General features: G+C 49.6%; 9 protein-coding genes across 29 annotated transcripts; 5 read left to right on the forward strand and 4 right to left on the reverse strand.

Annotated features, from left to right (window-relative positions):
* The first annotated feature begins 2,071 nt into the window (after window positions 1-2,071).
* Window positions 2,072-10,180, forward strand: NFKB2 (nuclear factor kappa B subunit 2). Of its 3 annotated transcripts, none has more exons than XM_072739869.1 (23): window positions 2,072-2,501; window positions 3,790-3,884; window positions 4,161-4,242; window positions 4,357-4,397; window positions 4,663-4,761; window positions 4,841-4,992; window positions 5,226-5,332; window positions 5,409-5,567; window positions 5,859-5,963; window positions 6,080-6,165; window positions 6,272-6,410; window positions 6,662-6,790; window positions 6,907-7,113; window positions 7,192-7,333; window positions 7,741-7,855; window positions 7,948-8,161; window positions 8,312-8,481; window positions 8,609-8,711; window positions 8,843-8,994; window positions 9,122-9,191; window positions 9,392-9,564; window positions 9,685-9,796; window positions 9,898-10,180. In XM_072739869.1, the coding sequence occupies exons 2-23, from the start codon at window positions 3,864-3,866 to the stop codon at window positions 10,017-10,019; spliced, it is 2,700 nt and encodes an 899-aa protein (XP_072595970.1). In that variant the 5' UTR covers window positions 2,072-2,501; window positions 3,790-3,863; the 3' UTR covers window positions 10,020-10,180. The 3 variants fall into 3 exon arrangements, with proteins under 3 accessions (XP_072595970.1, XP_025848571.2, XP_072595971.1); XM_025992786.2 differs by having other exon boundaries at window positions 2,389-2,501; window positions 9,895-10,180; XM_072739870.1 differs by lacking the exons at window positions 2,072-2,501; window positions 3,790-3,884; window positions 4,841-4,992 and having other exon boundaries at window positions 9,895-10,180.
* Window positions 5,914-27,573, reverse strand: PSD (pleckstrin and Sec7 domain containing). 14 transcript variants are annotated; one of them, XR_011997559.1, is made up of 18 exons: window positions 26,056-26,114; window positions 25,108-25,166; window positions 23,132-23,868; window positions 22,748-22,850; window positions 21,887-22,253; window positions 20,708-21,148; window positions 19,318-19,512; window positions 19,084-19,164; window positions 18,781-18,893; window positions 18,192-18,250; window positions 17,987-18,076; window positions 14,316-14,749; window positions 12,689-12,879; window positions 12,534-12,604; window positions 12,267-12,424; window positions 11,952-12,096; window positions 11,536-11,679; window positions 10,267-11,077 (listed from the first exon to the last, which is right to left on the reverse strand). XR_011997559.1 is itself a non-coding variant. In XM_072739863.1 (18 exons), the coding sequence occupies exons 3-18, from the start codon at window positions 23,783-23,785 to the stop codon at window positions 10,847-10,849; spliced, it is 3,087 nt and encodes a 1,028-aa protein (XP_072595964.1). In that variant the 5' UTR covers window positions 23,786-23,868; window positions 25,108-25,166; window positions 26,478-27,524; the 3' UTR covers window positions 10,267-10,846. The 14 variants fall into 14 exon arrangements, 9 of the variants coding, with proteins under 9 accessions (XP_072595968.1, XP_072595969.1, XP_025848569.1 ...); XM_072739863.1 differs by lacking the exon at window positions 26,056-26,114 and adding an exon at window positions 26,478-27,524 and having other exon boundaries at window positions 14,316-14,359; XM_072739866.1 differs by lacking the exon at window positions 26,056-26,114 and adding an exon at window positions 26,275-26,331 and having other exon boundaries at window positions 14,316-14,359.
* FBXL15 (F-box and leucine rich repeat protein 15) lies at window positions 27,472-29,617 on the forward strand. Its single transcript, XM_072739871.1, has 4 exons — window positions 27,472-27,602; window positions 27,774-27,927; window positions 28,258-28,763; window positions 29,289-29,617. Exons 1-4 carry the CDS (start codon window positions 27,550-27,552, stop codon window positions 29,476-29,478), a joined length of 903 nt encoding a protein of 300 aa, XP_072595972.1. The 5' UTR covers window positions 27,472-27,549; the 3' UTR covers window positions 29,479-29,617.
* A 120-nt stretch (window positions 29,618-29,737) lies between these two features.
* CUEDC2 (CUE domain containing 2) lies at window positions 29,738-37,283 on the reverse strand. The gene is made up of 9 exons (XM_025992788.2): window positions 37,229-37,283; window positions 31,629-31,715; window positions 31,131-31,274; window positions 30,972-31,033; window positions 30,756-30,883; window positions 30,492-30,674; window positions 30,298-30,359; window positions 30,156-30,216; window positions 29,738-30,072 (listed from the first exon to the last, which is right to left on the reverse strand). Exons 2-9 carry the CDS (start codon window positions 31,700-31,702, stop codon window positions 29,926-29,928), a joined length of 861 nt encoding a protein of 286 aa, XP_025848573.1. The 5' UTR covers window positions 31,703-31,715; window positions 37,229-37,283; the 3' UTR covers window positions 29,738-29,925.
* C15H10orf95 (chromosome 15 C10orf95 homolog) lies at window positions 29,738-45,268 on the reverse strand. Of its 2 annotated transcripts, XM_072739873.1 has the most exons (11): window positions 45,055-45,193; window positions 44,193-44,900; window positions 41,927-42,089; window positions 31,629-31,715; window positions 31,131-31,274; window positions 30,972-31,033; window positions 30,756-30,883; window positions 30,492-30,674; window positions 30,298-30,359; window positions 30,156-30,216; window positions 29,738-30,072 (listed from the first exon to the last, which is right to left on the reverse strand). In XM_072739873.1, the coding sequence occupies exon 2, from the start codon at window positions 44,879-44,881 to the stop codon at window positions 44,222-44,224; it is 660 nt and encodes a 219-aa protein (XP_072595974.1). In that variant the 5' UTR covers window positions 44,882-44,900; window positions 45,055-45,193; the 3' UTR covers window positions 29,738-30,072; window positions 30,156-30,216; window positions 30,298-30,359; window positions 30,492-30,674; window positions 30,756-30,883; window positions 30,972-31,033; window positions 31,131-31,274; window positions 31,629-31,715; window positions 41,927-42,089; window positions 44,193-44,221. The 2 variants fall into 2 exon arrangements, with proteins under 2 accessions (XP_072595974.1, XP_072595973.1); XM_072739872.1 differs by having other exon boundaries at window positions 44,193-45,268.
* A 7,757-nt stretch (window positions 45,269-53,025) lies between these two features.
* On the forward strand, window positions 53,026-66,491 carry MFSD13A (major facilitator superfamily domain containing 13A). Of its 4 annotated transcripts, none has more exons than XM_072739874.1 (10): window positions 53,051-53,156; window positions 53,492-53,600; window positions 60,465-60,707; window positions 61,330-61,412; window positions 61,936-62,388; window positions 62,542-62,665; window positions 63,284-63,380; window positions 63,940-64,111; window positions 64,190-64,383; window positions 65,641-66,491. In XM_072739874.1, exons 3-10 carry the CDS (start codon window positions 60,540-60,542, stop codon window positions 65,901-65,903), a joined length of 1,554 nt encoding a protein of 517 aa, XP_072595975.1. In that variant the 5' UTR covers window positions 53,051-53,156; window positions 53,492-53,600; window positions 60,465-60,539; the 3' UTR covers window positions 65,904-66,491. The 4 variants fall into 4 exon arrangements, with proteins under 4 accessions (XP_025848617.1, XP_072595975.1, XP_025848627.1 ...); XM_025992842.2 differs by having other exon boundaries at window positions 53,094-53,156; window positions 53,489-56,658; XM_025992857.2 differs by having other exon boundaries at window positions 53,094-53,156; window positions 53,489-53,600.
* Window positions 66,492-68,000: 1,509 nt separating this feature from the next.
* Window positions 68,001-86,114, reverse strand: ACTR1A (actin related protein 1A). Its single transcript, XM_025992872.2, has 11 exons — window positions 85,875-86,114; window positions 76,430-76,494; window positions 75,657-75,732; window positions 74,775-74,900; window positions 73,906-74,030; window positions 72,392-72,608; window positions 71,577-71,669; window positions 70,786-70,960; window positions 70,620-70,681; window positions 69,962-70,002; window positions 68,001-69,810 (listed from the first exon to the last, which is right to left on the reverse strand). The coding sequence occupies exons 1-11, from the start codon at window positions 85,920-85,922 to the stop codon at window positions 69,708-69,710; spliced, it is 1,131 nt and encodes a 376-aa protein (XP_025848657.1). The 5' UTR covers window positions 85,923-86,114; the 3' UTR covers window positions 68,001-69,707.
* A 2,162-nt stretch (window positions 86,115-88,276) lies between these two features.
* Window positions 88,277-209,016, forward strand: SUFU (SUFU negative regulator of hedgehog signaling). 2 transcript variants are annotated; one of them, XM_025992884.2, is made up of 12 exons: window positions 88,277-88,697; window positions 92,824-92,958; window positions 128,937-129,073; window positions 171,105-171,247; window positions 172,169-172,254; window positions 172,525-172,597; window positions 176,381-176,537; window positions 178,791-178,902; window positions 192,714-192,848; window positions 194,385-194,523; window positions 203,127-203,195; window positions 205,620-209,016. In XM_025992884.2, the coding sequence occupies exons 1-12, from the start codon at window positions 88,516-88,518 to the stop codon at window positions 205,707-205,709; spliced, it is 1,458 nt and encodes a 485-aa protein (XP_025848669.1). In that variant the 5' UTR covers window positions 88,277-88,515; the 3' UTR covers window positions 205,710-209,016. The 2 variants fall into 2 exon arrangements, with proteins under 2 accessions (XP_025848669.1, XP_025848675.1); XM_025992890.2 differs by having other exon boundaries at window positions 176,384-176,537.
* An 8,593-nt stretch (window positions 209,017-217,609) lies between these two features.
* On the forward strand, window positions 217,610-231,362 carry TRIM8 (tripartite motif containing 8). The gene is made up of 6 exons (XM_025992903.2): window positions 217,610-218,599; window positions 228,562-228,657; window positions 228,962-229,195; window positions 229,992-230,023; window positions 230,156-230,271; window positions 230,622-231,362. Exons 1-6 carry the CDS (start codon window positions 218,030-218,032, stop codon window positions 231,227-231,229), a joined length of 1,656 nt encoding a protein of 551 aa, XP_025848688.1. The 5' UTR covers window positions 217,610-218,029; the 3' UTR covers window positions 231,230-231,362.
* Window positions 231,363-244,158: the final 12,796 nt, after the last annotated feature.

Raw genomic sequence — 244,158 nt, forward strand, 5'->3', positions numbered from 1 at the left:
AGAATCTTATAACTAAAAATAGTTCAACCTTTAAGGGCTCTTTTAGAGGCAGTTGTGGAGATTGGAAGATTCATGCCAATTCCAGCTGGTAATTTATGAGTACTTTAAAAGGATGGTTGTGATCATTGGTAACCAGCACAGGCTCATGAAGTTGGGGTATACCAAACTAACCTCAATTGTTTTGTTTTTTTTTTTTTTTTTTTTTTGATTATTATTATTTATGATAGTCACAGAGAGAGAGAGAGAGAGAGGCAGAGACACAGGCAGAAGCAGGCTCCATGCACTGGGAGCCCGACGTGGGACTCGATCCCGGGTCTCCAGGATTGTGCCCTGGGCCAAAGGCAGGCGCTAAACCGCTGCGCCACCCAGGGATCCCCACCTCAATTGTTTTAATTCAAGGATTAAGGATCTGATTTACCAAGAAAATGTAGTAGAGAATATCCCCGGATTTCAGCAAAAATTTTGGTGGTATCTTATGATATTCACTTGAGAGGCTCACAGTGGGATGGAAAGGCCTACCTTGTTTTATATCAGTTTAAGGAAGAGCTTCATCCTAGAATTAATGGACTGCGTATTTTGAATTCTGATTCTATCCCTTTCTAGCTTTGTATTGGGTCACTACCTCACCTCTCTGAGCCTTAATTTCTTCATCAGTAAAGATATTTACCTCCAAGCATTGTTGGGAGGAAAAATAAGAACTTATACTGATAGAACCTTAACACAGTACCTGCCACATTCCATTTGCCAGCAAGAGGAAGAGGAAGGGGAAGTAACAGGAAATAGCTTATATCAAGGGCCATAACAATCTACCTCTCATGCTGACCTATGCAGGCCCGTAATTCCATTATTAAGGTCAAGGGCAGATGCCCCTGGGTAGTGCAGTCCTTGATCTTCTGCCTTCAGCTCAGGTTATGATCTCTGCATTCTGAGATAGAGCCTGGCATAGAGCTCCCTGCTCAGCCGGGAGCCTGCTTCTCCCTCTCCTTCTGCTCCCCTCCTGCCAGTGGTCTCACTCTCTCTCTCTCAAATGAATTAAAAAAAAAAATCTTGGGGATCCCTGAGTGGCTCAGCGGTTTGGCGCCTGCCTTTGGCCCAGGGCGTGATCCTGGAGCCCTGGAACCCCGGGATCGAGTCCCACATCCGGCTCCCGGCATGGAGCCTGCTTCTCCCTCCCTCTGCCTGTCTCTCTCTCTCTCTATGTCTATCATAAATAAATAAATAAATCCTTTTTAAAAAAAATCTTAAAAAAAAAAAAAAAAAGGTCACGGGCAAATTGCTTGAAAAATCTGAAACAGGGCAGCCCAGGTGGCTCAACGGTTTAGCGCCAACTTCGGCCCATGGCCTGATCTTGGAGACTCGGGATCCAGTGCCATGTCGGGCTCCCTGCATGGAGCCTGCTTCTCCCGCTGTCTGTGTCTCTGCCTCTCTCTCTCTCTCTCTTCTCTCTCATAAATAAATTAAAAATCTTAAAAAAAAAAAAAAACTGAAACAAAACCTGTGTTCTACCAGGACTCCACCTATCACAGATATTCAGCCTCAGAGTCAGTATTTTATGAAGTCCAGTGCTGATCTTGTTGCCACTGAAAGTGTTCAAGCGGGGTTGGAAGCTCTATAAAAGGTAATTTCCTACATTGGAGGAAGTTGGAACTGTTTAAGATTTTGGATGCCTTTTCAATTCTAATATTCCAAATCTCCGTGATGGATGAGGAAGATCTGAGTCTCCCAGATGAACACCTCATTCACCTTCCCTGGCGCAGAGATCCGGAGCTCAGATCTAGAAGTCTCCCTCTGTGACCTTGCCATTTATACGATAAGTTTCAGGTTCAGATGGTCTCTTCGAAGGGAGACTGAGTTGAGACACCAGGAGAGGATTACCGAGTCTCCGTGCGCCTCCACCAGAGGCCGCCAGATGGCGCCCCGGGACCAACTGCAAGATCAACTTCCTTCCTCTTCCCCCAACTCTTCCCGGCAGCGGGGGCCCCGCTCCGGGCTGGGGACCCGAGGCCTGGGGCCCACCAGCTTCCCCCTGGGGTTCCCCGGCTTCAGAAGTGGGCAAGAGTTAGGCGCAGCACGAGCCGAGTAGCAGCAGGGACTGCCAGCTGTCTGGGGGCTGGCGGGGCGGGTAAAGAGACCGGAGCCGGGGCCCTTGGCCGGGAGATGGCGCCCGGTCAGCGAATCCAGCCTGCGACAGGTCCCCCCGCCAGAGCCCTAGCAGTAGCGGACCGTCACCCTACCTCCCGACCCCTCCGCCTGAGCTAGTATCTCCCCTCTAAGGGGCGTGCGTGAGTCGCTCCGGATTGGCTGCACGAGTCCGGAGTTAAACTTTCAGCCAATGAAAAAGGGCACGGGGCGTGACGCACGGAAACGTCACGGGAATTCCCCCCTCCCGGGGGTGGAAAAGGGGCTTTCCCGGCTGGAGCCTGGGTGGCTGTGGAGAAGTGTCGCGACCGGTCCGAGGTGGGTCGGGCCGGAGAGAAGCCGGAACCGGAGCCGCCGCCGCGGTGAGTGGCCGGGACGCGGGGAAGGGCGGAAGGAGGGCCCTTAACTAAGCGAGGCTCAGGGCTGGAGAGCGGTATATGCAAGCACACACAGGACGCACACGAACAAGACGTACGGATACTCATCGACATCCTTGTACAAAAAAACAAAACAAAACACGCGGACCCATACGTGCACCTACGCGCATGCGAACGAGTGCACAGCACTGTCCATGCCTTCAGACTCGCACACACGCACACGCAAACATGCTCACCCGTGCACAGGTGCCTGGACCCAGATCCTTCACGCACGAACTCCTATGTTCACCTGTGCCCTGGCATATCAAAACACGCTCAGACGCGTCCACACTGAGAAGTTCACAGACGCTCACCTGCACACAGCCCTGCTCACCGGTACGTGCACACTGACACCACGCACACACGACTTTCACGCACGCACATGGGACGACGCACACTATGCCTGTGATAGACACACACGGCTGTGGGCCTGGGGCCGGGGGCGTGGGCACCCGGAGCAGGTGCGGTGTGCGGATCCAACGACTGCTAAGATGTTTCGGGGAGAGGCAACAGAAGAGCCCGTCCCAAGAAGGAGACCCTGTTCCTCCCCGCCGCCCCACGGCCCCAGAGTCCGTTCTCGGGGCAGAACCCCGGGGGCCCCCGCCGGGAAGAGCCCCCGCCTACAGGCCGTCGGAAAGGAGGCCTTCCTACAGCAGGAATGTCCCCCCAAAAGCCCCCGGGTGAATCAGCCGTGGCCTCCCTCAGGGTAGAAAATCCCAAGGTTGCTCCAGGACAGGGGAGGGGGAGGGGGCGGGAGGCGGGCCTCGCCCGACCTGAGAGCGTCCCCCATCTTTGAAAGGCCCTCCAGTCCCCCGCACCTGCCCTGGGACGAGGAAGGGGGCCCAATCACCAGGGGCGCTTCCCTGGGCCTGGCTGCCCCTCTGCCCTCAGAGCCGCTACGGGGAGCTCGGAGGCCGCCGCCGACCTCGCGCCCCTCCCGCCGCGGGGGCGGGGCCAGTGGCGTCATTTCCAGGCCCGCCCCCTCCGGCCCCGCCTCCCCCTGGTATTTTCGGGACTTTCCTAAGCTGTTCTAACTTTCCTGCCGCTTCCCCGGCCCTGCCCAGCCCAGCTCCGGATCTCGCTCTCTGCCGGATCTCGCCCGCCACACCCGGACGGGTGGCTGGAAGAGATCAGACCCTCCCCCAAATCTGGGTCCCACTCGCCCCCCCCCTCGTGTCCTGATCTGTCTCTCCCCCCCCCCCGCCCCCGTCACTGCCCCCCGCCCCCACCTAAGGCGGGAGCCTGAAACACTCTGGGAAACAGAACCTGGCCGGAGCCACCAGACAGAGCCGGGCCTAGCCCAGAGACATGGAAAGTTGCTACGACCCAGTGAGTCACGCCTCCTGGCCCTAAAACCGGCCGGCTGCCCCCCATGTCTGTCTGTCTGTCTGCCTGTCTGTCGGAGGCCCCTCTGCCCCCCTACACCTGTAATGCCCTCTGATTATCTCAACCTGCTTGTCAGTCTGCCTGCCTGTCTGCAAACTTTTTCCAAGAGGAGCTTTTTATGGGTCTGGGGAGGAAAGGGAGTGGCTACCCAGGGCTGGGAAGTGGAAGGCTCTGGGGTGCCTCAGAATCAGTTGCCACCCTAATCTGTTTCCAAACCAGGGTCTGGATGGCATGATTGAATATGATGATTTCAAATTCGACCCGTGCATTGCAGAGCCCAAGGAGCCAGCCCCAGAGACAGGTTAGTGAGTTCCTTAGCTCCCCTTGTCCTAGAGAGGGGGGAGGGAGGAGCATGTGCCCTCTGACTGGGGGATGGCCCTGAAATCCTGGCTCAGCAAGGCCCCTTTGTCCCCAGCTGATGGTCCCTACTTGGTGATAGTCGAACAGCCTAAGCAGGTGAGTGAATGGAAGGGATGGTGTGGGAGGACTTCGGCTGTAGGGACCAGTGGGGTAGTTGTAGTTGGGTGGCCATGGGGAGGGTCACTGATCACGGAGGCCACTTCGGGTTGAAATGGTGGACTGCTACTGATCACAATGGAGGTGTTGTGGTTCAGGAGAGACACTGCCAATTGTGGTCACTGATGGCTGGGAGTGTGACTGGCTTGGGGGGAAAAGAGGGGTCCCTCCTGTTCACATTGTCAATCTGCCCTGGGACGTTCAGCGAGGCTTCCGATTTCGATATGGCTGTGAAGGCCCCTCCCATGGAGGATTGCCAGGGGCTTCCAGTGAGAAGGGTCGGAAGACTTATCCCACAGTCAAGGTGAGTCAGGATGGTGCTGGATGGAGGGTGGGCTAAGAGTGTGTTCAGGGGCATTACTGACAACCCTCACCCCTCCCAGATCTGTAACTACGAGGGACCAGCCAAGATTGAGGTGGACCTGGTAACGCACAGTGACCCACCTCGCGCTCATGCCCACAGCCTGGTGGGCAAGCAATGCTCGGAGCTGGGGGTCTGCGCCGTGTCTGTGGGGCCCAAGGACATGACTGCCCAGTAGGTGCCCCCTCATTGCCTCCCAGTCCTAGGCCCCAGCCTGCCTCTGTGAGTTTAGCATCTGACCAAGGAGAGAGACAGGTTGGCCTCAGAACCCCAGGCCCCAAGTGAAAACCAGGAAGGCTTCCTGGAAGAATGAGGGCTGAGCTGAGGCCTGGCAGTAGAGAGGGTGCCTCAGGAGGAAAGAACTGCCTACAAAGCTTCTGACTCCTCCGCCCCCTCCCCCCACCCAGATTTAACAACTTGGGCGTCCTGCATGTGACCAAGAAGAACATGATGGAGATTATGATACAAAAACTTCAGAGGCAGCGACTCCGCTCCAGGCCCCAGGGCCTTACTGGTATGGGGGGGAGGAGGGGTCGTGGGAGGTGAGGAGGGGGAGGAGTGCAGGGGTCACATATATGTCCACTACCCAGAGGCTGAGCGGCGGGAGCTGGAGCAAGAGGCCAAGGAGCTGAAGAAGGTGATGGACCTGAGCATCGTGAGGCTGCGCTTTTCTGCCTTCCTTCGAGCCAGCGATGGCTCCTTCTCCCTGCCCCTGAAGCCAGTTATTTCTCAGCCCATCCATGACAGCAGTGAGTATCCTGATCATCTGGGGTGCCAGGTCTAGGTGCCAGAGGGAGCATGGGGGGCAACCTCAAGCTGTAGAGTCAGACAGGCCTGGGTTTGAACTTGACCTGCCACATATGAGCCAAGTGATCTTGAGCAAGTCATTTCCCCAGTATGGCTTCCATCTTGGGGAAATGAAGATACTAGTAGTTCTTGTACATCTTGGGGTTGTTCAAATAATAATACAAAGCACCTGATTCCATAAATGGGGCCATGGCTGTTATTTTGCCTCAAGTAATTGCTATCCCACCCCACAGAGTCTCCTGGGGCCTCGAACCTGAAGATTTCTCGAATGGACAAGACAGCTGGGTCTGTGCGGGGTGGAGATGAGGTTTATCTGCTTTGTGACAAGGTGCAGAAAGGTGAGGCTGGGAGCCTGGGATGCTGGGTATCAAGATGGGGAGCCAGGGCAGCTCTAGGACAAAAGGCCCTGCAGATTCTATTAGGAGCCATGGCCATGCTTCACTCTTCCCTATAGATGACATTGAGGTTCGGTTCTACGAAGATGATGAGAATGGATGGCAGGCCTTTGGGGATTTCTCTCCCACAGATGTTCATAAACAGGTACCCCAGGGCCAGGGCTAGGGCCAGGGCCAGGGCTGGAGGCTGAACTGGGCCAAGGCCTCAATAACACCTTCTGTCTTCCTCTGCCCCCCCCCCCACCCCCCAGTATGCCATTGTGTTCCGGACACCTCCCTATCACAAGATGAAGATTGAGCGTCCTGTAACCGTGTTCCTGCAACTGAAACGCAAGCGTGGGGGGGATGTCTCGGACTCCAAACAGTTCACCTATTACCCTCTGGTGGAAGGTGGAGCTGGGCTGAAGGGGGTGGAAGGCAGGGGTGCGGGGGGGGGGGGGGTGTAGCCTGGGCTGGAGTGTCCCAAAGCTAGATCAGGGGACCCATGAGTCAAGTCAGGAGTGGGGAAGGTCCCAGGAAGAGGTGGTCCTAGGAGGCAGCCTGAGGGCTTTTGAGGGAGGGCCATGACCAAACTCAGGACAGAGCTCTTGAGGCTGGTGCATGAATTGGGGTTTTGACATCTCGTTTCCCTCTGGCCGCAGACAAGGAGGAGGTGCAACGGAAACGGAGGAAAGCCTTGCCCACCTTCTCCCAGCACTTCGGGGGTGGCTCCCACATGGGTGGAGGCTCTGGGGGTTCGGCTGGAGGTTATGGAGGAGCTGGAGGAGGAGGTGAGGGGCTGCTGGTGGCGGGAAGGGGGATGGAGGAGGGAGGAGTGACGGGGAGAGAGGTTGTGGGGAGAGCCCTGGCTGGTGCCTCCTACCCACAGCCCGGCCTGTATCCGCAGGTGGCAGCCTCGGCTTTTTCCCCTCCTTGGCCTACAGCCCCTACCCGACCGGCTCGGCCCCTTTGGGCTGCTACCCCGGAGGCGGGGGCGGGGCGCAGATGGCCGCCGGGGCGCCTGGCGTGGATGCCGGGGAGGAAGCCGCAGAGCCGAGCGCGTCCCCCCTCACCCCCCAGCGCGAACCGCAGGCCCCGGAGCTGCTGCAGCGAGGTACAGCCTCTTGAATCCGGGCGGTCGGGGCGCTGCGGGTGGGGACCGAGCCCGCGCCCACGCCCCTGTCGCCCCCAGCCCGGGAGTACAACGCGCGCCTATTCGGCCTGGCGCAGCGCAGCGCCCGAGCCCTGCTGGACTACGGCGTCACGGCGGACGCGCGCGCGCTGCTGGCGGGACAGCGCCACCTGCTGACGGCTCAGGACGAGAACGGAGACACGTAGGTGGGCCAGCGGGAGGAAGGGACACCCGGGCTCCCACGGCCAGGCCGGACTTGGAGGGCGATGGAAGGTCGTGGGGTGCGGGCGGGGAAGGAGCCTGAGCCAGGGCTGTGGAGTCGGAGAGACCCGGTTCCAAGTCCGGCTTCACTACGTACTAGTTGTGCTCAAGGTACTTGATCGCTCCCCGCTTCAGTTTTGTAGGCTGTTAAAAGAGCACAATGATAGTACTTATATACTGCACTGGGTGTTCAGAAGGATTCAGTTCAGGTGCAGCGATGCCTCCGGAGACGTCTGGGTTCCACAAGCCCCAGGGACAGAGATCGTGGAAGCGGCGGGCGTTTTGAGGGCAGTGGATGCTCTGAGTGGCCTGGCTTGCTTGGCTACATTCTTGCTCCCCACCCCTCAGGCCGCTGCACCTGGCCATCATCCATGGGCAGACCAGTGTCATCGAGCAAATAGCCCACGTCATCTACCATGCCCGGCACCTGGGTGTTGTCAACCTCACCAATCACTTGCACCAGGTGAGGGGCACCAATTGGTGAGGGGGCAGGAGTGGGAAGGCAGGTGGGCCTAGGTCAGGGGCGGACCTGGCTCATTCTGCCTGCGTCCCCAGACACCACTGCACCTGGCGGTGATCACCGGGCAGACGAGCATGGTGAGCTTCCTGCTGCAGGTGGGCGCAGACCCGGCACTGCTGGATCGGCACGGAGACTCCGCAGTGCATCTAGCTCTCCGGGCCGGCACCAGTGCCCCCGACCTGCTGCGCGCCCTGTTGCGCAGTGGGGTTCCCACCATGCCCCAACTGTTGCACATGCCGGACTTCGAGGGTGAGTTTTTCACCCCCTGCAGACTGGGGGCAAAGGTGGAGCCCAGGGAGGACACCTGGCAAGTGCCTGGTGTGAACATGAGGCGTTGAGGCCAGCTGGTCAGGGGCCATGTTGGGGATGGCTGCTATAGGCTGAGTATCTGTGTCCTAGGCCTGTATCCAGTACACCTGGCAGTCCGTGCCCGAAGCCCCGAGTGCCTGGATCTGTTGGTGGACAGCGGGGCTGAAGTAGAGGCTGCAGAGAGGCAGGGGGGCCGAACAGCTCTGCATCTAGCCACAGAGATGGAGGAGCTGGGATTGGTCACACATCTGGTCACCAAGGTGGGACCGAGGACTGCTGAGGGTGTGGGGCTGAGGGTTGTAGAAACAAGGACGGTGAAGATGCATGGGTAGGGGCGGCCAGCCAGTCAGTAGGTGCTGTGATCAACCACTCCCTTGCACCCCACAGCTCCGTGCCAACGTGAATGCCCGCACCTTTGCGGGAAACACACCCCTACACCTGGCAGCGGGACTGGGATCCCCCACTCTCACCCGCCTCCTTCTAAAGGCTGGTGAGCCTCATCCTTGGGGCATATGAATGGGATGCCCCAAGGTTGGGGGGAGGAAGAGGGGTGCCTCCCAACCCCCACTTTGCAGTTCTTAATGTGGGCTCCCATCTTCTCATGACTACCTCCCTCCCCAGGTGCTGATATCCATGCAGAGAATGAGGAGCCCCTGCGCCCACTGCCTTCGCCCCCTACCTCTGGTAGTGACTCAGATTCTGAGGGACCTGAGAGGGACGCCCGAGGCAGCTCCCGGGGCCATACACCTCTTGACCTCACTCGCAGCACCAAGGTGAGGCTAGTGAGAACTAGAAGCACCAGGGAATGGGGTACCTGGGCTTATGGATGGGGCCCCGAGAAGCTGCACCTGGGCTTGGGGACTGGGATGGGACGTCATGAAACTGAGGCTGTCTCCCCAGGTGAAGACCTTGCTGCTAAATGCTGCTCAGGACACCATGGCACCTCCCCTGACCCCACCCAGTCCTGCAGGTGAGATCTCTTCACCCACTGCCAGGCCCCAATCCCTACTCACAGAGGTCTCTTCTTTAGAGCCTCTGAAGGAGGGCTCCCTTGCTCCCTCCCTGTTGCCACCCGCTGCCCCAGGACTGTGAGAGTCCCATGAGAGAAAGGTGCCTGCCTGTGTCCATCTCTGGGGCTAACAGACACATCTGTGTGTGTGTCCCTGCCAGGGCCAGAGCTGCCACTTGAGGATGCAGTCCTACAGAATCTAGAGCATCTGCTAGATGGGCCAGGAGCCCAGGGCAGCTGGGCAGAACTAGCAGAACGGCTGGGGCTGCGCAGTCTGGTGGACACATACCGGAAGACTGCCTCACCCAGCGGCAGCCTCCTGCGCAGTTACAAGGTCAGCTGGCGCCCGCCCCTGCTCCATGCCTGGCTTCTTTCCTGTCTCAGCTCTCAGGTGCTCCCTTGGCCCCAGGGCTCCCGACCCAACTCTGATCTCACTCGTCTTCCTTCTCTCCAGCTGGCTGGTGGGGACTTGGCAGGCCTGCTGGGCGCCCTGTCTGACATGGGCCTGGAGGAAGGAGTGAGGCTGCTGAGGGGCCCTGAGGCCCGAGACAAGCTGCCCAGCACAGGTAAAGGGGTCCTACTGGGAAGGCAGATCCGGGCCTTGAGGGTGGGAGGCCTAAGACCTTGACTGTTCCCTTCGCCCTCCCTGTGCCCACTCTCCTAGCAGAGGTGAAGGAGGACAGTGCATACGGGAGCCAGTCGGTGGAACAGGAGGCAGAGAAGCTGGGCTCACCCCCTGAGCCACCAGGAGGGCTCTGCCATGGGCACCCCCAGCCTCAGGTGCACTGAACTGCTGCCCACCAACCAGCCCCCTCCCTGGCCCCCTCTGTACAGCACCCCTGCCTATTCCAGTTCTTATTTAACACCCCATGCCCACCCCTCAGTTGGGGCAAATAAAGGATTCTCATGGGAAAGGGAGGGGATACAGCACCCTTCCTAACTTATGGCAACCCCTGATGTGACTCTTGTCCCTGGAACCATCTGCCTAACCTGGCCCCAAGCCAGGTACTGGAGAGAGGAGAAGGAGGCACAGCCAGCAAGTCCAGAGCAGTTTTAATGGGAGTGGAGGCTGTACAAAGGGCAGGACCCACTGAAGGAGGGAAAGCAAGGCCGTGCTGTCCCCCGACTGTGTAGGGGGCCTAGGCATGGATACCCTTCCTCCACCTCTGGAAAGAGAGAGGGTGAGTCTCAGGAAGGAAGGAGGGAAAACCAGCTTAGCCCCAACTCCTGGCCTCTATCTGAGCCAGGCCCCAGGATGGAGGGGGATTGCTGGTGTCGGGTGGGGGTGGTCTCAGCAGAAAGCAGAAACGTCAGGCCTCCCCCCCAAAAAAAGCATCAAAAGTCCAAAGGGCCCTGGCCCCTCCCCCCCCAGCCTCCCACCCCTCGTACGAAAAAGTGCAAAACATTATCACAAAATGGGGGTCTCAGAGGGGCCCCTAACCTAGGCTCCAGAGGCCCATGGCCTAGCCCTGCCCTGCCCCGGACACCGCGTCCGGCGCGGTCAGGCTCTGGGCCAAGGGGCCCTCATGGGTGACCCGAGGCCGGCCCGGGCTCAGGCAGGGCTATGTCATGCAGGTGCCCAGCAGGTGCCAACCCCCCACGCTCCTACCCTCAACTCAGAGCTTCCACCGCCCACTGCTTGCCCCTGTGCGAGGCTCTGAGCCAGGACACTGAGCCCGGGGCTGGCTGGAGGGGTTGGCCTGTAGGGAGGGACTGGAGTGAGGTGGGGGGAGTCCATCCTCCGTGCTCCCGGCCTGGGCCAGTGCTGCCTCTACTGCATCCAGCTCTTCACTGCCTGCCTTCAGCTTGACCCGAAGCAGCGCTGCATATGTGCCATAGCGGGATTTCTGAGGTAGAGGGGCAGTGGCTGTGAGCCTGCTCTCCACCCTCTGCCCATCTCACCCCCATCTGGACCAAGGAGGGATGCCAAAAAAGGCTAGGAGACGGCAGGTTCTCGCCCACCTCTGAGGCCCCCAAAGCCTCCAGGGACTGTGACATGATCCCCTGGTAAGTTGGTTACCCTCTCTGGGCTCTCTTGAGGCTGCATATTATAACAGGTAACACTTCTGGAGCCTGGACTAGTTGGGAAAAGTGAGCACTTCAGCACCTGACAGACCTCATCTCACTTCATTACCCTAGTGGGTATGGAATGTCATCCCTGGCCCATAGAAAAGGAAACAGGCTCAGAGGGGTAAGCAGTCTGTCCAAGGTCACCCAGCTGGTCCCATCCTCCTAGAGCCTGTGCCCTTAACCACTAGCCTGAGCCTCCCTGATGGAGAAAGGAGCCATAGGGCGGGAGGTTCACCTCGAACTCCAGGTAGGCCTCCTTCTGCCGCTGCTCGTCAGCCTCCTTGCCCCGGGCCTTCCGGCCCAGTTGCGCAGCCCGGTGCTCTCGCAACTCGCTTGCCATGGCCTTCAGCTTGGCCTCGTGGGTCCGCACCTGCTCCTCCTAGAGGCCAGGGGGAGTGCAGTCAGGGTCACTAGTATATGTAGTGCCTTTGTGCAAAGTTTTTTAAAAAGGTGCCCCATCCTTTGGACAGGCAAAGCACCACGTCTAGGTTAACACCTTCATAAGTGGAGTGGAAATGATTCAGCCTTCATTCACCCCCGCCCCAGGCCAATGTCCTGGTGTGGTGGACATCTACATAATCCCACACCGCAGTCGGGCTGGGCCTGCCCCACTCCATCCCACTGGCACCAAGTGGATGGAGCTGGCGGTACCTGGGAGAGGCGGGTGGCAGCACTGGGCAACAGAGGGCGGCTGAACTTCCTCTGGGAGCTAACAGCAGCTGGGAAGGGGGGTGCAGAGAACATGGCAGCCACCACATTGATGCGAGTAATCCAGGACTGCATCTGCTCCAGGTTCCTAGGGAGACCACACTGCCGCTTAGGGCCTGGGCCCAGGATTCCTGTCCAGGGATGCCTGGCCTGGCTCAGGGTGTGGCCTGGGAAGAAATGAGGCAATCCAGGGACAAGGGAGGGGAGCACGGTGGGAGAGGGGCAAAGCGGTCCAGATGGCAGGAGGAGGGCACTCACGGGGCCTGGAAGAGGAAGACCCGCCAGTCAGCTGTGCGCAGGTAGAAGACATGGGGCCTCTTGCTGTAGTCGCTGGCACGTGTGGCCAGTGCGTGGTGGATGCTGATGGCATTCTTTAGCTCCGCCTCTGATAGGGCCTTCCCGGGCTGATACTCCTCCTGCAAGGGTGCCCATCTTGTCCTGGCCATGGTCCCTGCCCCGCCTAGCCCAGCCCACCCACACTCCCCTGAGCCAGCTCAACCCCAACCCCTTGGGCTGGCCCCGCACCTTCTGCAGGTAGAGGATCATGCCCTTGAGGATCCCGTGGAAGCTCTTCCAGCCCCGCTTGCCCCGAGGTGCTGGGGGGAAGGAAGACAGGTCAGGGGGCCTGAGACAGGCCCCCTCCCCTCCATCCCCCAGACCCTCCCCACCCAGCCACGTACTCTTCCTGCAGTCAGGGTCTGCGTGCACCTTTCGCACCAGTGCCCCATGCTTGTAGACTGCAGCCCCAGGCTCAGGAGTCAGGTCCAGGAAAGGGCTGGAGCCGCTGCCACTGCCCCCGCTGACCCTCTTGATGACCTTGGGGTTGGGGTCGGCCAACTCAGACAGAGAGCGTCTCAGCTCCTCCTCGTCTCTGCAGGTGTGATCACCTCAGAGGGGGCTGGCCTTGCAGCCATGACCCCCCCTCAGCCCTAGCCTCTGCCCACCCAGGAAAGCACCCCCTTGTCTGCCCCTCACAGGGTGGGCTCCCCTCAACCCGAGGCTGCTGGAGCCTTATCTCCCACCTCACACCACATCTCCCTGGGGGTACTGGAGCCTGGACTAGTTGGGAAAAGTGAGCACTTCAGCACCTGACAGACCTCATCTCACCTGTGCCCCCTGCTCAGGTGAGATTCCTCTAGGTAGCACATCTCCTCACATGTTAGAGCTTGGCACGGGAGGGCCATGACTGTCCCTTCGTCCCCATCCTCTCTGTTTCTGCACACACACACCAACCCCCCACCCTACTCCACAAGGGCAGATGCACATCTGACTCAGCGGTCTCAACCACACCCAGCAACACCCTTTGCTCATAGTTTGTTGGCTAAATGGTGGCAGAAGTAGCTTCCTAGTGATCGCTGAGTAGCTCTTGGTCAGCAGGCTCTGTTATCCTCTAAAGAGTCAGGTTCTGTCCTGTCACTTTGTTGATCAAAAACCTGCAGTGGCTCCCTATCACCTCCCACGTAGAGTCTATGCTCTGCCAACACTGTCTCTTTCTCCTTCCAACCTCCAGCCAGCCAGGCCTGCCTCCTCTTGGTCTCCTCACCCCACACTCATTTCAGCCACCACATAGTTATTTGCCTCCCAGATATTAACTCCCCTCTCGCCAAATGCTTCCCTTCTTTCAAGGCCTGCCCCAAGTCCCAGTGTGCACGCCAGTCTGGAGCTCTGCCTCCTCTGAGGTCTTGTCTCCTGCAGGTTGGGAGCCCCCAACCCAAGTGACTCATGCCTGGACTACCAGCAGATACCAGCAAATATGAGTGATCGTAGTGACTGTTTAGATGAGGCTTTGCCCTTCAGACAGGGGGCCCCAGGCTGAAACTGGACCTCCTCCCTTAATTGGGACTCCTCTAAGATTCAACTCTGAGTCTGTTTCCACTGAGACTGCCAAGAGTAGACAACGTTGTCCCTTGTTCTGTGATACTCTGGATTCCCTAGGACCCGAGAGGGGCCTCTCGTGCTACTGGTCAGGGCTCTACTTCCAGAGACTTCTGCTTTCCCACTTGAGTTGCCAGGGGACCTTCCCTTTATAGTTTCAGCACTCCTCTCCCAGGCCTGCTGACAGTGGCCACCCACCCCAACCTAGCTTGTCATAACAACCCAGCTAGAGAAGAGACACAGAACCCCAAGCCCAGGCAGCCATCTCCAAAGAAGGAAGTGAGGCAGCCTCAGTGCTTCTCATGGCCTCACCCGCCTACCCTGCCCCACAACCTAGCCTGGACTGACAGGCGCTGCCTGAGCACTCTCAGCCTCTCGGGGCAGCCCCTTCCCCACACCCCAGCTCCCTCACCACACAGCCCCAGGACTCACATGGCCCACTGCAGCTTTTCATTCTTGATGGAGCTGTACAAGGCCTGGTGTGGAGGAACAAATCAGGCAGGTATGGGTCATTCCTGGGGGAGGCAAACCATGTACCCCAATGCCAGAGCTCAGAGCCCTCCCTCCCAACTCAGGAGAGGAAACAATGAGGAGTGTGGGGCAGCAGGGGGTGTAATGAGCAAGAACACAGGCTCTGAAACAGAACTGGGACACGGAAGACACAATACTGTGTCACTTCTGCTGCAGAACTTTGGGCAAGTATCCATGGGGAGAACAAACGTAGTAACGGTGTGTAACGTAGGGCAGGCAATCAGCATAGGGCACCCAGGCATACGATCGATGCACAATAAATGGCAGCTGCTATTATCTTTGCTGTTGTTTTGAGGGGTCATCCAACCCAGATCCTGGGTGGGAGAAGCACAGCCCTGGAAGGAATAGAAAAGAGCATCCCACGAAGCTCTCCTTTCCCCAATCGTGTGTGTTGGCCCTGTTTCCATAGGATAAACCCCACACAACATATGGGGAAACTGAGGCCCAGCAACAGGTATTCACTCTGTCACCTCCCTCTCTGGCTAACAAAGAACATACTCTCATGGCTCCTAACCCCTGGGCAAACTGAGCACTTAACCCAGCCCAGACAGCCACAGCAAGTCTAACGCCAGGATTGCGGAGTGAACACTAGTCTAAAAGGCAGAAGTCTTAGCTTCCAAATCCTGCCCACCCCAAGCTCCCTGTGACCTCCTGAAGCAGTCAGTGCCCCTCTGTACATCTGTCATGGGGGACCTGTGGGGGCAGCAGGGTGGTCAGAGTACAGCATGGGCTCCAGGAGTTGCAGAGGGGACCCTTCTTGGGAGTGGCCTGCAGTGTGAGTCCACAGCTGCACCTCCCACTGTGGGGGCGATTACACCAGCCTGTCTGTGAGTGGGTGTGTCCCCAGCATGTGCGTGTTGGGCTAAGCGTGTGGCGTGTGATGCTGCCTGCGTGAGCTGGGTGCAGTGGTGACGTCGGTGCCTTCTCCGCGATGGGACACAGCCCCCCACCCCACCACCAACATACCACAGTCACAGCCACAAGGTTAGCCCAGCATTCCACACATGCACACCCTATCCAGGGGTGGGTACATCTCACAGCCTCCACCCCCTACACAGCACATCCCAGCCTTATGCACACACAGCCCTCCCAGCACACCCTCACTCTCCAACTCTGGCCAGGAGGTTGAAGTGGCCACCCAGATCCCGCCCGTCTGCGGCCTTCCAGTTCAGCCCCCGCCCCTCGGAGGACCCTCTTTGGCCCACAACCACGTCTTCTTTCCAAAGTCCTAAGCCCTATCGGTGAGCCCCGTCACGCTCCCAGCCGGAAGACCCAAAGGCCCTTTGCTTTGAGATGCCCACCTAATGCGACGGTCTGTGCCCTTCCCCCTCCAGTCCATGCCCACTCCTGGCTACCCATGGCCGCTGTCCCTGCTGGGCTTCCCCGCTCAGTCCGGCCGGTGCCTCCGTCAAGCCGCCCCCTCAGCCCCGCCGCCCTCCCCAACCCCCTCGGCCCCCTCGGCCCCCTCGGCCCCCTCGCCCCCAGCCTGGCGTGGGCCGCGGCCCCCACGCCCTCACCGCCTTCTTCTTCTTGCGGCTCTGCAGGCGGCTGACCACCAGGTCGGTGTAGAGCACCGGCTTGAGACTGCGCGAGCGCTGCGGCCAGCCGTAGCACAGGGTCTCGGCGCCGCGGTGGGTGCGCCCGTAGCGCACGGAGCACAGCGAGCGCGAGCGCAGCCGCCCGGCGCTGCTGTGGATGCTGTTGACGCCGATCATGCTGGCCCGGCCGGCGCGCCGCGGCCCCCGGCCATGCCCCCGCCCGCCCTCGGCCCGGCGGCCCGGCGGCCCGGCGGCCCGGCGGCCCGGACGGCCCGCGGACGGCCCCCTCGACAGCCGGCGCGAGCGGCCCGGCCCGGCCCGAGCCCGGCCCGGCTCCCACCGACGCACGGAGCGCGCGGCGGCGGCGGCGGCGGCGGCGGCGGCGCTGTCGGCTCTGCGGCTGGGCGCGAGCGGGAGGGGGCGCCGACGGGGAGGGAGGGCGAGCGCGGGGGGCGGGGACGGCGCAAAATGGAGGCGCCCGACCGCGCGGGGCCCGCGGCGCGCCGCCACGGGGCGGAGCCTCAGGGGCCGGAGCCTCAGGGGCCGGCCCGGGAGCGGCGCCGGGAGCCCCTCGGCCCGCGGCTGCCAAGGTGGGCGGACCCTGAAGGGTCTGCAGCCCCCTCCCCCTCCCGGCTCGTCCGGGCTGGGGCACCAGCGGCAGAGGAGGTCGGAACGCGTCCCCTCGGCCGCTTGCCCCCACCCCCGAGGCAGGACAGGACACGCGGGACGGTGGCAAAGGATGGCGGCGGCCGTGGAATCGCACCAGCCTCATAACTCACCCAGCCGAAGGCAGCTCGAACGCCCCTCGAACGCCCCTCGAACGCCCGAGGCTGTACGTCCCAACTCACGTAGGCACGCCCCAGCTTACATAAACCCACTACCACTACCGAGATCACCAATCCACTCACCCCGACTCGCAGACACTACGAATTCTGATGCACACCTCAGAACGTAGTCTTTCACTCATGCAACCCCTATTCACGATGCATGCCATAAATCAGCCAATTTTTAGATATACACCCTGATACACAGAAACACCCAACGTACACCCCAACTCAGACACACTATATCGTAACCCCTTAAAGCACAAACAGACCCCAAGCCGAAGCCCCTGATTTACCAACTCCGTAAAGCATATATATGCAACTCAACTCAAACTTATACCTCAACTCTTTGACACCCCATACTCACAATGGACACCTCCCACTCTGATATATTCCCAAACTCGGAAGCCTAACACATCCGAAGCTCACAGTCGCACCCAAAGACACTCCTGTGCAGTCACACGTATGCGACGGCCCAGAGACCCCTTTGCCAACCCTAGAGGTTTCAAGAGTCCAAGCTTCCTTGCATAAAACCAACGGATCAGAGAAAAGAGTGAACCTACAGGACAGGGACACCCTCTCCTCCCACGCATACCAGTCCCAGTGTAGCTCCCTGTGTAGCTAAACCCCTCAAGTGTTGGCGTCTGAGAGCAGGGCTGGGCAACAAGGGAGTCAGAAGAGCAGTGTCTAGTCCCAGGTTGAATGTAACTGGCTTTGAGACCTTGGAAAAGCTTTTGTCCCATTTGGACCCCTCTACCTCTGGGTCCCTCCTGGGCATTGGTACCAGAAGGGCCTTTGTGGCCATCTGTCCTGGGGTAAGGGGCGGAGCAGGAGGAGGGAAGCAGTGCACCTGTGTGTCCCCGCCCTACGCTGGGGCCCCTCCCACCCTCAGTGAATACTGGAGGAGAGGCACTGAAGAAGGCCAATGCAGGGTTCAAGGCCGCCTGATCGCTGGTTTTTGAGAGCCGCCTCCCCTCCCCCCACTGCGCGCGGCCCCAACTGCACGCCAGTGCGCATGTTCCGGGGGAGCCGGCGTGTGGGGGTTGGGGGAGGGGGAGGTACCCGAGCTGAGTCACTAGAGGATCCAGCGCTAAAGCTGGGGGGCCTCCAAGCCCCTCACCTCCTCCACCTCCACGCTGCCGACAGGCCCCCATCCCTCCACTCCAGCAAGCTCTACCCTACCCCTCCTCCCCTCACCCCCCCTCCCCACCTTGAGCAGCTCCCTGGGGAAGTCTCCGCCTTCATTGAGGCCCTCCAGGTTTCCGATGAAGTCTCCACAGGTCATGCGCTTCCCAATGTTCTAAGTGAGGGCACAGAGGCCTGTGAGGGGGGCCTTGGGCCCCAGGCCTTGAAGTCTCTGGACGAAGTCTGTTTTCTGGGTTCCCTCCCGCCAGCACCCCCCCACCCCCACTCACATGGCCGTGGAGATCGGTGTTGAGTAGCATGAGAGCGCAGGTCAGCGTGTGCGCACCGTCTAGGGGAGAGTTGACATTCAGCCTCGGCCATCTCCCAGGGCCACCTCCCAGGGACTCGTTCCCACAGCTATCCTCCAGAGCCTTCCAGTTCATCTCCTGTCCCTTTTGGCCCATAGTCACACTTTTGTACATAGTCATACTTTTTCACATCCCCATAGTGAACCCTACCTCCTCATGCCAAAGATCTCTCTTTTCCAGCAGATCCCTAAAAGGGACCTCATCCCCAACACCTGCATGCCTCTGTGAGTATGCACTACTCACAAGCCAGTTATGCTGACCAGTGCAGCCAAATCACATTGTATGTGAACAATGGCATGCAAACACACCTGCTCTTCACAACACACCATAGACCCCAGCAAAGCCTGCCCACACCCACAGTTCTACACTCATGCAGCCACGTCAGCACTGCACACATGCATGCTCACATGCCTGCAAGCTTGTGCATGCATTCACTACTCCACACACACTCCTGCTCCTACGCACGTGCCCATCTGCCTCAGTGACCACCCCTGCCCCCTGGCTTCCTCACCCTCTGAGGACAGGGCTCCGGGATTGCACTGGAAGTATCTCTGGGAGAAGTGGGCCAGCACGCGCTCCCGTTCCTGGGTCTCACCCATTAAGGCCAGCTCCTTCAGAAACACCCTGGGGATAAGGGAAGAGGGAGCACATCACCCCTACACGAGGTCCCCTAACCAGGCAGCCCCAACTTCTGGCCATGCCCAGCCAGCCTGGGAAGGATGACATCAGGGCAGCTTAGGAGAGGCACACGGGCTCGGAGGAGGCACACCAGGTCCAGAGAGTGGGGGCCACCCTCCAAAGGCTCACCACCCACCTGAGAGCTTGGTCCAGAGTCATGCCAGTGAAGACAAAGAACTTGAGGTACTCGCCAGCCACAAGTTTGCTGAAGTCATTGCTGTGGGCAGGACAGACAGATAGGTGGAGTCTCAGGAGAAAGGGTCAAGGGGCCAGATGGGGGCAGTTAGCTAGAGGGGATGTGGAGGTGTGACCGTCTGGGATGCATTCTCCCCCCTACCCCTCCCTTCGAAGTCCCAACCAGCGGCTTTACTTCTTGCCCAGGTGCCGCGCCACGTCAGCCTTCCTGAAGCCGTCTAGTCGGTAGAGCCTCTTAGCTAGGCGCTGTGCAGCCTCCAGGTCTGCTTTCTGCCCATTGGACAAGGTGTCTGTGCTTCCCAGGGCCAGCCGCTCTGTGCTGTCCAGCTCTGAGTCTGAGTCGGACACCAGCTGGCTCAGTGGTGGTTCGCTGCCAGGGTAGAACACCAGCTCAGAGGTGAGGCAGTCCCTCTGGGGCCATTTGGATCCTTCCTGGGCCTCCAAACCCAGAAGGCAGAGAGGGCGAGACTGGGGCATGGGGAAAGCCTTTTTCTTTTCTCCAGAGGACACTGTACAGGTCCTATCAGCTGATTCCATACTTACTATCTCTCTGTGGTAGTCCTACATCAAATTTAACCCACATCCCTCATTCTGCTGTGGGAATTTTGACTGCTTCTCCAAAGCTCCCTATGGAGTTCGCTATTAGGCACAGGTTTCCCGTCTCCACGCTGGCCCTACTGAGAACATAGTCCTCTATCTCTGAGAATATGGGCAAAGGTGGGCTATAGATAGGCTGCCAGAGAGGAACAGTGTAGGGTCAAACAATGATTTGAGGGCAGCAGGGACACCATCCCACCCTATGTCTTTCTCCTTCTGGCCTTTTAGGGAGGGGAGCCTCCTCCTTGGTCCTTCTCTTCCACCCACAAAGAAGCAGGCTCTGGGGTAGAGGGGACTGGGGGTCAGCATGCACCCCATTCATCCCCTGTCTCCTCCTCCCCTTCCCTTCCCGCCCAGCTGCTCTACTCGCAAAGCCACCTGTCACCCCAGAGACAGAGGCCGGAAACTCCTGGTTGCTAGGCAACTGTCTCCCCGGCCACCCCCTCCTGTTGCCATGGCTTCATGACTGAGAGGGTAGCTGGCAGAGGGAGAGCAGAAAGGTTAGACTGGTGACAGGACTTCCTGGAGAAGGGTGAGAGGCTCCTGCCTGAAAAGGGGAGGTGACAGGGGAGGGAGGCAATGGGAGAGGCTGGTGGCTGCACCTTTGAAAGAAGCCTCCAGGTGGGGTAGGGAAAGGTCACAAGACTTCTAACCAGATGAGAGGCTCTGCCTGGGGAAGGAAGGGCCTTCCTGAGAAGAAAAGAGGGCATTCTCTGGGAACTCTTCAATCTAGAATCATGGTTTTACTAGTCACTGGATGTGAGACCAAGGGAGGAGGCTGTGAGGGACTCCCCATCACCGCCAGTAGTAGCCCTCCACATGGAAAAACTGACATCCGCATCCCCTAGCCATTCTTTCAGGGGTCAGGAATATAAACTACATCTTTGCACTGAGGCCCTTTCCCTTGGAGCAGCTGTACCTGGGGCCCCGGGGGACCTCAGTTCTGAGGAACCAAAGGAATCACTCACCTGCCCAGGGGTGCCGCCCCCAGCCCAAAGCTGTCCTCTGAGTGGCAGGGACTAGGGGGCTCCCTCCCTGGGGCCTGCTTGGCTCCAGTCTCTGCCTCCTCTTCTTCCCTTCTCTGTGTCCAAGGCCCATCAGCAGCGGAGCTGGTACCAGAATCTGGCTCAAGAGGTGCAAGTGGGGCAGGAGCAGGCGGGTCAGGCCGGGGAGCAGGGGGTTGGGGAGGCAGCTCAAAGGTGAAGAAGGGGCTCTGGGTTGGGCCAGGTGAGGCCAGGGCCTCCAGCGAGGCGAGGCTGGTGTAGGAGGTGCCCTTGGCTCGGTGTGACTCCAAGATGGCTTCAAACACACAACTGAAAGAGTCAGGCCCATCAGCTGAGGGGCTGGTCCCAGGTAGAAAGGGCACAGGCGACTTCAGAGGCCCAGGGTGGGGCATCCGGGTGCCTGGCCTGCAGGGGCAGAAGAGTCTCGGATCAGGGGCCAAAGGACAGTTCTTGGGTAACATTTTACTGAATTCTCATATGACTCTGTGAAGGGGATTATCACCTCCTTCTCACAGGCCACTAGTCTTCTAAAAAAGCCACCTAGGTAGGGAGTCCCCACTACAGGCTGACCAAGCTATTCAGTCCCCCTGAGGCACCCCAGCCTTACCCATCCCTAGCACCCAATCATTTCCTCTCTTCCTTCCTGCTAATCTCCCTTTCTCCTCCTCCCTGATCCTCTCCCCTCCTGCCATCCCATTTCTATTTCTGGCAACATCTTAGGAGAAGAAGATGAGGCTCCAAGCTGCAGTGGGGTGTGAGACGGAGAGGAAAGCCCCCACACTCCCCACTCTCCTGCCAGGATCCAGGATCCAGGATCCGGGTTGATGCTCCCATGCCCCCAGGCTTGATTCTAACCCCTCACTCTGCCTCCTGTTCTTTACTGGAACCCCTTTCCTGCTCTGTCCTGGCTACTCCCTACCCCATGGGCTCTTTCTGACAGCCCCCCACCCACACCCCCAGCATTCTGCTAGGCCTGGGGCCTCTGTCCTGAATCTCCAGCTGCATCGCCCTGTTACACCACTAGCTTGGTCCTGACCCTCCCAGGCCCACCCTCATCTTCCCCTCCTGTCCCTCTGACCCCAGCTCTGCCTTTGGGCCAGCTCCAAGGAGCAGGCCACGTTCTTGTCCCACTCCCCCACTCACCGGGCCCCCTCTGAGGCCTCAAACACCTCGTCGTCCACATCCTCTTCCCCACCTGCCTCGTCCTCGTCCTCATCCTCATTGTCACTGCCCAGGCTGGGATAAGGGCCAAGGCGTGGACTGGGACGTGGGGCAGGTGGGCGGGCAGTGCCAGGTGGGCCTTCAGAGCTGGGCTGACTCTCGATGGCCGAGTCAGCCTCCTCTCGCTCAGCCAGCACCTCATCGATGTCGGTCTCGCGGTAGCACCTCAGGGGCACCGTGTCCAGGTCCGTCTCGGAGTACTTGGCTGCTCGCCCCACAGCCACCCCAGAGCCCTGCCCTGAGCCCACCCCAGGTGGAGATGGGGGGGCCTGCTCTGGGGGCTTAGCACCTGCAGTGTGCATAGGCATCCTGGTCAGGAGGTTATCCTGCTCAGCTCCCTGTCTGGATTCTGTTCTAGGAAGGAGCTCTTTCCTGCTGCCTCTTATTGGCAGGAAGTTCTTTCACTGTCTAGCCACCATTCTTCCTGCTACAAACTCAGCTTGTTCTTGGTGCCAGTGAAGCTCGTTTCAAGTCAAATTGTTGTCAAATAACTTCAAGGGGCCTGAGGGAGACCAGCTTCTTTTGTCCTTTATAGAATGACTCTTGATATCCTGCCATCCCCTCTCTCCACAATCTAGCATCCTCCAGGTGCCCAACCCAGCCATGATCCCCCTGACCCTCCATCCTAACACAGATGGGAAATTTGAGGCTTGGAGAGGCATTAGTCAACTTATGAGCCCAGGAAAGGATTGGGGGGAGATTTAAAGGAAGGCTCCCTACCGTGCCTCAGCTGCTGTGGAGAAGGCCCTGCCCTGTTCCCTTCGCCTCAGTCCAGGATCTTACCTGAGCTTGGGGGGTCCAGGGAGCCATAGAAGAATTCCCATTTGGCTCGAGCAATTCTCTGGGCATGAGAGGAGACTTCCCGGGGGGAGGACCAGGTGTCCCCCTAAGCCAGGGAGGGAGAGAAAGACACAAGCACCCAGAGATAAAACCATACATACAAAGACACAAGAACACAGGACCGAAACACAGAAAGAAAACCACACAGGGACAGATATAGAGGTACCAAGGTGCAGGGACAAACACGGAGGGCAAGAAAGAGACAGATTTAGGAGAGGTAGACGAATTTGGCATGAACAGCAGACAGGCCCAAAACTGCCAAGGGGCCAAGCCTTGCCCCTTTGCTGGGACTCTGGGGTTCCAGGGGGCCCAAGGGAGGTCACTTACCTGGTTCAGGAGTCCACTGTCAGCAGGTCCTGGGAATAGCTTGGCCAGGTGCTCAGAGGGTCCCCCCAGCCCATTGGGGAGAGAGGAGTAAAGGCCATCTGCCCCAACCTGAGGTTGGGCTGGTGGCCCATGTATAAGGCCCTGTCTGTCAGGCAGAGCTGAGCCTCCACCAGCTGGGAGTGGGTCTGATGTGGATGCCTCTAGCCGTAACTTCCTGTTGGAGCCAGGCCCCAGGGCTGGGGTGGGCCTGGGAGGAGAGACCCCACCCAGGTCCCAGCTCCGACTCAAACCTCCAGGAGCAGGTAGCCCATTTAGTGGCCTCACACTGGCCTTCTCCACAAAGCGGAATATGACCACAGAGCTCTGTGCCCCCGGTGGGGGCTGCCCAGTAGGTGAAGAGGGTGCCCAGGGTGAGGGAGCAACACGGGGTGAGGGGGGGCCACGCAGGGGTGTACAGGGTGCTGTCACACGTCCCAGTTCCCGGCCTCGGGGACCAGGACCTGCCACCCGCCGTAGCAGGGAGCCTGTGCTGCCATACATGCTGGCTGGGGGACTTTGTGGCACTGGGCCTTCGGGGAGCCAGCGGCGTGGGCATCGTGGTGGGGAGATGGCACAGTCGCCCTCCGAGCAGAAGCGCATGGCACCCTGGGCCATGCTGGGGCCTGGGGTCAGGCTGGGGGGGCAGGGATGGCGAGGCCAGGCGGGGAGTGAGGGGGCAGCATGCTCTTCGGACAGGCCTGCAAGAGAGGAAGGGGAGCAGAGGGTAAGCTGCAGGGGAGGTGGATGGGCAGGAGAGCAGAGACAGAGAGGGGAAAGCTGAATGGGCCATCTAAGTGCCAGAGGCTTAGCCCATCCTAGGAATGTGGCATCATTAACCCCACCCCTAGCTAGAAGTGATCAGGCCTCCTACTTGGGCTACTTCCATGAAGGCCTGAGGAGAAAAGAATTGTATCCCTAATGGGCCCCAGGCTCTCTTCCTTCTGTCTGGGGGCCGTGAGCATCACCTTGGGAGGAAAAAGGAAGCTATTTCAGAAGTTGAGTGAGTTCAGAGTCCCTGTGGCATTTTGGAGGTACTTCTGGTGGAGGAGGGGGAAGGCTGGTAGCCCACACTCTGGATCAGGAGTATCAGTCAGTCTTAACCATCATACAGCCATGCCCCCTCCCCAGAGTCTCTCTTAAGGAGGCCCCTTACTCAGTGAGAGAGAACTCAGGCTTCCTAGAAGGAAAGGCAAGACGATGGAGGGGGATGTTATAGAGGGATCATGAGGGGCTGAGAGGCACATGGTGAAGGGGAGAACTGAGGCCTCTACTCCTAATGTATACATGCTGAATGGGAAAGGGACATTCTTGTTCTCTATACAGGTACACACACTCATACACACACACAGACAAATAATATCAGTACACAGTTGAACATATTCCTAGGCAACACCTCCAGCACACATGGACCCAGGCACACACACATACACACACATACACATTGCCCAAAGACACACCCTCATACACTCTCACAGTCATAACAAATATGTGTGTAATGGAAAGGCACATGCTTATTTTATACACATACTGTCATCAAACAAGAACACACAAAGAGACACCCAAATATACACACAGGCCCTCATTCTCCAATGCACACAAACACAGGCGTATTCAGACACAGAGACCTACTAGTCACACACAAAAATACAGATGTACCTCACACACATACTTAAGCAGGAACATACACACCCTCTCCCCCAACCCCCACCAGTCACCTGTCTCTGGGTGGGAAGGCTGCACCAGACCCTGTCTCTCCTTCCCTCTTAAAAGAATGACAGATCTTATCCAACCCTTAAAGGGGTAAAGGGGCCTCTGGTGGCAATGCAGGGTAGGGGCAGAGGTCAGGAGCAGCAACCCTGCCGGGCAGGTTTCTGAAGCTCAATGGGGGCCCAGGGCATCCCCACTGCAGCTCCGACAGGAGCTGCCTCAGTACTCACCGCTGCTCGCCTGGAGCTGGGGCCGAGGAGAGGCGGGGAAGAGGCTGGGCCCAGCTCAGCTGTGAAGGCAGCGCGGCTCCCGCTTGCTCCCGCTTGCTCCAGGCCCGCCTGCCTCTCAGTCCCTCCCCCTCCCCCCTACGCGCGGCTCAGGCAGAGCTAATCCCCCCCACCCACCCCCCGCCCTTTTCCGGCCCTGAGCCCGGGAGGCTGGCCCCCCTTCCCGACGCTAGGTCCCTCCTGGGCTCTCCCGCCAACCTGAGACCCGCCCCTGACGAGGAGGAGGATGTATGGAACCCCCGGTTCTGTTCCCAAGACCCTCACGTGCCCCACCCCAGTCGTCCCTTGCCTCCACCGCCCCCCGAGCCACACGCCGGACCCAGCTGCACTCGCGTGTCCCGCTCCAGACCCCACGCGTGTCCCTAGGAGGTTGCCACATGACCTGTTACATGCCACACGCGCTCCCGCCCCCACGAGCACGCGTCCGCGCCAAGCACACCGTATGGGTGTAGACCGGACCCGCCCCCTAAATCCAGGAGACCATCAACTTATGGGAGAGAGATATGGGGAGAGACCAAACCCTAAGAGGTTCTGCGTTTAGGATCCAGGAGACCCAACCCTGACCACTCGCCCAGGATGCAGCAGGAGGGATGTTAGTCAGACGTCAGAAAGAACTTCCTTGCTGTCTGAGTTAGGTGTCCTGCCTATCTGAGGGTAAAATGTTAGACGGGATGACGCCAGGAGTGGAGGAAGTGGGGAGCAGGCAACCCTTGTGCCCTTGGCCAAGGTAGAAGGGGGCCCAGCTATTTTAGGAAAGCACTGCCAGAGTTACTATGGCAACTGCTCTCCTTGGGTACGCCAGGGCATGCAGGTGGTGACCTCGGAAGAAGGGGTCCGTTCGGGCAGTCAGGGGGCGCGAGGACGTGCGCGGCGGGGGCGCGCGGGGCTCACCGCGGGGAGGGGCGGCGCGGGCTCCGCGTGGTGCTGAAGGGGACAGCGCCAGATTTGTCGCACTGCGCAGGCGCAGAGGCGCGAACAAAACGAGGAGGAGGAGGAGGAGGCGCGCGTCCCGAGGTGGTGCGCGCCTACAAGGCTCTATCTTAGCGGAGGTCGGTTCTCCCACCTACCCCCTCCCCAAGCAGGCTAAGGAAGAGGAAGCAAGTCCCTCACCCAAATTAACTCTCTTTGGTCCTTCCCTGCTGCTGGCTTCTCCCTTCTTGCTGCATTGGGGGGTGGGGGAGGGTGGAAGGGATTCTGGGAAAACTAGGATGCCTGAGTTTTCTATCGCGACTCGCTTGGCCCTGGACAAGACGCGTCCTCTCCAGGGCCTCGGTTCCATCTTTAAAATGGAGCAACAGCACAGAGCTGCTCACCTTGCAGAAGTGCCCGAAGCCCTGATGAAATAATGGATGGGAAGCAGTTTTCGTGATGCAGAGGGAGATGAAGAAGCGGCTGCACGAAGGGAGAGCGCAGCCCTGCTAGGGGGCAGCTCTCGGCGACAGTAGTAACCCTCAGCGTCCTTCACACCCTCCCCACCAATGGATGATGGGGAAAGTACTGCTCCGGGGGTTCCCCAGAGCGGACCCCGGAACCAGGAACTGCGGACGCGGTGAGAGGGCCGCCCAGAGTCTGAGCTTAGAGTTGTGGCACATCACTGCCCCCAGAGCGGGCCCAGCCCCAAATCCCACAACTAAATCCCCAGGTCAACCGAGAAGTGGTAGTCCTGGTGGGCTGGGTTGAGCACTCATTCTTCTCAGGACTCTAGACCTCCTGGGGAGAAGATAAGGACCCAGCTGGAGAGACAGTCCTTCTTAGCTCCTTCTAGGTCTCTCCCCTCGAGGTGCAAACCCATTCCAAATCTTCTGGGAGTGGACGGGGCTGGACAGCTCCGTACTTCACAACTAACCAGGAATGAGAGGTTTGGGCAAGTTTGCTTGATGAAGGAAGAATACTTCTAGCTTCGCCCATTCGATTCATTCAACAATTATTGGGCACCTACTACGTGCCAGAGAGTAAAAGCCTGGATAGTTTCTCCCCATTTTTCAAAGTCGCTAAGCGCGATCAGAGGGCAGAGGGTAGGCCCAGAACCTTGGAGTCTTGGCTCCGCCCCTTCTGCGTTTGGCTTTGCCTGCTCCTCCCATCACCACTTCACTCAGAGGCGGCCACTGGCCCAAGACGAAAAAACAGCCAGTCTCTTCTGCACCATCGCGTTCTCCAGCTTCAGTTCTCAAGCCCTGTAGCCGAGAAAGCGAGATCTGATGTTACGCCATCGGTCTGTTCCGCTCTCAGTTTCGAGATCCATCCGGAACGCTTTCAGATAGGATCCTCAGTGAGACCGCACTCGATTGAATCGGTCTGTCTCTGCAGCCCAAGGAGGCGGATTCGCTGAGGCCGCTCCACGGCCAAAGCGAGAAGACCTTACTGCGCACGCGCAATAGGCAGCCGATGGAGCCACCGATGGAGCCGTCCGGAGGGGAGCAAGAGCCGGGAGCCGTCAGGTACCGAGCACCGGAGGGGCCGAGAAAGGGAAGAAGGACCTAGGGGAGGGGAGCTGAATTGGGCCGTGTCTGGGGGCCGTTCTTAGGAGCCCGGGCGCAGAAACATAACCGAGGCGGACTCGCAGGTGACAGCGGCCCGGGACGCCACCGCCACCGCCCCTTTACCCGCAGGCTCCTGGACCTGCCTTGGGAAGACGTGCTGCTCCCACACATCCTGAGCCGGGTGCCGCTGCGCCAGCTGCTCCGGCTGCAGCGCGTCAGCCGGGCCTTCCGGGCGCTAGTGCAGCTGCACCTGGCGGGGCTGCGCCGCTTCGACGCCGCTCAGGTGAGCCGGGGGCCAGAGCCCCGCCTCGTCTGGGTACCGCCCCCGCCCCGCCTCCAGCCCAGCCCCCAGCCCAGCCCCCAACCCAGCTGTCTACCCTTACCCGTCCTCCCGGGCCTACAGGAATGCCCGGGAAGCGAGCCCCCCTGCGGGAAGTACTCTCAAAGGGCAGTACCGGGTTTCAACTCTGTAGGCACTTGGGATCTCTCCTGGGAGAGCAGATGGCAAGCCCCGAGGGCGGGTTGCCCCCGGGAAAGAACTTCGGGTGCGGAGAGGCGGCACCCGTCCCGCCCCCGGGACCCGCTGAGAGTCGAGGTGCCTCCCTGCCCGCAGGTGGGACCGCAGATCCCGCGGGCCGCATTGGCCTGGCTGCTGCGGGACGCTGAGGGGCTGCAGGAGCTGGCGCTGGCGCCGTGTCACGAATGGCTGTCGGACGAGGATCTGGTGCCGGTGCTGACGCGGAATCCACAGCTGCGGAGCGTGGCGCTGGCCGGCTGCGGGCAACTGAGCCGCCGCGCGCTGGGGGCGCTGGCGGAGGGCTGCCCCCGCCTGCAGCGCCTTTCGCTCGCGCACTGTGACTGGGTAGATGGCCTGGCGCTGCGCGGCCTCGCCGACCGCTGTCCGGCGCTTGAGGAGCTGGACCTCACCGCCTGCCGTCAGCTCAAGGATGAGGCCATCGTATACCTGGCGCAGAGGCGCGGCGCGGGCCTCCGCAGCCTCTCGCTGGCAGTCAACGCCAATGTGGGGGACGCCGCCGTCCAGGAGTTGGCTCGGAACTGCCCGGAACTCGAGCACCTCGACCTAACCGGCTGCCTCCGCGTCGGGAGCGACGGCGTCAGGTGCCTGGGCATGGCATGGGATCGGTGGGTTGGGAAGAAAACAATCACTTACTTAACTTCTGGGTTAGGGGCGGGCTGTAGCTGCCGAAAGGCAAAACTGTGGTGTCTGGATTTCTCTGCTACCACGGCACCCCCATTCAGACCAGGAAAGGCCTCTAAGATTGCCTAGTCCATAGAGCCCATAGTAAAACAAAAACAAAACAAAACAAAACAAAAAAACCCAAAAAACACTTTTGAACCAGTATTTACACATTGGCAGATTTCACAGTCAGATTTCTGGCTTTTCTTCAACAAGGGGAAAACCTTGAAATCCTGGGCGGAGCTGAGGAGCAATTCTCCCCTTTAAGAGGCAGGAGGAAGTCTCGGTTTCACGGGAGACATTGAATGTATGACTCCATTTGGCCCCCTCCCTCGTTTATGGAGGGAAAAAGTATGCTGAGTTTGAGGGAGGCAGGGGCTTGGCTGGCTCCCCCACCGCGGGCGAGGCGGCTCCTGGCCCCTAGGCTCACCCGGCTCCTCCCCCAGGACATTGGCCGAGTACTGCCCGGCCCTGCGCTCGCTGCGGGTGCGGCACTGCCACCATGTGGCCGAGCCCAGCCTGAGCCGCTTGCGGAAGCGCGGCGTGGACATCGACGTGGAGCCGCCGCTGCATCAGGCCCTGGTGCTGCTGCAGGACATGGCAGGCTTTGCACCCTTTGTCAACCTGCAGGTCTGACTTGCCTGCGAATGGGGCACAGCTGGACTGTGTGGCGGGGCCTGACTGAACTGTAGGGAAACTGGACCGTGGGAGCCTCTGGATAGAGGCGGATGCCCTGCCCCACCCTGGAGCTTCAAATAAAGAGCTTTTTACCCCCTCTTGCCTGGCGCTGCTGCCCTGTTGGAGATAAAGGATATGAAACTGGGAGACAAGTCAGACAGACACAGTACCCCAGCACCCCAGTTCTGAGCAGAAATGACCAGAATGCACTCACACCTTCCTGGGGCCACCTTTACTGTGCCCGTGGGCAGCTCCAAGAGGAGGTCAACACTGTGGGGCAAGAAATTGGAAAGCAGAGTGGAGAAGGGGGACAGGAGTTAGGGCGGGCCCTGTGTGGGGGTGTAGGGCTCCTGCATCCCTCTGGGATCTGAGCCTAGAAGGCTCCGGCAGAGTCTGGTGAATGCCTTAGTGGAAGCGGTACTTTCTGGCTGGCTTGAGGTTGATGTATGTGGCCTTCATCTCCTCGGCCTCAGGATTCCGCACATCTTTGAATCGCTCCCCTTTGGTGCTTACTACTTGGTTGTCGATGTACCGGATCAGCTTCTTGGGGGCCTGTCAGGCAATTGGGTAGTGAGCAGCAGAAACCAGGTAACAGTCCACCCACTCCACACCTCTAGCAGCCATAACCCTCTCACCTCCCTGGGAGCCATGGGCCGATGAATCTTCTGATCCTCTGCGCTATCCACCATCATGTACCTGCCAAAAACTGGCTGGGTGAAGCTCCTGCCACCCTGGGAAGACCCTCTAAGGGTCTAGCCCAGCCCAGCCCAGACTCACTTCTGCAGGATGAAGGACTTCAGTTCATCCTTTTGGGGGCCTCTGAGTCGCCTGGGCAGGTCCTGCAGAGAAGGGAAGCCTAGTCTAAACCCTAGGGCACCAGCAGAAGCAGACAGGGATAGGCTAGGGGCAGAGGCTTAACACTAAGGTGGAAAAGGCTATTTGGGTTGAGGGGGATGTCTCGCAGAGGATACCTGGTTGGGGCCATCCCAGGCTGGAGGCCCCTCCTCCTTCCCCTCTACAAGCATCTGCACGGCTTCTTCCAAATCTCCTCGGGCTTTGGCCAGCACCCACTGGGCCTGCTCCACTGAACAGGTAGGGAACACCTCCAGGAGTACATCCACCCCCGGCAGCAGCTCCTCCTGAGCACCAGCTGCCTGTGGGCATAGATGTTGACAAGAAGCAGTACTTCTTTCCTGGCCCCTAACTCTCTCACCAGTACCCTCCTCTACCAGTACCTCATCCTGGGTGTCTCCAGCAGCAGTAGAAGCCCTAGTCTCTTCTTTGAGCTTTTCAGGCCGTTGCAGGGGCTCTGGGGAGATGGGTACCTGACCTTGGACCTCAGAGCCCTGTGGTTGCAGGTTCTCTTAAGGAAGCAGATTGAGTATCAGGTTTGCCAGGGCTTTGGGGGGTAGGTGTTATGAATCATCCAAGTGCCCAGTCCCCAAACTCACCTTTGTTCCTGGCACCACTCAACTGCCCTGAGAGCTTCTGCATCATGTCCCCTACTGTACCCCTGAAAAGACAAGGAAAGTGATTAAGAAGACAACTTTGCCCACCTTCCACAATCAGCCAGTCCTCCACCCCCTCTTTGCCCCCCAGCCAGCTCCCACCTTGGGATGTGAGCAAAGCCAGGCACATAGGCCTCCATCATCTCAGTGAAAGCCTCCATATCGAAGTTCTCTTCTGATGGTCCAGAGGGGCCCAGATCCTCCAGGACCCCGAGCACATAGGAGAAGATGACCTCATCCAAGCCGCTGCAGGAAGGGGACAAAACAAGCCCTGGGTAGGACACCGGTACTTCCAGCACCCCCACTTAGCCTGAGACTCAAGCTCTCAGCTTCACTGGGTCCATGAGCCAGACTTCAAGCCTTGAAGCCAGAAAGTAACCCACCCTGCCACAGAGCTTTGGTTTCTCATCTGTCCAGCAAGGTGACAGAGACAGGTTAAGATGTAAGGCCATACCAGCAAATCAGAATCAGCTCTTTTCCACCTTAGGATTAGAACTGAGGGCTTCCCACATTAGTCTGCCCAGGGCCCAGGGCCCCATATGCTGCCCATCAGCTCCAACCCTGACACTAGCATGATCTTTTTAGGAGAGCTGCTTCTACCTGAGGTCAGCCTCTGGGAGGTGCGTCTGGACGAAGGCAAGGAGGGCTGCACTGACAATCCTCTCCAGCTCCATGCTCTCTCCTCTTCTGGAAGGAGAGAAGATGTAGGTTTGTCAGGCCCTCTTCTGTCTGCCCCTACCCACTAAGGCCCAGAGGCAGCCAGCTCCTCCCTCGTGCCCTGCTGTGGAAAACACTTGTTGATGTTGTCCATAGCTTTCAGCTCTGCAGCCTTCCCCTGCTCCCTCAAGCAGAGCTACAGCCCCCTCCCTGCCCATCTTTCCACCTCCTTTAGCCTGAGAGAGGGCTCTGTCCTGTCTCAGGAGAAGGCCTCCACAGTGGTCCCCTCTCCCTTCCCCCAACCTCTCCCCATCTCGCTACCCCATTCCCCAGCAGCAGGCCCAGACCCTCTGGCAAGAAGCCAAGGTCTTGGGGTCACATGCCTCCTGGCTGAGGAATCCCATCATTGAGAGGGTCACTTGGCCCTCAAGTTCAACCACAAGGGGCCCATTGTCCAGCCACCCCAAGGAGCAGGCCTCAGGACCAAGCACAGCCTTCCCTCGGCCAGAATGGGCCGCCCACCCACTGCACAAAGGGGCTTTTCTGGATATGGGGCTCTGATGGAAGGGGAAGTCTTTAAGAAATTCTCTCTTCCTGCCCAATCCAGCAGCTTGGAGCTATCTACAAAGCACTTTCCATCCTTCTTCCCAAAGCCAATGGAGTCCTACAAGATCTGGCCTTTGCCTGCCTCTCCACCCTCATCACTCATTCCACTCTTGCCTCACCAGCCTCTTTGCTAGTCCTCAAACTTCCCCAGCTTCTTCCTATCTCCTCCAATATCCACATGGTTCATCTCCTCACCTCCTCTTATGCTCTGCTCAAATGTTGCCTTCTGAGAGAGACCTTCCCTGACTAACCTACCAAAAATAGGTATTTCTTATACTCCTAATCTCTTACCCTGCTTTATTTTCTATATAGTACTTACTACAGCTTAATGTTATTTTATGTTTGCCTATTGTCTGACCTCCCTCATAGACTGTAAGCTCTAAAGTGCAGGGGGACTTTATCTTATTCATTGGTGTAACCCCAGCACCAAAATGCTTGTACTTAGTAGATGTTCAATAAATACTCGTTGGCCTATCTCATTCCTATCTACATGCTTTTGACTCTCAACAGTCTATATGTGGGAGTCAGGAACACAAAGATGGTAATGAATGGCTCCACTCCCACAGGTCCAAATGTCAGCTCATCATCCCACTCAGAAGTCTCAGAGGTATCTCAAATTCCACCTACCCCACAGTCATAATATTTTCATGATCGGTGTACATGCCCCCTCCTATTTCACCCGACCACTCACTCAGCAGCCAAACCTGAAACCTGGGAATTACCCTTGATTTCACCCTCTTTCAACCCCATCTCTGCACTCAGCCAATCCAATCCTGTCGATTCTATTCCCTTATTAGTCTCCTTTCTATCCATTCTCCCCAGCTCATCTGGCTTCTGCTCCAATATCTCTACCAAAATTTCTCAGTCCAAGGTCATGAGTTACTTTTTCAGGTTTTGGTCTAATTAGGTTGAACCATATAAGCTTGCCAATACAGCCTGGTTTTGATCTACAGGAAGGAAGGAAGGGACAGAGGGAAGGAGGAAAAGAAGGAAAGAAGAAAAAGAGAGAAAAGGCTATTTCTTATGGTTTCACCTAATATTTGCCTTTTCAAGCAGTATCAGTGTTGGCTTCTGAGGCATCACACTCTCCTTCTTCTCCAACCATCTCTTCCTGGGCTCCCTTCCCTGTCCCCCTCTCTTCTGCCAGTAGGAAAGCTCAGGCTCAAAGCTGTACTTCCTTTCTCCTTGCTCTGCACCCCATCTCTAATCTGGGCCCACATCTTTATGAACCAACTCTATGTCACCAATCCCCAAATCCTCTAGCACAGTACCCTCTTCTGAGCTACACATTTGCATATCTTCCTCACTGACACCTCCATGTGGGTGACTTAATATGTCCCAAACTGACATTCTTCCAACTTCTTTGCTCCTCCAAGGCTGTCATCAGTAAATGCACGTGCACCTACCCAGCTGTTCTCCCTGCAAGTCTGAGAATTATCCTGACAGCATCCTATCCCTTCCAGGCCTTCCCACATCCAGTCACCAAACCCTGACCATCACCTTTCAACCCCTGTGCTTCTCTCCATCTCTCCTCCCATTCTGCTCCACTTCTTGCCTTCACTGCCAGAGCCTCCTAACCCTTCCCCTTACTACCATCTTTCCCCCAAGAAACTATTCGTTATAAAGATCATGATTACATTATCTGTGCAAAAATCATGTTTTTCCTGCTTAAAATCTATCACTGACTTCCCCCTTCCCTTCTGATTAGCCCAGATTATTTTTGTGCCCTTCAGTTCCTTACCCCTGCATCTCTCCAGCCTCACCGTGTACCACATCCTCCCTGGATCACTCCCCTCCACCCGGGCTTTCTTTCAGTTTGCCAACATTCAAGCTCTTTCATGGCAAGGGCCCTTGAACCAAACAAATTGTTTCCTCTGCCTGGACAATCTTCCACCTCCACCCCTTCACTTGTCTAACACCTTCTCACTTGTAGGGTCTCAGTTTACAATTTTCTTCCCCAAGGGACACTGACCTTGACCCTTGAGAATTGCTTTGGTCCCCTCCATCTTACACCCTCCTTGCAGACTGTGCTTTCACTTATTTCGCAGTACCTTTCATAGCTATAATTAAGCAATTATTTGGGCAATGTTTAATGTTTCTTCTAGTTGTTTCATGAGGACAGGGACTACACTCCTGGCTTGTTCACTCGGTATCACGTGAAGTAGGATACTCAGCAAATAGTTACTCCTTGCTTTACAAATGAACTGAAGCTCTGTGAGTATAATGATTTGTCCAACATCACTTGGCTGGGCTGTGGTAGTTAAGATTTAAATCCAGGTCACCTAGCTGAGTGTATATTCCAAGGGATGGGGGGGCTCTCAAGACTCAAGCGGGTTGAGACAGAGCTACAATCTATGATCATAGTTCCTCAGTCCCCTGAGTAGCAATATAGTGTTGCTATGACAGCACAGGGGTCACTTTGAACCACAAGACTAAGAAGCCCTAGCCTATTGTGTGTGTGTGGGGAGATGGCTGCCTCTTGCTCCAGACCCTAGCATGGGCCCTGGAGAGGAGCAGAACTGCTCAGGGCAGCCTGGGTGGCTCAGCGGTTTAGTGCCGCCTTCAGCCCGGGGCCTGATTCTGGAGACCCGGGATCAAGTCTCACAACAGGCTCAAGTCCCACATTAGGCTCCCTGCATGGAGCCTGCTTCTCCCTCTGCCTGTGTCTCTGTCTCTCATGAATAAATAAAATGAGTAACATCTTAAAAAAAAAAAAAAAAGAACTGCTCAGATCAGGCATGCCAGATACTATTATGCAGTTCCCCCAAGAGGTCAGCCCTCTACAGAGACCTACACCCAGCCTGGGTTTTTTTTTTTTTTTTTTTTTTTTTTATTTATTTATTTATGAGAGTCACACAGAGAGAGAGAGGCAGAGACACAGGCAGAGGGAGAACCAGGCTCCATGCAGGGAGCTGGACATCGGACTCGATCCTGGGTCTCCAGGATCGCGCCCTGGGCCAAAGATAGGCGCTAAACCGCTGTGCCACCCAGGGATCCCATAGCAGGGGTTATACCAAATCCTGGCTGCTGTCAGTTGCCTGGAAACCTCTGCTGGAACAAACGTTGCTGCAAGAAAGTCTAGTTTCTAGGGAGGAAGTGTTCAGGGATGTGTTTGATGCCTCTTGGTTTCTAATCAAGGTCTGAGGGCCAGGGAGTTATTGGGAAACTCCTTAGTTTCTCCTTCTTTGTTCCCCCAAAGAAAGTCTTCCTCCCCTAAGCTTTTGCTTTAGCTTGTCTCCTAAGGCAACACCCCCCCCTTCTATTCTGGGGCTGCCCAAATTTTACCCAGCCTTTAAAGCTTGCTGTGCACTTCTTTCTTTCTTTTACCCTTCTCCATCCCTCTAGCCTTCCTCAGCATTGCTTTCCTGCCCAGAGGCTTCTTATTACTAATATTTCTCCTCCACAGTCCCCGAGTTAGGGAAGCTGGAGCCTAAGCAGCCAGCCTTCTCCAGGGTAAGAACATGGTTTTCATGAGACTTTCCAAATTCTGGACGTAGTCTACAAAGCTCCATTACTTCCTTGAGGCTCAAATCAGGGCTTACTGGTTAGTGGTGTCCATGGAATGTGATTGTCATCCTGTCATGAGTCCTGTTTAAATACCTCTGATAGGGACACCTGGGTGGCTCAGAGGTTGAGCATCTGCCTTTGGCTCAGGGCATGATCCCAGAATCCCAGGATGGAGTCCCACATCGGGCTCCCTGCATGGAGTCTACTTCTCCCTCTGCCTGTGTCTCTGCCTCTCACTGTGTGTCTCTCGTGAAATAAATAAAATCTTTAAAAATAAATAAATACCTCTGATAATGGTAATAATAGTTCTATGTATTTTATACCTATTAACTCACCCAATCCTCACAATAACCCTAAAATATAGATACTAATATTATACTAACCCATTTTACCCAAAAAGAAATGGAGACACCGAAAGGTTAAGTAACTTGCCCAAGGTCACACAGTAAGTTAATGGCACATTTACATCTAAGCAGTCTGGCTTCAGGACCCTTACTGGTAACCACTAGGCTACACCACCTCTCATGAAGTAAACGATATAGTTCAGGCCCATGTGCCGATCCTCCTATCTTGCCTGGCTGGCCCTCCTGCCTACCTCAGGATCCTTGCTTACACACTTCTCCCCCACTCAGAAAGTCTTTCCCTCTGCCTCTCATTCTGCAGGACTCACTTTCTCCCTGTAGCCAACCCTGGCTACCCCACCCTCACTGCCCCCAGGTGGCCTGAGAGCTCTCCAGGACCAGGCACAACCTTGGACTCTCCTATGCCCAAAACAGACCCTCTGGAAAAATTTAAGTGAGACTCGGGGAAGGAGCACCGTGTTGTTCCCTTGGGGGTGGGGAGGTGCTCAAGGTGGAGAGAAAGCAGAAGGCCATGTGGAAGGAGTCCTGGGAAGCAGTGTGGGCATTCAGAGGGTCTAGCACGGAGGGTCTTCACTGCTTTCTCAGCCGCTATGAAGCCCAGCTCCTGGGGCCCTCTAGTCCCATAACACGGGTTCCAGAGGACATCATTGCCCCTGTTCTCCAAGTCAAGTCTTAGAGGCGCCAAGGACACTGAGGGCTACAAGGGATTCTGGCATCCAAAGTCAGGCGGGAGCACAAACGGGGATAGTGGGGTGCACAGGAAGTGGGACCGCGGTCTTGGTCCACCCCTGAAGCGGAGCTCCCACAACAAGCTAGCGGGGTATCCATAAGGGTCCGGAAGAGTGGGCCCGGGGGAACCGGGATGCGGCTGCAGCCCTGGGGAAACAGAACTAAAGAGGCCTGAGGAAGCTGGGATGTGCCTTGATACAGGCCACGGCGAGAATCAGAGATGGGGGGCCGAGGGGCCCCAGGGAGTGCCATGGGGGGACACACAGGACCGGTACCCTGGGTTAGCAGCGTTCTCTGCGACTCTCCTAGCCCTGGGCCGGGGGCCGGAGGGGAAATCACCTGCTCCGACGGGCGCCGCCGGCGACTTGTCCCGCGCGGTGCAGCTCTCATCCCCCAGCCCCACCAACGAGATCAAAGGCGAGGCCCAGAGCGGTTCTCTTTCAGAAGCGCTGCGGTAGCCATTTTTAAGAAGGGCAAGTGCCCACAACCGGGCGGGGCTTCTGGGCTCGTCCTCGTTTGTCTCGGGGTTTTGGACAGGCTCCCGCAGCGGCCATGTTTGTTGCGGGTTGGGAGGAATTCGGCGTGGGTCCCGCCAGTGGGTGGAGTCTCAACGGCTGACCGTAACCCCGCCTGGTTCCTTATCAGCTGCGAAAGACCGAGAACCTTTCGACCCCACCCATTGTCTTCCCGTCCGCCTTCCCTGCCCCCAAATCTCCGCCCTCAAGTCCTGTAGCTTCCTCCTCGCTCCCTGTCTCTGCGGTCTTCCCACAGACCTGGCTCCCTGATTGGATCTGGTGGCCCCTACACCCAGAATCCGGTGCTCTTCCCAAATCCCAGTGTCTTTCCCCCTTTAAGTCCAGTCTAGGCTCGAGGTCCATCATCCAGTCAACTTTTTAGGTGATGACTTCCCCACCATACCTGTCCCCTTTGCCTTCCCTTAACAGCGATGTCTCCCCCCAAGATTAGTGTGGGTTATGCCGTCTGGGTCTTGGGACTGAGGAGCCTCTTTTGGGTAGGGGTAGAGGGGAGCAGATGCTGGGGCGGGGAGGGGGCGGTCGACCTGAACCCAAATCCAGGACAGTCTAAAGGCCATGCCTACACCCAAGACCTTAATGCCCGTGTTGGCAGGACCTCTCATTTAGGACAAGACCATTGAATTCCAGGACCCAGCAAGGCCTCATCTGCTTCTTTCTGTTCCTGCTGCCTCAGCTTCCAGGTGCCATCCTCTGAGGAGACCCACAGCCATTCCTTCCCAGGACTCCCGCTGGGGTCAGAAAGGAAAGAGTTCTCTTCCAGGGTGAGCTAGCCCATCCCCAATCAGCAGGGATGAGCCTCTCATAAGGTGCTGGGTACTCAGGGATAGTCCTCTCATAAGGTGCTGGATACTCAGCGACTGTCCTTGCCCTCAGGAGCTCATGGTCCAAGGTAGAAAGTCCCATCTTCTCTTATTCTCTAAGGGCTGAGGTAGTGCCAAAATATGGAGAAAGCGGGGTTCACTGCTCCCTCTTCCCTTGCTGCAGGCTTCTACCTCCCCCCACCAGGGTCCTCTGGCCTCAAAGAGCAGAACATTCACGGCTGGAGGGAAGAGGGCAGGAAAGGGGAGGAAGGAAGGTGGGAGCGCGTTTGGCGTCGCGTCTCCCATAAAAACACTGCGGCTGCCAGCCTGGCGCTGCTAGGGTTAATGAGAGGTGGAGAGACAGCAACTTTGAACTCTGGCTAGGCTGGCCCCTGGGAAGGGGGGTGATGGGCAGTTCCATCAGCCCCAGCCTCTACCAGCCTTTTAAAGGCTTGGCCATCCCTCCCTCCACCCCCTCCCTGCCACCCCATCTCCTCCTGCTTCATTGCACAATGCTGATGACTCTTCTCTCCCTACCACCCCCATTACGGGAACTTTCAGGTTTCCTCAGTAGAGCTGTCCCTAATTCTGGCCCGAGAATCCTGCAGCCATCCCTGTGTGCCTTTCCCCCCACCCCTCTGGCCTGTTTCTTGGCTGGCAGTGGACGTAGCTAGATATCATCAGAAAGAACTTCCAGAGCTTTGGGAGAAGGATGATGGGAAAGACCTCTTAGGGGGAGCCCCTTGATTCCTAGCTCAAATCCGGAAGGGTCCCAATTCTGTGCTGCTGGGGGTTTGGTTCTGGTGTCAGAGGACAGAAGGCAGGCAGAGGAAAGGGACTGCCACCGACACGAGGACACACACAAACTGTAAGGAAGGGGCTCAAGGACACTTGTCCTGCTAGGCATTCCACAGCTGGCTGGACCTCAAGCCCCTGATTTTCTGTCCCCTCAGGTCTCAGTCTCTCCATCCCCAAGATGGGAACAGACTCCACCTGCCCTTCGGGTGCTGCTAGAAGCTACATGGGGTGAAGGAAGGTAACATAATGACCCCTCTTTTCCCATCCCCTCAAGTGGGTTTTGCAGCCTAGGCCACCTCCTGAAGGGAAAAGCTAGAAGCCTATGCTGAAGCTTCGCCTAGCACATCAATTCCCCATCTTCCAACCCCAGAATGAGGAATTGGGCTTGAATTAGGCATAAAGGGCTGATTTCCCAGACCTTAAGGGCAGTTATAAAGCCCAGCTGGCTGGTCTCAACAGGTGGGAGGGACTCAAAGACTGAGGTGAGGAAGGGGACACTTCAAAAGGATGGGGAGAAGGGAGGGGGTCCCCGCTCTTGCTTGAGGTCAGAAAGGGCTCTCTGGGCAAGGTGCCCAGCCCTCCCACACCTTCCTCCTTTCTCAGAAGAGCCAGGATGGGGCGGGGGTGGGAGTTGGCTGGGGCAGGGAGGGGGCCCTATTTAAGGAGCATTCTCTAAGAGCATCACTGCAGATCCAGCCTTAGGAGCAAGAGAGGAGGCTTCATGGGTAAGTGTGGGCCCTTGCTCACAACTCAAGCAGGGTGGGGGTAGGGTGGCTCCTGAGCTTGCAGGCTTGCCTTTCCCTCTCCAGGGATAGGCTGCAGCTCTGCCTGGTGAAGGGGAAGAGCACCCATTCCTCAGTTTAACTCTCCAGAAGTGAAAGTGTGTTTCAGGGAATTTGGGGGATTCATATTTTAGGGGTCCCCTTTGGCTCAGGAAGCCTCCCAGTTTCCCGAGAGATGCCCTCCTTGGTGTACATATTCTGGCTCTCTCCCAGCCCCCAAATCCCCCTGGAATACCTCTCCACATCTGGCCCTGCCACGAGCACATCTGGGCAAGAAGTGATTCCACAGTATTCATGGAATCCCTGCCATGGCCCTGAGACCTTCTCATATCCTGTATCAATCTTATTGGAATTTAGAAAGCCCTTGCCCCTTCCCTGGGGATGAGTCCTGTTTTTCAGCTGTAAGCTCAGACCCTCTCTGGGATAGGAGGAATCTTGAGATCACAGGTTCCTCCTCTGACCCACCATGAGAATGGGAGGAATTCACAGAAGAGAACACAGGAGGGGAAGTATCAAGGCTGAGAGAACGCTGGCCACCTGGCTCTGAGAACTGAATTCCATAGGCTGTGAGCTTGAGCAAACAGCCTAGGGAATCAGTTCTGGTGCCCGGCTGTGCTCTACCGTCAATATGGAGGCCATGGGGAAGCTGCTGGCTTGGGCTCACAGCATTCCAACTTTTGCCATTTTGCTTTCCTCCAGGCACCAGCCAGATCTTTTAATAACTTCAACTTGGGCTACCCTTCTGCTCAAAGACCTCAATGGCTCCCCCAAGCCCCTTTGTCATTAAAGTCTTTCACAGTATGGCTTCCACTTAGCTTTCAAGCCGGAGATTCCCTTGCTCCTGGTCATAACCTGCCCTCTAATGAAACCCCCGTTGCTCCCTGCTCCTGCTGCTTTTACTCATGCTGAACCCTCCTCAGTTCTTCTTGGGACACCTCTTTCCCATCACTGTCTGTTGGGATCCTATACATCCTTCAAAGTCTCTCTCAGATGCCTCTTCAAAGAAGCCTGCCTCAACTTCCCAACAGTGCAGATGATCTCCTGCAAATCTTCTATACTCCTCTCTAGAGGGGCGTGCTCATTCATGAGCTCCATAACATCTAGTCCAGTCCAGCACCTCATAGCTATTCAGTAAATATTGCTTGCATTTTGCTAAGTGTGGCTAGTGTATGAAGAGGCAGTTTGGCCTAAAAATTAAGGTACAGATTTCCCAGATGCATTATCCATGTGTGACCTTGGTAAGCTGTCGTCCCTATAGGCCTCAGTTTCCTACTCAGTAAATGGCAAAAATAATTATATGGACATCAAAGTTTTGTGAGGCTTAAATGATTTGATAGTTTCTGTTCAGGGCTTTAACATAATACCTACACACAGTAAGTTCTCAGTTAAGTGTGTGAGTTTATTATGATTCTTATTATATTCCCTTAAATAGAATGTGAGCTACCCCACTGGGAGGTAGGATAAGGCTTAAAATTAGTCAGCCAGAGTTTATTGAGTGAATGGCTCCAGACCAGATGTCAGGGTCAGGTAAGGGTGGGGTAAAACCAGGAGGAGGCCAGAGTTTGGTGGCCCAAGCCCTGCTGAGATCCAGGAGTTCTGGATAACCTTGGATGAGTCACACTTTCTCTCTGGCCTTGGATTCCCAGCATAATGTAAATTGAGGGGACTGGACCAGGTGAACAGCAAAGTCCCTGGCAGCGGAGATGTTTTATGAGTTCTAAGCTTCTAAGGGTTAAGTTTAAATAAAAGATCAAAGAAGGAGGCACCTAGGCTCCCTGCAGGGCTCCCTTACATCCACAGGGCCTGGAGCAAGCACTGGGATTTGGAAAGATGTGTATGGCAGCATGCTGGACTGAGATGAGTGGCTGTACTTCCTTCAAAAAGCCTGTAATCAGGGGCCCTCTTCCCTTAGTGGGGCTGGGGGTAAATTGATGTGCAACCTATGGGCATTTCTAGGGCAGAAGTGGAAGCCCTGGGGAGAAATGTCTGTGAGCAATGCAGATTGTCAGAGATGGAGGAAGTTAAGAAACTTCAAGGTCTGAACCCAAGAGGAGAGAGAAGGAAGGACATAACAAAACACACTTTATGTCACATGAAACTCAGGATTTAGGTGAAACTTGCCTTGTTTCAAAAAAGGATTTGAGGGGGCAGCCCAGTGGCGCAGTGGTTTGGCGCCGCCTGCAGTCCGGGGTGTAATCCTGGAGACCCAGGATCAAGTCCCACGTCGGGCTCCCTGCATGGAGCCTGCTTCTCCCTCTGCCTGTGTCTCTGCTTCTCTCTCTCTCTATGAATAAATAAATAAAATCTTAAAAATAAAAAAAAGGATTTGAGGAGACTTACTGGCATGCAGATAGTTCTCCAAGATTAAAATTTAACACATAGACATAGCTATGTAATACATTTACTACTTTTTGACCCAGAGAGTCAATTTACTTTTTTTTTTTTTTTTTTTTAAGATTTTATATACTTGAGAGAGAGAGAGCAGGAGCAGTGGGGAGGGGCAGAAGGAGAGAGAATCTCAGGCAGATTCTCCACTGAGCAGGGAGCTGGATGCGGGCCGGGGGCATGATCCCAGGACCCCAGGATCATGACCTGAGCTGAAGGCAGATGCCCTCTTAGTATTTTTATTTTTAGTTAGAAATTATTTTAAACTTACAAAAATTTTGCAAATACTACAAAGAAATCTTGCTTATCCTTCTTCCAGACTCACCGTTAACCTTTTGCCATTTTGCTTTCTCTAATCTACAGTCCTTATTCAAATCTTGCTACTTGTCCCATTAATGTCCTTCCTAACAGCTTTCAAATAAGAATCCAACACAGGATTATGGGTTGCATTTAGTTTTCATGTCTCTTAGTCTCCTTTGACCTGAAAGAGCTTTTCAGCCTTCCTTTGTCTTTCATGACATTGACATTTTTGAACAATAAAGACCACTGTGGTTGTCTGTTTACATTTATCTGAAATTTCCTCATGATTATGTATTGCTGCTGAATTGATGTTGTGTTTTCTCAGTTTAATATATCATAAAGCACATGATGTCAACCTGTCTTTATGTTAAAGGAAAAAATTTTCAAGACACTCATTAGATGGTGAGAAAGACTTTATTCAAGAGGAACCACTGCAGTGCACTTCAAGTGTTGTCTATCAGTTTTCCCTACAATTCTACTAGGTTACTACTTTTTTTCTTTGTAATTAACAAATATCTTCTTAGAACATACTTCAAAACTATATAAACAGACTGTTTCTCATCAAACTTTTACCCGTTCATTTTAGTATCCATGAATGATTCTCACCAGGATCAATTATTATTGATTGGAGACAGATTTTCTGACCTCATTATTCCTCCTGCTGTGAGCAAGAGCTTTCCTTTCATATTTGTTTAATGTTAGGATGTACATAATAGCTATTATTTTAATCAGTAGGTAATAATCTGTTACTGTGATTTTTTCTCTTTTTTTAAAGATTTTATTTATTTGAGACAGGGAGAGCGCACTGTAGGGGTAGGGGCAGAGGGAGAGGGAGAAGCAGGCTCCCCACTCGCTGAGCAGGGAGCATGATGCTGACTAGGGATCATGACCTGAGCCCAAGGCTCAGAAAGCCTAGTTACAAGACTAGAAAATGTCAGTTAAAGCCCTAAATCTATGTCTTAGGCATTCCTTCCTCAGCCACGCCTACCACCCATGCTACAACAGGAGCTTATGTCCTCAAGACTCTCTCCGTGGGTGGCAGGCCGCGGGACCTGGTGCACTGCCGGGCCTAGGTGCATGTCGTCCGGCACCCTGAAAAATAGCTGCTGGAGCAGGGAGCTCGGCCCAGCCCGGCGCAGCCCGTGCGGAGACAGGGAAGTAAGGCTCACATTATAGAGATGAGGAACATCCCATCCCCACCCCTCAAACAGAAAAGCGATCTCGAAGCATACACTTGACTTCATTTATTTACTGTTCACTACAATCTGCCGAGAGGTGGGCCCTCAGCTTGGGGAGGAGCTTGGGCAATTCGGGGAGCTCTGTGAGACGCAGGAGAGGGGAAGGGAAAGTGGGGGCTTGGTGCCGGGCAGGCTTCTAAGACCCGGAGGAGGAGGGACGGGCGAAACAAAGGGGCCACGCCCCTCTTCCAGCTCACACCCACGTTTCCCAAGTCCGGGTGGAAGAGAAACAGGACACCCGCCCCGAGATGTTCTGGATCTCTTCGGCCCCTTCCCCCGCTATCCAGCAAAGACGCGAGGGAAATTAGGGAAGTGCAGCAGGTGGGCGGCGTGTCGGCTCGGTAAAAAACGAAAGCAAAAAGCGAGGTGACAGACAGGTGCACCGGCGCCGGCGCGCCGCGGAGGTCTCCCCAGTAGCGGGCCGGGCGGCGGGCGCAGGGGAGGAGAGGCGCGCGCGTGCTCACCGGGCCGGCCGCCGGGCCCTGCGGCGTCCTCAGCTCGGGCCTTTCCTCTTCCTCCGGCGGCCACACTCCGCCGCTTCCGCGGCCGGGCTGCTGTCGCCGCTGTCGCTGCTGGCGGGCGGCCGCAGCACGCGCCTCTGCACGCGGTACTCGTGCTCGCGGACGCGCGGCGCGGCCTGAAGCAGGAACTGCCCGCCGCGGTAGGTGACGCGCACGTCGGTGCGTGGGTACGTGCCGTACACGCGCCGCAGCTCCCGGCGCACTAGGTCCGGCAGCTCGAGGCGCGGGTCCAGCGTGCGCTCCACGCGGCCCCAGCGCAGCTCGGCCTGCTGGCTGGCGCCCTCTGGCCACGGGGCCTCGCGCCGGGCAGCCGCGCTCCCCTCCGCCGCGGTCCCTCGTAGCGAGGGCCCCAGGCAGCCTGGAGCGGGGAAATGCGGGCGCAGGGCCGCGGCGTAGGCCTGCGGGAAGGCCCACGAGGGCGGCGCGGCCGCCAGGGGCGCGCCTGGGCCGTGGAAGCAGTGGTATTCCCGCGGAGCCGGCCACTCACCTGCGATCAGGCGGGGGGGCCGGCTGCAGAAGCTGTGAGCGTGGATGGGGGGCAGCAGCAGAGGGCCAGTCAGGTAGGCATACGGGAGGGGCTGCAGGGGAGGCCAGATGCCTTCCCCGGGCGCCAGGCTGCTGTAGAAGTACATGCTGGGAGCTGGTCCACACCTGCAGTGGGAGTGTGTGGGGATACCCTTTGTTCTACCTCCACTACCCATCCCTGGGGCCTTGTAACCCACAGTTCTGGTTCACAGCAGGAGCCCATGCACAGCGCCTGGTGGTTTTGGGGGACTCTTCCTAAGGCATTCACTTTCCATCTCACCTCTTGTCCCAGGGCTGGGCCGAACCCCAGGCTCTCAGTCGGCAGTAAGGACCCAAGGCCTTTTCAAGCCCTTAGCGGTGAAGTGTTCTTCCCAGGTGGTTCCCCAGTCGTCTCCTTCAGCCCAGGGGAGCTGGTCCCCAGCATTTGGGGGAGCCAGAGAGGTCCAGAGCAGACTCCTCAGCACTTTTTAGTGGCACGGCTCTCCTCCATGCCGTACCTCAGCCACTCCTCCCGGTTTCCAGGCAAAGGGAAACACATTTTGCTGGCCAGAAGCCAGCTAGTCTGTGTCTACGCTTGGTGACACTCTGGTCATACCCACCTGCCCCAAATAGTGAGGCCTGTGCTTAGGGATTCCCTCACCACTACATTACTGAGGATATCTTGGTGCCCTTTCCAATTAGCCACCTGTTCCCGGCACCCCATCCTCCCAGCCCTTCCAAATGTTCTAATATTTGAGTGAAGCTCCTACATTAGGCACTGAATCAAGTTACTTATGAGCACCTAACTTTAAGTTTGTATAAACCCTAGAAAGCAGGTACTAGTATTTTTTCCACTTTACTTAGGAGGAAGCTGTTTGCCTCGGATTTGGTACATGCTAAGTGTATTCTATGACTAGGAAACACTCCCAGTATTGTAGGCTTATGTAGGTTAAGTATTTTGCCCAAACATACACACCTAGTTATGGTAAGAGCAAAATTCAGCCCTGTGTCTGTCTCAAGACTCATGATTGGTAATTAGCCTTATAGCCAATCCATGCTGGGACTTCTTTCACACTGTCTCCCAATCCTCTCTAGAGTGTTACATAAGAACTAATTCTTAATAGCCATATGAAGAACATGATAATATTTTCATTTAATCAGTAAGGAACCAGAGGCTCAGAGAAGTTAGGCCACTTTCCTAGGTTTACACAGTCTAGGTAGCACAGTGGGATTTGTTTTTGTTTTTGGTTTTTTTTGGTTTTTTTTTTTTTTTTAGCACAGTGGGATTTGAACTCAGTCCAACTAAGGTGAAAGCCCAGAAGCTACTTGGGTGAAGCCAGATAGATTGCTTCATCCAGGTGTGAAGCCCTGGCTAAGCTCCAGTCCCCTCTGGCTGCAAGCTACAATCTTCCACCTCTCTCCTTCCCATTGGGGTGAGTAATAGTTGCTGGATGCTTAAAACTGATACCCTCTCAGGACACCTGGGTTGCTCAGTGGTTTAGCACCTGCCTTCAGCCCAGGGCATGATCCTGGAGTCCCAGGATCGAGTCCTGCATCAGGCTCCCTGCATGGAGCCTGCTTCTCCCTCTGCCTATGTCTCTGTGTGTGTCTCATGAATAAATAAATAAATCTTTAGAAAAGAATAAATAAATAAATAAAATCTTAAAAAAAAAAACAAACCTGATACTCTCTCCTAACTGCTGGGCTTCCAGGCCATCATACATTCCTTCCTTTTCTCTTGATTCAAGCTGCATCACTAGTAACTCCCACAGGTTCTCCTTTCAGCATCCCTCAAAGTCCGGCTACCCTCTGGGAAGTTCCACACTCACCTTGATGATGTCACACTTTTATATTCCTGACTGAGCTCCTCTCCAAGTCTTAACCTGATCATTGGCCTGGTGGAGATGGCTACTGGAACTGGTCTAGGGTATCTACTTAACACTCTACTCCCAGCCCCAGAGCTCCAAGAAGGAAGCCCCATCCTTTGTGCACTTTAGAAATTTGGGATGCCGGGTGGCTCAGGGGTTGAACATCTGCCTTTGGCCCAGGGCGTGATCCTGGAGTCCCCAGATCGAATCCCACATCAGGCTCCCTTCGTGGAGCCTGCTATTCTCTCTGCTTGTGTATCTCCCTCTCTCTCTGTCTCTCATGGATAAATAAAGAAATAATTAAAAAAAAAAAAAAAACTGGTCCCAGGACACAGTGGCCTTTGTTGGGACAGGTCTCCACCACTAAGATGTCTACAACCTAATCCCTGCAAACCTATGAATACCTTATGTTACTTGGCAAGGGGGAATTAAGGTTGTGAATTAGCTATCCTTAAAATGAACTTATCCTGGGGGGTCCCTGGGTGGCTTAGCGGTTGAGTGGCCTGCTTTGGCCCAGGGTGTAATCCTGGAGTCCTGGGATCAAGTCCCACATCGGGCTCCCTGCATGGAGCCTGCTTCTCCCTCTGCCTGTGTCTCTGCCTCTCTCTCTCTCTCTCTCTGTGTCTCATGAAAAATGAATAAAATATTTTATATATTTTTTAAAATAAAATATTTAAAAATTAAAATGAAATTATCCCGGATTATCCAGCTAGACCCATTGTAATCACAGGGGTCCTTAAATGTGGGGAAGAAGGCAGGAGAGTCAGCGATGTTATGTGAGAGTGAACCAGATGATGCTAGTTTTAAAGACGGAAGGGAGTCATGAGCTAAGGAATGCAGGCAGCCTTTGGAAACTGAAAAAGGCAAGGAAATGGATTCTTCCCTAGAGCCTCCAGAAAGGAACACAATTCTTGTCAATATCTTGATTTTCATTAATGAGGCAGACTTCTAACCTCCAGAACTGTGAGATAATAACTTTGTATTGTTTTAAGCCACTAAGTTTTTGGTAATTTGTTACAGTGCCGATAGGAAATTAATTTACCTCCCCAATCCTATTTTTTAAAGATTTTATTTATTCATGAGAAACACAGAGAGGCAGAGACATAGGCAGAGGGAGAAGCAGGCTCCATGCAGGGAGTCCAATGTAGGACTCAATCCCAGTACCGCGGGATCATGCCCCTAGCCAAAGGCAGATGCCCAACTGCTGAGCCACCCAGGCATCCCCTCATTCCTATTTATAACTTTGCCCTCTCCAAATCCCAGCACTTGAGGAATGTCCAAGACTCCCTATAAACTGACCTCACCCTAGCCTGGAGCTCAATCTGGGCCCCATGGGACTGGCCCTTTCCTCCACCTGCTACCACATGAGCATCTAGTCTCACCTGGGTGGGAGGTGGGGAGCATGTGAGACCAAGCTGAAGTTGGAGGCTGGGAGAGTGAGAAACCTGTATTTTAATTATCGGTCCCTGTATGCTTGCTGAAGACCTCTGCTAGTCTGGGGGTGGTTCAGGTAAATTGGAAAAATAAAGACCAAACTATGAGTTTCTCAACATTCATCTTGACTCTAGTAACAGCTTCTAGAATTTTGGGGTCCCATACCTTATCTACTCAATAAAGTTATTCTGGGGGAGTTGGCTCTAGTCTATCCTTAAAGTTAGGGGTGATTTAATGGCTAGATCAATTGCACTGGCATTCCTCTGACAGGTGACTCAGTTGGTCAGTGGGAGCTAGGTCCAGGACTTTGTCCTTTTGGGATAGAAGGAATTGCTTGCTTTCTTATTTATTTATTTATTTATTTATTTATTTATTTATTATTTGTTTATTTTATTTATGATAGTCACACAGAGAGAGAGAGAGGCAGAGACACAGGTAGAGGGAGAACCAGGCTCCTTGCAGGGAGCCGGACGTGGGACTCGATTCCGGGTCTCCAGGATCGCGCCCTGGGCCAAAGGCAGGCGCTAAACCGCTGCGCCACCCAGGAATCCCAGGAATTGCTTTCTTTCCCCTGGACAGAAATCTGAAAAAATGCAGTCTGGGCGGAGAGGTGAAGGCGAAGGCCTGTTTGAACGTGGAGCCACAAAAGAAGTGGAACCAAGGGACAGAAAGAGAAGTCCCAATGACCTCATTTGAACTTTGGACTTCAAAGTGACATAAGCCAATAAATTCTTTTTTTCCCCTCCAGTTTTATTGAGATATAATTGACATACCACACTATAGGTTTATGGTATACAGCAAATGATTTGACTTATGAATATTGTGAAGTGATTACCATATTTAGTTAATTTCCATAATCTTATAGATAAAAAAAATTTTCCCATATAACTCTTAGGATCTACTTTCCTAACAGCTTTCAGATATACCATGCAGCATACAGCAGTGTTAACTATAATCATCAAGTTGTACATTATGTACTTAGTATTCCTAGGACTTTACCTTTCGACTACCTTCATCCAATGCCACCTCCTCCCACCCATTCCCCCAATAAATTCCTTTTTTGCTTAATCTGGTTTGAATGGGTCTTTTTTTTTTTTTTTCATTTCACACATCAGTTGTGTTTACTTTATATAAATTTAACTACAGAAGATATAAGGAAATAGACTTTTATTTTTTTTAAGATTTTATTTATTCATGAGAGACACACACACACACACAGAGGCAGAGATACAGGCAGAGGGAGAAGCAGGCTCCATGCAAGGAGCCCGATGCAGGACTCAATCCCGGGACTCTGGGATCACACCTTGAGCCAAAGGCAGACGCTCAACCACTGAGCCACCCAGGTGTCTCTAGACTTTTATTTTTAATTACAAAGCACCATCACCTGAGTCTTTAGAAAATTGAAAGTTTGGGTTATTACACTGTGGAGTGGAGTCTTCTGTTGTTTGTATCACCAATACACCTTGAGTGTTTTCCCTAGCATTTTAGGAAAATTTTCCAAAATGCAGCAACCTGTGAAGTTTTTGATCAGTGAACTCCATGATTAGAGGTTCTCTTATTGGCAAAATAGAGGATAGATTGGTGAGAGGCTGGAAGCTAATCTTGGAAGATGTTCTCACACTAACCCAGGAAAATTGACAACCAAAACAGGAGCAAGGGACGGAAAAGAGATGGGAGCAGATTCATCTAGATTTGACCCCGTATAACTGCCTGGGTGGAGAGGGTTGAATAGAGGTGGAGGCACATGTTTTTGGCTTTGTTGCCTGAGTGGTAGTCAAAGCAAGCCTGGAGAATAAAAACCCCTCATGGGCAATTGGAAGTTGAGGAAATGGTGAAGTCAGATGGTTCATTTGGGGAGCTGTTGGGCAGGCAATTTTATATTCAGGCTGGAGATGGGAAGTGGGGTAGTCATGAAGGGAAAAGTAGTAGGTGAAGGACTGGAACAGCTGCTACCTGGATCACACCTCACTGTGTCATCATGGCTGCCAATTTGTTGGGTTCCACTTACAGCTTTTTTTTTTTTTAAGATTTTATTTATTTATTTATTCATGAGAGAGAGAGAGAGAGAGAGAGAGAGAGAGAGAGAGAGGCAGAGGGAGAAGCAGGCTCCATGCCGGGAGTCTGACACGGGACTCAATCCCTGGACTCCAGGATCACGCCCTGGGCGGAAGGCTGGGCTGAAGGTGGCACTAAACCTTTGAGCCACCTGGGCTGCCCTCCACTTACACCTTGTGAGGGCAGGGAATCTTGTTTTTGAAGTCCCTTTTACCCCAGATAGCCTATGGCCTGGTAAGTCTGAGTGAATAATTGAAAAGAATTTTGGGGTGCCTGGGTGGCTCAGTTTGTTAAGCGTCTGCCTTTGGTTCAGGTCATGATCTTGGAGTCCTGGGATCAAGTCCTGCATTGTGCTCCCTGCTCAGCAGAGAGTCTCCTTCTTCCTCTGCAGCTCCCCTCAACCTCTGCTTGTGTTCTCTCACTCTCTCTCCGTCAAATAAATAAATACAATCTTAAAAAAAAAAAAGTTTTGAAAATGGAAACTTGGGGGACTTGCCCTCCACGTTTAGAAAGCCCTGGGGAAAAAAGCGTCCCAGTGAGGGGACTGAGGAGGAGTTGTTAGATAAGAGGAGAATATGATGGAACCCAGATCAGAGAGGTCAGATGCCAAAGGAGGAGAGAATTTCAAAGAGAGAAATTATTTATGTATCTATTTGTCTCACAATCCAAGGACTCTGATATGACTCAAGAAGTTAGGCAGATGATAGGATCCCCTAGTTGAATCCTATATCCCTTCCCAGTTAGCTCTGTTGTTGGCAACCAGGAAGGGAAATTGGAGATAATCACAAGGCCCAGCCCTGGTGCTGACACAAGAGGGTAACTGGTTACGTCACATTGTCTATAAAATCAGAGGGATGAGTGGGCACCTGGGTGGCTTAGTGGTTCAGCATCCACCTTTGGCTCAGGTGGTGATCCCGGGGTCCTGGGATCCAGTTTTGTATCAGGTTCCCCGCAGGGAGCCTGCTTGTCCTTCTGCCTGTGTCTCTGTCTCTCATGAATAAATAAATAAAATCTTTAAAAAAAATCAAAGAGATGAGGGGGATGCTGGGTGGCTTAGTTGGTTGAGAGTCTGCCTTTGGCTCAGGTCATGATCCTGGAGTCCTGGGATTGAGCCCCGGTTAGACTCCCTGCTCAGTGTGGAGCCTGCTTTTCCCTCTCCCTCTGCCACTCCCGGTGTTTTTGTTTTCTTGTACTATCTCCCTCTCTGTCAAATAAATAAATAAAATCTTTTAAAAAAGAAAAAAATCAGAAGGATGAGGAGCTTCAGTGTAACCATGGGACATAAAATGTAACACAGAGGCTAAAGTTTTTCCAGTGGGTCACATTCAGTTCTGGCCCTTTGACAGCCCTTTCCGTCCCCCTGATCTCCCACAAGACTGGAGGCCAAAGTAGAGTTAGGGTTGCTTTGCAACAAAGGCACATGCTGGTCAGAGATAGAAAGGCAGGGAAACTCCTTTAGTCAATTTATGGAGGCCCTAGTGTGCCAGACACCATGCTGAATGCTGGTTTTCCAGCCCTGTATTCTCAGCCAGGAAAACATAGATGGGAGCAAGGGGTTGGGATGGGGGGCGATTTCCAGAAATGCTTGAAGTTTAGAAGAGAGATGATATATGTGGCTTAGAGGGTACATAGGATAAGAAGAGGGTCTGAAGAGGCAGGATTGTGGAGGAGAGAAATGAGATTGGTGAGAGGTGGATGCTGGGAGCAAAGATCACGGGATTGCTGGGGCTCCACAGGAACTGGCTGGACAGACTCTAACCCCTAACCCCTGCATACCGGGGCTCTAGTGTTGGACCATTTGCTGTGAGTGGGCCCTTTTCCAGGTTGTCAGGCAGGAGGAAGAGGATGATTTTCCTGTTGACAACCATCAACAAAAGCATAATAGCCAAAAACTTGCAAAATTCTTACACTCTCATTTTTCAGTTAACACCTACAAAATCCCTCTAAGGCATAAAACAGAGGTTCACAAAAGGAGAGTCCTTTAACAAAGAAGTGAAGTTAGGGGATTGGGCCCCATGTTCCCCTAAAACCTAAAACCCACGCTCACTGCCTCATATCCCAGGGCAGGAAAACAGTAGGTCTGAAGTGTCTGCTCTTTGATTGCCTGGAAACCTAACCAGGTTTACAGGCCTATTGGGAAAAGACATGGGACATCCTCACCAGACTGAACTGAGCAAAAGAAAACTTGACTTTGAGGGCCTGGGCAGGGGTAGGAAAAGGAAAGACTGCTGTTCTGAGAGTCAAGAGAGCTGGGTCCAGCTGGTCTGGGCCTCTTGCTTGTAGGAAAGTCTCTGAATCTCTCTGAGCCTATTGGCTCATCTGTAAAATGGCACCTACCTCCCAGGATGATGTGAAGACTCAACAAGACAGTGCATGCAGAGTGCTTAACACGTTACGGGGCACATAGTGACAGCTCAATACTCCTTAGATTTTATTATTACTTTTTTTAATTCGAGGAGGTTGGGCTTCATGGTTGCTCTCTGGAGGCCTGGTGCCTGAGCACTGGTGCCCACAATTAAGCTGGGGATGTCCACTCTGCAGGGGCTCACCATTCAGCCTCAGGGAGTCTCACGTTGTGCCACTGTCATCTCCTCATCTGCCTAGTTGTGCATCTAGTGAGACCACAAGACTCTTAAGAAGGTGCTGTGCTCTGTTCATCCTGGGAATTAAGGAAGGACGCGGGGGGGGGGGGGGGGGAAGCGCTCAGAAAACCCTTATTGATTTGAACTGAAATTGTCTTTAAGCAACTATAGAGGTGAAAGAGAGGGGGTGAACCGTCAGGAATCCAGGCCACTGCTCTCTTCTTGCCAGTGTCCACGTTTTCTTTTCCGTCCTTAAGGGCATGGGCCCGTGACAAACATGGCGGCGGCAGCCTCGGGCGCGGGCACCTGCCGGGGCGCGGTCCCGGGAGCCGCGCGGAGCCAATCGCCGGCTGGGGGAGGAGGGAGCGGCCCGGGAAGCCGCTGGCGGGACGCGCGCAGGCGCACTGCCTCGCACCTGGTTCCAGGCGGCCGCAGGATTAGGCTTCTCTCCTGCCACGATTGCGGTGAGGGGCTGGCCGGCGGCCCGGGCGCGGGGGCAGGAGCGGGCCGGACTGGGGGCCAATCCGACACAAAGGACGGACCCGCGGGGGACAGGAACGCTGTCTGCTCTGCGAGTCCTGGAGGCTGTCTGCGCGGGGGGCTGGGGGGGGTGGTGTCCCAGAGATGATCAGGTTGTGGGATGGGAGAGTCCTTGGGTCAGGGTGGGAGCAGTTTGGGCTCAAGGGGTGAGGGTGGAATCCTTGGCCGAAGGGCTCCTTGGGGGCTTGGGGTCGCGGGATGCATCAGGCCGGGATCCATTTAATTAATATAATGGCCCTTAACCCTGGTGGCACAGTAGAACCGCTTGGGGAGCTTTAAAAGAACACGACGTCGGGACCCATCCTTGACAATTCCGATTAAATTGGTCAGGAGTGAGGCCTGGGCCTCGGTACGGAGCAGCCCCTCAGGTGATTTTAATGTGCAGACTGGCCGAAGAGCCACATGTTTCAGCGCCAGCTATTGAGTAAAGAGCTCGTGGTTTAGCCCCAGACTCCTCAGTGGCTTGGGAGAGGCGGTGGGTGGTGCTAAGGTGAGGTCGCTGATCCTCCAGTGCTTCTGTAGTAGTGACCTGTGGGGGAGGGAGAGGGGGAAGGTCCCTCCCCCAGGAAGGTGAAAGTTCATTTCCAGCGTGAGGAGTAGGATAAGCCTATTACTATTTGGAGTGGAGGGTGTCCCACTGCCCCCAAGCCAGGGAAGGCCTCCTGCCAGGGCTGGACCCTGCAATGGGGCAGGGAGACAAAGCAAGTGTGAAACAGGAAAGGCAGCGGACAATTCAGAGGTCCTCTGCTTGTTGAGAAGAGGACACACCTAATAATTCGTGCAGGGTGTTACACCTCTTCATTTCATTGGATGCTCCTGAGGACAGGTAGAGACTGGAATTTTTTTCTCCTGCTTCACAGATACAGGAACAAACTCAGGTAGCTAGTTAGTAGTGATAAAGTTCAGATTGACTCAGGGTTCCCAACTCCAAATTATGCTTATTAGCAGCCTTTTCCCTCTGCATTAAACTGCTTCATACAGTCACTAATCCTTTTGGAGGGAATCGGCACCCACCCTCCTGATGTCCCTCATTCTAGGAGCCCCATCCCGCGTTCTTGGTTTCCTCCACCAAACCCACCAGCCCCCTACCACTATAGGTTGGTTCACAAATCAGGGAGATGCTACTGTTTCCATCCATTCTAGTTCTTTATCTTCCAGAAGCCCGATGGGTCGGGAGGAGTGAGTTTTCATGTGGGGGGATTCCTTCCAAACTGATGTGGCTCTGTCACCTCACCAGCCCGCAGTGCCCCCCCCCATCCCACTGTCCTCAGGATAGACTCTTGTGTGTGATTTACGGAGCCCCCTGATCTGCTGTCTTTCTACCTCCTTGCCCTGAGCTCTCTTTCCATAGCTCTCTTGTATTCGCTTTCCTTGGCACATGGTACAAGCTTAATAAATGTTGCTTTTTTTTTTTTTAAAATGTTGCTTTTTGTTATCACTCTTCCCCTTTGTGCACCTGTTGCCTTGCGGTACATGTTTTATTCAGGGCACATCAAGGCTCTCCTGGTTGCCTCTTTCTGACACCCACAGCGAAGCTGAACAGAGGTGCATAGTGGGATTTGGGGGTGGCGGCAGGATTTAGGGCTGCTGCTCTTCCCTAGTTCTGTGGATGCCAAATTGGCCTTTTAGGGGCAAATTGACTCAGCAGGCATTCACTGAGCACCTACTGTGTGAAGGAGCCTGGTGGAAGCACGGAGTAGAAAACTGGGGTCTGACCTGGCTTTGCTCTTAAGGAGCTTGGGTGCTGGTGGAGGGTATGGGAGGCATCTGGGTCCTGATAAAGGAGGAAGGGGAAAGAATACCTGACTAGGTTTACTTGGGAAGGCTTGTGCCACTGAACTGGGCCTTGAATCAGCAGGATTTGATTAGATGGTGGTGGGGTTGAGCATAGTGACATGAGAAATGCTGGGATTTTTTTTAGTCAAAGACGCTGGTTTTGAATCTTTGCTCCAGTACCTAATAGCTTTTTGATTTATTTAACCTCCAGAGCAGAGCATTAGTTTCTTCGTTTATAAAATTAGATGGAAATAGTAACAAGGGTTGTAAGAATTCTTAATGATAGATGTGAAAGCCAGACATACCCAGATGCCTGAGAAATGATATGTAGTTACATCTAGGGTATTTTAAGTGGAAGGAACAGCATGAACAAAGGTGTGGAGGTGGCATTTAAAAGAGAATTTGAGGGATGGCAGGATATACCAGGCAGCAAGAGGCATCAGTGTTGGGTGCTGGAGAGACTACTTAAGTCATGGATTGGACAGAAGGGGACACTGAGTGAATGAAACCTTTTAAAGATCATGAAACCACGCTTCAGAGACATGAAAAAGAATAACAGTAGCTACTGTTTGTTGAAGATCTCCTATGTGCCAGGCACTGTGCTTGGTGCTTTATATTCCTTTTGTGTTCCAGCCCTGCAGCAATTCAAGAGGTTGGCATCATCCCCAGTGCTCGCTTCGGCAGCACATATACTAAAATTGGCATCATCCCCACTTTATAGATGAGACCAAGGCCCAGGGAGAGAGAAATGCTGGCTCAAAGCCACATAACTGGGACCATCCCAGCACGAGGGTGGAGTGGGCTCTGGGGACCTCCAACAGATGCTCTTGCCAGGTGCCAAGCTGGGGGTGGCGTTGGCTGGGATACAGGATATTTCACCCAGCTTATGCAATGAGGTTGGTGTGGGTTCCAAGCTGTTCCTCCCCTGGAGAGGCAGGGCTGTTGTTCTCTGCTGGGAAGTATTGAGGGTGGGGAGGATAAGAAGGGGAAGGTGTTTCCTGAGGGAGGAGTAGAATCTGGAAGAGAAACTGGCTGCAGTGGCCCTGCATACTCCTCCCCCAGCTCTCTCCTGGGCAGAGGCTTACCTGGACTGGTTGCCCTGACTCCAACTCTGGCCTGTGGCTGGGGCTTGTATCTGGCACTCTTGAACTGTGCATGTGTTCCTGCTATTTGTAGACTCTCCTCTCCTATCTTTTCTCTCAAATTCCCTTACCATGGGAAGGAGCCAGATTACCAGGATATTCCCTTGCTCCTACTCCAATCGTTTATGAGTGAGCCCGAGAAAAAGCCAGTTTCTGAACATCTTCCATGTAACAATGCTGGGGGCTTCTGGACATTCGTTTCGTTGTCCTTACATTCCTTTGAAGGATAGGCATTATTATTCCCGTTCTACAGGTGGGGACACCAAGGCTCAGATAGGGTAAGTCACTCGAGGTTGCGTTTTTAGTAGGAAACACAGGATTTAAACTCAGCCTCTCCTGATGGCAAAAGTCACGCCTTTCTCATGTCACAATCCTCTGAGGTTTTCTTTTTCTTTTTTTCTTTTTTTTTTCCTCTGAGGTTTTCTACCATTACTCCAGCACTAGTGCAGGGAGCCAGCTGGTGGCAAGGCCAGGGGCTTGCCTGCAGGGTTCAACTCCAGCAACCAGGGTAGGTCACTAGATATCTGGGTAGGGGGCTGGGAGGCTTCACTCCCTTTGGACAAAGGCTTTGGAAGTGAGATGGTAGCAGGGGTGTGTGTGTGTGGCGGGGTGGTGTTGGTGTTGGTGGTGGTGGTGTGGTGGTGATGGTAGGGTGGTGGTGATTTTGAAAGCCCTTGGGGAACCCGAGAAAGTGAGCTGGGTTAAGGATAAGCAATGGAAGTAGACATTGTGATTTACATCCCCAAAGCACCTTTAGATTAATACCCCGTCCTTGTGTGGTGGCTTCAGGAGGTCTGAGAGGCTCAATAGCAATAATCGCTGAAGTTTGAGTGTCCACTGCACTTAAGTGCTTTAGAGTATTTTTTCCTTGACTGCTAACAATAGTCTTCAGAAGGTTGATGGCATATTGCAGATCAAGAGACAGGCACAGAGAAGTTAAGCAAATTGCTCCAGGTCACACACGTAGTAACTGGTAGAGTCAGGACTTAAGAGACCCTCAATTGTGTTTTCCTTCTATGTTCTTAGAAAGTGGCAGGGAAACTTTTAGAATGATGGATATGTTCATGATCTCAACTGTGATGACAGTTTCACAGGTGTATATATATGTTAAAGCTAATCAGGCTGTACACTTTTAATATGTGCAGATCATTATGTGTCACTTGTACCTCAATAAAGCTGGTGGGGGGGAAGCATTTCCCACCAAATGTTCATTTGGGGGCTGCAGGGCTCCAGGGGGAGGCTATCTGTCCATCCTCCTGCTTTGGGGCAAGGTAGGATCACTGGAGCCTGGGAAAGATTCTCACAGACTTACCAGCTGCTTCCAGGTTGTTCTGGCTGCTTCAACTTCTTCATTCCCCAACACTGGGCATAGGCGGGCACCAGTTGGATCTCTTGAGTGAATTGCCCTCATTCCCTCATTTCTCAATGAGCCTGAGAGACCCCACTGGGATTCCCTCACTATTCCCCCCTCAGGGCCTATTTTTCTACCAGAGAATAGTTTCATCCAGCCCACTGTCTCCAAGGATGAAGGGCAAAGATGCAGGCCCTGCCCTGGGAAACTCCACAGTTGGGGTGTTATGGGGGCAGGCAGGAGAGTGTGGTACAGTGGCAGGAGGCATCAGTGAGGGGCTGGAGAAAATCTGGTCATGGTGCCGGCTCCTGAAAGATGGGGAGATGGGAGGCCACTTCTGGGAGGAATGCTGCCGAGAACAAAAGCCTGGCCAGAGGAGAGAGTGACTTGAAGACCCAGGGGAGGTCAGGCTGGACAGAGGCCCCTGGGCACAGAGTGGGAGCCATAGGGGTTCATGGGGGAAGGTCCTGGGGGGTCATTACTGTTGGGTTAGGGTTGAAGTTGGCTCTCCAGGGCCTGACCATGATGGGAGGCTAAAGTTTCAGCTCTGTGTGTGTGCGTGCATGCATGCATGCATGCATGCTCCAACATGTCGACCACACCATGGGCAGGCTTGAGTCACGAGGACTCAAAGAGGAACAGCCCCTGGGGGTATGTGTAAGGCTCCTGGGGCTACTGGAACAGATGACCACAAACTGGGTGGCTGAAAACAACCAAAATTTATTCTCTCACGGTCTGAAAAAACGCTGATTGGTCATGTTCCCTCCAGAGGCTCTAGGGAAGACTCATTTCTTGCTTCCTTCTGGCTTCTGGTGGTTGCCTGTGGTCCTTGGCAGTCAGTCCTTGGCTTTTAGCTGCATCCTTAAACTTTCTGCCTTTGTCCACACACAGCTATCTTTTTTCTTTCTTTCTTTCTTTCTTTCTTTCTTTCTTTCTTTCTTTCTTTCTTTCTTTCTTTCTCTTTTCTTTCTTTCTTTCTTTCTTGATTTTTATTTATTTATTCATGAGAGACACACAGAGGCAGAGACACAGGCAGAGAACCCTAGGCGGGACTCAATCCCAGGACTCTAGGATCACACCCTGAGCCTAAGGTAGACGCTCAACTGCTGAGCCCAGGTGTCCCAAGCTGTCTTTCTTTCTTTTGTGTGTGTCTTTCTCTAAATTTCCCTCTCCCTGTAAGGGGTCACCTGAATTCACTGTGATCTCGTCTTAACTTGGTTACATCCACACAGATCCTGTTTCCAGATAAGGTCACACTTGGGTACTGGGGGTTAGAGCTCGAACATGCCTTTGTGTGTGTGTGTGTGGTGGTGGGGGGGTTATAGGGGGTGGGGGACAGGATTTAACTCACAGCAGGGATTTTGAGAGAGGGAAATCCTCATAGCTTCCCTCTGGGGATCAGCCAAGCACACAAAGGGTTACTTTTCTGAAAAGAGAATGGCAGCTTTTAATCTAAAAAAGGAGTCAGGCCTATGTCAAGTCAAGCCTCACTGCCTGCCCCCTGCCACCGAAACTGGTCACGGTACTGTGGTCACCGCCCCGCAGCCTACTACCTGCAGAATCTGATTCCTCCCCAGATCTCCTGAGTCAAAATCTGCATTCTGATGAAGTGCCTGTGTGACTGGAAAGCACGTTCCAGTTTGAGAAAGCCCGTTCTAATAAAAATCTGACTTTTATTTCCTCCCCTCTCGTGGTCAACCTGCCCATCCAGCCTCTGCATACAAGTCAGCCCGGTTGGAAGCCAGGCACCCACCCCATGCTTTGTTCTTTCTTCTCATGTAACATGTTCTTAGGTTTCTCTTCTGCATATCAGCGTGGTCCACGTGCTTCTCTGGAGTGTCGGCCTTGCTGAGCCTGTCCATTTGGTGCATTCTTGGGCCATGTCCAATTTTTTGCTCTTTATTACTGCTGCTGCTGTGAACATCGCTGTAGTATTCCTTTGAGGCTGGCTCCTTGAGGTGGAATTTCCAGAATCAAAGTGCATGAGTGGTTGTGGACTCTCACTTATATATCTATGGAACCTGACATCACAGCAATTTTCTCTGTTCCATCCAACAGTGCATAGGAACCTGATTTAGAAAGTCAAGTAGCAGGAAAGGCTTCAGAACCAGACAGGTGGTGTCAGATCCCCTGCTTTTTTGCAGTATGACATTGGGCAAATGACTCAACATCTCTGAGCTTGGGATTGCTCTCTTTTTAACACTATAATGGTGCTATAAACTTTGTAGGCATTTTATAAAGATAATCATGACACCACCACCATCTATTTATTGAGCACTTTCCAAGAGTTACCTCACTTGATCTTGACATTCCTCTGCAGAGTAGGCATGATCATCCCTCTTTTTCCCTTTTACAGAAGAGGAAACTGAGGCGTGTGTTAAGTAGCTTGCCTGATGTTATAGGGGGCATTGTGTGCCCAGGCCCACAGTTGACACGTCCAGATTGTTAAGGTTCTTGTGATAAGACGGTGTGGATGAAAGAAGATGCTGAGCACACTGCCCTAGCACATGACCTGGTTTAGCACTCATGGGATGCCTGACTTCTTTTCCCACGCCTTTATCAGTTGTCTTGGGTTACTCTCGATAGTGGTGTATCTAGCCCAGCACTGTTTCAACTTTATGTCATTGATGTTCTCCAGCTTTATTTTGCCTACAAACTTCCTCCCAGTGGAAATGAGGGGCTTTTTGGTTTTGTTTTAAAGATTTATTTACTCATTTTAGAGAGAGAGCATGAGGTGGGGGGAGGGAAAGGAGAAGCAGACTTCCATTGAGCAGGGTGCTTGATGTGGGTCTCAATTCTAGGACCCTGAGATTATGATCCTAGACAAAGGCAGATGCTTAACTGACTGAGCCACCCAGGTGCCCCTGGATATGAGTTTTTAAATGATTCAGAGATCTGGGGTTACAGTAGAGCCAGTAGAGCTGGCTCTGAGCCTTGCAGCTAACTGGCTCCTTCTTCCCCAGGGACAAGGATGGCCAGACTGCTCTTGGAAGTGAGCGCTCCTCAGTGTTCCTGGGGCTGACACTGAGCTGGCAGCCATGGGGCTGGGCAGGCTCCAGGCCTGGATGCTGGGCCTTCCTACAGCTGTGGTCTATGGCTCCCTGGCCCTCTTCATCTCTATTCTACACAATGTGTTCCTGCTTTACTATGTGGACACCTTTGTCTCAGTGTACAAGATCAACAAAGCTGCCTTCTGGGTTGGAGAGGTAGGCCAGCAGTGGATGGGAGTTGGGCAGATTGCAGGGCTGGGTGCCACCCAGCCTGGAGCATGGGACAGGCCAGGTTGCCCTCCATGATTCAGCAAGAAAAGCTGGAGCTGGAGGTGTCCATGAGTCCTCCTTCTCCTGGCCACTGTCCTATGAGTCTGGCACTGTTCTAGATATTCACATATGTGGTATCATATATTCATATATATTAATTCATCAGCCGGATAAATTTGCCCCAGATGAGTGGGAGTTTGATGGGGGTAGTGGCTGGTAGAGTGTTTTTGTTTTGTTTTAAAGATTTTATTTATTTTTTCATGAGAGACGCACAGAGAGAGGCAGTGACATAGGCAGGGGGAGAAGCAGGTTCCCTGCAAGGGAGCCCAATGTGGGACTTGATCCCCGGACCCGGGATCACATCTTGAGCTGAAGGCAGAGGCTCAACTGCTGAGCCACCCAGGCATCTCGGTAGAGTAGGTTTTAGCAGAGGGACGGCCTCTTTGCAAAGGTTTGCAGGCAGGAAAGCTGGGCTCATCTTTGAGGGGTGGTGAGCAGGCTGGGTAGGGAAAACTCTGAGAGATGCAGCCGCCTGGAGCCTACCTGCCCCTCTCCCCTCTGCCCACAGACGGTGTTTCTCCTCTGGAACAGCCTCAACGACCCCCTCTTCGGCTGGCTGAGTGACCGTCAGTTCCTCAGCTCCCAGCCCCGGTTTGTGTCCTGGGGATGGCTCAGGGGTGCCTCTGTTTGGGGTGGGGAAAGAAAGGGAGACCATTTACACTTTTTGACCAGGCTCTTTCCCTTCCTAAGTCAGGCAGGTGGGAGAAATGACTTTGACTAACTTGCCTTGCTCACCTGGGGCAAGGTTTACCCCAGCTTGGCTTGTCAGGTCCTCAGAACAGGAAGCAGTACAGCAAACGCTCTCTGTTGCTTCTGGCAGATTCCTTGACCCCATCCCTGCTTAGGCCCAGCACTGCCCCCAACCCTGAGAAGTAGATATCCCACCACCCTTTGGTCATCAGCCCTGGCAGACTGGCAAGGGAGCAGACAGAGTATACCCTCCAGTGGGTTGTGCTTCCTAAATCAGAGGCTGAGGACGTGGGGCTCAGTGGGATCACTCTGACGTGAGTCCTGTGCTCTGGGCCTCTGTCCTTCCTTGGAGGCCTGGGCAGGGGGAGCTGTGGCTTGCCAAGTTGGTAAAAGCAGCTCCCACCTTTTCTCCTCTCCTCGGCAGGTCGGGTGCCAGGCTCTCCTCGAGGGCTGTGGTGCTGGCACGGGTGCGGGCCCTGGGCTGGCATGGGCCGCTGTTGGCACTGTCGTTCCTGGCATTCTGGGTGCCCTGGGCCCCGGCTGGCCTGCAGTTCTTGCTGTGCCTGTGCCTCTATGATGGCTTCCTGACGCTCGTCGACCTGCACCATCATGCCTTGCTGGCTGACCTGGCCCTCTCTGCCCACGACCGTACCCACCTCAACTTCTACTGCTCCCTCTTCAGTGCGGCTGGCTCCCTCTCTGTCTTTGCCTCCTATGCCTTCTGGAACAAGGAAGATTTCTCTTCCTTCCGCGCCTTCTGTGTGGCACTGGCCACCGGCTCTGGGCTGGGCTTTGTGGGGGCCACATGGCTGCTTAGGCGGCAGGTTGAGGCAGCTGGCAGGGAGCCAGGGTGCCCAGCCTTGGCTGTGGATGGCGGGTGAGTGGCCCTGGCCCAGCCCTCTGGGTTCCCACCAGCACTCTTCTGAGTGGGATTTCAACACTGAGTCCCCTGTTTGATGGGTGGCTGCCCTGGGTGGCGGATGGCTCTGGCCCACCCCTCGGCCATTGGTGACCCCCCTCTGCCCTGTAGCCTGTGTGAAGAAGAGCTGCTTACGGGCTGCCAGGACGCAGGCAGCATCACTTTGGGCCAGTACCTCCGGCAGCTGGCACGCCACCGGAACTTCCTGTGGTTCGTGGGCATGGACCTGGTACAGGTATGGGAGTACCTCCCCAGCTCAACAGCTAGGATGTGCCTCACTCTAGGGAACAGGCTCCTTAAAAGTTGGGAAAGCAGTTGTGGGCCTCGTGTGAGGACTTCTGGGTGATTTGCTAGTGGGAACACAGGTCAGGTAGTTAGGCGAACCAGATTCCAGTACCATCAGAACTCCTAACTCCCTGTGTGATCTTAGGCAGGACTGTCTGTCTTCACCTGCAAAATGAGGGTGTGAAAATGAGGTGCCTTTGGGAACTCTGTGAGAATCTTTTTGAAACACTAAATGCCATGCCTAAGACATGTATATAAATAAGCTAGCCAAATTCAGCTATAGATGGGATGGTATTGATATCATCAAGCATGTTTTACTAAAGTGTTTTCAATTAAAGAGAAAAAACCTCAATCATTCAGTTGACAATTTTATCATTCCTTCTACCTATTAGCAAAATCAGATAAGCAATAGGAATTTGGTGTTGGGTTTTATTTTGGCACATTCTGTAAGGAGGGACACGGGGTTAAAGTCTACCGCCAGCCAATCCCTTGTTGGCTTCCAGCCTTCCCAATCCCCACCCCCACCCCTCAGCCCAGCAGCCACCTTACTGCCCCCTTTGGGTTGCAGGTCTTTCACTGCCACTTCAACAGCAACTTCTTCCCCCTCTTCCTGGAGCATCTGTTGTCAGACCACATCTCCCTCTCCACAGGCTCCTTCCTTTTGGGTGAGTGGGTGCCCCAGGCTGGCGGCAAGGACAGAAGCTTGCACCCCAGCTGCTACCGCAGCTCCCTCCCCAAAAGAGCCTGGTGGTGGCTGCAGAGGGCCTAAGCCACTGCCAACTGTGGGGTTGCGCCCCCAGCCTCCAGCTCTGTTTTTGTGGGGGAAGGGCCCGGAGCCTGTTGTGCTGTGAATAGTGCTGCACTGCTCTCCTGGTGATCTGGACGATGGTGCCCCCCAGAGGTGAGGCAGCACAGTGGCCGGTTCACAGCAAGGCTGTGGGGCTGCGGGGCTTGGGTGTGCGGCTTGACTGCTGTTCTCTGTGTAGCCTTGGGCGTGTTTTGTTTAATCTCTTTGGGCCTCCATTTACCATCTGTAAAGTCGGGATAATAATAGTACTTACCCTAAAGGGTGGTGAGGATTCAGTAAAAGGATGTGAAGCTCGTAGCACAGACCTGGCACATCAGGTGTTGTCGATGCCAGCTCTGATTCCGATTGTCAGGATGTGGATAATGGTGGAAGCTGCTGTGGCGGTGCCCCCTGACAAGCCTCCACCCCCCATCCAGGCATCTCCTACGTCGCTCCCCACCTCAACAACCTCTACTTCTTGCCCCTGTGCCAGCGCTGGGGTGTCTACACTGTGGTGCGGGGGCTGTTCCTGCTCAAGCTGGGCCTGAGCCTGCTCATGCTATTGGCCGGGCCTGACCACCCTGGCCTCCTCTGCCTCTTCATTGCCAGGTAGGCGCTGCCCCTGCCCCCCACCCCCGCACCTCTGTTCACCCCTTCATTCTTGTTCCCTTTTCTCTTCGCTGGCAGCAACCGTGTCTTCACTGAGGGCACCTGTAAGCTGTTGACTCTGGTGGTCACTGATCTGGTGGATGAGGACCTGGTGCTGAACCACCGCAAGCAGGCAGCCTCAGCTCTTCTCTTTGGCATGGTGGCCCTGGTGACCAAGCCAGGCCAGACCTTTGCCCCACTGCTGGGCACCTGGCTGCTGTGCTTCTACACAGGTGAGGGCCTGGGGGGTTGGCACAGGGCTCTTGAGGCTCCAGGGGTCAAAGCTTACCTGGCACACGAGCTGACAAGCTGGGTCCATAAGAGAGACAGAATGGAAACCCACCAACCAAGGCTGTCCCTGGGCCACCCTTCCTCTGCCTCTTCCCATGTGGGTTTAGGGACTGAGTCTCCCAGTTCTTCCAGTCTTTCGATAGTTCCTTCATTTGTTCATTCATTCATTCATTCATTCATTCATTCATTCATTCAACATGTGTATAGAATACTTTCTCCACTAGGAGCTGCTCCAGGTCCCTTTAGGGAGGTAACAATGGTTTTTGGCTTCATGGAACTTATATTCCACATTCCCTATTCCAGAGGGATGGGTGGGTTGGTGATAAACAGCCAAACAAGAAAATAGCAGGTGGTGGGGAAAGAGATGGTAAAATTTGCAGTGTGACTGAGGAGCTACTTCGTGTGATCCAGGAAGGCCTCTCTGAGGAGGTGACCCCTAGGATGTGGACCGATGGCAGGAATCTGGTCTACAAAGATATCCGTGAATCCCAGACAGAAGGTGGGGCAGGTACAAAGGCCTGAGGTCTCAGGAGTGGTTAGAAGATGAGGCTGGGAAAGCAGAGGGCTCTGTCAGGGCAGGGCTTGGCTTTTATTCTTGATGTGAAGAAAAATTATTGCAAAACTTTATATTGAATAAATTTTTAATTTATTCATGAAAGATACACAGAGAGAGGGAGAGACACAGGCAGACACAGACACAGAGAGGGAAGCCTGATGCGGAACTTAATCCCAGGACCCCCGGATCACGACCTGAGCCAAAGGCTCAGTGAGCTCAACCAGTGAGCTACCCTGGTGCCCTATTGCAAGGATTTTAAGCAGGGCAGTGGCATGGTCTGCTCTGTTTTTTAAAGTTCACCTTGACCTGTATGGAGAATGGGCCGTGGCGAGGCTGTGGCAGAGGCCAGGGAAGCTTGGAGCAGGTGGTACCAGGGGATTGGAACGAAGTGTGGGATGTGTTTTGGAATTGGGGGAAGGACTGGCCGTTGAGTGGCGATGTTAGCCGAAGAATCCAGGAAGACTGAGGTTCTGGGGTGGATGGTGGTACCAGTCACCAAGAAGGGAACAACAGGGGAGAAGCAAGGTTGGGGTAGGAATTGAGTTGTGGTTTAGACGTGCATGTGTGTCACTGGATGTGGCGCTGTGGACTTCAGAAGAGACCAGGGCTTACCCTGTTCTTTCTGCATGCTCTCTCATCCTAGGTCATGATCTCTTCCAGCAGCCCCCACTGAACCCTGTGGGGAGTGCCCAGCCCTGGCCAGAGCCCCCGGCCCCACCCCCAGCACAGGCCCCGACACTCCGCCAGGGCTGCTTCTACCTGCTGGTGCTGGTGCCCATCACCTGTGCTCTGCTGCAGCTGTTCACCTGGTCCCAGTTCACACTGCATGGGAGACGCCTGCACATGGTCAAAGCCCAGCGCCAGAACCTATCACGGGCCCAGGCCCTGGATGTTAAGATGGTGTGAGGGGCAGGCACAGCAAGGTCACCCTGCTGAGGATGCTATCACAGCCCTGGGCAGAAGCCACTCTTGCCAACCCCTCATCCTGCTACTCTGCCTTCCTGGGGCACAACATCCTGCTACTCTGCCTTTCTGGGACAGATGCAGAGTGTGGGGAGCTCCTGGGGCTGAGCCAGGGGCATCACTGAAGTCTCCATTCCTGCTTGGCTGTCTGGCCCAGCTTCAGCAAGGGCCAGGCTGTATGTGCTCAGGGACCTGCTTCCCCCTGTGGGGTAGGAGGAAGAAGAGGACCAAGAGGGGATGGGGCTGTCTTGTGGTCACATGGGGTTGCTATGGGGCACAGAGGCCTAACCCACTACCTGACTGGGGCTGGTGCTTTGTGTGGGCTCAGAAGCCGCTTTCACCCATTCAGGGGAAGCTGTGAGTCCCACTGCCCTCTCCTTCCACCTTTCCAGCAGTTTCTCTGACCTCTCTGCTTCAGCTGTGCCTGAAGTAGCATGCCCCACCTGTGGCAGGGCTTCCTCACCCCTACCTGACCTCTAAAAGAGGTTCATTTCATCACAGACTGATTAAAGTCGGTCATTTCTATTCCCATTCCTGAGGTCTGTGCTTTGTGTGGGAGTGGTGGGTTGGTGGGGCTGGGGAACAGAATTCCTCACTTAATAGGAAAAGTACTCGGAGAACATTTTTCCACAGATGAGTTGGTGGGGGTTGGGGGAGACATCCTCATCAGATTCACAGAGGTAGCAGGGAGAGTGTGCAGACCAGTAGCTGCATGGGCATCTGGGAGCAAAGTGGCTTAAGGCCTGTGCTCATGTCCCGGTGCATTTCCTATACACCACTACCAGACACAGAGGCCGAGACATAGGCAGAGGGAGAAGCAGGCTCCATGCAGGAAGCCCAATGTGGGACTCGATCCTGGCACCTTGGGGTCACGCCCTGAGCTGAAGGCAGACGCTCAACTGCTGAACCACCCAGGCATCCCTGTTCTGATTTTCTCTGAAACTGGAGGCCTCTGTTAACCAAGAGCCTATTATGGTGGCAGAGACAATTAGAAACCCCCAGGGAACCTTCTGGGTGCTGGAAAAGCAGGTGCTCCCTCTGAGCAAGGAAAAGCAGCTGCTTCCAAGACTGAGGTCTTCAACTTTGGAGTCACTGGGAGCTCTCAAAAATACTGATGTCTTGAATTCTCCCCGATTCTGATTTCATGGGTTCTGGGCTATGGCTTGGGCACTGGGGTGTCAGAAAGCTCTGTGATTTTACTGTGCAGCTGGGATTGAACACCTGTGCTCTAGGTCAGTGTTTCTCAACCTAGAGACGTTAGAAGCTGGACAGTTCTTTGTTGCAAATATTTAGGGCAGCATCCTTGGCTTCTGCCTAGAGACCAGTAGCTTCTCCCTACCAGGTGTGACAACCAAATGTCCCCAGACATTGGCAGATGTGTCCCCCTTGATTGGGAACTACTGCTCAAGGCCAGGTTTTTGTGGGTCTGTGTAGTGGCTAAAAATTTAGGCTCTAGAGCTATACTGCCTGGGTTCAAGTCTTAGCTAATAGAGGGCAGAGCTTTGGGAAATTACATCATCTTTCTGTGGCTCTCTTTCTTCTTCTGCAAATGGATAATAAAAATACCCATTTTGTAGGGTTGATAGGAGGATCAAATAGGTTAACATTTGCAAAATGCCTGGCAATTCCTCCCCCCACCCCAAGTATACAGGTTTAAAATGGAGAACTGAGTAGTCAGAAAATGAGTGTGGGCCCCAGGAACCACCATTTTATTAATAAGCTCCTGAGTTTCTTATCCATGTGGAAATTTTGACTTCAGGGATGTCAGGAGGTGCTCCCCTCATTCAAAGTGGTCTCACTCATGGTATGTGCAGGGCTGGAACCCTTAGTACCTGAAGCAGGGCTCTGGCATGAGCAGCATCTTCTCTCTATCTACTTGACAGGCTGGGACTTAAGCTAAGGGCTGGATAAGTCTGGCTGGTCCAAGAGTGCCCTCTAGAGGACAGATAAGGCCCATCACCGCCTCAGATTGCGCACTTGCGGCTCCTCTCTTCCCATGCAGCTCCCTTTCTCATGCAGCACCAGAGGAAGAGGCCCAGCTGACTTGTCTATTGGAAGGACTTTATTTAAGTACACTGGGCCCCACCAGGCAACATGGTTTGTGCAAGGGACAGGCTTGGGCTAAGAGAAGGGAGGTGAGCTGGTTAAGCACACTGCAGTCCACGGGTCGCCACATCGCTTTCACACACACCTGCTGCTGCGGCCCATACCTGGCAGGGCCTTTGGTCGTTGGACGGCATGGGGGAGAATGCTGCCCGGAATCTGGTATTGGGCAGGTATTGGGTGTCACAGGTGAGGGTGCGGGTGAAGATCTGCTAGCCCCAGCTTTGCACCATCTGGGCTAAAAAGCCTTTGGACACTGCTAGGCCAGCCTGGTCTAGGGTAGGCACCTGGCCCCACTGGATCAGGGGAGATAAGCATGTCAGCTTCTGGCACTCTGGTTCAGCCCCCTCTCTCCTTTACCAGACAAGTCCAAAGTTAAGAATGGCACAAATCAGTACAGTGGGCGCCTTGTCACCTCTACAACCTAGCCCCCCTGGGGCAGCTAGAGTGGGAAAAGGCAACCTGGTTAATTGCAGCGCTTTCTCCAGTCCTAAGGGGGCTGGATTCCCATTACCCCTCCTTTGCTAGAGGCCTCTGCCAAACAGTGATTCCTACTTCCTGTTTCAGAAAATGCAACCGGCAACCAGCCTGTTGATTCCAGGGCAGTGAGCAAATGGAAGAGGAAATAAGAAAGAGGCTGGTGGTAGTGACTTTGAATGTAGCCTCTGCTCCTAAATAGCCCTGTGGCCTATGGATACGGTCAGTTCACCACTAGCAGGGAGTGGCAGGGCCTTGGACGCTATGCTAAACTGAGGTTCTGTAAACATTAGTGTGAACAAGGTGACTGGTGGGCAGGAGGCAATGAGCTCCCTCTCCAGTCCCATACTGAACAAACACTTTAATAAATAAAACTGTTTGAAGATGGCATTGCCCAAGGATGTATGAAAAGCAAGTAACAGGGCCTGGGGCCAACAGGCTCCCGAAACTCTTCTGAGACCCCCTGGACAGGGGGTGGGGGCTGGAGCATTCACTCTGCCACCAATGAGAAGTAGCACTACTTCTGCCTCTTCAAATGCCCAGTGTGGTCCTGGTCCCCAGGTGAGGCTGAGGGCCCCCTGCCATCTCCTGACCCCAGAGTCTCAGTAATAGTTCCCGCAGTGCTCTTCCAGCCTCCCAAACCCAAACTGCAACAAAACCAGACAGAACTCAACCTCGGCCCTAGTCCTCAGTCCATGATTAATTGGCATTGAGAGCAGGACGAGCACAGAGGCAGTGGCTGCCTTGGGCCTCAGGGCACCCTGGGGGTGGGATGGGGTGGGGCTAGCCCAGCCTAGGATGGGCAGCAGCAAATCTCCCGGGATTTACCCTCTCTGTCTCCCTATGGTAGTAAACATAGTCCCACACAGCCAGACGAAGGCCCAGCTGACGAAGGAGTGGAGCTCTCTGCCAGTGCTCTTCCCTGTCAGGGGCCAGGTAGTGGTCAACCCCAGGCCTCAGGCCGTTGCCATCATGGGTAGTTCATCGTCCTTTCTGGGCCCTGGGATCCCCGGGCCACACGGCACTCGCATATGCGCACACATTCGTACCCACACACCCACACACACAATCACACACACAGGCAGTTCCTCGCAAACACTCCGACTCAAGAAAGCGAGTTTTAAAGTGGAGTTAACTTCAGAGAGAGGTGAAGACGATGTCTCAACATTAGAAGGTTTTCCTGTGGATAGATCGGGCACCGTCTTCCTCATATTCCTTCTTGGAGACCCACATCTTCTTAAAGGTGTCCAGGGAGGCGAGGATGGAGCCCCTGGAGTGGAGGGAATCCCAAGGAATGTTGTGAGAGGGACAGTGGGTATTCGTGGAGCAGACAAGGCTTTGCTTTGAAGGGATGGGGTGGTGAGGGGGTTAACAATGCCTTCACTTCCTGTTCTGCTCTTATTCCCAGGAGAACTACTCACCCAATCCATGTGGAATACAGTCTCTCCTGAGGTGCGGATATCTGAAAGGGTGGGTGGAAAGAGGACTCTGAGACTTTCATCCTCCCTGCCCCTTTCCCATCCAATGCTCATCTTTATGACCAATTCCAATGCCCAAGGCAGTGGATGCATTTTACACAATAAGCTTTCAGTTATGTCCCTGCTGGACCCTGTGGCCTCTCTGGGGGTACTGTGGCCAGCCTGACACTCATCTGGAGAACTTGCAGGTTTCCAGCAGCCCTAAGTACCTACAGCTGTCACGGAAGCTGGGGCTATCGGGGGACAAGATTCAGCTCTGCTGGGGGCCAGTGGGAAGCAGACCCCATGGCAGTAATCACTCTTTCATTTGGCTCCCCTCAGCAGGAACTTAGATGCTGGAGTTAGCCATAGGGGAGCACCAGGAGCCAATCTGTCCGTGTTTGCTTCTCCGAAAGACCGCACGTGGGGCCCTCAGCCTAGCACCCTGCCACATCAGGGTGTCAGAACTGGCCCCTTCTGTTGGGAGGGAGAAGGAAAATGGGTTCTCCCCTTTGGCAGACCTCAAGGTCAACATGAAAGCTGGGAGCTGTCTAGCTTTGGACGGAGTGGAGCCCGGTTCCATGCAGCCCCAGCCCCAGCCCAGCCCCCACCATGCTCCTACCCTGATCTTCACATCTTTCGGAGCCAGTTTCTTCACTTCACTCAGTAGTCTGTCACCAAAACCTGAATGGGCAGGAAAGGAGAATGTCAAGTCAATTCTCTAGGCGGCTGGGCCCAGCAAGATCTGTAGACTTCCTTGGAGATGGGCCCTGAGAGCTAAGACCAACCTTTGAATAAGGTGGAGCCTCCCGAGAGGACAATGTTAGAGAAAAGTGTGCGCCGCAGGTCCATGTCCGACTTCTGGATGGCAAACACCAGCACCTCGTGGATACCCTCACTCTCCTCTCCAATCAGGTCTGGCCTGAATAGCAGCTCAGGTGCCCGGAATCGGGAAGGACCAATCTGCAGGGTGGAGGGTAAACTCAGGAGGCTGGACCCTGGGCTGACGTCACTTTGGGAATGAGAATGGAAGAGGCCCCTCTGTCCATCTGTTAGTAACCAGGTGGCTATGAAGGCCAGACTCAGGGAAGACCTCGTATGTCAAGGGCTTCAAAACACCAAGATAAGGCTCTTGGGAACAAACAGGAAACAAAAGGGGACAGAGAGAGCTCCCAGGCAACTACATTTAATCCTAGCTCTGGCACTTTCCAGCCAAGAGATCTTTGACATCAATACATGGGTTTGTTCATTCATGGAAATTTCTTCCTATTAATGGAGGTCCAGGAAGAGGGAGCTCACCCTATACTGTGCCCAAGTGATAATGAACAGCACTAACCACCCTCTTCCAAGCCCCATCCTGACCTAGGAAAATGCCTCCGGTGCTGCCTCTCCTCCACAAAGGAGAAGTAAAGTTCCTGACGCCTTGCTCTGCAGGAGAGAATGCTGTTCAAGAGCTCCAGTGCTCCAGGCAGAGGGTGTAAAAGGGCGGGTGCATATGACTCCGGCCTCCTCCAGGGAGTTCTGTTTGGGCCCAGAACTTCTGGGGGTCCCGGGGGACTGAAGGGAGATCCAGGCCTACCTCAATGGTGCTGCCGTCAGGCAGGTAGTACTGAGCCTTCTCCGTCTCTAGAGTCTCATCCTTCTGTGGGTTTATGGACAGGTAGCAGGCTCTCTGCAGAACCGAGTAAGAATCAGGCAGGCAGGAAACCTAGGCCTACCTGCTCAAAGTCCCAGGGCAGTGATGTGCTGCTGCAGAAATCTGCCCATCCACAGTGACTGCCCTAAAGGTCCACAGAGCTGCTGCCCTGGAACATGGCAGGGTGGCCTCTGTTGGCCTTCACTGGGTGGCATTTAGGAGTTCCTAGCTGCTCCAGCTTCCTTGTGGGCAGGCATGGAAACTGGCTTTCTGGGGAGCTGGGTCTGAGACCACAACCTAATTTTAGTCCAGACTTAGGCTTCTTTACCCTTCTACTACTCATGGTTCTGGGTCCCTTCTACCCAGCTGTTTCCCTGGAGCCATGGGTGGCAGGAGGATCTAGTTTACTTAAAAGAAAACTGTTGTCTGACTTCTTTGAGGATGTAAAAGAATATATGTAATTTACACATAAAGCATAAAATCATAATGAACAACCCTGTACCCATCATCCAGCTTAAGAAATAGCAGCAGCTCCCTTTCCCCCACAAGATGGCAGCACTTGGGGACAGTGACTATCTGGGGGGAGAGGGGAGCTGCTGGGATCACAGGGCAGCCAGGAGGCCTGGCTGGGAAGAACAGAGCCTGACCAGAGACCCCTAGGACAGGAGCTTCACCTCTCTTCACTCTAGGTCACAGAGGTCCCCACTGCCCCGTTCCCATTCTCCATCCTATCCCTGGGCGCACAGGGCAGCACTCACTTCTTTTATAGCCTTGACGATCTCAAACTCGGATGATGAGTGGAAATCATAGCCTTCCTTCCGCAGGTAGAGGCGAAGGAAGCGTGAGACATCTCGGCCAGCGATGTCGATGCGCATGATTGAGTGGGGCATGGCAAAGCCCTCATAAATGGGCACAGCATGTGTGACACCATCCCCAGAATCCAGCACCACACCTGTGGTCCTGCCTGTGGCATAACTGAAGCACAGAGGGCAAACTGTCACTAACCCCTGCCTCTTCACTCTGGGAAGAAACTCACTTTTTTTTTTTTTTTTTTTTTAAGAGTTCAAAGTCAGCTAAACTGAAGCTGAGGCCTGCCTTTCTCTAGTGACTTTAGTACTAGACACAGGACTGAGGAAGCCTGAGCATAAGCAAGCCTGAAAAACCTGGATACAAGAAGCTGAGCCTCTCTGAGCCCCTCCCCCTTCCAGTAGAGTGAGGGGCCTTCCCACCTCTGGCTTCTGACTGCTTCAGGGACCCTGCCTGTGGGCCAGTTTTTAGTTTCCGGACAAGAGGAGATAATTCAAATGCTCCCAGCGGCCAGGCAGGAAAGGTAAATGAGCCAAAGAAAATAAGAATATTTTCACTTCCACAAAAAAGTCTTTCTCCCCACATGGCCTCCTACGTCCTCGGGTGTTTTTTTTGTTTTTGTTTTCTCTTTTGGTAAAGACAAGGGTATAGACATCTATTTCCGTGCTATGAGGGGAAAAACCCATGATATTTAACGAATAGCAACTGACACTGCCTTGTGCGGGGAGGACAACAGGGAACAGAGCAGGCTGTAGCGGTTAGGCTTGTGAACTCTACCAGAAGTGGGAGCGGCTACTTCAGCTCCAGCTGATGTTTGTCCTATAGGAATGCACAACTAGCATTGCCAGATCATCCTGGCTTTTTTTTTTTTTTTCCCTGAAAGGCCAGAAGTTTGGATTTTGATAGAAAATCTGCTCCCCCCCCCCCCCCAACAAGTGTAGGCTCCATGCCTAATGTGGGGCTTGAACTCATGATCCTGAGATCAAGGGTCACATGTCCTACTGACTGAGCTAGCCAGGCACCTGGAAAGCTCCTAATTGAAATGCTCACAATTTTTTTAATGGGGTCAAACACATCCTATCTGCAGGTCACCACTGTAAAATCTTGGCCTTATACCTAACCCTGGGGTGAGGCAGGCTGGGAGCATGATGGATAATAGGGGCATGAGAGTACAGGCACCACGTGATAAGGTTTTCATCACAGCTCTGTCACCAGCCTGGCATAATGTCCGCAGCAGCAGACACTGGATGAACATATGAATACATTGCAGGGACCCTCAGGAAGAGCTGTAGCTGCGTGTGGCCTTCCCAGCACACAGAGTAGAGAGCCCTGGGTGCCAAGCCACCGAGACAAACAAGAGAATTGAGACCGGGAGATATTTTCAATACTCCCTTTCCCACCTGCAGGAGAGGCACCTGCAGTCATCCCTCAAGGAGCCAGGCTAGCCAACCTGGCAGCTACTCACAGGCTGAGCACAGCTTGCATGGAGATGAAAAGGGCTGGGACATTGAAGGTCTCGAAGAAAACTTCAGCTGCTCGTTCACGGTTTTTCCGTGGATTTAAAGGCGCCTCCGTCAGGAGCACAGGATGCTGGTGAAAGATGCCCAGAGGAAGGTGAGACCCCCACCCCTCATCAGCATTGGGGTCATCAGGGCAAGGTGAGACCCCCACCCCTCATCAGGGCAAGGTGAAACCCACACCCCTCATCAGCATTGGGGCAGAAGCCCCTGTATGCTGGGCTAGAGAGCTCAGGGGACCTTTGTGAGGCTCCCTCCAGAAAAGGCCAAGCTGGGTCTGACATCTACCCCTTGGCATAAGCCAGTTTTTCAACCTCCCAAATTCACGCCCCCTTTAAAAGTCTCATTCTCTCTTTGCCTCTGCCCCCTTCCTCCCCTCCTGGTCCTCCAAGATTCTTACATGGGTCCCTGCATTTACTATAATATTTCTAACTGTCCAGATTTTGCTAAACTCTAAATTTGTAATTCTTATGATAATGTTTAGTATTCACCTTTCTTTGTTTTTCTGCATTGAGTGTTACTTCCTTAGAAGTTGGAGTATAAGCTGAAAGACATGGGTTTGAAACCCAGCTCTCCCACTTTATTCCCTAGTGATCTTAGAAAAGACTGCTTGGCTCCCCTGAGCTTCTTTCTGTTCCCTTGTTTGTAAAATGGAGATAATACTACCTGTATGCTATAGGACTGGTGTGCAGATTAAATGCAGACCTGTCTGAAGAGCACATGGCCTGTAAGAATCAAACACTCCTGGCAATTATCATCCTGTTCCTCCTCTCACCTCGGGGAGCAACTCTGCACACCCTGTTCATGGGACCCTCACCTCCTCTGAGAAAGTCTGCAGCTGGTCCTTAGAATAGACATACTGCCAGATGCGCTCCATGTCGTTCCAGTCCTTGACAATGCCGTGCTCCATGGGGTAGCGGATGGAGAGCAGCCCTCGGTGTTCCTGGGGGCAGAGAGCAGAACTTACAGCAGCAGCCAGCCTTTCAGCCAGGTGGCCCAGAGGGCCCCGCTCCTCTAGGACTGGGAGCTCCCACTGCATAGTCCTCACCCAGGGCTAAAGGTAGGCTCTCATATGCCAAGTCTCTAAACTATAAGCTGCAAACTGTTATCACTGCCCAATCAGCTGGCAAAGCAGAGGCCTTCCGCATTTCCATGGGGCCTCAGTGCCCTAACAGCCAGTGACAGGAGGCACCCTCCTCACTGCCTAACCCCAGGACACAATCTCCTGGCTCTCACCTCTGAGCTTCAGCACTTGCAGCCTAGGTTGGCAACAATGATTCTGTTGGTCCACTTCTGGAAGCTGCCCTAGGGCTCCGGCAAACTGTGCTAATTAACTCATCCCCAGGGCATACCAGCTGGGATTTCCCCCTGACTCTCTTTTGCCAAAAAAAATAACCAAGCTAGTCAATTTGATCACTGGCAAGGTAGTGACAGAATACAGAAGGAAAGCAAAAACCCTGCTGTCTAGACTGGTCTCTGTTTCCCAAAGTGGGGTTCCAGATATTTCCTCCTTAAAACCAGAGGTTGCTCCTGGGAGAAGTGAATCAACTAGACCCAGGATGAGGGGACCCAAGGGGATATTTTAAGAGGAAACTGTTCCTTTTACTCATGGCTGTCCCACTGTTGGGGCATTGCCCATGTGGGGAATAATGAAGGTCCTCTGCTGTCTTGAGGCTTCTTCAGTAGGACTGGGAATCACCTCAGCTTTGGGGCCAATGAAGATGTCGCCTTCAAGGGCTCCAGCCATGACGCGAACATGTTTGGGTCTGCCCACACTACGAGAGAGAGCAGGAGGACAAGCACTTTTCATTTCGTGACAGAACATGGAAGGATGTACAGACATGCATGTTTACATGGGAAGAAACTGTGATTATCTTTGAGGAGTGAGGTTATAGTTGATTTGGATTTTCTTCATTCTACTTTTCTCCATTTCCCACTTTCTATAATGAACATGTATTATTTTATTTGTATATTATTTTTATTTTTATGACCCAAATGAGATCCCTTTCTATCTAAAAGGCGGAGGGCTGACCTCCCATAACAAAGCTGATAAACCTCCCAATCTGCTTCTTTTTTAAAAAAAAAGATTTTATTTTGGGGAATCCCTGGGTGGCTTGGCAGTTTAGTGCCTGCCTTTGGCCCAGGGTGCAGTCCTGGGGTCCCAGGATCGAGTCCCGCGTCGGGCTCCCAGCATGGAGCCTGCTTCTCCCTCTGCCTGTGTCTCTGCCTATCTCTCTCTCTCTCTCTATGTCTATCATGAATGAATAAATAAAAATCTTAAAAAAAAAAAGATTTTATTTTTTTAAGTAAACATGGGGCTTGAACCTACAACCCTGAGATCAAGAGTCATATGCTTCACCAACTGGGGCTTGAACCCACAACCCTGAGATCAAGAGTCGCATGCTTCACCAACTGAGCCAGCCAGGTGCCCCATGCCTCCCAAGCTTCTGACTAAGCTACAGAATTACTTACTAGTTTGGAAAGCAGTATTTGGGAATCTGATCACCAGCAAAACCAGCTTTAATCACACCGGATCCCTGAGGAGAGAGAGGAGAGAGAGAAGTCAGAAGTATGAGAAAAACAAGACATGCATATCATACAATACATATAATATGGTTCCACTTTTACTTAAAAGAGACTTCATATCTGTCTATAATATGTCCATTTGCATGAGCATTTGTAGAGGGAATGCATGCCACCAGGAGGGAAGTGGGACTGGGCATGGTGAGGAGAACTTTCACTGTATGCTCAAAGTATTGATTTTTGGTATTCTTTGACTCATCTACGTTGAATATGCTTTACTTCTGGAATTGAAAATAATACTAATAAAGTGAAGAAAGAGAAAACTCGAGGGGAGAAAAGTACCTAGAAGCACCCACGCAGCCAAGTTTAGGAACATAACCAAGGTGGGAAGAACACGTGATTCTTTCTGTTAAACCACATGTGATGCTGTTAACTTACTATCCCAGTGCAGGCCTAAACACTCCCTGCCCTCTGGGGTCTCCATGACAGACTACCACAATGAACACTACTATGCTTGGAGCTGACTCTGATGAGGCATATATTGTCTGGTTCTTACTGCAGGGACAAACCTTTATGCTCTGTTTTACTCACTGGCCTCCTGATGGTAAAGAACAGGGAAGTTCTAAAGTAACACCTGAGAAGAGACCCAACATTACATCCTAATCCTGCTGCTCGAATCCTTGGTAAGTTAGGAATGGTGCCAGAAGAGAATCTGACTTCTCTATCAAAATCTCTGGTACCACATGGGGCCCATCCAAAGTAAATGGTGACTCTAGACACAGATACCAACTCTGTGTAGGAGAGATGTCAAGGCTTGATACTGCTTGCAGATATAGCCTGTTCTCTTCCTTCTTAACTCTTCTATTACCACACCCGATTTGCTCACCCATCTACCCTAACATGGTTTACAGCTGCACATGTAATAGGGGCAAGCCTTTTCCTGCTGCCTATTGACCACTTCTCTTGCGGTGGAGATTGATATTTCCAGAACCCACACAACAAGTAGTAAATACATCAGGAGATGCTAAATAGTTAAGGTTATCTTTGCACCAAAGGCTTTCCTGCAATATCTCTGGTTTCCTCTCTTAGTCTTGTTCTTTTACAGAAGAAGTGTGTTTGTGTGTGGGATGTGGTGGTTAGATAGGCTATCCTGGTGCCTGACTCTGGCAAGACAGAGGGAGGATGAAGTAGCTAAGGGATAGAGAATGTCAGTTCTCTAAGACAGCAGGAACCTCTGCCAGCAGAAAAGAGAGAAAACAGGAAACAATGTGCAAACTCATCGGCCTGGGCAGAATAGCAAGGAACCTGGAAAAGGTGCAGCTGTAAACTGAGCTGAGAGCCTGGGAAGGAGGGAGAACTATTACTGCAGCCTGGGGCTCTGGGACACAGCCATGGGCAGTGAAAACAGCACAGAGCACAGCACTGTACAGAACGCTGCGAAGTTGTTGGCTCAAGCTTCCAGTAATTGCTCACTGCCTTCATCTGGGTGTGGTGATGCAACAGACTCACTGGACCTCAGGGCAGAGGGTAAAAATAAGAAAATTAAAGATGAGACCTGCATTTCAGATTCTAGATATTTTGAAGACATGATTTTCCTGGACATTTAATTTTGAGCTTACTAGCAAAATCAGACTAGTGTCGGAGTAGCAAGGCAAATTAAGATGTTAGGTTCATTTCTTCTTCCCTGTCCTTCCCAGCAAGAGAGTATTAGGACCCAGTTCTTTTTTTTTTTTTTTTTTTTTTTTTAATTTTTATTTATTTATGATAGTCACAGAGAGAGAGAGAGAGAGGCAGAGACACAGGCGGAGGGAGAAGCAGGCTCCATGCACCGGGAGCCTGATGTGGGATTCGATCCCGGGTCTCCAGGATCACGCCCTGGGCCAAAGGCAGGCGCCAAACCGCTGCGCCACCCAGGGATCCCTAGGACCCAGTTCTAATATCACTGCCTTCCTCCTGAAGAATAATCCCCTGCTGGAATTAATTACCCTTTTCCTATTATTTCACAAGATCACCATTACCTGTACCACTAGGTAGTCTGCATTTCATTCTATCTATTTGAATTTGTGGTTTCCATTTTTGTCTGTGTTCAGCCCAAATTCCTCAGGCTCACAGATTTATGTATCAGCAGTATCTGGCATTTGAGGGTACTCAAGAAAATGCTAACTGCCTAAAATTAAAACCAAGCTCAAGGGCAGCCCGGGTGGCTCAGTGGTTTAGTACCACCTTCAGTCCAGGGCCTAATCCTGGAGACCTGGGATCGAGTCCCATGTCAGGCTCCTTGAATGGAGCCTGCTTCTCCCTCTGTCTGTGTCTCTGCCTCTCTCTCTCTGTCTCTCATTAATAAATAAAAAATAAAAAATAAAACCAAGCTCAAATGATTTGGCTGAAGCCTAAAGTGTGGAACCTGAACAAGCAGCTAAAATGCCAGAAGCCTTGGGCAGAGGTGGTGCAAAAAAGGTGAAGGCAGCATCAGGAATGATGCACAAGGTGGAACCAGACCCAGCTTGTCCCTGTAATCCCACGAGCTGGCCAGCCCAGCAACTGGGTGTAGAATGAGTGGAGATAGGGGAGGCAGCTGAGTTGCTTCTATTCTGCTAAGACCACAACACCACAGATTATAAAAGGGCCCTGTCAATTTCTTTAATATTATTTGTCACTAGGAACTACCTACCTGGCATATGAGCTTCCACTCTCTTTGTTATTCACTCTGGCAAAGCCAAATAAACAAGTGCCTTCTAGAGACGCTTCTTGAAAAAGTAGTTTCATAATAAATATTTGATATATGAGGACTCAAGTCTGCTGCCAGGCATCAATGACTATTCTTTTTCTGAAGCAGGCAAACAGCGAATCCCTCAGCAAGGCTCTCCCAGTACCTGCTGACTCTGGGCCTGTGGCTTGCTGGCTCCAATTTTACCAGTGGGAAACGGATGCTGAGAGGTGGAGCCTCAGATTCCAGGACACTCTTGGTATATAATTTACCCACTTAAGGTGTATAATTCAATGGTTCTTAGTATATTCACACAGTTATACAACTGTGAATACATCATCACCACACCATCATCACCATATACATCATCCCCACAATGAAATGTTAGAACTTCCTCATCATCCCAGAAACTGTACCCATTAGCATCACTTTCCATCCTACCTACTCTCTCCTGCCAAGCAGTTCTAGGCAACCACTAATCTACTTTCTGTCTCTGCAGACCACAAACTACTTTTATTTTTATTTTTTTAATTTTTTTTATTTACGACAGTCACAGATTGAGAGAGAGAGAGAGAGAGAGAGAGAGAGGCAGAGACACAGACAGAGGGAGAAGCAGGCTCCATGCACCGGGAGCCCGACGTGGGATTCGATCCCGAGTCTCCAGGATCGTGCCCTGGGCCAAAGGCAGGTGCCAAACCGCTGCGCCACCCAGGGATCCCCCACAAACTACTTTTACATTAACTTCCAACAGTTAAAAATTAGAGACTGCAAATAAAATTTAGTATTTCTGATTTCTCTTGAAACATCAGAAAATCTGGCAACACTGGGCCTGCATTCCTGCGTGGGGGTAACTGGCTGGAAATGAAAAGCAGCTGGCCCTTTGGTCAAGCACACTCAGTGTACCTTCCAGACTCCTCATGCCTTCTTTAAGGCTACCCTCTTCGTCCCCCTTTTTATGTTCCTGCTTAGCTTCTGCAGGCACAGAGTTTAAGACTCCTATTTAAGGCATTCCCAGCAACTAATTCATGATGTTTCTCCTTCCACATGGAACCTGGTTTCTTTCTTACCCTCAGAGCACCTAGCCTGGTGAGAAGCACAACCTTGGCTCTCAAAATATACATAATTGAACAGTAAGCTATCTCTGTAGGTCACCTCCTCTTCATCCTTTTCAGCAAGCTAGGGATGGATTCTTGCTGAAATTGTACAACCAACAGGTCGAATATCAAATCACAAGTGACAGTGTTAAATAAATATATTGACTTCATTTCCTCAGCTAATTCTAGTGTCTCACTTAAGTGAATCAGGGATGCCTGGTGGCTCAGTTTAGTGTCCAACTCTTGATTTTGACTCAGGTTCTGATCTCAGGGTCATGAGACCTGAGCCTCCCAGTTCGGGCTCCCAGCTCAGCATGGAGTCTGCTTGAGATTCTCTCTCTCCCTCTGCCTCTGCCCCTCCCCCTCCTAATACTCACACCATCTCTCTCCCTAAATAAAATCTTAAAAAATCTTAAATCAACAGATCTCAAGAGCTGATGACAAATTGTAAAAAGAAAAAAAGAGAGATCATTTATGATATTTGAACATTGAATATTTGATGTTATTAAGGAATTATTAATTTTTTTAGATTTAATAATAGTTTCTTTTTTAAGATTTTATTTATTTGAGAGAGAAAATGTATACGTGCCAGAGAGGGAGTATTAGCAGGAGCTAGGGGTGGGGAGGGGAAGAAAGGGCAGAGGGGAGGAATAAGCAGATACCCTGAGCAAGAAGCCCAACATGAGGCTCAATCCCAGTACCCTGGGATCATAACCTGAGCCAAAGACAGATGTTTAACCAACTGAGCCACCCAGGAGCCCTGATTATGTTTTTAAAAGAGGGTGAGAGAGGGTACCTGGCTAGCTCAGTCAGTAGAGCATGTGACTCTTGATCTCAGGGTTGTGAGTTCAAGCCCTACACTGAACACAGAGCTTACTTAAAAAAAAATAAATAAATAAAGGAGCACCTGGGTGGCTCAGTCAGTTAAGCGTCAGATTCTTGATTTTGGTTCAGGTCATGATCTCAGGGTCATGAGTGAGCCCCATGTTGGGCTCTGCACTGGTGAAGTCTGCTTGAGATTCTCTCTCTCCAGGAAGCCTGGGTGGCTCAGTGGTTAAGCATCTGCCTTTGGCTCAGGGTGTGATCCTGGAGGCCCGGGATGGAGTCCCACATCAGTCTCCCTGCATGGAGCCTGCTTCTCCCTCTGCCTATGTCTCTGCCTCTTTCTCTCTGTGTCTCTCATGAATTAAAAAAAAAAAAAAAAGATTCTCTCTCTCCCTCTGCCCTTCCCCAGGCTATGTACCCTCTGCTCTTCCCCCTGCTATGTAATCTTTTTTTTCTCTCTCTCTCAAATAATCTCATTAAAATTTATTTAAGATTTTTAAAATTTATTTGACAGAGAGAGAGAGAGCACACTAGCAGGGGGAGATGGAGAAGCAGGTTCCCCACTGAGTAGGGAGTCCGACATGGAGCTCAATCCCAGGGCCCTGGGATCATGCTCTGTGCTACCCAAGTGTCTCTCAAATAAATCTTTAAAAACAAAACAAAACAAAACAAAACCCTACATAGTATGGGAGAGGAAAGTAGGTGGGAATGCAGTTAAAAAAGATTAGCCAGGAGTTGATAACTGCTACAGCTAGGTGATGACTATGTGGATATTTGTTATACTATTCCTCTCCTTTTGTTTATGTTTGACATTTTCCATAACAAAAAGAAATTGGGGTGCCTGTATGGTGCCTCTGACTCTTGGTTTCGGCTCAGATCATCATCTCAGGGTCGTGAGAGCGAGGCCCACCACTGGCTCTGTGCTCAGCTTGGAGTTAGTCTGCTTGGGTTTCTCTCTTTTTTCCTTCTGTCCCTCCCCCCATGCATGTGCTCTCTCTTTCACAAAGAGAAAAAAAAAAAAAAAAAGGAAGAAAAACTGGCAAATGATAAAATGATAGCACTTTAGTAAAAACTCAAAACACAAATACCATGCACACACTATAAAATATCTGTGTTTACAAAATCATGGATGGAAAGGACACATCAATTTATGGTGATAGTTTGTTTCTGAGGTTACTTCTGGGACAGAAAGTACAGGATTGTGGAGGGGCACAAAGAAGCTTCAATTGTATTTGTCATGTTTATTTCCTAAAAAGAATTCTGAAGCAAACATGACAATTGTTAACATTTAGTAAATGTGGGTGGTAGACACATGCTATGCGGGTGCTTGTTACATACTTCTCTGAAATTTTCTGTGTTTTTTAAAAAGATGGGTCTGAAGAAGTATAACAGCCCCCCAAAACAGTGAAACTTAGTTTATTGATGAACTTGAAAAGATCTGATACTATTCCTGCATTTAGGCCCAAATAGTCACAAAGACAGTTTTAAGATTGACCAGAACACTGATCCATTTTATTTTTCTTTCTTTTTTTTAAAGAAGTTTTTAAAAAATTTATTCACGAGAGACAGAGAGAATGAGAGAGAGGCAGGCAGAGGGAGAAGCAGGTTCCATGTAGGGAGCCTGATGTGGGACTCGATCCCAGGTCTTCAGGATCATACCTTGAGCCAAAAGTAGCTGCTAAACCTAATTTTAGGACAGAGCTCAACCTTTGAGATCTCAGCAAAGATTTAAGCTTCAGAAGAAACACAGTTTTCTTTCTTTCTTTCTTTCTTTCTTTTTTTTTTTTTTTTGAAACATAGTTTCCTAATGAAAGTGTGGTAGTCCTCAAAATGCGGCCTGGGAGCTGCCCTCATCTTAATGACATACCTTTGCGAAGAATGACTTGTGTTTAGTTTTTAAAAATACCTATCACTTTATTGTTGTCATACAAATGCATGCATTATAAAGTGCATGCATGTGCACCTTACCTTCTATTTCCCTCATGAGAATTTTCTCATGAATTGGTTTGGTGCCAGAATAGGAAGAAAGGAGTAGTTAACAATTATTTTAAGACTGGGAAAGACTGCAAACTGCTAATGAGGCTCTTCCCTCTTTCCCCTGCTTTCTTTGTTCTTGCTTTCCTTTAAAAAATATTTATTTATTTATTAGAGAGCAAGAGTGTGTGTGAGTAGTGGAGGGGCAGAGGGAGGGAGAGAGAGAACCTTAAGCAGACTCTTCCCCTGAGTGCAAAGCCTGAGTAGGGCCTGGATCTCACAATTCTGACATCACTACCTGAGCTGAAATCAAGTCTGGTGCTCCTCTCCTTTCTTTTAATTATACTCTCCTTTGCCCAGAAATAAAGTTGTAACAATGTACTAAGCTATGGAGCAATTAAATCTGCTGGATATACATTATTCTCATAATATGAAGTTGGCTCAAATATTTCAAATTATTTTTCCTATTCATCTTTTATTTTGAAAAAACAAACAAACAACTCTCTAAATGTCAAACAGCAAGAACTACCTGAGGTCCCAGATCTAAAAATGTGGCAGATGCTCAGAATTGGGAGAATTCCTCCTACTTCACCTTTTGGCAGAATTACTGGCATAATAAAAGAAATGTTTTCCTAGAGAAAATAAACAAATCAATTCTTTAAATCCTAAGCTGAAGATGCACCACTACACGGATGCATTTCAAATACACTATGGAGAAAGAAAGGAGAAACTAAAAAGCATTAGCTTAACTGACATAAAGAAAATGGCTGGAGATGGAACTCCTGTCCAACAATTTCAGAATCAAAGAATCTAATGGGATGGACAGACTGCTCCTTATGCATTGCTAAGGAAAATAGGAAATTTTTAATTTCTATTTTTTCCTTTTTAAAATTAAGAAATGCAGACGAAGTACATACAAACTGGCTGAAGATAGAAAGTGTTCTCTGAAAATGGAATCAAGAACAAGGAGCCCTACTCAGCACTCTGTAGTTACTAACTAGGGGATTCTCCCCACTTCAGCCCTTTCCTTATTTAGGGACATCTTTGTTACTGTGATAATTGGTCACTCATCCACCCACCCATCAATCCAATGAAAAAACAATTATTGAGCACATAATGGTGCCAAGCTCTAGGTGCTATATTTATGGAGGAAGGTGGGAAGGGGAGAGCAATAAAAAATGAAAGAATGTCATCCTTCCCCCCCAGCATTTAACAGTCCAGGGAGGAAGACAAAACGAAACAAAACAAAACAAAACAAAACAAAAATTCCTCCCCCCAAATAAAATGTGTCATTTGAGCTCATCCTCCTGCTTTTCAAGGCAGAAACTATACTTCTGGAAAGAAGGAAAGCTAACAACAAAAAAGCACCTTTCTTCGGAAAAAGTGAGAAAGTTGGAACCCAACCTCAATTTGAGTCTTGGCTCCTCAATTTCTAAGACAAGTGGCTTGAATACTGTTGTTTAACCTAAGTTTCACCTTCCTGCATAAACGCGGGACAGTCATTCTTATCTACCTACAAGAGCGCTTGAACGAGATGATGCAAACGAAGGCACCTTGTAACAAGCCTAAGGTCCCAATGGCTGAATCAACAGAATGAATCCGACAGCTGAGGGCAGACAGAACTGACAGTTTTGCCTCAATAGAGGGACCCAGAAGGCACCAACCAATCTTGGCGGGACGAGCCCTTTGAGTGGAAGATAGAAATGCAGTTGTTTTACAATAGTCACCCTCCGCCCCAAATAAGAGCGGGTATTTAGATTCTTTCCTTTGTCACTATAAATGCATTTGCGTCTTGCCTACTAGCAAGAGGAATAGCGGATAAAGCACTGGATTTAGGTCACCTCTACCGTGTGACCTTGGGCTCACTTCACCTCTTCGTGCTTCAGTGTTTTTTTTCCCCCCTTTATAAAACGAGGACCAAACTTCCTGCCTTAACTATCCACCTAATTTTTGTGAGGACTCAATTCGAGTGTACATGACCCCCCCCGCCCCCCTCGTCAGCGCTTGAGCGCCTGGCAAATAGGTTTAATATTTTTCCCCAGCTGTTAGGCGTTCCCAAAAGGATGGTACTTCCCTGCTTGCTTGGTCACTCTCTTTTCTTCTGGATCTTTATTAACATTGTTAATTTATAATCAGAGAAATAACTAAAATCCTATGGCAATTTCTGGCACCAGATTCCCGAGCCCCACCCATAGACACCACCAAGCCGCCTATCGGGCTGGGGACCGAAGGAAACTTAGCCCTTCTCCACCCGAGGGCGGGCCGCAGCCCGTCAGGCCTCTCCACTGACTGTGGAGCTCCCGAAGCCAATCCCCGCAGCTCTCGCACACCTGCCCACCCCTCAGATAGAGGAAACACTATGGCGGCCCGGAAGAACGGCAGGGGCGCAAGCCAATCACTACGGAGGGCTGCCCTCATCCGGCAAGGCCCAGAGGCGGGGTCATCGGTCAAGACGGACAGCCGGGGCAACCAATAGAATTATTGGAAACTGGGGAGGGGGCGGACGCCGGGCGCTCACAGAGCTGTTAAGGCCCCTCGAGGCAGGGGCCAAGGACCCAGCTCGGACTACAGCCCTTCCCTTTATCCATCCCAAAGTTCTCCATCCCATGGTTGCTGGCCAGCCGCCCTGGCCTGCGGACTACGGGTGAGGGGAGGACGAAGGCGGCGGCGGCTAAACCCGCCTGACAGGCTGGGCCAGTGACAAAGAGCCGGTGGCTCAGGCCGAAACTCGGGAAGCGATCCCTTTGGGAAAGAGAGCATAAACCCTTTTAAAGATAGGAAAGACGCAACTCACGTTGTCTATCACGACAGGCTGGTTGGCGATCACATCGTAGGATTCCATGGCAGAAGAATCTCTCCTTCCGAGGAAGGAACTGCCAGCCGGGTCCGCCGCTAGCGCCACTGACACGCATGCGCAGTCTAGCCGCCGGCACAGGGCGTCCAGGGAGCGGCCCGACCTCGCCTCCAAAGAACTACAACCCCCAGCATGCTTTGCACCTGAGATTAACGCTCCTGGCCGCTTCAGAGCCCCGCCTAATTTAAGAGGAGGGCGTCACGTTGAAAACATAGTACCCTGGGCTTTGTAGTATCCGTAGATGAATGGACCGGGACGCAGATTGACGGCAGTAATGCATGCCTGGATCTGTAGTTCCTTTGAAGCGATTCGCAGTGCATGTTGAAGTATGTAGTCTCTTTGAGTGCTTATCTGTAGTTGGTTTTGATTGGCCAGTATTTCGTGGATGTTTAAATTTTTCAGATCAGTCCTGCCACCACTTCCCCTGGATAGTATAAAGTTGCTGTGGTTTTATTTGGGTATAACATTAATAAACATTTATCAGCATCAAACTCTAATAAAGGAAAATTTAATACCCACTCACAAACATACACATACACACACGGAAGGAGGACATACATTCAGAACAAAAAAATAAATTTTATAAAATTTGCTTTTCGGGAAAAAAAAAAAACCAGCACATTTTGGTTCTTTTCGCATTTTTTCCTGGGTTGGTATAAACTTTGCAACAGGCCAACATCGGTCTGAAGATTGGCATTTGGGTACAGGTGATCTTTTGATCACTAAAAAACATCGTTTATTTAATAGCTTCAGGAACTGCTTTATTATCTCTTATTTTCATGGAAAGTTACAATTGACATTGATAAATGAGAAAATGGAGGTGAGGAGAAGTTATGTGTCACTGCTTTCAAATGAGCCCAGTGCATCTTTCTCTAGATTATGCAATCCCTCCCGTTCAAATAGTGGAGACCCTTTAGTCAATAGCACTGGTAATTAGGACTTCCTTTTATTCCTTTCTCTTGGAATTATTTATTGTACCCTGGAAAATAATTCTCAACTAGGTGGCTTAGGAATTAAAAATTCTCCCAGGGGTGGCTGGCTCGCTAAATCGGTAGAACACATGGCTCTTGATCTGGGGGGTTGTAACTTCGAGCCCCACATTGGATGTAGAGATTACTTAAAATAACAAAAAATTCTCCCAGTTACAGAAAGCCAATGGTAATGGGAAAGAGCAGGTCTATAGTAGATAATGAATATTGATATTCCTCAAGGCAATCTGCATAAAACAGAACAAAGAAGAGATTGTCATCACTAAAAGCATTTATTTTAAAAATTACCAAGTCTTGGGGTGCCTGGTGACTCAGTAGGTTAAGTGTCTGCCTTGAGCTCTGATCATGATCTCTGGATCCTGGGATCCAGCAGTAGGGAGTCTGCTTCTTCCTCTCCCTCTGCCTCTCTCCCCCACTGTTCTCTCTCTCTCTTTCAAATAAATAAAATCTTAAAAAAAAATAAGGACAAAAAATTACCAAGTTTTAAAAACTAGTCTTAGTCTACCTAACTCTTCCTACTTTTTAATTTTTTTTTAAAGATTCTATTTATTTATTCATAGAGACACACACAGAGAGAGGCAGAGGGAGAGGGAGAAGCAGGCTCCATGCAGAGAGCCTGACATGGGACTCAATCCAGGGTCTCCAGGATCACGCCCTGGGCTGCAGGCGGCGCTAAACCGCTGCGCCACCGGGGCTGCCCTTGCTACTTTTTTTTAAAAAAGATTTTATTTATTCACGAGAGACACAGAGAGAGAGGCAGAGACATAGGTAGAGAGAGATAAGCTGACTGCCTACAGAGAGCCCAATGTGGGACTCTATCCTAGAACTCTGGGACCATTCCCCGAGTCAAAGGCAGACGTTCAATCACTAAGCCACTCAGGCGTCCCTAACTCTTGCTACTTTTTTTTTCTTGCTACTTTTTAACAAGACTCCAAAGTAAATATTTCAACATACAACCCCTGAATTTGGCGGGGCTAGTGTCAGTAAATATGGTAAATGGACATTCAAAGATGGTAGGAAACATTCAGATTTATAATCTATTACAACTAAAGCCACGCTAAATGGACGAATGAATCAATCCACTATTGTCAAATTTGTGCTTAAATTCTTGTTAGCAGGGTGTCAGCAGAATAGCGACAAGTCGTTTGTCAGCGAGCTTCCCACAGCTTTCCTGGGACCCTAGCACCTGAGGATGCCTCAACATTTCTATTTAAATCTGGGTTCCTCCTAACACTAGGGGGAGGCCAAGAGCCTTGGGACCACCCCAACACAAGGAGAGGGAGGCGGGACCTATTGCCAAGTCACGCCTTCCCCATCGGTGACTGGCACAGACACTAGCCAATGGATACCGGGATAGGGCGCGCCGGCGCCCCGCCCCCTCGAGCGCTCCGCGGCCCCCGAGGCACCCTCCGGCGGTCTCTGCGGCGGCGACGGCCTGGGCAGACGCTGCGCCGTGCGCAGGCGCGGAGCCTAGACCTCGCTGCAGCCCCCATCGCCTGGGGGAGTCGCACCCACGGAGTCCGCCTGCTGGCGCGTCAGAGCTCTCCCCCTCGTCCACCCTCCCCGGTCCCCCCAGCGCCCTACGCGCCCGGATGGCGGAGCTGCGGCCTAGCGGCGCCCCCGGCCCCGCCGCGCCCCCGGCCCCTGGCCCTAGTGCACCCCCGGCCTTCGCCTCGCTCTTCCCCCCGGGGCTGCACGCCATCTACGGAGAGTGCCGTCGCCTTTACCCTGACCAGCCGAACCCGCTCCAGGTTACCGCTATCGTCAAGTACTGGTATGCCCTGGGCCGCGGGGAGACGGACGAGGGCGGGCTGGGAAGGGCTAGAACGCCCGGGGCGAAGTCATCTGCGGGGGAGGAGGAGGTGGAGAAGAATGGTTAAAGCACTTGGAAAGAGGCGTCCTGCTGCGAGGCAAGGAGTTAAGGCTGAAGTTGGGAACGGGGACAAAGGGGTTAACGGAGCCTCTGGGTAGAGAAGGGTTAACGAGGGGGGAGGATGAAGGGCTAACTGGGATTAGGAGGATAGAGTGAATTGGGGGGGGTGTGTAGGAGCGGGGGGGGGCGATAGGAGAAAGGGAACTGTAAACGTGGTGAAAGGAGGGGGCGCCTGTAGGGGGTCATTAGTGGGCTAAGGGAAGCCGGGGGCGGGGGGGGGGAGAAGGGCGGCTGAAGTGGGATGGGGGAGGCGAGGCGGGGCCTGGGGAGCACAAGAGAGGGCTTTGGAGGAGTGCGGCTGGAGAGCTCAGAGGGCTTGAGACTGCACAGGGTACGGTGGATTTGGGGATCCCCGCTCTCCCATAGGTTAGGAGGGAGGCAAGTTGCGAGAGTCGTGCTTGTGAGGAGAGGAAGAGGAGGTCTCCTTTTAAGATACCTTTCCCATGAGCTCAGACGTCAGTCATATCGGTGCAGTGCTTTTGCGTTTGAAGTTTCACGGAGCAACTTTTCTTGATAAACTTTCTGCTTACTCGGCACAGTTCTCTTTCTCCAAGCAGAGCTTCCTTTGGCTCTGCACCCGCTTTGCCTAGGACATTGGCTAGAACAGAGGCACGGTCAGGGAGATAGATCCATGGTTTGGCTCAGGATTGCCGGGGTCCCCAGTAAATGATGAAGACCTGAGACACGGAGCAAAGAAGTGCAGCCAGATGTTTAGAGGGGCTTCCTGGCCCCAAGCTTCAGGATTTAGACCACAGTCTCTCAGGGAAGCTGAGAGTAACCCTCAAGTGGCTCTGTTCAGGATCATAGAAGGCCTGCCCTTGGGGTAGGAATGGTCCTTTCTTGTTTCCCATTCCTGTTTGCAACCTATCTCTTTTCACAGCCACTGGGCAAAACAGGTGTTAGAGGGACTCTGACAAAGAGCCTGTTTTCATGGTCTTTCTGGACCCCCCTTGACTGAGGAATTGGTAGAATTTGTCCAGAACTGCATTCATGCAGGCACTGTATTAAATAATCCCCTTCACTGAGTCCTGAAAGACTGTTCAGAAAAAAGCTTGGGATGTGCCAAGGGGGCAGGTAGACCCAAAGGGGGAGGTTGAGAGAGTGGATGTCTTTGCTGGTTACCTCTTCTTGTAGGATGGAAGCTTCTCCAGGATAACCTCTTAACTTCCTCTGGAGATGGCAGAAACTAGACTGTCTGGGGCTGAGGCCAGTTGCCTGTGTCAGTGGGACAATATGAAGAGACAGGGCCTGGGGACCAGCCACCTCCTATGAGAGAGTCATGTCTGGTAGCCAGAAGGAGATGTGGCCAGTGGTGGTACAGTTCTCTCTTCAGCAGGCAAACTGTTCTTTGGTTGAGAGGAGTTTTTGAAGAGAGCTTCTGAGTGAAAAGCAGCTCTTGATAACTTAATCACCCATTCTCATTTCTTGTCTATATTTAAGTATGTGTTGTGATGAACTGTATTGGATTGTGTCATGGGGAAAGAGGGCCTGGTTCTGCGATGCTATTGGTTCAGGTCTCATTTGAATGAACAGGGAAATCACTACACAGACTTAGGCAACTGTTTTTATGTCACCCAGTTGGCCATGAAGGATAGAATTGTGTGCAGAAGATATTAAAACACATGCAAAGGACTAAGACTGATTTGGGCAAGCTTGTTAACCAGGCAGGACTTATCTTCAGAAATGGGCCAACATGTAATGACTAATAAAGAGTACTTTGTGAGATTAGAAATGCTGGCCAGATGCAGAAAAATATAAGAAGGAGCAGCTGAGCGACTAATTCTTTCTAAGATTTGGAAGGGTTTGCATAATTAAGATTCTGAAATTAATTCATTAATATACATCACACTTGGGATGCCACAAGGCCTCGTTAGCACTTTGACCAAGGCTACCTGGGTCTGGCTGTGGCCCACGGTCCCTCGAGATTCCTTTTCTTGTGACAGAAGGTTGGTTCTTTGGCTAGTGGACCTTGGCCAGCAGGGACATCCTGGCTGAAAGCTGATACTTTAGTGGGCAGGGAACAGAAACACAGAGGCAGAGCTTGTACCCAGGAGCCACTGTAGTCCTACGGCTGTCATGTGGAATGAAGTTAGGTATTCAAGGAAGTAAGTTCAAGGAAGAGCATCAAGGGGATACTCTGGGTCCTTGGATAACATATTTTTCTAAGTGCAAGATATGATTATTTTCTACATAATCATCTGTTTCCCATCAGGTGTCTGAGTAAGTAGAACAGAACCCTGTGCTTGGGGACAAGGTTAATTTCGTCTGACTCTTGGTTATTCCTTACAGTTGTGGTTTTAAGATAAAGCCTCGATCCTTGATGCAGTATCTCCTGAGAGAGGGCTGCAGAGGTGTGACAGATGGAGTATGGAACTGTGGATACAGTTTTGCCACTTGTTGCTGGATGCACTTAGGCTGAAAGGGGCAAGACTGGGAATTTGCAGCAGGAAACTGGAGCAGATCTGGAGTTTGTAGTCACTCCCATCTGTTCTGGGGTTCTGCAGCTATCATGTGGTTCTTCCAGAGATAGCTACCCCTATGTTTCCTCCTTCCCCCAGCAAACTTTTCTATATTCAACTAGTTGTGGAAACATTCAAATGATTTGGTCAAATCAGAGTTAAGGAAGGACATGGGGATTTGTCTCTTTTCCTAATCCACTCAGTTGAGTTTCTGAGCTATTTGTAGCAACTTTCTTACAAGATCTATAAATAACTTAGCATTTCCTAGCAGAGAATAAGGATTTCTATAAAGGCAAATAATATCCTGGCAAAAGAGGATGAAACCAGACTTACTGGTTTTAAATAGTATTTAAATTGCATGGTACTGGAACTCTTGCTGGGATCACATGTAGCATGTCTTTTATTTGGTTGTTAGTGTTCCTGCAGCATACGATGCCAATTGCAAAGTGTACTCCATCAACGTCCTAGGGGCAGGCAAAGTTTTTGCAGTCTGTGGAATAGTCAGATGTCCGAGGCAGCTCACATGCAGAGTGTTTGTGGGCTAAATGCAGACTTCCTTCCGCTGATGGTTTCCATTTAGGCTGTTTCTCAAGTCTATTAAGTTTCCTTATCCATTCTGAAGAAAAGCAGGACTTTTTTTTTTTTTTAAGAGAGAGCATTAATTGCTCTACTAAAGGAAACCCTTATGGAATTAAATCCTCAGAGTGAGCTAATGACTGAGTCTCTTCCTCAGCTTGTCTGTTAGAATTATGGGGGAAGTTTAATGTGGTCCTCAGAGGCCCCAAATCATTTAATATTCTAGCCCTACCTTTGAGGCGACAGTCTCCTGGGATCATCTTCTGACTGCAGGCACTCTCACGGGTCAGTCTGGCCTGCTGCAGTTCTCTGTGCAGGGCTGAGCTAGCCTAAGTGTGGCCTTTGTCACTTGCATGAGAAAAGACCAGCTTTGGTCTGTGGGGTACAGGCTGGGGTCTGGAGCCATTGAGTTTGTTTAGAACAAACTGTAATTAACATAGGGCACAATATAGTCTTTCAGGAATTAGCTGTCTAAGAGGCAGGAGTGGAGCCGAGCCTCCGCTTCCAGAAACAATGCCCATTGGGGATGCTCAGGATGATCTTTCAACAGAAGCTGATTGATTGACTGATGCACCTCTTCCCTTGAAGTTTGTTATATTTACAGGCACCATGGAAGAGAGATAAACCCTGCCAATTCCATTTGGGATTGGTAATTTGAATTAGGAGGAAGCAAAAGGGACAACCACCTAGTCTGTTTTATTTTTTAAAAGAGGTCCTGCATGTTGGGGATAGAAGGGAGCATCTTGTGCTTATGGAATTGGGCAGCTTCTAGCTACCTGTCCCTTGGTCTTATCCCAGAGATGTGGCGTCCTTTTAGTTATCTTTCATTCCAGGTTCTTCCAGGATGGGGTCTTTAGATTTGTAAGGCATAATGTCTTAGCTTCACGTTGTATACTTTCAAGCTCTCACTGACTGTGTTTTGTCTTTTGCAGGTTGGGTGGCCCAGATCCCTTGGACTATGTTAGCATGTACAGGAATGTGGGGAGCCCTTCTGCCAATATCCCTGAACACTGGCACTACATCAGCTTTGGCCTGAGTGATCTCTATGGTGACAGCAGAGTCCATGAGTAAGTGTATGACACTTGCCCATCCTCCACCTGTCTGTTCTTTAGCCTTGAGTCTTATTTCTGGGGTTTCCCTGAGCAGGAGTGATAATGTCATAGTTCTCTGAGGTTGGCACTTCTTAGATGGAACCTTTGGGTTTCTACCTTCTGCTTATATCTACTTGTGCCAAAATGATCCAAGTCAGCACCTGACCTCTGCTCATCTGGTACAGGACAGTGTTGATGATGAGCAAGTGTTCCAAAACCATTAGGTTTTTCTAAGCTTGCTCTGGTGTTTGAGCTCAGAGGACAGGCAGTGTAGCTCTGATGCAGAATTTGATTTGTTGTCTCTAAGTCTACTTGTTTTTTTTCCCCCTCTAGCTTATAATAAAAAATTTTAAACATAAGGTATAGCTGGAAGAATTTTATAGCCAACAAGCAAATATTCACTACATAGATTCTGCAATTAACATTTTACTTTACTTGCTTTATCATGAATATATCCATCTCTCTCCCTCTACTGATTGTACCTACTTCCTCATCACCTGCAGTTGTCTGTGCTCAGATTATCCATAGTACATTTTTTATTCTAGTTTGTCTCCCATTTTCTCCCTGTATACTTCTATTTTTTTAAAATATTTTATTTATTTATTCATGAGAGGCAGAGAGAGGCAGAGGGAGAAGCAGGCTCCATGCACAGAGCCCGACATGGGACTCGATCCTGCGTCTCCAGAATCACGCCCTGGGCCGAAGCCAGCGCTAAACCACTGAGCCACCCGGGCTGCCCCCTGTATACTTCTAATAGTTGTTTTTTCTTTTTTAAAGATTTTATTTATTTATTCATGAGAGACAGAGAGAGAGAGAGGCAGAGACATACGCAAAGAGAGAAGCAGGCTCCATGCAGGGAGCCCGAGTTGTTTGTTTGTTTTAAGATTTTTTTATTTACATGTGTGTGAGAGAGAGCACAAGTCAGTGAGGAGCAGAGGGAATGGGAGAAGCACACTCCCCACTGAGCAGGGAGTGGATGCGGGTCTTGGTCCCAGGACCCTGAGGTCATGACCTGAGCCTAAGGCAGATGCATATCTGACTGAACCACCCAGGTGCCCCTTCCCTGTATACTTCTAAATTCTACCTGCCCTCCTATGTACACCTATAGCCACTGAATTTAAACAAATTTTAATATTAAGTTAAACATCAACTTAGTATTAAGTCAGCTGAAACAATAACAGCAATACTAATAATGAAAGCTAACATTTATTAAGCATTGATTATGAGCCAGGTATTATTCTAGTCACTTTGCATGTATAAACTGATTTTATTTTCACCACAACCATATAATACTGCTAGATACTCCTATCTGCCCCATTTTACAGATGAGGAAACTGAAATACAAAGAGTCTATAACTTGCTTAAAGTCACACAGCTTGGATGGGTGGAACCAGGATTTATTTATTTATTTATTTATTTATTTATTTATTTATTTATTTATCTATCTATCTATCTTTTTTTTTTTTCTTTTATTTATTTATGATAGTCACACAGAGAGAAAGAGAGAGGCAGAGACACAGGCAGAGGGAGAAGCAGGCTCCATGCACCGGGAGCCCGACGTGGGACTCGATTCTGGGTCTCCAGGATCGCGCCCTGGGCCAAAGGCAGGCCCTAAACCACTGCACCACCCAGGGATCCCCAGGATTTTTTTTTAAAGGTTTTATTAATTTATTCACGAGAGACACACAGAGAGAGGCAGAGACATAGGCAGAGGAAGAAGCAGGCTCCCTGAGGGAAACATCTTTTTTTTTTTTTAAAGATTTTATTTATTTATTCATGAGAGACACAGAGAGAGAGTGAGAGAGGCAGAGACACAGGCAGAGGGAGAAGCAGGCTCCATGCAGGGAGCCTCACGTGGGACTCGATCCTGGATCTCCGGGATCACACCCTAGACTGCAGGTGGGGTTAAACCGCTGTGCGCCTGGGCCTGCCCCCCTGCTGGAAACTTGATGTGGGACTCAATCCCAGTATCCTGGGATTACATTGTGAGCCAAAAGCAGACGATCAACCACTGAGCCACCCAGGGGTCCCTGGAGCCAGGATTCTAACAAGGCATTCTGGCTCCAGAGCTCAGGCTCTTAACGACTGTGCTTTTAGACAATTATATCATGTCCTCGAGCAAGTTACTATCTAGAATTTAAAAAAAAAAAAAAAAAAAAAAGATTTTTTTTCTTCTACAGTCTTTTGTGAGAAGAGTTCTTTTTCTTCAACTTAAATATTGTCTTCCTCCCCCCTCATTAGCATGGTTAATCAAGAACTGATTCTATTTCTGTACCATATCCTCTCCTGCTTTTTGCTTTCTGTCTTGTCTTTTTTCCCTTCTATATTATCATTTGGGTATCTTGGTGATGACTACTTAGCATGTGTAGGTTGAAAGACTAGCAGGGCTCTTCCTGCCCTGCCTCAGCAGCATAAGGGGATGATTCTGGGGGTGATGATGGTATCATGATAAAGAAGATGATAATCATCAGGGTTTTTTCCCCCTTTGTTTTAGTTCTTAGCATCAACTTTATCATCTCATCAAATACTTTACAATCTTACCAGGTTCTTTTGTTATCTTCGTTTTATAGAGGAGAAAACTGAGTCACTTGAGGGGCAAATGAATTGCCTAAAATAAAAGAACTAGGATTCACTTGAACTGTCTTGAGTCCAAAGTCTGGGCTTTTAACCACTAGAGTCTTCTACCTCTCTGATCACAGGTCCAACCCAACTTCCTCTTCTCTCTCATCAAGCTGGGGGCCCAGGCCTCATCTCCTTACTAATCACATGTTGAGAGCAATGCTTGGACCTGCCTTGATAGCCTTCCAAACTGATCCATTGCAATGTCAGAAGGCTTTGGCAACAGTGAATTAATCTTGCCTGAGTAGGGACCCTGCATTACAGTGTTAATAATGGAGATAGAATAGCAAACAGATGTGGGCAATAAAGGCACTATGCTGGACTTTAATGTATATTTTTAATAAGGAAAAAAAAAGAACCTGCAGAGGATATTTAGTGTAGTTAGCCTGTACCTTTTTGTTGACAGATTTATTCCAGTCAAAAGAATATCATTTCCTATGTGGCTTAAAGATTCTTACACTATACCTGCATATGAGTGATGGGTCCAATCCCAAAGTGACATGAAGAATATAATTGAGAAAGCCTCATATTTCAGAGGGAGCAACCTCTGAATTTTTTCTTAAAGATTTTATTTATTTGAGAGAGAGAGAGCAGGCACAAGTGCGGGGGAGAGGCAGAGAGGAGAGAGATAAACAGACCACCTTGAGCGGGGAGCGCAATGCAGGGCTCCATCCCAGGACCGCAGATCATGACCTGAGCTGAAGGTAGACAGTTAACCAACTGAGCCACCCAGGGACTCTGCAACCTCTGAATTTTAAAGAGGGCCTTCCTTAATGTTTTTTCACATTTGAAAGTACCCCCTTTCTGTATGATAAAGCACTGTGATGTTCATATGTCATTTATGACATTAGACCTCAGTTTGGACCGTACTTTACTGCTGGAATCTAGTGTTTTCTGGTATTATGTCCTACCCCTAGAAGGACATGGAAGGAGTGTTATTGGATATTTATCCAGTTCTGGTCTGTGTTGCAGAAGTCATAAGTACATTTGTAAGTGGTCTTGTGCTGGTGTGACTGATCTCTTCTCAATCCTGGTAAGTTTCTTGAAGAAAAGTTTGCTTTTATGAACATTTCATGTGGCAAGGCCTCTTTGAAACAGATTTAAAGATTCTTATTTAATTTAGTGCTTGAAGCTGAGATCAGAAAGGTGAGTGTTCTACCATCCAGTTTAAGTGGATGATAGAACACTTTTAAAGAAGTGTTGAACTGAAATTATGGCAGATGAATTTCTGGTAGTGTTCTTCCACTGTCTTTTTGCATTCAGTAAAAAAAAAGGGGGGGGGGACCAAGTATGGGCTCATTTATTCAGCATATGTTCCTCAAGTACCCATTTTGTCCCAGATGCAGAACATCTTAATATATGTCTTGGGGATAAAATGCCAAGACATAATTCCTACCTCAAGGAGTTCATGTTCTAGATGGGAGATAAACATAAAGAGAAGGTTATAGTACTGGGAAATAAATGCTGCAATCCGTGGATGAACATGACTTGGGAGCAGAATGAGGGATATGACTTTTAGTCAGGCTGTTGGATCTGAAGAAGCTCCAGGGAGGAGGTGAAGTTTGTTAGGTGTCTGCAAGCTGAAGGCCAGTAAGAAGGAAGCGGGCCAGGGGAGATCACAGCCTGACACCCTAGGGCACCAGCACTCACTTCCAGGGTTGAGGGGACTTTAACAATCTTCTGGCCCAGTGTGTCCCAAACTTCTAGTGCCATCTTCATAATTTTTGCCATGTAGTAGGTCATCTAGTTTATGTTCTTTTTTTTCTTTTTGAAGATTTATTTATTTATTCATGATAGACACACACAGAGAGAGAGAGAGGCAGAGACACAGGCAGAGGGAGAAGCAGGCTCCATGCCAGGAGCCCGACACGGGACTTGATCCCGGGACTCCAGGATCACACCCTGGGCCAAAGGCAGGCGCCAAACTGCTGAGCCACCCAGGGATCCACTAGTTTATGTTCTTTTTAATTTTTTTTTTTTTTTTTTTTATGATAGGCACACAATGAGAGAGAGAGGCAGAGACACAGGCAGAGGGAGAAGCAGGCTCCATGCACCGGGAGCCTGATGTGGGATTCGATCCCGGGTCTCCAGGATCACGCCCTGGGCCAAAGACAGGAGCTAAACCGCTGCGCCATCCAGGGATCCCCGTTTATGTTCTTTTTAAACTAACCCTCCTTTTGTGGTACCTGGGTTACTCAGTTGGAGGAACATGGGACTTTTGATCTTGGGGTCATGAGTTAAAGCCCCACATTGGGTGTAGAGCTCACTAAAAAATTAATTAATTAACTCCCCTTTTTGAAACTGATATAAATGTATTTTTAAAAGTTAAGTCATTATCACAAATGGAAACCAGTATTGTTTGCCATAATTTAAAGGTAACTATGGAAATGAATGCAGTGATAACAAAGCAATGTTATTAAATTGTAGCTTAATACTGTGGCCTGTTACAGAAGATTCTAAATCTGAGGCCAGATTTTTCTTTGTTCAAGAGATTAGCAAGTATGTTAGAGGTGTTAAAAAGATACGCTAACACCAAATAGAACCTGACCCTAGGCATGATTAGAAAAATTGAAAGTGAATTGTAAAGGGAACTTTTTTTTAAGTATCATTCAGGGGCACCTGGGTGGCTCAGTTGGCTAAGTGTCCAACTCTTGATTTTGGCTCAGGTTATGATCTCAAGGTTGTGTATTGGAGCCCTGCTTCAGGCTCCCACTGGGCATGGAGTGTGCTTACAATTCTTTCTCTCAGGGCACCTGGGTGGCTCAGTCATTTAAGCATCTGTATTTAGGTCATGATCCCAGGGTCCTGGGATTGTGCCCCACATCAGGCTCCCTGTTCAGTAGGGAACCTGCTTCTCCCTCTGCCCACCCTATCATGTTCTCTCTCACTGTCTCTCAAATAAAATAAATAAAAATAAAAAGTATGATTCAGTACTATTATTGTTAAAAATGGGAAACATTGATCTAGTTCATGTCCCTTAATTGTACGTGGAGGAAAGTACAGTAACCCCCTGAAGGCCATACAGCAAGCTAATGAGAGTGGCAGGATCTCCTAGAGTCTCCACTATTCTATGCTCTATTCTATGCTCTATTCTATGCTCTCTCTCTCTCTCTCTCTCTCTTTTTTAAATATTTTACTTATTTATTTGACAGAGACAGAGAGAGAACGTGAGCATAAGCAGGAGAATGGCAGACAGAAGGAGAAGCAGGCTCCTCGCTGAGCAGGGAGTCAAGGCGGAGCTTAATCCCAGGACCCCAGGATCATGCCCTGAGCCAAAGGCAGCTGCTTAAGTGCCTGAGCCACCCATGTGCTCCTATGCTTTTCCCATGATTGGGGAGAAAGGAATGTATGGACATTTTTTGTCTTTAGCATAATAATATAAGCAAACTCCCCCCCCCCCCCCCAGGTTTTACTGTATTCCAGGTTATATATAAACTATATAAACTCTTTTCGGGATCCCTGGGTGGCGCAGCGGTTTAGCGCCTGCCTTTGGCCCAGGGCGCGATCCTGGAGACCCGGGATCGAATCCCATGTCGGGCTCCCAGTGCATGGAGCCTGCTTCTCCCTCTGTCTATGTCTCTGCCTCTCTCTCTCTCTCTCTCTCTCTCTGTGACTATCATAAATAAATTAAAATAAAAAAAAAACTCTTTTCATAAAGGTGTCTTTTTATGTTATCCCCATAGTAATTCTATGACACAAGGAATTCTTATTATGTCTCACTTATAGATACAGAAATTTAAATTTAACTTACTGCATAGGTAATAAATGAGAAGCCAGGTCTAGTGATCCCACAGCCAGTATTCTAAGCCATTGTGCTCTACTTACGTACGGTCTTTACATTTTGATCAGTCACCATTTATTCAATGCCTCCAGTATGCCTCCTCCCTTTAAGATTTCTCCTTCTCACAGATAGCCAAGGATAGGTTAAGCAGAAGTTCAGGGGTCCCTTGTCTCTAGGGCCAAGGTCTCTTGCCCCTAGCAGGCTTGCTTTGGGAGTAGGAGAGGACGCCTACCCTGGTACTCCTAAAAGACGTGAAGAGCAAGCTGGTTGCCTGAGTCCTGGAATGGCCAGTTCCATCTAAGTTCTTTCCGTATTCAAATTCACCAAAGGAAATAGGACAAGAGAGCACTTGTTTGGATTAAAAGGCTCTTAAGAGGCTCTTTCTGAAGTTGGAGAGATGGAACAAGTTCTAGTCTGGGCAGCCACAGGAGAGAATGGAGTGCTTTTCTAGGAACCCTAAGGCTACCCTCAACTGACTTCAGTGGCAGAGATTGTCCTGTTGCTCTTCCCCTGGACTTGGGAGGTGTGAGACAGCTGATCTTCAGTTGCCAAGAGCCTGTTGGAAGCCTCCAGCTCTGGCTATTCCCCTTGTGGCCAGCAGCTGTGGACTGGAATGTGGAGATTTGCAGGGTTTTAGAAGATGTGGCTTCAGCACTACTCTCTGTGAGGATTTCTGGCTGCTCTTTGTACTGCCAACAGCCCTAGCTGGATCTGAACTACAGGGCGCAAAAGGCTGGCTAGTCGCAGAGCGTGTTTGTGATCTCAGGCCGACTTTCCTGATGGGTTTCCACTGGGCAAATCATCTTCCATACACATCAGCTGGTTCCAAAGATGGCTTTTGTGTGGTGTTGGCTCGCAGGCTGGTAGCTGCACAGGATAGAGCCCGCACCTCACCTCTACCACCCGTGGCTGATCTGGGCTCTGCCCCACAAATGGTGGCTTCTTGGCGGATGTGTCTGTGGAGTTTGGAGTTGTTCTTGCCCTCCTTGGGGCTAGAACTGCTGCTGACTAGCTTTCTGTGTCTGTCTCGACTGAGTTGGTAGAGAACCTCCTTTTCCCTTTAGGTTCCTCTAAATTGGGCTCTGTACCGAATGAGTTATTTATTAAAACACTGGATACAGATTAACTTTTCCACTTGTTTTGTGTGGCCTTGGTCCCCTGTGGTTGGGAAATGCTAATTTTCTCTTCTCAAAGCTTTGTTTGCAGGAACTTTTTAATGTGTCGTTTCATCCTCTGGGGTTTCCAGTGGAAATCCTACCTTTGCCGTAACACACATGTCCTGGGAGCACTGTCCTGATCCCTTCTCTGGTTGGGCCTTTGCTTTCTTCCCAGAACTCTCATGAAGCTGACAACCAGAATGCCTCCATAAACCACCCACAGATGACAGGCTGGTCCTCCCCGTTGCTGGCACAGCAGGCTGAGGAAGTGCTCTGCAGTCTCATGGCAGGGCAGGCCTCCCCGAAGCTTTGGTCACCCAGCCTTTCATCTCTGAGGTGTTGAGTTTGGGGAGGACTGTGTGAAATGGTGGTGCTCTCTTCTATGGGCAAGGGCTCTGGGTTACTTAGAGTGAGTGTCTTTGGTGCTTGTCCAGGGAGTAATGGCCAGCAGCAGGGCTACAGCTCTTCTCGAAGCTGAAACCACCACTTTGGCTTGAATTTCAGGCCCCACATCTCTGAGTTTTGAAATGTTGAGAATTCCATTTCTTTTGTAACCACAGGAAGACCTAAGGCACTGTGAGGCTCCCAGCAGATCTATGTGGGTATGTGGCTTCATCCTTTGAAAAGCATTTCATTTGCAGTGTGGATTATCTCTTCCTTCATGGGGTGAGGATTCCATATTTTCCAATGAAGAGAGTCCCTCAGCAGTAAGGAGACAGTTGGGAAGAGACTCCTTGAGCTGGCCCAAACTCACTTTATTTTTTTTTTTTAATTTTTATTTATTTATTATAGTCAGAGAAAGAGAGAGAGAGAGAGGCAGAGGGAGAAGCGGGCTCCATGCACCGGGAGCCCGACGTGGGATTTGATCCCGGGTCTCCAGGATCGCGCCCTGGGCCAAAGGCAGGCGCCAAACCGCTGCGCCACCCAGGGATCCCTCAAACTCACTTTAAAAGGTTCAAGCAGCCTGATTATCAGGAGTGACTGCCAGCCAGAGTGACACCAGGCTGCTCAGCACTGGCAAATTTCCCTCTCTTCCCACAAAGACAGGCAAAGACTTGGAAGCCTTTATGGATTTGACATGATTGGATCTCTTAGTCCCTGTTCAGCCCGCCCTTCTAAGCTCCCATTTTCCACACCTGAGGCTTTATCCTTGACCAGATTTCTGACTGAGAGCTCCTGACCCAAGACTTTGGCCTTTGACTCCTCAATTTATTCTCCCACCCTCCTTCTGAGCTATCCCACTGAGCCTCATTTCCTGTTTGTAGTGTAGTTCTGATGTTGGGTCTTAAAGTACTCTTGCAGTGACCTTATCCTCTCTGACCCAAGCCTCAGAGGAATGGTCTCCTCATTCCTACATATACCTTTGCAGATCGCTGCCCTGCCTGCCAAACTTTCTGATAACAGAGCCTGGGGCTGCAGAGCACTCCCCTCTAGCAGAGCTATGTTGAGTGTCCGGTGCAGACAGAACATTTGGGAAAATGTTGTGTTCTGGTTGAGGTTGAGGGGGACAATGAGAAGTTATATCTAACTTCTGTCCTTGAAACACTCAACATCTGCTTGGTAAAAGATAGCAGAGACCCCGGAAAAGAAGAAGACAATGAGGTTTGCTGGGATGTTTTTGGCCTTGCCCAACTTCTATGGCTTTGAGGCTATTTCCCCTTACCCTGTGATCTTCAGCACTTGGAGAAACTCAAAACAGGTAATAATAATTGTAAGCACTTATAGCTCTCACTGTGTCGAAGACACTGTTCTAAGTGCATATAAACTCGTTTCATGTGTCAGGTTTACATGGGGTAAATATTAATATCTTTTTTGTAAGGAAACTGTGGCACAGAGATGTTAAGGAACTTACGACCCAGCCAGTGAATGCTGGAGCTGGACTGTAAACCTAGGCAGTCTGGCTCCAGCATTCCCCACCCCTCCCTTCCTCTACCCACATGGGGTAGGGAGTTCAGGCAGGGGTGGGGGCAGCTGCTCTGGAGGCCTCTGTTACAGTTATAAACCTAAGTTCAAAAGTATCTTGGCTTAATGGAGTGTGAATAGCTAAGCAGGAAGTGCTTTGTAGGAGAAATGTTGAGCTGGATGTTGAAGCAACTTTGTAGAGAAGAGTCCTCCTGGGTGATGGCAAGAGGGTGAAATTGGAGGGTAAATGACAGGATCCTGTGTCATCTCTCCAGTCAAGGCTTCTGCAGCCTTACTGTAGTCATTTTTAGTAAGTTGTTGGGAAATCCTGCAACTCTTAAAAAGCACAAAGGTGATGCTTTTGGCTTGGGTGTCAAGTTCACATGGTCATGCCTCTTCAGTAGTCAGAGGTGTGCCCTCTGTTCCAACAGCCCAGAGTATGTTCTGACCAGGGTGTGTGGGGTGTCTGATCATGTCTCTGGGGAGGACATGGGGAAATGAGGGACACTTCAAAGTACCCACACTATCTCACTGAGGTGTCTGAACTGCACTGGGAAGGATATTTGTTCCTTTTTTTTTTTTTTTAAGATTTTATTTATTTGAGAGAGAGAGAGCAAGAACAGGGTGAGGGGCAGAGGGAGAGGGAGACTCCCCACTGACCAGGGAGCTTGATGTGTAGGACTCAATCCCAGGACTCCAGGATCATGACTTGAGCTGAAGACAGCTGCTTAACTGATTGAGCCACTCGGGCGTCCCATGATATTTGTTCTGATGTAAGATATCTTGTCACCCTGGAGAGGATATTTTTTTCTTCTGCCCTTATATTAATGTGAATTGTTGTATTACTTTTTTTAAAAAAGATTTTAGTTTTTAGAGAGCTTGTGCACATAGGAACAGGGGGAGGGGAGGAGGAGGGGGAGAAGCAGACCCCCCACTGAGCAGGGAGCCCAACACGGGGCTCCATCCCAGGAACCTGAGATCATGACCTGAGCAGGAGGCAGATGTTTAATAGACTTAGCCACCCAGGCATCCTGTCATATCACTTTTTAAAAACTAATTATTAATTAATTAATATTTTTATTGTAAAACATACATAACATAAACTTTACCATTTTAGCCATTTTTTAAAAAGATTTTATTTATTTATTCATGAGAGACACAGAGAGGCAGACATAGGCAGAGGGAGAAGCAGGCTCCATGCAGGCAGCCTGATGCGGCACTTGATCCCAGGTCTTCAGAACCATGCCCTGAGCTGAAGGCAGAGACACTCAACTGCTGAGCTGCCCAGGCATCCCCATTTTAGCCATTTAAATTTTTGAAGATTTTATTTATTCATGAGAGACACAGAGAGAGAGAGAGAGAGAGAGAGAGAGAGAGGCAGAGAGAGGAGCAGGCTCCATGCAGGGAGACTTACATGGGACTCAATCCCAGGTCTGCAGGATCATGCCCTGGACTGAAGATGGCACTAAACCGCTAGGCCACCGGGGCTGCCCATATTTTAAAAAAAATTTAAGGGGATCCCTGGGTGGCTCCGGTGGTTTAATGCCTCCCTTCGGCTCAGGGCGTGATCATGGGGTCTGGGGATTGAACCCCACATCGGGCTCCCTGCAGGGAGCATGCTTCTCTCTCTCCTGTGTCTGCCTCTCTCTCTTGTGTGTCTCTCATGAATAAATACATAAGATTAAAAATAAATAAATAATAATTTAGAATTTTTAAATTTATTAATTAATTTAAAGATTTTATTTATTTATTCATGAGAGACACAGAGAGAGGCAGAGACACAAGCAGAGGGAGAAGCAGGCTCCCTGCAGGGAGCCAAATGTGGGACTCATTCCCTGGGCCAAAGGCTTGCATAAACCACTGAGCAACCCAGATGTCCCTAAAAAAAAAAGAAAAAAAAAGAAATTAATTCTGGGCCACCTGGGTAGCCCAGGGGTTGGGCATCTGCTTTTGGCGCAGGTCCTGATCCCTGATCCTGGGATTGAGTCCTGCATTGGGCTCAAGCAGGGAGCCTGCTTCTCCCTCTGCCTATGTCTCTGCCTCTCTGTCCTCATGAATAAGTAAATAAAATCTTAAAAAAAGATTTAATTCCAGTATAGTTAACATGTAGTGTTATATTAGTTTCAGATGTACAATATAGTGATTCAACAATTCTATACATTACTCAGTGCTCATTATAATAAATGTACTCTTTAATCTCCTTTACCTATTTCACTCATCCCCCTCCACCTCCCCTCTGGTAGTGAATAGTGAATAGTCTGTTTTTTGGTTTGTCTCTTTTTTTCCCTCATTTGTTTTGTTTCTTAAATTCCACCATGAGTAAACTGTAATGATTTTTTTTTACTGTAATGATTTTTAAAAAATTAATGGACTTTATATTCTAGAGTAGCTTTAGGTTTACAGAAAATTGTAACAGATAATACAGAGTCTCATACCTTTACTTTGATTATAGTTTCCCTTGTTATTAGCATCTTGCATTAGTGCAATTGTAACATTGCTAAAATTGATGAACCAATGCTGATACATTATTACTAACGTCCACAGTTTACATTAGGGTTCATTCTTTGTGTTATATAGTTTTGTGAGTTTTGATAAATACATGTCCTGAAATACCATGGTATTGTACAGAATAGTTTCACTGCCCTAAAAATGTGCTGTTCTTTGCCTTCTGATCTCTCCCTCCCTCTCCCCAAGCCTCTTGTGATCACTGATGGTTTTACAGTGTTGCCTTTTCCAAAATGTCATGCATTTGGAATCATACAGTACATAGCCTTTCAGACTGACTTCTTTCACCAAGCAGTATGCATTTAAGGTTCCTCCATGTCTTTTTGTGATTTGCTCAGTTCTTTTTATCATGGAGTACTACTCTATTGTGTGTATGTACTAGAGTTTATTCATTTATTATTGAAAGACATCTTGCTTCCAGTTTTTGACAATTTTGAATAAAGCTGCCATAAACAGTCATATGCTGGTTTTGTGTGGACATAAGTTTTCAACTCATTTGGGTAAAGTTTCTGGATCATATGGTAAGAGTATGTTTAATTTTGTAAGAAATAGCCAAACTGTCTTGCAGCTCCCTGCAAGAAGCCCAATGTGGGACCCGATCCCGGATTCCGGGATCAAGCCCCGAGCTGAAGGCAGACACTAACCAAGTCACCCAGGTGTCCTGCCAAACTGTCTTCCAAAGTGGCTGTACCATTGTACATTCCCACCAGCAGTGAATAAGAGTTCCTCTTATTCTGTGTTCTCACCAGCATTTGGTATTGTCAGTTTTTTGGATTTTAGTCATTCTAAGAGGAGTGAAGTGGATATTTCATTGTTGTATTAATTTGCAATTTCCTGATGCCATATGATGTTGAGCATCTTTATATATGCTTATCTCCACCTCTGTCTCTCCTTTAGTGACATATCTTGTTTTTTGCTCCTCATCCCATTCCCTACCTCACCCTCAACCACACATAACTTCTTTCTCACATTATGGGTTCAGACATACAATAATGGGGCTGATCATATTTTTGGCATGTTTGCCTTTTGGTCACTTCTCAAGCAGATAAGTGAGTTAGTTCCCTGAGTAGGTACTGAGTCCACATCTGAATTCCTTTGTCTCTTTTGGTTTTAACTGGGGCTGGCTCATGAATTCTGTAGTTTTTTCCCAGTGATAATGTCGACCAAAGAGTCTGTAGCTGGTACTGGGACCTATAGTCCCAATCCCAAGGTTCAAGATTGCTTGTGCCTTCCAGTGACAGACAATAGAAAGACTTGTGTGCAAACTTGTTCCTGGTGATCTTAACCTTGCTTTAGATGAGAAATGAGTACACCAGGTTGCTTGAGATCCCAGCCAGACCTCAAACTTTCTGTCTTAATTGAACCAGCATCAAGAAGACTTTCCAAAACCCCAAATTTTCCTGGCCACTACTTTCCTTGTTCCATCCATCATTGTTGTTACATTTTAGTTATATATTTGCTTTTTTCTTTTCACTTATAAAGACAGTTGAACCATTTTACCCAAAATGTTGGAAATTAGAGAAGGGAAGAAAAAATATTCCTGATCCTATCACCTTTTTCTTATGCTCTTGTATCTGTCTTCATGAAGATTTATGTAAATAATTCATGGTGAGTGTTGCTGGCCCAGGTGTGCATCATTATTCCCACTCAGTTTGGGAATTAACATCTTCCAAAGCTTCCTCACTGCCCAGCTAGTACTTTTTTCTAAATTCAGTTGGCCCACAGCTGCCAGGGTTTCCAAATTCTGAAAACAGCACATTTGCTGGGGAAGACAATTCCTACCCATTGCTGTGTTGCATTTACTACATCTTTTTTTTAATTATAATTTTTAAAAGACTTATTTATCTGTTTTAGAGAGAAATAAAGAGAGAATGCAAGTGGGGGTAGGGGCAGAAGGAGAGGGAGAGAAAGACTTCTCAAGCAGACTCCCTGCTGAGTGTGGAGCCCTACCCTTGGGGCTCCATCCCAGGACGCTGAGATCATGACCTGAGCTGAAATCAAGAACCAGCTGCCTAACTGACTGAGTCACCCAGATGCCCCAACTACATCTTTTTTTCTTTTTTTCTTTTGCTGCTAGATTTCTCATAGGGATGAAGAGCAGGTTAGGTAGTAAACATACTGACTGCGCTGGCCACCTACCTCTTAGTCCCTTAGAAACAAATCTACCCCATGCATGGTGGTGGTCCAAGTGGGTGTGTTGTTCCTGCTGTTGTTTTTCATTAATTCATTAATTCATTCATTCATTCATTCAGAGATTTATTTATTTGGATGGAGAGGGCAGAGGGAGAAGGAGAGAGTCTCTAAGCAGACTCTCTGCTGAGTGCCAGAGCCCAACTGGGGGCTCAATCTCATGACCCTAAGTTCATAACCTGAGCCAAAACTAAGAGTTGGATACTTACCCAACTGTGCCACCCAAGCACCTCTGTTTTCCTGTTAAAAAGGTGATCAGTGAGGGATGCCCAGCTGGCTCAGTAGTTGAGCATCTACCTTTGGCTCAGGTCATGATCCCAAGGTCCTGGGATCAAGTCCCACATCAGGCTCCACATAGGGAGCCTGCTTCTCCCTCTACCTGTGTCTCTGCCTCTGTGTGTCTCTCATGAATAAATAAATAAAATCTTAAAAAAAAAAAAAAAGGAAAGGTGATAGTGATTAGATCTGGTGATCATTGTCACCTGGAAATGAACACCATGAGCCTTCTTATTTCTCCCTTTCTTGGATGTATGGATACAGAAGATGGAGACCAGGCTTACAGAGTACTCCAGGCTCCTTGTACCCAGTGTACACAGAAGTTTCATAGGTATAAGCAAAAGCGCCAAGGGATGGATGAGATCCTTTTCAGGTAATTTCCTAAGATAAATAGGCTACCATTTGACTTTCTGTCATACATAGAAATCAAATAATTTAATAATAGAAGATCTGTCCTGGTAGTGGGCCTCCCAGGTGATGGAGCGGCAGGGAGGTGAGTACACTTGGTTCCCATCCAGCATTAATCACTGGCCTGTTTGGAGCCCAGCCATTCATTTACTACAGAGATGATCATTGCTGGGGTAATTCTGAGCATGAGGTATATATTAATGAGCAGCATACTCCTGGTCTGGTCTTCATGGAGCCTCCAGTCTTTTTGGCTGAAGAGTCCTTGAACTGGAAAACATTGTGGGCAGGTGGGCTTCATACAGCCTGGGAACCTTAGGTCATCACCTGGAACCTCCTTGCCTTCTTTTCTACAGTCCATGCCTTGAGGCCTGGTGGAAGACTTTCTCAAATAGGAGTCCTGAGACTCAGAAACATGGCCAGGCCTGTGTTTGGGGCTAGATCAGCTGCCCATTTGTCAGGGGAATGTGGGTTCATAGTAGTTTCTCAGAGGGACATGTTCCACTGGACTCCAGGCCCTTTCTTAGTGTGTTAGTAAAATATAGTGGCTTTCAAAGATTCCTTTCCTTCCTACTTTCTTCTACGTTATTCAGGCTTCTTGAGGTTCCAGTCATAGAACCGACTTTGCCACCGAAGACCAGTCAAGGAGATGCTTTTGTTTTTCCAGTGCTGACCTCCATGAGATGCCTGGGGGCTCTTGGAGCCCTGCCTCTGACCACTGGTTTCCCCTACTCTGATCTCATGCCTTTCAACATAAGGTCAGGAGCTCAGGAGTCCTGTCTGTGGGGAGGGGTAACTACTAGAGAATGGGGCCTGGCCAGGGCTCTCCATCCTATCCCAGGGGGTCAAGCTGACTGGCTGCACTTTTTCCTTGTGATGGATTTTGATTTCTAAATGCTTCTGAACAGCTTGGTCAGTTAGAGAAAGCGTAGTGAAAACCAATAGCCAACGCTGTGGCTTTCCCTAACCCCTTCTTCTTGCTGTAGCTTTTCCAATATATCGGGTTGCAGACATGCTGGATTCCTGCCTTCCTGGAGCCAGTCTCACAATTTTTCATTCTCGTGGCCAGAGTTTTGTGCAGAGGAAAGGCCCAGGAGGATGGCAGTAGCTGCACAGAGAGCCTTTGGGGTTGAGGCTTTGAATGCTATTGATATGGATCCCTTGGTTCTCTACTAGCTCTGTGGCCAGGGGTAGTCGTCCACAGCATCTCACACATGTCACCTCTCTGCTCAGAACCATCCAGTGGCTTCCCACTGGTAGCCCTCACTTTGGGCTTTCTCTGGATGTTGAGAAAGCATTCTCACACCAGAGGTGGGGAATTCTCTCAGTCCAGCATCAAGTTGGAGCACTTAGCTCTTTCAGGGAGCTTCCTTCAATCTGGACCCTTATTATCCTGAGAGGGGAGATAATCCAAGTGCACTGTATTTCCATAGGAGTCAGAGCCTTTCTTTGGAAGGAGATGTGTGATTTTGGTAGAAATGTCTGAACTTTATTAGGGTGGTGGAGTACCCAGCACCTGGCACAGTGCTTGGTACATGATAAGCCCTTAATTGATTTCTTTGACTGTTTAGTGCACATTATGTAAATTTCTGGTGCTCTGTTACATGCTGGGAGTACCATGGGAGCAAGAAGGCAAAGTTTCTGCTGTCATGGATCTTACATTCTTATGGGAGAAACATGTAAAAGTATGTATAGTTTTAGATGGTGCAGGTGCCGTATTGAAAATAAAGCAGGAGTGATGTGCTGGGGAGTACCTGGGTAGAAGTAGGAGTCGAGGTGGGTGGAGAGAGTACATTTAGCAGGTAACCAATGATGGTTTCCTTGTAAAATGTAACATTTGAACTCAATGACAAAGTGGCAGCCAGGGCTGTCACCTCATATAACTCCAAGGGCACCATTCATAGTATCCTTTGCAGTTAGTGTTACCTGGAGTTGTACAGTGCTCTGGTCACTCAATCATGTGAAGATAATAGGCAGTGAAAAAAGCTAGAGCAAAGGCTCTGAGGCAGGAGAGACCTTGAGGTGTTCAAGGAAAAGAAAGAAGGCCAGTGTGTCTGGGGCTTGGTAAGAGAGGAGGGCAATGGAGCAAGATGAGGCAGGAGAGTTTGAAGGCAATATAAAGAATGTGACATTCCACATATTTTTTTACTTATGAGAGAAGCCAAGGGATGATGTGATGGGGGGAGGCAGGAGTGTGGTTTTAGGAAACTTTTCTAGTAGTGTGGGACCTTAGCACCAGTATGAAGACATGGGAACAGAGCTGAGTGATGTTTTTGTTTCCCTAAAAAGGAAGCAGCAGCAAAAGTGGCTCAAAGGAAATGCCATTAAGATATTTGAGTCTGACTTTGATAGTGACGGAGAGGAAGGCTCATTGCTTTTTTAATACTGTCTTATCTTGCTTGTTGAATGTCTCATCCTTTTTATATCTTTGGATGGCAATGGGAATGTGATCACCATTTAGCATTTGCTCAATTGTGACATGATGTACCCATGTACAGAACACACAAAAAGGACAATTCTTGCCCTTGGCAAACTGAGATGCTGCAAAGATTTGTTTCTTCCCATTATCCTCTTTCAGATGTCTTGATCTTCAGGGGCAGCTGCTTCCTAGAGTCCTGGAGGATAGTGGGTGGACAAAAGGTCCTTGGGCAGAATGCTCGCCCTTGGGTCTGTAAGAAGCCCCAAGCTGTACACCTGTATGCAGATGGTTGCTTCCCAGATCAGACTTAGATCTTGTTGCTGTTGGCCTGCCTTTTCTTCTTATTTTTTTTTGAAGTTTATTTATTTAAGCAATCTCTATACCCAATGTCAGGCTCAAACTTAGGACCTGAATATTAAGAGCCACATGCTCTACTGACTGAGCCAGCCAGGTGCTTTCTTATTTTTAAAAAGATTTTGTACAGATGTTGTTTAAGCCAAAGCCAAGAGTGGGAGCTGTTGTAATGATGCCAAGAAACCCACCAGGCTCTTCTTTGGTGCAGGAATTTTATTCAGTGCTAGGCTGGTTTGGACTTGCCCCTAGAGGACCGACCTTTCAGTTTTTTGCTGGTGGTTGGGAGTAGAGGGGAGAAGGTATGCAGGTTTCCACTAAGGAGGGTGAACTGTGAGCTTTCACTACCTTGCAGAAAAAGGATCTACTGCTCTTGGCTTGATGTTTTTCCTTTTTAAAAATTGCTTTATTTTATTAAATTTTTCCCTAGTTTTATGGAGATATAGTTGACATACAGCAACTGTATAAATTTAATGTGTACAACATAATGACTTCACATATTTTATGAAATCCTTATCACAGTAAGTTTAGCTATCCATCAAAAAAAAAAAGAGAAAAATGTGTGTATTTGTGTGCACATGCACGTGCACATGTGTGTGTGTGATGAGATCTTTTAGGATTTACTTCCTCAGCAACTTTAAATTGGGGTGCCCAGCTGGCTCAGTTTGTAGAGCATATGACTCTTGATCTAGGGTTGTGAGTTCAAGCCCCACATTGGGTGTGGAGCTTACTTATAAAATTTTTTTTTAAATATACCATACAGCAGTGTTAACTACAGTTGTCATGTTGTACATTACATCCCCTGGACTTAGCTTATAACTGGAAGCTTGTACCTTTTGAGCACCTGGTGTTTTTCTTAGACTTGATGTCTCAGTCTGGGGAAGCACTTTGCTCACTGAAAGCTTGGGATAGAGTTAAATGCCCTAAGTGTTGAGAGCCAAGTGAGTTCAGTTGATTCTCAGCTGAATCAGTCCTATGAGCTACTATTTTGAACCTTGAGGAAGGCTTTGGGAATGTGGTCCTTGGCTCCCAGTAAGGGACCTCAGGAAACATCTACTTGAGTGAGGCAAATGCATTCTGTGAATCTTGTGGATGCTGTGTAGTGGAAAGAGCATCTGCTACTCAGTTCAAACTCAGAGGCAGCTGCCCTGCACTGTGGCCTCATCAGACTCCCAGCTCAGTGTAAGGATGCAGTCTCAGGGGGTGTCATTTTCCCTTCCTTCCTTCCTCCTTCTTCCCTCCCCCTCCCCCTCTGCCTCCCCTTTCTTTTCTTAGGATTATACAAAATTAATATAATGGATGTTTTTTAAAAAATCTTAACTATGTCAAAATATTACCATATAAACATATTTCAAAAGAATTTTACAAAGTTTCTCTACTTAGTATTGTATTTGTGTAGTCACCAAACACCATTTCAAAAAACTAATGAAGAATCTGTAACTGTGAATTGTTCAAATATAAGAACATCACCTTTGCAAATGTTTAGATCCAAGATTGGAAACTTGGGCAAAGCTGGAAGACATGGGCATCCTTGAAGGATGGGCTGATTAAACTCGAGTCTAGGAGTTGGGAACCTAGAGTCATCTGCTGATTTTTTGTAAAGATTTATTTATTTATTAGAGAGAGCAAGCACACATATGTGAGTGGGAGGAGCAGCGGGGGAGAGAATCTCAAGCAGACTCCCCACTGAACATGGAGGTCAATCCCACGACCCATGAGATTATGAGCTAAGCCAAAACCAAGAGTCAGGTGCTCAACTAACTGAGCCACCCAGGCACCCCATATGCTGGTGTTTTAAGGGAAAAATGATTTACAGAGACTGCTTTTACTGAGCACTAAGCAAAGGAAGGGTGAATGCTAGCTTCTGCAGGGAGTGCTGCCTGGGTGCTAGATACTGGGCCATCCCATTTTAAGCCTCCCAATTCCCTTTTGAGGGAACTGCCCTTATCCTAGTTTAACAGCTGAGGAAACAGGGGACATGTGGAAGTTAACTTGCCCAACAGTCAGCTAGTCAGTGGTGGGTTGTGGCTTGTGTTGGCTCAGGTGACCTCCATTGCCTGTATTCTTGCCCGTTTTACTGGAATCCTCTTTGGCAATCCAGTCCTCTTATTGGATCCTAGGGTGGCATAATTTTGTGTAATTTCCACTCTAAGTCTACCCTGGGACCTCCAAAGGGTCCAGGGAGACAAAGACTAAGAATTTCTGACATCTACCCTTCTCATTTTCTGGCTTCCTGGTCACTGCCATTGTGCTTACCACTCTGCCTGAGCCCTTCAGCCCATAACCTGGAGCTAGCACTTCCGTCTTTACCCCTTACCTACCACTCTAAATCTTATAAAACTGCCTCTTTTCTCAGATTCAGTTTATTTTTTAAAAGATTTTATTTATTTATTCATGAGAGACACAGAGAAAGAGGCAGAGACACAGGCAGAGGGAGAAGCAGGGTCCATGCAGGGAGCCTGATGTGGGACTTGATCCTGGGTCTCCAGGATCACGCCCTGGGTGGAAGGTGGCACTAAACCCCTAAGCCACCCGGCACTGCCCTCAAGATTCAGTTTAGTTAGTAAACATTGTTCAGTCTCAGTATGTGCATGTCACCCGTAGTTGGTCAATTCATATCTTTTGATACTGCTAAGTACCCAGCATTGTTATGTGTTCATTGTGTCACTTCAGGGAACTACAAAGAAGTAGAAGAATGGCAGGACTCCACAGTATAACATGAGAGACCTTAGCTTAAAATGTAAGAGAGAGGAATGCCTGGGTGGCTCAGTCAGTTAAGCGTCTGCCTTTGGCTCAGGTCATGATCCCAGAGTCCCAGGATGGAGCCCTGCATCAGGCTCCCTGCTCAGCAGGGAGTCTGCTTCTCTCTCTGCCCCTCACCCCCCTCTTGTGCTCTCTCCCTCTCTCAAATAAATAAATAAAATATTTTTTTAAAAATGTAAAGGAGACCATACAAAGCACTGTATTAGAGCTAAAACAGTACCTTGAGAGAACATAGTATGGGAAGAAAAGAGCATAATTTCACTTAAAGACGTGATAATTGAGAAGAGCTTTGACAAGAGATTTAGGAAGATAAGACTGGACTAGAAGGACCTTCCAGGCTGAGGGGTTAGCAGTAGTCATGGCATGGGGTGGGGGTTGTGTTTGGGACATGGGAGTTAGTTTGGCATCACAGCACAGTGTTGGTACTGGCATAGATATAGTGGGACCGGGATCCCTGGGTGGTGCAGTGGTTTAGCGCCTGCCTTTGGCCCAGGGCGCGATCCTGGAGACCCAGGATCGAATCCCACATTGGGCTCCCAGTGCATGGAGCCTGCTTCTCCCTCTGCCTGTGTCTCTGCCTCTCTCTCTCTCTCTCTCTCTCTCTCTCTCTCCCCCTGTGACTATCTTAAATAAATAAATAAAATTAAAAAAAAAAAGATATAGTGGGACCTCGGAGCAGAAAGACTGGTCGATGTCAGAAATGCTGTTCAACACCTGTGGTGTGCCTCATTTTCTTGACCTACCAGTTTGGTGACCTTACACAAAAGGTAGATGAAGTTAGCCACACATGATAACACACATGTATGCACGCATGCACATACACACCTGGATCCTAGGAAGAATGCCTTCGTTCCTTAGTGCTCATAGACCAACTTCTAAAATCTCTTATTCTGGGGCTCCTAAACTAAGGAAATAATATGGATTTCCCCAACTATAAGTTCTTTGAGAGAAAAAAAGAAAATGTGCAATATGCATCAGGATCTTTGCCAAAGCACAAAAGCAGCTTTTCCAAAGCTGCTCTGGAAGCAGCCTTCTATTCAACAAGAAAACAATGGTCAAGTATAGGACCATATATAATTGCCTCTTTTTTTTCTAAGATTGTATTTATTTATTTTAGAAAGAGAGAGAGCATGAGCAGGGAGAGGAACAGAGGGGGAGGGAGAAGGAGGAGAAAAGAATATCAAGCAGACCCTACTGAGCATGTAGCCCAACATGGGGCTTGATCCCAGGACCCTGAGATCATGACCTGAGCCAAAACCAAGAGTTGGATGCTTAACTGACTGAGCCATCCAGGTGCCCCTAATTTCCTCTTTTGTAATAGACAGTTATACTTCTTTTGCAATGGGGAAAATGAATTCCAATATGAAAAATGTATCCACATTTGTGAACAAAGAAAATAGTAATTTCTTTATCGTGTAAGTGTATAGTGATTGGCATGGTTGCCCCTCTCCTAGTGCTAAAGGGAATAGAGGAGGGATTGAGATTTGAGAACCTACAGGGAAAAGAGTTGTGTAGGGCATCGCTTTTCGGAGTGACCTTAAGCAGTGACTCCAATCTAGGGGCATGGCCAGCCCCAGGCTGTCTTGCAGGAGGGATTCCTGGCCTCTCTCTCCTCCTTCTCTCTAATTTCCTCTCAGAGCTTCCACTGGCTGAACCCAATTGGAAGCCAGAAGGCTCAGGAGCCCCACACAGGTCAGCTTTACAGGGCAGAGAGTAAGGTGAATATGTTGGTTTCCAATGGCTGCTTAAAAAATTACCACAAACTTAGCAGCTTACAATAACACACATTACCTCACATCTCCTTTGGGTCAGGAGTCCAGGTGTAGCTTAGCTTAGGGTTCTGTTTGATCTCACAAGGCTGCAATCACAGTGTCAGCTGGGCTGCATTCTTATCTGAGGCTCTACTAGGGAAGGATCTACTTGCAAACTCCCTCAAGTTGTTTGCAGAATTCCTTTTCTTGTGGCTTTTGGAATCATGAAAGCTTTTTTAAAGAGAGCAACAAGGGCTCGTGGATGGCTCAGTTGGTTAAGTGTCTGTCTTCAACTCAGATCATGATCCTAGGGTCTTGGAATCGAGCCCTGCAATGGGCTCCCTGCTCACCTAGGGGTCTGCTTCTCTCTCTCCATCTGCCGGTCCCCCTGCTTGTGCTCTCTCTCTCTCTCTTGCACTCTCCCTCTCAAATAAATAAATACAATCTTTAAAAAAATAAAGCCAGCAACAGAGATAGCGACTGCTAGCAAAATGCAGTCTTCCATATAATGTAACATATTTGTGAGAGTGCTATCCTGTCACCTACCTGTATTCTGTTGTTAGAAGCAGGTCAAGGTCTTGTTGTTATTCAGAGAGAGAGATTCCACAAAGGCATGAGCACCAGGGGCAGAGATCACAGGGTTCTATCTGCTATAATGGGGATGAGTCTGCAAGGGCACACAGAAGATATTGAGCTTAGGCACTGAGCTCAGAGAAGGTAACACTTGAGCCTTCTTCTTCTTCTTTTTTTTTAAAGATATATTTATTTATGTGAGTGGGGTCTGGGGCAGAGAGAGAAGCAGGCTCCCCTCTGACCAGGGAGCCTGATGTGGGGCTAGATCCCAGGACCCCATGTTCATGACCTGAGCTGAAGGCAGTTGCTTAACTGACTGAGCCACTCAGGCGCCCATACCTGAGCCTCCCTGAAGGTCAGCAGAGGGCAGAGATAAAGGGAACAACTTATTTGGAGTGTCTGAGTCATTAGGGTGTCCAGACATCTGCCATTCCATTCACTGGGCTTGGTGCTTAGAGTGTTAGGCAGAGGAGGTAGATGGGACCCAGGTCATTGTGAGACTTGCTGAGACCTCTGGACTTACTAGCGAAGGTTTAGTGGGGGCAAGCTTTGGAGAATTTTAAGCAGAGGAGAGGCATATCATATTTCCTTTGGGGAATGTCAGAACAAACAACTAAATAGGGCAAGAAGATCAGTGAGGAGGAGTGTTATGGACATCCAGGGGGAAAATGCAGATGGCCAACCCATAGTATGGCAGTTAGGATGGAGAGAAGAGGACACATTTGAGCTGCTGAGGAGGGAGGAGGAAGAGTTGACAACTTGGTGACTGCCTTCCTGGCTACCCAGGGGGATGAGGCCGGACTGGAAAACACTTAGGATTCTGGTTTGGTGGCTGTATTAGTTTTCTGTTACTGTGATAACAAATTTCGATGTGTTTAGTGGTTTAAAACTACATACATTTATGATCTTAACTGTTTTGGAAGTCAGAAGTTTGACATGGATCTCACTGGGTTAAAATCAAGATGTCTGGAATCCCTGGGTGGCTCAGCAGTTTGGCACCTGCCTTCGGCCCAGGGCATGATCCTGGAGATCCGGGATCAAGTCCCACATCGGGCTCCCTGCATGGGGCCTGCTTCTCCCCTCTGCCTGTGTCTCTGCCTCTCTCTCTCTCTCTCTCTCTCTCTCTGTGTGTGTGTCTCTCATGAGTAAATAAATAAAATCTTAAAAAAAAAATCAGGATGTTAACTGGGCTGCATTCCATTTTGGAGGCTGTAAGGGAGATTCCATTCCCTTCCCTTTTCCATCTTCTAGAAGTGACACGTATTGCTTGGTTCATGCCCCTTCCTTCATCTCAGGGCTAGTAAAAGGCAGACTAAGTTCTCATACCACACCTGTCTGCCTATTCTCCCACTTCTACCTCTCACTTTTTCTTTGAAGGATACATGTGGTTAGATTGAGCTCACTCATATAATCCAGAATAATCTCCCCATCTCAAGATCCTTAACTATATCTGTGAAGTCTCTTTTGCCATGTAAGGTATCATATACAGGTTTTAGAGATGAGAATGTGGACATATTTGGCGAGCCATTACACAGGCTATTATAGTAGTACTCTTTTTCGGTTAGGGAAAGATAGAGAAGGATCAGGTTTGGGAAGATACTGAGTTCAGATTTGCATATGTTGAGTTTGAGGTATCTGGGTCTGGTCCTTTGAGGACAGATTTGGGAATCCTCAACAGAGGCATGGTGCCTAAAGCCACTTAGTAAGGTTGCCTGCAGAGACTGTATATGAGATGGCTGGGATTGGGCCCTGCAGAAAGTTGGGCTTTAGCTTCTGTCCTTTTTTTCACCTAGAAAGTACCTAGGAAACAAGTGCAGATCGTGCACAGGGAAATGCTCACATTCTGTTTTTCCCTAGGGAAGTGCTTTCCAGTGATGCCCTCTCTTTGCCAGGCAGATCTTTATTCTCTGTATGTGTGAAAGGGATGGAGCAGTGGCTAATTCCAGGGCGTTATGAGGTTTGGGGCAGCACTGAGGGCTTTGGAACAAATTAACCTCAAGAAACGTGGTACTCCAAGCATGTACTGGAGTTTGGATAAGCGGTCCTTGAAATTGCTTTGGCACTGCTCTGGGAGGCAGAGGTGAAGAGGTGGGTAGCCTCCTTGCAGAGCCCCAGAGATATTGGAGGTCTTTAGGTCTTTTTGTAATCTCTGGGTCCAGCCTGGACGAAGGGTAGGCTTTGCCTATGCCTATTTGAGACATAAATGTAGGTTGTGTGTGCCCTTGGAGGGAAGCCACCAAAGGAAAAGGTCTGCAGGTCGTTTCCCCAGGGACAGGACTTAGAGACCCTTTCTTTTTCTTCTTCTTCTTCTTCTTCTTCCTTCTTCCTTCTTCCTTCTTCCTTCTTCCTTCTTCCTCTTCCTTCCTCTTCTTTCTTCTTCCTCCTCCTCCTTCCTTCTTCTTCTTTCCTCCTCCTCCTTCTTCCTTCTTCTTCCTTCTTCTTCCAGATTTTATTTATTTATTCATGAGAGACACAGAAAGAGAGGCAGAGACATAGGCAGAGGGAGAAGCAAGCTTCCTGTAGAGAGCCTGATGTGAAACTCGATTCCAGGACTCTGGGATCATGATTTGAGTTGTAGGCAGATGCTTGACCACTGAGCCACCCAGGCATTCCTAGAAGCTCCATTCTTCTGGGAGAGAGTGACCAACCCAGTAAAGTTGGGAACTAAGCCTAATTTCCAAGAAGAGCTGGTTAGAGGGGGAAGACCAACCAGGAAGTAGGGAAAGAGAAAGGGGAAAGAAGACCCAATAGGAGGCTTTATAGGGAATGAAGTGACATCACTTCTGGTTCTGGAATTGGACTGGCCTGGCCTCCTGTGGCATATGTTTTCTGAGGCAAATAGTGTACTCTTTCTTTTCTTTTGGTAACAATATCAAGCTTGAGACAGAGTCACAGTCCCTAGACCTGACTTTAGAAGTACTAACTTCACAATGTGGAGCCTTGAGTTGGCCCAGCATTCAATGCTTCAGCCACTCACAGGGAAAGAGAGCGCTGACCCCAGGCCTCTCCTATCATACCCTGAGTGTACAATATGTACACTCAGCCAGCAGATTCTGTGAGAAGTCTGGCAGATACAGTAGTGAATAAGACATAGCCCTGTCCTTGTGGTGTTTATAGTCTAGACCAGAGATTATAAACAGTAGAAAAGTTGGAAAATACAAAGAAGTTTGAAAAAGAAAAACTGTACTGTGATAGTTACTATAATAATCTTACTGCATTTTCTTCCTTTTTCTCACATATATTTTTACATCGTACATGTATGCACAAATATATATTTATAAGATACTTATTTATTTATTTTAGAGAGTGTGTGCACACAAGCAGGGGGAGGAACAGAAGGAGAAGGACATGTCCCCACTGAGCATGGAGACCTACATGGGGCTTGATTCCATGACCCCAAGATCATGCCCTGAGCCAAAATCAAGATGCTCAACTGAATGAGCCACCCAGGCACCCCTGCACAAATATTTTGAATCACACTTTGTATGAGATTTTGTTTCATGCTTTATCAATGACTGTAGTAAAATCTATATTTACCATTTTAACCACCTTTACAGTTCAATGAAGTTAAGTTCACATTCTTTTTTTTCTAAGATTTTATTTATTTATTCATGAGAGAGACAGAGAGAGAGGTAGAGACATAGGCAGAGGAAGAAGCTCCCATGCAGAGCCTGATGTGGGACTTGATCCTAGGAGCCTGGGATCATGACCTGAGCCAAAGGCAGATGCTCAACCACTGATCTACCCAGATGCCCCTACATTCACATTCTTTTTTTTTTTTTTTTAAAGATTTTATTTATTTATTTATTTATTTATGAGAGACACACACACAGAGAAGCAGAGACACAGGCAGAGGGAGAAGCAGGCTCCATGCAAGGAGCCCGACATGGGACTCGATCCCGGGACCCTGGGATCACGCCCTGAGCCAAAGGCAGCCCTTGAGCCAAAGGCTCAATGGCTGAGCCACCCAGGTGTCCCTGCATTCACATTCTTTTTTTTTTTTTAAAGAGATTTTATTTTATTTTATGTTTTTAAAGATTATTTATTTATTTATTTATGAAAGACACAGTGAGAGAGGCAGAGACACAGGCAAGGGAGAAGCAGGCTCCATGCAGCAAGCCCGACGTGGGACTCGATCCTGGCACTCCGGGATCACTCCCTGAGTCAAAGACAGACGCTCAACCGCTGAGCCACCCAGGTGTCCCTGCATTCACATTCTTATGTGGTCATCACCACCATCCATTTCCAGAACTTTTTCACCTTCCCAGCTGAAGCTTTGTGTTCATTAAATAGTAACTCCCCATCGCCCCCCCACCTCATTCTAGCTGCTCATATCTGCATGTTTTATGGAGATATGGCAGCCACCATTCTGTTTTCTGTGTCTATGAATTTGACTACTCTAGGTACCTCATATGAGTGGAATCATATATTTGTCCTTTCGTGTTTGGCTTATATCACTTAGCATAATGTTTTCAAGGTTCATCCGTGTTGTAGCATATATCAGAATTTCCTTCCTTTTTAAGGCTGAATAATATTCCTTTGTGTAGACATGCATATTTTGCTTATCTATTCACCGATAAATAGACATTTGGGTTGTTTTTGCCTTTTGGCTATTGTGAACAATGCTGCTGTGCATATGGGTATGCGTCTATTTGAATCCCTGTTTTCATTTCTATTGGGTTATACCCAGAAATGGAATTGCTAAATCATATGATAAACCTATGTTTATTTTTTTGAATAACCACCATACTGTTTTCTAGCTGTGCTATTTTACATTCCCACCAGCAATGTAGAAGGCTTGCAATTTCATGACCACTTTAAGAAGAATTATTTATATTTTTATCCTGTAGTTAACAATAAATAGGTGCAATAAAATGCACCGGGAGCCCGACGTGGGATTCGATCCCGGGTCTCCAGGATCGCGCCCTGGGCCAAAGGCAGGCACCAAACTGCTGCGCCACCCAGGGATCCGACAGTACCTATTATATTCCAGTCACTGCTCTGAGGGTTTCACATATATTAGCTTATTTAAATAGTTCCCATATTATAGCTACTTACATCTCCATTTAAAAAAAACAAACTTCAGGGCAGCCCTGGTGGCCCAGTTGCTTAGCACTGCCTTCGGCCCGGGGTGTGATCCTGGAGACCTAGGATCAAGTCCCGTGTCAGGCTCCCTGCAGGAGCCTGCTTCTCTCTCTGCCTGTGTCTCTGCCTCTCTGTGTGTGTGTGTGTGTGTGTGTGTGTGTGTGTGTCATGAATAAATAAATAAAATAAAATAAATAGACTTTAGGGGTGCCTGGGTGGCTCACTTGGTTGGCCGTCTGACTCTTGATCTTAGCTCAGGACTTTATTTCAGGGTCATGAGTTCAGACCCTGCATTGGGCTCCGTGATGGGTGTGGAGCCTGCCTAAATAAATAAATAAATAAATAAATAAATAAATAAATAAGACCTTTACTATTTTTTATTTTTATTTTAAAAAATATTTTATTTACTTATTTGAGAGAGAGTGAGAGCCAGAGAGATCACAGGAGAGACAGAGGGAGAAGCAGACTTAATGCAGAGCAAAGAGTCTGATGCAGGGGGCTTGATCCCAGGACCCCGAGATCATGACCTGAGTGGAAGGCAGATGCTTAACCAACTGAGTGACCCAGGTGCCCCCTGCCCTTCTTACTATTTTTTAAAATAGACTTTATTTTTTAGAGCAGCTTGAGGTTCACAGCAAAATTAAGTGATGTACAGTTCGCATATATACCCTCTGCCGCCACACATGCATGGCCTCCCTTACTATCAGCATCCATTACCAGAATGATATATTTGTTACAGTCAATGGACCTACATTGACACATCATTATCACGCAGACTCCATAGTTTACCTTAAGGTTTATTCTTCATATCTCCCATTTCTACAGATGGAGAAATTGAGGCACAGAGAGGATAAGTGATTTGCCCTCCAGTGAGGAAGTAGCAAAACCAGAACTTGAGCATAGGCAGCCTGGCTCCAGAGACTCTGCTGACATTTCAGTGGCTCTTGATGTTGGGTAGTGACACTTCAATGTTGGGTGATTGTTCCAATTTGCCTGGGATTAGTGGCTTTCCCAGGACATGAGGCTTTCAATTATAAAGCCAGGAAAGTCCTGCGAAAACAAGGACAAGTTGGTCGCCCTATTTCAGTGACACAATAGTCCTCGGGCCTACGATGGGTCTTTTTAGTAACTAGGTCAAGAGTTGGATCCTCCTCAGATCAAGGCTGGACATGGCCAGAAGGATGAGGGGAAGGGCCCAATCCACTTCCTGTTTCTTGGCCTCTTCACATTTGTTTCTGGGCACACTGACCAGGCCTCCTCCTTGTTGTTCTGGAACTTAAACTGCCCAGACAGAGCAATAGATCAGATTATGTGTTGACTCTTCTTGACCAATTGTCTTTTGATGGTTGGTGGATGTTTGCTGTTTTTTGGAGAGGGGAGTAAAAGAGTCCTGGATATTTGAGCTGGCTATCACCCCACCCTTCCCCTGCAGCACACTTCTTCAGCCCAGAGCCCCTTGAGTGTAATTATACAATGCCAAGAGTGTTTGCCTTGCAGCTCAGGTATGTTGCAACATCCTGAGCTGTGGGCTTATAGTAGGCAAACACATCTTGAAAAGAAGGTGAATGGTCACATTTGTGACGTGAGAGGAGTAAGGCATGTGGCCAGCTGCGCCATAGGATGGCCAGAGCACTTCCACAGGGTATCGGAGGATCTGGAAGCCAGCAGGGGCCACTTCCTCTGAGGTCACACTAGGTCTTGATGGAAAGGGTTGCTGCCTGAGCCTCTGAGCTCATTCTTTTCATCTTTATTGAGCACCTATTATACACCAAGATACATATTCAGAGAAATGTGTCCTGCCCCCCATCCTGCAGTTCTTTCCATCTTGTTCCTACCTACTGCCTGTAGGCAGCTAATCTTATTAGTTTCTGATTTATTATTCCTGTATTGCTTTTTGCACAAATGAGCAGATATATGTATATTTTCCTATCTCCCCCTCTTTCTTCCTCAACAGGTAGTGTACTGTAGTACTTTCTGCTTTTTTTTTTTTTTTTTTAGATTTTATTTATTTATTCATGAGAGACAGAGAGAAGCAGAGACATAGGCAGAGGGAGAAACAGGCTCCCTGCAGGGAGCCCGAAGCAGGACTCGATCCCAAGACCCCAGGATCATGACCTGAGCAGAAGAGAGATGTCAACCACTGAGCCACCCAGGCATCCCACTTTCTGCTTTCTTTACTTGGCAATATCCATATCGGTTTGTTAGCTCTTCCTCATAGCTGCGTTAATACTCTTTGAACCACTCTCCCATGAATGGGCATTTATGTTGTCTCCAATATTTGGCAATTAGAAGTTCATAGAAATGGGATTGCTGGGTCAAAAGGTAAAATATATATAATTTTATTAGCTTTTGCTGACTTACCCTCCAAAATGATTGTACTAACCTGTATCGCCAATACAGTATCTTTGTATTGTTTGACAGTATCTTTCCCCACAGCCTCACCAATAGAACGACTTTTTAATTTTTGCCAATCGGATGGGTGAGAACTATGTTTCTTGTTGCTTTAATTTGTATTTAAATTGTATTTCTCCTATCATGAGTGAGGTTGAACCTCTCTTTGTATGTCTGTACCTATATCTATATATCTATAGTTTGTGATTTTTTTTACTATCAATCTTTTCTTTTTCCCCCTCAATTTTTAAGAACAGCTTTATTGAGATAAAATTCACATACTGTACAATTCACCCCCTTAGCATGTATAATTTAATGGTTTAAGTACATCAGAGTTATGTAACCATCGTATAATCTAATTTTAGAACTTCTTCATCACCCTAAAGAGAAATGCCATATGCATTAGCAGTCATTCCACATTTGTCCTCAGTTCCCTACCCATACACAGTCACTAATCTGCTTTCTATCTCTGCAGATTTGTCTGTTGTGGACATTTTATATAATATATACATAATTTGTATTCTATATTACAAGTCATTTGGGGCACCTGGGTGGCTCAGTTGGTTAATATCTTCCTTCAGCTCAGGTCATGATCTTGGGGCCCTGGGATTGAGCCCTGAGTTGGGCTTCCTGCTCAGCTGGGGGTCTGCCTCTCTTTCTGCCCCTCCCCCTCCCACTTGTGGTCTCTGTCTCTGTGTCTCTTTCTCTCTCTCAAATGAATAAATAAAATCTCTTTTTAAAACAAAAACAAAAACCAGGACGCTTGGGTGGCTCAGTGGTTGAGAGTCTGCCTTCGGCCCAGGGCATGATCCTGGAGTTCCAGGATCGAGTCCCACATTGGGCTCCCAGCATGAAGCCTGCTTCTCCCTCTGCCTATGTCTCTGCCTTCTCTCTGTGTCTCTCATGAATAAATAAATAAAATCTTTAAAAAAATAAATAAACTAAGTTATTATATTTATCATGTATCAAGGGAAACATACAATACATGGTCTTTCATGACTGGCTCCTTTTACTTAGTGTAAGTGATAGAATGCTTCTAAGTGTTCCAGGCAGTTTCTAACATTTAATCTTCACAACTCAGAAATTGTTACTGTGAGGAAACTGAGGCACAGAGAGGTTAAATGTCTTGCCTGAGGTCACATGGCAGTAAGAAGCTAGACTTTGGAGTTAGGCCAACTTCAAGTCCAAGTCAACTTGCTTGCTGTGTGACATATAGAATATTACTTAAACTCTAGTCTCTTTTTTTCATGTTAGTTAAATGAAGATAACAGTGGCTGAATCTTGTTGGAGAATTAAACGCTGTGACATAAGTACTTAGGTCAAGGTCTAAAACTTAATAGGCATTCAGTTAATCATAGTGGTTGTTAGTAGCTAGAGTCCAGTAAAGACCTGGTTGGTGTGGTTGGCCTTGTCCCTCCTAGCACTGAGGTGTACCTGAGATACCAGGATTTTTTTTTTTAATATAATTCACATACCATGAAATTTACCTTTTTAAAGTATACAGTTCAGTGCTTTTTAGTATATTCATAAGGTTGTACAACCATTGTCACCATTTAATTCAAGAACATTTCCATCACAGTAGAAACTGTACCCATTAGCAATCACTCCCCATTCTCTACTCCCCCTAGCCTCTGGCAACCACTAATCTACTTTCTGTCTCTGGATTTCTTTATTCCAAACATTTTTTTAAAAAGATTTTATTTATTTATTCATGAGAAACACAGAGAAAGAGAGAGAGAGAGGCAGGCAGAGACACAGGCAGAGGGAGAAGTAGGCTCCATGCAGGAAACCTGATGTGGGACTCAATTCTGGGACTCTAGAATCATGCCCTGAGCCAAAGGCAAGCACTCAACCACTGAGCCACCCAGATATCCCTATTCCAGACATTGTTTTAAAGATTTTATTTATTTATTATTTATCTGAGAGAGAGGGAGAGAGCATAAGTAGGAGGGAGGGGCAGAAGGAGAGGCAGACCCCCCGCTGAGCAGGGAGGGCCCCCATGCAGGGCTCGATCCCAGGAACCTGGGATCATGACCTGAGCCGAAGGCAGATGCTTAACTGACTGAGCCATATAGGTGCCCCTATTCCAGACATTTGTATAAATGGAATTGTAACGTTATATGGCCTTTTTCTATCTGGCTTTACTCACTTAGCATAATGTTTTCAGGGTTCATCCACGTTGTATCAGGACATTGTTTTTTTTTTTTTATCCTGTTGTTTTGTGCTACATTTTGTTTGTCCCTTCATCTGTCAACTACATTGGGTTGCTTCCACTTTCTGGCTTATTATGAATAATGCTACTATAAACATTAATGTACAGGTTTAAATTTTTTTTTTGTTTTTGTATTTTTTAGATTTTATTTATTTGAGAGAGAACACGAGCATGGGGAGAGACAGAAGGACAAGCACATTCCCCACTGAGCAGGGAGCCTAACCTAGGGCCCAGTCCCAGGACCCTGAGATCATGACCTGAGCTGTAGTCAGACCTTAATCAACTGAGCTACCCAGGTGACCCAATGCACAAGTTTTTGTGTAAGCACACATTTCCATTTCTTCTGGGTATATACCTAGGAGTGGAACTGTTGAGTCATGTGGTAACTTTGTGTTTAACTTTTTGAGGAATTGCAAGCCTGTTTTACAGAGCAGTGCTGCCATTTTGCATTCCCACCTGCAGTGTGTGTGAGTTCCAATTTCTCCACATACTCGTCGACACTTGTTATTGTCTTTTATTTTAGCCATCCTAGAGGGTATGGAGTGGTATCTCACCATGGTTTTTATTTGAATTTCCCTATTAACTAAGGGTGTTGAGCATGAGATGCCAACTTTTAGGTCAGGTCTTTTCTGCCCACCCTAGCTGTTGTGTTTCCTCCAGAAAGCCCCTCTGGGTTCCCATTCATCTTCTGCCTGGCGTTAGTGGTTATTTTGGCTTCTTAGATGCTAACTTGTACCTTCTTAGTCCAGCTGCTTGGGGCAGGCTTTTGGGCAGGTTCCAGTGGTCATGAAACTGTGTCGGGGATTAAAGGCACAGGTTCTTTCTGTGTGCAGGTTTAACGTTACTCTTGAGGCTGCCACATCCATTCCTAAGCTCTCCAAATGGCTGGGACAAAGCCAGCCTCTCCCCTGGGTACCTCAGCGAGCAGGATCAGAAATTCTTGAGCTGGAAACAGTCTCAACCATCCTTCTGCAACAAGACTATTAGAACCCTTCACCCTCTCCCTACCAGAGGGAGAATCTGTAATATATTCCTTTAGAATCTCTGTAGGAAGAAATTCCACTGGCTCCCTTCACCACTAGCTAATATTTTAGTAGCCTTCTATGTTAGAAAAATTCTTTGCTCTGACCCATCTCCCTCCTTCTGTAGCACATACCAGTTTCCTCTCATGCTTTTCTTCCTCAGAGGATGTGGGACAGCTACCCCTAGGAGGGGCTTCATCCTCTGGTCAGACAAAACCACTTTGGCTGGAGAAGCCCTCACGTGAAGAAGTCGAGACCAAGCCAGGTCTCTCCCAGGGGACTTTAAAGACTGAATGACCTTGTCGCTTGGCTGTTTCCTGGGCAGTCTGCTTTGAAAAAGAGAACTTCTGACAGGCTCCAGGTTGTGTGTTTATCCTGAAGCTGGGCCATTCCAAACGCATGTTTCAGAGTTTAGAGGTTGCGTCCAGCCAGCCTGGTGGGTGGTAATCAAATGCAGGTGGATACCATCTGGCCAGGCCTGTCCCTCCCAGCTAGCCAAGTGAGGGCTGGCCTGCCCACCACAGAGCTGGCCCAAAAAGCATCCCGCATGGAGGCAGATGGTGGACATGTGCACATGTGCACATGCACACCCATACATGTGTGTGTATGTGTACACAGCTTCCTTAGAGGGGTGGTGCTGCTGGGATGCATATGATTTCTCTCTGCATCGAGGGTTCTTCCCATCACACAATCTGAAGAGGATTTTCTTTTTGTCTGTTTCTCAAGTTTTTGTGGTTAGAAATCATGTATTTTTCTTGGCCCAAGATGAAAGCCCTGGAATAATGGTCTAATACATTTTTACGAAGCTGCTTCTATTGGAGGCTGCTTGAAATCTTCCCTTTGGCCTAGTGACCCATCTCCTTCAGTGGGATTTTAACTCTGAGTCAGTGTTGCATTACCTTAGATTTTCACACTCCTCTCAAGCCTGCAGCCCCAAGGAAGTGGCTCTTCCAGCCTCAGCTTGTTTAGCTATTCCCCCAGCCCCCTTGCATCGAATTGCTCCCAAATATGACAGTTCAGTAAGGGCAAAAAATAGCTTACACCGTGTCCTGCCAAACAACTTCTTCTCACCTGGTCTCTGAAATTCTAGTTGCGTACTCTCAAAATGGATTCTGCCTCCCACACTGCTAGGTACCCAGAGGAAATGCAAACCATGGACACCTCCTTTAAATATAATTAGGCCCGAGCATAACGACTTTAAGGCCTGATTCCTTTTGAGTCCTTTGGAGAACATAGCTTCCCAGAGGTGATCTCCCCACTGTAGCAAGTGCAGGAGGGCTGAGCTCACCCAGGCACAGACACAAGGTTAGGACTGATGTCCGAGGTTCAGAGACTTTGGAATCTCCTTCTGTCCCATCTTCTGGCCTGGCCTCTTGAGGGTGATGAAGAGGATGATGGAGGAAAGACGCCATGTGGAATTCTAGGGTTGGGCATCGTCATTATCCCTTCGCAACTCTTGCCTCTGACTGCCTGGTCGGGTAGTTGGCTAGCAAGGAGGTGTTGGCTGTTATCTTAGTTTATGGTTTGTATTTGTATGCTGAGGAGTTTACATGTGTATAATCATTGTGGCTCATGTTTGTACAAGATATAATTACTGAAAATTATATCATGAACTTATTTTAACTTTTAACCCTTCCCATGCTGGCAAACCTCCTAAGTTCTCAGGAACTCCTCCCTGGATGCTTCCCTCCCATAAGGGGGGCATGTCACCCCCCCAACCAGGCCTTGCTTTCTCATCCACATCATTTTCCCTTTCTGACAGAAGTCCATTTCAGGGACTTCCCTGAAGACCTGGTGCTCTCCTGAGTGTTTCCTAGCAGTGAGAGGCTGGCATTCCTCCCTCACCTCATCATCACCGTGATAAATATGGCCATAGAGGCTTAACTGTCATCGTTCTTGACCACCTGGGGATGAGAAGGGAGCACAAATCATGCTTCCTGAGCATTCCAGTGATTGAAGAATGCACATGGGGCAGCGAGTTTCAGGAAGAGCATGTACTGATCAATTAGGATGTGTGGGATGCTGGGTTTCAGGAAGAATATAGGCCCTCCCAATATTTGGAATCTGCCTTGGGACTTATCCTCAAATGCTGAGTTTGGAGACCAGCCAGCCCATCCCAAGGATTGTACCCGTGTGGGGTACCATCCCAAGGTGGGTGTGGAGAGAAATGATCTCTTCCTCACAGTACAGTGGGCCTTGTGTCCTTAGCAAACTAAGTAGGTGCTTATTAACAGCTTGAAGGAATGAAGAGTGTGAATAAGGAAAATTTTCAGTAATAGAGACTTAATCATCAATAGGAATGTTCCAGAGCCACAGAATGTAGAACTCATAATTTAGAGTGCCACCAGGGGAATTTGGCTGGACCAAGGTCAGAGCCATGGACCGTGGCTGGCAGGAGCACAAGACTAGTATAGGCTATTGAGGGAGATTCTCTGATTAAGGGGTTTGGATGCTAAGGCCACCAAAAAAAGGGGAAAACTTTAATTGGACTTTAAAAACAGTGTTTTCCTGAGGTGGTTGAACTAAAAACATTTGGTTTTTATTCCTTTCAGATTTACAGGAACAGACGGGCCTAGTGGTTTTGGCTTTGAATTGACATTTCGTCTGAAGAGAGAAACAGGGGAGTCTGCCCCCCCAACATGGCCAGCAGAGCTAATGCAGGGCTTGGCCAGATACGTGTTCCAGTCAGGTAAGAACTCTAAGAGCTGGCTGACGTGGGGATCCTTTTGCTATGAGCCTGCTTGGCTTTGGGAAGTCGTAGGCATATTTTGATATCTGTGGGAGTTACCTTTCCTGAGAGTATTGTACATCATTTGTACTATGAAGGTGGCTTGTTTTGCCTGGTGTTTCCTGGGTGGGAAGCTACCTGGGCCAGGGAAGAGAAGGATTTGCCACTATGACCTCTAGCAGCCACTATTCTGACACCTTGAGCCTAGCCATACTTCTGATTCCCAGTGAGCCAAATTCCAACTCAGCATGGAGCTGATCAGCTTTTTCTGTCTGTCCCATTTCCCATAATGTCCTTGCTCCCTGCTACCAGTGGCCTAGGCATCTCCATTTCTGGGGTCACAAGCACATGTGTTAATCTTGGTTAAGCCTTGGGTTAACAGTGGAGAGTGTGACAGAGAGAAAGAATTGCTGGGTGTTTGTTCCCTCACTGTGTGAGGGTGAAGCTGGAATCAGGCAGGACCTTGACAGTCAGAAAAATTTGATTCACGTGATTCACATGGCTACCAGGGGATGGTTCTATGCTCCTGGTGCCCCTCTGGAGACTGCTAACATGGTACCCAAAGTGGGGACTTTGTGTCGGGATCTCCGTCTCTTGCTCTTAGCTCATCCTGCCTATAGTCCTCCAGTGGGATGAAATGTTAGAGCAAAATTTAATACCTTTTAAGGAAGGTTTCATATCATCTGGATGTTTTTGTGTGGCAAATTAATTGCTCAGTAATACGTCTCATATGGCCTCAGATTTTTTTCTTTTTATTTAGTTAAGTAACCTTCAGATGAAGGCCAAGACAATTTTATCCAATTCTTTTGCTCTTTGACTGCCATAGATGAGCAGCATCGAGGCCAGAGTCCCTCAAAGTACGGTCCTTGGATCCCCTGCATCAGAAGCATATTGAGAGCTTGTTATAACCACACATTCCTGGGCCCCATAGGAGATCTCTGACTCAGTATCCTTTAGGGGTATTGTTCCCAGATGCTTCTGGTAGCGACTAAGTTTGGAGAACCATAGATCTGATAGTGACTTTTCCCCCCCCAGCTTTGAGTGGGTTATAAATTGGGGGTATAATAGGTCCTCTAGGTTGAACTCATCTGTCCTCATTCTGGACCCCTGGGGTCAGTTGTTGGTAGGGTGGCTATCACATAATGGGACTGATCCTTAACTACTATCTACATTTTGTGTCCTCTGGAATAATCCCCTTTGGGAGACTATAGTGGGTCTTTTCTAAGCGAGGGTTCCCAAACCTGGCTGCTCATGAGGTCCTCTGGGGAGTTGTCCACACTCTGATTCCCAAAACCCCTGTGTGGCCGTGATGCAGTTGGTCAGAAGAGAGACAGAGACATTTGTTTCTTTCTTTTTTTTTTTTTTAATTTATTTTTTTTTTTAATTTTTATTTATTTATGAGAGTCACAGAGAGAGAGAGAGAGGCAGAGACACAGGCAGAGGGAGAAGCAGGCTCCATGCACCGGGAGCCCGATGTGGGATTCGATCCCGGGTCTCCAGGATCGCGCCCTGAGCCAAAGGCAAGCGCTAAACCGCTGCGCCACCCGGGGATCCCAGAGACATTTGTTTCTTAATCAGCTTCCCAGAAGATTCTAATGCAGTCTATCTAAGGATGATGTTTGGGTTCTAAAGGATTGTTGACAAGGAAGAAGTACTGTTCACGGGGACAGGGGAAGCAGGCTCCCTGAAGCAGTGGCCCATGTGATTTGGTACTGCCCTAATGTGGTTTGCAGAATCTTTTAAAATTGTGCCAGGAGTCTATTACCTAAACCTTTGTGTCCTCCCTCTTTCTCTTCTTGGGATGCTCGAAGCTGACCCTGATAGAGAACTGTCTTTGGAAATTAGACTTTTCTTGATGGGGAATTTGATCGGCTGTAGCAAAGAAGGCTCTAAACACTAGACAACCTCTTGCTTGTATAGACAGGTAACTCCTCGCCCACTGCTTAAGCCAGTGCATTTAAATGTTTGTTTCCACATAATGTACTTGCTCAGGTGGATAGAGATCAGAGAAATATAAAAATAGGTGTTATGAATCACTGTCAGGAGGAGTCAAGCAGATGAACTTCTGAAATAGTTCTGATATTATAGTTCTGAAGTAATAGTGCAAGTAAGTGGGAAAATAAGATTTAAAATAAAATTTAACTTTTCACCCATACAGTAAACATCACTAGTGACCATTTTGTACCATTAATGTGATCATCAATTCAGGAAGAATATCAACAAATGCCAAAACCATTGGATAAAAAGATTGTGGGGATCCCTGGGTGGCTCGGTGGTTTGGCGCCTGCCTTTGGCCCAGGGCACGATCCTGGAGTCCTGGGATCAAGTACCACGTCGGGCTCCCGGCATGGAGCCTGCTTCTCCCTCCTCCTGTGTCTCTGCCTCTCTCTCTCTCTCTCTCTCTCTCTCACACACACAAATAAATAAATAAATCTTTAAAAAAATAAATAAATAAAAATATTGTCAGGGGACAAGATATTCATTCACAGGAACTCAAAGAAACCCTCCAGAGATTACTTATTTGTTCCTGAGAAACACCTTTACAATGATAAGATTTGGGTGGACATCACCTTAACGAAATGATGAAACATAACAATACCAGTAATGGAGCAAATTATGATTATGTACTTCCTTATGTGTGGCAGTAGACAGTATAAAATATCCACTGGGTAGCACTTTTCTAAAAATGTTACACCTGTGTTGAATCATGAGCAAGCAGTCAAACAAATCTAGAGTGCAGAACATTTTATAAGAAAACTTCCTGGACTCTTCAAAAATGTCAGTGCTGTGAAAGATACACAAGGACAAGAGGCAGCGGGTGTACTAGATTACAGGACACATGGCAGTTTATTTTTTTTTAAAGATTTATTTATTTATTTATTTATTTATTTATTTATTTATTTATTTATTTATGATAGAGAGAGAGAGGCAGAGACACAGGAGGAGGGAGAAGCAGGCTCCATGCCAGGAGCCCAATGCGGGACTCGATCCCAGGACTCGATCCCGGGACTCCAGGATTGCGCCCTGGGCCAAAGGCAGGTGCTAAATCGCTGAGCCACCCAGGGATCCCCCACATGACAGTTTAAATGTACTTATGATCCTTGATTGGATCCTGAACTGGGGCCAGGTGAGGTCATTTTTAGGGCAGTTGGAAAAGTATAGACTGTATTTTAGATAATAGTATCATACAACTGAAATCCTTTGGGTCCCATATAATACAGTGGTTATATTGGACAATGTGCTTGTTCTTAGATAAAAGCTGAAGTCTTTATGAATAAAATGACATCATTTCTGCAACTTAATTTTCATATGATTAGGCAAAAAAGTAAAGTGTGTATGGAGAGAGAAGAGAAAGCAACGTGGCAAAATGTTAACAATTCTGATGAATCTAGGTCAAGGGCTTATGGATATTTGCTATACTGACCTAATTTTTCTATGTGATTGAAATTTTTTGAAAGAAAAAGTTGTGGCTGTTTCTTGAGTAGCCTGGCAGGTATGTGCTCCACAGTCCCTTGTGCACCAGTGGCCCCTTTTGTGGTGTCTGTAATGTGACTTCAGATCACGTCAGGCATTACACAGCAGCAGCAGGATGACCCTCTTGAAAGATGATAATTGATTTTCTGTTTTCCAGATTTTCTATAATATGATCACACTACTTAAATAATAGCTAAAACAAATCTACCTGAAATGCTTTTTAGAACATGGCAGGGAATAATAATAAATTATTTAAATAATGGGAAGATTATTTTAAAAAGTATATGGTAACTGATACAAGGTAGGAGACCATGGCTATGGGCCTACATGGTGAAGACAAAGGCTCACATTTACTAGTGTGTTCCATGTGCCAGCCACAATTGCCAAGTGCTCATTTAATCTACAGTAAAGCCCTGTGAGTTAGACACTGTGTTATACCAGCTTTACAGTTGCAGAGAACAAGACTGTATGGAAAGGTAAAGTATATAGCATGTTCGAGATCACACATCTAGGAGGTGCAAAGCAAGATTTGAACCAGGGGGGATGCCTGGGTGGCTCAGCTGTTTGGTGCCTGCCTTCCGCCCAGGACATGATCCTGGAGTCCCAGGGTCGAGTCCCACATCGGGCTCCCTGCATGGAGCCTGCTTCTCTCTCTGCTTGTGTCTCTGCCTCTCTTTCTGTGTCTCTCATGAATAAATAAATAAAATCTTAAAAAAAAAAAAAAAAAGATTTGAACCAGGCAAGTTAGTTCTTTATGCCATTCTCCTAACCATGATGCTATGTTGCCTATAGCTCAGCTGATGTCTCGCAGCTGAAAATGAGATTTGAGAATCCTCCATATGGATGACTTCACTGGTTCACTTGGCCTGTGAGCTCCATGATGTCTCTCTCACCCCGTCACTCTAGAACATTTGGAAAATGGGTCTTGGAAAATGCAGAAGGCATTCATAATATTACCAAAATCCTCTTATATCTATCCTTCTATCCCTTAACTTTTTTTTTTTTTTTTGTCATGAGATAGAGAGAGAGAGAGAGAGAGGCAGAGACACATGCAGGGGGAGAAGCAGGCTGCATGCAGGGAGCCTGACGTGGGACTCGATCCCAGGTCTCCAGGATCACACCCTGGGCTTAAGGCGGCGCTAAACCGCTAAGCCACCCGGGCTGCCCCCCTTAACTTTTTATTCATGAAAGTATGTATATAAAAAATACAGCTTGATGACTCACAAACTGACCCTTATAACTGTCACCCAAATCAAGAAACAAGCTAGTTCTTCAGAAATCTCCCTTGTGCCCACTTGTAATCACCATTCCTTGTTCTTTTCTTTTCTTTTTTCTTTTCTTTTCTTTTCTTTTTTCTTTTCTTTTCTTTTCTTTTTTCTTTTCTTTTCTTTTCTTTTCTTTTCTTTTCTTTTCTTTTCTTTTCTTTTTCCTTTCCTTTTCTTTCTTTCTTTCTTTCTTTCTTTCTTTCTTTCTTTCTTTCTTCTCTTCCTTTCTTTCCTTTCTTTCCTCTCTTTCCTCTCTTTCCTTTCTTTCCTTTCTTTTTCTCCCCCGTCACTTCACTGCATAATACAGGTCTTGAGTACCATATGCCTGAACTTGTTAGTTCTAAGCTAAGCAGCCCCCATTTCTGCTCCTCCCGCATGTACCGTTCACCATCCTACACATAACTGCCAGGTCAAGGGGGCATCCTAGTATGAAGGTGAAGAGCATGGCCCCTGGACCCAGACTGTCATCATTCTTAGCTCTGTCAGTTACTGCCTCCTGACCTTGGGCAGTGTAACCCATTTACCCATCTAGAAAGCAGAGATAATAATAGTAACTACATATGAGGTTATTGAGAGGATGAAATGAGCTAATACCTATAAAGCACTTAGAATGGTGCCTGACATATAGTAAGAACTATGTAAATATTACCCACAATTATTGTTATTCATATTTCATCTTTAAAAACTTTATATGGATGAAGAAAGTGAGTACCTTAGTTCTTTCTTTGCAATGACCATAAAGATGCCATTTAACAGCAAAACATTGTTAGGAAGGTAATGCCTTGCTTGTATCTGAATCAGACACTTGTCTCAATTGATACGATAGTATTTGGTGCTATTATCTTTCTTCACACAGAAAATCAATAATAGTGATACAAATAAAATTGCCTTGTTGTGTCATCACATTATACAACCAAAAACCAAATTTAGTTAAACTGGGGCTCCTTGATTTATATAATTGACAGTCCATGTAAAATCTTACACAAATCAACTCATATTCCAAATGCAATAGGGCCCTGCAGTTTAGTGGGACCTTGTAGTAACTTCCTTTATTAGGTGAAGAATCTTTTTAAAATTTGAATAATTGCCCCTATTGTAACTGTTTTGTAAGACTAAGTTTAGGCCTTTCAGGATTTTTCAGAGTGTGACACATTCTTCTGATGCTGCAGAGAACCTCCTTTGTGATGTGTAGGCATTGCTCTAGCCGCTGAGTTGTCATCTTCTACAAGGGTTACATATGTGCTGTGATACACAACACGTGTTTTACGTTTGATGTGCACACAGATATAACTACATGTATAACTAGCAGTATAATTCTGTTTGATGGTCTTGCTTCACCTGTGCTGCCTACCTTAAACTCTGACTATGTGGAGCACCCCACCTGTTTGCATGTATGAACATGCTGAGCAGTGCCATTAAGTAAGTGGAATGCTTAAACCTGCTTTTCCAGGTCGAAATAGCATCCACAGCCTTGGAAAAGGCATCAGGGCACGGTAGGCAAGGGAAAGAGGGACAAAGCTGTGGGGAGTGTGGTGGCGGGTGGCAGTGCACACACCTAGTTGTGAGGCCATGTGAGGCTGCCTCTGAAGCCTGCTCTGAAGAATGATTCAGAAGGGTCCTGTAACTTAGCTGGAGGACAGTTGGTTGGTTTGCTCAGGGGTTGATTTGCTCTCTCTGTAGAGAAAAAGAAGTAGAAATGAGAGACCTGGGAAAGGAGAGTATCTAGAGAAGATGAAGGATGTAGAGGTGGGGCACATTAGTGTTTATCAAGTTAATAAGCAAATGACAGAGACTCAAATCAAACTACTTTAATGGCTTTATGGCTTAGGTGAATGGGTTGTCTCGGGTTTCAGGCATGGCTTGATCTATATGTTCAGACAGCATCCTCAGGGCTCTGATACACGAGTTGATCTTATACTATAGACTGACTCTCCCTACATGCCACGAAAGATGAACACCAGTCAGTTCCTGGTTCTCTCAGTTTGTAGTCCTAGCAAGCAGGAGGATTTTTTCTTCCAATATTCCTACATCTGTCTTGGGGAGGAACTCAGATTGGTTCTGCCTGGGTCATGTGACCACCCTGGTTGGTGGTGGTAGTTGAGATGGAGCACCAGAATTTATGTTAAGTTTTTCCCCTCTCCTCACTTCTAACCATATGGAGTAGGAAAGAAATCCCCTAAAGCAAAGGGTAACTCCTGGCAGAAAAAGATTAGGTATAGCTCTGGGTAGGTAAAATCAGTTACTGTCATGAGGCCACAGGGGCATCTGTCACCTAGTAATCCTGGTGTATAGTTACGCTCAGAAGTCAAATCCTTAGAGTACATAGATGGAGCAGGCACAATTTGTTCTGCCTTGTATCTGTTGGGTGGTTTTTACTACAAGTAATAGAACATCCTGACTAAAATGACCTACCAATAATGGCGCTTGTCTTATGTAGTAAGTCATCTGGAGGTAGGGCAGTTCCAGGGTTGGTTGTCATCTGTTCAGTGAAGTTGTTTCAGACCTGAATTCTTTCCAGCTTCCTACTCTGCCTCCCTCAGCACCTTGGCCTGCCTTTTAAAACCAGTTCCCTCTTAGTCCAAAGATAGCTGCCATAATCCCTAGCATCCTAGATTCACACTTGACAGAGTTTATAAGTAGTAAAAGGGAACTTCTGTCCTATGTCTCTTTTAAAGACCAATCAACACCCCCACAGAACTGCCCTCATTGACCTCCCCTTGCATCTCACTGGCCAGAGCTATGTCAGGAAGGTGAGGAAATCAAGTTGGTTTACTAATCAATATCCACTTTCTAGGGCTGGGAAGGGCCCTGTTTCCCTGAGGGGCACAGCCAAGGAAGGGCAGGAGAAGGAATTTGGGCTTCTCTTTTAAGGAGGGAAATGGCCCCAGGTGGGCAAAACAGTATCTCCAATTCCACCCAAGAAGCCCTAGCTGTGTGTGGGATCAGAGGACCCTTGCATATTGATCTGGACACGGGACCAGTATACAAGTGTCAAGTAGAAAGAGAATAGTCTAGTCATAAGGACAGGGGAGCTGTCGTTTCACCTGCTACAGGAGATTTAGAATCAAATCCAGCCTGTGGCATGAATCATTTGGTAAATTCTGCAGTCTCTCCATCAGTAACTACCAGCAGACATTTGAACTTCTTTCCTTCCTACTTTGCAGCCCAATGTCTCTTCCTTCCCATTCCCTTTTAATTTTATGATCAGCTTATTCCTTCTTCTCAGATTGCCAGTGACTGCTCCCCTGCCCCCTACCCTCTGGGTTTCATTAAAGAGAAACCATTCCCCCAACTCAGCGCGGCTTGATTTCTGAGCTGTGCTTTAGAATTCTGCTGGAGAGGCTGTCTGCTGCTCCATTCTGCCATTGGTAGGACTTAACCACAAATTCCAAGGCAATTTCACTTGAATTTTAGGAGAAACATGGCCCCCAACCTTGTAACTGACACTGTGGAAATTCAAGTGCCTTGGCCGGCTGCTGTTTAATGGCAACCTCCTGACATGTGCTGAGTCTGCTCAATTTGTGATTTGGGCCCAAGTCAGGAGACAGGGCAGCACCATGAAGGATCCTGAGCCATCAAAGCTTACAGCTGATTGAACTCTGAGGGATTGACAAACTAAAGCCAATAGAGATTTTTTTTTCATTTTCTTTCCCTTTCCAATCTATATAAACAAATACTTGCTCATTATAAAAACAAACATAGAAATTTATGACCCAGAAAGTGAAAATCCGTCATAATGCATCCCTCCACTGAGAAAACGTTGTTATTCCTATTTGCAGATTTTCTTTTCTATGCATAGATCTATGTAGGATAATCATTATTGGGGTGCCTGGGTGGCTTAGTGTCTGCCTTTGGCTCAGGTCATGATCTCAGGGTTCTGGGATCCAGGATCGCCCTGCTCAGTGTGGAGTCTGTTTCTCCCTCTGTGATCTCTCTCCTTCTTTCTCAAATAAATAAGCAAAATCTTTAAAAAGAAGAAAGAAGAAGAAGAAGAATCATTACTTTATAAAAATGGACCATATTTTTCATACTGTTGTTCAACTTGCTTTTTTTTTTTTTATTAATATCTTTTGGACATCTTCCGATGTTAGTGTGTTCTTCCTAACTGCGCTTTTTTTTTTATCTAGATACACTGTATTTTATTTAACTAGTCTCCCGTTGTTGGACGTTTGGGTGATTTCCAGCTTTTCCCTACCACAGATCTGCAGTGAACATCCTTGTATATGTGTGTCCTTGTACTCTTGCCTAAGAATTTCTGTGGGATAAATTCCTAGAAGTACGATTGCTAGGTTAGGTGAAATGAACATTTTACATGTCGGTAGCTATTGAGACAAATGATTATATCATTAGAGTAATACTGTTGTGATTGGCCAGGAAATATTATCATTGTTTTCAACAAACAACAGAATGATTGTTATATAAAATTGTTTTTATAATGACAAAGTACTCTCCTGAGTCCTTGAGAATTGGTCCCTTTTCTTAGGTTTTTGGCCCGAGAGAGAGATCTTTATTTTTATTTATTTATTTTTTTTTTGAGAGAGATCTTTTTTTTTTTTTTTTTTTAAGATTTTATTTATTTATGATAGAGAAAGAGAGAGAGGCAGAGACACAGGCAGAGGGAGAAGCAGGCTCCATGCCGGGAGCCCAATGCGGGACTCCATCCCGGGACTCCAGGATCGCGCCCTGGGCCAAAGGCAGGCGCTAAACCGCTGAGCCACCCAGGGATCCCCAAGAGAGATCTTCGATACAAAAGTAATATCAATGAATTATAGCATTTTCTTGAGTTTTGCTTTCGTCTGCCTTTTCTAAAGTTAAAATTATACTTGCAGTTCAGTCTTTTCCTGTTGAGGCCCCCTCCCTTTTTTTTCCCCACTTGCTTTTTTATAATTGAAAGTAAGTGCATAGAACAGTGGCTGTTAAGCTCCAAGCTATCCTAGGCACTTGCATTCTCTTATATAACCTCTGCTGTAGGTGGCCTGATGAGGAAATACTAGGATTGCCACTTCTCAGATGGGGGGGCAAACGGGTTCAGAGAGGTGGCAGGCCTTGCAGAATTTCCTGCGTCTGGTGAGTGGCAGGAGCAAGCCTCCAGGGACACCCTGACCAGCACTGGTTTGAACCACTCTTGAACCTCCAAGGATCCATCTTATTTTTTTAAGTCTTTTTTTTTTTAAGATTTTATTTATTTATTCATGAGAGACACAGACAGAGAGAGGTGCTGAGACACAGGCAGAGAAGAAGCAGGCTCCATGCAGGGAGCCCGATGTGGGACTCGATCCTGGATCCCAGGACCACAATCTGAGCCAAAGGCAGGCACCCAACCGCTGAGCCACCCAGGCGTCCCTCAAGGATCCATCTTAAATGAGGAAAGGACTTGGAGGAAAGAAGCTATTTTTCATCAGTTGTATTTTTTATTTGAGGGCGTGCTGCATGCCAAGGATTGTGCCAGATGCTGAGGAAGCCGCATGGAACAAACAGATAGGGTCCTTGCCCTTAGGCACTGGAGAGAGACAGTGAAAACACAGGCACCAAAATATTTGATTCCATAAGGTCATGGAAATGGAAAGAGCAGGGTTCTCCAAAGAGTAAGGTGGTGGACTCATTTTAGATTGTAGAATCAGGCAAGGACAGGACTGAAGCCAGAAGGTGAGGGGAAGCATTCTTTGCAGAGAACATCCTATGTAGGCTGTTCCCTGAGGAGGGGAAGAGCTGCAGGAATTCGAGGAGCTGGAAGAAGGCTCCTTTGCCTGGAGGAGCCTGGAGGCTGAGCAGGCGTGGGGAAGTGCTGGGCCTCCCACTTGCATGTGCTCAAAGTCCTGATGATGAGTGTGACTTCTGTTTGAAGGGCAGTTGAAAGCATTTGAAGGAGGAAGGTGAAATGACCAGTCTAGGGGGGTGAACCCCTCTCTCTTTTTTTAAAAGATTTTATTTAGGGATCCCTGGGTGGCGCAGCGGTTTGGCGCCTGCCTTTGGCCCAGGGCGCGATCCTGGAGACCCGGGATCGAATCCCACGTCGGGCTCCCGGTGCATGGAGCCTGCTTCTCCCTCTGCCTTTGTCTCTGCCTCTCTCTCTCTCTCTCTGTGACTATCATAAATAAAAAAATTTTTAAAAAAAATTTTAAAAAAAAGATTTTATTTATTCATGAGACAGAGAGAGAGAGAGAGAGAGAGGCAGGCAGAGACACAGGCAGAGGGAGAAGCAGGCTGCATGCAGGGAGCCTGACGTGGGACTCGATCCCTGGTCTCCGGGATCAGGCCCTGGGCTGAAGGCGACACTAAATTGCTGAGCCACCCGGGCTGCCCGAATCCCTCTCTTTAAAAAAAAAAAAAAAATTAAGACGTCCTTGGATTCGAGGTGTTGGAGACTTTCCGGCTGATTTTGAGAGAGGCTCTTTCCCAGGAAGGTGCTAGGGCGCCTGCAGCACTTTGGAGTCTCATATTCTTCTCAATCCTCCCATGCTAACCCTTGGGACCTTAATTTAGTATAATCCTGCCCCCAGCTTGCCTCTTCTAAGGCTCTCCAGCCTAGGGAGGGGCGCCTTATCTCTGTTGGGGATTTTAGCAGCCTCTGCATACCTATGCCCCACAGCATACCACGGGGCTCTCTTTCCAGATCCAGGAGGCAGATTAGGCTTTGCTTCCTCACCTCTGCTCTGCAGGTGAGTGAAGGAAGTCAGGAAGATTGAGTGAGGAGCTTAGAGCATGTCCCCAGGTGTGAGATATTGCTAGGCTGCAGTTCAACTTCTCAGCAGCAGCTTACCTGGCTTTCTTTTCTAGAAGTCCCAAATGGATGTGATCTTAATATCTTTGCCTCAAGTAAAGTTTTCTGAAAGGAGACGCTCCATCATTACCAATGAGAGCTGTCGAGGTCTCTCGTTTCCTGGTTTGGATAAGCTGCCCATTGCCCCAGTCAGAAGACTAACTGAAGCCAAATGGAACTGCCTGGTTATATTAATATCATTTTTCTTCCTCATACTCTTTTTAATTTTCTCGACGTTTTCTTTCCCTCAGCCTGATTTATCCTCTTTTCTGGTTGCTATGGGTCTGTAAAATATTTTCCCTTTCATCTGTTAGTAATACTGACCAACTATAGGACAAAACAATCCTTGATTTTTCTGCAGTTTCTCAAGATTTTAGATTAATAGTTGAAAGCTACTCCGCTGGAAAAAAAAAATGTAAAACAGGCCAGCCCCTCAGAAATGAGCTTATGCCATAAAATTTAAGTGGTTTGCATGTAAATTATAGTCTATCTTATATTAAATTTAGGTGTTTTTAGGAAAGACTCAAACCGGGAAAGCAGAAGTTGGCAAAGTACTGCCAGCAGGCCAAATCCTGATGGCCACCTGTATTTGTAAATAAAATTTTGTTGGAACACAGCCATGCCCATTACATATTACCTAGGGCATATTTTGTGTTGCAGCAGCAGAACTGAGTAATTCATAACTGATACTCTATGGCTCTCAAAACAAAATATTTGATATTTGGCCTTTTACTGAAAAGTCTAACTCTGACTTGGTGTTTTCAACTTCTGAATAACTACTTAAGTGGAGGGGTGGCATCTTTAAATCTCAGCAGTATATCCAGATGCCCTGTGAAATGAATTGCCTTAGCTGGGGCCTGTGCCCCGGCCCATGATTGAAGGAGCGCGTGCCTAGAAGTTTGTTGGGGAGAGACGAATGCATCCCCTGCTGAGCAGCTGCAGGATTTGAGGCAAATTCCTGTAGCTTACATGGGTCTGTATGGGTCTGTTCTCTTACTTGGAGAACCACATGAAATGTTTTGAGCTTCTCAGTAGAAAGGAGTTATTGGAGGGATGCCTAGCTGGCTCAGTCGGTAGACCATGTGACTCTTGATCTTGGGGTTCATGTTGGGTGTAGAAATTAGTTAAAAATAAAATCTCTAAAAAAAAAAAGTATAAAAAAAGGATACTGGTGTTAAACTGGGATAATTCGCCCTCAGACTAGTTCTCACATCTTTGGCCCCCTGTGGAGTGTTAATTGGTTGGCTCTGAGCAGAATGTGGCTCCTTTGTCTCTAGCACTTGCATTTCTGGGGTCCTCCCTCCAGGGGGTAGTGCCAGCCTCTGGCAAGTTGAGCACAGCAGCTGGAAAGTTAGGAGTAGACCAGCACCTCTGCAGGAGGTAAAGCTCTTTGGTACCCTAATGGCTCATGGTGGAATGTTCAGTGAAGGAGGCTGGAGAATGCATGGAAGGAAATAGGAGCCCAGGGAGGTAGGTTGAACATCTCTAAGACTTGGTTATTTCATCTATGAAATGAGATAATAGTAATATCTACTTCCTAATATATTTAATGCCCCTAGTACAGTATTTGGCATAATACACAAAAGCAATTAATATTAATTATGCTGTCATTTAAGAAGCATATTGCAAGAAAAAGGAAACAGGCTTAAAAGAAAGAAAAGAAGCAGCATATTTCACTGTATAGAGTCGGGTCCTAATCCTTTTAACAATATATACATGTCCATGTAGTTGCCTGAAAGAGGTATACGTGAAGATGAATCACAGAGGCCATTTAGGATGATACAGTTATGAGCCATTGACATTTTCCTTTTGGAACCTTCCTGCCATTTTAGAATTTTCTGCACAGAGCATGGTGTTATTATCAGAAAAGAAAAACCAAAAGGATAACACGAGTGAATTTTTCAAAGACCTGCCCAGGGGACAGGCCAGTGAGACCCAAGAAGCAGCCCCAGGCCATACCACAGGACAAGTCACCACCTCAGGGTGTGTTCTCTGGTGTGGTTACTGGAATAGCTTTGAATACCATGCAGTGATCTGTCAGTGCAAGGGGTCTGCTTTCTTGCTCAGTTTCTTCATAGTTCTCTCTGTGGGAAATAAATGACTCCCCTAAGCCAGACACGGCTCTGCTCTGGCTCCCCTGGCATTGGGTCTCCATAACCAAGCCTGTCTTTTTGCCTTGCAGGGCAGACAGGCTTGCTGTTTGATTTCTCTCCAGGACTTAGGGGCCAGGAGACGAGCCTGCCCCTCTCCACAGAGTTCTTTTTTTTTTTTTTTTTTTATTTATTTATGATAGTCACAGAGAGAGAGAGAGGCAGAGACACAGGCGGAGGGAGAAGCAGGCTCCATGCACCTGGAGCCCGATGTGGGATTCGATCCCGGGTCTCCAGGATCGTGCCCTGGGCCAAAGGCAGGCGCCAAACCGCTGCGCCACCCAGGGATCCCTCTCCACAGAGTTCTGATGAGGTTCCAGCAGAATTTCTGACCCCTCATGGAGCCCCTTCTCCAGGAATATGACAATCAAAACTTGAACCAGGGGAGGAAAAGAGAAAGGAACTTGAGTGCCTTTCAAGAGGGATTGTAGAAAGCCCAAGCAATGGGTTGTTTGCTGGCATGCAGCAGGGGGCCTCCAAAATGGCAGTAAGTAGCCTTCCTCTGCCTTGTCTTGCTTAGGTCCATGGAAACTGCACTGGCTCAGGGGAGGCATCTCTGGGGCAGGTTGCAGCCCAGTGTCTAGAACTTCCTGAGCCCCAGGCCTACCTTTAACAGTCCCTCTTTTGGCTCAAAGATTTAGGAAGAACGGGACACTTATCAATTTCCTGGGCTGACTGGGTGTGTCATGGTCCCCACCCATAGTGGCCAGTATGGTGACCTGAACACAGGAAGCCTTTTTCCTGTGCCTCTTTTCACTGGGCCACTCAGATCACACATGCATTGTGTTCTTCCCTGACTGATGCACTTTTATTCTCCCAAACAAAAATAACTATTGTTTTTCCAGTTAAATTTTTAAAGATTTTTTTAAAAGATGTTATTTATTTATTCATGAGAGGCACAGAGAGAGAGGCAGAGACAGAGAGAGAGAGCCCAACGTGGGACTCTATCCCAGGACCCTGGGATCACGCCCTGAGCTGAAGGCAGACACTCAACAACTGAGCCACCCAAGCATCCCTTTTTAAAAGATTTTATTTATTTGAGAGAGAGAGAGAGAGAGCGCACATGAGAGAGCACAAGTGGCATGTGAGGCAGAGGGAGAAGCAGACTCCATGCTGAGCAGGGAGCCTGATGTGGGACTTGATCATGGAACTCCAGGATCATGACCTGAGCCGAAGGCAGATGCTTAACTGACTGAGCCACCCAGGTGCCCTGTTATTCCAATTTTTTTTTAAAGATTTTATTTATTTATTCATGAGAGACACGGAGACAGAGAGAGAGGCAGAGACACAGGCAGAGGGAGAAGCAGGCTCCATGCAGGGAGCCCAACGTGGGACTCGATCCCAGGTCTCCAGGATCACACCCCGGGCTGAAGGCGGCGCTAAACCACTAAGCCACAGGGGCTGCCCTGTTATTACAATTTTTAAAATGACGTTAAAAAAATCAAAGGACTACAATTCAGTTCACTTCTGACACTATTTCCTTGAAGTTAGTGTCTGATCCCAAGTAAGGGTTCAGTCTCACAATACTGCTCTTTTTTTTTTTTAAGGTTTTATTTATTTATTCATGAGAGAGAGAGAGAGAGAGAGGCAGAGACAGGCAGAGGGAGAAGCAGGCTCCATGCAGGGAGCCCAACATGGGACTTGATCCAGGGTCTTCAGGATCACACCCTGGAATGAAAGCGGTGCTAAACCGCTAAGCCACTTGGACTGCCCTGCACAATACCGCTCTTACTGCAGCTGCCAGTCATAAGCCCCAGGATGTCACCTGTACTTTTAAACAAATGGCTATAAATCAGAGTTCCTGTGACTCCCTCCTTGGGTTCAAGAATTTGCTACAACAACTCACAGAACTTAGAAAACAGTTTATTACTATATTACCAGTTTCTTATAAAAGGATACAACTCAATTGCAATATTATTTACAGTAGCCAAGACAAGGAAGGGACCTAAGTGTCCATCAATGGATGAATGAATAAAGAAAATACCATATATACACACAATGGAATAATATTCAGCCATAAAAAAGGAAATCTTGCCATGTGTGACAACATGGATGGACCTTGAGGGCATTATGCTAAGTGAAATGACTCAGAGAAAAAACAAATATCATATGATCTCACTTATATGTGGAGTTAAAAAATCACCCCCCCCCAAAAAAAAAACCCTAATAGATCTAGAGAATTGATTAAACAAGTAAAGGTGGTCAAAAAGTACAAATTTCCAGTTATAAAATAAGTCATGGAGTGTAATAAATAGCATAGTGACTATAGATAATAATTCTGTATTGTATATTTACAAGTTGCTAGAGTAAATCTTAAGATTTCTCATCACAAGAGAAAAAATTGTGACTATGTATGGTGATGAATATTAACTAGACTTATTGTGGTGATCATTTTGTAATATATACAAATGTGAATCATTATGTTGTATACCTCAGAATAATATAATATCATATGCCAATGATATCTCAATAAAAAAGAAAAGATACTACTCTGGAACAACCAGATGGAAGAGATGTATTGTTTGTGCGAGGTATGTGGAAAGGAGCACAGAGCTTCTATCCCTTGTCCACGTGCACCACCCTCCCAGTGTCTTCACATGTTTACCATACTGGAAGGTCTCTGAACCTCATACTTTACGGATCTTTATGGAGACTTCATCATGTAGGCATGATCAATTATTAATTCCATCTCCAGCCCCTCTCACCTCCCTGGAGGAGAGAGTTTGAGACTGAATGTTCAGAGCTTCTAATCATGGAGTGGTTGTTGAGGTGACTAACCCCCATCCTGAAGCTATCCAGAAGTCCATAAGAGTTGCCTCATTACAACAAAAGACACTCCCATCGTCATCCAGGAAATTCCAAGGGATTTAGGATTCTGTGTCATGAATTGGGGTCAAAGATCAACAAAATAAGTTCCTTGCATCTTTATTATTTAGGAAATAGTGTAGGTTTTAAGAGCTCTGGTCAAAAGCCAGGGACAAACACCAAAGTATATATTTCCTTTTTTTTTCAAAGTATATATTTCTATCATGTTATAATATAACATGATATCACAGATACTAAGATAACAGACCACTGAAGAGTAAACAGCCCCTAAGATAGTTTACAGTTTTCCTCCCTTTAAACAGTGCTCTAAGGAACATCCACATATGTACATCTTGGCAATCATGTTCAGTTATCTCAGAATAAATTTCTAAAGTGGGATTTCTGAGTCACAGGACTACACATCTTGCAGTTTGGTACATATGCCCAGCTTTCCTCAATGAAGGTGATTCCATGAGGCTGAGTGACTCCTGACCACACACTGCCCCTGTCTTGTAACCTGTAGTCATGGCCAGTTGGTAGCCGAGCCACTAAGGAGGCACTATGCAGCCTTTAAAGTTCACAGAATGAGTCACAAAAGTCTTCCAGTCTTTGGTAACATCAAGGTTGGTTTTACTCCAATGCTAAGGAAGTTCTTAGAGGTTGGGGGCCTTTAGGCCTAGCAAATTACATGGCCCTTGGAAAACCCAGCTAAACTTCAAAGTTCACTCTCATGTTCACTCCCTGTTCCATCCCTCGAAGCAAGAAAAAATGTCCTGGCAAGGAATCTGGCTGAAACACCAAAATGTGATCACTCATAGCTTACTACTGCCTCTTCCTATAACCAGATCACCCAAAACTGGTTATTTTCAACCCCTTCCTATGTCTGATTGGTAGGGAACTTTGGAAGTATGTGGACAGACACACAGACAGCTGGGGAGTCTAGTCTTTCTTTACATGTATACTCGGAAATAAGTGCCTGCTTCGTGTTCTGTCTCCAACCCAAGGGCACCTTGGATGCTGCATTCTACAAGGGACATTGACAATTCAGAGTGTATCCCCAGAGAGTGACTTTGAGAGTGGCAAAAGCTCTCTTAAACCATGGTCTATGAGGAATGGCTTTAAAAAGTAAGGAAACTGGAAACATTTAGTCCGGAGAAGAAAAGACATGGGGATGAGGTGTGGAGAGTAGTGAACAATGACCTACAACAGGTGTTTTAAAATTTGAGGTCTAGCCATATGGAAGAGGGATTGGACTTTTTCTTTGTTAACCAGAGGAAAGAACTAGAAAGCTGTTAACTATTCTTCTGGATGTAGAAACATTTTATCTTTCTTTCTCTCTCTCTTTCCTTTTTTTCTTTTCTTTTTTTCTTCTTTCTCTTTCTTTCTTTCTTTCTTTCTTTCTTTCTTTCTTTCTTTCTTTCTTTTTCTTTCGAGAGAGCACAGGAGTGCACACAGAGGGAGAGGGAATATCAAGCAGACTCCCCACTGAGCGTGGAGCCCATGACAGGGCTCAGTCTCACGACCCTGAGATCATGATCTGAGCCATGCAGTGCCCCATGAAAGCATTTTCTAACATGGATAGGCCTTGGGAGGCAGTAAACTCACCATCTCTGAAGTTGTCCCTGTAAAGTCTGGGCAGCTACTGGCTAAGGCCTTCATAGAGGGGCTTTAGGTGCTGAGTATGGAGTTGGTGATCTGGGAGCTCAGACTACTGAGCTCAGATGCCACTTAATTCAGGCTTGTTTTTCTTCTAATCTGGCATACTTATGACTGCCACTGCTGTACTCCAGTCTCACTTTCTGTAAACAGGCTGCTTCCCCCTTCTTGGTGCTTTCTGTCCCACAACCCTCCAGGGGTCTGATCCAGCTGGATGATTTCTGAGAACACCCATAAATACTGTAGCTGTGTTTCTTGAATTAAACTATGGAAGGAGGGGCTTAGTTTCCTGAGCCAAAAAGTAAAATCCTGGCTCCCTGAGGAAGGGTCTGCTCTGCCACAGGGGATGGACTCTGTGTCTCACTTCCTACCATGTCCTTCTGCCTCAAATATTTTTCTTGTAAACAGTGGCTGAACCTTTCAAATGAACAACAGTTGCTTCATTTGTATAGTACATTCAGCATATAAGGTGATTTTCATGCATTTTAATTATTTGATTCTAAAAACTATACTGCAAAGTAGATAGCATCATCATATTTTGGTACATAAAAAAACAAATGCAGAGAATTTAAATGGCTTGTTTAAGGTTACACAGCAAAGAAAACTACACCAAAGAATAAAGCAAAAGGAAGTACCATTACATGGAGAATATTTACTTGAAGATCTGTTTTTTGCCTTTTTTTTTTTTTTTTAAGATTTTATTTATTTATTTGAGAGAAAGAGCGAGCATACAAGAGAGCACAAGCAGTGGAGAAGGAGAAGCCGGCTGCCTATCGAGCAGGGACCTCTATACAGGGCTCCATCCCAGGACCCCAGGATCATGACCTGAACCAAAGCCAGATGCCCAACCAACTGAGCCACACAAGCACCCCTGTTTTTGCCTTTTACCTGAGGGTAAATATAATACATTTAGGGTGACTGTTTGCCCCTATGATCTCGTAGAAGAAAACCAATCAGTGATGCTTTCACCTCATACTATAGTGACCAGTGACAGAACTAAGAGAAGTCAGTGTTTTATTAATTTATCTTTTTGGGGGGATCCCTGGGTGGCTCAATGGTTTAGTGCCTGCCTTTGGCCCGGGGCCCGATCCTGGAGTCCCGGGATGGAGTCCCGCATTGGGCTCCTGGCATGGAGCCTGCTCCCTCTCCCTGTGTCTCTGCCTCTCCCTCTCTCTCTCTCTCTCTCTCTATGTCTATCATGAATAAATAAATAAAATCTTTTAAAAAATTATATTTTCTGAGGTTGCTGGATATGATGCCAACCAACAAGCTCTCTGGCTTAAATGTTGATGTTTCAAGTGAATGGCCCATAAACACATGAAAAGAAAGATGTTTGCCTCACTTAAAATAAGAGAAATGCAAGTTAAACTACCCTCAGATACTACTTCTTACTTGTCAGATTAGTAGATTCCAAGTTTGATGGCACATCCTGGTGTCAAGCTGTGAGGAAGCAGGCACTTCCATGTGTTCACTCTGGGATGCAAAACGGTGCTCTCTCTGTAGGAGAGAACATATCAGTATCCAGTATCTACTTACCCTTTGATGCAGCAATGCCACTTCTATTAGGAATCCCAAAGATATGAGCAAAAACATAAAAAGATGCTCATAAGTGGCTATTAATTGAAGGAGCATTTGTAGTAACTAGTGTAAACATCTTCTCATGACAGCGATGGGTCTATGGGAGGAAGTGGAAGTGTGTGCATGCTTTGTCAAGCCTCTGCTTGGGTTTAATATCATCCCATTAGTCAAAATAAGTCAGATTGCCAAGCCTAGGGTCAGAAAAGGAGGGGGCTACAAAGTTACAAAGTTAATACCCTCAGAGAGGGTATTCACTGAGGCTGTTAGTACAATCAGTTTACTGTAAGGAACTTAGAATCTTTCTTGTAATTTATACAGCATGGTTTATATAGATTTCTGATCTTGATCATATAAATAGAATACACTCCAAGTTAACAAGATGTCTCTTAAAATGTATAAATCCAACTACTCTATTTCAGATATTTCAGTATACATTAAGCAGTTATATTTGAGAGTTATGAATCCTCATCATTCTGTGCAGTAAAAGAGCTGATGGTGATAGTGGTAACACCAATGAAGATGACCAGTGGAACTGCCTCATCAAGAATGTCTGTGCAGTGTTCTTAGAGCTTTTTAAAATATCCAGCAAATTAATCAAGCAAAAAAATTCTCTCTTTAATGTAGCCTAAAAAGTTGTTGAATATTCAGGATATGGAATCAAGTGTGTGATGGCGTTGTAACCAAAATAAAATTAAAGCCATTGCACCTTAAAAAAGAAAAAAAAGGCAATGTGGAGAAAAGTATCTATAGTAAGTTTCACTTATATAAGAAAACATGTTTTTCTTTATATATTTTTAAATGGAAGGGTAAACCATAATATTTTTTAAATGGTAATCTATGGGAGAAAGAGAGAACAGATGGAGAGGACAGAAAGCCAACTTCTCTGAATATATTTTGTTTTTAGATTTATGACTTTAGAATCATGTAAAAATTTATATAATTATAAGGCAAATCAAAATGAATATTTTTGCCCTTTGTGTGTGTGTGTGTATGCTATAAAGGAGATTATCATAAAACCAGTGGCTTAAAAGAACATACATTTATTATTACCTCTTTGGGTCAATAGCCTGGGTACAGCTTGAGTCTTACAGGGTCTCATCAGTCTGAAATCAAAGTGTTTGCTGGGCTGCATTCTAATTTGGAGGTTCTACTGGGGATGGATCTGCTTCCAAGTTCCCTCCCGTGGTTGTTAGCTGAATCCCTTTCCTTGTAGCTAGCTGTAGGATTCAAGGCAGCTTGCTTCTTCAAAGCAAGCAATGCAAAAAGGTGGGGGGGCGGGGTTTACAAAGGTTTACAGTCCTTTGTTTTAAGGCCTTTCACATGATTCCTTCAAGTCTATCAAAGATAATTTCCCTTTCAATTAACTAAAAATTATTTGATTTGGCCTCACTTCTATTAGAATGGATGCTATTTAAAAAATAGAAGGGGTACCTGGCGGGCTTAGTCAGTGGAGCGTGCCAGTCTTGATCTTGGGGTTGTAAGTTCCAGCCCCAAGTTGGGTGTGGAGATTACTTAAAAAATAAAATCTTAAAAACAACACATACCAGAAAATAACAAGTTCTGGCAAGGATGTGGAGAAATTGGAACCCTTGTGCTTTGCTGGGATGGATGTAAAATGGTGCAGCCATTGTAGAAAATAGTCAGTGATTCCTCAAAAAATTTAAACATAGAATTACCACGTGATGGGGGCATCTGGGTGCCTCAGTCAGTTAAGTGTCTGCCTACGGTGCAAGACATGATCCTGGGATCCTGGATGGATAATTTCATCAGAGAAATGGAATTTATTATAAAACTCCAATGAAAATGTTGGAACTATAAAACACAGTAAGTAATATTAAGAACCTAATGGATGAATTTATCAGCCAACTAGACACTGCATAAAACAATGTTGTGTTGGGCTCCCTGCTCAGTGGAGAGCCTGTGTCTCCCTCTCCCCACCCCATGCTCATGCTCTCTCACTATCTCTCTGTCTTTCAAATAAATAAAACCTTAAAAAAAAAAAAAGGAATTACCATATGATTTAGCAATTCCGCTTCTGGGTATATATGCAAAAGAATTGAAAGGAAGCTCTCAAAGAGATATTTGCATTCCCATGTTCATAGCATTATTCACAATAGCCAGAAGGTGAAAGCAGCCCACATGTCCATCAACAGACAAATGGGTAGACAAAATGTGATCTATACGTACAATAGAAAATTATTCATACGTACAATAGAAAATTATTCAACCTTAAAAGGGAAGCAAATTCTGACACATGCTATAACATGGATGAACCTTGAGGACATTATGTTACGGTGAAAAAAGTCACAAAAAGACAAATATGGTATGATTCCACTTATATATGGTACCTGGAATAGTTTAATTCATAGAGACAAAAATTCATAGTAGAATGGTGGTTACCAGGGGTTGAAGGGAGGGAATGGAGAGTTAGTGTCTAATGAGTATAAAGTTTTGGTTTTGTAAGAAAAGAATTCTAGAGATTGATCGCACAACAACATGGATGTACTTAACACTACTGAACTATAACCTTAAAGATGGTTAAGATGGTAAATGCTGTGTGTATTTTACTATAATTAAAAATTTAGGGATGCCTGGGTGGCTAAGCAGTTAAGCATCTGCCTTTGACTCAGGACATGATCCTGGGGTCCCGGGATCGAGTCCCACATCAGGCTCCCTGTATTGAGCCTGCTTCTCCCTCTGCCTTTGTCTCTGCCTCTCTCTCTCTCTGTCTCTGTCTCTCTCTCTCTCTGTGTCTCTAATGAATAAATAAATAAAAATCTTTTTAAAAATTTAAAAAATTTAAAAAACTGATTTCAGGGCCCTTGAATGGCTGAGTTGGTTGAGCTTCTTACTCTTGGTTCAGTTCAGGTCATGAGCTCCAGATCCTGGGATCAAGCCCTGCAACAGGCTCCTTGCTCATGGGGGCATCTGCTTGTCTTTCTCCACTCTGCCCCATCCCCCGCACTCTTGCTCTCTCACTCTTTCTCTCTAAAGTAAATAAGTTTTTAAAAAGAATAATTGAAAAAAAAAAAAAAGAATAATTGAGGGGATTCCTGGGTAGCTCAGCAGTTTAGCGCCTACCTTTGGCCCAGGGTCGTGATCCTGGAGTCCTGGGATCGAGTCCCACATCAGACTCCCTGTGTGAAGCCTGCTTCTCCCTCTGCCTGTGTCTCTGCCTCATTCTCTCTCTCTGTCTCTGATAAATAAATAAAATATTTTAAGGAAATAAATAAAAAGAATAATTGATTTGGGATCTTAATTACATCTATAAAATCCCTTCACTCTTGTCATATTCTATTGGCCAGAAACAGGTTGCAAGTGGTACTCACAGTTAAGTTATGAGCACTAGAGGTGAGGAGGAATTATGGGGCCACCTTAAAATTGGCTTGCCAAGAAATAAAAAATAAAAAATAAAAAATAAATAAATAAATAAAAATAAAAAAAAATAAAATTGGCTTGCCAATATTTCCTAAAAATTAAAAGCAAAAGGAAATAAATGATATTCACAGCATATCTAATTGATATCATAACAATGTGCATAGATTTTAAAACACAGTAATGTGACTGTATATTTCTGATAGATATATCACAAAGACAATCCCCCTATTTTCAGTGATCACATTGTTAATAATATTGGTATTATTATGAAATTAGTGTATGTAAATAATAGTATAAGGCAAATCATTATTTAGAAACCAAGATTTTCAGTAAGAGAAAAAGAAACATATAAAATCAAAAATTCCATATTCTTAAAATTTTTGAAAGATTTACTTATTTACTAGAGGGGCAGAGGGAGAGAATCTTACACAGGCTACACACTGTGAGTGGAGCCAGTGCAGGGCTTGATCTCATGACCCTGAGCTCATGACCTGAGCCAAAATCAAGAGTCAAACACTCAAATGACTGAGCCACTCAGGTGCCCCTGTATTCTTAAATTTTAACTGGAAATATCAGGATGAACTTGAGATTATTTTTTCTTTTAAAAACAGTATTTTGGGGATCCCTGGGTGGCTCAGCAGTTTGACAGCTGCCTTTGGCCTAGGGTGTGATCCTGGAGACCCGGGATCAAATCCCACGTCGGGCTCCCGGTGCATGGAGCCTGCTTCTCCCTCTGCCTATGTCTCTGCCTCTGTGTGTGTGTGTGTGTGTGTGTGTGTGTGTGTGTGACTATCATAAATAAATAAAAATTTAAAAATAACTAAAAATAAATAAAAATAAAAACAGTATTTTGGGGGCACCTGGGTGGCTCAGTTGGCTAAGCGTCTGCCTTCAGCTCAGGTCATGATCTTGGGGTTCTGGGATTGAGCCCTGCTTTGGGCTCCCTGCTCCCCTGTTTATGCTCTCTCTTTCTCAAATAAAATCTTTTTTAAAACACACAATATTTTTATCTTTGTTTACTGAAAAAAATCTTTTTTTAAAGATTTTATTTATTTGAGAGAGAGTATAAGTGGGGGGAGGATCAGAGGTAGAGAGAAAGAGAAGCAGACTCCCCCCACTCAGCAAGGAGCCACATGTGGAGCTCGATCCCAACAGCTGAACCACCCAGGCACCCTAAGCCTATGACATCTTTTTATACCAGAAAACAGGAAGCTACCAAAGATTGTGAGGGTCATATCAACAGATGCAGCAGAGTCTCTATTTTAGAGATCTCTACCACCTAAAGATGGGATAATATAAGTATTAAGAACAATAACAACTGTAATGGATTGATACACATCAAATAAATTAAAATCCGTGTGTTCATAGATAAAAAGGCAAACAACAAAAAACTGCACTGATCATCTTTAGAAGATTTGACACCTTGTATTCTTGAAAACTAGTGAGTAAAGTAAAAGAACCATACATTTAATCTGCCTTCCCTGTAAATTAAAGATTTCCAGCTAAAAAATTATACAGAATGATAGAGTAGTTTTTGGAGCCTCCTAATGAAATATTGAATTTAGCAGTTGTCACCATGGTGTGACCCACTATGAGCTTACAATTTCTAGCTCTCACCTTTGGTATTTACAGGAAACACCAAAAGACAAAGGGACATGGCAGGGATACAATCAGCAAAATTCAGACTTTGGGGAATTCTACTGGAAAGACAATCTGGTTCCTTCAATAAGAAAAAACAAAAAAGAGGAAGAGGGAGAAACTCAGATTAAAAAGCCTTTAAAAATAAACTAGCCAGGGGATCCCTGGGTGGCTCAGTGGTTTAGCACTTGCCTTCGGCCCAGGGCGTGATCCTGGAGTCCCAGGATTGAGTCCCACATCAGGCTCCCTGCATGGAGCCTGCTTCTCCCTCTGCCTTTCTCTCTCTCTCTCTCTCTCTCTCTTTTTCTCTCTGTGTGTGTCTCTCATTAATTTAAAAAAAAAAAAAAAAGGGATCCCTGGGTGGCACAGCAGTTTGGCGCCTGCCTTTGGCCCAGGGCGCGATCCTGGAGACCCGGGATTGAATCCCACATCGGGCTCCCGGTGCATGGAGCCTGCTTCTCCCTCCGCCTGTGTCTCTGCCTCTCTCTCTCTCTCTCTGTGACTATCATAAATAAATAAATAAATAAATAAATAAATAAATAAATAAATAAATAAATAAAATTAAAAAAAAAAACAGCCAAATACATTGTATGACTCTTAGTGGATAGTAATTTGAAAAAACCAACCTTGGAAGACATTTGTAGAAAGTCAATTTGGGGGATGCTTGAATGAGTCTGATGGTTAAGCATCCGACTTTTTTTTTAAGATTTTATTTATTTATATTCAAGAGAGACACAGAGAGAGGGAGAAGCAGGCTCCCTGTAGGGAGCCCCATGTGGGACTCGATCCCAGGATCACAACCTGAGCCAAAGGAAGATGCTCAGTCACTGAGCCACCTAGGCATCCCAGCATCTGACTCTTGATTTCTGCTTGGGTGGTGAGATCAAGCCCCAGGTCCAGCTCTGCGCTCAGCAGGGAATCTGCTTGAGATTCTCTCTCTCTCCCTCTACCCCTGCCCCCCTGACGCATGCTTACTCTCTATAAATCAATCACAATCTTTTATAAGAAAAGCAAGACAATTTAGACAATAACATTTAATAATATTTGATAATACTAAAAACCTACTGCCAAATTTTTAGGTGTGATGCTTATAATTGTAATTATGTTTTTAAAAAGAGTCCTTACATGAGATCTGTACTAACATACTTATGGATGAAATGATATGATGTCTAAAATTTGCTGCAAAATAATCCTGTGGGGATAGTGTGGGAATTTGAGGGGTAGGGTTATATATATGATTTGGGATAGACCGTGAGTTGATAATTATTGAGGCCAAGTAATGGATATATAGGAGTTCATTGTATTATTTTCTCTATTTTGGTTGAAAAATCACCTTCATGAGTTATTAGTTGAAACTAAAGCCTAAGTTTCAGACCAGAAGTAGAGGAGGGGTGTTTTTAATGTGCTTTGGAAACATTTGAAGTTCAAAGCTATATGGTGGGTTGGCCAAGCCCTAGTGGATTAGTGAGAAAGAATTCCTTAGAGACCATCTTCTCTAGTACTCAGGTCACCTCCTACCATGTTCTTTGCTTTCTCCTCCTACTGTTTCAGTATGGTTGGTGGATAGGAAGAAGGGTTGAGGTTTATTGTTTTGGTTTGATTGGTTCATCCAGTTTTCTCTGCCACAGACTGAATTTAGTGACTCACTTAGGAATAGCTTCTTCCTGAGAGTGTTAGGGCAAAACCTCGATCTCTATAACAGACCAGCACTCAAATAGTTTCACACTTGGTTACACTTGAACTTGCAGTCTGCATGGGGATAGACTTTTCTTCTGTAGTAAGTGTAGCACTCGAGTTAAGAATTTCTGTTTTAGGGATGCCTGGGTGGCTTAGCGACTGAGCGTCTGCCTTTGGCTCAGGGTGTAATCCCAGGGCTCGGGATCGAGTCCTGCCATCGGGCTCCTTGTGGGGAGCCTGCTTCTCCCTTTGCATGTGTCTCTGCCTCTCTCTGTGTGTGTCTCTCATGAATAAATAAATAAAGTCTTTTAAAAAAAAACAATTTTGATCTACTTAACTTCTTACCTGGCCCCAGAAGGTTTCTCTCTTTGTAAATTGGAAACCAAATGCTTTATGTACATAGGACCAGGGCAGAACCAGATTCTTCTTTTGAGGGTGCCAGAGCTACATTCTGTCTTCATCATCCTCTTTCCTGAAGGAAAAACAAAGATGCTTATTTTGTCTGTTCCTCTGTAGCCTGTAAATGCTAAGAATACAACTCTCCACTCCCAAAAGCAAACACCAAATAACAAAGCAAAAAAGTTTATCCTGGACTATTGTGTCCCTCCAGATTTCTAGACTTCTGCAAAGGGGGCAAAATGCCTTTCCTCTTTGGAATCTAGGCAAAATGAAGGCTACACTAAAGTTCTTTGACTCAGGAATGTTTGTAGATAGAGATGGAGCTTTGATCCAAAGCAAAAGTGCTTCAGCTCTGTCCACCCCATCTTCACCCAGCCCTGTCTGGTTGTTAGTCTGTAAATGTGTCTACCATTTTGATCTTAGATGTTAGCTGCTTCAGTGCTGTGTTAACCCTGAGCTGCACAGCGGTAAGAATGCTGAAAGTGCTAATAGGAAACAATGTACAGTGTACAGAAATAGGACTAAGAACAAAAACAGCAAGGGAGAGAAAGGGGATTGTTTTTATGTAACTGACTATAACCACTGAGAGAGGGAAAAAAATAAATAAAATTTTGAAATCTGTGGCAAGAGTACCAATATCATTAGTCTGATTAATTTAGGAGAAGGTGGGGTATTTGTTCAAGAACTTAAATGCTTAGCTGGTGAAAGTGCCACTGGTAACTTCTTAGATACAAGCCAAGGATGGTCTCCTAGATTCCTGGACCATCCAAGTCTGTACTGCTGCCCTCAGAGTTGGTGGCACAATAGCCAGTGTGATGGCCACTGGAGTTGCCAAAGGAATACCCACTGCATGTCAGAGGGATGAAGGAGGAGTACTTCTTTCCCATTTTATTTTTTTAAGCATACAAATAATATATAAATCCATTTGGAAGTTAATGATTCAGACTCTATGAATAAAGTTAAAATCCTCCCTCACTACCTGACCCAATCTTGGGCCCCTCCCCAAACCACTTTATCTGTTTGGTGTGCCTTCTTTTACCCAACCAGACTTTTTCTATGCATTCACCTTCTCCTGGGTACCTATAGAAGTGGTTTGGGTTTATGTATATATTTTTTCCTCCTTTTTTTTTTTTTTTTTTTAAAGTAAACTCTACCTCCAATGCAGGGCTTGAACTCACAACCCTAAGATCAGAGGTCCCATGCTCTAGCAACTGAGCCAGCCAGGCACCTCATATTTTTTCCTTCTTTAATGTAAGTGAAACTGTACTTTCCTTCAGAATTAGACTTTTTAAATAACTGTGCATCTTGGGGATGCCTGGGTGGCTCAGCGGTTGAGCGTGATCCTGGGGTTCCGGGTTCAAGTCCCACATTGGGCTCCCTGCAGGGAACCTGCTTCTCCCTCTGCCTGTGTCTCTGCCTCTCTCTGTGTATCTCTCATGAATGAACAAATAAAAAATCTTTTTTAAAAAACCGTGCATCTTGGAGATCTTTCCATGTCAAAATATAAAGATTTATCTAATTCCTTTTTACTGCTGCCTATGATTTCAGAGTATGCATAAACCATATTTTAACCATTCTCTTGATGCACATTTAGATTGTTTCCATTTTTTTCACTATCACAAACAGTGCACAGATGTTGTGAGCATTCTTTTTCATTCCTCCTTGTGAACATGTTTTGCTCTAGGGCAGATACGTACCATGAGGTGGAATGATTAGGTCAAAGAGAAAGTCCTTTTATATTAGTAGATTCTGCTTTGTGGCCATCCAAAGTGACTGTGCCACTTTACGGATGCTTGGCAGCTAAATGGATTTTCATTGTAGACTTACCTAATCTCTTCAGGAAAAAGATGGAAAGATTAGACGCATGTGCTTGATTTTTAAAGCTTCAAAGCATCTTCTGGTACTGTTTGGGGATTGAAATGTATATAGGAACTGCAAATTTAAAACCTTCTATAGTTATTTTGGCTTTAAGAACAAAGGGCCTGCATGCAGGTGGCGGGACTTGTGTGTAGGCTCAGGAGAGTGAGAAGAGCAGAAATGGGTTTTGCAAAGTTACAAGCCTCTGGGCAAAAGACGTTTCCTTCCAATGCCGACAGGTGTCTAAACAGATGGAGCTACTTTAAAAGAAAAGTGAAAGCATCTGCCTGCTTAGGACTCAAGGCTCTCTGGAAATGGAGAGTAAGGATCTGTATTCCTTGTAGGAGAGCATGGCACATAGAGGGTGAGTGGATAGGACTTGACTAGTGACAGCCACACGCCACGCCAGGTAAACTCTACTGAGCTCTTTCTGCACCGAGGCATTCACCCTCCTGTGGGAAGAATGAGTCCTGCCATGGCCCAGTGTGTGCAGACGCAAGGTGAGTGTCAGGGATCCGCACTCTGCCTCTGGGGAAACCACACTATTGGCAGGTAGTGAGCCATTCTTGAAAGGTCTGCAGCCCCCAGAGACTCACTTTTGGATAAGAGCTGCCAGTGGCCCCAGCAGCCCTCCAGCCTCCTACCTCCCCTGCTGTAACCATTATTCCAGGTTGCTGAGCTTCTCTGCTTATAAATGGGATTTTCCTTACTATTTGTCTTTATGATTGTGGCTTTGAGGGAGAGGGAGAGAGCTGGGGAGCCAGAGCTTTTTGAGAAAATACATAGGGAAACAATTTTGAGCCTCTTTTGGCTGGCTTTCTAATCCTTGGTGATTCCTTTGATTCTGGGCAAAACCTAGAAGGAATATCCTTTATGATTCCTTGCCGTTTTATAAGAACAAACATGTCCCCTTGCTCTTCCTTATTTAATTAAGCAATACAGCCCATTCATTTCCCTCTGTCTTGCAACCACATTTAGCCAAATTAATATCAGACAGAACTAGTTAAGGGAAGCTCTCTAACCATAAACACTCAAATTAACTTTTCAGGTTATGAAACTGCACTCAGAATTTTAAAAAGGTATGTGTGGTGTGTGGGGGAGTACAGTTCATTTTCGCTTTCACCACTTGACCAGGTTGGAAAAACCTGACAGCCGTCCACCATCCACACTATCCAGCGATGAAGAGTCTGCCTGCTAGCCTCTCCTAGCCTCAAAGCTTGTTAACACATGTCCAGTGAATCTGTTTCTTTCCCTCCCCCTACAGTATATACTTTTTCCTGTTTTTCCTTTCTCCAAAGAAAATGGCCTTTCTTTGGAGGAGTTTGATTTGAAACCCCACAATGCAGAGATTGTATAGTCATGCTCCTGAGACCTCCTTTTCTGCAAGCATCCTTTCTGCTGTGCATGTGTGTGGAGAAAGGCGGGGGTGCCGAATTCAGTTGCTTTGTACCAGTTGAAGCCTCTAAGCTCTAGAGTATCCCATCCTTATCCTCTCCTTGTATTGTTCGAGTGTTAGAGGGGAATTACTCAGGACATACTTTTCTTTTTTGGCTCCTATGTGATGGTGTATGCATCACTGTCCTTAACTGCTATCCAGAATTCCTGAGATAGGCCTTGCCTCACCACTGCTGCGAGGCTCTGAGCTAAATTCTTATCCTTGACTTGGAGATGGAGAGTAGGAGCTAGCAGGCAGGGAAGTGCTCGCTCACAGCTTTGCTTGGATTGTTGGAGGAAGGAGAGTTGCTGATCATTCCGAGCAAGAAGAGGGTCTGTGCCACTCATCCTTTGGTAGGTACTGTCAGGTACCTAAAGTAGTGGAGGCCTGGAAGGTGTTAGGACAGCATCTTCTGTGCGGTGCCTGGGCTCATACTCTCCCCATAATGAGCATAGCATCTCATGGGTGTATCAGAAATGTAGTCTGTGGCAGTGGCATTAGGCTGTCCTACACCCTATGACCTCCTGAAATTTTGTAGGCTGAAGAAACAGAGACTAAATACACACATCCTCTCCCCTCCCCCCAGCGTGGCTTAGAGCAAGGAGAAAGCACCTGGGCTTTAGAAATTAGGATAGGATTACATGCAAGATCCACTGGGGGCAGTGGGCCAACTCAGTGGCCCCAGTTAGGAGCATCTGAGCTGGGAATAGGCCAGCAGAACTGACTTTGAACTTTACTCTTCCACTGCCCCAACCAGAGCTGATTCATTCAGTAAAACCTCCAGGTTATCTCCTCTCACTGGGGCATCATGAGGCTGCCTGAGGCTGTGCAGACTTGGGTTTCAGCCCTCATAAGGATATTTCAGTTTGTGAGCCTTCAGCTGACTTTAAGGGGCTGTCTTTGAATCTCAGAGGAACCCTGTGGACCCAGCTCTGCTGTGCAGACCACAGACTACAATGGCTGCAGTAGCATCTTGGGCCTTCTCAGAATCGGGCAGTCATCAGATGCTCCCCATGTGTTTTGGTTTCCTGCTGGGACTCTCTAGAGACAGGAGGACAGGCTACCTGACCCTTCCCTATCAGCAGCCTGTGTTGTTGGGGGTGTGTCTAGCCCATCTGGCATTTTAGGGAAGAACTGCTAAGCCCTCCTAGTAACCAGCTCCATGTCCTCATATAGGACATTTAAGTACACGTTGTCAAACCAGGTGTGATCACTGGTGTGATTTGTGAGCAACAAGAAGGCAAGAAAACTGGAGACTTTTCTTGAAAAACTGATGGCTACCCCATTGTTCAAAAGCTTAACCTTGAGGGGCACTGGGTGGCTCAGTCAGTTAAGCATCCGGACTCTTGGTGGATTGAGCCCCACGTTGGGCACTGTACTCAGCGTGGAGTCTGCTTGGAATTCTATCTCTCCCTCCCCTTCCTGTGCTGGCGTGCTATCTTTCTCTCTCTCTCTCTCTCTCTCTCTCCTTCCCTCCCTCCTTCTGAAAGAAATAAATCTTAAAAAGAAAAAAGTTTGACCTCTAAGTTGACAGACTCCAGTCTGCCAGCCTGTTTTGTGCCATCTCCCATTTTCCAAATCTCTCTAAAATACCTCTTGTAGACCAGCCACTCATTTGATACCTGGTACAATTCAGCTGTGTTTCCTCCCTTCTTCCTCTCAGAGCCTCACTCAAAAGTGCCTTTGCCTTCGGGGGTCCGAGCTTCAGCCATGAGAAACCCACTCTTTTTGGCTCTGGAAAACATTAACCTGTTCCCCTCAGACCAAGTATATTAATTGTGGGATAGGGTGTGGAGGGTGGAGCATTGCTTTCCGAACTATTATGCAAAAACATTACTGGGACTGTATTTTCACACAGAATGGTAGACTGACAGTCATTTTCCGGAGTTGGGTTGAATTAAGAATTCTTGAAGAATGTATTTGTTCCTCAGTGTTTCAAAGGCAGCACTAATTATTTTACAAACAATGGCTGTTTTCTTCTGCAACCCATTTCCCTAGATTTTGGTAACTTCTTATATCCGGCACAATCTAACTTCAAACGACCAAGACTAAAGCATGGATGTTTGAGAAGTGGGGGTAGGGTCAGGGCCAATCTGAGGGGCTGAGTAGACGCTGCACTCCCTGAGTGCCTGGCTGGCTCATTCGGTAGAGCGTGATTCCTGATGTCAGTGTTGTGAGTTTGCACACCACATTGGGTGTAGAGATTACTTAAAAATAAACATCTTAAAACAAAACCCTGCACTCCCATACAGCATTCTCAACTTTAAGAGTTCTTGCCAGGCAGTTGTTAATGTGGAAGGAGACAGACATAGAGTGGTGAAAGCCTTTCTCTCAGTGAAGCAAGGGGCAGACCTATACCTAGCAGTTTTTTGGCGTGGTATTCTCTGGTGACTTTGCCAAATAGGTAGCAGCTGAGGGAGGTTTCTTGGTGGCAGAGCTCAGAGGAGGGGAAGGGAATGGCAAGTGAGCATCCAGGCTTCACCTGGAATGGCCTGCCTTCAGACTCCAGGAGGCCCCTCTGCTGTGTGGTTTGGGTGGAGGTCCCAGGGATTTGCATCCTAATGTCTTGGTTAGGACACTTCTGGGAGCCAAAGAGAGGAAGAGGGAGGTAACGTGCCCCTCTAACCACTGGCCTGAACAGCTGGCCTCTGACTGAGACGTTATTAGCATTTGAAAACCCCTCTGAAGGGGCTGAGAACTTCCTGGGGTGGGCGCTGAGGCCTGAGTGCTGAGACTCGCGGTGGCTCCACACAGAATGGGGCCAAGCACCGAGGGCATAAAGACCAGACTGGACTCAAGAATGAGCCCATTGTGGCTTTGTCCCAGGCTTGAAAACTGTGACCAAGGTTCTTTCATTGTTAAGAAAGACCGTTTCTTGGCCACGGCAGAGCTAATAAGTCTCGTCCCCCCACCAGGCAGGGCTGAGGAAGAAAGACCGAGTCCCAGTCAGGAAGGTTGTTAGCATGGTGTGCCCCCAAACCTTTCTGTGGGTAGTTATGAGTTCTCCTCCCTCTTCCCTCCTTCGGATTCACTCCTGATTCACACGTGTTGGTCCCAGAGCAGCAGCTGAGCCTGTCTCCCTTTTCTGCCTTAGGGTCTCCCCTTCCAGCTGCCTAAATTAAGCCCTTTTCTAAATTAAGTCTGTATGAAGGTTTTTTTTTTTTCCTTTGTCATTCTTATTTCATTTAAACAGTTTTGGTTTGTACAACGTTTATTTTTTTAAGATTTTATTTATTTATTCATGAGAGACACAAAGAAGGAGAAACACAGGCAGAGGGAGAAGCAGCTCCATGCAGGGAGCCTGAAGTGGGACTAGATCCCGGGTCTCCAGGATCACGCTGAAGGCGGTGCCAAATGGCTGAGCCACCAAGGCTGCCCTGTACAACGTTTATTTTTTAAGCCAAGGTCAGTTCTGACTAATCAAAGGTCATGGCTCCAAACCGTTTCAGCCTTTTCCCTATTTCCAGCTTATCTTCTTGCCAGGTTTGGGGTACGTTTTTACAGACCAGGCAGCTAGGTGTGGAGTGGGGGGGAAGAGAACTGAAGCAACGCTTCCTTAAACCAGGAGCGATGGTGCCACCTACTGGCTTGTGCTGTGAGCTACAGGCTCTGGCGGGTTCTTAACTTCATTAACGAATAGATAAATAAAACGTGCTCTATGCACACAATGCAATATTATTTGGCAATAAAAACGAAGTATTGATACATGCTACAACATGAACCTTAAAAACATTATACTAACTGAAAGAAGCCAGTCACAAAAGGACATATATGAGTCCACTTGTATGGAATGTCCAGAAGAGGCAAATCTATGGAGAAAGAAATTAGAGGTTGCCTATGGCTAGAATGGTTAGGGGGAAACGGGGAGTGGCTTGTAGGCATTGCTTTTTGGGGGTGATGAAAATGTTCTGGGGTTCATTGTGGTGGTGGTTTCACAACTGAATTTCACAGTATGTGAATTACATCTCATTAGTCATTTAAAAAAGAAAAAATATACTAGGTGAAAGGGAGGAATCCTGGGGGAAAGGCAAAGTGGGCAAAACAAGGCCAAGGTCCTGGATTCTTGATTACTACTTTCTCAGGGTAAGCAGCAGCCTGAGAGAAACCTGACTTACAATGCCCTCACATTGGCATGTTATAGGTCTACATGACCTGAATGACCAATACTTCCATTTTCTACAAATGAGGAAAAGATCCTTGAGAGACATTGCCCAAGGTCATGGGACAAGTCAGTGATGGGGCACAGTGCCACATTTACCAAACTTTTGAGTCATCCATAACACTTCTGTGTACTGCCTATCACATAACCTACCTGTATTTTCCTCCTAAGATTGACTCACTTTTAAAAACCTAGACAAGGGGCACCCGGGTGGCTCAGTGGTTGAACGTCTGCCTTTAAATAAAACCTTTTTAAAAAGTAAAAATAAAAATCTAGACAAACTTAGCTTTTTTAAAAAAAAGATTTTATTTATTTATTCACGAGAGACACAGAGAAAGAGAGAGACAGAGACATAGGCAGAGGAAGAAGCAGGCTCCCTGCGAGGAGCCTGATGTGGGACTCTATCCTGGCACCCCAGGATGATGACCTGAGCTGAAGGCAGACACTCTACCGCTGAGCCACTCAGGCATCCCAGCTCCCTTATTTATTTATTTATTTATTTATTTATTTATTTATTTATTTATTTATAAAGATTTTGTTTATTTATTCATGAGAGACACTGAAAGAGAGAGGCAGAGACAGGCAGAGAGAGAAGCAGGCTCCATGCAGACGGCCCTATATGGGACTTGATCCCTGGACTCCAGGATCACACCCTGGGCCAAAGGCAGGCACTAAACCACTGAGCCACCCAGGGATCCCCCCCAGCTCCCTTATTTAATAATATTCCCATCAGCAGTGTATGAGGATTCCAGTTTCTATCCTTACCGACATTTGTTATTGTCATTGTAATTCTAGCCACCCTAGTGGATGTGAAGTGATAGTATCTCACTGTGGTTTTGATATGCATTTCCCTAATGGCTAATCATGCTGAGCATCTTTTCATGTGCTTATTGGCTATTTTTATATCTTTTTTTGAGAAAGCTCTATTTAGATCCCCATTTTAAAGTTATTTGTCTTTTTATTATTGAGTTGCAAGTCTTTATATATTCTGGGTACCTATCAGATGTACGACTAGTAAATATTTTCTCACATTCTGTAGGTTACCTTTTTACTTTATTTTTATTTTTTTATTATTTTTTCACTTTCTTTTAAAAACAATTGTGGTTAAATATACATAACACAAAATTTACTACTTTAACCATTTTTATTTTTTTATTTTTTATTTTTTAAATTTTTTTTTATTTATTTGTGATAGTCATACAGAGAGAAAGAGAGAGAGGCAGAGACACAGGCAGAGGGAGAAGCAGGCTCCATGCGCCGGGAGCCTGATGTGGGATTCGATCCCGGGTCTCCAGGATCGCGCCCTGGGCCAAAGGCAGGCGCCAAACCGCTGCGCCACCCAGGGATCCCTTTAACCATTTTTATATGTATATTACGTGGCATTAAATACATTTTACATTGTTGTACAACTGTTGCCACCATCCATCTCCAGAACTTTATCTTTCTCAACTGAAACTCTATACCCATTAAGTGCTAACTTTCCACTTCCCTCCTCCCCCAGCCTCTGGCAACCACCCTTCTACATTCTGTCTCTATAATAATTTGACTACTCTGGTACCTCATATGAGTGAAGTCCGTTTTGGGCAGATTAGCTTACTTAACATAATGTCTTCAATGTTTATCCATCTTGTAGCATGTATTAGAATGTCCTTTTTTTAAAAAAAGATTTTATTTATTTATTCATGGCAGACACAGAGAGAGAGAGAGAGAGGCAGAGACACAGGCAGAGGGAGAAGCAGGCTCCACGCAGGGAGCCCAATGTGGGACTCGACCCCGGGTCCCCAGGATCACACCTCAGGCCCAAGGCGGCACTAAACCACTGGGCCACAGGGGCTGCCCTAGAATGTCCTTTTTTAAGGCTGAAAAATATATACCACGTTTTGTTAATCCATTCATCCGTTGATGGACCCTTGGCTTGCTTCTCTTTTCTGGCTGTTGTGAATAATTCTGCTGTGAACATGGGTGTATAAGTATGTGTTTGAGTCTCTTTAATTCTTTCAGGTGTGTACCCAGGCGTAGAATTGCTGGATCTTATGACAAGTCTGTGTTTAACCTTTGGAGGCACTGTCACTCTGTTTTCCACAGTGGCTGTACCATCCTACACTCCCAGGAACAGTGCACCCAACTTGAAAGTTTTTCCACAGCCTCACCGGCACTAGTGTTTTATTTTGTTTTGTTTTATGATAACCATCCTGATGGTTATGAAGTGGTATTTCATTATGGTTTGGGTTTGCATTTCTTTTTATTTTCTCAGTGGTACTGTTTGCAACATAAAAGATTTTTATCTTAATGAAGTCCAATTTATCCTTTGTTGATGGTGTACTTGGTGTCTATGTAAGAAACCATTGCCTGATTTAAGGTCAGAAGGTTTATTACTATGTTTCTTCTAAAAGTTTTACAGTTTCAGCTATTACAGTTAGGGCTATGATCTATTTTAAATTAATTTTTGGGACACCTGGGTGGATTGGCGGTTGGGCACCTGCCTTTGGCTCAGGGTGTGATCCCTGGGTCTGGGATTGAGTCCTGCATCGGGCTCCCTGCATGGAGCCTGTTTCTCCCTCTGCCTGTGTCTCTGTCTCTCTCTTTCTGTATTTCTCATGAATAAATAAATAAAATCTTTTTTAAAATTAGTTAATTGATTAATTTTTGTTTGTGGTGTAAGGAAGAGATCTGACTTGATTCTTTCATATGTGAATATCCAGTTATTCCAGTACCACTTGCTGAAAAAATTATCTTTCCTGTATTGAATTGTCTTGGCATTCTTGTCGAAAATTAATTGGCCATAAATGTGAGGGTTTATTTCTGGACTCTAAATTCTGTTACATTGATCAAATGCCTCTCCTTATGCCAGTACCACACTGTCTTTTAAAAAAAAAATTTAGGGGATCCCTGGGTGGCTCAGCAGTTTAGCGTCTGCCTTCGGCCCAGGGCATGATCCTGGAGTCCTGGGATTGAGTCCCACGTCGGGCTCCCTGCATGGAGCCTGCTTCTCCCTAGGCCTGTCTCTCTGCCTCTTTCTCTCTCTCTCTCTCTCTCTCTCTCTCTCTGTGTGTGTGTGTGTATCTCATGAGTAAATAAATAAAATCTTTAAAAAAAATTTTTTTAACTTTTTTTTTTTAAAGATTTATTTATTTATGATAGACATAGAGAGAGAGAGAGAGGCAGAGACACAGAAGGAGGGAGAAGCAGGCTCCACGCCTGACGCGGGACTTGATCCCGGGACTTCAGGATCGCGCCCTGGGCCAAAGGCAGGCGCTAAACCACTGAGCCACCCAGGGATCCCCTTTTAACTTTATTTTTAAACAATCTCTCTACTCAGTGTGGAGCTTGAACTCACAACCCTGAGATCAAGAATCTGCATGCTCCACTGACTGAGCCAGCCAGGAGCCCCACTACCGCACTGTCTTGGTAACTGTAGCTTTGTAACAAGTTTTGAAGTCAGGAAGATTAAGTCTTCCAACTTTTGTCTTTTTCAAGCTTGTTTCAACCTTTTCTGGATCCCTTGCATTTTCTTTTTCTTTTTTTCTTTGGCTTTATTTATTCATGAGAGACAGAGAGAGAGAGAGAGAGAGAGAGAGGCAGAGACACAGGCAGAGGGAGAAGCAGGTTCCATGCAGGAAGCCCAATGTGGGACTCGATTCTGGGACTCTGGGATCACGCCCTGAGCCGAAGACTGGTATGCAACCCCTGAGCCACCTAGGTGTCCCAAGGACCCCTTGAATTTTCATATGAATTTTAGGATCATCAGGTACATTTCTTTTTTAATTTTATTTATTTATTCATAGACACACAGAGAGAGAGGCAGAGACACAGGCAGAGGGAGAAGCAGGCTCCATGCAGGGAGCCCGATGTGGGACTCCATCCCAGGTTTCCAGGATCACACCCCAGGCTGCAGGCGGCGCCAAACTGCTGCGCCACCGGGGCTGCCCATCATGTACATTTCTACAAAAAAGGCATTTGGCATTTTAATAGAGATTGCATTAAATCTATTACTGTCAACAATATTGTCTTTCTGTCCATGAATATTGTATATTTTTCCATTAATGGAGGTCTTCTCTAATTCCTTTCAACAGTGTTTTGAAACAGCACAAGTTTTACTTTTTTTTTTTTTTTTTTTGGTTAAATTTATTCCTGAGCATTATTTCTATTCTATTGTAAGTGGAAGCTTTTTAATTTCATTTTCAGATTGTTCATCACAAGTGCACAGAAATACAAGTGATTTTTGTACATTGCTGTTGTCCCCTGTAACCTTGCTGAACTTTTTTTATCCTGATAGTTGTTTAGTGGATTCCTTAGGATTTTCTATGTAAAAGATCATGTCATTTGCAAATATAGTTTCATTTCCTTTCCAACTTACCTGGATTTTTTTTTAAGATTTTATTTATTTATTCATGAGAGACACACTGAGAGAGAGGTAGAGACAGAAGCAGAGGGAGAAGCAGGCTCCATGCAGGGAGCCTGACATGGGACTCGATCCCGGGTCTCCAGGATCATGCCCTGGGCGGAAGGCGGCGCCAAACCACTGAGCCACCCGGGCTGCCCTCTTACCTGGATTTTTGTTTATTTTTCTTGCCTACTTTCCCTGCTTAGAACCCCTAATGCAATGCTAAATAGAAGTGGTAAGAGTGGGCATCTCTGTTATGTACCTGATCTGAGAGGAAAATAATTCAGATCTTTACAATCAAGTATGATGTTAGCTGTAGGTTTTTTGTAGATGCCCTATTATAGACTGAGGAAGCTCCTGTCTCTTCCTAGTTTGAATGTTTTTATCATTAAAGAGTATTAGATTTTGCAAATGCTTTTTCTGTGTCTATTAAGATGATCATGTGGGACGTTTTTTAATCTTCATTCTATTGATATATTACATTGGTTTTCTTATGTTACATCAACCTTGTATTTCTGGGATAAATCTCACTTGCTCATTGTGTATAACCCTTTTTTATATTTTGCTATATTCCGTTTGCTACTGCCTAGTGTGAATTTTTGTGTTTGTATGAATAAGGGATAATGGTCTATGGCTTTCTTTTTTTATAATGCCTTTGTCTGGCTTTGGTATCAGGGTAATATTTGTTTTATAGAAAGAATTGGCAAGTGTTACTTCTTATTTTTTGGAAGTTTGTGAAGAATTGGTATTAATTCTTTAAATGTTTGGTAGAATTTACCAGTGAAGCCATCTGGGGTAAGCTTGTTATAGGATAAGCTTTTGAATTACTAATTGAATCTTTTTACTTAGTGCTTTGTTTCTAACTTGTAGATCATGCAAGCTGCTTATAGACACATTTCTGTAAAAAGAGAAGGAATCTGGGAAAAGTGGGCATAGCAGGAATTGGGAAATTTAAAGGTTTCTAGTTGGCTCTGCCTGAAGCTGTGCCTTCTCTACCTTTATTACCCCATGTGAGTGAATGCTTTTGAGGTTAGGACCAAAAAGCTGAGCCTGTCTCTTAGATGGAAAAAGTAGTTAGTGTAACCACACCTGACATAGGAGGGAGTTAATATTCAGACCAAGACAAGTGAGAGGCTTTCTCAGGCCTTCCTGGGAGGCTTCAGGCTAGGTGAGTATGTGTTTTGGGTGTGTGTTTTCTGTCTTTTTTTTTTTTTTTAAGATTTTATTAATTTATTCATGAGATTCACAGAGAGAGAGAGGCAGAGACACAGAGGAAGAAGCAGGCTTATGCAGGAAGCCCAATGTGGGACTGGATGTCCAGACCTGGGATTACGCCCTGAGCTGAAGGCAGAGGCTCAACTGCTGAGCCACCCAGGCATTCCTGTGTATGTATTTTCATGTTCTGCCTGGCCTTAAATATTGATAAAAAGTGTAGAGTCCCCAGCTGTTGAGATTCCAAGATCATAAGTAATAGACCATAAAGAACTACCATACAGCCACTTAAAGAATGAGGTAGCAGAGTGCCTGGGTGGCACAGTCGGTTAAGCATTCAACTTTTGGTTTTGGCTCAGGTCATGATCTCAGGGTCATGAGTCCTGCATTGGGCTCCATGCTCAGCATGGAGTCTGTGAGATTTTCTCTCCCTCTCCCACTTCTCTCTCTCTCTCTCTCTCTCTCTCTCTAAAATAAATAATAAACCTTTAAAAAAAAAAAAGAATGAGGGGGGCACTTGGATGACTCAGTTGGTTAAGCCTCCACCTTCAGCTCAGGTCATGATCCCAGGGTTCTGAGATTGAGCCCCACCAGAGGCAGCAGGGAGCCTGCTTCTCCCTTTGCCTGCCCTCCCCTGCTTATGCTCTGTCAAATAAATAAAATCTTAAAAAGAATGAGGTAGGGCAGCCCGGGTGGCTCAGCGGTTTAGCGCTGCCTTCAACCCAGGGCGTGATCCTGGAGACCTAGGATCGAGTCCCATGTCGGGCTCCCTGTGTGGAGCCTCCTTCTCCCTCTGCCTGTGTCTCTGCCTCTGTGTGTATCTCTCATGAATTAAAAAAAAAAAAAGAATGAGGTAGATTTTTAAAAGAGATTTTGTTTATTTATCCATGAGAGACACAGAGAGAGAGGCAGAGACACAGGCAGAGGGAGAAGCAGGCTCCATACAGGGAGCCTGATGCGGGACTCGATTCCGGGACCCTGGGATCATGACCTGAGCCAAATGCAGATGCTCAACCACTGAGCCACACAGGAATCTCAGAATGAGGTAGGTCTTTATGTGCTGATATTAAATGATCTCCCAAGATATATCATTAAACAAAATGTGCAAAACAGTATGCTACCATTTATATTAGGGGAAAAAAAGGTGGAGAGAACCTGTAGATGCACACAAGCTATTAAATACAGAGTACCTTTGGAAAGGGTACCCAGGGATCCCTGGGTGGCTCAATGGTTTAGTGCCTGCCTTTGGACCAGGGCGTGATCCTGGAGTCCCCGGATCGAGTCCCACATCAGGCTCCCTGCATAGAGCCTGCTTCTCTGCCTCTCTCTCTCATTCTGTGTCTCTCATGAATAAATAAATAAAATATTAAAAAAAAAAAAGGACATGGTACCTAGCAGAAGGGTCAGGGGTGGGGAGAGACTTCCTACCACATGGATGTTTTCTTCCTTGTGGTTATGCTATTCTAGAAAATTTTTTTGAAGTGATGAGCCTATGTGAAGTGCAGTGGTGAGGCTATGAGTTGGCCATGTTTGCATGTTTCTCTTGGTCAGTATGGGCACAGTGTCTGTAATTTCATGGAAACACCCACCCTTCCAGCTATACATCTCTGCAGAGGTGTGTGAGGCACAATCCAGACCTCCATGTCCTTGAAGCGTCCAGTGTTCTTCAGAAATCCCTCTATCTCTCTACCTGTAGGAAACCAGTGGCCAGTCTCAAAGGCCCTCCACAGTAGGTGGTTCCTTTTAGAAATACTTTCCACAGCACAGAAAAGGACTGGAAACAGGGATGTACTTGTCTGTGGTGAAGTGCTTTCCCTGCCCTCCAGCCTCCTTGAGGATTTCTGGCCAGGTGGCCCCACACTAAAGCATCGTATTCTTTGCTGGCAGACTTGATCATGGCTCCCCAATCCCAAGTAAGTCTTTGGATGTACTACACCAAGTGAGCATCTACAGTAGCAGCTTGTCCTTTTCTACCAAAGGCTGGCAGAATTGGCAAGCAGGAACACATTAGGTTTGGGGGAATCTCCACAATCTTTTCTCCTATATGAGTGAATGCTTCCCCTAGTAGACTGGGGAGGTTCCCAGTCTGGACTCCTCTGGTATCAGGGTTCCAGGCATGGATGCAGGGACTCCAACACTGAGCATCCTCATGTCTCTTCCCACAGAGAACACCTTCTGCAGCGGGGACCACGTGTCTTGGCATAGCCCTTTGGATAACAGTGAGTCAAGAATTCAGCACATGTTGCTGACAGAAGACCCACAAATGCAACCTGTACAGACACCCTTTGGGGTGGTTACATTCCTCCAGGTGAGGCAGAGGTTGGATGTGGGCCCAAGCATTCTCTGAGGGAACAGTCTTTGTAGTAGAGGAGGGCTTGGGTAGGGGGGAGTGAAGGCAACAGGAGATTTCCTTCTCTTGCATTTTCTCTTCCCTCTGATGGCTGGTTGGGTAGATTGGAGCCTGCTGAGATGGGAGAAGGGGGAAAGGGAAGGGGCCATGTGGGGCCTGGCTAGGGGGCGGGGGCTGTAGTTGAGCAGCTAAGCCTAACAAGGCAGGCATTTTGGTGAACTGGTAAAGTCCCAGGTGGCTGTAGGCACAGGACCACCCAGCAGGAAGACAACTTCAAGCCAGCCTTGCCCTTACCCAGAAGGGGTGTGCATCCATCCACCCCCGCTGCAGCTGGGCTTGCTTGTGATCATGATGGGGTCCATGTGAAGGTTCACTTATTTCCCTTGAGGTTTACACAAAGGCCCTGCCCCTGATGAGGAAAGAGAGCTTTTCTGCAAACTGCTGGGCCCTTTGGTTGTCATTGCTTGGAGCTTAAAGGGTCTCAGAATCTCCTGTGTTTACATTCCCGGTGATCCTAGTCTAGGCAGGAGCATCTCCCTAAACCCCCCCTGCCTTTGGAGACATGGGTTAAAGACCCATCTGATTTTCACCTCTGCCGTCCGGGGCTAGACATTGTGTCACCCAGACACCTGACTCCTTATAGCAGTGCAAGCGTCAGGCCCCAGTGCCCTATCTGTGGACTCTTCTGGAAATCTCCTAGCCAGGCGGCTGTTCCCTCCTACGGAAACAATCCTATTTTGACAGACAAAAGCCCTTGACCATAGATCCTTCTTGTGGTCCCCCAACTTGAGTTGATCCTGAAAAAGCCTAGGTGGCAGTCCTGGGTGGGTGGGTGGACTGGCCATTAACACACAATGGCTTCTTGTGCCCGGGTCTCAGATTGTTGGCGTCTGCACCGAGGAGCTGCATGCAGCCCAGCAGTGGAACGGGCAGGGCATCTTGGAGCTGCTGCGAACGGTGCCCGTGTGAGTACACACCAGCCCAATGAGGTGGGGCCTGGCTTCCTGGGCCTGGGGGTGGGAGTTCCTCCTTACCCCCACATGTGGGCTTCCCCTTAGTTGTTTTTCAGGCACTGGTTTTTCGTATCAGGGATTCCTGATGATTCACTCCCTGACAGTCCTTGACCTCATTGCTCCCCTTTGTTTTGGGCCTGGGGCAGCAAACGGCAGTCTGAAGGCCCAGCCCATCAGCCCCAGACCCTCAGTTACTATCCTGTCCCCTTTCCTTGTCCACAGCGCTGGCGGCCCCTGGCTGATAACTGACATGCGGAGGGGAGAGACCATATTTGAGATCGATCCACACCTGCAAGTATGTCTGGAGCAAGGAAAACCTTTCTAGCACACTATCCCTAGGCCTCTTCCAAATAACACTGGCTTTCATGCTGGGAAAACGGAGGAGCTTTATTTGTGAATGAGTAGAAATATGGCATGATTTGGAACTTGTCCCCTGAATTCTGCAGAGCACATAGGGAGCGGAGACTTCAGGCCAGGAAAGCTGGCCTCAGACACATGTTTTTTTTGCATTTAAAAAGGGTGAGATTTTTTTTAAAGATTTTATTTATTTATTCATGACAGACACACACAGAGAGAGAAAGAGAGAGAGAGACTGAGAGAGAGAGAGAGGCAGAGACACAGGCAGAGGGAGTAGCAGGTTCCATGCAGGGAGCCCAATGTGAGTCTCAATCCCGGTCTCCAGGATCACACCTCGGGCTGAAGGCGGTGCTACACTGCTGGGCCACCGAGGCTGCCAAAAAGGGTGAGATTAAATTGACTTTTATATTATGAATAAATGGAAATTTATAGTATTGAGATTGGGATGATGCTACAGTAATATCTTGGCTAGACTCATAAAAAAAAAAAATGAGGATCCACGCTTACTCTGACACCTTAAAAATGTAAGAGCAGTTCTTGAAATAATTGGAACTACATCAAAGGGAACAAATAAACTAGAAACTGTTTGTACTGATAAAAAAAAATAAATAAAGGGCAGCCCGGGTGGCTTAGCGGTTTAGCGCCACCTTCAGCCCAGGGTGTGATCCTGGAGACCTGGGATCGAGTCCCATGTTGGACCCCCTGCATGGAGGCTGCTTCTCCCTCTGCCTGTGTCTCTGCCTCTGTGTGTGTGTCTCTCATGAATAAATAAATAAAATCTTTAAAGAGTAAATCAATAAAAAATAAAAATAATAAATAAATAAATAATAAATAAAAAGAGTGGGGAGGAAAGGATGAATTTTATTGTATGCAAGTCATACATCAATAAACCTGACTTAAAAAATAAGATCACCAGATTTTCACTATAGAAAATCAATATTGCTTGCCCAGGATTCATCCTCCCACTTCCATCTTCTTAAAAGAACACAAACTTTCTTTCAGGGAGCCACCTCCCTACCGCCAGCATCTGGTAACAGGGTAGGTGATACTGACCCCATGGCCCAGCTGCAGTGGGAATTGTGATGAGTCTAGTGATCGCATGCCCCTTCTAGATACATTTTCAGCTTGGGCAATCAGATTCCAAGCTCCTCCCCTGGGGAGGCAGGCATTCCTGGATGTATAAAGGAAGTCTGTATACGTGCAGACCTGCAGTCGCCCACTCCCTGTGGCCCAGCTGTGCAGTGACATCTTTGGTTTCCCAGAAGAAACACTCTTTGCATGCAAGTTAATTTTGAAAACCACCTAGAGCATAACTTCCTTCCTAATGGGCTGCTCATGAAACAGGACAGCAAGACAACTAAGAATGTTCCTGGCATGTATACACTTCCTTCTACGCCCATCCCTCACTGCCCCCACCGCCCCACCAGTCATAGCCCATTGCCATCCCTGAGCCTTTCATGTCTCTGTAAAAAGCTGGTAGTCTGTGGGCTGCCACCAGGAGCTCCGTGTCTTGTAGGATGGTTGAGAGGTGGCAAGAGAGAGGTAGAAGGCAGATACACAACCAGCAGACCCTGTGGGTTCTTTACTGTAGAACTGTGAGTTCTTGGGCAGAAGCCCTGCTCATTCACAGATGACGCCCCTCTATTTTCCTAGTGCCTTTAACACTGAAGTTTTCAAATTGCTGCCAGGGTCCTCTTTTATCTCTAAAGTTGGTTTCCCTCTAGCTTCTGCTTATGCAAAAACCAGGAACCACGAAGGCTATGTGTCCCTATGTCCTTGTTCTGCAGCCACCCTGGGATCCAGCATGGGGCACTGTGGGCTGTTGTTTAGCCCCGGTCATAAGTGCCAAGTACTAAGAAAGAACTTGGTCATTTGAACCAGAGAGTAAGCAGCCCATCCTTCTCTGCATGCCAAGAACAGTTCTCCATCCTAGTCTTCAGGCTCCACTGAGACCAGCCAGCAGGACCCAGAGCACCTAGTAGTCTTTAAAAGCAAGTGGTGGTGGGAGGGGGCTGGCTCAGTCAGTGGAGCATGTGACTCTTGATCTCAGGATCATAAGTTCAGGCCCCACGTTGGGCATAGAGTTTACTTAAAAATAAAAAATTAAAAAAAAAAAAAAAAACAAAAGCAAAAACAAGCAAGCTGGGGGACCTTGGTGAGAAAGTCCAGCTTTCTTTCCTGGGCCCTGTGCACCAAGTGGGAACTCTTCTGTGCTGTCTGGGGCTTGCTTGCAGGTGGTTCATTTTAGAGCTGGCTCCTGTCCCTTTTCTCCTTTGCTACTAGCCAGCTGTGTGTCTTTTTTACTTATAAAGTAAGTGGGCTGAACTAGTTGAGTCAAGAGGTGTCTTCAGCTCTTTGCTTAGGTGAGGGGCCCCAGGGCAGCCAGTAGAGAAGGTAAAGCTCAGACTCTACCCTGAGCAAAGCAGAGCCCACACACTCCTGCCTGGAGCACGGAACTGCTCCTGTACTTAGCCTCTCCCTGTTTGTGCTCAGAATCCCCAGCTTTGGGGAGCCTGGCTGGCTCAGCCAGTTACAGCATGTGACTCTTGATCTTGGAGTTTTAAGTTTGAGCCCCACATTGGGTGTAGAGATTATCTAAAAATAAAATATTAAAAAAAAAAAAAGAAAGAAAGAAAGAAAATCTCCACTTTCCCCGAGTTGCTTGTAGCACCAGAAAGGAGGCATCAGGGCAGGGCAATCTGCTGACTGGTCTCAAGAAATAAGGACCTTACCTTGTGTTTCCACAGATAGGCTTCCTGGCTGAGCAGCAGGCCCATGTGGTGCCTGTGGAGCCACCAGAGAGGGTCAGGCAGACAGAGAGGCGGATTCTTACTAAGGTGCTTTCACTTACGAGCTTTATTTGGCTCACGTGGCTATTTATAAGCAACGTTGCTAGAGCCTTCCAGACGGCCTTTAATCCAACGCCCAGCATCACAGAACTATGTTTTACCAGAAATCCCAGGGATGTTTGGGTACAACTCTTCCTTGAGGCCATTTGGAGAGTGTTGGGACTCCACAGGGCCAAGGCCTACACCAAAGGCAGGGCCTCTGATGGGGTCTGCAGATGGCCACTGCCCTCCAGGCCTCCATCTCAGTCTAAGAAATGGAAAAGATACTGCATCCTCTGCCAAACAAGTTAGTGAGGCAGCTAGGGGAAGTCCTGCCCCTCTGCTCCCTGGTGGCGCTTCCCTGGGTGACTGCACCCTCTGCTGTTAGAAGAGGGAAGTGCAGGCATGAAGTTAGAGAAGTTGGGCCATGTCCTGGCCTCTCCAGCCTGTGGCAGGCTTCCACCCTGTCCTCTGTAGCAGTAGCTGCGGGGTTCTTCCTGAATGACCAGGGAGGAGAAGTCATTTCCTTTCCTTAGGGAAAGAGTTCCTGGCTCTGCCACATCAGCTCCAGGGGCCGACATGGGGTGGGCAGAATTAGGGCTCTGAAACGGGGGCAGGTGGTTTTACTGGGAGGTGGAGATAGAGAACAAGCTTTCCTTGGGATTTTCATGCTTCCTGGCTTCACCTGATCCCTTGTTCCCCTGGAGGAATCCAGTAGCTGGCAGAGACCATCATGAGTTAGCAACCAGGGCAGAACAAGATCAGCCGTCCTGCTCTTCCAGCATCTGTTCCGTGCTCAGCATCTACAAGAACTCAGTAAATACTGGAAAGGTGGTGGTAACCTTGGGCCACCGGTTCGCTGAAGGAACTCTGGCTGTTTGGTTCTTTCTAAGCAGGAGAGAGTTGACAAAGGCATTGAGACGGATGGCTCCAACCTGAGCGGGGTCAGTGCCAAGTGTGCCTGGGATGACCTGAGCCGACCTCCTGAGGACGACGAGGACAGCCGGAGCATCTGTATCGGCACACAGCCACGGAGGCTCTCTGGCAAAGGTAGCTGCTACCACCCAGCCTTCTTCCTCCCCTTTCCTCAGGCCCAGTTTTCAGGCTCTCTAGGATGAGGCTCCAGCATCAGTAGCCCATTCAATAGTTCCTTTCCTGGCAGGATTTAAACAGCAAGTGAAGTCTTCCAGCAGGGTGGCATGAAGAGAGCTTTATTGGCCCATTTCTCTTGTGTTTCCTGTGTGTATTTCAGATGCACTGCCAGTGGTGACCATTGTGTTTTAGATTTGCCCCCTTGCAATCTGAGGTCGCGGAGGTGAGTGGAAGCCACAGAACAGTTACAGGAAAAGGCCATAGTCCACCCAAATGCAAAAGAACAAGCATCGGCCACCCACAGAATTGAAACAAGGCCCAGCTCTGGCCTGAAAGCCATGCCAGACCCGAGAATCACTCTGGCCTCAGGCCCTCCCAGGCCTGAAATGAGAGAGGCCTGGGTGTGAGGCCAGCTCACAAACTTCCCTGCCTCACTGTCCTGCAAATACTGCACAGAGGGCCGTGTGCAGGACACCCCATGCCCACTGCTTTCTGAGTGGGTCCTTGGGGAAGAAGGATAGACTCTCCTGCTGGAAGCTCACCAAGGTGGTCTTAGCTATAGAAACAGCTGTGGTTCTTAGCTAAGGGCATTTCTACCTAACTCCAAAAGGAAAGCAGCCATTTATATATATGTATGTTTACCGCTTGTTTTTCTACTTTTTTTGTCTAGTTCTTCCACCTTTTCTTACTGTTTCAAGAATAAGATACTATGGGATCCCTGGGTAGCTTGTTGGTTTAGTGTCTTGCTTTCGGCCCAGGGCATGATTCTGGAGTCCTGGGATCGAGTCCCACATCGGGCTCCCTGCATGGAGCCTGCTTCTCCCTCTGCCTGTGTCTCTGCCTCTCTCTCCTTCTGTGTCTCTCATGAAAAAATAAGTAAAATCTTAAAAAAAAAAAAAAAGAATAAGATGCCTACAGTCATGAATAAAATACCTTCACATGTGATAGCACTTATGGAAGCTATTCTGTTTCTGTAAAGGATAACTTAAACCCCTAGTGCAAATATCTGATCCCCTTTTGCCTTTCTGCTTGTTCTGATGATGTGCTAATAAGCCCATGGGAGGTTCTGAGAGAAAGCATATAGTTATTAAAATCATTAAGTTGGGGGCAGCCCTGGTGGCTCAGCGGTCTGGCGCCTCCTTTGGCCCAGGGCGTGATCCTGGAGTCCTGGGATCCAGTCCCACGTTGGGCTTCCTGCGTGGGGCCTGCTTCTCCCTCTGCCTGTGTCTCTGCCCCCCGCCCCCTCTGTCTCTCATGAATAAATAAATAAAATCTTTAAAAAATAAAAAATAAATAAAATCATTAGCTTGCTTTTGACAAAAGAGGTAATTTAAGGAGGGATTCACAGTCTTGTCCAAAATTTCAATGGTTATTGGCTAATTTTTAAAAATTATAAAAGTAATTCATACCACTGTAATAAGTCAGACAGAAAAGTTAGTATTATTGCATCTGTAGTCTAAGCCCACCCTTTGAGCAATCAGCACTAATTTGCTTTTCTGGATGTGTTTGCTGTTTGTATAGGTAAATCTTAGACTAGAATCTCTACAGGGGACCAGAATAGTGAACTTCACTCCAAAGATCAGTAGAGCACCTTGCAAAGAGTTAGTCCCACCAAGAGATTCCTCTCTTACCCTTGGCAGACCATGGACAGGCAGGGTTCCCTGCACCCAACGTGGGGAGATGACCTCAGTATCCCACTGGCCAGCCCAAGGAGAAGGGTGGCAGGGCCAGATATCTGACCACCCAGAACCCAGAAACTATGTAAGAATTCATTCATGGCAAAGCCCTTGCAGCCCTTGGTGGCATCCATTGCAGTGGGCAGAATCCCTAGGTGGTCTTGGGCAGTGGTAAAGACCTTGTTGGTGACTGTCTGGAGCTATGTTATGGTCAACCTAGGCCTTGGCAGAGGAAGGGAAAGGACAGTGAAAAGCCCTATCATGGAAGGTGCCCTCCAGATGTCCAGAGGCCACCCCCTTATCTTCTACAAGAATGGCACTCTTCAGACCAGGAATTTCTCAAGAACACGGTTGCCTCATCTGCCCTGTGTCCTCATACTGCTCTCACTTAGCTCTCATGGCTGATGTCTAGAGTGGGTTCATGGCTTTCATAGGGCCTTTTCCTAGCATGTCTACAGAGCCAGGTTCCAAACGCAGGGTTGAGGGATGTTAGGAGCCCAAAGGGCCATCAGGCAACTAAGTGGTGTTGTTGCAGACACGGAACAGATCCGGGAGACCCTGAGGAGAGGACTTGAGATCAACAGCAAACCTGTCCTTCCGCCAATCAACCCTCAGAGGCAGAATGGCTTCACCCACGACCGGGCCCCGTAAGTTCCCTGCACACAGAGGGGGTTAGTACAGGTTCCTGATAGCAGTGTCCCAGGGCTGGTGCTGGGTGGGGCGGGGACGGGGGGGGGCACTTTTGTCCTGAAGTGTCTGTGCCTGGGGCTTGCATGAGAGATAGAACCGTGCCCATAGTTCTTGTTAGATGGGCCCAGGGTCTCTGGGGCACACAGATCTGTGGGTCATAGGAAAGGGCCTCAAAGGGGACCCAGCGGACCAGGAATATAAACATCAGTAAATATTTACATGGGCTGTGTGAGCAGACAGGAGGCCAAGTTGGGGCAAAATCCCAGCCTTGAGGGAGCCCATTGTGCTGAGCACGACTCCCCTCCTTATCTTGGCCTCGGCCAGAGTTGCCCTTCCTTCCTTCCTGGAGCCTGGTCTCCGGCTGATAGCTGCAGCCCCAGGGGCCTCCCTGTCTGGCCAGCCCCATAGTGGACGCCTGCTGCTGAGGCCCTTTTTCCTGCCTCCCTTCCATGGGGCCCAGAGAAGGGAAGGGAAGTCCTTTGCAGGCCTTGGCTGCCTGTCTAGGGGCCCCTATAGCCCTTTGGGAGATACTGTGGCCACCCCCAGAGGTCAAATCCTCTTCCTGCTGACCTCTCTTCCTCTGATAGGGGATAAATGGTAGGCAGGGCTGGAGCTGGGCACCCCCTTCTGCCCTTTGAATCAGGGAAGCTGTAGGGAATAACTGCTGGCAGGGGATGCCTGGGAGCTGGCAGCCCAGAGCAGAACCCTTGCCTGCCAGAGAGGAAGTTGCTATGCCCTGGGCTTAAAAGGAAGCACAGCACTCCTGCAAGACCAGGGTAATCTGTCCTTCTGAGAAGTCTTTATTACACACTTGATGTGTGGCAAGCTAAGGGCTCAGGGAGCCATCTGGAATATAGGCTCTTCCTTTGGGGGTACATGAACTGAAATTGGTGTAAGTCTGGCTGTAGATGCATTTTGTTGGGAATAGCTATTTCTTTGAATTCCAGCTCCAGTTGCTCATCCATGATCCCCAAAAGTGGTAGCTATCTAATATTCTACAGAAAAGACAAGTCAGCCTGATTTGGAATAGTTAAGGAGGGCTTCTCAGAGGAAGAAGAACATGAGTTGGACCTTAAAGCTGCCCTAAAATTTTTAAGCAGGAAAGGAACTGACAGGGATGGAACAGGGGAGGCCTGGCTAGCTAAAGTCAAGGCTGTAACCTAGGAGCAGACTGTGGGGTAGGGGAGAGTTACTCTGGATGGCCAAGATGGCTCACCTGGAATCTACCATCCAGAAGCCAAGCAAGTTGAGTTTTTTGGCAAGAGCCTGGTGAAGTCTCCACTGTTACCTCCGAGCAGCTTTCAACTCCAGCCAGTGGGTTTCTCTAGCCATCTGCTTTGAAGTAGCTGGCGTGAGGCACCATGATCTTCCCCTGGCAGTAGCAGATGGCCAGGCTGAGGCATGGGGCATCTGGAAGCTCTCCACCTATGAGTCTGGATCCTGTCCCAGGGCCATGCTCCTTCCCATGCCCTGAGCTTGGCTTCACCCTCTAGGCCCCATTGGCACTGGCGGGGAAGCTGGGAGGTACTTGACGGCTTAAACCCTCAAGCACATTGCCTATGACTTGTAGACAAGTCTCAGTTCAGATGGCCCTGTCACCTCTGGAAAGTCCAGGTTTATGGGCAGAAGGGCAGGGACTCCTGCAGAGATAACACCCCACTTGCCGTTTTTGTATATGTAGAACAGACTCTAGGTCTCACCCCCTATCCTGGGCATACGTTGAGCTGCTGCACTTTCAGACATTGTAGAGTGCACAAGGCTCAGGGTTCCTGGATACATACATACAGCCCAGACTCAGCCCACCCCTGATTGGGCAAAGGGACATTGGATCTGGTCCAACAGCTATCTGTAGACATAAGGAAAGAGCTACAGCCTCTACCTTTGGCCTGAATTGACTTAGCTACAAATAGATGGATGAAAGTAGATCAGGGGTGCCAGACCTTTGGGGTCATCTTCCCTCCCTGCAGTTCAGGTAACCAGTCAGGTCTCCAAAGTGCTGGAATCTGCAGTCCAGAGGGAATCAGAATGTCTCTTTTGAGGCTCTCAGCGCTAGTTACCAATTTGTTAGCAGTTGGTTGAGAAATGGTTCCTTCTGCTTTGCCAAGATCCTTTTCCAACACACCCCTCAAGTGTTTCAAGGCTCTAGCTCACTGTTATCTCATGATCGATGATGATGGACTCAGTTTAGATCAGTAAGCATGATTATAATATCTATGCTGCCCACTCTGGGACCTGACCCCATTTCAGATAAACCACATAGATTGCGACTGAGAAAGCCGACCCAAAATGTGCTGGCACTAGTGTTTGCTCCCCTCCCTGTGGGGGAGCAACCAGCACAGGCCTTATTGTATGTGCATGTCTGATTTTCCTTTAGTCAGGCTTTCTAGATTGAGACGCTCTGGTTCCACGTGAGTCTGGGAATGGTCTGAGGAAGCTATGGTTCAGAAGGGCTGATGGATCCTGGGTATTAGCAGCTGGGCTCTGGCCTACTTGTGGGGCGCAGAGAAGGGTCAAGCACTTGCTCTTTTCACATCCCACTAGCAACTTACACTTACACAGTGATGACCATGTGCCAAGTAATGTTCCAAAAGCTTTACAACACATGACCTTCATTCGTTCTCACAGGCACTCTGTGAAGTACTCTAATAATCCCCCTTTTACAGATGAGGAGACCCAGGAACAGAGAGGCCAGTCAGCAACTTGTACAAGGTTAGAAAAGGGTGGCACTTAGGACTCTCTTCCCTAGTGTATCCTTCCTTACCCCATTCTCAGGGATCCCATGAGAGATACACAAGGCTGTGTCTCTGAGGTTATAGTGGCCCTCATTGGTGGACCTCATCTATCTAGTTGGAGCAGAAATAGGAACCTTTCACATGACATTGAAGACAAGACTCCGCCCCATGTTAGAAGCTTACTGTGCATATTTGACTATAAGGAGGACATGTGGTCAGCTTTGGTGCTTCCAAATCCCGGAGATAACAAGCTGTATCGTAATTGGCTCATTTATATCAGAATTACTTTTTGACACAAAGCCTTGTTTTCCTTATGTTCAGAAACAAAACCAAGCCTATCTCTGTCCCCTCTACCACCTCAGTGCTAGGGGATTTCTTTCTTTCTTTCTTGAGGCCTTACTTCCTGCTTCCCAGAAAGGCAGGCCCCTCTGGGTAACCTGCTCCTCTCCCACTTGCCCTCACCAGCCTCCTCCCACCGCCTCCACCGCCTTCCCAGAAGGAGAGTCCTTGGCCCTTTTTGGGGCTTCTTTCAGGGTTTCACAACCCTTGCATTCCAACCGTGAAATTTGTATCTGGCTTTTCCCAAGATGATCAGTTGAGAAAAGCCTCTTTCGGCTTGCTGGCGCCGCCCTTCCCACTGCCGGCCTGGGTGAGTTTGGGAAGCATGGGAAGCAACTCCCTTCTTGCCACTGAAGACAGCCTGGCTTAAGGCTGTGTCTGCCAATGTTTGTAGGGACCTGAGGGGGAGAAAAGGCTCTGGGCATCTTCTCTGTCTGAGGTGGCCTGGACTGTTCTGCAGAGTTTGGACTTGGCTCCCCAGCCTCTCCACAGGGACTCAGAGGATGTGTGTGGTCAGGTGCATTGGGGTGGGGAGCTTTCATTTCCATAAACTTTTGTCCTGATGCTGGGAACCTACAGCAGTGTTCCAGGACCTCCTTTTCCCTCTGCCAGGGTCTCATTGCCGGAGGTTGGAGGACCTGTACGAAGCTCTCTGGGTCACATATCCTCCCAGAGAGGGGCAGTGCTCCTGTGTGTGTATATATGTGTTGGCAGGGGAAGGTCCCTGACTGTGAGAAAAGCACTTTGTAGTTGAGGCACCTTTAAAAAGCAAACTAACTATAATTTCTGAGCCAAGTTTCTCAGTCTTCTGGAATCACGCCAGCAACTTTTAAGGCCTCTTTTTTTTTTTTTTTGCCTTTTTGCTTTTTTGCCTTTTTGCCTTAATTTCCTAAAGAATTAAGGTTTTGTATATGAATTCTCTGGTTGTGACTTCCTCTGCTGCACAACTCTCCCAACACACACATAGGCATGCACATATATTTCTCTCCACTTTTAGAGTGTCTCTCCTCCCATCTGTTTGCCTTTTGGATGAGGTGACTTTGCTGTCTCTGCTCTCATCTTGAATACCTTATAACCTGGCCAGGGAATCATCCTTTAGAGAAACTTATGTTTTGTTTTACTCACCCTATGAGGCCAATGACAATTAATTAGAAGAAGAAAATATCTAGTCTACATCTAGTGAATTGGATGAAGTTAGGTGAGTTTCCATCTGAGAAAACAGCTGGGCCGCTGATACTCCCAGCTCACACACAGGGCAGTCTGGGTGACCCTGCCCAAAGTGCCTATCACATCAGCGCAGCAGCCAGCCCAGAGCCCGCACGTCACGTTGGCTTCTTTCACCACTCCCACACTAGGGAAGTACGTTGTTTTTGCTGGAGAGAAAACCCAGAAAGAAACAGCCCTGCTCTCAGCCCCAGCCAGGTCCTGCAGGGCCAATGGGAGGAAGGGCTCAGGCCTCTGTGATTCACACGTGTCCTGCTGAGTGCCTGCCTTTGTGTGCCTTTCTCAGAAACGCATATTTGAGAGGGCAAGACAAAGGGCTTCATGGCAAATATGGCACAGGTAAATTACTGTTTGAACTCCTTTCTCTGCTCCACTTCCCCAGAGAGATGGAGCCGTGGCCACTGTTTACACCGTAGCCTTGGAGTTCATGGCCAGCATGTTGAATCCTCAGTCCACAGCGCATCCCCCTTCTTCAAAGTTGCACAATCAGGAGTATTTTTATCACCCATCTTTGATCCTCAGTGTCACCCAACACTTCACCAGTGAGTCACTTCTCCAGGGAAGGGAAAAGGAAGGCTCAAAGGTGAGAGCTGGAGAGAGGAAATGACTCAATGTCTCAGAAAACGGAAAGTCAAGCGTTCTGGTGAGAGTGAGCTTGCTCAGGAAAGCAGGCATCCTTATCTCCCACCCAAGTCAGAGGGCTGGGAAGGGGGCAGAGGTCTCTGGTGCCCAGAGGAGTTAATGGTTGATTAAAGAATCCTCTAATCATCATGCCAGTTTCCCTCCCTCTCTCTTCTTAAGTCACACCCTGCCCCACTGTTCCATCATCACATCCCGTCCTTGGGGTGTTCACAATAAAAATACCATACTTTATCATTTGGTTATTGGTGTACCAGGTAATACAACCTTGTATTTAGTAGTTGTCGTGGAGGTGAGCTGGTGCCTTTACCCCCATCCCACACCTATACCCTGTCCCAGTCCTGCCTCAAAGGGGACCTTCAAGTGATTCTTTCTCTGGAAAGTTCAGAGCTTTTGTCAGCAATCTGAAAGCAAAAGAAATAATCTCCCAGCCTAGAGGCAGAAGCCAGAGGTTGGGCTGGCTTAGTAAGCCAAACCCACTTCACGGTTGAATAGTTACCAACCCCGATGCCCTGGTTCCCACTCCCAGGCATCCCCAAGGAGAAGGCCCCAAGTTGTGTGGCCAGTGCAGATGTCACCACTATCCCAGGACTGGGACTCTGGCTAAATGGAGGCTCAGTTGTTCAGCTCCTCTCCTTTCCACATCTGCTGCCATTGATAAAACATGACCAATAAATGATACCCTTAGGCTTAAATGGGCAAATTAAGACTTTTCTATCTGAAGAGACCTGGATGGAGAGGAAACGTGGATGCAGTTCCATCAGTCCATAAAGTGTGGGTAGGGTGAACAGGGGCATATGCTATGAACTATACAGTACTAGAAAATCAAGACTCTATCCTAACAGTGGAAGGAGAGAGTGTTTTAGAATATGTGAAAAGTCACCGTATGCAGTGGGAAGCATAAATATAGAATGTGTTATATAGACAGGTGGTAAAGAAGAAATAAATGCTAGAATTTAGATCAATTCCTGAATTACCTAGGTGTGCATCTAAGCCATCCTGTAAACCACCCCTCATCATTCCCACTACAGGAAGAACCTTGGGCTGGACAGTGTCTAGTGACTGAGCATGCAGTCTTGATTGGGCATTGCACATGCCAGGCCCTGTGTTGTGAGCTGCTGTTGTCCCCATTTTACAAATTAGAACACAGAGGGTTCTTACCTAGGGTCAGTAAGCTAGAATAAGTGTCAGAGCCAAGATTTGAACCTTAGATTGTTTAATCCAGTCCTCACCACCCCTGGGTACTGCCTGTAAAAGAGGATAAATGTGGAGTGGTTTCCTGCCAATTCAAGGATAAAGTAACTGGAAAGTAGGCCTTGGCAGTTTATATATACCACTGTATAGAGTAAAGCTGGTGTTTTAGTTTGCCTTGAAACCCATGAGGTTGGCAGGTCAGTGGGCACCATTTGGCTGACAAAGGCATGCCAAAAAATACGGTGAAATCTGTTCGAGGATATACTCCACCAGAATGAGTAAGAAAGACATATGGGGTACAGGAAATGGGGTCCAGCATGAGAAAGAGGCCAGGGGAATCACTAGGGTGACTGTGAGGGCAGCTTTGCAGCAAGAATAGAAGGCAGCCAGTTTGGAAGGACCTCCAGAGGAAGGGCTTTAAAAAAGATAAAATTGATAAAAACATGATATATCTGAATATCCTGGAGGAAATCTGTAGACCATTGGTAGTTAGTTTAGGATTGAATTAGTGACAAACACACAGAAAAACCAAGATTGTTATTAAATACAAGGAAAATGGAAAACTGCACCAGAAAAGTATACTTTCCTAAAAGTATGTATGATAATGTATTACACGCCTCAATAGTAAATAAGCATTGGTTTCGTATAATAATGTAGACACTTAATGCTGATCCAAACAGACTTACGAACAGGTCTCCTGGGAAGGTGGGAGGGTGGGAGGGTGGTACAGAAGAGAGCTAAGAGCTCGTATTCCTTTGTCAGTAGGTAAAGCCAGGAAGAGGAATACCAGGAAATAGAAGTGAAGTACATTAGAAGTATGGAGGAAGATACCGGAAAAGTCTGTTAAGAGCGATGAGAGTGGTTGTCTCTGAAAAGGGGGGGTGGGAAGACTGGTGACTGTGAATCCGATAGGACTCTGTGACTCTTTAAACTTTAAAAAGAGTCATAGGGACGCCTGGGTGGCTCAGCGGTTTGGCGCCTGCCTTTGGCCCAGGGTGTGATCCTGGAGTCCCGGGATCGAGTCCCGCATCGGGCTCCCTGCGTGGAACCTGCTTTTCCCTCTGCCTGTGTCTCTGCCTCTCTCTCTCTCTCTCTCTCTCTCTCTGTGTCTCTCATGAATAAATAAATAAAATCTTTTAAAAAATAAAATAAATTAAATAAAATAAATAAATAAATAAATAGAGTCATAAGTAAAAGTCCAAGAAGTGATGTTGTAGGAGCTGTTACAGCTCACCCTGTCCAGTGAAAGGAAAAGCTAACCCACTCCAACTAAAAATCACAGACTCAGGGATGCCTGGGTGGCTCAGGAGTTGGGTGTCTGCCAGGCATGATCCCAGGCTCTGGGATCAAGTCCCATATCAGGCCCCTTGTGGGGGGCCTGCTTTCCTCTGCCTGTGTTTCTACCTCTGTGTGTGTGTGTGTGTGTGTGTGTGTGTGTGTGTCTTATTAATAAATAAATAAAATATTTTTTTAAATAAATAGATGATAGATAGATAGATATCACAGAATTGGCCTTGAGGCAGCCCTGGTTGTGCAGAGGCACTTCCACTGCCCCTGCACTGGGCTAAGAGTTGAAGATTATAAGGCTGTGACTGCCCGACAGGCCTCCTGAGAGCCTCTGTCTCCATGTAGAGGGAATGACGAGGGGCACTCAGCTGTGCCCCTGATGCTGACCAGCCATGGAGGTGCTCAGAGTGCAAGTGCCAGGGCGCTGCAAGAAAGCACCTTGGGCAGAGTGAGATCAAAAAGGAAAACCCTATGCCCTGCTATCCCCAGATCGGGGGTCTTCGCAGCCTTTCAGGGGATTTTGTTGGGTGTTAAGTGAAGAGGTGATTCTGCGGCTAAGATCAGAAGATGCCAGCTCACCTAGAATGAAACTGGCTGGTTTGGCCTCCACAGCCCCCCCCCCCCCCCCCCCCCCCCCGCCCCTTGGTCTTCTAAAAGCCAACATTTTAGGTCTTTCATCTGAGGATGCAGTGTGTTGCATCTAGCCCTTGCCCCATCTGCTTTCCTAGAAGCTTCCCTTAAATTAAAATTCCATCAAATACCCTTTGGGAAGTCCTGCCTTGACTTCTAGGAAGCAGTTTTTTTAAGAGTTCAGGGGAAAAAATAGATGTGTCTTCATGGCCTTGAAGCCCCAGAAGGAAAGCCCACTCAAAGGAATGGGAAGTTCTTAAGGAGAAAAACTGTGGTTGTTTTAGCTGGCGTCAGGAAGACCTGGGGATTTTGCCTCAGCCCTTTATTCATTCATTATGCAACCTTGGGCTAGTTATTTAAGTCTCTGAGTTTCAGTTTCTTCATCTGTAAAATGGGGAAAATAATACTCTTGATAGAGTTGCCATGAAAATGAAAGGAAGCAAAGTTTTAAAAGGTTTAGCAGAGAAGGTGGCATCAGAGTCTGCACTCAATAAAAGGTGCCTCTTAATATTATCATTGTCACCAGTCCCCTGGAAACTAAAATAAAGTGTAATACCTCCAGGGACCAGTATAGGTATGTAGAGAATCTTTTACATAACTCAGATTTCTTGAAGAATTTGAACAAAATCTGGAAGGAGAAGTATGTTATACCAGCACAGACTATTAAGGAACAGGGTCGAGAAAAGCTGAAACTGAAGAAGAACTGAGTCTTATTAAAAAAAAAGTGCTATGACCAGCAAAAAGGACTTTAGTTTTTGTACTACTGTTTGGAACAACAAGAATAAGAAAACGTAGGTCCCATTGTTTGGACAGAGTAACTTTAATCAGTGGCAGAGAGAAAACAAGATTTACTCAAGTTCTGTTATGCTTCCATCTCAAAAAAAAAAAAAAAAAAGGTTATCAGAGCAGGAAGAGTCAAACAGGCATTGATGAGAAGATTGAAGCCATGATTTCAGACCACTTGATCTACATGTATTGTGCCCCAGAACACCAGACAAATTGGCAAATGAAATTTATGAAGCTGGTGTCCATCATCTTCGAGGGAGTAAGAGAGAGATGTTGGCCGGCTGAAAGCAGTCAGAAGTTTCAACGTGTCAAAAGCATCCTGTACTCTCCAAACAAGTGAGCCCAGTGTCAACTCTCAGGGAAAATTCTGGACCAGGTTATTCAGCAGGCAGACTATGAGCACTCTTTAAGAGGAACAGTAAGCCCTGAGAGTCAGCATGGATCCAGAAAGAATCAGGCCTGCCAGACCATTCTCCTCTATTTTTAGAAATAGTTACCAGGTTGCCTAGCTGGCTTAGTTGTAGGAACATGAGACTCTTGATCTCGGGGTTGTGAGTTCGAGCCCCACGTTGGGTGTAGAGATTACTTAAATGAATAAAGAAAAGCCTTTTTTAAAACTTTAGCTTAGAAAACAAAAAAGAAAAGGAAAAAAAAAAAGAAATAGTTACCTATTTCTACCTGGTAGACAAAGGAAGTACTGTAGACTTCTATAGGTGGAGTTTAGCAAGACATTTTCAGAATGTCTTCTGACATCATTGTTGGCATGATGGAGAAACGTGCAGAGAGCATCCAGGAAGGTGAAGGGCTTGGTGATGGAATGGTTGGGTTGATTTATAATTGGTCAGATGAGCATGCCCCAAAAGTAATAATGTCATTCTGTTAGCCTGTCTGCCTGGCCCCGTCCTGTTCACTGTTCAATCAAAGCCTGGGATGAGAACATTGATGGTGAGTTTAACAGTTTCATCAGTGATATGAAGTCAGGGCAGAATGCCAGTTATGATGAATGCCAGAGCTGGGTTTCAGAAATACCTGAACTGCTTGAAACAGTAGCCAGATAATGCAGAGTTGGGCTTTTAGCTCCAGCTAATACATAGTACGTACAAGATGGGAAAGAAGAGGTCCAAGCACAGGCCATGAGAGAGAGCCTAAGGGAAAGGTTGTTGACAGAGGGTATGCTGTAAGAGCTGGTAGTATGATTGGGTTACAAAGAATAGACCATTTGATGACAGTTTTAATAGAAATAAGGTTTCCCAAATAAGAAAGCTCATAGTCCCTCTTTGATCTGCACTGGTCAGACCACATGCTGTATTTATTTCCACACATGACACATCACTTCTGGACATGACATTCTGGCTTTGACAAGCTAGAGTAAATGCAAGTGAGAGTGACTTGTGTGGCTGGAAGATTTCAGAACCACGTCTTAAGAATATAGTTCACAAATACTGGAAAAGAGAAGCTGATGATGGCCTGTGAGAGCAGCCTCGGGGATTTGCAAGGCTGTCATGGGATGAGGGATTAAACTACTTCTGGGCAGCTTGAGGTCCAGCAAATGAGAATTGCAGGAAGACCATTGTGCTCTGTAGAAGGAAGACGGCCCTGCCAGCACCTCCCTTAGCAGAACAAAAGCCTCAAGGGTTTTTGTTGGCCTGTAGTTGTGCCTTCCAAGAGGACCAGTGGTTGACCAGGGCCTGTAGTATCTGTTCAGGGAATCAGGAGCCCTTCAGGCCCCAGCTCAGAAGTACCCCCTCCCAAGCTCAGGGCAAGGACCTTTGCTCAGAAGTGGGACTGACTTGGTCAGAGGCAGTTGGTAAAGCCAAATAATTCCCTCCTAAACTATCTTGCAGGAAGAGCAGATAAACTTCTAGAGGTAGCCACCTAACATCCTGTTAATACATTCCAGATGTATTTTGAGCACCTACTACATCCCCAGGCACCGTTAGATGCTTCACATGGGTCATCTAGTTTAATCCTTATAACGAAAGGGTATTATTATCTATTCCCATCAAGAGGATACTGACGCTTAGAGAGAGGGTAAGTTATTTGCCTGAGCTCATGTGAGAGTTGAACCCAGAACCTGTGTGTTAGCCATTTTGCCACCTGGAGTGATAGCTCATCCTTCACCCCCTGGCCCTGTATCCCTAGCAGTCCCCAGTGGGTGTAGGGCATACTTCCCTGGGAGTCCTTCTCCCTTCCAACCCCCCCGAAGCTCTGCCTTATCCTCCACTGGGAACTCAGGGAGAAAACAGCCCAGCTGAAAAATTAGGCCACGCTGGCGAGCACAGTACTTATTTTTTTATGACTAAGATTAAGCTGACAACCATGCAAAACATTGCAAACCTGTGTCGGCTGCAGATTTAATACCTCACCCAGCCCACACAAATAATTCATGCTTCTGCATCGATGTCCAGAAAAAACAAATCAGCAGAAAGCTGGGCTCCTGCGTGTGTGTGTGTGTGTGTGTGTGTGTGTGTGTGTGTGTGTGTAGCAGCCGCGTTTCCATTGAAGCAGCATGCCGGAAATACCCGAGCTCCAGGATTGCAGATCTAGCATTTTGCAATTTTTTTTCTCTTAAAAGATTAAAGTACGTTTTCAAATGATTGAAGGTTGGTGGGAGGTGTAAATGTGGGCACTTGTCACATTAATTCTTCAGATGATTAAGTTCTTTTCCATTTCTTTAAAGCTGTTTGCAGTTTTGGGTTTGATGTCCTCGTTCTGGGTGAGTGTGTTGTAGCAGTTACCAAGGTGACTTTAGCTGACTTTCAACAATTTATTTTTCCCTCCAGCGTGAGATGTCTCTAGCCCTGTGTGCTGTTGATTCTTCTCTCTCAGCTCCCCACCCCCACCTCAGTTGCTATTCATCAGCATTTTTGCTTATGCCAGAGAGGCAGCGGTCCTCCAGGGGGCCCCATGGGCTCTGAGGCCCCGCCTGGCGGCCAGGCTTCAGCCCCCTTCAGCCACATGTTGGTATGTCTATACATGGGCCCATTGTCAGAGGTGGCATGGGGCAGTCACTAAGAATGACACCCTGTCTCTTCCCCTTAAACTCACTCTGACCTCAGGCTTGTCACCTCACCTCTCTGAGCCTCCATTTCCTCATCTGTGAAAGAAGGGCCAACCATAGAATATACATGGGGAGCTCACTGTCCAGTGAGTCTATGGACTCCTTGCTCTGGAGCAGAGTAGGGTGCCTGTCTTCTGAGTTCTGCTTTTGTCTGGGCCCTGACGGCACCCACTGAGAAATGGTGTGTGTTGTCTCCCTCCTCAGAAGGGAGGTATAGCAACCAGAGTGTTAGGGAAAGAGATATAGTCAGAGGTCCTAGGCTCCCATGCTGGCCTTCCCCAGACCAGGTCTGTGGCCTTGGACTCGTCACCAGCTGTCTTTCGTGAAGGGAAGAAGTAGATTAAATCACCTCAGAGTTTCCTTCCAGTCTTGAACTTCCATGACCCTCTTGGCCATAGCATTTTGTCTCCTTCACAGGTCTTGTGAAAGGGTTTGTCAAAGGAGAAGCTAGGGCAAAGGGCAGTTTCAGAATTTGCTTTGGGAAACCAGAGGAAGAGACCACTTTGTGAAAGAGCAGTTATATCTGGAGTAGATCCACACAAGCTGGTAGGAAGGGTCCCCATTACCTTAGGGGCTTTTATAAACCACTGCCTCTAAAGGGCCCTGGGCCCTCCATCCTTTTGCCTGCTGACCTCACACCCTCCCTCTGGGGAGGTTCTCTGCCTGTCATGGTGCCTTATTGGCCACTCAGCGCCCGCCCCTGCCACCACCCCCCACCTCCCCACCACCCCACCCCCACCCCTGCCAGTGTGTGAGGAGATTGGGCCTGCCCCTCACTGGCTGTCTGACTGTGAGCCTAGACATCCTGGATGGCTCCTGCCTCTTGAATGATAAACAACTAGAGCCTCTCACCCAGTATTTTGATGGACACTTGGGGAATTGTTCTGAGATTCACAGCCCAAACTAGGATCCGGCCTTTTGAATAGGATCAGTGGGTAACCCTCATTTCCGGCTGAGGCAGATTTGAGAGGCTGTCAGTGGGGGCAGCTGAATTTGAAAGAGCATATCTTAGATTGCAAAGGGATCCCATGGCCCAGTTGTGGGATAAGTTGTTGGTGGGAAGCAGGACAGGAGGGAGTGTGAGACAGCAGTGACAGACTCACTGTAGCCAAGGCCACAGTCAGGAGAAATCTGGTACAGGGCTCCTGGGGCCTCAAAACCCAGTAGGATGGTGGCCTGGTTCTGCTGCCCAGCCAGGCCCACTAGTCTGACTCCTGAGAGTCTGGTTTCCACCCCCTCACTGAGGATTGTATCATTTCCTGGTCAGATGAAGGATGTGTATGTCACTGCAGCTCCTGGCCATTAGCAGGAGTGTGCATGCTCAGAACCTGCGGAAAGTCACAGCTTTTTCAGGGTCAGCTGGAAGGAAACTCTTGGAGCCATGCCTCCTGATACTCTAGCACTCCAGCTTTGGAGAACTTGGGAACTGAGGCTCCAGGGCAGGGGAAGAAGGGCTCCCAGATGCTCTTGCTGCTGTATGGGGAAGAATAAGCCACTGTGACATAAACTTTTATAGAAGTGTGTTGGCCAAAGATGAGGCTTTAAAACACATTCTAACTGTGACCAAATCCCAGCTCCAAACTCCCAGACAGGGTGACTTGGACAAGTTCCTTAACTTCCCTGATCCCCAGTTCCTCATCCATAAAAGGGATTAGTACCTACCTCCTGGGGATGTTGAGAGGAGTAGTCAGTGAGAACTGCTTTGTACAACGTCTGGCATTTAGCAAGGACACAGTGAATGGTGGCTGCTGTTACCACCCCACCGTGGTCACTCACCATCATTGTCATTATTCAGGAGCCCAGCCTAAGACTCCTGTCTTGCTCCTCCCAATGGTGTTGACCTTGTGCTGAACCTGCTCCTGTGCTTGCCTCATAGGAGCCGCAAAGACAGCCTGGAAAGTGACAGCTCCACAGCCATCATTCCCCACGAGCTGATCCGCACGCGACAACTGGAGAGTGTGCATCTGAAATTCAACCAGGAGTCAGGGGCTCTCATTCCCCTCTGCCTCAGGTGAGCCCTGCAACACACAGCCTGTTGTCAGGGAGCCTTCTCCCCCACCCCTGGGTAGAGTCCAGGGATCCTGGGAGAGAGGAGAGGTGGTCAGGCAATTCCATCTTGGGCCTGCGGTGGGGGAGCTGTGGACTCTTGAGCCAGCCTGTCACCCCCACTGTGCTGAAGAACACTCCTTTGTCCAGAGAGGTGTCCCTCCACCATGGTCCCTTAGGGAGTTCAGTGGCCTAGCAAACCCAGATGCCCCTGCTGTTCCACAAGCCCAGGGTCAGTAGCACTGGGGATCAGGGTGGGGGCTCCAGTGGGTTGGACTCTATTTTCTTCCACTGGTTACTTTTCCCATGCAAAACACTCAGTTCCCCAAACCCAGTGGCCAGCACAACAGACTCCTTGAGGGACCGAGAAGCCCAGCTGTGTCCTTTCTGCTGCTGTCTGCAGTGCCAGAAATCTAGCCCTGTGGCCAGAATTCAGCTCTCTGCTTGGGGATGTACTGGCCTAATCTGTTCAGCTGGCTTCTTGCATAGCCCTTGGGGTTTCCACCCTCACTTTTATAGCAGGGAGGTGACCAGAATAACTCTAAACTCAGACAACAGTGACAAGGAAGAAGGGGGTTGCCCTGGTTTGGTCCCTTCCCACTGTCCCCAGAGCCTGAGAAAGAAGTTTGCATGCTAACCAGCTTTGGCCACCCCGGGCAGAGGGCAAAGATAGCAAGTGGTTTGAACAGGGGCTGGCAAGGTCCCCCACCAGGACCCCAGCCATTTCCTCCCCAGCTCCCTCTCTGGCTCAAGCTCAGGACTTTTGAAGGGCTAATCTGAGGCAGCCTGAGAAAGCAAAGGGCAGGTGGTGCTTCCTTTACTGACTGGCATCTCTGCCTCCCTGGTTGTCCCTGCCTGCCCTTCCCCCAGGTGTATTTCTAGACTGGGGATTAACAGTAACTTCTTTTGGCTCCCTCAGAGTGACCCCATTTGGCTTCAGCCATTGTTGTTGTTATTGTTATTGTTGTTGTTATTATTATTGTTATTGGTTTGTTTTGAGGCGTGCTTGTGGCCTTGGGGCTAGCCATTTTAATCTTATGGGAGAGCCCAGGAGCTGGTGGACGACTCTGCCCTGGACACAGGGGTTGTGCTGTGAAGGTACTATGCCATCCTCCCAGGGGCTTGGGAAATATGTTTAGGAGATTTCACCCTCGCCCTCGAAAGGGGGGACATGATCCCACTCTCAGTTCTGGGCATGACCTTGGGCACATTGCTAACTGCCCTCTCTGGCCTCAATTTCCTCACCAGGACATGAAGGAGGTGTACTCCACTCCCTTGCAGACCCTTTGAATGCTGATCTAATGTTTCTGCTAGCTTTGAGCACTTTGGAGGAATGACAGTAGAGAGCTTGTGAGAGGCTTCCCTTGGAAGGTGCTGAAATGAACATGTTCAGTTACAGTCCCCTGTTGTTGGGCAGGTGGGCAGGCAGGAGGGCATTTGCTGGGCACCCTGTCCCTTGGCCGGGGCCTGCCACTCATTGTCTCCGTGTTCCCACCCCCAGGGGCAGACTCCTGCATGGACGGCACTTTACATATAAAAGTATCACAGGTGACATGGCCATCACATTCGTTTCCACGGGAGTGGAAGGCGCCTTTGCCACTGAGGAGCACCCTTACGCAGCCCATGGACCCTGGTTACAAGTGAGAAGGCTCATTTTCTTGTCCCTACCTTCTTTCTGTAGGCTCTTCCCACACCTGCCTTCTCCCTCCCCTCCTTCTCCTCCCTCAGCAGCTCTTGGTGGCTCCCTTCCAGAGGGCCTAGCTATGGGAAGCCTTGTGGAGTGTGGATGCTGCTGCCTATCCCATCAGCTCTAGAACACTTCCTGACCTCTCCTCCTATCACTCAAGACACCAGGGATGACTCTCTAGGCCTTGGCCATTGGTTTGCCATGGAAATCCAGATTTGAGGGATGTGAGACTTTCTGCACCCTCGATAAACCAAAGTCTAGGAAACCAAGGGTGAACAGAATAGGAGGAAGTATGGAAGCCACTCTTAAGTGGCTCTGTGGAAATCCCACCAGAATTCCTAGAAAATGGGCATGTGGACCTGGACCAGGGCTGGGATGAGCAGGCCTCAGCAGACAGAGCCTCCCCATTCTCTTCATCTAATGGCTTTCCTTTTCCTCCTAGTGGAAACCTTTTCTACACAGAAACCTGCTGGCTTGTCCAGAACACTCTGTGCTTCCTTTGCTCTTCTGGCTGGAGCACAGCTTCAGAGACACTGCCAAGTGGGATGCTGGGGCCTGAGAGCCACAGGCCTCCTTCCAGCCCCCACCCTGTCCCAGGTCTCTAATGGGTACTTTGCTGGTCCAGCACACTCCCAGATATATTAGGGAAACAACACCCTTTTTTCTTTGTTGGCATTTGGGAGGAAGAACATCTACCTTACCTCTCTCAGGAATATCCAGAAAGGGGATCTGTCCCTAATGCACAACTTGACTATGCCTTGTTTGTGGTGTGTGGAGAGGTGGTTATAGTAGAGGGGAAGGGAATTATGCTGGTTTTGTGGGTTTAACCCAGTCTGGGGGGTCTGTGAAGCATACTTACTGGTAATGTGGGCGTGTGTGTGTGTGTGTGTGTGTGTGTGTGTGAGAGAGAGAGAGAGAGAGAGAGAGAGAGAGCTTGCAGCTGAATTTTTCATCCTTCGGGCCTCTTCCCTCCTCCCCCCATCCAAATACTAACCCTTAATTAAAACAAACAGCAAACAAAGGACACCAACCACACTCCTCAGACAGAACGAGGTAGAAATGGAAGCTAGTGCTTTAGGAATATTGTGTTCCATAAATTATCTTGCCTTTTTCCACTGTTGTTATTACATTGTTTCATAACAAAATTACTTTGAACCATAAAGTTATAAATACATTTTAAAAGTCCCACTTGGTAACATTAGAGTTCTGTCCATGTGGTGTTGGTAGTTACTGTAGCAAAAACTCTGAAGTGTAACATTTGAAACTAGGACTGCACAAGTGGAAAGGACCTCCCCATCACCCCCAGCTATGTCCTCCAAAGCCAGGCTGCCTCCATGGAGAGGAGGAGGGCTGCCTCCTACCTGGGCAGAACTGACAAGGAAGGGGGATGTAGGGCCCCAACAGGAGAACCCAGCATCCCCTGAGAGCCGAGTTCACAGGTCATCATTCCCAGTAGGTGACTGTGCTCACAGGTCTCAGAAGTGTCCTCAGGTAGCACTTATGTGTATTGAAGGTTCAAGAACATTTTCTTAGGAAAGTAGGGACCAGAGACTCTCCAAACTCAAGAAGAAATTCTCCCCTGTTACATCTTACATCTTCACCTCTGAACCTGTCCTTGGAGTCTTGCCATTCTTGGAATACCTTCCTACCCTGAGGAAGGGATGCTCACCATTTCCATTCTCAGCAGCCCAGGAGCCCTGGCCCCAGAGGACTCAGCAGATGTGACATTGCCCCTCCGTGCCCCCAGAGTTCTGACCCCAACCCCAGTCCCAGGGCCCCTTATCCCAGAGCTACTGGTGTTGTGCTCCCAGGCCCATTCCCCTCACCCTTGGGCAGCCCCTCAGGCAACCGAAGCACTGGGCATGGCCCCTCCCATGCACTGTTGCCCAGGGAACCAGAGCGGTGGGAACCAGCCGCTGCCTCGGCATGTTTCAATAAAGTTGCTGTGCTGGGAGCTGCTTAATCAAAGGCCTGTGTTATGGGCTCATTAGTGTGGTCCACCATGGGCCAGCTCACAGGGGAGCTCCCAGGAAGGCTGGCTGGGGCCCCACTCCCCAAGCATGCACCCTCAACTCACCAAGGGGTTTCTCAGGCCCTTTCCAGGGAGCTCTGGGAAACCCTCTGCCTCTGCCCCCAGCCAGTCCTCAGCCATGGAGCCAACACCCACAGCAGCCCTCCTCCCCACCCCCAAAGCAGTCAGCACTTTCTGCTTCTGACTGCCAGCCTGCCTTCCCCTTTAGGGTCTTGCCATTGTGGTCACAGGCAGCTCCCTAGCTTGTGGGAATCCAGGCTTGTAATTACTTGGGGGCCTCTCAGGCTCCCTGTGGCGCTGCTGGTCTACCAGGAGTCTGCAGGACCTCATGGAGGCCTGGCGTCAGGCTCATCACGGATGAAGGGCCACTCCACTGGACCAAGAAGGGTGCCAGGCCCCTCTGGAGGGGGTTCCCCAACATGCAGGGGACTGACCCTTTCCCCCCACAGGAGTCTCTCACTCACTCTCCCAAGAGCAGGGGTGTCTCCTTGGCCCCTGTGTACCAGGCCTGTTGGGGACAGAAGGAGTAGGAAGGAGCTGAATACAGCAGGCCCACATACGTGAAGAGCTCCAGACTTCTGTTTTCTTGGCTGCTACTTGAATGCTCCCTGTTGATCCCAGCTGAATGAGGAGGGCCAGGATGACTTTCTTACATCAGCCTCAACAGCCTTGGAAGCCCTTGCACCCAGCCCTGGCACTTTGTTCTGGCTACCAGCCCAGGCCTGTTATCTCTTGGGGAAAAGGCATGGCAGAGACACCCTGCACGAGAGAAGAGTGACAGAGGAGAGGCTGAAAGAAAAAGGTAGAGGGAATCGGGGACCTCACTGGAGCATGTGGAGTGGCCCCAAACAGGCCTGTGCACCTGCCTTCTCCTGGTCCTGCACCTCTCCTCCCCGCATCTCTCCAGCCCCAAGGAAGCCCAGGTCCCAGCATACGGAAAGGCAGGGCTGTCTGCAACCCCAAGGTGAACTCAGTGGACACTCCCTGCTTCCTGGAGGAGCTGGAAAGGCAGGAATCCTCCAATTCTATAGGCTTCGCAGTTTCCGGAGGTCAACACCTTGACTCCATCTGCCCTACCATCTGCTGTTTTCATCCTTGTGGAGTTTGGAAAGCCTGTCAGCCAACTCCAAAGCTTTGCAGGAGGGTCTTCAGATCCTGCGGGAGGCCTGCCAACATCCTTCCTTGCACACCTTCCCCCAGCATTCCATAGCCTGGTAGCTTTTACAAGCCTCTCTCCCTTGAGTCTGTCAACACTGGGCTGTTAGTCTTCTGAGCAGGAGCCCGGCCCAGACTGAGTCGTTCATCCGTCCCCAGCTAGGGTTGATCTGAAGTGGGAGAAGTCTGCCCCAGAGGTCACAAGGTCACACCACCAAATATGAGAATATTTTTTTAAGCCCCGCAATGCTTTCTCAGCTGTGTGGTGTCTGACAATTCACCCAGGTGGCACCCCCATTCCCAGCTATTCCCTACCAGCCTTGATGGGAGGCTTTAGCTTGGGAGAAGATGCCCAGCTGCTGTCCTGAGTGGGCTCGCCACTCTAGGCCATGTTTGGGAATCACTGCTGGGCTCTCATCCTAGCCTGGTGGCTGACTCACCACTGCCCTCTGGACAAGTCCCCACCTCCCCCTGTCCCCATCCACCCATTTGGACATTGTGTGGAAGACACTTAGCAGTCCCTAGCCCAGGCCCTGTGCAGTTCCTCTCCAGCGCCTCTACTGATTCTCCTTCTACTGGTGAACCTGGCCACAACCTGTTCTCCCTGGAGACCCTTGCTTGGGCTGCCATGGGACCTCATTGTCCAACACCCAGATATGATTAAATCCCACCACTGTGCCTGGGGAGAAGACTGTGATGGCCCGCTGTGCCCTCATCAGCCAGGCACCAGAGCAGGAGGAGTCTGAGCCTGCTCCTGGCCACCAGAGCCAACTTCTCACCACCCACTGAGAACAGGAAATGAATGTGTGCCACACACACCTCTGCTCCCAAGTCTGGGGGGTCTCCAAGCTGTTCTCTGGCTTTCGTCTGACCCATTGGAGTTGGGGGTACGCAGACCGGACTGCATCCTCATCCTGCCTCCTCCTTGGCCATTGTGGGCGCCAGAGCAGTTCCTTGGCAGGCCCTACCCTGTAAACAACACATTTCCGCCTCTGAAAGAAGGAAGGAGAAGGAAAAAGAAAGCCAAACTTGTCGGGAAGCAAGAACAACGTGTCAACACGAAGAGCAAACAGGGCCCCGGACAAAGTGTGGATTGTCATATCGAGGGGAAGGAGTGGGCATTGTCAGCGCTGTTTGCAGACTCAGAAATAGCACCAACCACAGACATTTGAATCAGATCTGCAGCAGCTGGGCTTCTGCCTGCAGCACAGCAGAGCCTGCCCAGAGCAGGCACCGCAAAAGATCACTTTTCGGGTTCCTTCTGGAACTTGCTGGGGCCTGGGGAATTGGGAGATTGTTGACAGCCCTCCCTCATCACTAACCAGCCTGGTTGTCCTAAGGCACCTGGTGTGAACACCTTGGAGAAGGCTGTTGGTCTGGATTCCAAGAGTGGAGGTTGAGGTGGGGAGCAGGGAGCCACTCTTCCCCTCACAGCTTGGCCAATTAGATGATGGTAAAGCTGCAGCCACCAACTCACCTCTGTTGGTTAAACCTGTGCCCAAAACCCCTCCCCCTGTGTGTGTCTGAGTATTCTCCACTCCACAATTCCTGGGGTGCCTCAAAAATGCAGGTGCCTTGGCCTTGTCGGGGTATTCCGATTTAGAACGTCTGGATGACATCTCCATAGTTTCAGAAGATTCCCAGAGGAGTTAGCTGCTCTCTAGAGAGCTTCCTCCCTCTACAGGCTATTTGTGCACAAACATAAGCATTTTATGCCCAGCTCTTGGTGAGTGCAGACATTACTGAGTAGTATTGTCATTTTCCGTATTATTACTGTTATTTCTATTGCTGTTTTCTGGGCTAGAGTAACTGTTGCCTTATGTATGCATTTACTAAGCTGGCCTATAAATGTGCCTTGCTGTTCCCACTTGGACATGATCTTTGGGTATGTTTTGCCTTCCTTTCCAAGTGGCCAACTTGGTTTTTGAGCAGCTGGGTGCCTTTGATGTTCAGGACTTCAGCCCTCTTGAGCTGAGCAGGGCTGTTCCTCTTGAGGAGGTGTGTGGCTGGTTGGGTTGGGATGACTGGTCTTCTCAGCCATTGGTAGAAGCCAAAGTCACCTTCACCTCCCCCATCAGAGGAAAGAGAAGAGTTAGTCCTGAGTATATAAGGCTTCTAGAATTGGGGTGTTTTCCCCAGGCCGGAAGAATGTATCCTGTACCACAATGGGGTCAGATCACTGTTCTAAAGTCCAGGAGCCTTATCTCCTCTCAACACCTGCTCATTTGCAAAATGGGGGTGACAGTTACCTCCTCTGCAAGACCGCCAGGAGGGCTCACTGAAATGATGCCAGTCAAGCCCTTAGCCCAGTGCCTGGCACATGGAAGAGGTAGTGCTGCTGGTGGTGGTGGTGTTACCATTACTACTGGCATCGTAACCATCCTGTTATTATTTGTGGCAGAGCCAGGCAGCCCCATGGGGACCCAGTGAGTTTCCAGCGCCTCAAGCCCCAGACTGCACAGGCTTTTCCCACAGTTGCATCACAACGGCGCGTCTGTTGCTCAGGAGAGCGCCCAGGAGCTGCTCCGTCACAGTTGTCTATCTCCAGTGTCCTGTTGATAAGATCTGTTAACATTCTCAGCTCCAGGTCTGAAATATACAAAGAACAGGGCCTGTTTGTTCAATCCAAGCTTCTAAGGTTTAACTCCCAAAGGAAATTAAATTAGATGCCTGGAGCTATGACAGTCTGTCGTGTTTCTTTGGAGGGAATGTCACCCTTAATATCATGCAGATCTTGTGTATAATTTTCTCTGTTCAATTCTCTTAAAATGATGTGAAGTTTCCAGCAGGAACCAGCAAGTCACCAAAAGTGAAAATTGAGGAGCAACCAGGGTTTATCCTCTTTTCTGGTCTTGCCATCCCCTCCCCCAGCTGAGTATAAAATGAGTCCACACACAGATGGTGTGCACTGGTGGTGGTTCTGCTAAAAGCCACCATAATGTACCCTCTCTCCACTACCTCTTCCAGACCTTTGTCAGAGGAACTGGCTTAGGACTGAGCTCAGCATTGGTGGGGTTGCCTTTCCCCTTGTTAAGTAACAGCTCTCTGGTGTCTCACTGGGTGGTCGCCGTCCCTGGGAACCCTCCCCTCTACCTCAGCCCCAGCACTATAGTCCCAGGCCTATTTACCTTTCTGGCAGAAAGTCCCTCCCTCTAAATTATTTGTGGGTTAGAAATCAGCCCAGCCTGGCCCGGACTGGAGCCATTGTAATATAATTGGGTTTTAGGTATGCTTGTGTTTGTGCTAGCATTTGCAGAGATGGCAACAAGCCCCGGAAATGCCAAAAATATGAATGTGACTTTTGTGCTACTCAAGCAGACTGGTGATAACTGGTAGGGAAACTCTGGACTTTGACGGGGGGGAGGGGGGGACAAAACCCTGGGGTAAGAGGAATAGAGAGGGCTCTGGAAGTGGGAAGACTGGGGTATGATTGGAAGGAGCCACCTGGGGCACTTGGAGGAAGAAGGGGGGCGGTAGGGGCCACCTCAGGTGGGCATCTCCCTGGACTGACTTTGCCCATCTAAATCTGGTTTCTGTCCTCACTTGAGGCTTGAGCTCCTCAAACAGAAAAACCTTTGGTGAGATGGGAGCCAGTGGTCAGAGCTATTTTGTTGCTGACTATTGGCTTGTAGCCTGGGAAGGAGACATTCTTCGGCTCGCTGTCAACCAAGAAAGGGTGGATGTCCAGGTAAAGTATGGACTGCTCTCATGCCTGTGTCCCTAGGGCTCCATCCAGGGTCAGGCCTAGCAGAGGCGCCTAGGGAGTGCTGTGGAATTAAATGGATCAGTGGGCAGATGAGTGGAAGAGTAAATAAATGCATACATGCTGTGTGGGGAAGAGCCCCAGATGTGGACACTATACCTCAGGCACTACTTTAGAGTCCAGACATGACTGGGATATGGTCTTATCTTAGCCACTCACAAACCATGTGACACTGGGCACATTACATAACCTGCCTATGCCTCAGTTTCCTCATCTGGGAGGAGACTAGAGGAGATAAGCTACATGAGCCATCAGCACAATGCCTAGTACAGTGGCGGTTTCCTCACTCAGGCTTCTCATTCCTTGCTCATACCTTCACCCCATCAGCTTCCTTCCCTTGGAGTCCTCCATCCTGTGGGGTCCCCAGAGACCCTGCTTGCTGCTCTTCTGCACCATTTCACTTAATCTCACAAGCTGACTGTATTTTAGATATATAGATATTCCACTTACCAGAGTGGACAACTCCCAGGAGAACCTGAGGGGTATTTTCTCAAGTTCTTGATCCCCATCCTTCTAGAGGGCTTTCCCTCACTGGAGTCCCTCACCTTGGTCTTCATTGTCCTTCCCCCTCTGTGCCTCACCCAGGGCCTTCAGAGTTTGCTGGAGGAGGCAAACCAGAAGTCGGTGGAGCCACAGCCAGGGGAGGTGTAGAAGGATCTGGTGCCGAGGCCAGGAGGCCCCCTGGGCCAGCACAGGGAGGAGAAAGGTGGAGGGAAGAGGAAAGACATCCTCAGCCTGAGCCTGGTGTGAGCTTGGCCTGGCTCTGCAGAGCCAGCCTGGGCAGAGGAGCCATTGGGAAAATGGCCCATTGGGTTGAGGAATGCCCAAGAGGGGAGGGGTGGTGCCCACTGAATAGTGGGGCCATGAGGTGATGAGGCATCAGACTAGAACAGCGAAGTGGGACAGCTGGGAGGTGACCTGCAGAAGAGGGTTTTTGAAGTTTTGAAGAACTCAGTGGCTGAATGAGGTCAGCAGGGCAGGGGTTTGGGAGCTTCCAACCTGAGAAAGTGTGGATGCTACAGATGGAAAGAGGACTTGAGAGTCCCTTTCCTGTCTGTAAAAGGGGAGAGGTTGGAGCATAATCTCCACAAATTCTCCAGCTCAGACATTCTTGGATGTACCTTCCGGGGCATTTCCAGATTCCAGACATGGCTTGTATTCCAAATCCAAACAGATTCCTTTTGTCCTACCAAGTTGGGAGTAAGGGGGAGCATGTGAGCCCCACTGGGCATGGGGCTCTTGCCTAGTGCCTGCTTCTCCATTGCCCCCTCTACTCACTGCAGTGTGCAAGAGGTGCAGACTGCTGGAACAGGGACTCCTATCCCTTCTGGGGCCCAGCGATCCTCTCTTCCCACATCCCCCGCCTTGCTTCCCCATTGTCCTCTGACACCCTTCCTTCTCTGCCCTGGTCCTAGCCATATTGCAGGCAGGTGGAGGTGGGGGAGAACGATGACGGTCTGGGAGAGGCTTCGAGCACTTCTCTCTGTCCCTAAAACAGGCTCATATCTACTCCATGGCCAGAAGAAAGTTCTGTGGCTTGGCAGTTGACAAAAAGACCATATATTAAAAAATAATCATAAACGCTTGTCTTGTACCTTCTTCCCAGATTCTGTTGACTGAAGAGTTTGTAGAGAAAATGTTGGAGGACTTAGAAGATTTGACTTCTCCAGAGGAAGTAAGCCTGTTTCATTCTAACAGCGGCTTCCAATCCCCAGGAGCCCATGTGTGTCTTTCAGTCTGTCTGTCCCGGAGGTGTGGGGATGGGCCAGAAAGGAGACCCTGGGGATGTTAAACAGCTTTATTTCTGGCTTCCCACCACCCCCTGCCCCACCCTGTTATAAGGACACTCAGCAAATTGTCTGAATTGGCCGCTCCTGAGAACTTCACTGAGGAGGCAGCCAGGGCCCTCAGGCTGGTAGTTCTTCCCCAGCCCCTGCTGTTCCCTGGCAGGTTCTGAACAGAAAGCCCACGCCTGCTGCCAGAGAACATTCCACTGGGGAGTTCTGGTGGGCAGTAAGGGACTCCTGCTCTTGCCTCAGGCCACCCAGGAGTCAGTCTCCTTCCTCCCTTCTCCAGCCATGAGCTCTCCCCTCTGGGTCTGCCTCTTCCAGGCGGAGGAGCTGGCAGGCCAGGTGGGGGCTTGTGCCTTCCTTGGCTACTCATCTGGGGTGCAGGAATGGAGCCCATAATCCCCTTTGTTTTTCTTCCTTGTTCCTGGCATCCTCATTTGCAGGGACTTACCTCATTCTGGAAAGTCCCTTCCCCTCCCCCAGCCTCCTACAGCACCCCAGTGGGATCTGAGCCTTCCTGGCCTCAATGCCCCATAGGTTAGTGGAACATTAGCAACCTAGCCAGGCCTCTGGAGAGCTCTTCTGGGCCCTCCCCTGCCTGTTGTGGCAGAGACAGACAGACCCTTCCATTGCCCTTTCTGCCGGGAAGTGTGTCTGGGGGAGTCCACACAGGGGCCAGCCTTTTAAGCCAGAAGGAGGCCATGTAGGAGCTAGCTTTCATCCAGGACTGGAGCTTACAGCTGCCAGTGCTCCCAGGGCCACATGGGCCAGCACATGGTGGCCTCTGACATCAACCAGGTGAAGGAGAGCACACAGGGTGAGACTACCCTATCCAGGTCTCCAGGTGGACAGCAACTCCTCAGAACCTGAGGTCACCTCAATCCTCTGGGATGTGGCTTCAGAAGTTCACTCAAATTTATACATTCCAAAGTCACCAAGTACCCGATCCATGCCAGCCAATCAACCCCCTCGAGTCACTGATCCCTGAGGCCTGGCTTCTATTCAATCAGACCAGAGCCAGCTGCCCAGGAGTGCTTCCGGAGAGGCCGTGTTGCACTGGGATGGTGCTGCGCCAGACCGCTGCTTTGAGCTTGGGTGTTGAGGTAGGAGGGGGACAGTCCAGGCAGGAGGGACAGGAGCCAGGGGGAGCTTAGGAAAGTAGGTCACTAAAAATGACTTTTTTTTTTTTTTTTTTTTTTTTTGCTTCTCTGTCCAGAGGCTGTCCCCACACCCTGCCTCACTCTCCACTTTGGTCCTGGCTTGGAGAAGTTCCCCATCAGAGGGAGGGAGAGGGAGCCAACCAGGAAGCATCAGGCCTGTCCACTTCCAGCTCCAGCTCTAGGCAGGCTGAGGGCCCTGTTCTTCCCTCCTTTCCAGCCTGGCCTGACTTCTCACCTCGCCCTGAGGCAGTAGGGGTCATGAGAGGCAGACCCTGTTTTCAAGTCAGTGAGCATCTCGTGAGCGTGAGCGCACCAGCTGTGTGCCAGACCACATGCAAGGTCCCTGAATACAGAGGAAATAAGATCTAGCAGCCTCTTTCCCCCACCCCACACCAAAGGCTGAGACACAGAACTGTAAGCAAATCAGTGATCCCTGGACTGGAGTAGGAAGAATGTGGGCTCTCCCCGGCCCCCACTAGCACCATGCTCAGGCTGGGGACCCTGGGGAACAGATGAGCTTGAACAAAGGGGAGCAGGGTGGGGGCACACCAGGCCCAAGAAATCACTTTAAGCCACCCTTGTCTGGCCCCTCTTCCCCAATTGAGGCCGAGCCAGGGCCTCCTTCCCTTTGGACCCTTTGGCAAAGGCCACAGAGGGCGGGTTCCGGGGTCCTTCGGCACCAGCTCTGCAAGAAAAGCCATGGCAGAGCCTGGACCACAGAGTTCCAGACCTCAAGCCGCTTCCCTCTAGCATCTGCACCCTCCTCCCTGCCCCCCAGCCCCCAGCCCCAGGGCCTCAGGGAGCAGATTCCTTACATGCTTGTGGCCGGAGGCAGAACCAAGGAAGTGAGTTGGAGGGAGGTCAGCACAGTCAAGAAAGAGTTAGAAAACATGCCTCCTCCAACCCCAGTTAATTATTGGCAGGGCCAGGAGAAAGAAGGGGTCACGGAACTCCAGCAGCTTAACCCCAGCCACCCACCTGGGAATAGCATTTGCAATCGAAGCCAGGCACCGTTGGCCTCCCTTGCCCCTAGCACCTGGGGGACAGCACATGGGTGAGGGCTCTGGGATCTCTTTAGGCAACTTGGAAAGAAGGCAGTGAGTTCTGCTAACTGTGTACACTCTGGCTCTGTGCTTGCTCCCTCCACAGTTCAAACTTCCCAAAGAGTACAGCTGGCCTGAAAAGAAGCTGAAAGTCTCCATTCTGCCCGATGTGGTGTTCGACAGTCCACTGCACTAGCCTGAGTTGGGCCCTGCAGGGGCCAAGGGAGAGCCCAGCTGCTCCCCGGTGACTTCCAGTGTAACAACTGCGTAAAAGAGATTCCCACAAATAAAAGGACATGTATGAGGAAGATTGCGCAGCCACCGCACCTGCCTCACCTGCAGCTCAGGGGCTTTACCCCCCCCAGCCGGCCAAGCCCTCTGGGCTGGGAGTGGGCAAACACAAATCTTCCCCTCCTGCCGCTGCCATAGGTTGTGGTTTGAGATTTGACTCTGGACCTTTGATGTGACCGTAGGTGGAGACAGGCCTCATTCTCACCTATCCCCTGCCACGCAGTCCGGCAGGAGGGAGTGGAACGGCCGGTGCACACACTGCCCAGCTCTCTTCTGGGAAGCCTTTGCTAGGTCAGCTCCTCTGGCCACGGAACAATCCCTCCGATCCTGTTTGGTTTTCTTCCTCCTTATTTTATTTTGTAGAAACCGGATGGTATTTTATTGGTCTTCAAAGATGTCCAGAAGCCGTGTATATAATGTTTTTTAAACAGAACTTTATTTCCAGATGAACTTTCTCATTCTCTCAGACAAGGGCCTGGGGCTGTCTCCCCATGAGCCACCACCAGAGATGGTGCCAGTGTTTGCCTGCCAGCCCAGGGCCCCAGAGGAGCCAGCTTCACAGGCTTTTCTTCCCAGCTGGGCCTGGTGGAGTCTGGGGTAGGGGGGAGAGCTGAGATGCGCCCCCGGTGCAGTCCTCAGCCCAGTTTAGCTGGGACTAACAGGAGGTGCTGCTGGTTCTCAAGTGGACTAGGCCCCCTGGCAAAGTTCAAGGACCACCATGGTCTCAGAGACTTGGTAACCCCAGCCTCCTCTTCCAGGCCTTGTCTACCCATCCAGGTCTACCTGAGAGAGGGTGAGGCCCAGCACCATGTAGACCATCCCCACCTGCCATTCAGGGGCTAGATCTCCAGCTCCTGTCCTGTTCCCTCCTACCCTAGGCCTCCCAGCCTCCAGGCTGCAAGACTCTGGCATATTAAAAATGGAAAAAAACAACCTCTCACCATGTCCTTCACTTTGATTTTGCAAACACTGCACTGTGTTGCCCTCATCCTCCCTGCGTCCATTCGTTTCTTGTCTTTCATGCCCCATTTCATTCCATGGGCCTCTTTTCCTGCATCCTGGTCTCATAGTCCCATGCCCTACTATTGCAGATCTCATGGTCTTCCTCCCAGAAATAGACCTATCTCTGGCCTGTGGGTTTGGGGCTCCTCTTGGGTTGTGTCCCACCGCTGTCTGACCTGGAATCAACAATTACCTTTTGGGCCCTCTCACCCCTGACTCTAGGGACTGCTATTTCAAGATCTCCCTTCAGGCCTTTCCAAAACAAAGTCCTTTGGTCTGTCAGGGGGCTCAGAGGACCAGACACTGCCCTGTCTGCACCTGCCACCCACATGGGCACCACAACAGTGCCATAGGTGGCCCCTGGGGTACAAGACCCCTCTGATGAGAGACTCAGCCAAAGAGCTGCCTCCAGTGGTCATGAGGGCAGTAGCCAGGCTCTCCAGGGAGCAAGATTTGGACTTCCAAAGGGGTACAAGGCCCTGGCTGCTTCTCTGCACACACTCTCAGGGCTACCCAGTTAACTCCATCAAACTCAGAGCTTCAAGGTGGATCATCCTGGAATACTGGGAGAGATAGGCTCTAGGCTTCCACCAATGAAGATGGAAGCTCCTCTGGACCTGATGTTGGCAGTAGCTGTGCCTTCTGCTCCAAGGACTTTTCCAAAAGGACATTTTCTGGCCTTTGCCCATCACAACATCCCTGCCTTTGAAGCTCTTATCATTTAATGTTTCATGGCCAGAGAGGTGCCATTAGCTTGTGTCCTTTCCATGCCACCCTGATTTGCCTCTCCGCAAATTCTTTCTGGGGACCTGCCTCTGCCTGCCTGCTTTGGCTGGTGGGGAGGAGGTATTTTCTGAACTAAGTGTTGTCATCAGTATGGGAGGCAGGCAGGAAGCAGGTGAGCTCTGAGACCATAAGCCCATGAAACCTGTGGCCCCTTCCTGTCCTATGACGTCAGGAACCTCCAAGGTCCAGCTGGGGCCAGGCCTTTGTCTCATTTCCCTATGGTGCATTGGCTCTGGAGGAGTAGCAGAGCATCCACCATCTCTGACCAGGCCTTCTAGAGGTTCCTCTGGGAGGGGGCTCTGCTGGCTGGCGAGAGGGGACCCTCACTGAGGACCAAGTGAGGCTTACCATGTAGCATGCCCAGCATGGCGTTTGGCATAGAGTGAGTACTCACTAAATGTACCACTTCTCTCCCTCCCTGCAGCTCTTCAGGAGCCCTGACATACTGAGCTGGGGAGGTGAGAAGTCTCCTTCTCTAAATCTGCCTCTCTCCCTTGTGGCTTGCCCGGTCCTACCCCCCTCCTTCTGAGTCCCTCTGGCTAAAGCTTCTGAGAGGAAGGGGCTCCCCCATGCAGTTGGCCTGCCACCTACATATGGCAGACTCTTGGACTCCTCAGGTCCAGGGTGGACTGCAAGAGGGCTGCAGACCCAGCTGTCATTCTGAGGGGTAGAGTGTCTCATGCAAGGTCTCAGGTCTGGCCAGGGAGCAAGTGCCTCTTCCTGCCCTTCTCTTCCTCTTCCAAAGGCCAGGCTTCAGGGAAGGGACTAGGAAGCCTCAGAAGAGTCTAAAGGGCTAGAGCATTTTAAAAAATGCACAGAGGGGGATCCCTGGGTGGCGCAGCGGTTTGGTGCCTGCCTTTGGCCCAGGGCGCGATCCTGGAGACCCGCGATCGAATCCCACATCGGGCTCCCGGTGCATGGAGCCTGCTTCTCCCTCTGCCTATGTCTCTGCCTCTCTCTCTCTCTCTGTGACTATCATAAATAAATAAAAATTTTAAAAAAATGCACAGAGGGTCTTGGGACTGAGTTTTGAGATTGAATTGAGAGCAGGGGAAAAAATTACGAAGGTTGATGCCCCTATGGGGCAAACCAGCAGAGAACTCCCTTGACTGTATTTTTTTATCCAGTTGTTTTTCCTCTCTGGCTTCCAGGTCCTCCATGCCAGGTGAGGTACCTGGGTCCCTGTTACAAGTCAGGAACCCTATAGAGAGAGCCTTCCTTTTGTACAAGTACCTGAATGCTGCAATGAGCAGACTTTTATAAAATTTTATATTAGTTTCTAATGTTGACAGTGACTCGGTTCCTGGGGGCTGCACCCAGCCTGGGACTTTTGTAAGAATTTTTGGGTGACTCACTTAGATGTCGTTTCCTTCTTGCTCCCTCTTCCTCTGTGTAATCTAAGTGCATTAAACATATTTGCAGAAGTTTGGATTTTGTGCTCCTTTTTGGATGCCTGGAGTAGGGGAGTGGCAAGCCTGAGGCCCTGGCTGAGGGGGTGGGTTTGGATTCAGCCACTTAGAAAGAAGCCAGGGTGGGGAAAGGTCCCCAAAGACTCTTGTTGGGAGTGGAGGGGGTGCCAAGGAGCAGGATCACACAGCTGGTGACTCTAGAGTCATGCAGAAATGACTTTGCAGAGACAGGCTCCCTTTCACTGGTCTTAAATTCCTCTAAGGTCATGGGGTGTGGGAGCAAGGAACAGGTCTGGGGAGAGGAGTGGGTGGGTCAAGACCCTCTTTATTCCTCTTCTCTCCTCTCAAAAAGCCCTTTCCCCTTGAGAAGGTGGGCCTTCCTTCCCTCCAGTTTTAGGGTTCTTATGTCCCAGCTCAAGTCAGGAGATGGCCACTCCCCTCAACATAGAAATTCAACCTCCTAACCCATGACCTGGTAGTGGTGGGATGGACAGGCAGCTTCAGAACCGCCACACCCACTGGGTGACACACAAGCCAGCCTTCCCTTCCTGTGAGCCCCTCTGGGCCAAGGCCTTGGTGAGGAGGTGGTAGATCGCCCAGCTCCTGTCTCTCTAGGGCCTGACATGGCACAACAGAGCCCAGTCTCCATGAGGAGAAGGCAACAGCCTGGGATCTTAGAGGCAGGCAAGAGGATGTCCTCACCCAGAAAGGGTTCCCAGAACCCACAGACCTCTAGACCTCCCCGAGTTCTTACCCTCTGTACTAGGCCTGGTTGTCTGTCTTGGAGAACAGCAGGGCCTTTTCTCCTAGTCCTCAGGATGGACTGTAGCACCCAGGGTGTTCTGCTGGGGCTAGTGGCAGAAGTCCTGGGGGTATCATGAGAAGGGAGGGCGAGGAGGGTGTCAGTTCTTATGAAGGCACTCTGTCCTCTTTGAGAACCAGCTGTAGCTGGGGGATTTTCCCCAGGCAGAGATCAGTACTCCTTCCCCTGTGACCTCCTACTGAACTGTGGCTTGTCCCTGGAGCAGTGGGGCAGGTCCTGTCCAGGGCCCCCAGTCACTCTGGCAGGCAAAGCAAGGGAACTAGGAGGATTTGGAGCCAGACTGACAATCACAGAATGGCCCGGGCCACACCCCTTCCCCTTTTCTTTTCCCCTTGGAGATTGGGGGGGCAGGGTGGAGGGAAGGGCTTATTATCTAATCCTCCTCATCTGACCAGCCTAGAAAGACCCAGGGGCAGAGTGAAGCTCTTGCCCCAGAGAGTACAGAATAGCAAGATCCTGTGTTAGGTGGCTCCAAGAGACAGGACTAGGCTGAGGTTATTTCTGGAAAAAGGCTCCTGGGCCTATAGCAGAGACCCCACCCTAGGTTTAGGGAGGGAAGAAATCTGCCATGTGATACGTCATGTTGCCTCCAAAAGGCCTGTACATTCCTCTAGGCATCTGCTCTGCCCCATGTGGGGTGGGAGAGTGTCAGGGCCCTGGGTGAGGAGAACCCACAGGCTCCAGAGCCATGGGGCTAGGGAGCCTAAGAGATTTGCCAAACTGGCCTAACCAGAAGGAGAATGCAGCTGGAAGTGAGTCAACCCAGCCTGCCAGGCACTGAGGCAGCTGCAGGCTGCATCGAAGAGGTGGGGAGGCCAGGGTGGGGGTGAGGAAGTGCTGTGCTGGGCCAGGGAAGGGAGAGATTTGTCACAAAAGGCATGGGGGAGGCAGGTCAGGATGTGGTCTGGGAGGAGCAACCATCTCCAGGCCCCTTCTGTGGGAGCACCATGGGACTGACCCAGTCCCCTCCTCTCCTCCTTGCTGCCAGGAAGTCTTGGGGAGGGAGCTAAGGACAGGATGGGGGAAGGGGCAAGATGCCTGCTGGTGGGTATCCACAGTCTGCATTCATTCACTCCTTCTTTCAACAAGTGCATGCCAGGCCCTCTGCTATATGCTGGGAGACTTAAGGAGTGTGTAGTGCAGTGGGGAAAAGAGACAACGAAACAATTGTAAGGAAAAGCCACAGAAGAGAAAGGCAGTCAGCTGCCTTCTATCCTACCCTAACCCCACCACTTGTCAGTGTGACTTTAGGCAGGTTTTTTCGTCTGCAAACAGATACTCACTTCACAGAGTTTTGGGGAGGATTATATGAGATAATACGCCTGAGATGCCCGGCACATGGTAATTGCTCAGTTAGTGGTAACCCCTATTAAAGGGCAATGCTATGGACATAGAAAAAGTACCCAACCCAGTCTGGGGAGGTTAAAACCAGCTTCCTGAAAGAAGTGACATCTAAGTCAAAACGGAAGGATACTAGAAGGGTAAAAGAAGAAAGGCTTTATTATCAAAAGCCCTCCAGGCAGACAGAACAACAAGGGCAAAAGCCCCCAAACTCTTGGGATTTGTAGAGCTCAACTTGCTTAAGGTTTAAGGCATGAAGCTTTCATTTGAGGACCATTCCCCTGCCTGTTGGATGGAAAATATTCTGAAAGAGAGCAAGATTAGAGGCAAGGACCTGGCAGGCCTAGGTTAAGGTGGAAGCAGTAGGGACAGAGAATGACACTCATTCATTGATTCAACAAATATTTATTGAGCACCTACTATGTGATAGGTCCCATTCTAGGCACCAGAGATAACATTATTAAAGAAAATTCCTCCTTTCACAGATCTTATGTTTTCGTGATGGGCGATAGATAATATTTGTTTAAAATAGAATACATAGTACATGCATATATGTACTATGGAGAAAAAATAAAGCAGAGGAGGAGAGAGAGGGATAGGGTGGGGTGTGTTTTTAAATACAGAAGTCAGGGAAGGCCTTGCTGCATAGGTGACATTTGAGCAAAGGATCTCAATGACAAGACGAAGTGTGCAATAGGGACATCTGGAGGAAGAATGATCCAGGCAAAGTGAAGAGCAACTGCAAAGACCCTGGAGGTAGGAGAGACACACCAGGTGTATTTGAACAAAAGCAGAAGCCAGTGTGGCTGGAGCAGAATAAAAGAAAGGGAATAACAGGAGATCATTTGTACAGAGGGCAGCTTGTATAGGGCCTTGCAGGCAATTAGAAAACTTTGACTTTAATTCTGGTTGAAGTTGGGAAGCCATTGGGAGATTCTGAACAGAAGAGTGACACAATTTGACTTTTTTTTTTTAATTTTTTTTTTAATTTTTATTTATTTATGATAGTCACAGAGAGATAGAGAGAGAGGCAGAGACACAGGCAGAGGGAGAAGCAGGCTCCATGCACCGGGAGCCCGACGTGGGATTCGATCCCGGGTCTCCAGGATCGCGCCCTGGGCCAAAGGCAGGTGCCAAACCGCTGCGCCACCCAGGGATCCCTGACATTTTTAAAAAAGATTTTAAAATTTATTTTAGAGAGAAAGTGAGCAGGGGGAGGGGCAGAGGGAGAGAATCTCAGGCAGATTCCTGGCTGAGCAGAAGCCCTAGGCGCCACTTGATCCCATGACCCTGACATCATGACCTGAGCCCAAATCAAGAGTCAGACACTTAACCAACTGAGCCACGTCAGTGCCCCACATTCTGGCATATTTTTAAAAGATTTCTCTGACTACTATATTGAGAAATGACTTGGGGAGGTAAGGGTAGATGCAGAGAAACTGGTTAAGATCTACTGAAATAATCCAGGCTAGAGATACAGTGAGGTAATGGGAATGTTAAGAAGTAGTAAAGATTTGGGGCACTTGGGTGGCTCAGTCGGTTAAGTGTCTGCCTACAGCTCCCAAGAGTCCTGGGATTGAGTCCACATCCGGCTCCCTGCTCCTTGGGGAGTCTGCTTCTCCCTCTCCTTCTGCCTGCAGCTCCCCTGCTTGTGGTCTCTTTTTCTGTCAAATAAATAAATAAAATCTTAAAAAAAAAAAAAAAGTAGGTTTCAGTACATTGAAATCAAGGTGCCTGTAAGACATCTGGGTGGATGGCATGGTTGACTACACTGATCTGCCACCAGGAGTGTGAACTTCTGGACTGGAGATACTGAGTGGGGAGCCATCAGTATAAGAACAGTAATAAAGCTTTAGGAGAGGCCCCAGGTAGATTAGTAAGAGAATAGGATGGAGGGCAGGGCTCTGAGGACTGTCAACATTTATGAGATGGAAAATGGAGAAGTTGGGATGCCTGGGTGGCTCAGAGGTTGAGCGCCTGCCTTCGGCCCAGGGCGTGATCCTGGGGTCCCGGGATTGAGTCCCATATCAGGCTCCTTGCATGGAGCCTGCTTCTTCCTCTGCCTATCTCTCTGCCTCTCTCTCTCTGTCTCATGAATAAATAAATAATCTTAAAAAAAAAAAAAAGGAAATTGGAGAAGTCTGTGGTTAGAAAGACAAGAAAAAAAAAAACAGAGGAGTATGATATCTTACAAGTTAAGGGGAGTGGTCTAGAAAGGTGAAGAATGTAAAGAATCCTTTAGATTATCCTGGAGGGTATTGGTGAGAAAACCAGAGAAGGACCCTCCAACAGCTGCCAGCTAGATTCTATTGTTTCTCTATTCCATCTTTAAGCATAGAATTTAGGATTAGGGCTTGAAAATCATTTTCGCCTTGGTTTGTTCAGTCAGACAGACAGCATTCATTCATTCATTCATTCAACATATGATCTCCCATGTGAGGGAATGCAAAGTACTTAAGACATGGGCTCTGTCCTTGAAGGACCCACATTAGCCCCCCAATTAGGAATAAGGAGATGGAAGTCCTAGATCAGAGAGGCCCTCTGGTTTTATGGAAGGATCAGGGACTCATTGGTTACTCTGAATTGGATTTGAATCTCAGTTCTACCATTTGGAATGTAATTGCTGATGACTCCAAAATCTATAATCTCAGTACAAACCTCCTCCAAATCTGTATATTTATGATTGTCTTCACAACATTTCCACTGGGATATCTGAGCCAGGTCAGATTTAACTTAGAACTACTGAAAAATCTCCCTACCCAATCTAATTCTCTCCAATTCTCTCCTTCTTGGTAAATGGTATCACCATGCAGACTCAAATGAGGCCACCGCCATGAGGCCCAAATCCTCAGAGTCATTTAAAATCTTCTTGGAGGGGATCCCTGGGTGGCGCAGCGGTTTGGCGCCTGCCTTTGGCCTGGGGCGTGATCCTGGAGACCCAGGATCGAATCCCACATCGGGCTCCCGGTGCATGGAGCCTGCTTCTCCCTCTGCCTATGTCTCTGCCCCCCCCTCTCTCTCTATGACTATCATAAAAAAAAAAAGCAAAAAAAAAAAAACAAAAACAAAAAAAAAACAACTTCTTGGAGGGGGATCCCTGGGTGACTCAGCAGTTTAGTGCCTGACATTGGCTTGGGGCATGATCCTGGAGTCCGGGGATCGAGTCCTGCATCAGGCTCCCTGCATGGACCCTGCTTCTCCATCTGCCTGTGTCTCTGCCTCTCTCTCTCTCTGTCTCTCATGAATAAATAAATAAATAAATAAATAAAATCTTTAAAAAAAAAAAAACACTTCTTGGAGGGATTAAAAAATTGTACATACCTGGAAACATTTCAAAAGTTCAAGAGGAAAAAAAAAGTTCAAGAGGATATACTATATACAGTGATAAGCATATCTTGATCCCATTCCTATTAACATGTTGATTCCCCTCCACCCCATATCTAATCCATATCTATTCCTGCTGGCACTATTTCCAAAATATATCCCACATCTGAGGGCTTCTCATAATCAGCTTCAAGTCTAAATTCCTTACCATGACCTAAAAAACCCTGTATGTTCTTGTCTTTCACATGGCCTCCTTTCTGTCCTGGAGCATGCCTACTAATCTATGGCTTTCCCATTTGTTTCTCCTGACTGAAGCCCTCTTTCCCAGGGTTGTTAATGGCCTGACTCCTGAATATTCAGGTCTTGACTCAGATGTCACTTTTCTGGAGAGCCCTGTGTAAGCCCCTTACTCTCTATCACAGGAATTATCCTGTATATTTAATTATATTATTATTATTAGGTATATGTTGTCCAGGGAATCCCCAGGGCCTAGAAAAATGCCTGGCACTTGCAGGCTTTTGTTAAGTATTTAACTGACCCTTCGACCTCCAGCAGACTACTTCACTTCTTTAAGCCTTCGTTCCCTTATTCATAGAAGAGGGATTATAATGCCTATCTTGCTTGGTAGTTCTAAGCGTCAGAAATGTGGGGGAAAGTGTTAAGGACATCGGGGAAATTGCCCCACAGCGAACCTTTGCAGTTCCCCGCTCTCTTCCATCAGACAGAAGGAGCGGATCGACAGACCCTCCTCCTCCTCCCAGGTAAAAAGAGCTATGGGTGAAAAGGCCCAGGAAGAGGTGGTCCCACTACGCAGCGGCATCATCGCCCTTTTAAGAAACACGGCACTCTCCTCCCACCCTAGTGTTTAATGTACCGAAGTAAGTGCGAGTCACGTGAGGCTCTCGGGTCTGCCCCGCCTCGAAGAGGCGGAGCCTCAGCTTGGGGACCAATAAGAGGCGCAGCCTCCGGAACAGCCCCAACTCCAGACAGGGAAAAGGGGAGGAGCCGGGAGCCCCAGCCGCTGTAACAGCACTTCCGGACAATACGCCCCGCCCCATGCCCCCCTCCCCTCCGGGTCCGTCTCGGTCTCCAGTGCCGGGTGGGCCGAACCAGCGGGTGCTGATTAAAGGCGCCGCAGTTGCTCTGCCGCTTTCTCTCCCAATCCCCCTCCCGGCCTCCCCGCCCCCTTCCCGTGTAGCGGGACCGGCCTTGATGTAGGGACACCACCCTCCGCCTGTCTCCGCTCGAGCTCGAGAGTCCGGCTCACCGCAACCCCCTGCCCGCCCGCCCGCATCCCCGCCCTGCCGGCCGCACTCTGCCCAGAGCCCATTGTATCCCCTCGCCCCCAGCTGCAGACTCCGAGGCCAGGCCGTGGCGGGAAGATCGGGGACCCCTGTGCGCCCCTCCGGCGGGTCTCAGGAGCCGGGCCCCTCCCCCGCCCGCCCTCCTGGCTTCGGCTAGGTAGCGGCTAGGGCGCCCTTCCCTCCCTGCTGAGGCGGAGGGGGCCGACCGACCGGCAACAGGGACTCACCCCCGCCCCAGCGGCGCCCCCCTCCCCGCCCGCTGCCCGGGGGAGCGCCGGAGCCCCAGCGAGCAGAGGCAGGGGAAGCGCTGCCCGGCGCGCAGATCATTTTTATTATCGAGATTATTATTAAAAGGGGGCGGGGGCCTAGAATGGGGGGAGGGGGCTAGAGACGCAGCTATTTTTATTAAACAGATTATTCCTGAAATAATAATAATAAGCGCAAGATGGCTGAAGGTGGCCCTGATGAGAGTGTTGGGTTTTTTTTTTTTTCTTCTTTTTTCTTTTTTTTTTTTTTTTTGATCTGAGGATAAAGCTCTGAGGCGACTGCCGCTGCGGAGACCCTGCCCGAAGTGCCCTCCCCTCAGTTGTGAAGCTTCGGGCGGACAAACCGACCCACAGACAGAGCGACTGGCGTGGGCCCGCCCCGGACGCGTCGCCTGGGCAGCAGCCGGGGGCCGCCGGTGCTCGCCTTTCTGCCGACTTCTTCCAATTCTAATCTTTTTTTATTTTTTGGAAAGGACCGGGGTGGGTGGAGCAGAGGTGGAGAGAAATCGGGACTTGGCATTTTCTCCTCTCTCTCTCTCCTAATTTGAGGGAGGCCGCCAGCCCTCCCCTTAAAAAAAAAAAAAAAAAAAAAATCCCACCGAGAGAGCGAGCGAGCGAGCGAGCGCGAGAGCGAGCGCGGAGACGGCCCGCGCAGGACCCTCGAGCGAGCGCGCCTGGACCCCGGCCGCCGCGGCCGCCGCCGGGAGCCCAAGATGGCTGGGCTCTGAGGGAGGCTGCCCGGCCCGGCTGGCTCGGCCCGGCCCCGCCGCCGCAGGCTAGCTCCGACCGCAGCCCCGAGCCTCCCAGGCCGGAGCAGAGGCCGAGAAGAAAAGAAAGTGGGGGGGAGGGGGGCCGGGGTGGCGAAGGGGGAGGGCCGGGCCGGGGCGGGGGGGAGGGGAGGGCCGGGAGCCGAGCCTCCTGTTCATTAGCAGTTGAGAGAAATTCCTTTCTAGTTTGATCAATCCTTGTTTTCCCCGGCAGAGCCGAGGCGCCCGCCCAGCGCGGAGACCGAGAGCGGGGTCTCTGCGGCGGGGGCGCCGGGCGCCGGGCCTCGGGCCTCGGGGAAGCGCAGAAGTCGCGGAGCGGGGTCAGGCCGGAGCACCGCCGGGGCTTCTCCCTCCCTTTCTGGTTGGCTTTTTTTTTTTTTTTTTTTTTTTTTCCACTTCTCTCCCTCCCCCTTCCGTTTCTATTTGTGAAGGGAGGAGGAAGGCAGAGGCGGGCTGGTGTCTCTGGCCGGGGACTGGAATTTCATCTGAATGACTGCCCCTGCGCGCACGCAGCGCCCCGGAGTCGGCCCGCCTGCGCCCCGCAGCCCGCGCGCGTTCTCGGCCGGCCAGCCGGGGGGCGCCCGCGCCGCGGCCCGGGAACCGCCAGCCCGCCTCGCCCGCCCGCCGCCGATCTAGCCGCCCTCGGCGCGGCCGCCCCGACTTCCCCGGCCCCTCGGACCCCGGACGAGGCGGGTGAGGTGCGGCGCGGGCGAGCCGGGAGGGAGCCCGGTCGCCGCCGCCGCCGCCGCCGCCGCCGCCGCCGCCGCCGCCGCCGGAGGAAGTGTGCGGCTCCCGGGCTCTGTCCGCTGCGGGGCGCGCCCCAATGTCAGCCGCGAAGCCGGGAGCAGGCCGCGGGCCGCCGCTGGCCTAGCCGCGCGCACGGGGGGGCCCGGCCTCTTATATGGAATTTGGACCCCGGCGCTCCCCTCCAGGGCTGGTGTCCCGGCCGCGGCCCTGGCGCAGTCCGCCGCCTCCCGCTAGGCGCTCGGGAGAAGGAGGAGACGCAGCCGGCTGCGCGCGCGGCAGGAGGACCGAGCCTCTCTCCTCTGGGGGGCAGGCGCGCGGAAGGCGCTGGTGATTGAGCGACTGTCGCGGCTGCCTGGGGCCGGAGCTCGGGGCTCGGTGGGCCTGCAGCTGCACGGGACGGACCCCCAGAGTTGGGCAGTTGGGGAGGCCTGCCCGGGCCCCCCGCCCGCAGCCGCCATGGCGGAGAATTGGAAGAACTGCTTCGAGGAGGAGCTCATTTGCCCCATCTGCCTGCATGTCTTCGTGGAGCCGGTGCAATTGCCGTGCAAACACAACTTCTGCCGGGGCTGCATTGGCGAGGCGTGGGCCAAGGACAGCGGCCTGGTGCGCTGCCCGGAGTGTAACCAGGCCTACAACCAGAAGCCGGGCCTGGAGAAGAACCTGAAGCTCACCAACATCGTGGAGAAGTTCAACGCCCTGCACGTGGAGAAGCCGCCGGCGGCGCTGCACTGCGTGTTCTGCCGCCGCGGCCCCCCGCTGCCCGCGCAGAAGGTCTGCCTGCGCTGCGAGGCGCCCTGCTGCCAGTCCCACGTGCAGACGCACCTGCAGCAGCCCTCCACCGCCCGCGGGCACCTCCTGGTGGAGGCGGACGACGTGCGGGCTTGGAGCTGCCCCCAGCACAACGCCTACCGCCTCTACCACTGTGAGGCCGAGCAGGTGGCCGTGTGCCAGTACTGCTGCTACTACAGCGGTGCGCATCAGGGACACTCGGTGTGCGACGTGGAGATCCGGAGGAATGAGATCCGGGCAAGTACCTTGCACGCGCGCGCGCACGCGCGAACGCACACGCGCACACACACACACACACACACACACTCCCTACCGGGTGGGGACCACCCATCCAGACAGGCCAACTCTTGTGACATCAGGCCAGAGGCCCGCTTCCAAACACTTCTACCCTGAAAGTTTAGGGGCAAGGTCCTGGGAAGAAGGGTCCCCTGCTACTTGATACATTCCTGCACCTGTGCTCATAGGGTCCATCTTTTGAGTCATTTATAGAATTGAGGTGAGGGGTGGAGTTTGGGTGTTGCTTTTCTGTTCTGCGCACAGCTCCCTTCCCCAGCCTTGTTTCTGTAGGCCCTGTGGGAAGTCACCAAGGCAGTGACCCAGGTCCTGCTTCTCCAGCTGCTGTTTATGTAATGAGTGTCCTGGTGCCGCTGCTGTGGCTGACATGATCCATGATGCTGGCATACCAATGAGGAAGTAAACAAAAGCAGCCATGTTAGTTTCAAGCCCTATTGGAAACACACTGTGGGGGGGGTGGGGGTGGAGGGGAGCTTCCGGAGGGAGAACAGAACTCTGGTATCTATCTGGACAAGGCCTGGACAGCCGGAGGCACCGCTGAGCAGTGTCGCAGCCATTCTGATTATTCCCAATAGCCCACTCTTCATGTGTGAGAATCACTGCCCTCTGTGTGCTGATGTATGTTGCCTGCGTCTGCATGAACAAACCTTAAAGTATGTGTCTTCATCACCCTGAGCCCTTTCCTCCCAGCCCAGCCCTCTATCACAGCCCTCCCACATTTGGGGAGGGGAAGTAGAAGACGGAAAAAGAATCCTGTGGGTTTAAGGTTGAGCTGCCTTGCAATCTGGTTTCAGGCAGCTGGCTCCCCTGGGCTGCTGGCTGGGTGATTACAGAACCGCATCCCCTCCCATTGTATACACCCGGCAGCAGCGGCCAATGTCAAAACCGCCTTCCCCCTCAGGCCTCTGAGCCTGGCTTTGGAGCTGGACTGAGGCAATACTTCCGTCCCCTTCAGTGGAGGGGGGCTCCTCCTAGGTCCCTCCCTGGTCCCTTGGCTTTCAGGGTTGAGTCATACCAGAAGGAAGGGGTTGGCCTGAGACTGAGCCATCTCAGAGCCCCAGCTTGAAGCCTGGGTGTGATATCATGGGGGTGAGGTTGGGCTTTGGTCGGACTGGGAGTGTTTAATGGGTGGGGGCCCCTGGAGGCTAGTTGAGGCCAGTGGGGTGCTGGGGTATGAGGAAGCTCTGAATAGGGGACGGTTGTGGACAGAGGCTGTTTCCTGTGGGGGGGGGGGGGACACCAGTCAGAATGAGTCACTGTTTAGCAATTAAAAAACATACACATACAACTAACAAAAGGCAGGGGGGCCGCCACAGGCTGAGGGCAGGGATGACAAATACAATTTGCTGTATAATTAGTTTCTAATCGGATGGGCTAGCTCTGGGTTTTTTGTACCAGGACAGGACCTCTGGTTTCTGAAAGGGAAGTGTAGAGGATGGAGAGAGGGAGGAGCCATTCTCTTCCCTTCCCCTGGAGTTGAGAAGCAGAGGCCTGGGAGAAGCAGATGAGCCCCTGGTGTCCACCTCCAACTCAGGGCAGGCAGAGCCCAGACTTTTCTCAGTATTGGGAAGCTGCTGCTATTAATAAAGATGGAAAGACTAGGGAAGGAGGGGAAGGCGCAGAGGCAGGAGGAAGGAGCGCTGTCCAGTCCTGTGTCCTGGGATTGGCGGCAGAAAGTGACAGGAAGGGAAAGACGGGGATGTGGCTGAAAGGAGCTGGGGAGGGGCAGCAGCCAGGGTGAGGAGTGAACGTGTGCCTGCACCCACGCTTCTGCTCTTAACTGTGTCTGAGTGCTGGGGTGCCTTTCATTTGGGTGGGGAGAAAACATAATTATGTCTGACTCGATAGTAGGAGAGTTTCTTTAGATGGGTGTCTGTGTTTGCAAGTGTCTCTGAGATTGCTTTGCCCTTAAGTGCACCTGTCTCTCATCTGTACAGTTGGGGATTTGGGGCGGGGGGAGGTGGTTTGCCCATGCATGTGGAGTATACTGCAGGGTTCCCACCAGCAGGTCCCTATTCCTGGCTCATGGAAGGAACTGGATGGGAAGGAAGTGCTGAACTTTGTCAGCAGCTGCGTGCGTGCGTGTGTGCGTGTGTGTGTGTGTGTGTGTGTGTGTGTTTTCATGTGTTCATTCTTGTTCCTGGTGTGGACAGGCTCACAAATAGTGGGGTTGCTTCATACCAGATATGTAATTCCATGCGCCTAATTAGCATCTGTGCCCAGCAGCCTGAGTCTTTCCCCCTCCAGGCGCCCCCAGCCCAGGCCTTCCAGGTTTGCTCTGGTGACCCAGGGCCCTGGAGCTGGAAACCCTTCAACAGGCCAGCACCAATCCGTGTGAGCTGGACTTACTGGCTGTGGAGGCAGAGAAGCCTCACCCTCAGGGGAAGGGAAGAGCTGTGGGGAACCTGAATGGAAGAACCCCTCCTGGGGTCAGCTTCCTGCCAAGGGGCAAGGGCCTTTTCCTAGCTCCTTTTTTCCTGGCCTGAGGGCCTCTGTTGTGGCCCTGTTCAATGTGCCTGAACTCTCCATATAGGTACCTGCCTTAAAATACAGCTCTGCTTCTTGTGCTTCTCCTTTGCCCTCCCGGTGGTGTGGGGGGCCTGCTGCTGTGCCCTAGGGGCCCTTATCGCCTACTCACAAGCACCCACATGTGCGCGGGCCAGGAGTCTAGAGCAGGGGCCCAGCAGGAAGGCAACCAGGGCTCCTTTCCAGGCCAGAGGACAGCAGGGAACCTGGAGTCAGGTCTGCAAACCCTGTTGCCCTGCTGTGTCCTTGGGAAGCCAGTGTGTAGGCCACATTGCCCTGAAACCTGGCTGCGCACTGGGTTGACCCCAAAGACCACTCTTTGGGGACTAGCCTAGACCCCAAATATATTCTCCTTTGGGGCCTTGAGAGGCTAAGTTCCCAAAATTGGGATATCCAAGTAGGTTGGAGCCTGGCAGCCGTAGGTGGTAAAACCCTCTTCCAGCCCCCTGGTTTAGGGGCTCATCTGAGCAACAGGGAACTGGGGTAAGTTGGGACCACCTTCAACACAGAAAGAAAACCCAAGATAAGGCCTAGTTATATGGATGAGGGGCTATGCAAGTGTGTGTGTGTGTGTCTGCATGCACCTGTGTGTGTTCAGGTCATAGTTTTGCTCTTGTGTCATTCCCAGGACCTCAGATCAAAGCTGGAAATGTTGCCAGAACCCTTTTTCCTTGCATTCTGGTAGGTTTAGTGTTGAGAGGCGATAATCTCTGGGAAGGGGGGAGGGGATCCCAGGGGAGAGGATCCCACTACTCAGGCCAACTTGGGGTTTGTAGCTGCTAGAGGTAGGGTTATGCTGCTCGCATTGCCCCTGGCTGGAGTGCTCCCCTGGGGACCCTGGACCAGGATCTGTCTCTGGGTGAGCCGTGGGAGTGAGGCCTGCCCGGGCCCAGCTGTCTCAGGCAGCACCAGGCTCCTCTATTCCCTTCTGACCTCTCAGGTGGGGTGGTAGCTGGGGTGTGTGTGAGGTGCCCCTTCCTTGACTATCCTGAGTCTGCAAGGCAGGTAGGCTCCAGGCAGAGAGGAGTCTCAGGCAGAGGCCCAGCCTCCACCCAGGATCCTGCTGACACAGCCAGGCGCCTGTCATGCACGCCCTATTGATTACTCTGCCTCCTGCAGCTCCGGGTGGCCGCGCATCCATGTCTGTCTGCAGGTGTGTGTGCACGCTTGTGTGTAACCAGCGTGTCTGGTTGTGTCTCTTACATGTGACTAATTTTTTGTATCTCCCATGTGTATCTCTGAGAAGGTACCGGGTGAGTGACTGACTTGATCGTGTAGTTGTCTGGCGTGTGGCTGCGGGGCCAGGAAGGCTTGCAAGTGTGTGTCCGTGAGAGAGGAAGGTGACAGGCATGGCCTGCTTGCTGTACACCTGTGATTGGAAGTCGAGTGGGTATGCGTGGCTGTCAGCACCATGTTGCTGGCGTGTGGCTGCCTGCTCAGGCTCTGAGGCTTGTGTGACTTTGTCAACTGGTGGGGGTGTTGCAGAGGGGATGAAAAGATGGAATTCACCCTAAGGTGAGCTTGCTGCCTGTGGCGGGTCCTGGAGGCAGAGGTCCAGGCAGATCCTGCCATGCTGTGTTGGGGGCAGTGTGGGTGGGCAGAGGAAGAAGGTGGACCCAGCTTGGGCCCCTGCCCCGGACTGAGCAGGCAGGCCTGGCTGGCCTCATCCCTGGCTCTGGGAAAGTCTTCCTTCCCGGCTGGCCTGGCATTCAAACCCAGACAAAGGGGGGCTTTCTCTCTCGCCTCTTTGTTCTGCTGCCCCAGAGCGCTGCTCTCTGCATGGCAAAAGCTAATTCCACTCTGCAGCTGGGAAACCTTCTCTGGGGTCTGCCGGGGCTTGTTTCAGAGCTGCCGCTTCTCTCCTTGCCCTGGCTCCTGCCCCACGGCCTCCTCTCTCTGTGTCTCTGGTTGCTTCTGCCCCAGGGATCCACATGGTAGCTCAAGGCAGGGGCCGAGGAGCCTGGAAAGGAGTGTCTAGGTCAGCCAGAAGCTGCTGGGAGACAGGGGAGAGCACTTTGGCCCAGGGAGAGGGAGGCCAGCATACTCCTGAGCCGAGGGTTTCAGTATGTGTGTGTGGGGGGAGGGGGGGGTTGGAAGTGGGGGCGGTTAGGATGGGGTAGCTCTGAGCAGGGGCTACAGCCAGAGCTGGAGCTGGAATGAGAGCTATCTGGGCAGGGGCTTGAGCAGAGAGAGGTGTTCGCAGCCCAGCTCCCTCTTGCCCCCATACCTCTCACCACCACCACCGCCACCACCACAGGAGCTGCTAGATCCAGCCCTGGCCCTGTCTGAAAACCTCGGGCCTGCCTCTGGCCCAGCCCCTGGGGCCCTGTTCCCTCCTGACCTTGCTTCTCTTCAAGGTTGACTTGAGGGTTTTATTATTATTATTTATTAACTTTTATGCAGCCTAGAGTCCCCATGGCCTCACCCGTCTGCCCAGTCCAGTCTGGCGTCAAAAATGCCAGCTGGGCCTAGCCAGTTAGACTCCAGAGGGATGTGAGGCTTTCCTGAGGCAGGAATGTAAGGGGCTCCAGGTGCCCACCCTGCCCCGAGTTGGGAGGGGCATCCAAGAGCAGCTCAAGGCAAAGTCTAAAACATTGGGCGACAGGTAGGAGGAGCAGGATGTTCTGGGGCCTGCTCCTCCTACCTGCCAGGTATGATGAGATGGGAATGGAGTGCCCCCAAGTCTTTTTGATGCTTTTTCCCTCACAGGCCCAGGAGCAGACCACAGAAGGCTTAGGTCCTTAGGGAGGGACAGAAGTGAGCAGGTCCATGGGGCCAGAGGCTGCTGAGTGGAGCAAGGCCTCCTATTGCTCTTCCTCCTTCCTGCCAGAGGCCTGGCCCTTCCAGCAGCGCTAGTCTAGACCATGGTTCCCCCACTCTGCTCCGCTCCTGCACCTGCGCCCTTGAGGTGTGCCATTGTCCGGGTGACTCACTGTGGGCTGGGAGCCCTGTGTGAGGTGCCCCCCACCCCCCACCCTCCCCTGCCGCTCTGTGCTCCCTGCATTAAGAGCCCCATGCTCTGAATAAGCTGGAAAATCTGGTCCTATCTCTCAACTGTGTGTTTTTCCCAGATGGGAAATGGGGCCTCAGCTCTCAGCAGTTCCCTGGACGTTGGGACAGAAAGAGGCTGCCGGTAGTGGGGATGGGTGTCAGCCTCGCTTCTTCTCTCCCATCTTCCAGCTTCTCAGTAACTCGATTCAATCATCTGGTGGAACAGAGGTGGGGGCCAGTATAGAGGCAGTAAGGAGACATTCCCCCCCTCCCCCATTTTCACAGCCCCTAAGGTGACAGTAACTCCCCCACCCCGTGCCTCCCCCAGGTTTTGTCGGTGGCAGGATTAATCATCTGGCTTCAGGGAGGGCAGTTCCTGCAAGGCTGAGCTGGGCAGCACAGGGCCCCCAGGTCCCCCTCCCAGCCTTCCATGCTGGCAACCCTTGGCCAGTTTCCTTCCCATCCCTACCCCCTCCCCTACCTACCCTGCAGCAGACACAGGAGCTCAATGTCCTCAGAGCTGGGGGAGGGGAAGTGAAACTCAGCCACCTGCTGGAGAGTGTGGTCATTGCCTTTGCTAGGCCTGGACTGGGCTCCCAACCCAGAGGACTCTGGTCATGCAAGGCCCCAGAGTAGAAGTACTGCCAGGAAAGGCTCTGAGAAAAGCCTAGAAGAAGAGGGGCAGGGCTAAGCTCCACTCCTAGGCCTGGACAGGAGCTGCCTCCTTTGGCTCTCCCACGAGGAGTCAGCCATGAATTCCTTGAAGGGGTTCCAGGTAGGCGGGAGAGGGTAGAGTCGAACAGACCCCATTCTGATCCTCTGGGGAAACTGGGTGGGGAACCTACCTGGGGCTGTCTCATCTGGGACTCAGCGCCAGGTGTGTCCCTAATCTGCTACTGATGGGTTTGGTCTTGAGAAGTAGCTAGGCAGGGAGACCATGATGATGCGCAGATGTGTGAGTGGGTGGGGTCCTGGGCTTTCAGATATCCTCAGTGCTGAAAGATGAGAGTGGCCTGGAGACACATCTGAAGGGGGGGGGGGGGTGCCCTGTTCTCTGACTGTGGGTAGAAGGCAAAAATTTGAGGGCCAGTTGTTAAGAGGGAGATAAAAAGCCCTAATGTTCCTGAAGGGGTATCGTGACCACCTTGCCTATATGGCAGGCCTCCCCTAATTGTCTAGGGCTTTCAGGAGGCGTAGTCCTCACAGCGTAGGGGACTGGATGCCTGTATATGTGTAGCTGTGTGCATGAGGTGGTCCCAGGGCACGGGTGGCAACACATGCTCCTGTATGTTCTGGGCGGTGCTACGAGGTGCTGCCTACCCTCTTCCTAGAGCCGTAAGCAGTTTCACAGACAGGCAGGCAGGGAGGATGCATGACTGCCCCTCCCTCCCCCCACCCGGCTCTGTTTCCCTACAGGCCCTGACTCTCAGGCTGACAGACCCCTGTGTGTGTTGGACTGGTGTGGGGACTTAGTGGAGGCCAAAGTGCTGGGGGCAGATCAGAATGTCCTGGGGATGGTGCTTAGAGGTTCTGTCCAAGTCGTTGGTCGAGTTGTTGGAGCAGGGGGTTCCCCAGGCTTCTCTAGCTTAGAACCTTTTTTTTTTTTTTTAAGATGTATTTATTTATTCATGAGACATACAGAGAGGAGAGACATATACAGAGAAGAGAGACATAGGCAGAGGGAGAAGCAGACTCCTCCCAGGGAGCCCGATGTGGGACTTGATCCGGGACCCCGGGATCATGCCCCAAGCCGAAGGCAGACACTCAACCGCTGAGCCACTCAGGCATCCCTCCAGCTTGGAATCTGAGAGCCTTATCCCCCTACCTCCTCCTGTCCCCAGGGTCCTGTTTGTTTCCAGGGCAGCCACCAACTCATAATGAGGTCACTGAATTCTCTGGCTGGCCTTGGTTTCTCCAAATGTAAAATGGGTTGGAGCAACAAGGAAGGGATTCGTGGCAATTTGTCTCTAGGAAACCAGCTGGGTCTAGGTGAAGGGTGGGGGTCAAAGGTCAAATTTGAGGGTCATTCTGAGGCCCACACAGAGGAAGAACAAGAACCACTCCATGTTGGTTAGACACTTACTATGAGCTAGGTTCTGCACAATCTTTGCAAACCTTACATTGGGGGCAAAACTGTGGCTGTCTTCAGCCAACCTGTTATGCATCTGTAGGGTGCTGGGGCCTCTCTGTGGCCTGACTGGGAAGGGAGGTAGAAAAACACAGCGGTAACACCTTATTTTCAGCAGCCTTGGAGCTTTGCAAGGAGATCAGACCACCCTTTGCGAGGCAGGCTACAGAATAGTGTTGTCCTGTAGGTCTTTCTGTGATGATGATAATGTTTTGTATCTCTCGTGTCCAGTACATTAGCCACTGGCTCCGTGTACCTATTGAGCACTTGAAACTGAGGCTAGTACCACTAAAGAACTGATGTTTGATTGAATTTATTTTAATTCATGTACATTTAAATAGCCACATGTGACTAATGGCTACCATATTCGACTGTAGAGCTACAGAGGGAAGGCACAATATGACAGCCTGGCTGCATGGCAAGGACAGGGAGGGACTGGTACAAACTTCCAGCACAGGCCATAGAAAGTTTACCTTAAGTTGGGCCTTGAAGGATGGACAGAGGGAGGAAGAAGGCACTGTGGCCTATAGAAAAATGTCAGCAGGGTGCAGGGAGTTCAAATGTGCACAGAGAGCACTGGGGACGGGATAGCAGCCCACCTGGCTGGCCGAGTTAAGTTGTAAGAGAGCCTTTGTTGCCAAAGTATTGGAAAGAGGGAGTCACTGAGGGTTCTTGAGCAGGAAGAAACCATGTTTGAAGAGGCATCTCTGGTGAGAGAGGATGACAGGATGGATGGAACAGCCAGGGTGGGCCGGGCTGGGAGAGGAGGGGTTGTGGAGATGGGAGATAAAGGGCTGAGCATGGTTCAGCACCTTCCAGTAAACTGGCCTCGGGGTCTTAGGAGAGCTGGGGTCTCCCTCCCACCGGGGTCCAGCTAAGAGTCTGAGGGAGCTAGCAAGGGCTTTAAATTTTTTTTTTAATTTTTATTTATTTATGATAGTCACAGAGAGAGAGAGAGAGAGGCAGAGACACAGGCAGAGGGAGAAGCAGGCTCCAGGCACCGGGAGCCCGACGTGGGACTCGATCCCGGGTCTCCAGGATCGCGCCCCGGGCCAAAGGCAGGCGCCAAACCCCTGCGCCACCCAAGGATCCCTAGCAAGGGCTTTAGAAGCCTAGCCCTCGGGATCCCTGGGTGGCACAGAGGTTTGGCGCCCACCTTTGGCCCGGGGCGCGATCCTGGAGACCCGGGATCGAATCCCACGTCGGGCTCCCGGTGCATGGAGCCTGTTTCTCCCTCTGCCTATGTCTCTGCCTCTCTCTCTCTCTGTGTGTGTGACTATCATAAATAAATGAAAAAAAAAAAAAAAAAATTAGAGGCCTAGCTCTCAGCGTCAAGAATAAAAGAAGGGTTAGCTGCCCTTCATGCCCCTGGGTCCCGAGTGCAGGTAAGGCAAGTAGAAGGTGAGATCTGTGGACTAGACCAGAAGGCCTGTATGACCTTGGAAGGTGTCCCTCTGCATCTTAGGGTACTCATCTCTAAGAAGGAGCTCCCCAGAGAGAGGTGGTATGACTTGTATAAGAATAGACCCTACTGGGGCGCCTGGATGGCTCAGATGGTTGGGCGTCTGCCTTCAGCTCAGTTTATGATCTCCAGGTCCTGGGGTGGAGCCCTATGTCTTTGGGCTCCCAGCTCAGCAGGGAGACTGCTTCTCCTTCTCCATCGCCCCTCCCCCTGCTTGTGCCTGTGTGTGTGTGTGTGTGTGTGTGTGTGTGTGTGTGTGTGTGTGTTTGTGCGCGCGCTCTCTCTCTCTCTCACTCTCTCTTCTCAAATGAATAAATAAAAATCTTAAAAAAAAAAAATAGACCCTACTGCCAGATCGCCTAGGTTTGTATCCCAGCTCTGACATTCACTAGCTGTGTGACTTTGGATGAATTGCTTAATCTCTCTGGTTTCCTCTTCTCTGAATTGAGGATAATAATAGTACTTAACTCATAGCATTACTGGGATGATTAGATAAGTGTATACTGGAAAAGCACTTAGAACAGGGGCTGGCCTGGCCCTGCCCTCAGAAAGCTCATGGTTTAGATATGTGTGGGAAGCTATTCCAGGGCTTTCTGTTCCTGGGAATGGGCTGGCCAGACAGCTGTCACCAGGCCCCTGGAATTGGGGGGAGGGGGGCGCCAGAAAGGATTAGAAGGCAGAAATGTAGGCCATCTGAGTCAAAGAATCTATGGGATGGGAAGGATGGAGCTCACCCATCCTTGGTAAGGGGTAGAGCTGCAGCCCCCTCTGACACCCCTTCCCCACCTGTCCCTGCAGAAGATGCTGATGAAGCAACAGGACCGTCTGGAGGAGCGAGAGCAGGATATTGAAGACCAGCTGTACAAACTTGAGTCAGACAAGCGCTTGGTGGAGGTAGCTAAGCCCAAGGCCACGGTATGGGGGGAGGTTTGGGTGCAGGGCCTGGTTCCTTATTTGGGCTAGGGTCTGTTCTGCGGTCAACTCCGGGCCAGAACTCCTTGGTCAGTTATTCAGTGAACTGTCAGTGGTGGAGCAGGGAATTAGCAGCCCTTGCCCTCAGGAGCCTTGGGCAGCCGGGGGGGGGGGGGTGGGGGGGGAGGTCTCAGACTCCACCATTCGGGACCAGGAGACAGGCAGGAGCGGCAGCCAGAGGCCCCCAGCGCCCACCGGCTGCCCACCCTCACCCCTGTGGCTACAGGAGAAGGTGAGCCAGCTGAAGGAGGAGGTGCGGCTGCAGTATGAAAAGCTGCACCAGCTGCTGGATGAGGACCTGCGGCAGACGGTGGAGGTCCTGGACAAGGCCCAGGCCAAGTTCTGCAGCGAGAACGCAGCGCAGGCGCTGCACCTCGGGGAGCGCATGCAGGAGGCCAAGAAGCTGCTGGGCTCCCTGCAGCTGCTCTTCGACAAGACGGAGGACGTCAGCTTCATGAAGGTGGGCGCAGCCAGGCTACCCGTGAGGGCACCTGGGGTCTTTCCTAGGCTGTGGAGTCCAACAGCCCTTGCTCCCCGACGAATCTCCCCAGCGGTGTGCTCACAGGTCTTGGAGGCAGCCTGTGTGGATTCAGAACCCTCCCACCCCACTCTTTCTCACTGTGTGAACTTGGGGGCCGGTCCTCGATGTTCCCCAGCTTAAGTTCCCCTCACTTATAAGATTGGGTTCGTAATACAGAGCCACTGTCCTTTCTCCACAATTCCAAATGTTAAAAGTCTCTGAAAACTAGTAGGAACCATTCTGACCGGTCATTTAAAAGAACAAATTGGCCTGAACTCATCTTGGCAGTTTATCGTTTTTATTTACCTTGCTTGATGCAAGTCTTCAAACATTTTGCTGCAGGAACACTGATGTATTGGGTGATGGCATCCTACTGGGAATAATATGTAATATATAGTACAAGCAGCTTATTCCCCTTCTAAAATCCAACAGATTCCTAATTCGAAAACACATCTGGCCCTAAGGATTTCGGATAAAGGACTGAGCATCTCCAACACCTTCCACCTAGGGTCGTTGTGTAGAGAATGATGGATGTATAGAAAGCACTTACAGTGTTTGTCACATAGTAACTGCTCAATAAATGTTAGCTATTCTTATCTTCTAGAGATGGAGATGCTCCCTCACCTCCCCCCACACTTTGGCTGGAATCAGATGGTCACCCCTGCTTGGGGAGAGGGAGGAGGGGCAGCTCTCCCATGTTGCCTTTCCCACTGACTAATCCTTTTCTCTCCCCCAGAACACCAAGTCTGTGAAAATCCTAATGGACAGGTGAGCAGATGACCACTGGCCCCCAGGGGGACATCTGGGGGAGGGTAGGGAGGGCCAGGCCCACTGGGGGGAGGTAGGGCAGGCTCACCGGTGATACCTCCTCACAGCAGATGCCCCGTCCACTGCCCCCAGGACCCAGACCTGCACGGGCAGCAGCCTTTCTCCCCCTAAGATCGGCCACCTGAACTCCAAGCTCTTCCTGAATGAGGTGGCCAAGAAGGAGAAGCAGCTGCGGAAGATGCTAGAAGGTGAGGGTGGTATCCTCAATGGAAAGGAGAGAGCCCTTTGGGCAAGGAAAAATGCCAGAGCCTTCTCTCTGAGAGGCAGCATGGCCTAGTCAGATAGTCTTTTCTTTATATTCTGGCTTTGCCACTTCTAGCTTTGGACCTTGGGAAAAGCTGTATCACCTCCCTAGACGTTAGTTTCTTCAGCTGTAAAATGGGAATAATAATAGTATCTACCTACTAATGGCATAGGCAGCATCAACCAAGATAGTGCATGATATAAGAACTTAGTCCTACAGATAGAAAGTGGGGAGAGGAGGCCTGGGTTGCTTGGGATGGGAGCTGTGGCGACTTTTGTCCCGAACTCTCCACAGGCCCCTTCAGCACACCGGTGCCCTTCCTGCAGAGCGTCCCCCTGTATCCTTGTGGCGTGAGCAGCTCTGGGGCGGAGAAGCGCAAGCACTCAACGGCCTTCCCGGAGGCCAGTTTCCTAGAGACGTCGTCAGGCCCCGTGGGCAGCCAATATGGGGCAGCAGGCACAGCCAGCAGCGAGGGCCAGTCAGGGCAGCCCCTGGGGCCCTGCAGCTCCACGCAGCACTTGGTGGCCCTGCCGGGCGGCGCCCAACCAGTGCACTCAAGTCCTGTGTTCCCCCCATCACAGTATCCCAATGGCTCTGCCACCCAGCAGCCCATGCTCCCCCAGTATGGCGGCCGCAAGATTCTCGTCTGTTCTGTGGACAACTGTTACTGTTCTTCCGTGGCCAACCATGGTGGCCACCAGCCCTACCCCCGCTCCGGCCACTTTCCCTGGACAGTGCCCTCGCAGGAGTACTCACACCCGCTCCCGCCCACACCCTCCGTCCCCCAGTCCCTTCCTGGCCTGGCGGTCAGAGACTGGCTCGACGCCTCCCAGCAGCCTGGTCACCAGGATTTCTACAGGGTGTATGGGCAGCCATCCACCAAACACTACGTGACGAGCTAACGCCACGCAGGCAGTGGGGCGCTGGGGAATCTTCCCCTGCACCCTCAGTGGCTCGGGAATTATGCATCCAGAGACCTGTCCTTCCACTTCCTGTCTCCCCTCCCTCCCTTCTTCATCTCCCCCAAGTCTTTTCCTTTTGGATTTTGTTTTGTTTGGGGCTTTTTTTTTTTTTTTTTTTTTTTTTTTATATGAATCTCCTGGACACAGAGGCGACAGTGAGAGCTGGCCTGGCCTGGGCTACAGGTGGCCCTGGAGTTGGGAAAGCATCTACTTCAAAGCATTGAGCTCTCTCTCTGTCCTTTTTTCTTCCACTCCTTCTCCTTCCCACCTCCATGGCTGGAAGAAGCCTCAGCTTCCCCAAAGCCTTGGGGGGGAATCTAACCCTCTGACCCAGCCCTGGGAGGAAGGACCAGTGGTGCCCACCCCCTGGCCTATTTCTCTCGTTTTTCTTTTGGGCAGTTTGATCACTGACTGAGTAAGAAATGACCTGTAGATTGTGGGTTGGTTTTTTTTTGTTTGTTTTTTGTTTTTTAATTTTTTTTTAAACCAAGAATGATTTTTCCTGCTTCCTTCTTCTCAACATCCTCCCAGATGGAGTTCAAAGGCCACTTCTCAAGCAGCTTTTGGCACCTTCAGCCTCAGAGTGGAATCTTAAAGACAGGAACCCCATGTCCAGGAAAGGGGAAAAGGAACTTTGCCAATGATAGTGACCACAGCAAAAGCAAATAATAATAATATTAATAATAATAAAGAGAAATAAAAGAAATAATAAAATAAAAAAAAAACAAAACATAGCACAGCCCTTGTTGAGGTGAGTGGGGGAGGAGGGGCTGCCCCAAGTTGGGTCCTTGCCTGGATTTTGACACAGCAACTTCCTGTAGTGAGCACTTTGTATGAATCGTGGACTTCCTGTTCTCAAGGCGCAGGTATTTATTCTGTAATCTCTCTAGAGCACACACCGAAATCCAACCTTCTAATAAACATAATGGCGCAGTCCCACTCCCTGCCTCGCCTCTTCCCCTCCCTCTCCCAGGCCAAGGGTCTCCAGGTGTTGGTACAAGAAAGGCCACTGAGGGATGGGAAGCCCTTGCCTTCTTTGCCTTGGCTCTGTGCTCGGCCTAGACTGTTCCAGGCCTGTGAATGTCAGTTCATCAGTTTGTCAACTCCATCTACCCTCAGCCTGGGGTTCGTTTGGCAAATATTTGCTGAGCGAGGGCCTCCCAGGCCCAGCCCCCTGCTTCAGAGGTCCTGGCATCTCTTTGAGGTTCTGCCGGCATGTTCTTAGCTAGGACAGACAAAGGAAGAAATACCTTTCTATGAGTCTTGCAAAATTACCTCCTTCAGTCCACAAATATTTATTGAGCACATGCTAAGTGCCAGGTACTGTGCGGGGCCATGGGTATAAACAAAGCAGTCCTTCTTTTTGTAACTTAGGGACCTTGGCCCCCACTGGAGGAGTCCTTGAGCTCCACGCTTCCTTTAAGTGACTTGGGCCCAGGCCCCTTCCCCTGTTCACGGAGGAAGGGCAGGCAGGAAAATACTTGGTTCTGAGAGGCAAGGAGGCAGGGCAACAAGGTGAAGAAGACATTCTACTGCCGTCCCCTTTGGCAGAGCTGCTCAAACACTCTAGTGTCTCTTGGGAGTTTATTAAAAGGGCTGATTCCTGGGGCCAGCTTTGACTCCATGGGAACCATCAAGGGCCCAGGAATCTGTATGTTTAACTCTCCGGTTAAAATGAATGCTGCCAGGAAGGATTGGCAGCTAGGGTCTTACATGCCCGTGCGTCTGAGGATAGAAGGAGGGGCTAGAGCACACTTCTGTTGGGGGTGGGGCAGAGATCCTTAGAAGGGATCTCTGGTTTGCTGCCTAACACTTTGCACGGATCTTGCCATGAAGCAGCCTATGCCCTTCTTCCATACTAGGAGGGCAGCTTTGCTGGTGCCTAGTTCTCTTTCCTCTGTGTAGAATCAGGGCCTAGATTCCTCCTACGCCAGGAAGCCTAGAGCAAGGCAGAGAGCCATGGGTAAGTCCTGTCTGGTGCCAAGGGTTCAAGCTTCATCTAACCCTCCTTAGTCACCTCCCCCCCTCATAAAAGTAAGGACCCAGAGTGGAGGGCATGGTCCAGCCATGTTCCCCTGGCCCGTTGGGCTGGCCAGACCAAAACAGTCTTGGTCCTGCTAAGTAGAAGCTCTGCCCATCCTGTGGGAACAGAAAATGACTGTGTTGGATGGGTGGACCCTTGCCTCATTGCTCCCCCTTCCCCACTCTGGCAGGGAGCCAGAGCCAGGACAGGATGACAACAGCTGGCCTGCCCCCTTCTCTTCCCCTGCACCTGTTTGGGACTAAAGCGAGGGGGCAGCTGGTTGGAGCACAGTGCCCCTGCAGCCCAGGGTGGAAGGATGCCTGGGGCCAGGTGCTGGTGGACAGACATTTAACTCCACTCACATCTGCCCCTGTCTCACTATCCCTTTCTCTGGTTCAGGGGCCCTAGGACATCTTCTGTGCCAAGGATTGGCAGCCAAGACAGAAAGCTGCCCACTTTCTCTCAGTTGGCCTAGATTTGTTAGCTGGTGGGAGGGGTCCTCTTTCCAGACAGAGCAGTGGGACTGGGATATGGAGGGAGACCCTGGTGGGGGTCGAGTAGGTTTGAGCCCACCAGGTCCTGGCTCTGGAGGCCCACCCCAATTACACACTCAGGCACACAGGCTGCAGGCAAAGCAGCCAGCTGCCTGGGGGTGCCTGGGCAGCCAGGGAAGCAGGGAGCTGCTAACCCCATCCAGCTGTCCCCAGCCACCCAGCTGTCCCCGGCTTTGCAGGAGCAGCTGTCACCCACCTCCCCAAAGGGTCAGGGGCAGAGGAGGCCCAGAAAGAGCTGGAGCCGCCCCAAGACACAAGGCCGCGGGAGAAGGCGTGAAGGGGCCCTCCCCACCCCGCCCGGGGTGCCTACTCCCACACCTCTGGGCGCCGCAGGCACCCACCCTGTGCCTCACACCGCGAACGCTCGGAGGTAGCGGCTCCCCCCGCAGGCGCTGCCCGCCCGCCTTCCCCGAGAGGCGGCCACTCCTCCCCTTTCCCGGAAGGGCTGGGTGTCAGGAGCGCCTCTCCCCCACCCGGCCGACGGGGGGCGGCGGCTGCTGTGGCCCAGATGTGCGCGGCCTCGGGGAGGCGACCGCCGGGGGGTTTCCTCCGCCCGCCACCCGCGCCGCCCGAGCCCTTTCATGTCGCTGCGCGTCCCCCACCCCCGCCCCGGCCTGGCCCGGCAGCTGCGCCCCGCTCCCCGCCCCCAGCCTCTCTCCCAGCTGTCTTCAGGGTGGGGCCGCGCAGCTGGGGAACAGCTGCAAGGCGCGGGGGGAGGGTCGGGTGCCCCCGCAACAGCCGGAAACAGTCCCGGTGCCCGGGGAGGAGGGGCGGGGGCAGGGCGAGGCCGGGGTGGCCGGGGTGGCCGGCTCCCCGCCCCTCCCCCAACGCATCTGGCCGGGCCAGCTGAGAGGGGCCGGCCTCAGATCAAAGCCCCCTCCCGGCTTCAAAAGGGCGCCCCGAGGGCTGGGCCGGCGCTGGGCGGCCGGGAGCACCCTGCAGGCGTAGCCGCTGAGTCAGCGCCCCAGGCCCCTCTCCTGAGGCCAGACCCCACCTCCTCACCTCACTGCCGAGTTCTTCCATTCCTGTTCACACCTACCCACTCAGGCCCTGTCGTTGTCGCCCTGCCACTTCCTCAGACACCTTCAATTTCTCCCATCTGAGGGTGGGGGAGAACCGAGGCACACTTTCAAGACCGAGCCTGGCCCCCTGGGGGATTCCCTATCCCACCTCTGCGTCCTGTAAATCGGAGGTGGGTGGTTGCAGGGTCTCAGATATGTCCTTCCCCAACCTAGTGGTCTAGGCCTACAAAAGAAGGGGAGTGGGATGTTGACCTGCTGGGGCTGCCGAGGAAAGGGAGGTAGAAAACCGATTCCCCACCACATTTCAGCCCTCTTTTACAGTGAAGGTTACCCTGTATGATTTTGGAAAACTCTCCCTTGGAGGTACCTTAGAAACAGTGGTCTCTAGAACCTGTGATCCTTGCCCTGGTTCTAGAAACTTCTGAATCCTGTTTCTTTTAGTTAAGGGGCAAGGAAGGAAATTGAGAACAGTCTTGGATTGCCCCTTCCATATACTCTGGGTGAAGCCTTGTGATTCAGGGCTAAAATACCAGAAACATCCATGGAGGCTGAAGGAAATGAGACAGATCCTAGAGTGGGACAGAGGCAGCCAGGTTGGAGGCCCATCAGGTGAGATGTTATAGCTCTGGGCCAGGAGGTAGGCTGGCTTCAAGAATATCACCTTCTACTGGCAGCTTTTCTCTTCCTCCAACACTCTACCCTTTCCAAAGACTCTCTTCCCTTCCAGAACAAGATATAGTCACTCTCTGCTTGAATTCCTCAAGACACTGCTTCCACAGGGAAAGTTCTTACAGATAAATAGAAATCTGGTGGGTAGAGCTTTGATCTCTACCATATTCTCTATAGTATATAGAAATCACACCCACTGAGTGAGCGAAAGCTTCAAGAGCCCAGGGCTTCTTCCCTAAAATCCCCTGTCCCTGGTGTGTATGACGCAGGGCCTTGGCAAGAGGCTTACCCCTGTGTTCTACACTGGAAATCTGCATGTTTCCTCCATGGGCAACCAGTTTTCTTTAATTGCTGTGTGGTTAATTCCTCTCAACGGCAACAAATTGGGATATTTATGACTTCCCCTTGCATTAGATCTTCAATAATTGGATCTTTCTTGAGAAAGAACCCATCTGCTCAGTGCCCTAGATTATTTTTCTTTATTTGCATTGAGGCAAGAAGAGGGAAATGTATAGGATGGTGTGTGGCATAGTTTTCAACAGCTTGTAGAATGGGGTGTTAGTGGTGGCACCGTCCACATCTCATAATTGCAGGTAGAGAATGACATGCAGGAGCAGGTATCCAAGAACTGGGTGTTAAGGATGGTGTGGACTTCTGGTCCACCTGGAAAAAAATGGCAATGAGTCACTTGACATATGGGTGTCCAGGCTGCCTGGTTGTGAATTGGATGTTGTCATTCGACACTCTCCCTGTCTGTGTCTGCTGCAGGGCACTGAGCAGGGAGGGGGTTCACATGCAAATAGGTAACTCACAGCCTAAGGGATACAGATTCTTCAGTCCCACCAAATGCCATCTCCATTGGCTGCAGCAACTGAAGCTCCGCCTATCCCATCAGAGGCTTCCAGTCAGTCTCCAGCAGCCAGGTGGTTCCATGCCCTGGTGGTTCTGCTGAGCCCTCTGCCTGGATGGTACACCTAGGCTCAGAGTTTTGCCTCCTCTGTGTCCCCCTCCCTCCCCAGGAAGTCACGTGTGAGTGGAAATGAAATGATGCACGCAAAGTGCCAGGTTTGTTGCTGGCGCAGTACACTTTTAGGCACTGATAGCAATCACAATGTTTATGTTCCTGTGAGGCAACCACACTCGTGTGTACTTAGGCCTCACACGGTATTCTAACTATTGTGGTTTATATGTCAGGGTACCTACTGCATAGCATATATGTCCAACTAGCCTGTAAGTCCCTGGGGGACATGACATATTAGTCATCTTTGATTTTTCAGAGCCCAAGACAGTGCCTGTTTCATTCACTCATTTATTCATTTAACAAATAGTTATTGAGGTCCCTCTAATTCTGGGCAACGTTCCAGCGTTGGGGATACATCAGTTAACATAAGACCAACTCTATCCTCTTGGAGCTGATAATTTAGTGGGGAAGGGACAGATGACAAACCATAAATCAATAAATGTGAGTTGGTGATAAGTATTATAAAGGTAAGTAAAACAGGGTGAGGGGGGTCAGACATGTCAGTAAGGTAAGGAGCATGGGAGTTTTATATATATATATGGTCAGGGATGGCTTTCCTGAGAAGGTGACATTGAGCAGATATTTCAGAATGTGAGGAGGCAAGGTCTCAGGGCACCTGAAACAACAGTGTTCCAGGCAGACAGAACAAGTGCAAAGGCCAGAGGCAGATGATGCTTGCTTTGGGAACAGTAAGGGGCTGTGTGGGGAAGAGTGAGAGGCAGAGCAGTGAATAATAAAGTCAAAAAGACATGAGGGAAGGGGCCCAGGGCATGAGGCATTATAAGTGCTTTGCCTCTGCTCAGGAGATAATTTACTGAATGAATGAACCCATGAATGAATGAATGGTTAGATGCATGGATGGATGGATGGATGGATGGATGGATGCCAAATGCCAAGGCTTTTGGGGCTCTAGGAGTTTCACAGGAGAATCCTGTGGCTAGACGATCCTGGGCCATCTTCCTGGGCATATGGGACTTGAATCATGCCCTAAGAGAGGAGTAAGAAAAGCACAAAAGAGGGATGCCTGGGTGGCTCAGTGGTTGAGCATCTGCCTTTTGTTCAGGGCATGATCCCGGGGTCCCAGGACCGAGTCCCACATTGGGCTTCTTGCATGGAGTCTGCTTCTCCCTCTGCCTGTATCTCTGCCTCTCTGTGTGTCTCTCATGAATAAATTAATAAAATCTTAAAATAAAATAAAATTTATTTAAAAAAAGAAAAGCACAAAAGAAGGGCAGACCCTCTGGGGAGAAGGTGACTATGAGCCCAGGTGGGGAAATAAAGTTGGGAGGGTTAGGTTGGGGGACTGAGGGATAGCTCATGTGAAGCTCAGTGTATGCAGGAGAGGCCATGATTGACAGATCTGTAAAAAAGGTTTGGGGTCAGATCAGAGGGGTCTGGAAAGATAGGATAAACAGTTTGGCAGGGCCCCTGAGGACATCTGAACAGAACAATGGTTCTGAGCACTAAGTGGGTGAAAGCCAGATAGCCCAGGACAAGATTGCTCGTAGGAGGCAGAGGGAGGCCCAAGTGAAAGAGTAGGTAGGGCTGTGGGGTGCAGGCTGGCCTGGGCCCAGGACAGGAAGGGCCTCTAGGTCCCGCCACTCAGCCAAGGAATGGAAGCCCCGATCAGGCCTTCTCCCTCCTTGCCAGCCGGCCGGGGCCCTGGAGTCAGCAGAAAACCCCAGGCCCCGGGGAGGAGGCGGCGCAAAGCCAGAAGCTGCTGAGGGAGCACTGGCAGCAAGATGCCATTGTACGTCCGCAATCAAGATACTTCAGAGGAAATCAAAAAGCACCAACTGGGGAAATGATGTGTGCGCACTAGCACTCTCTCTCCTCTCTCTCTCTCTTTCTCTCTCTCTCAAACACACACACAAACTTCTGCCTCCGAAATGGGTCAAGTGAAGGCTGTGGGCGTGGGCTGGGGAGGGAGGGCCGGGAAGAGAGGAGGCCCAGGGCCTGGAGCAGCCTGGGCGCTCGTGCCCACTCGCCCTCCTGGCACAGGGGGTGGCAGCAGCTGCAGGGTGGGGTGGGACGTGAGGATAAGCACCCCCCACCCCATGCATATGGATAATGCTCACAGCTGCCCTGCCTGCTTTGCGTTCATTAGGACCAACTGTTTCAGGAGTGGTGGCAGGCGGGCAGGAGGGGGTGATGTGCCCATTCACAGACTGGGAGTAGGGGGGCCGCTTGCAGCTGTGCAGACACCTCCCCCTGCCTGGAGCAGCATCCCAGCCCCTGAATTTCCCTTCCTCCCTCTTTCTGCCTCCCCACTTGCTGCTCTGGTAGATCTGGAGGTCTTGGAGTGGGAAAGAGGCCCAGGGAGTCAGGGGGAACCCGCAGGAGCTGGGGGGAACGAAGGGGAGAGTGGGCTGGGTTGTGTCCTCCCCACAACCCTGCTACACGATGGGCTTTTGCTTACAAACCAAAGCTCCTTATCCCTTTCTCTCCCCAAGCCATCTGTGGCATCCAGGCAGGAAAAGTGTTTTGGCCCTGTCATCTAGAGGCCCCAGAGGAGCCTCATTCATACCAAAAGCCCCAGATCAGGCTTGTTGTGTGCCCCCAGACAGAATCCGATGGGGCGTGGGGGTGGCGCACTGGCAGGAGTTTGCCTGATTCCACCTCTCTGAAGTGAGAAAGGCTGAGGAAGGGAGGCTGCTGGGCTCCAACTCTCCAGAGCAGGTCGACCAGCTGGGAGTCAGGGGGCCCAGTATTGAAAGCCAGGCCCAGGGAGGGGTCTGGCTGGAGGGATATGCCCAGCCACCAGGGAGGGCTGAGCAGCTTGTGACCTACACAAGGGCCCCCAGCTGAGGGACTCTCAGCTAGTGCCAAGCCTCGTGCCCTGATGTGTGGCCTCTTCTCCCACATGAGTCAGCAGTGGCCCAGGTGACAGGCCTGTCCAGTCTCAGGAACATGCATTCTGCAAACAAGGCAAAGAAAGAGCAAGACCAGGCAGTGTTGGTGTGCATCTGTTGACAGCCTGCCCATCCTTCTTCCCTCTGGTGGTCCAAGGAGGGAAAGAGTGCTCCCTCTATTCCATTTTGGGCCAGGGCACTGGGTGGGAGCTGCAGAGCCCCGGTGAGAATGGAGGCAACTGATGCCAGCCCAGGGCCCAGGGAGCAACAGCCTCCCCAGCCTCTTCCTTTGTTGTCAGGGAGGGGCTGGGCCCCCCTGCCCCCTCTGCCGGTGGCCTCCAGAGCAGCAGCCACCTCTGGGACTCCAGGAAGGGTCTTGTGCGTCCTGAAGAGAGGGGTGACAAAGAGGAAGGTAGGCCTCCTACTCACCTCCCTATTTCCCAGAGCCTCACCTGACCCCTGCTCCTAGCACGTCACAGCCCTGTGTCTAGTCAGCAGGGCATCCTAGAGAAAAATGGGCTTTCCAGGTAGCCCAAATCCCAGACAAGCCATTTCCTAGTGGTGTGATTTTAGGCAAGTGACTTACCTTTAGGAGCCTTGGTTTCCCCAACTAGGAAATCAGGATGGGAATACTTGTAAGGCTACTAGAAGGATCTAGTCAGGGACTGACGAACAGGGCTGGCAGTTTGCTTAGCAAAGCCGCCCCCAGCCCTTGTAGCTTTTGGCTTCAGGTATTTGAGCAAGTTCTCCTATAAACTCTGCCCCTCTTTGACTTAGCTTGATCTCTGCAATTCTGTCATTAATATTTTATTTCTTTAGCAAAGGCTTTTTGTCCCTGGGACACTGCTATTCACTCTGGGGAAAGAAACCTCCTCATGTTCCTTTGTTCAGGAGGCTTCCTTAGCTCCTTTTCTGAGCTTAGAAGCCAAAAGGTGAAAAGGTACAGGCCCCTCTTCCCCTGCCATCTGAAAGTAGAGCTTTCTTTCTTTCTTTTTCTTTTTCTTTTTTTGAAAGCAGAGCTTTCATATGAAACCTTTCACAAGACAGAATGGCGTAAAGCAGAGTATACCCTGCTTTCCAGAAGTTCACATTACGCCACATTGCTTTTATGTAAGACCTACGGTAGTATGGTAATGGCTTTTTTTTTTTTTTTTTTTGTAAAAGTGAAAATCCCCTTCAGATTTCTTTTGGTTAGTGAAAACAGGTAGTAATGTAGGTCTTTTGTAATAGCAAAGTGGTGAAACATGAGCTTTCAGAAAATGAGGAATACCTGTGTCATGATGTGTACTTGGGGCCCAAGGAGCACAGACCCGGGTGCAAATCTGGTTCAGCCCTGCTCTTCCGGTGCGATTCTGAGCAAGTGATTCAACTTATGAGCCCTACCTCCAAACTGTGAAAATACCCATAGTTAATAATGTTGCAAGGATTAAATAAGATACGGTGAAGTACCCCATGCTAGTGGGTGCCCCCTAACAACTTGCCCCGGTCTGACAACTTGCCCTGGTTGTTGGCCATATCCCCGCATGCGTGTGCATGTGTCTGCTTCCGGACACACACACACACACACACACACACACACACACACACACAGGCGCTGGACCAGCAGATTCACTGCAGGGAGCAGGAGCTCTCTTTCCCTCCTCCCTACCAACTCCTGGCGCTGCAGCTTCCCTGTATTCTGCAGTGTTGGAAGAGGAAATTACTGAACAGATTGCAATTAAGAGGGGAGAGGGGGGAGAGAGAGACAGAGGCCCTAAAATGTAGCTTGACTGAGCGCTAAACTGTGTTTTTGCCTGGAGCCAATCAGGAGCCTCAGAAAAGAGACTGTTCCCACTCACAAATCTAATTGTAAGAGGTGTGTCTGGGTGGCCCTGGGAGCCCTGGAGAGGAGGGGGCTGCCAGCACCTCAGGAGACTGTTGGCCCCTTGCTTGTTGCCTTGAAAGTTCCAGAGCTACATGGGGGGAAAGGAGGGAAGGCAGAGGACTTGGGGGCCTGGGAAGGTCTGGACTTCAGAATTTCTGCCAGTTCTTATAAGATCTGCCATTGGTTTAGCACCTACTATACACTGGACATGCCTAACTTTGTCCAGTCCTCTGGGGAATTGGATAATGGTACCTCATTTTACAGATAAGAAACTGAGGCACACAGTGTCCCTACTTGGTGCTACCTGTTGCCCTATTATTTACATTATATTTCTTTTAAAACTTAAAAAAAATCTCATTTATTTATTTGAGAGAGAGAGAGAGAGAGGGAGAGAGCAAGTGAGCACAAGCAGGGAGGGGGGCAGAGGGAGAGGTAGACTCCCTGCTGAGCAGGGAGCCCCATGTGGGGCTCGATCCCAGGACCCTGAGATCATGACCTGAGCCAAAGGCAGTCGTTAACCAACAGAGCCACCCAGGTGCCCCTACCTCTTTTAAATCTCTCTACCTTTTTAGTCCCATTTCATCGATGAAGTGGCAGGACTCCACGAGAGTAACTTGCCCAAGATCACAGAGCTGGTTCATGAGAGGCAAGGATGGAACCCCGGGGCCTCTCTGACTCCAGAGAATGGCCTTTTGAATTGTACCTCCCCTGTCCCTTCATTGAGCAGGGTGTTCCGGATGGAGTTGCCAGATTTAGTAAAATAACACAAACAAAACACTGGGAAGGACAGTTTTTGAATTTGAATTTCAGATAAACAAAGAATTTTTTTGAATATTAGAAGTATGTCCCTGATACTGTGTGGGATATACTTGTATTAAAAACAATTCCTGGGCAGCCCTGGTGGCGCAGCGGTTTAGTACCGCCTGCGGCCTGGGGTGTGATCCTGGAGTCCTGGGATCGAGTCCCACATCGGGCTCCCTGCATAGAGCCTGCTTCTCCCTCTGCCTGTGTCTCTGCCTCTCTCTCTCTCTCTCTCTCTCTATGAATAAATAAATAAATAAAATCTTTAAAATAAATAAATAAAAATAAAAACAATTCCTTGTTTATCTGGAATAAAAGTTTAACTAAATGTCCTGCCATTTACCTGGCAACCTTAGACCTTGCTCCTCCTGCCTCAAGCACCCCTCTTTTCTGTCAACAGCTTACCTTTAAAGGCGGGCCCTTGGGACCAGCCATTCGGGTGTGTAGCCAGGCAGCTTAAGTGAGGCTGCCCAAGGGGAAGACATGCTTTTCTGCTCCAGGGGCAGAATCCAGAGCAGGTGCTTGCTCCATCATCTACTGTGTGATTTTGGGCAAGTCTGTTTCCCTCTCTGAAAGGAAGACGCAATGGGGATCCCTGGGTGGCTCAGCAGTTTGGCAGCTGCCTTTGGCCCAGGGTGTGATCCTGGAGTCCCGGGATCGAGTCCCATGTCGGGCTCCCTGCATGGCGCCTGCTTCTCCCTCTGCCTGTGCCTCTGCCTCTCTCTCTGTGTGTCTCTCATGAATAAATAAATAAAATCTTAAAAAAAAAAAAAAAAGGAAGACACAGTATCATGTACTAGGTTGTTGCAAGTCTCCTTGCCAAGCCTTTCCCCAATGTCTTGTCACTTTTTCCCAACCTTGCAAAGGATCATACAAAATCCATGGTTGCACTGTGGTGAGGACAGGGAACACCAAATATCGGGGATGAGGAACCCCAGGGGACACTGCCAGTGTAGACTTGGAAGGTGGGGGAGAAAAAGGGGCCGTGACTGTCTTTGTGCCACACAGGTGACAGCTTGCTCCAGCATTCAGACACCAGGCCCCAGGCCCCTCCTGCACTGAAGGTTCTACGGGCAAAGTCCTTAACCCAAGCCAGTGCCTCTGTCTTCTCGACTGCAAAGTGGGTCTCATGCTGCCTGGAACCGAACCTAAAGCGCCTGATGCGGAGCAGGGGCTCCATAAAGTACTGTCTGCACTGTTGGTGGTGGTGTTACATTATCTCCCTCTGGAAGGAGCACCTTGAGGAACGCTCACCTCCGCTCACCTCCGAAAGGACAAACCCATTCGAAGCCCTTTCCGAGCGCTGGCGAAGAACGCGACACGTTCCGGGCTGCCTTCGTTTCAGCTAAATTTTATTTGTCAGATTTTTGACAGACGTCTAAATTATACATTGAATTTTCCACATGACCAAATACCACGTCCCTTCCTTTGATTATCATTTTCAAAAGGGACGATAAAAAAAGAACCTTTCCATGGATCAGACTGAACCCTGAAACCACATGGAGGGCAGAGCTAAAAATAAAAGGAAGTAAGAACTGGCCCCTGAGAAGGAAAGAGAAATCAAAGCAAACTCTGACGGGAATCAAGGGACGAGTCCTGGCGAGGGTGACACAGTGTCACCCTCCAGGCCAGGCCGGATAAGGAGCGGCCGACAGCGAGGGTGGGGCACCGAGTGCCACAAAAATAGCCGCCGCCGGAGCCCAGAGGGGAATAAAGAAATTTGTCAAAAGCCAGGAGAGAGGGGAGTGGAGCTGGAGGGAGGGGCAGGGCCGCGTCCTTGCCGCAGTTCGGGAGCTGCGGACCTCTCCCACCCCGGCACATTTCCACCCGCCGGCACAATCGCTGACTTTCAGCTGTGCGCCGACATGTTCCCCGGCTCAGCCCACATCAATGACACCCTTGTTTCCATAGTAACCAAGGGAGAGTGAAGGGGAAAGGGTGTGCGGCGCGGGGCGCGGGCCTCCAGCCGCCGCCGGGGAGGGCGCGCAGCCGGGGAGGGAGGGGCCCGCCCCCCCCCCCCCCCCCCGGGCTGCAGGGCACCAGGCCTGCGGGGCAGCCCCCGG

The sequence above is a fragment of the Vulpes vulpes genome, chromosome 15 (genome assembly GCF_048418805.1).
Source record: "Vulpes vulpes isolate BD-2025 chromosome 15, VulVul3, whole genome shotgun sequence".
Classification (NCBI taxonomy): domain Eukaryota; kingdom Metazoa; phylum Chordata; class Mammalia; order Carnivora; family Canidae; genus Vulpes; species Vulpes vulpes.

Coding starts and splice junctions, on each gene's coding strand:
- CUEDC2 (XM_025992788.2), bottom strand. CDS start 31,702: ATGGAGCTGGAGAGGATTGTCAGTGCAGCCCTCCTTGCCTTCGTCCAG. Junction 31,034..31,130: donor GGCTTTGCTCACATCCCAAG/GTGGGAGCTGGC, acceptor TTGTCTTTTCAG/GGGTACAGTAGGGGACATGA. Junction 30,884..30,971: donor GAGTGGTGCCAGGAACAAAG/GTGAGTTTGGGG, acceptor TGCTTCCTTAAG/AGAACCTGCAACCACAGGGC.
- PSD (XM_025992780.2), bottom strand. CDS start 23,785: ATGGCCCAGGGTGCCATGCGCTTCTGCTCGGAGGGCGACTGTGCCATC. Junction 12,880..14,315: donor GAAAAGCTGCAGTGGGCCAT/GTGAGTCCTGGG, acceptor TCACACCTGCAG/AGACGAGGAGGAGCTGAGAC. Junction 11,078..11,535: donor AGGCCTACCTGGAGTTCGAG/GTGAACCTCCCG, acceptor CCTCTACCTCAG/AAATCCCGCTATGGCACATA.
- TRIM8 (XM_025992903.2), top strand. CDS start 218,030: ATGGCGGAGAATTGGAAGAACTGCTTCGAGGAGGAGCTCATTTGCCCC. Junction 230,024..230,155: donor GTGAAAATCCTAATGGACAG/GTGAGCAGATGA, acceptor CACTGCCCCCAG/GACCCAGACCTGCACGGGCA. Junction 230,272..230,621: donor GCTGCGGAAGATGCTAGAAG/GTGAGGGTGGTA, acceptor AACTCTCCACAG/GCCCCTTCAGCACACCGGTG.
- ACTR1A (XM_025992872.2), bottom strand. CDS start 85,922: ATGGAATCCTACGATGTGATCGCCAACCAGCCTGTCGTGATAGACAAC. Junction 70,682..70,785: donor AGGCTCCACCTTATTCAAAG/GTTGGTCTTAGC, acceptor CTGCCCATTCAG/GTTTTGGTGACAGACTACTG. Junction 70,003..70,619: donor CGAAAGATGTGAAGATCAGG/GTAGGAGCATGG, acceptor CCACCCTTTCAG/ATATCCGCACCTCAGGAGAG.
- MFSD13A (XM_025992832.2), top strand. CDS start 60,540: ATGGGGCTGGGCAGGCTCCAGGCCTGGATGCTGGGCCTTCCTACAGCT. Junction 60,708..61,329: donor CTGCCTTCTGGGTTGGAGAG/GTAGGCCAGCAG, acceptor CTCTGCCCACAG/ACGGTGTTTCTCCTCTGGAA. Junction 64,112..64,189: donor CTCTGCCTCTTCATTGCCAG/GTAGGCGCTGCC, acceptor CTTCGCTGGCAG/CAACCGTGTCTTCACTGAGG.
- SUFU (XM_025992884.2), top strand. CDS start 88,516: ATGGCGGAGCTGCGGCCTAGCGGCGCCCCCGGCCCCGCCGCGCCCCCG. Junction 171,248..172,168: donor GGGTGGTTACATTCCTCCAG/GTGAGGCAGAGG, acceptor CCCGGGTCTCAG/ATTGTTGGCGTCTGCACCGA. Junction 178,903..192,713: donor TTCACCCACGACCGGGCCCC/GTAAGTTCCCTG, acceptor CTTGCCTCATAG/GAGCCGCAAAGACAGCCTGG.
- C15H10orf95 (XM_072739872.1), bottom strand. CDS start 44,950: ATGGGTAGTGGAGGTAGAACAAAGGGTATCCCCACACACTCCCACTGC.
- NFKB2 (XM_025992786.2), top strand. CDS start 3,864: ATGGAAAGTTGCTACGACCCA. Junction 8,712..8,842: donor CCGCCTCCTTCTAAAGGCTG/GTGAGCCTCATC, acceptor CTCCCTCCCCAG/GTGCTGATATCCATGCAGAG. Junction 9,565..9,684: donor GCCTCCTGCGCAGTTACAAG/GTCAGCTGGCGC, acceptor CCTTCTCTCCAG/CTGGCTGGTGGGGACTTGGC.
- FBXL15 (XM_072739871.1), top strand. CDS start 27,550: ATGGAGCCACCGATGGAGCCGTCCGGAGGGGAGCAAGAGCCGGGAGCC. Junction 27,603..27,773: donor CAAGAGCCGGGAGCCGTCAG/GTACCGAGCACC, acceptor CTTTACCCGCAG/GCTCCTGGACCTGCCTTGGG. Junction 28,764..29,288: donor GTCGGGAGCGACGGCGTCAG/GTGCCTGGGCAT, acceptor CTCCTCCCCCAG/GACATTGGCCGAGTACTGCC.